Raw genomic sequence first — 288358 nt, 5'->3', positions numbered from 1 at the left:
TGGGGCATAAACAGGAATCTGTTGTATTACTAATAACTCTCCTAAAGGCACATGTACAATATCTACTGGTATATAAAGTGACCTTTTAGGAAAATATCAACTGTTTGAACACTTGTGAAATTAACTTAATTAGACTCAATTCGTTGGTAATCATTCAGCTGTTAATGTTTCAAGAAACCACACATTGTTCTATTGCAGGAAACGGAGACATTGTTAGGAAATATGAGAACTTTTTTATCAACTTTCCCTCCAAAGTACAAGTGACTGTATAATGGATCACAGATTTTTTAGTTACACTGTAAAAAACACACATGAGGAAACTGTAATTTCTAAAAAGTAATTACCTCCCCAGTATGTGAATAAAAGAACATTCAGCATCTAAGCAAGACATTTACTGCCATGCTTTATAATCACATTCAGTACTATATTCATAGTAAAAAAATACTGAAATTGTTTTGGTCCTGTTGTGAAAGATTTCTTGATTTTGACAGTATAAACTGGTTGGTGCCATTTTGGCCTGCTGTCAGCTGTTTGTCATAAAGGACTTCAGGTTCTGATTTGAAGCTTTGAACAAGCACATGGTATTTACATTCAGGTGTGTATTATTACACCTAAACCTTTCGGAATCACCAGAGTAACTGTGAACAGGAATAAATTCATGTTAACACGCTATTTAGAGTGTCCAAGGAATATTATAATGTCTTTGAAAGGCATCACCACTTGTTCACACTAAATGTATCGGCATGTTTATGGACCAAAATCACATTGCTGTCATTAAATACAGTTAGAACATATTTGAATACAATTCGAAAGTTATGGGAACAGTTTTGAAAAGAACCAACACCCAAATAAATAGGATATGCCTCTTTGACATGCGGCATGGGAGCTACACCAGAAAGTAAAGAAAGATAAGTCGGTGTTATCTTTGTGGGAATTTTTTTTAAAATCTGAGTTCTTCTATTTCACAAGTAGAAAAAAAGCAAATCACGGATAGCTCTTTTCTCCAAAGTCAGGTTTCCTTCAGGAGTAAAGTCCCTTTCAAAACGACTCAAACTACTCAAACGGACACACCGTACTTCTACATATCACATTAGTCAAGGTGACACAAAATCCATCACAAAAACAGCAGTTTCTGATTTAACTAAAGAGTATATAAATGTAACCTTATAAATGTGTTTCTAACAAAATTAACAAACAAAACAATACGACAACTGAAGCATAAAACTGAGCTCATCCTGTCATCTTCAGAGACCAGCCCCTTGTTCATGCACACACAGTGAAATGAAACATGACAAGCATGTTTGTTTTTTTAAATAAAGTAAGTAGAGAAGAAATAATATTGTGACATTGTCCCTTAAGAGGAAATATATATCTTAAGGAGACAAATAAAAGTTTACAGTTTTTAAAGTTGCAAGTCAGAAATAAAGAAACTTAAAGCCATAAAACTGGCCTGTCATCAGGAGTAATGCAAAGCGAGATTTGAGTCAAACTTTGGTCCTGAAGCCACTGGCCAACTGCAGACAAATACTTTCGACTTTAATCTAGAAAACGTGTTCAGTTTACATTTGAAGGACATGTAAAAAGAGATCTGTTCCTGCATGTTAATACATTTAAATGGGTGAGATGTAGACAGCAAACTCTTGCCTCTCCTCAACATTCACTAGACCAATCCCATTCATGAAACTAGTATAAAAAAAGGCTTGTTTCGAGCTTGTTTCAGAACACTATTCCAGTTCATGCGTGCCTGACGCAGAATGGTGACATCAAAATGACACCAAAACACACAATTATCTCATCTCTATGACAAAAACAACAATATACTATGTTACATCCTACTCTCTCTACCGTAGATGCATGTACTCTCATAGGGATGATACATTATCACATGACTTGAATGTCTTGATCCACATTTGTCTACGCTGGTTTTCAGGAATAAATAATGTTTTGTGTTTTGGGAAGGAGTAGCTTGCAACACAGCTGACAATGAGATGCACTGTTACACTATATAGAGATATTTTGGAGAAACAACAGACAGAAGTGTCTCTTCTTCACTGAAAACAATGAGGCGGGAGAAACACCACCTCTCGTGGGGCTGTACCCTCAGTGAGTGAAGTGTCCACACAGAACAGCATCATAATGTACTGATGATTTATGTCAAGAAAAGGCTAACCATTGTTAATATATCTACTACAATGCTTTCTTAACAAGTTTCTCTTTGTAATGCACTTAAAGGAGAACATATCCTAAAAAGAAGCAAACTGACACAGTTTGGATAGAATGATTAGACTAAACGTTAGCCTAAACATGTTTGCTAACCTACATCATAAAGTGCTATCTGTACACAGTGGTGGAGATGTGCTGTTATATTGAAAGATATGTTACACAGCAGGAGGCGACCATCTTCACGGCACAGCTGTTGGCTAAACTACAATTATGCTGATTAATTATCACGGGGCTAAACAGGTCTATGGTGAACCTAATTAAGCCTTTTGTAGAGAGAGAAAAAAAGAGCCACATTTCTTAAATTCTGAACCCACTGAGCAGTTTCTGTCTTTGTCATTTAAAAAAAAAAAAAAAATGAAAGCCAGAGTCATTTTGTCGGCTGTTTGTCACATCTAGAGAGTGTTTTTTTGTAATAATATCAGGTGCAAGCTCGCTGCAAAAAAATGAAAATAAATCATAAGCACCTACATTTATGATACACACTTGGTTGTGGCAACATATCAAATAATGTATTTATTCTTGCAATTCTTCTTACTACTTCCCCATGCTTCATTCAACCTCTCTAACCTTCTTCGTTCACTTTCTGCACTGTTGGGTGAGTACCATTCCAAACCTTGTCAACAGTAACCATCTTCAACCAAACATTCCCAGTCATTCCCACTTGTTCCTGCTAAACGTCACACTAAACATTCAAGGCAAGAAAAAAAAATACACTAAAAGTAGTAAAGGGCACACCATTCATGGGCACCACTCAACACTTTGGAGAACACTTTATAAAACACCAAACAATCTGAAAGGTGATGCACATAACATTACTGACAATATATCTACTGTTTTACACAAAACTTCACATATTAGATTGATAAATAAGGCCTTATGTTACTGTTTGTCTCATACAATGCATGTTTCAACAATGGTGAGCCAGTCAGTCATGAAGTCAAAAAGAGAAACTCTCTTTTCTTGGCTGAGCAATCCAAAACCAAATCCCAGGAGTAATCTCTGTCGATTCTGGATTTTCTGCTTGTTAGTCCGATAAAAGCCATAATTTATTTCAGTCTGGAGAATCATCATTGATGGGCTTTTAGGGGAAGAGACCGCCTCCGAAAGGCAAGCGGCTCGTGACAATGTTTAACACTTTTGCTCCTTTTTCTAATTAATTGTGTTTGTATTTTTTTTTGTTCTCATATAAACACATAATGCAGGACAAGTTTTAAATCTTGTACTGCTTGCACTGAACAGACAGTATTTGGACTATTCTGTCTACATTTAACAATGACACCAGAAAGGATTGATAGAGCAATACGAGACATATCTTTGAACCTGCATTAAGGTTAGTATGAGCGCGTTAAGTTGCTGCCGGACTCCTGCAGGCTGACCAGCAGGTCGTCAATCTTCTCCATGTTCTGTGAAGCAGTCATGCTGTTCTGTACAGACCCAGACTGAGACAGGGACTGGCTGAGCAGAGACTGGATGTGAGCTTCACTCTCTCTTTGGTTCTGACCTGACTGGCTGATAGCTATGATCTGATCTGACAGGGTGTTTCCAGGAGTGTTCATCAGCTGGCCGCACTCTGCGAGGAAGGGGGAGAAAAAGACATTCAGAACCTCACATTTACAACAGTGCTATCTTGAATCTGGGTTTATCTTGTGTACATGTGTAAGTCACAAGTCATAGATAGCTAAATGTTCATCTGTAGCTCAGTTTGTAAAAATAGAAGTATATTTACTTCAAGTGCATTGAACACTAAAACGTGGTGAGCTTGATGAAAGTGATAACTAAAACACACTACATGGCTTACGCATGAAAAACAATATTGTAATATGAATTTTATTTCTATTTTGCTGTAACCTATTTTTTTTTATTCTTGATCATCCGTTCTGACAGTGGCTAGTGTATTAAGATGTCCAAAAATGTACAATACTATACCTACTCTTAGTCCATTTACCATACTAAGGCTCTACTGGAAGACAAAAGTCAATAATATTGCAGTGAATTCATGCCCATCTCTATCATGTTGCCAGAGAGGCTTCATAGGTTTTGATAGAGGAAGATAATGAGGAAAATAAACTACTATTTCACAATGATATCCATTTACTTTGGAAACCACTATGCTCAATGTGCTTAGATACACTGGCTATTGAAAACATTTCCTATTTGCAGAGGAAGTTGACAAAGGCTCTCATTGGCTTTCACACAGTTTTTCTTGATCTGTAGTTTATGTAGTCTATATTTGTTGAACTGAATGCTGTCTTAACAGGGTGTCTATGTTATATATCTAGAGGGTGTGTGCCTGTGTTTTCAAGTCCTTACCATTCTGAATCCCATAAAGGAAGAGTCCTGGTTGTGGAGGCTGGCTGGGCTGATTGATGTTTCCGCTGACAGCCGTCTGAAACAGAGTCCCTGGCTGTTGCACAGGGGAGGAGGTTGTTGTCTGGAGGTTTGCCACGCCATTCTGTGAGGCAAACATAGCTGACTGTGCAAGCTCCTGAGCAGCCAGCCCCCCTTGCAGAGAGGCTATGTTTGACTGGGGCATAAAAAGGCCCACTGGCTGCTCCTGCCGGCTATTTGAGCTGCTGCCCAACTGCATCGGCTGCTGCTCCTGAAACATGACTTGCTGTCGAGGATCTGTGGGGTTGCCTAAGGCCATTGGCTCAGAACGATCCTGCTGGTTGACAGTCACCATGCTGGCTTGGGAAAAGAGCAGAGGAGGGTTCTGGGTCTCTTGTGAAACCAGACTGCTGCTGGTCAGTGGTGGCATCTGGCCCTGGCTGCTGAACATGAGGCTGGAAGTCTGATCTGGAGAGGACAGACGGTTGTTGCAGAAGAGTAATCCAGCTTGCTGTTGCTGCTGCTGGCCTGAGCTGAGAGTGTTTGCAGGATGTTGGGAGATGTTCTGAAACAGGGAGGCCTGCTGGGCTGGCTGTGTGTGGGGCTGAGCCTGGGAAGGCTGTTGCTGTTCCATAGGGCCTCTCTGCTGGATGGGGGAGAGCTGAGTCTGAGCCTGATATACTGACTGTGGCTCAGGAGCAGGAGTTTGTAGGGCAGTGAGGAAGGCCAGCTGCTGCTGCTGCTGCTGCTGCTGTTGCTGTTGTTGCTGCTGTTGCTGAGCACTGCTGCTCTGTGTGAGGAAAAGTCCAGGAGTTGAGGGCTGCTGGTCTGGAGACTGCAGGACTGTCATGGTGTTTTGGAAGAGAGTGGCCTGGACTTGCCCCTGGGAGGCTTTTTGAAACAACCCCCCCTGTTGATCTTGTGTTTCAGCCAGTGAAGTGGGATTGTGGAACATGGGTGGTGAAGGGTGTGAGGGCGTCTGCTGAAGGAAGTTGTTCTGAATTGCGAGCAGGTCACTCGCCTGCTGAAAGAGAGCTGCTTGCTGCTGCTGCTGCTGCTGTTGGGCCTGTTGGAAAAGTGTCCCCTGGTTCGGCACCACTACTTGTGATGAGCCCTGCTGCTCTGAGTTCTTGCCTTGAGAAGCATCCTGAAACATGCCACACTGCATCTGAATCTGTGACTGAAACAGCTGCTGCTGTATATTCTCCAAAACCTGCTGCTGTTGCTGTTGCTGTTGCTGTTGGTGCTGCTGATGAAGCTGTTGTTGCTGAATTTGCTGTTTTTGGATCTGTTGTTGGTGCTGGATGTGCTGTTGCTGCTGTTTGGCCAAGGAGTCGTCAGATTGGAGTGGTAAATTGCAGAACCCTTTGGCTTTAAGTTGCCGCACAGCCTCCTCCAGCTGGGCCACTTCATCTGGGGGGAACAGGGGTATCTGCTGCTGCTGCTGCTGCTGCTGAGGGGCTGGTTCACCACACAGCCTCCCCACAACTCCAGAGCCACTGCCAGGCCTCTCCTGCCTGAGGCCCTCTCTCTCTAGGAGGAACTGCTGTGAGCTCTGCTGCAGCAAGGAGTCAGCAGGGACTGAAAAAGAACTGGTTGCTGCAATGTCCTGTTTCTGGATTGTGCTTAAGGGCTCTGTGTTGGTAAAAACAGTAGCCTGGCCTTTTTCAGAGTCACTTGCAGGTTGAGATAGGCTGTTGGAGAATGGTCTGCTTTTATTTAGATGGCCTGCAGTACCGTCGGGGTTCTGCTGGGCTGTACACAAATCTTTAGTCTGCTGATAAACACAAAATGAAAAATAAAAAGATGCTACATATTTTCTTTTTTAAAGGGGCTCTATGTAACTTTCAAAAATACTGTGTTTGTAGTAGGGGTGTGCACATGTACACGTGTACACGTGTAACCGGTTAGTAAATCATAACCATGGCTTTCCACGTCGTTCTTTCGCAGTTTGTAGCGATACCGCATGGCCGTTAGGCGAACTGCACTGGTAACCTGTTGCTCGATCTCCCTCGCATGCTCGTCATACGTGCTCGTACTTACCCAAACGAGCATCATCATCGGCCGCGAAACACTGGATATTTACCGACATAATGTTTACAGAGGAGGTAAGTGGTCATACACATGTGAAAGTCTGTGTGTCTGTATTCATTCTCCATCCTACAAACGACAGTCTCTGCAGGCACTGGCTGAGAGCAGGAGTGTGTGATGAGTTTGTCCGCCTTTGAGAGCTCCTAGAGCAGATAGAAGTGTGTGGAAGGCGGCCTCTGGCTATATCGGGAGTGTGTGATGAGTTTGTTCTGTTGATCTCTCTAAGTGGAGCAGAGTGAGGAGGACGTTGAGAACGTGCATAAAATGTCACTTCCTGGAGCTTTCGCGGAAAATACGACCCGGGGAAACTTTTTATACAGGCAACACAGATAGACAGTGAACATCTACTTTTTCACATCAGTTAACCGTTCGCTTATTAATGGGTGATAAAAAACGATTTATACATGTAAAAAGTTACATATAGCCCCTTTAATGTGTACTAATTTTACTGATCATTCATTTGAAATAACAAACAATTTCAGTTCTTCTTTAAAGTTTCACACAGTTAAGGTAACAAATAAGGTATTTAATCAGGTCAGATCTTTAGATTACCTTAAATACACCTGATGACTGGAGGTTGCTGATCTCCATCGGAGTGACATCCTCCCTCTTCACTAACGGCAACAATGAAGGCATCAAGGCACCATCTAGAACTGTAGGAGCAAAAACCAATGATTCTGTGTTGTTCTTATAGGAATTATTTCCTTCCTTTTTGTTGAGTTATTCATACATGTGGTCATGCAGGCAATACAAACATTGTTGTGTAGAATAACAAAAAGCAAAGAGAAAAAAACCTTTAATTTGTTCATCAAACGGGCAAGTCTTCACAGGGGAGGGAGCCTCTTTCTTCACAGGAATATCATTTTTAGCTGAAAGGAAAACATCAACAGATTTCTATCTCTGATCCCAACAAGCTGGAAATAAATGTAACTATGCACAATCAATCATAATAATAATGTTATAAGGGGAGAGGCTAAATGAGGTGCACAGGACTGTAACATGTATTATGATTTATTTATATTGCTTTAATAATCACATATCTGAAATTATTTTATCACAGGATAGCTATAAAATACCTTGCAACCGAAAAAAGTGCTGAATAAGGAAAACCATGGATTCTGGGTTTTGAATCCATGAAAGAGGTTGTTTACAAATTGTAATACTTGCTTTATATCCACTGAACAGCAGGGGGTGGTGTTATCAGGTTAAGAATTTGATTGGGTTAGCTGGGAAGCCAGCAAGTTAATAAAGAAAACTAAATAATCAACTATCTACAACATTTCTGACAAACTAGTCGTCCTATCAGCTTATGTAAAAAAAAAAAAATAAGACACCTGAAGAGGAATTTTGTGTGATTTAGTAGATTGACTGACATTTGGTGGAACTAACCTGTATCAGGTGTGTAGGTGAAAGGTTGAACATCATGGGATCTCCCAGCATTTGTCACCACATAGATCCCCACACACACTGAGGAGGTGATGGATTGGCTCTGGTAAGGAGGAACCTTCACTATCAAGTGATTCTGGGGAGCAATAATTAAAGAAATGTCAGCAAAAAGGAATGAACGCTAGTGCAGATCTATAACACGTGTCTAATCAAGTCAAATGGTGAGCTGGTTGGAAACAAGTAAATAAATATTCAATACTCTAGTGTACACCGTGGATTCTTTTTGCACAAAAGAGACACTGTAAAGCTATATTTTTATTAGCCAAACATCACCCCATGTTTACATGTAATACACATTTTGTAACTGCAGAGGTTTTAAGTAAAAGGTTTAAAGTAAATAATACAGCAAAAACATGAAGCTAAGTTATTTGAAGAGACATTTCTGGACTATTTTTTTTTTTAGGAAATAATGTGCTTTTTTATTTTCTTTCTAATCTGCAGGGTTTCACAAGATAACTCAGAAGTGTTCCCTTAACAAATGACTTAATGACATCAACAGAATTCAACACAAGCACCTCTTCTATTAGCTGCTGAATCATCAGTTGTTACAGGGACAAAGATTTAACCTGGACTGTTAGGACACAATCAGTGTAGCTCCTGAGTCTGAGTGTAATTAGGTCAGAACAGTGAGACTACTCAAACCTTTGAACCAGCAGCCATTTAACATGATGACATCGAAATCCCCATACAAATCTCAAATGGCAACTTGTATCTACTCAACTCATTAGTAACTGGCACTAATCATTCAGTACAACAACCAAAAAAACATGAGAACAATCACATGTGTACCTGGTGAAAAAGCTCCATGTCAATTTCAGCCTCTGCTTTCCACGAAGTCTCATCTGGAACCGACAGAAGATGAAGCAGGTTGACTTACATAAAACATGCATGAACCTGCATGATATAAAATCAATCGCAATTAAAAGACTTTGTTTTTTTACCTGAAACATTCTCCTGAAATATTACTTTGGTATCTTTCAGAAAGTTTTTGCCAATGATAAAAACCTCCTCTCCACCCCTCACTGAACAACAGTGGAGGGACTTCTTCAGGATTTCTGGCACCCCTGCAGGCTGAGCTGGAAACAGAGCAGAGGGAAACTGTTAGAGTTCATTTCTAATGTTTCTTTGACTTATAAACATCTGGAGAGAGAATTTAAGCAGTTATTAATCCAGACATTATGATACCTGTTGTAATAAGACACTGTTCACCACTATTTACAAGCAACATGGATATATTCACAGATTCAAAATAATACATGCCCAAGGATTAAAAAAGCAACAACAGATGTGTTTATATGACGACATTTATCTTATTATTGTTTTGGGGTGGTCCACCATAGTGTCAACATGACACAATGGCTTTATTGGATGCCATCAGTAATGCTGCAAGGCTTTTTTTTAAGTTCAACAAGTTTCATTGAAGATACATTTTTAAAAGCAAATGATTTAATATTAAATACCATTAATGGAGTACTATATTGCATAACAAGTAACAACTCCGACTGTCATCATGCATTTCATTATTGAAACTATTATCTGTAAAAATGGAAGAAAATAAACAACTGTATTCACCAGTCAAAAAAGTGAATCTTGACATGACACAATGAGCTTAGAAACTGATCAAATTTGAGTCGATGACAGGGCTTGCTACGGGTCTAATGGTGGCACAGAAAGGATAAAACAACCAACTGCAGCCTGCAATCTGATACTATGCATTCTAAAACTAAAATATTTGAGAGTAATGTTTCACTTTTGATGCTTTAAAAACTTTTCAAGAGTTGCAGATTCCCTAAACAGAGATGTGATGTGGTCATCCTACTCAAACACTGGCTGTTTCTCTGGCCCTCACAAAGAACCCTTAACAACCTGAAGCTCAAACCACTCCCCTTTGCCTCTCACACATTTCACAAAGCTTATTCACTAGTCTACACACAAACACACACACACACGCAATGCCACTAGGGATTACGTTTTTTTTGTAGGGAAAATATATTTACTGGATTGCTTGCTGGCTCTGTGTAAACAATAGAAGTTCACACACCTCGATTGTTTTTCCTTTCCTTCTCTCTCTCTAACGTCTCTCTCTCAAAGCATTTCTCCCAAATCTACTTACTCAGAAACTTTCTTAATGCCCTAAGCGTCTTTCCTGTTCATGCAACCAACCACACCCTAATACTGTATGCATTGTTAAATAACACTCGAACCTGAAGGAATATTTACTCATTGTCCCCAAATGCAGACATCAAAAGACAGCAGTGTTTGTACCTCAAGCTATATTAAACTTACAATCAGGACCTCTTGTGTTATAAAGGAGAAAATAGCTTTGTTGATGATGGGAAACTGTTGACTAAGTAGGTTACAGGTCAACTGTCTGTTTTACTTTTACACAAGAGCTTATGCAACATCTTTTTATTTGCAAGTATCTACAATCTAAAACTTCTTCTTTTAGGTTGGACCAAGATACCAACTCATAACATAGTGTTTCCACAGAGACAAACTCCGGGTCATTGACTTACTGCACAGGATTGGAGATGAGGGAGTCTGAAGTGTGAGCACTGAACCATCTGGACGGGGGATGTTGACCCGAAATACCAGCCGAGCGCGTGTGCTCTTCTTCTTTGACCCGGCTACACCGATGCGAGCCTCGACGTCGGCGTTACGTAGCTTCAAGATCCCAACACAGTCCACCCTGCATGGAGAGACGGTGATAGCTTGGAAAACTTGCAGTTTAAACAACAAACTTTACAGTGTTTGCTAAACTAGCAGCTCTACACAACACTAAATACCTCAGTGTCTCATTACCACAACTGAATACCCCAAGGGGATCAATCTACCTTACACCTCGCACGGGTATTCTTTATGCAATCATCTTGTTAACGACTGGTTTGAATGATCTCTTAGCATATTAATGAATGGGAGCCTTTTATGGTCTATATACATGTATAAAAAGATAACTTTTAACAAATTAATTAAATGTGATCACAAGAAAAGAACGTACGCCAGTGTCATCATAGTGCTTGGATCAAGTGACACCTCGATGACAGTTGTGCCATCAATATCCACCTCTTTGCAGGCCGTAGTGTTTCTGCCAGTGACCCTGCAGGCCTGGTAAAATCCATGAGGTTTCACACGGCCAGCATCGTTTCCAACAAACACCTGCAAAACCACCGGCTCATTCACTCCCTCCAGCTGTGTGAGTAAAAACAGGACAAGCAATATATTCATTATCAAAGACATGGTTGATGAAGGCAATGCAACAGTCCCTTTTTGTTCAAGAAAGAAAGAACATTCGGCTCAAGACTTAAGTTCAGACCATGCCAAGAAATCAATGAACTTGTAATTTCTAAGCTTAGATAAATGATGGTGCTTAGATAAATGATGGTGCTTAGATAAATGATGGTGCTTAGATAAATGATGGTGCTGCAATGTCCCATCACGTGCAACCACGAGTATTTCCATACCTATCAAGTAGATTCCCCTCAATATGCTGTTAAAGTGCATTTTGGCAAACTTTCACATTGAACTTAATGTGCCCTGTCTATTTGCAGCGCCTTCCTCAATTTAGTCTAAGCTTGTTTATCAGCACATTTCCATTCCTCCTACTTGTGCAATCTAGAGAATTAGATAATAGAGAGTTAAAGCTTAACTAAGACGCATTTAACTTAAATAAACACATTAATGTGCTAAAGTGGAGAGCTGGAGCCCATCTTGCTCGGACTTGAGCACTGGGGACTGAAGACTGGACTCGGACTACAGGTTTGGTGACTTGATTACAACACTGATTTGTGCTGAGTTCATGTATGGTCTGCAGCAGTAATCGATATATGTTTATGTGTATTGTACGGGGTGGGCGTGGGGCCTTTGAAAACCACAGAAAAAGTTTGGGAACCACTGGTTTAAAGTGTTGAATGTTTCAGAGAGATTGTAGCTGAATTTCAACAACATTTGAAGTGAGGGAAACCTCAGAGAATGAAGAAGTTCTTCAATGCCGATGATGAAGAGGGGCTGCTGACTTAGGTCAAACCTTTTTAAGTCATGAAGACCATCAAATAGAGGAGATGTTAACATATTTAGTGTACAAAGGAAATTGGTGGTCATTACAATTGACTTAATTTGTCACAGTTTTGGACTCTGCATTAAAAACACTTCCTCTTCCTCACACATTAATCTTCACTGTTTCACCTTGAACCCTTCAAAGCCTCTGGCAATAACCTAATCACTGATATAACCTTCAGTAAGAAAACAATGTAGCATAGGTTGTGTCGGGGTGTAAAAGGTACCTTCACGGTTGGGAAGCTCTGCTGTGTGCGGTCCTTCACAGATCCTCGGCTGCCTTCTGTCAGATAGCGGGCTCGGTGTTGAGTCTCAGGCTGGACAAGGATCTTCAGCTCCTTCCCCTCACACTTCTGTGGGTGCTGAATCAAAAGAGTTCCTCCTTTCTGTTTGGTTGTCTGAGGATCATCAGAGCTGCAATGGAGACAACAGCAGATCATTCAAATTTTGACATTTCATCTCAATTTTCATTTTAGTTCATGCAATATAGCGGGCTCTTTCATATATTCAAAATGACCCCGTCCTCATTCATTCAGACCCCACCAAATACCCCATGATGATCTGAGCAATGCAGAGTTAACCAGGCTCTCCATTAACCAGGCACGGTCCATCTGCAGCTCTTAAAGCGCTCCGAGTTGTCTGTTTATTTAATCTGCTCTGCTTATCCTAGGTCTTACTGTATGAGTGACTCTGTGATTCACTGTGGCTGACCATTGTTTGCACTTCAGTATCCTGCCCCTCCCTCCCCTCTGATCTTACCGCTCTTCTTCAGTTAACGTATGGTGGGAAATTTAGAGCCAGAATAGTTTGTTGAAGATTTCCATCTGTTATACAATGTGTCGTTTCCTAAAAACAGCTTTTGTGACATTTAGGTTGAGTGCTGTTTGAGATAAGAGCAGGAGGACCTTTAATACAATGGTAACATAGCCTGCTTGAAAAGTTAACCTTGAACCAACGACAGGAGACATTTTAGAGATAAAATGTAAAAGCTTCAGAGCTATCGACTGCTGAATGTAAATGATTGTATTCAGAAGCTTTGGGTTTACTTTTGCAGACTCCTCTGATCTGATTGTGACTAAACAGAAACCAAAGACTTCTGATCAATGTTCTCACTCCTCCACTGTCAACAAAACACCAAATGAGGGAATATCTTTGGGATGAAACATATCATTATTATGTATTATCACTTTACCTGATGCTTATTTTCTCCATAAACAATTTATTAGAACTCACAGTGATGCTCTTAATTCTATGATAATTATTTTTACAATAAATAAGTCAACAAAGACTCCTCACCTTTGAGGCACTTGAACCATGTATGGCATTTATTTTGAAATAAAGAGTAAAATTACTATTTTTTGAAAATAGTTTTTCCATAAACAAATGGATCTCTAAAGTGTCCACCAGCCTAGGGTGTTGTCTATTGGTACACACTATACGGAGACTGATTATTTTTCTTTGATTATATTTAGGCTAAGATTTTGCATTGCTGGGGACATGGCTGATCTGGAGACACGCGGCCGCGTTGGATCTGTTTGCTAGCAGGCTTAAGCCCCGCCTCAGCTCTACCTCTTTGTCTCTAACTAGGTTGACCAAAATTTAGTTTGTGACAGCATTTCTAATATGGAAACCACCATCGTTTGGCTTCAAAACTCTTCTTCAGAAAGTCTCTGAGACTATGTTCAGATCTTATACAGTCTATGCTCTTCACCAATATGTACAAAACAATGGCCTCATTTGACCACTTTAGGATAAGCAGAGTGGCCTTTTGAATATTACATGTCAATTGTTATGGTATTTTAAATTAACTGAATTTGAGGGTTACACAAACCTTCCTTTTTGTCCAGTCTTGGTGTCAGGTCCCAGCTGTGAGAGGACAAAGTGTGGCGCTTTAGCACTGTCTGCATCAAACATGTCCATGCTGCCTTCCCCTGTAGGCACAGACTTAGGACCAGGCCTCTGGCGAGGTGTACGCTTGCGAGACTTTCGGGGCACCTCTGTATTGTCGTTGTAAGAGACGGTGCTCATGATGCTGAAGTTGGAGAGAGAGTCATCCATCCAGATGCTGTTACTCTGCTCGGAGTCTAAGGACGCTTCACCCTGGCAGGACATCTGGCTGTCATCAAACAGGTCTTGTGGAGGTGGAGAGATGTTCAGTACAGTGCGGCGCTTAGATGGAGTAATCTCGCTGCTTCCCTTGCAGTTACCTCCGCTGCTGCCGTTACCATTCCCACTTTCTGCTCCGACAACCTCCAGCCCAGCTCTGCTACTCCTGATGTCGTCTGGGTCGACATTGCCGCAGTGTGCCAGGTTCTGGTCACTGGCTGATGTACTGGAATGAATGATGGAGCTGGAAGAGGTGGGAAAAGCACTGCGGGGACCCTCCATGGTCATAGAAGAGGACATGGCATCTACAGTGCAAGTAATAAGACAGTGAATAAAGGCATCCCAACCAGTGTTGGCTAGCAGTCCCATTTAAGCAGCAAAATTTGTTGAAGATTTTTTTTTTCTCGTTTTGCTTTTATTATTGTTTTATATTTTATCCATTATTTTGCTTTGTTCATCCAATTAAAATTTCCCCCTTTTATTGGATGTTGGTGTCTCTGGTGAATGATGTTTCTGAGGATTTGTAGATGTACAGTGTGCAAAGAGCAGTATATGTGTCTTTAAATAGGGGCCAAAGAAGCAGTCACCCATCCAAAAAATAAAAAAATTAAATATTTTGTTTAATAAATGAACATGTAAAAATGTTTAGAATTGATCAAGTACTGTGTTTATGTTAACCTGACAAAGTCTTTGAAACTTTGTGAAAATGATGAAACAGGGAGGGAAGTTTAAAACAGTTAAATGCAAAAATGTAATGCATGCCAATTATTGGAGCTTTTAATATTCAATTTCCTTTTTTTTCTTTTTGCTACATAAGTTCATTTGGTTGGGACTGAGCGTAGCCACAGAGACAAAAAAAACAAGCTTCTGACCTATGAAGCAGAGAACTGCAGACCATTTTATATGCAGACACTCCCTGCTTCAGAGGGAACTTCCTGGAATATAAAAATAGACAGCGAATGAGCAATAAGAGCTGAACAGTTAAAAAATGTCAGATTTGAATAATCAATAGGAAAAACACAGGGTATTTTGTTTCTCAGAAAATGTTGCTCCGGCATGCTGACATACGCTGTAACTTCAAAACATTCACATAGTTAAAAGAACTAGATGAAAAGTGGGGAAAAGTCTGGTTAAGCTGCAGATCGTCAAAAGTAGTTAGACTGATGTTGACTTCTGGATCGTTCATTGACTCATTGGTTTGAAAACACACAGTCCAAAAGAAAGAGAGGCACAAAAAAATATGGAGGTAATTCTTTCTTTTTTTATAAACATGAAGAGAAAAAAAAGGGATAAAACCTAAAATCTGTTAACAAATTCTATGTGACCATTAAAAATGTTAAGTGATGGGTGTTTCCCCTCTTTTATTTCATCCCCACAGAAATGTCATCAAAGACTTTAATTCAGTAATATAATTGTTGCTGCAAATAAAACAAAAACAAGTCTGAGGTGGCTCTTTTTCTGCGAAACATTGCATTTAAAAAGGAAGTTATTGTGTCTGTAATAAAGCATCTCCCTGAAACTACAAAGAATTATGAGCCAGGTTACATACTTGGTAGTCTTCATAAAGCTTACAGTTCCATGTAAAGTGTAACATACTTCACCTGTGAGTGGCTGTACTGAAGCATTGTAGTTCAGAGGGAACAAACTTCTGGATTAACTGAAATTCAATTTAAAGCTGTGACACTTAAATAAGGAGCAGAGCAAATCAGCAAGCACAGTCCTAAAGTCAAAGATGCCTCCATTAGTTGCTGTTATATGTATTTTAAAATTGTCTTTCTTTCTTTAGCTTTGAAAACGTGAATGACATCCACTTGACTATCACTGATCTTAACAGTTCATATTTTCTTTTAATTATTTAGGAGATTTTATCTTGGTACCCTTTCCTATAAGAAAAACACATTCACATGTTTTGTAATGTGTTTATAAGACAGGGCAAAGTCACTGCTTATTTCAGTGAAATGTGTAACTATTTTCATATACTGCTGAAAGAGATGATTTCATTAATTGCAGTCAAATAGTGGTACATCTAAATTTTCAAACCAAAATTGAATTTTTCCCATCTGACCATACATCAAGCACAATAATCATGGTTGTATTTATTTCCCCTAAAACAAAAAATCAGAAAGTTGCTGAAGTGTTTATAAGTTAGCAAGCTTATGCAACACTGCTGGAGGTGTAGAGCGGTCAAACAATGAGATTTGAGCCACTCCAAGCCTCCTTACTCTCTTAACAATAATAAAAAAAAAAATCCCTTCTAAAACAGTAAAGGATTTTGTGCTGAGTATGCAACACTGTGACATAATAGGCTTTGTTGGGCACTTTCGCCATTATTGGGTAATCTGAACCCTTAAAACCATAAACCTATTTGATATTCTGTCTGACAAAATTACTTTAGTAAAACACAGAGGACTCTTATATAATCTATTACATAAAACTACATTTACAAACTTTGTTTCTGCAAGAGACAGAAACGTCTCATCAATACTGCCTGTGTTAACAACAACCACTCCCTCGACCACATTTTTCACAGTCCATCAGCAGCTACAGTTAGCAGCCATTTTTTGGTTTACCTAACTCCAATGACATAACTTGCTTGCTATTTTTTTTTATTTGAAGAGATTGATGTAGGAGTCTCACAGAGCTGCAGGCTGCTTATCTGACAGGCTTCCCTGACTAATTTAGTTGTTTGTTTAACCACAGGTACAGATCTGGTACACAGTTTGCTGACTTCGATAAATGATAATGACCTGCTTCTCTCGCCAATACCAAAAAGATAGCCTTACCAAAAAAGTAACATATCTCTACTTTAAAAACAAGGTGATAATCTGCAGTTTATGTATACCAAATGGTAAAACTGTTAAGATGGCACCAACAAAGATGGATGATTTAACACCGTACACCTCTTGAATCTCCTGCAGAATGTGTTGCTAATGCAATCCTGTTATTTTCCTCCAAAGCTGCTTAAAAAAAACGTTTTAAATAGCTCCTTCTGCCTCACATCAGTGTTTAAATTCACTAAAGAATGTGCTCAAACCTCTTCAAAATGTATCTGACATTTCCTATTTTTGCTTACCCAAGCATCTTTTCTGCACTAAGGTGTGAAAGCCCCCCAGAAATGATCGTATAGGTGCATTTTTGACCACAAGGCCTTATGACTTTGGGGAGTGCAGGATTTTTTTTAGAGAAATTTGGAAATTGTAATCATGATAAGACAACGTATCTGATGACAGAATGTGCTTTTATTGTAAATAAGACTTAAAGAAAATTAAATAGGAGAATAGGGAAAAAAAATAGAATTAGGACAAATCAAAACCCTAACTTATAACTGATATAATTAACAGTTACATTAGATAATTTATTGGACCTGACATGCATCCCCAGAGCACTGTTGCTTTTACTGTCAGGGATGGAACATGATCAGTCCTGCTCGCAGAGTAGAAGTAAAGATACTGCATAAGGAGCAGGATCCTACCTGAAGCTACAGCTGCTGAAGGGGGAGGCCCGGCCTCTCCACCACTCTTTTGACTCATGACTTTCAGGCTCTGTCGAGTGGAGGATAACTGTAGCTTTCCAGGAAGAAGATCATAGGCTGATTCTGTTGAGAGAGAAAGGGTGAGCAAGTGAATAGAAGGATTAGGTGGCGAGAGGAACTGAACAGATTTGATTGGTAAAATAAGACTCTTGATTAACATGTCAGCTCACCCACTGATTTGATGTTTTGTGTGATGTGTCCCTTGGAAATACTTTTTCTCTAATGATAAAACTTTCATTTTGTAACAGCAGTGGCACATATCTCAAAGCAGTTCACATCAAAACTCTTACACAATGGTAGGAGCGAATCTTCGTCCTGATTGGCAACGAATCTGATAAACATCAAATAAATAACAACGAAACAGACCGATCCCTTCGTGAACAATGCACAGGGATTCCAGCCTCATTCCAACAGGTGTATCTCTGCCACAGTCTGCTGCTGGCTGCACATACACAAGAATCATGTCACTCTGTGGCCTGCCCTTTCCATGGTGTTGGCAATAATTTAATACATACAAAACATTGTTTGAGAGGTCTCAACCCTAAGAGGAGAAATAAGTACAAGCAGGAATATATTAAGATGATTCTTCTTTTTGATCAGAAGCTTGTGCCTACATTACCCACAATGCAACTCAAAAGTTCAGTTTGGGATCTGTGTGTGTTACATCACTAGTGGTTGATGTTGGCTGCAGCCAGAATAAGATAAGATGAGGGTGACTCAATCACTTGAAGTAATCCATCAGCCTTAACAAAGCTTCTTCAGGACCCCAACCCTTCAAACAAACTCTTAAGTGTAAAGATGGAGGCGTTTCCATGCACTACAACAATAAGTAGATTGTTTTATATCGGATTTAATTTAAATAAAGGTTTTGGACAAGTTCTTTGGACAAAACAAGACATTTGTTGACACATTTAGGTGCTGATTAACCATTTAGCTGAACTTTTGAGGTAAAATCAAAAGACAGCATGCAAACTAAACAACAGATCTCATTACAAACAGGCATCAGACGTTTTCCATCCTCTCTCTGCCTCCCTCATGGCCGACAGGACGTGGTGAAAGTAGAAAGCCTTGGGTCAACAGCATGACACCACTTTAACTAGCAGCCTGATTCATCATCAAAATATTATGGTATGAACTTCGAGCAGCCATTACAGTCGCCTGACTCTCTTCTCTGCCAACTGCCAGCTTTAATTACTTGCAGCTGAGTCCCAGGGTTTGGTGTGTATATCAGATACTTAACCCTCCCATTGTTACCACTCGCTGTGTACAATAGACAAACCTGGGACATACTGAAACCAGCCCATGCCTCTTCATTCCCATAGCCCTCCGGTCTCTTACAGCTCGCTTTAGAAGAGCAGGGAATGCTGGTTCCCAGAAAGGGAGCTTAAATCTGGACTCAGCAAACTCATATAACTCACAATGAACCACACATACACACAGGATTCTAGTGTGGTTTTGCTGCTTATTTGCTGAGTTCTCCAAACAAAATCACAGACACTCATGCGTGCACATGCACACAACGCCCCCCAACCTCCTCCACAAAAACACTTTCTCTGCCCCTGCATTTACACTTTAACTCTACAGTCTACTCGGGGCTCGTTGGCTGACTGCACATGCAGCAACATGTGCTCTTGGTGAGCAACCCTTCCAGTAAACAGATTGCCAACCGCACAGACAGAAAATATGTACTCTTCTCTCAGAGCGGCAGACTCAAAATCACTAGCTGGCCTGTTCAAAGTGTTTCCAGAGTCCACTAGGGCCTTTAAAGAGTGAAAAGAAATATTATATTGCTGCAGATTTGTTTCCTCTTGAGCAGACAGGGAACTGTTCCTTATTTACACAGGACAAAAAAAAACACTGTGTCTTTCACACAGGAGAAAAACATTTAAGAAATAAAAGGATCAGCTTTGTTTTTAGCTGGGAGATAAACTGTACTGAGTTGCCCACCACGTGATGTTTGGATTTGCAGACTGCAGTTGTGTTGTGCAGACCCCCTTAGGAAAATCTTTCATTGTGTGTCTGCTTGTGATCATCCTAATAACAGATTACTGGCAGCCAAAAAATATTCACACTAACAGACAAAGAGCACAAGTCTGATCAGGTCGGCTTAAACTATCAATACTACAAATATTTGCCACCCACTTTCAATGTAAACAGAAGAAAAGATAACACACCACATACACTCAAAGTTATATATCAGAAATCTTCACACAGTTTAATATGCCTGAGCCAAGCGTAACATCTTTCCTTCGTCATACCCTCACCATGCTTTGTGATATGTTTATATGGTAAGAAGTGTATGCTAAAGGTACAAAAAGACAGCACTCACCATGTGAATGGCAGGACTTACACTCTCATTCATTTCCCTCACATTCCTGCTGCTTGCTCTTACTAGCCCTGGCACCTGGGGCGTGGCACTGGTTTTTTTGGCTGAGTGACTGACTTAACTCCCCTTCTGTCCCCCTCCTCCACTCCACCTACCTCTCTGCCTCTCTGTGCCTTGTTTACTGTGCTCCCAGACCCTTTTCTGTACTTCAACTTGCTCAACAGGTTGGTGGTATTGTCATCTGGAATCCTGTCAAGCAGAAATGAAGCAATCCAATAACCTACTGTATGTTGAAACAATTGGAGATACACAATATGCATTTACTGAACCTTGTGGAAGACCTCTGAACAATTAGTGAGTGGGAAGGTGAGAATGAGCTCACCCTGTCAGACCATTTGGAAATGATTCCAAGCAGTGAAGAAAAACAGTAAAGGGGCTGTCACCTGCAGCAAACCATGTACAACAACCCTGAAATGTCTACAGCCAAGCCTACATGAAGGCTGCCGGCGACTCCATAGCAACAAAGATCAGGGGACAAGTCTTCTGTGCGTTTGCGTCTCTCGTGAGAAAAGTCGAAAATAACAGAGCATGACACAAAGGAAGAACTGGTATTGTAAATGCAGGATATTACACAACTAGCATTACAATATTGTGGTAAAAGCTAAATCCACCTGAATACAATATCAAAACGTATTATTGTGTTTGTCACTCTAATAATCCTAACATAAGCATTTTTATATAAAAAAATAAAGTCCAATGCCAGACTCATACAGGACACTCTTTTAACTTGATAAAATAATTTGTGATATCACACGGCTCCAGTTTGATACATAAAAAAAAATCTAGTTCAAAAATTGTAGAATGATAAATGAATTCTACTTAGTACTAATTGTAGCTGTTGTCCTATTTGAATATCAAAGTTATTCATTCACAATGGGTTCATGAACATATTCATGTAGTCAGCAGCACAGAGGTTCAGCTGTTAGTACTTTTGCTGAAAGTAAGCCAAAACGTCTTCAACTTGTATTAGTCGTTGTTTATGTACAATGAACTGTATATGCATTTAGAAGAGTTTATTATTTCACTTTAACATGTTCTGCTCTGGTAACTATGTCTGCATGATCAAATATATGTGCTCCTAATAAAAAGATTTAAAATGTATGTTTAAAAAAAAATATTGGCTGATTTGTCATTATACCTTTTAAGACCATCAGTGTTTCCCCTGCCATTATATTAGGGGGGCGGCCCGTGACACCAAGATTCCTTCAAGTGTTTGTGTTGGCGTGTCCCCCCCCCCCCCCCAACGCTGTAAACCTAGGGGAAACACTGACTATTATAGCATCATGGTATGGTATCTATTGCCAGAGATTTAACTTTGTGTCTGAAATGCTGCGTTAAGTGACTAAACTATTGGAGCTACAGTATTCCAAACATTTACATGACTAATGAAATGTTTTCCAAATGTTCTTCTTTGTACATAAAGTATGTCCAAAAATAATAATCCTGAAAATACGATTCTATTAGTTGATACTGTTGGTTACATTTCAATCAGGGTAGATTTATTATAAGAACTACAAATCACAACAGCATTCAGCTGAAACACAAACCACATCAAAAAGTTGAACAAACACCTTTCTAAAGGTCATGAAAGACGGACTCATTTGATAACTTGTGTGACAATTAAGAGTTCATTTACAAGCTGGTCAAACTTGCAGCACAAGAATGGTGTATTTGGCATGACAGAATATGTACGTGTGAATGGATGGGGAGGCGGTGTGAATGTATGTTTGATGAAGTAGAACATCCAGCAGATGTTACTTTTGAGGTGAGTATCCATTTTTTTAATAACAGGAGAAAAGGAAATACCACAGGCAAGAAAAGCCAAAACTCATAACAACATTTAACTTTTAACAGCAGTGATAAAAAAGGTAACAGACCAACTATTGAACCCAAGTCTCCTTTGATGTCTTTTCTCTTTATAACTATTCATGTTGAGCATGCTGATTCAAGAGGGACCAAGGCAGTGGGTGGTACTATTGGATGCTTCATGCATCATGATGAGTGATACATTAGTGTTGCATTATTAAGATGTATCATACTGTGCTAGCAACGGAAGCATCAGCATCAGAGTCACTAGTTATGAGTCATATTCAAACCAGTTTACCTGAGATAATCATAAAGGGTTTACATTTTTTGACTACAGGTCAATACAGATAATAATGGCTACAGAAAGTGAAATGTTTAATTTTAAACATATCTTCTTAAAGAGCATAATTTACTTAAACAAATATATGACATAATATCAGCGGCATCAGGAATCACTAGTTGCACAGCTTTGTGTTTGACAGCAGAGCCTGTCACTCATAAATCCTGAATGACTACAGACATCACTCATACAAAGGTCCTATACAGACAGAGGTACCTCTTCAGCCTACTGCACTGAGCAGCCATCATAAGAGGACCTGTTAGCATGATTCCATTGATAAATACTTTCCTTAAAAAATGTAAGAGGCAGTTACAGAGGCACATCATAACCACTTTATTTGGGGTTTATTTCTTTTTTCGGGGGAAAAAACGGTCTGAATGTTTTAGTCAGGAACTGAGGATGACAAAAAAATCTAAAATGTATCAAAAAATTCCTTGGTTTTTGGACATGAATGAAGATTTTATGACATCACATTGACCAGGAGCAAAAACATTTACCTTGACTGACTCGTGCTGGTCTTTATGTACAAACAGTAAAGGGGACATTATGATGGCAAGAAACGCTCAATCCACTGGCTAAATTTAACTATGGGGGGGGGGGGTGTATTAATAAAACATGGCTGTTTCAAAATAACAATTTAATTTTACAAAAAACAAAAACATATGAGGAGTTGAAGTCTGGGAGAAACAACAGATATTATACATTGTCTCTAACTTAAATAAGGCCAATCCAAAGAGCCCCCCCCCTCCCCCCCCCCTCCCCCTCCCCTCCCCCCCACAACCACCACCTGAATAAGTAGTGAAAAGGGAAACTTAATTTTTCTCTTTTGAAAGCGTGCATAGATTTTTTATTTTGACTTTTATGGTACTCCCTAAAATCCTTATAATCTTTGAGTTCTGCTTATTCACAAAGTTTAGATTATCAGTCCACTGTCATTTTAGTGAAGGTCAGCCTGGCTTTGGAGCACATGAATCCTTAGTCTTAACACCAGGCTCAGAGGTAGTGGCATGTAGCTCTTTCTTCTTCAGCTAATCCTGAAGTGACCAGGAAAGACCTCCAGGCATCAGTTTACACAACTCGCTTTCAACAAACACCCACCACAATCCTGACTTTACAAAACAGACCACCAAGGCTACTGTGAGGGCCAAACCATCCAGCTTCAAGTCTGAAAAACAAAGGTGGTTCTTAGCAGTGCCGAGGGAGTGAGTGTTGTTGCGTGTTATCCGGGAAGGAATACAAATGTGGAAATGATTGTTACATTCGCAGTGAGATAATGTTAAACCTTCGGCTCTGGATTCAACAGCAGACTCGAAAAGATGAAAAGACACTGAGCTTAACATGAAAGCGTGACTTCGGAAAGAAGGAATTCAAACTATTTACAGAGGACAACACACACACGCAAGCTCACACATGCACACTCACCAAAAAATGCCACGGCATAGATACAGACATGGGAATACACTCACGCATTTCTGTGAATTCGCTCCAAGGCGAGGAGAGCTGTAGTTGGGGGTTACCTTCCCTAATCATTTTTAAGATTCACGTATTCCAGAGAGTTCAGGGGAACCGAGTGACTTGTTTCTGCTGAATCCCCGATTCAGTGGTGTGTCTGACCACAAACACACAACAACATCTTACAGTACAATGAAATTGTTCAACAAAACTTTTGGTGTGTCAACACAGGCATTTCTATCCGGCTCACAGGAAAACCGTGCTGAGGCAACAGGAAAAGCCTTTAGCAACACCACACGCATACACCCATTGAAAGTGTAACATCACCAAGCTGCTATGCCAACATGGGAAAAGAATCATAGCAGGAATGAATTTGAAAGATATTATTGATCTGCAATACGGTAACTAAAGTTCTTATTTCCAATTCATGCTGAGCTCTTCTCTCAATCCATCATAGCATTACAAGACATCAAAATATGCCAAACTTAAAAAATATAAAAAGACATCTATGAGTAACACATAACCAAAACAAAAGCATATAAGACTCTACAAAAACCTAAGATTTATATCTAAATTCAGGAAATGTCTTTTGATGTTAAAATTTCAAAAATAAATCTCAGTGAAAAGTATGTCAACTGCTCCCAAGGTAAAACGACAACAGTGATGTCACAATACTTTTTAAAACGTTGCATCACATTACTTAAAGTGACAACATGTTAGGTGCTGCTGATTTGGTAACTTTTGTCTCTTCTTGCTATTCAAATGAAGCGTGAGGGCAGCTGAACACAGACGTGAGCAGCTGTACACAGGGGTTCACAAGATCACAGGAGAACTACAAGATCACGTGGGAATAAAGAGAAAAAAAACATGCAAACAACATGTTGCTTGTAAATTCAGTACCGATTTTGACGTAGTGTTGATAAAGTGATAGAACATGTGATCGGGAGTCTGTATATTGTGTTTTATTTCTGAAATTGATCGGATTCTCTGCGCGTTTCCTTGTCTGACTTCCTGTCTGAGTTGATCGGTTCTGGTCAGCTTGACAAGGGCTTGCAGTGGCTCCGTCAAAAATAGACTCGGTGTGTATTTGAAACAGAGCAGTGCGGAGTGGCGCTGCTGCGATGCGCACGGACTATGTGGAAATTGGCAGAAAGCGCACACAAGATATGTATGCTAAAAGCCTTTGGGCACTAATAAATAAAAGCAGAAGTATGACCTAACCTTTAGAGCTTATTCTTACAGGGTAGTCACTTTGTTCTAATTTCAGATGTATCATGACATTGTGTCCTTTAAACCAACCTTCCAGGGCAAGACTGAGTTTATGCCTTCTGATTATAAATACTTAAGAAGATTTGGTGTTAGGCCTTGATAAGGATTTGGAATATTTTCTGATTAGTCAGGTGAAACCACTGCAGACTGGAAAAAGGGGTCATTATTCTGCTGACGCCTTAACTACAAAGAATTTTCAGACCTTTGTTTTTACCAAAAATAAAACCAATTTTGGGGTAACTCCTGCTTGAAAGGTTTATTTAAGTTTAAAACCTGCTGCAATATGCATATACTATATATTACATATATATTAGGAGGAGCTAACACATGTCTGCAGTTTTACTTTTTTTTTTCTGCAGCCCCAGAGAACTTATTTAAGACTGTTCACGTTATCCAGGTAAAAATGCTCAAATGATGCTTTAATAACCTCTCTTTGAAGAGCATGTTGAATTGATGTATGCATGTATAAGCTACTGAAAAAATACAGTATAAGCAGAAGAGTTACAAGTTTAAGGTTTGTTCAAGCAGGTTGTGGCTTGCTGAGACAGTGAGAAATGAACATTGTAATTCAGTTGATGACATCTTATTTAACTCATCAAAGAAACTTCCTCTTTGCCAAACTCTGATAGATAAAGGAGTGGCCAGAAGGAGAAACACCATGACAACGCAATCATTACACAATAAAATACCGTTTTTGCTTGTACAATTACTGCTGCAATGGGAATCTGTTTTATAAGCATCATTATTATTCTCTGAAGTAGAATCATGTTGACTTCAAAAGTGGAATGGAATTTAAACATTGACTGCCAAAATGGAAAAAGGGCTCATAGGGAAAAGCAATAATTTACATAAATGTATGCAAAGCTATTACGTTGAGATCCTGTTAACCTTAACTTGTCTGGACTTGTCCTGAGGCAGGGGATTCCTGTGTGCGTCTGCAAAAAGCAAACATGACCTTTGATGTTTATTAAACTATGGAGGACAACTTTGAACAAGGTTCAAGGACTCAGCAGACCTTCAGCAGCTACTGAGACTTTGTAAGGTTTCATGAAAAAACCTGCAGTTTGACCAACTCTCATCTATTCTAAACAGAGTTTGACATAAAACCAGAGCTTGAAACAGGTCAATCACAAAAAGGTTTCAACATCCATAAATGATCTGCTCTACAGTTTGGTTATGCCTCTTGTGCACAGTAATTAATCTACAGGTTAATGGGTGAAACCTTTATATTTTCAACGTCAATGTTTGTCAATGATTTTATTTCCAATGAGCACAAGTGGATTTCTTCAGAGGCATACTAGCGTCAGCTCTAACACATCAAACACAGATTTGATTTCGTCATCTTTTTTTAATTATCTTTTAATGATGAACATTTTTTCAAACAAAATATCCAATCCAAGGTGCTGGCTTGCATCTTTGTTGATCTGATCATAAGAAGGACAGGTTATATGGCAAAAATATTTGAGCAGAGTGTACCTAAAGTTGAAGAACTGTGAAGTATGTAATCGTGTGTTCACCAACAGCGGTGCACTAAACTACCAAACAACAAGAAGTAGCAAAAACAATGGGCAATATAGATTCTTGTGGATGGAGCACACACATTCTGGTTTCCATTTAGGCCAGCTTTTAAAGACAGTCCCCAGTGCTTCCAGTCATTTGTTTTAGGGCCACTTGGGGGCAGGGCATGTCCGTAACAGTGTCTTTTTTAAAACAACCACGTGGGATGCCAAAGTCATACACATTAATATTTTAGGATCAACACAAAAATATAAGAAATACAGTGTTTGTTGATACCTCTTGCTAAGTCAAGTAAATGAATAAATACATAACACATCATTGAGTGCTACAAAGCTTGTCCAAACACTGTTGGGAATGGGTAAATATATATTAAATTATATAGGGCCATTTTAATCATTCAACCTTGCACAGAAAATACAGAAAAGATATAGGTAGCACTCTACTCTTTCGACTGAAATCATTTCTCAAGCACAACCAGACATCTTCCACGGTCTACAAACCTTTCAGCGCCACTTTAATATAGACAGTAAAAGGGATACCAACAATGGCAGGATGCAGGGGAAATCTGCAATTTCATTCCCCCTGCCAGTCTGCCAAGGAAGCAGCAGATGAGTCAGAAAACAGAAATGAATACACAGGATATTAAGATACCACAACCAGAAGACTCTAGTGTGGATTGCTTGAATACTTGTACCAACTTTTCTGAAGGTCATGAAATGCCTCTCTGTACGAGCCTCCATGAAGAGACCTTCTGACCCTCAGGTTGTGTAAGAGGTCAGGAACAAAGACGGTGCCATCCTCTACAAAACCAACAGTGTTTCTAAATTTGGATCAGGTCTTTAATACCATGAAGGAATCGTGGCCATTAAGTGTCTCTAACTATTCCATGGAAAGACAGAAATGGAACAAATGATTCAATGTGAATCATGCACAAAATCCATGATTGAAAAGGAAAGCCATTAAAACAACCAGAAGTCAGATTTTTTTTTATCCAAGATGTCAAACTTTTGAACTTTTCAACTGAGAGAATGTTCTGCTTTTCATTGTTTTCCATTCAAATTGATTTCATATCTCTAGGATTTGAAGAAACAATAGATTGCAGTCTGCCAAATAAAACATAAAAGCATTTGTTAAAATTTGTCCAATTCACTCTTTCAAAATCACTTTTGTGATGCAACACCTCTATTGCCTATTTCTGGTTAGTTTCAGAGGCAAAAGGGATGATGTTTAGAGTTACGATGGCAATTGAGGTCATGGGAACTTCGTCATTATGGTTACGACAATAAACATGTGGTTAAGGTTAGGCAATGATCGGGGTCTTACCAAACCCCAACATCGAGAGTTGGTCAGGAATGGGAAATGAAAGTTGTCAGTCTGATGTTATGTTGACCCATCCATCCTTTCTACAAGTAAAAAGACCAGACAAAATTAGAGCAATGATCTAAAATCTATCTCCTCACTCTCTTCAACCTTCAAAAGCAACCTTCTGCATCATTAGTCCTTATGGCATATTTATGTTCTGCCTACCTGTCCTTTAAACACCTCTTGATGAGTCCAATATAAAAGCATTTGCATGTAACATGTTACTTACAGTTTGTTTATTTTGACACACAGCCCCTGTCTTTAGACCAATAGACTCCTTCCTCTGTAGGAAGTTACAGCAGGGATTACATGCAGACTACAGGATTTTAAAGGTCCCAATAGGACTTTTGAGCCAATTTGTTTTTTTCCTAGCTGGCAAGTATGAGTAATTTCGTCCTCAACAGATAGGGCCAGTTTTTAATGAAAACTAGCTGTGAGTTGAGTAGTCACTTTTTAGAATGTCCAAACAGAATTAATATGTCTTAACTGCTGAGCCTGTTTCCTGTAATGTGTGATGGGAGATTCAGAAAACAGAAGTCAAACATTACCTGGTTTTCATTTGAAGCTTAAAGTTTTTTAATAATCAAACAACAACATTAATCCTTTAAAAAGACCCCAATATGTAACTTTTCAACCTTAAAATATTTGCTTGTAAGTCCGTCTAACAGCGTAATCACTCTGAACAGGGAGAATGTTGTCTCTCCAACGTCCGCACAGCGGCTCGCTGCCTCAATACTCCACTATGTAACTTTCTGACCGCGGCTCGCGCTCATCTCGCGAGAGGTACGTACTGCTTTACGGCACTAGTTTACAAGTCCTCGGAGTTCGCCGAGACTGTAAATATTAGGAGTAAGCCCGTCTCTGTACTGCTTGATGCAGGCTAAGAGGAAAAGCACGTTGACGGATGAAGCTAGGAATAAAATAAAGAATAAAGAGAGAGTGACCGAACAAGAGACTGGACTAGAGTAAATATTGGAGAGGCTTTTACACGTTGGAGAGCGCTTCGGAGAACAGAGGGCTGTAAGTCCCATACTGAGCTGGCACTGCTGCTGTTGAACTGGTGAGTAATGTGCTCGTTATGAACTTTGTCTTATTTCTTTGCATCATAGTTATCAGTTGTTTCAACACAGCCCCATTCAGTCTATGTCATATAACGACCAGAATGTCAGAATAACATTACTGTCCCCTGATGATGAGTTAGCGACGCATGCTAACCTTATGTCAGAGTTATTTGGGCAGACTTCGACTGATGCACGGCGAAAAAAGTTGTCGACACATTAGCGGGTGGTTGAAAGCCAAGTCAGCTCATGTCTGCAGAAGTTTAGCATGATAATACAGACAGCATATTGTCCCGGGTTCAGGTTACGATAGCTCCGGCTGCTAATTATCTGAGCAGCGCGAATGCAAAGTTTCTTGTGTTGAAACTAACGTTACTGTACATACTCTGCACAGTTGTATCAAGCAGCATAATGACTTCGAACTTTATTCCAGCTTTCTAAAAAGGCGATCAGTATCATCTCCAGCAACAAATGCAACCTACCACCCTGCCAGAGTCTTACAGTCAGACCGCGACAGGTATGTTTTAATGGAGTAACGTTATCTAAAAAAATACTGTCATTGAATGGTAAGATGTAATATTCTACTTGTCTTTTGATTCGGGAATGATGTGTTTGCTGTCCAAGATGTTCAGCTACTGAATGAGGAAGAGGAGGAGGCTGATGTCTTGTAATCCAGGTAAATTTGATTTATATCTCAAACACACAAATATATATTTCGCAGATCACCTTCCAGTCATGCAAATGCTTGTATTTGTAATTATTTCCATTCAAACACATTTCCACTTTTTTTCAAATCGACAATGGCTGCATGATTCATCAATGCTATTTAGGACCATTACAAAATGTATTTGAAATGGCACACTGCATTTATATTTTGACTCTTTCTATCTCTCAAGCTGGAGAGAGAACTTACAAAAGCACACCCTTATGTATGCAGAGAAGCAGTTTGGTCACAGCCCACCTGTATACAGAACACTGACTTTGCTTGCAGCTACTGATTATAACCACCAGAACCGCCGACTTCCTGCTTGAAACCGTGATGGACACAAGATGTAAATATTTAGTAGTACAGTTGTCTAACATACAAATGTATTGTTGCTGTTACCTAAACAGTTTTGAAAATATGAAACCACTCTAATACAAAATAATATTATTGTCCAAGGTCCTGAAGTTGTTGCAATAAAAATCAAAGAGCTGGAGTGTGAACGCCTTAAAAGAGACGAGACTACAGCCATTGATGCAAAAGAGAATTTGAAGATGAACGGGCCTTCCTACAAAACAGAGTCTGGTGCTGATGATCAGCAGACACCACCCACAGCTGAACTTTACTCACATTTCACAGGGAGAAGCTGCTCCTAAACTTTCTGCCTGCCTGTATCTACAACTGTGCAGCATCAGAGCTCAGGTCCATCACAACAAAGCTCCAGGATAGTGTAGACCTGATTTGCAAATTGCAGATCATATGCCCAAATAAAGGATTCAACTTCATTTCAATCGCTTTGAGCCATGAACTATCTGGGCAGAGTGTAACACAATTTTGCCTTGTTATGAGCTCCTGACACCTTAACTGCTGCTTCTTATCTGCCAATGGAAAGACGGCTGCTAGCCAAGATTCACCACACTCAATATTTAATGTCTAAGTCCAGAATCATTTATCTCTGGAGAGAAACACAAGGGGTAGATGTGAGATCTCGCATGTTCTTTGTGCTTTTTATAGAGAAGTGTGAGAAGTCATCCCCAAAGTGATTGGATACAAATGTACCAAGTATCGTGACCTTTAAAACCAGGAAGAGGGTTTCAACATTGAGCTCCTCTTCATTGGCTGTTGAAGACAACACCATCTACAAATCACATTAATTATTAGACAAACTGCTGAACTGCATTGGGGAAGTCACATTACTCCAAATGTAGGTTGTCCTTATCAATTTTTTTCTCTTATTTTGCACTTATGGCTATATTCTGAATATGATTAAATTGTGAATTCGATCAGCTCTTTTTATTTAGTTTATTTCGCAGGGTCAGTGCACAAAGTACACTTTATTTTTATTTAACCTTTATTTAACCAGGTAATTAATCCATTGAGGTCAAGATCTCTTTTACAAGGGCAACCTGGCCAAGAGGGCAGCACTTCATAATAAATATAACATGATTAAGAATCAGTTTACAATCAACAAGTTAAGAACAACAATTAAAATGTGCAAATTGGTTGGTAGATAAAGTGCAGAAGTTGTGATCACTGATTACAATTCAAACTTGCCAGCATATGATATGGCAAGCCTGGGGTTACTTTAAGAATGTAGAGCTGCATGTAAAGGGAAATGGATTAAATTTCACCAGTCATGTACGCAGCTTAGTAGAAGAGTTGTCCTTCTCAGGATAAGTACCAAAACTGGAACGTGTTGTGCATTTCACCATTGTCATTATAACCCTACTGACCATCAAGTACCACAGATAAGGTAAACATTGCCTCACAGGTGACTTCAAAAAAGCAAGATGTTCCAGTTCTGTTGAACTTTCTCCAGTTTTTTCCCTCTCATTTTTGTCTGAGAGTGACAACGGTGTCTTAAAGTGTAGCTGCACACTAACGATAAGCTATGTTAACCGTGTAATCTGTGAGGTGTTTGGGTTTTCTTTTGGACAAGCCCAAACAGGCAGAGGGGAGAGAGGAATTTTTATTTGATCAACATTACATAAATAATGTTTTCCTAATATTCTTCACATCATTTTAGAATAGTTTTACAAATGAATGTTTGATATTATTTTGTAAGGATACAAAATTATTGAGCTGAACTTTTGTGTGCATTGGGAAATATTTTTGAAGTGTGAAGATTGTAAAAACATTTAATAGTAGGCTTAGAATGAAATCTAGCGATGACATAAACACACCACTTCTAAAACAGTTGTGAAAAAAGTCATTACATAGACTATTATATTCAGTATTGAACAAGTGTGCCACTCTTTAACAGGTTAAACCACTTATACATTGATTTGCTGCGGCCACAACAAAGTCACAAGAGAGCAGTAAATACCAGAGAGGGTGATATTGTGACCTGAGCCTGATTGGTCTTTTTTAAGTAGGTTTGGTTAGTGTTAATGATTAATTTAAAGAGATTCAGAAGAAGGTATGGCATGGTGACAATGTTTTTTTGACGAGACACACTTGAAGAATAAACAGGTAACGCCAAAACTGAACATACAAAGCACGTATTTAAACTTCTAACAACACCGACTTTACATTTGACTGTTTATTAAGAGAAAACTGAGACGGATTCCTCATTTATTCAATCAGTTCATAAAGGACTCAGGATTCAATATCAAAGTAATGACTTGCACTTCTTTGCTTATTGCTTAAGTCATTTCATCACCATTTAGTTACCGGTAAGTATAAGTCACTGACAATTTACTCATGCATGATTGTGTGATTTTATTGGATGTCAATAGGGGACATGCAGAGAAAAGAGGGAACACCAGATAACCTAAAACTGCTTTATGCTCGTCTGTGAAGTTAAAAGCTATCAACTGAGTGTTTGAGTTATTTTACCATCTGTGCGTTTTTTAGCTTTGTGAAAATGTCATTGTTGTTCAGAGACACTTAAATGTGTATGTGCTATACTGCAAATTCCATCTCTCTACGGCCTTGGCAATGAAAGACAATAAGTCAGGAGCAGGGAGTTAATCCTGTTGGTACAGGAACCAAAACTGGATGTAGGTTCCCCATAGTCAAAGTTCAGCTGAAGCATAGGATACTAAAAGGGTTGATTAAAAGGAAGACTTGCAGCCCTGGGTCAAGACAGTTTAAAACATTACCTAGTACCACCATGAAGGCGATAGAGACAGAGGGTCCTGATTGCTTGGAGACTTCACCAAGTTACACAGTTCAAAGATGGAGCCTGAGTTCAAGAAAGACACAGAATGACCTTCAAGGACTCAACAAGTTAATTACTAATACTTATACAAAGACTCACACTATAAGATCCTCAGACAGATAGTATCAGACCACAGTGACATGATTTTCATTGGGCTCATATTAGTGTCTCATCCTGTTTCAATTGGCTGAGTGAGCTTTTTGTACATTTTGATTCTAGGGGTCTGGAAAAACACATTTCTTCACCGTCTGACTTCAAAAGAAGAAGAAAAACAATTTCAGAAAAACCACAACATCATGACTGAGAATTTAGTAACGTGCTTTGTAGCTGAATCAAACTGACTTTCAGAAGTATAAAGACCAGGTCTTTGTTGTGTGTAAACCCAGTGAAATCACCATAAAGAACGTTATAGATAGTAGCCAGTTACATACCCACCTCATTTTGTTTCAACCTGTGTTTTGAGTCAAGTGGTAGTGTTCATATAAAACAGTAAGAGGAAATATATTGTCCAACTATCTTTGTGTTTATGACAGAAAAGAGAATGACCTAATAAGACAGCCTTGTTACAAACTCTAAACGTACTTTAGCTTATTTTTCAGACGTTTTCCTTCTGCAGTATTCTTTCTTTCATCATCAGATATCAACAAGCTTTTAAGGCAATCAAGTATTTTCTAAGTGCATGCCGCTAAGTTTGCTTAACACAGCAGAGTCAATATTAATAGAGTGCTATTTAAGCCCAGGTTTACACACAGGGCAGCCAGAGGGTTAATGATTGAACAGCCTTTGGTGGGTGTCAATATGAGGGAAAAAAAAGTATTCGAGATCTGTGGTCTTTGTTAACCTGGTTTCATAAAAGTTACGAGAAACCCATAACATTCTTCATTGTGAAACTGATGGGAAGACATTTTATGACGTTCAATAACCCAGAGTCATTTCAAAACCACAACAAGGTAGTACAAGTGCCATTCCTATCCTGAGTGGATCTGTTGTTTTTCCTGGGAATTCCCTGTACAGCCAGCATCATACATGTATTTAGCATTCCAATGTTCCAGAGTAACTAACTAATCCAAAAATAACCATGCAGAAATAATACAATTTGATTGCTTCTCCATTTAAAATCTATAATAGAGGATGATTTCTTCTCAATGATCAGTGTGATAAATCTCTTCAGAGAGAACGATCCCACAGATTACCGGTTGAGAGTTGGCCTGGTCGACAAGATGCCAAACTAGCCTCCTCCATTCACACACAGCCAAGTTAACTATCCTGACAAAAGTAAACGATACAGTGACTAGTAAGTATACAAGGTCGAACAAGTCTCAACATCATTTTTTGTTGAATCAATTCACACTGAATGCATCAAGAAATAAAACATTCAAAACTGTTCTTGAAAAATGAAACCTTTTTGAAATGACTTTCTAAAGAAATTAAGTGATATAACTCCTCAAGTGGATAGTTTCCTTATTGTGTAACGGTGAAATGAAAGGATAACTAAAGTAGTAAAGGATTGGTTCACCAGCTTTTTACAACTGTTTTTAGTGTATAAGACCCACTTAGTCACTTCTTCCTTCTATCAATAATCAGCAGAACATAATAAAACACCTGTTTTATTTCATTATGTCAGTCGAACAGGCGTCACTCTTCAGCAGCCGTGACACACCAAGAACACCAACAAACATTCAAATTAAACTTGTTTAAACTTTGGATTCATGTATTTAAAAAGCTACTTAAGACTCACCTTTTCCAATTGTCTTTTGACCAAATTTAATCTGGTTGTCATTATGTGATATAATTATTTACAAGTACTGTTTTTCTGTGTTCATCTTTTATGATTGTATTCCTGTTATTACTGTTATGGTAATATTTTGTAAAGCACTCTGTGACAACGCTTTGTGAAAGGCTCTATACCAATTTAAAGTATTATTATTATTAAAGGTCACAAGGTCACATAGTATTCAAAATGCACTTTTGCATGGTTTTCTAACACTAAGGTGTGACCCTAGTCTCTTTTAAAAAACCCCAAATTATGAGAAAAGTCTGTCCGCTCCGTCTTTTGCTTGCTCCACTTTTAAGAAAATGTGTGCTAAAACAGGCCGTTTGGAGATTTTCCCTTCATGACGTCAAACAGGGAAATAATACCTCCCCCTGGTGGGTGACACTCCCAAAGCTTGGTGTTTATTCTGACCTCTGTGTCCGACTTCCAGCCGATAACAATTCCCACAGCAGCCATTTCTCTGATGGTATGTCAAGGGTGTAAAGCCCAACTGTTGTTATCGTATTTCTGTGGTTTAAATCATGTCAATGTCTCAAATATGAGCAACTGTCTCCAACATATTTAAAACATATTTAACAAGCAGATCTCTCTTCAAGCTCCACTGTTCTTTTCACATTGACATTAATGTTATGGTCTATTTCATGTACCTATCTATGATGGTAGTCTTCTTATGATACGATGTAAGCTAAGTGGCTAAATGCTAACGTTAGTGGTAGCTCACGGGTTATCAACTATGTTTTTTAACTCATAACACGGCCCATTGTGTCTCCGGATTTTGCGTTTCTATTGTCTGTATGCTTTCACATCAGTCTGGAAGCTTTGAAATGAAAACAGTTGCTCATATTTGTGACGTTAACATGACTTAAAACAGGAGCATAAAAAGTTAGACTCAATAACAATTGGGCTTCCCACACTCCCCCTTACAGAGAGGGGGCAGGTCATACACAGAAACACAGAAACAGCTTGCTGTGAGCAGGGGAGTTTATGGGCATTCTAAAATACAGGATCGGAAAGCGGAATCGGCCCAATTATTCCTATAGGATAATAGGAGTCCATGTAGTATTGTATAGTATTAGAAAAAAGGATTTATGTTGTATAATGTCTCAGTTGCCACTGAGACTGTTATATGAACCACAACTCACAGTGAAATGTGTTATCATGTCCATGATTACAGTGGCACAATAAAGTAGTATACAGTAGTAATCTACCTGAACTGTGCAATTGCACATAATGGGCATGCAAACGTAGTGCTTTGTTGGATAATGCTGAAACCATTAGAGCTCTGCACAAATGTTCTGAAATGGTCCCTTACCTTTGCACTGGAGCTGTTGGATTACAACAGCTAGGTACAATGGTGTTACACACAACACCACAGAGGACCTGACTACATGGTCTGTCACTCTGAGCAATAAACTGGCTGACCGATATTTGCATCCTATTAATGCATTATTTCTCTATCTTAAATACTAAAATGGGCCATAAAACAGCTTTGCACATGGCCAGAGGGCAAAGTTATAAGCTATACACGCTTGTATATAAATAATAAACGTTTTTTCTTAGATACTTTTGTGTTTTCCGGGTATAATATCTCGGGAGAAAACATGATTGATGAAGTCTTACAAATATATTCTTTTACTGTGGAAAAGCATGCTGTAATACTTTTCAGACCTTTCGTTTTTTTTTTCCTGACTCAAACCTGCTGTAATGAATGAAGTTTAGCCATTTAGCCTGCAGGTTCCCTTAAAGTGTTGATAACAATGTTGATGTTTATGATGGACACACTTGCAGCGCTCAGAGGGTACAGTATGTGTGTGGTGCCTCTGTGGAGCAGGGGGGGGGGGGGGAGGAGGAGGAGGGGGGTCTACTACTCAAACAACCCACAGAAAATAGACAGTCCTGTTTTCACCAGGCAGGGGGAAAGTAAAGTAAACTGGTCTGACCGGTGTGCATGCTGCTGCTGAGGGCTTGAGTTTGACACAAAATTCAAATAAGAAGAAAAAAAACCTTAACATTTTCCATGAAACCAAACCAAAAGTAAAAAAACGCTCGAATCTCTAGTCTATTACCAGCAGGCATGTGACAGGAGGGAGTTTATATGCTCGATGAATGACACTGAGAGGGGAGAGGGGGCTGAGCGCTACCACATGAACACAACTTGCTCCAAACACAGGTAGGTTAGGTAGATAAGTCACACAGAAGTTAACGAGAAAGTAGAGACCCCAAACAAGACAACAATATTAAGAGATGTTATTTTTTACCTTTCGAGTAGAAGGCTCTGGGAGGATTCAGGTCGAGGTCCCCGCTGAAAAGGGAGATAAAGTCAGAGGGCATCGCAATCCCTCAAGACTGGGAAACCGGACACCCACTCACACACCTTCACGTAGCGGGACAATAAAAATGTATCTTTCACTGTCAAAAAACTTGTGTTAAGACCACTCTTGTTCCTTCGTTGACCCTGTCCCTAAAGCTGGTAAACTGTCTTCTCGGTGACTTGTCTAGTGACACCCGTCTAGGTCCGTCTACGAGGCATGTTGTCGCCAGCCGACGTGCCTGCCGTGCTACTGCTGCCAACAGCGGGTGACACGCCCACACACATGACGCAATACGTAAACCGTTACGTCGACGATTTTTTTTTTTTTTATGATAATGAGCATTACTAAGTGGTGACTGTGGTGGTGACTGAGCAGCGGTGACTATAGACGTATTTTTTTTTTTTAAACGTATAAGTTTAAAACATGTTAAGAAGAAAAATACCTTAATGAACATATTATTCATACTTTTTTGCATGAAAATCTCTGACTATACCATTTTAAAGTAATGTTTTTCAAGCTTTTAGGGTTTTTTTTCTTTCTTAATTTCTGCCCTAAGTGTCATTGTTCTGACATGACTTCTTATGACTGGCATCAATATATGCAGTTAACATAATTAAGAGTAGCCTATTTCTTTCATAAAAATAACTACACATTTTCACAACTACTATTTTGATGCAAAGCTAGAATTTGCTAAACACTTTTGTGCTCTAGTTTTATGCAATAGATAAACAACACCGAACAAGTTAAGGTCACTTTGAGCTTGTAAGGTTTTCCTTGTTGATCAACAGTAGGCTCTTGACGCCGGACCCAACACCAGTGTATTCCTGAGTCATAGTACCTGTAATTATCATTAACCTTAACAGTTACAGACCTTTAGTTATCAATATATCTTTCTGTTACAGGTCATGCACTTCCATACCAAAATATACAGAAAACACCTTTGCCCTACAAAGTAAATGGGTGAGTTTAGCACTTACGGTAAAACAACAAACAATCAAACAAGTGTAACATAACTATTGGGTTTTAGGTATATGCCACAAAAAATACTTAATGGTATTTTTTCTTATCACAAATGACTTAAAATTATTTGATCGAAATGATATTGCTTTGTGGTAGTAACAACTAACCAAGAAGATTACTTTAATTTCCCATCTTTTGAATTGAACTGAATGTAAAATGAGTCATGTATTTTTCTTTAACTTTGTGCATCATTGAAAAATGTTTAACAGGCATTTTAGGACACCTGGCAATATATATTACACATGCGTATTTATGTTTATGGTTCACAGATCTCCTGTTCTCATTTCATATTCATATTTGCTATCACTATAAACAGATGATATCATGTTGAATGTGATAACACCCAAATGTAGTTGCCTCATATGCCTTAAGAACTGTAGTATCGTTACACAGTAGACTTAAAACGTTCCTTTTTGATCAAGCTTATAGAGGCCAGCTCTTATGCTGCTATAGGCTTAGAGTACCTGAGGAACTGGCATCTTGAGCTCCCATCTCTCCCTCCCTCTCTCTACATTCACATCATATTACTGCATGTCACTATCTGTAAATCTTAGTTAGTAACCACATGTTTTCCTGGGAGCTTGTGAGCTCTCATGTCTTGTGGGTTCCTCAGGATTGTTGGTGGGGACGGCCTGCTGCTATGGAATACTTATTGAACTTTATAAAACACAAATCTTGAACATATGCAAATGAAGTCACAGAAACACATATTTATTTGTTAAATAAAATAAACTGCAGCCAAAAGACTTACAAACAGTAATAACTTTTTACTACAATAGCATTATAATGTACTTAAGTGGTAAAATAAAATTCTAATCATTTATAGATTTGCAAGGGCTTATATTCAGTGTAAAGCAATCACAAAGCAAGCTACGAAAAGCAAGATTTGAAGATTAGTGGAAGAATATTTTCGACCCAATCAATATTTCAAATACTTCCAGAGGAAATTGTTGAGAGTCCATTATTTGACCCCTCAGTTTGGCCTTCATCACCTTGTTTCTTACTTTTTACTCCAAACAAACTGCAGATTTTCATCAGCATCAGGTCCACAATTTCTTCCTCCTCTGATGGCTGCAAGAAACACAAAAACAAAATCTAAATTAAATGGGCTGTTACTGCCATGCTTATCACACTTATCCAGAACTATAAGACATTTAAGACACCACTTGGGTGAGTTACCTTGTGATGTTTCTGCTCTTGACTGAATGCCACCAGAATGACAGAGATGAAGAGATTCAGCACAACAAAGGTCATGAACACAATGCAGGAGCCGATGAGGAAGGCGCCCAGCACTGGATTGTAATTCAGAACCTGATGAAAAGGAGGGAGGTCATACACTGTGAGAAAGAACAGCCATTTTTTTCTGCTGTGGTTTTATTACAGTCTATTACAAACCTCTTCATAGTTAAAGATGCCTAGCTGCAGGCTGACCATGGTCAATCCAGCATCCAGCAGAGTCCGATAGGAGTACAGCTTCCAGCCATACAACAGGTTAGACTGAAATGCATAAGGGTCATCTCTGTGTTATTAACACTCTTTTGAATGGGTTCTATTTGACAAACTGCATCAGGTTGATGTATAATGTGGGAAACTGCTCACAGCGATGGAGTAGGCCAAGAACATAATGGTCATGACCACCAGGAAGCCTGAAATATCAGTCCAGGCTCGCTGCAGCGTGGCCGTGATCATGTGCAGCTTCGGGTTCAGTCTCAGCAGGTGCCACAGTTTGACTGTAGCTAACAAGACCAAGAAGGCAATCAGATACCCCAGCACTGCATCAGCCTTGGCTGTCTCATGGAAACTGGCGTATCTGAAGACAGAGAATTAGAGAACAGAGCCTTGTTGTAATCCATTGAAAGAGGTTTTGATTCAAGTGAGAAGATTATAGTTGTCCTATACACATGCACAAAACCCCAGAACATTTCCCGAACTTTCCCCGACTTTAACCTGACTTTTGCCTGCCAGCCCCCTGGTAAAGAGTCCATGTGAAGTCAGAGGGAGTCGGCCTCCAGAAACCCCCAAACCCATCTAACAGGGAAAACATCTCCATGTGGGAGAAAAAAGTAACTCTGGAGGATTTCAGTGGCAGGCTGTACCGAATTTGTTTATTAAATTTTGTGTTTTACACATTTTCAGCAGTTAGTGTGTGAAAACAGCTCTAGTAAAACTTTCTAATAAAGTCAGTTTAAAGGTCCTGTGAGAAACTTTCAGGTTGTGTCGAATGTGGTGTCCCCTGTGGACAGAGAGGTATGATTGATCTCTTTGCTGAGAGCTACTTACTGATCTTTGTGGTTCTGGTAGTACTCGATGTTCTGCATTCCGAGTACAGTCCTCTTGATGAAGACAGACATCGCGCTCCAGCTGAGAATGATGATCCCCAGCTCGAGCAGGTTCCACTTACTCTTAAAATAAGCCCACCTGTGCTGCTTCATCAGCTTTCCCTGTCAGATGGAGAGTATTTAGTGTGCGATGATCTTGGATGCAACTTCATTCTTATTACCAGTAATTTAAAATGCCATTGAATCATACCTGGACAAACATGTAATACATGACGAAGAGGAAGTAAATGACTTCAGAGGCCATGACAAAGATGTGAAGGCCGCCAGTGGACTGGTAAAGACGCACATTCTGTAGCTCGCTGCGAAACTGGAAAGCTCCTAAGGGAAAGCAAAAGTTAAAGACAGAGTGTGCAGCTCTAAAACAATAGCTGAGCATGAACTACAGACTGTACCTGTAGCTGTGGTCTCCAGCAGCAGGGTGACAATGCAGAAGAGGTTAACATTAGCATTGTACACAGTGAACTCCACAAAGATGGCTTGGGTGTATACGTCAAACCAGGTGTTATCATAAAGGTACTGAAGGGATCTACAAAGAGAAAAAAAACAGAGTGAAAAAAAAAATCGATTAAGAAATGTTTGACCGTAAAACACTTAAGAACATCTGTGTTGAGAGACATGATGACGGCAATGATGTTCAATATATACTGAATGTAGTGGTGTGAAACTGTCATTGCTACACTCTTTGAAACCTGAACGTTAGTCAAAGAGTTATTGTTGGATTTGAACTCTTCATTAAAGACGAATGACCAACCAGAGACTGTAGGAGCTCATGTCCTCCAGCTCCTATAAGTATGGAGAATGACAGTCCTTCTGAGAGTGCTACACAGAGAGGGGCACATTGCAGCAGCCTTTTTGCCCCCTCACTTGTGTTTTAAGGTGAATTTAAGTTTGGCTTTTTCCGTGTGTCTATACTAAGGGTAAAACTAACAGGTATTATAAACATTGAATGATTGATTTGTTTTGATTTCACTTTAAATGTCAGGAAGCGTTCAAGGGTGTTTGTTGTTTTACTTAAATGTTGTCAAAATTGGGTATCAAACACTTCTGTCTAATACAAATTCATAAGTCATAAGTCCATTACCTAAATTGTTGTTGATCATTCTGATTACTTAACTTTGTATCATTCACTTGGGTTTATATTGGTGGGTACTTAATGCATTTCAAGTCCTACCTGCTGGAGTTTTGTAAATCAGGCCCCAAATCCATCACAAACCCTCCTCCTCTGTAGAGCCTCACACTGCCCCAGATGGGTAAGGCCCTCAGTTTGCCCTGAGACTGGTACGTCCATGGGCTCTGAAGGTTCAGAGAAGAGTTATCCTGCACGGCGCTGCTCCAGCCTGGACTGTAGGAGCCCATGTCCTCCAGCTCCCATGAGTATGGAGCGTGGCAGTCCTTATTAGACTGCTGCATAGAGAGGGGCACATTGCAGGAGCCTTTTTGCACCCTCAGCTGGCGGAGGCGAGCGTTCCCAACAAGCTTGGAGTTTCCATCTGTGATGAATCCTACGATAAGACACGGAAGTTGAAAGGAGAGATACTTTAATTGCCATGCAGTTGAAATAAATTGTAGTTTTACAAACAGTGGGTTGTGCTACATTTTTTGTGCCTTTTAAAAATAATAATGACGCAGATGGAATGATGTTTCCTGTGTTTTGAAAAGGCAACAAAGAATTGGACATGTTAAAAGGGGGTTCATGCAAAGCAGTCATGCGCGACATTTAACAACGTCACAACATACCGACCTGGGTACTCGCCAAACAGGCTGCTCAGCAGAGTTGTGTTTGCCCAGTCGAACACATCCTGAATGCTCATGCTGTCTGAGATGCCTTTGCTGAAGCTCTGTCGAACGTGTTGGGTCAGAAAATAGGCGTTTGGGTCCCTCTGCCCGTACGCCACCAAGAGAAGCATCCACATGAAGCCCATGTAGGCTGCATCACAAACAAATATCATGCATCAGCATCTCAAACTGTTACAATACATCCTGTGTCGTTATGTATCAAAGTGATGCTCCTACTTAGAATCTCTTTTATTAGGGCGAAGACTCTCTGCTCTTTTATCATGTTGTTTCTCATCCTCTCGATGTCAGTGGGAGGCGGTGGCTGATAGAAACTGCATGTACTGTCTCTTCTGGCTGCACGGACCATGTCTGGATCATCTGAAGGAGGCATGCAGAACACATGTGTTTTTTCTCTCTATGCAAAAATATACATTAAAAGTTCAAACTGGAAAAAAAAAATACCTGTGTTTCTCAGACTGTCATCTATCTGAGGCTCTCCATACTCCTCCTGATCAACTTTTTTCAGAACAAGAGCGAAGAAAGCAGCAAAACCAAGAACCTAAGAAAGAAGAGTTTCAGACATCAAAACTAATACATTCTAAATGTGTATGGAGGAAAAAGAAAGCATGTTTATGGTGCTGTAAAATAAATTTGTGTTTAACTGAATCAAAATAAAATGATGATTATATATTCATTAATTTGGCCCTCAAAATATATTTTATCAGCCACTTTATTATTCTAGCTTTTTCCATTTTTTATGCATTTCTTGTTCTTTTATTTAAGTCAATGAATCTTATCTTATGAGGTTTATTTTGTTTCATGTTAAGTATCATTATTTTAGAATAAGTTCGGTTTATTGTTGAGAGAGTTTAAATGACTTGTCATTGCACTTAACTCATGGACTGTATGCATCAACTTAATAAAAAAATCCAGTTTCAAGCATGTCAGAGGATTTTTGTCAGTTCTCATAAATACAGTTACACATCATTACACAAAGACAATTCTGGATATTAGTTAGAAAATCATTTGCAGTGCTGCCAATGTTATGTCTGTGCATTCTAACCATGACCCTCACCTTCAGTGGCTGAGTGATGAAGAGGCTCTCAAAGAAGGAGACCAGCATGGAGATTAGCCAGCTTATAGAGCGCTCTTTCCCGTACGTCAGCCCGTACATCATGGTGAAGTATCCCGACACACAGCTGGTTGCAATCACAAGCGTCCAGCCAACAAACACAAACCACCATGGCAGCCCTCCCTGACAGCACTTCTTGCTGGACCCTCCCGCAATGCTCTCTTCTGGACTCGGACTGCGGTCCAGCTGGTCTCCTTCCAGGCTGGATGAGGGGAGGTGGTACTCCAGGAGACCCTTCATTCCCTGGACTTGCTGCATGGCCCGATTGTAGCTGTCTGGATTTGGAAACCGAGACGGTCCCAACAAACCCAGCTCCTTCTCAACATGACGTAGCTGCCTGTACAGGTACCTGGTGTTGGTGCTCTTCTTCTGAGCATCATCTGAGGTCTTCTCTGGGCTGCTGCATCCTCGGGTTTCTGTGCACAAAAATCTGCATCAGTCACATAGGATTCCACCTCACAATGCTGACATTATAACAAAGAAACAACTGCTAAAATGTAACCTCCTAATTCAGGAATTCAGTTTTACTATAGAATCATTTACTGTTCTCTAAGCTGGATTTCTCATTGAGGTTGATGTATTTTTATTTTGTCTTTCAGGAAACATTCGTACTTTGTATGAGAAACAGGGAATTACCATCCTATAACGAAAGATTTTTTTCAAATAATGAAGGATAAATGAATTGATTATTTTTATATCTGTGAACCAAAAATAAATTGAATCAAGTCAGACACATGGCAAAAAAAAATATGCTAAGGAAAACTGACAGTATATATAAAATAATTATTAATAGGTGTGTTACAACATTTCTATAGACTTTATTTCTACAATATCTGATCCACTTATTCTATTAGTCCTCTAAAAAGGATAGGCCAAGAAAAATCTGAAACACAAGATATTAGGAGCGTTGTAAAGGTTTACTTGCTTTTTACCTTGCAGATTAACGGCACCTAAACTGAGGATCATGGAGCGATCGCTTTTGGAGGCGTCAGTGTAAAAGTCTCCGGCCGCCCGGTTCTGCTGTCTGATAATGTTCTCCACCAAAGACAGCAGAGTGTTGATGTCCACCTGCTGACCGGGCCGGAGCTGCAGGTCAGGCAGCGGACTCTTCATGGCCTTTGAGAGAGACTGAGCAATCCTCTTTATGTCCTAATGCAGAAACCGCATCAAGCACGTCAGTCAGAATGCAGAAGCGAAGCGTTGTCTTCATTTTCCACGTCATTGATCTGGATATTTGTTTCCTCACCTTGATGACAGTGTCCGGTGTGATGTCCTTCGGCTCTTTCTGAGGAGAATAGGTCTGTGACGGAGAGACACGACCAGTCTTGGCCTGTTTGGATGCGTCTGTTTTGGCGGGTGTCTTCTCTCGGGGACGAGTGTTTCTGAAGATGCTCACAATAAGGAGATTGATGGGAAACATGATGATCGAACTTTGAATTCCAATCATAACTTGTTGCCACGTGAACTCGATGTGACCTACAAAATAAGTTGAAAGAAATTCAAATACAAGAGTACACATAAAACGATAAACAACCAACCATAAAATCCTAAGTACGTTTACCTCTGTCATACATTTTCTGCCTCAGGTCATCGCCATGAGATTAAGTATAAACCAAATCGAAATTCTTGTTAGCGGTTGAGGTTTCAAAAAGCAGGTTGGTGCTGAGAATCTGGAATAATCAAATCTTTTCTGTCATAGCTCTTTTGAGGTTTTAAAAAAGTATTCCATTGAAAAGATTTTACATTTTAATGATGTTGACTCTGAAGACATTTGAAAACTCTTTATTTCCTACCAAGGTCCATTGTCTGCTCAGAGGGGTCAGTGGGGATACCCCAAAACATGATGCTGGTCAGCATGGTGCACAGCAGCAGGGAAAAGCAGCAAGAGACTCGCTGCACACGAGTGAAAGTGCTGCAGGGGGGCCGACTGATCACAGAGAACCAAATGTGGCCGTCACGGAAATCCTTTGCGGTCTTCATAAAGAACAGGTTACTAGAAGTATCGAGAAAAACGAAACCAGAAATTCAAGAAGAATAAACATATAATTAACATAATACATAAGTATGTCAAATCCCTTGGTAACGTGTTGTAACCTGTTTAATTGCTGCTCTTACCTAAACCTCTTCAAATCCATCTCTGTTGCTACTGGGAAGACTTTGTCAAGAGTGCACTCTCCAACGTCTATAGCCAGCCAGGAGTTACACAGGAAGTGCCATTTCTGACCGCTCTCCAGATCCTGCACCATGACTTTGTTGACATACCTGCTCATAAATAAGACAATTATCTTCTGTACTTAAAGCATCACAACAATCTGGTGGTTTCATCCCGTCTTGACTTTTAACGCCATACCACGCAGGATGTGCTCCCGAGTTGTCGTGCCACATTCTGATGCTCTGCAGATCCCCGAGGGAGAAGTGAGTGGTCATCAGAAACATGTCCACCCCGCACCTCTCAAACACGGGCTTCTCAGGGTCTGTCAGGTGGTGGGGCTCACTCTCTCCCTCCGTGCCCTGCAGAGTTATCGTCACCTACAACAAAAAAAGGTACATCAAGATTTAAAGAGTGAGTCAGAACCATAAATGTAATTTTTGGACTTTCTAGCAGGAATCACTAACCTGAGAGGAGGTGGATGCACCATGACGATGCCCTGTGCTCAAATTCAGCAAATAACGGTACTCAGCCAAGGGGTCATTATCTTCAAGCACTGTTATCTTCACCTGCAAGTGATAATAAAGAAACTGTTTCCAAGATTTCTTTTTTGATCTGGTAAATGAATGGCCTGAAGTAAATGTTACATAACTAAGTGTCAAATGTAAAAAAAAAATAAAACAATGAAAAGCATTTAATCACAGACCATGCATGTTGTAATATTTACACTAAATGATCTCTCTCACACTTAACAAAAAAGTGAAAAAAAATACCGGTTGTTTAAAGTTCTGGAGTTTAAATGTCACGTTTTGTTCTCGAAGGAAATTCATACAAATACTGATACTGTACGTATTTTTTTTGTCAGTAATAAAAGAGAAATGATTGAACTTCCTTAAATATTGTACTACTAATAAAACATATAATCTGAAAATTAAAATGGTTCCATTGTCAGGGCAAACATAACATTACTTCTAATATGAAATAGTAGGTCTTAAATGCAGATTTCTTAAATGTTAAATTCTGCTGATACTAAATAGATTTTAAATGACATGTGAGTAGCAAAGTCTGAATGACACATCATAAAGGGTCTTGCGTTTCTAATCCACATTATTGTTTGGCAAATAAATACGTCAGTGATAATGACCTTGGCTGAGTCCTGAATGTCTTTCCTGCGTGCCCACACAACCACCAGAAGATAAGCAGCAAAGATGGCGCCCACGAAACAAACCACCACAGGATTGTTAGTGAATGTTGCGAAAAGTTCTGCAGTGCGTGACACGTCCACCAAGTTGGGCATGACAAAGAAAGAGCTGCCAAAGAAAGTTAAGTGGTTACAGAGGCACTGAGTCACCAGTGGGCTTGTGAGCGGTCCGACCTGTACAAAAGAAAAAGATAAGAAAAGTAGCCCAGTCAGACTTCTTTTTTTTTTTTTTTAAAGAAGTATTGATGCAACCGCTCTGGATGATTTTGTTTAACTTACCCTGCAACCATCTTCACTCCAAGTGGATCCAGTTTCATTCCAGTATTTACACTGGGCAGCAATGGAAACCACACTGACTGTAGCATTGAGGGATTTGACCCCTGGCTCCACAATGGGCTTCATGACGAGGTAGTGCACTCCAACATCTGCTGTTCTGTCTTTGGGACTCAGCACCCAGGTATATTTCTCCTCTGAGGTAAAATCAGACAAACATTAATATGCAGGCTTACATGTGTGTAACTAGCCACCCTTATCATTTTGATAAAAATGGTTATGTTGTTCCAGCGTCTTCTTGACACTGTCACACATTCACATAGCAGTTTTATAGCCAGACTCTTGAAGAACCAGGGATGTGATCCACACAACATTATGAGCTAATTGTTCCTGTGAGACAATTTTTCCTTTTTTATGACAAGCACACAGACTGTGACACGAAAACCTTTAACCCAAAAAAAGAGTTAAAATTCAAAAGGAAACTACACTAACAATGGATATATATGCAGAGATTTCTGCATGTGATCATCATGCAGTTTCTGCAGTATGACAATCCTAGAGGTAATGAAAAAGATACTTGAAGTGATACATATTTATCAATCCTGGAGAACTAATGTAAAACAGTCTATTTCCCCTCCCCTGAGTGTAGTTTAAATGTCACGTTTTGTTCTCGAAGGAAATTCATACAAATACTGATACTGTACGTATTTTTTTTGTCAGTAATAAAAGAGAAATGATTGAACTTCCTTAAATATTGTACTACTAATAAAACATATAATCTGAAAATTAAAATGGTTCCATTGTCAGGGCAAACATAACATTACTTCTAACATGAAATAGTAGGTCTTAAATGCAGATTTCTTAAATGTTAAATTCTGCTGATACTAAATAGATTTTAAATGACATGTGAGTAGCAAAGTCTGAATGACACATCATAAAGGGTCTTGCGTTTCTAATCCACATTATTGTTTGGCAAATAAATACTTCAGTGATAATGACCTTGGCTATAATGACCCTCAGCTTTCAGCCATTATATAAATGCAACATCCAGTTAATCTGGTAGTTATGCTGTGATAGGCTCAGACTGCACACTGAGCTCCTATCTCTCCCTGTCACTCCCTTTCTCTCTATCTGTATGTATCCATATTATATTACTGCATGTCTTTAACTTTAAATCCTCGTGTATGATTGAAGTTACAAACCTTAAATCTTCCTGAGAGTTCCTGAGTTCTCTTGTCTTGTAGGTTATGTTGGACAGTTGTTGTGGACAGCCTGCTGCTTTAAGCATGCCTGACTCAAACTGCTACAACTATTAATATCACTCTCACATATACAATCCTTATTATACATGTTAAGTGTGAATATGAGAGCTTCTTGACTCCAAATCTTATAAGCTATAACTAAAATAATTAGTACTATTGTCATTATATATATATATATATTTTTTTACATTTATTTTTGGGCTTTTCGTGCCTTTAATGGAGAGATAGGACAGTGGATAGAGATGGAAATCAGGGAGAGAGAGAGAGTGGGGAATGACATGCGGGAAAGGAACCACAGGTCGAATTCAAAGCTGGGCCACCTGCTTGGAGGACCAAAGCTTCATATTGACTGATCAGGGGATGGACATACTTTGCTATTCCTGCTAATACCAATCATACTGTTACCATGACTACTCAATGTGCAGCCATAATTCTGTTTTTATTTGTTGTTGTTGTTTCTCTGTTTGTTCATCTTTTTCCATGTCTCTTCCTGCCATCCCCCAAAAATGTCAGCAGATGACTGTACAACGTGTGTCTGGTTCTGCTCAAAGTTTCTACCTGTTAAAAGGCTGCTTATTGTTGTCACTGTTACTTGCTAAATGTTGCAAAGTGCTTTGCTCATTATGGTGGACTTATGATGGGTCTCTGTAAATAATATGACGAGGCCTGTGATAACATGTTATGTGTGCAGAACAACTAAAGACCGATTGATTTAAACTTACCTTCTTTGGAATTCTCAAGAGGCATACGAGTCTTGGCAACATAATTCTCATCATTTGGATAATCTTTGTACCCCAGGAATAGCAGGAAGGAAATGTCTTCAGACGGCTCCATTTTCAGCACCAGTGTTACATCCGGCGATGGGACGTCAATTATTAATGTGCTGAAATTGGCAAGGTCTAGGACTGTGCTGTTCTCCTGCCCGACATCAAGCCTCGGCAAGAGAATCTGACAGGGTAGAGCAGATGTTGTTGAGAACAGCCTGCAATCTTCATCAAAAAGTGGCTCGACATTTTTATGAAGCAAATATTACCTCAATCTCTTCAGGTAAGTTCTTTACAGGAATGACAGAGCCGTTCAATCTGGTCAGAGAGACCGATCCTACAGTCCCTGTGATGTTTTCCTCCTTCCAGGAATATGGATTTGTCTCAAAACTCATCATCTAGGCAGAAGTACATTTCATAACTGTACATATTATGCCAAAGTTTCTTATTCAATCATTCTCTCCTCTGTAGTCTACTGATGATTCTAAAAATAACATTTCACATAGAACCACACCATCATGCAGGATGCAATTGACAATAATGTATGAATTATATTGGAATGAAGAGTATGAATCAGGTGATGTTGAATGTTTTGCTGTCGTCGGTTTGGGGAAACATAATGGAGAGGGTTAGGTTTGAATTTATGGGAACTCCGGAAGAGGTGTGGTCCTATTACTGATATATAACATAATTGATGACCAGAGATAGTGCAGGCTGATAAGTGACAGATCATCAAAAGAGCAAATTGTATCAACAAGTTTGCTATTGTTTTTATTGACATTTCATGGTTGTTACACAATAAGTAACATTTTACATAATGCTTGCTAAATCTGAGTTTGTAAAGTAGAACACACTAATAGGGACACTATAATGTTAAGCATCATGCAGCTAAGCATTTATTTCCTCCGATGCTGTACAGACTTACCCTGACATCCACTGGCTCATCTGGAGAGACAATATGAGCAGGCAGCGTTGGGAAAGAAAATCTGGAGGAGCTGTTTTTCTGGACATTAATATCCTGCATTTGCATCTTTCCTGGAGACACTCTACAGGAAGCAGAATAAGAAAATGATCTTAACAGCAAACCCTGATTAATCCCATGTAAAGGTTCCAGCATCAGACGTCTCTTACCTGTTGACATACACACTGATGTGTCCAGTATCAATGATGGCAGGTTCTCCATTCAGCTTCCTATTATTCAGCATAGCACTCTGAACGTTGTTTATCCCAGTAAGAAGAAAATCTGAGACTTTTTTCTGGGGGAAAACACAATTTATGTTGTTGGGTATAGACAACAGTGAACTGAGGGAAAACACATTTATCAACATTAGTGATGGTTTTGTACTCACATTTGATGAAACATTCAAAATATTACTGGCTGCTTCAACTATGGGTGTAGCTGCTTGCAAAACCTCTCCATCATCATCATCCTCATCACTGATGTCCTGATTAACACTGATCATGTTGAGGGAGGAGCTGAGGTCAACTAGCAATGACCCTGCTTCTTCCTAGAGATGGAGGGAGGAAATCAAAAAAGTGGTGTTTGTACAACTTTCAAAAGAGCTGATGAACATAAAAAAAAATTGCCCTATGGGGACAAATAATGTTGAAGTTGAATATGCACAAAACTAACAACAACACATTGGGAGTTACTTTTAAATGGCCTGTTGTTCGTGTCGCTGCCTTTTTCAAAAGCTTTTCATGTTGTTGTTGTTCTTACATGTCGTTAAAAGCTCTTTTGCACTCTCTGTTTTTTCCATTAACATAAAATGTTATACACCTCTTCATAAACCAAAGATATCATGAGTCTAACACTGTTATTTATTGACATTTACATTTTGTGTATATTTGTCAGTATTGCTCTTGTCTATTTATAAACTCTCTGCACTACATGTTCATGCATTATTCCATAAAAAAGGTTCATTTTTGTATTTTCTTTTAAATGTGCAACTCTTTGATTTATTAATATTGCTATATTGATATTCTGTACTGTACTTGAGCATTAACACTGAGCTCGTCTGGGCGCTGGGTGAGACCAGCCACAGCTCTGGCCGTCACTTGCACGCCCTGAGTCGTGTTGCTGGGTGAGTCCAGCAGAACTGTGGTCATTTTGGTCAACATTTTCTCTCTGAGCTGAAAGAGAAGGAAGCGCTGATTAACAACACGTTTCTCTCCAATCATCCACAACACAAGTTGTAACAGTCATACTGTTACCTTCCTCCTCGCATCCTTCTGCTCTTGGATGGGCTCTGTATTCAGCATGTCAGATACTGAGGTAAACATTTGTCCCAGTGCCTCACCAGAGAGCAGACCCTGCTGCTCCAACTGACTCACAGAGTCCTCCACTGCAGATGTGAGAGCCTCCACAGAGGAGCTGGATCTGCTCGTCAGTACCTACATGTATAGGATCAATAACAGTCACTCTGAATCATACTATTTCCTTGTCATTGACAGGTTCTTCTTAATTTCTCTCAACCTCTTTATTTCTCCTATAGAGGCCTGATTACAAGAATCAACTGAATGTTTGTCAGTACTTTGAGTCCAAGACAAATTTCCCCAAGTGGACAGTAAAGTGCATCATATCATATCAAGATGACAAACCTGAGTGGAGATGGTTGTTGTGGCTTTCTCGTTTTCATTTTGCATGGTCACAACAACAGACAAACTGTAATTGTTGTTTTTGTCCCCGAGAGGCAGGAAAACAGATTTCACCTCGTTTGTATTACTGCAGCGCAGAGGTTCGCCTTTAAGACAAGAGAGACAATTATTTATCTGTGAACAGGTATAATAAAAATCTAATCACTGAAATTATTCTTAAGCACAATTTATTTTAGCACAAGACAATATTCAAAGGTTACACTGTCTTCCTTATGATAATGAATGTTAAAATAGACTCCAAGTGAACCTAAGAATGTATTTATTTGTAAGAGTGAAGGTCAAACGTTGTTTTTTTAAATGGGATTCTCCAGAAGAATGAAATCGCCTATTAACACCATTTATGTGCAATAAGTCTATATTAGATGTTAAATACACGTCTGTATTTCAACTGTAACGACTTGATCTGTCTATTTTTAGTGAGTCGAACTGATTCATCATCATCCAGCTCCCTTTGTTACTTTCTTTCTCCTGTTTATCTACGTTTCTAAAAGGTATTATTATTAAAGTCTCACCTGTGTCTGTTTTGAAGCAATAGAAACACCCCTTAGAGCAGAAAGTGTTTGTTTTACAGCTTATGTCAAAAGCATCCAGCACTGTTCCTGAAGGTGGAGAGATGCTACAAGAGAGGGTGGTGGGGTCTGCAGGTGCATCACTTGTTGCTGGTTCAGTTGGATCAGGACCTGGAATTGGTAGAGTGAACTTGACAAAGCCTGGATCCTTCTTGCCTGTGAAATAAACAAATACAATGTTTTGTGATTTGTTTTGTCTTCTTCTTAAACAGTAAGAGGTCAAACTGTATTCATCTTAGAAAAAAAAGAAAAGCACCATTTTAAAAAATACTAAACTACATTAAGACTTTGTGATGAAAACCCACCATAAGCAATCACACTGATGTTCTGCACAGCGTCCCTTGAAATCTTCAGATATTTGCTGTGTACAACATATTCAGTATTGCCATCCTGCTTCTCTACAGGAGGCTTTGTTCCTGCTTCAGAGTAGCATTTTTTGAGGACACCCTTGGAATAATAAGTCATCAGTTAATAACTGTTTCAGAAATTGACTGTTAAAGTTAAAGTGCTGTTCCAGACTCACACGCAAAGGTTCAGGGTCCTCAATATACCAAGCTACGTCTGGGCAAGTTGCTGTGCAGCTCAGTCTAAGCCTTATGTGGTCCTTTGTGTTAATTGAAGCACAATTATCACAACTGCAAGAAAAAAAAGGAAATATATACCTATGACCTATGTGATATTATTAAATCTTTATTGCAGTTTCTTTACCAGTATGTGGGCCAAATCCAACATGTTTAGAGTTAGCATGGTTACCTTTTCTTTTAAGAAGCATGTGAAACTTTGAAGAACATCCCCCTCCCCCCCTTTCTGTCGCTTTTACCTGATGGTTACATCTGTGAATTTCTTTGGAGTGACTGTTACACAAGCTGAAGTTGAAGCAAGGTCAACCCACTCCCTGAACCAGGCTGGTCTCTTCACAGTTGAAACATATTTAAAAACATCAAAGGGATCTGGAAGGCAATCTTTTTGGATGATGTGAGTTTCTTCTTTAGTTTTGTTTCTGCATTTGCAATTTCCTTCTGCATAAAAAAAAAACATAGACATCTTAGAATTAGCAATTCAACAATAAAAAGATTACACACAGACATTACACAAAGACTAATATCATGAAACACTTCATTTTATGCCATCCATCCATCCATTTTCTTCCGCTTATCCGAGGTCGGGTCGCGGTGGTAGCAGACACAGTAAGTCAACCCAGACTTCCCTCTCCCCAGCAACGTTTTTCAGCTCCTCCTGGGGGATTCCGAGGTGTTCCCAGGCTAGACAGGATATATAATCCCTCCAGTGCATTGTGGGTCTGCCCCGGGGTCTCCTCCCAGTTGGTCATGCCTGTAAAACCAGGTGTCCAGGAGGCATCCTTAACAGATGCCCAAACCACCTCAACTGGCTCCTTTCGATGCGGAGGAGCAGCGGCTCTACTCCGAGCTCCCCCCGGATGTCCGAGCTCCTCATCCTATCTCTAAGGCTGAGCCCAGCCACCCTCCGGAGGAAGCTCATTTCGGCCGCTTGTATCCGCGATCTCATTCTTTCGGTCGCTACCCATAGCTCATGACCATAGGTGAGGGTTGGAACGTAGATTGACCGGTAAATGGAGAGCTTTGCCTTCTGGCTCAGCTCCCTCTTCGCCACAACGGTCCGGCACAACGCCTGCATTACTGCTGACGCCGAGCCAATCCGTCTGTCAATCTCACGCTCCATCCCCATCCTCGGACTTGGAGGTGCTGACCCTCATCCCAGCCGCTTCGCACTCGGCTGCAAACCGCCCCAATGCCTGCTGGAGATCCCAGCTTGAGGAAGCCAACAAAACCACGTCATCTGCAAAAAGCAGAGACAAGATTTTGAGGTCCCCAAACTGGAAACCCTCCTCCCCCCAGCTGCTCCTTCAGATCCTGTCCATGAAGATCACAAACAGGACCGGTGACAAGGGGCAACCCTGGCGGAGGCCGACACGCACTGGGAACGTGTCTGACTTTGTGCCGAGGATGCGGACACAGCACCCACTTTGGTCATACAGGGACCGGATGGCTCGTACCAATGGGCCCGGGGCCCCATATTCCCGCAGTACCCCCCACATGATCCCCCGAGGGACACGGTCAAAAGCCTTCTCCAAATCCACAAAACACATTTAGACTGGATGAGCAAATTCCCATGCTCCCCAAAGAAGCCCTGCGAGGGTAAAGCTGGTCCACTGTCCCACGGCCGGGACGGAATCCACATCCACAGGTAGACAATCGGCCGGAGCCTCCTTTCCAGCACCCTAGAGTAAGCTTTCCCCGGAAGGCTGAGAAGTGTGATACCCCGATAATTGGAGCACACCCTCCGGTCCCCCTTTTTAAAAATGGGAACCACCACACCGGACTGCCACTCCACAGGCACTGTCCCAGATTTCCACGCGACATTGAAAAGGCGTGTCAGCCAAGACAGCCCAACAATGTCCAGAGCCTTTAGCATCTCAGGGTGAATCTCATCCACTCCTCTTCAGAGGACTTGTTGTCTGGGTTCAGGAGTTCCTCAAAGTATTTCTTCCACCGCCCAACAATGTCCCCAGTTCGGGTTAGCAGTTCTCCACCCCTGCTGATAACAGCCTGGGGCAAGCCGTGCTTTCCCTTCCTGAGCCGTCGGACGGTTTGCCAGAACCTCCTTGAGGCCAACCGAAAGTCCTTCTCCAAAGCCTCCCCGAACTCCTCCCACACCCGGGTTTTTGTGGTGCCCCGGTTTCCCTCTTCCGGGCGAGGTGGCTTGCTTCAATGTATGCCGCTTCATAGGAGTATTTGTTGGACCGCTCTTAGTCTGGCCCCTCCCCTGGGACCACTTTGCCTTTGGGAGACCCTACCAGGGGCTAGTGCCCCCGACAACACAGCTCCCGGGTTCACTGGGACACTCAAACTCCTCCACCACGTTAAGGTGGCGATTCTTGGAGGAAACTTCATGTGATATTTATATATATATGCAAGGCATGGAGAGAATAGTAAGAACTCAAAGCAGCCAGAAACACACTTCCGTTCCAAAATTAGACAAGAAAACAATTGAATCAACATCTGTTTGACACTGTAAGTTCAGCTCAAGTTGTTTTTGACCTGTAAACATCAAATCCAGCTTAAACAAATCTAGAGAAGCCACTATCCTAGTTTTTGTTGGTCAAAAACTAAGGCTGATAATGTTTTTTAATTAAAAACTGATTATGCTAGGATAACTGAAAGGCTGACACCAGTTCTGCTGTACTGAAAGTAAAAGTTGGACATTGCTATGGATAAATTGACATGCTCATCTTTCATAAACTGTGATCAGATGAGGAAACTATATCCAGCTGTGTGAAAAAGATATAAGCATCCATTCAGCCTGAGACATTACAGAGAGATGTAATTTGTGTGGTAATTCAGTCGGTACAGACATAGACATATGGCTGGAAAGACACACTTTATATCAAAGGATCCAAAACCTGGATACTGCTGAAAATTTGTTTAGAAGCAGCTAAAAAAATCATGTTTGCCATGGCGAATGCACTATTTTTATCCTGAGCATGATTCCAATCAGTATAAGTTAAAACAGGGCACCAAGTGTACATAAAAGGCCCTCAGAGTCACAATAGTGATAGTGTTTAACTGTGTTCACTGACCATAATAACCTGAATAACTAAATTCTAACTAAATCTCATTTCAATTCTCAGTGGTCCATTAATTGCTGTACTTACTACATTTCCATTCAAATGTGAGTCCTTTTCTTGGTAATGATTCAGTTCCAGTTACGCTCAGTGTGACACTCTGAGTGTAGTCAACCACAGAGTCTGGAGTCACAATCACTTTCAATTCATTAGATTCCTCGACACTTTGATTCTGTAGGTGAAAACATAGTCATTGTGCTGGAAAAGACACAGACAGCTACTGTATACATGTTTGAAGCTAATCTGCTACGTACGCTGTCTTCATGCTCATCTGATGAAAAGTCAGACCAATTCTGGCAAGCCTGAAGTATGTTCTCCAAGTCCACGTCCACATCAAAGGTGGAAAGAGCATTCATGGCTTTTACATTTACCTTCAACAATCCTTTGAAACAAAACCATTTTGTGTTTAGGAGTATTAAGCATATGTATTACACTCTGACTGTCTTTATTCTATATACAGTACAGCTTCAACTTCAAGTACCTTCAAGTGTGCTAGAGAATGTGAAAGATTGTAAGCTAGCATTTAGCATATCCCTGGTCTCGGAGATGTTGTCCTTAGCTCCAGTCAGAGTGAAGAGCAGTTCTGCAGGAGCTCCTCGCTCCAATGAAACACCCACAATGAGATCAGTAGAGTCAGGACACTTATCTTCCTCTGATATCACCGAGGCCTTCAGGCCTTCAACAGGCTCCAGCAGACACAGCTCCAGATGGGAGGACACAGTGTGGGCTGTGACATTGTTTGAGGCAGTCAGAGTCAGGTTGTGGCAGCCATGTCCGAGCCTCGTAACCACATTTTGGCTCAGGGTAATGTTGTGTGGTATGATCCCTCTGTCCACAGATAAGTTTGCAACCACGTGGTCTTTATGTTGAATTTTGTAAGAAACATTAGTACCTATTTACACAAAAAAATAAAGTTATAGTTATTTAGTTATATATTTTTATTTATTTATTCTTTTTATCCCCTGCAGTGTGAAAACTCACTCACCAGCCTCTACAACAACCTGGATCTGAACAGGTCGACCATGCAGCACATTGCATTTAGAGCCATCTGTTGACATATTCCTGCTATTGCACTTTATGACACCAAAATCTCCAATGCGCTCCTGAATGGTGATGGCTTTCTGAGCTGTAACGTGCCAGTCACTGGTGTTGCACTCCACACCGACCATGAAAACACCTGGCTGACTGTATTTGTGCATAACATTGCTCTCCATCCTGCGAGAAATTAAATTAAAAGGTTTATGAGTCTTAAATAAGAAAATCAATCAATCAATCAATCAATCTGTCTGTCTGTCTGTCTGCCTGTCTGTCTGTCTTATTAAACACAAGGTCATCATTCTCACTGCTCTGGGCTGTATGGATCGATTATATGGCCGTCTCCAGCGTTCACTGTGCATGTGAGGTTTCCCTGATAAGGTTGAAGGAGCCACTTCACAGTGAAGGTGACATCATCAAAGACGGCCGCTAGCTTGCTCATCGACAGGTGGATTCCTGAGAGGGAAATGAACATTAGTTTGAAACTTTGCTTCAGTATTGTTAAACACTTAAATAATGCATCCTTCTCTTATAATGAAGTTGATATCATTTCACTCAGTACAGTACAGTAGTGAGGCAAACATTTGACTAACAACTTTGTTTTGGAAACAAGACACAGACTACAATGTACCTATATGCATACAACTAAAGTTATATTGATTTGTACATGTAATAATAATGATATATAGTCATTTGTCAGTGAGAAAACATCTGTGGATGTTTAGAATGGAAGTAAAGGACAAAATGTGCATCTAACCATCTTTGCAGTTGTACTCCACAGAGAGGTAACTCCTCAGCATAGGACATGGTTCACCAAAAGCGCTCAGATCAACTGGAGCCTGGCAAGCCTGCAGTCCATGGCAATGAGCTGGATTTGAAGGACAAAAACATAAAATACAAATTTGCAGATTATATGGATTAATTAGGAGGCTGAAAAAATATTGTTAAAGTGCGTTTAAAATGGATGGAACTGTTTAGATATCATTCTATTGGGCTTAACTATTCTTCCTGATGGTTCAATATCTCTATAATGAGGCTTTATCTTTCAACTATTTGATTTATTATGATAAACTAAGGAGAAACATTTCCTTAGTTATTTCACGATCCAGCATAATTCAAGACTTCATCTATGTGAGTATAGATTTCAACCACAGCCCATCTACAGTATACAGCCTCTAGCAGGGGATTTCTCAGTCTTTTCAGAAAATGTACTCCTTAAAAAGGGCAACGTTTCTTTTATTATTTCAAACATTTATTTAACAAAAGCATCATTTGTGGTCATTTTAGTATTTTTCTTTCTGTCCATGAAAGCAGCTCTAATAAAGTCAGTTGTTAAAACAAAATGTCCATCATTCTTACCAGAGAACCAGGGGGCAGGTTAAGTCAATAATATTTTCAAGTAAATAAAGACTAAACAGACCTGTTAAACATCCTTTTTGTTTAAACATACAACCGGCTTGTTGTAGAATAGTTGATACCTGAAACAGAATCTGTCACATCGATCCAGCTGCACTCCTCCTGGGATGATGTGGGTGTGCCCGTGAGTTTGGAACGACAGTAATGGATGGTTTTTCGACCGTAGAAGCTGTCAACTATCTCTATAACCTGACCAGAACCACACTGCAGTGTTGCATTTTGGCCATCACACGCAATTGATTTCCCAGATTCTGGAGGGGAAAAAAACATCAATCATAGAAGGGGATCAAGCACAACATAGGTTCATTGTAATTATTTTATTTATTGAGGGAACAGAGTGCATACCAAACTGGCAAATGAAGTTAAGTTCCTGACTACAGTTCCCCGCTGCTTCCCATTGGAAGCTTGAGTGTTTCAGGATGTGTCCGCAGGCTGCCTGAGCATTTGGCATGTTCACCCAGTTACTGTAGCTGACATCTGAGCCATCAAGCCATGCAAGGGAACCTGGGGGAGAGCAGTAGAATTAGAAATGTCTCGTCTGAATCATTTTATACAAGCAAAGATGTAAGAACAACAACTGTTACATAAAACACTGTCATTCTCTATGAGGATGAACTCCAGGATGTAATTCACAAATCATAAACAACAAAACAATAGATTTAGCTGGTGAAAAGGTGAAAGAACAATAAAGACGCATTCCCTATCAAGGGAATAACACACATTTGTAAATCAGGCTACTTGACAGCTGGGCTATTGAAGTACAAATGAATGACGGATATCTCCCACCAGCACCTGCTGCTGGAGGGAGATATCCAGTTGTGCCAGTTCTTAGTAAACAAACATTTTACACGTCTATACAATGGACATCCAAGCCGCCTACTAAGATAGCAGCTGAGGGGATTATCTTTATTTCTGACCTACTTCACTCTAATATTCATTTAGTTAAATAGTTTTATTGTTAACAGATAAATCAAAGTCATTGTTCATATATGTGCAGCAGAGTACTTAAAATATTTGTTGCTAATATGAAAGGTTAAAGTGACATTTACAGTCTACTCTGAATGACTTTTAACACCTTTTGCACACTTTTATTACATCTGGCACTAATTACATCTGGCACTTAGCACGTAATAAATGAAAACTATTAGCGGCCATGCAGTGTCCTATCTGGTTACCCTGTCCCTGTGCCTCTCACCCTCAGTGGCGGCAGTGTCCAGGGTGAGGTTTGGAGCTGCAGGGGCCAGCCCGAGCCACCAGTCCTTCTCCTGCTCCAGGTGCTTCTGAAGGAACTGCTGGATTTCATCATTCAGAATGAAGGCTAGGTGTCCTCCGCCTCGCTCACACCATCCCTGGGCACTGAGGAAGGATCGCTGCAGACCCACAAACTCGTAGCACGAGCCGTCGAAACCTTCCTGGTTTTCTGGGCAGGAGAGGCCCTTTGCTTCCTCATCAGCATAACAAGTCCAGCTGAGGAAGAGAACCATCAGAGTCAGTGTGAGGTACGAGGTGCTTTCCATCTCTACAACTGTTCAGACGCTCTGCTAACCTGCTGTCTTAAAGGGTAGTGATGTCAGCAACCATGACACCAGTCAGCTCTACGGGTTCAATTCTGACATTAGGGTGGCCTCCTCGCTGGCTGTGTGGCTTTGTGTTGGGGCCATAATTTTTGTGCACAAACAAAGCTCAGGCCTGGTGTGAAAGGCAATAAAGCCCACTGTCAACAGCCACTAATTGCTTCTCTGCCTCCATTTATGCAGGGGTCCAAAAGCTGCAGAGTGAGATAAGCCTTTTAATTCATACCGTCCTTCCATGGAAATGTCAATCTGTACTTTAAAAAAGAGGCTTTGACTGTCCTGTTGTTCTGTTATTGGACAGACTTTTATAGAAGATTAAACTGTTAAACAAATATCAAGTTTAAAAAAAGGTAACCTTTAATTACACGAGAATTACGCCCCTTACTTGACACAATAAAAAAAAAATCTTCACATTTTATTACAATGAGGAATTCTGCTGTTTTACAGGATTGAAAGACTTCAAACCTTGGCAGACATTTTTACTTGTGATAGTTGTCCGAAGTTGCAAATATCATAATAATGATTGCATGTCATCAATGCCAACTCAATGGTGGCCTTACTGGTACATTGAAATAATAAAACAATAACACAGTACAGTACATGAACAGAGAGATTAAACATCTCTCTCTTTAATATCCCTATGTATAGTCTGTGTAGTCAGAGTCCAATACTGTATATCATTTATATTAAATATGTTTTCCTTAATGTTTTGTATTGGTGTACACATAGACTGTAAATGAGACAGTTTTACCAGAATGTCCACAGCCTACACGACGCTGTGTTTGGGTCAAATCATATTAAACATGAAAAAATTAATCGAATTTGAATACCATTCCAATACTAATTACACATTTCTGTGTAAATCAGGTTTGTTGTATTAAGTCATTATAACTATTTTTTGTTGCTAACTTTTTATCTTGTGCCAGGAGCATATTGTGAAAATAATATTAATATTTACAGCAGGGGTGGGCAACTGGCGGCCCGGGGGCCACATGCGGACCCCATCAACCCTCAATGTGGCCCTCAGGTCAATTTTGACATATCAATTAATTGGGAACATGAAGAAAACATGACAAAATCGGCCATGAAATCATGAAAACCAGAAATATGTCCATAATAATATTTGATCACTGGTATATGTTGAGTTAAATTTGAGACATAATTGATTTCAATCGTTTTAAATGAATGAGAGTTAAATGAATGTGGCCCTTGCTGTTGCCCATCCCTGATTTACAGTCTTTTGGCCAGGAGTCGAGCAGCACCCGGATGTGTGACGTCATATATGTGCGACGGAGCTGTTTGAGGACATGACTTGTTATTAAACGACCGGTGTGGATTTTGTATTTTCAGTGTGTTTCCACAATGTTCGCTTTCAGACGGAGCTTGACCAGCGCTGTCATCTCTGCTCTTCGGGTTTCCCGCACCGATCAAGTAAATACACGTGTTTTGTTTAGGGTCAATCTTTCACAGCTGTTAGACTTCATGTAACAACAACAACGACAACACACTCGTTTCTGTGTCCTCAGGCTGCTGTGTCCGGCAGTGTGCAGAGATGTCTGTCCACACAAACGGACGGAGAGGTCCGCATCGCGACGATACTGAAGGAGAAGTTTCCGTCAGCCTCTTCGCTGAAAGTTGTGGATATCTCAGGTAAAATCAAGTCAGTAACCAGCTTCATGGAGTTTAAAGATCACCTTTAATGATCCCCTGATGTTGACTTACTGGACTGGACTCTCTCTTTTTTTTTTATTACTTGTGTGTTTGTGGCTGTTCCAGTCCAGTCCAGTGGTTGTATTCCAGATGTTCAGTGCTTCTGATACAGCCATCATAGTAATAATTAAACCAGATGATGACATGCTCCTGAAAATGACATCGGGTCTATGCTGTGTTCAGGTGGTTGTGGGGCCATGTATGAGATCCACATCGAGTCCAGTGAGTTCAAAGGAAAAAGGACTATTCAGCAGCACCAGTTAGTAAATCAGGTAAATTTAAAATACATCGTGTGCTCAGTACCTCGTCTTGCTTGTGATAGTTTTCAGATAATCCCCTCAAATATTGTGTAATACTTAAGAAGCAATTGTGGGTGTTTATACTGCGTGTGTTGTTTTTAAGAAATATTCTCACCAGCTGTTGTGTTTTTCCTCCACAGGCACTCAAGGAAGAGATTCAAGGAATGCATGGACTACGAATATTTACTGATGTTCCAAAATAATTGAGGGTCATTTGACTGTTTTCCAAAAACCTTTTTCCTGTGTTCACCCTATGAATGTAAACTTTTAAAGAGGATATTGTGTAGTTCATGTTTTCTATTATAATTGTGTCAGTGGTAAAAGACATAAGGGCTTTGACTCTGCCAGTTACCATTAACAGTGTGAAATGTGTAAGAAGTGTATTTTTTCAACTAGCGAGATATATGCTCCTCTTGAGATAATATATTAAATGAAGGCTAAAGTACGCACAAAATGACTTGTTAGAAAGACCATTTCTTCACAGGGTTTATAATGATGCTGGGGAAGTTGTAAGCAGTCGTGGATGTAATAAAGACAACCATCACATATCAAGAACAAATGCTACAGACTCTAGTTATAAATTGTAAAAGAAATCTTAACGCAGGACATTAAAATGTTTTATCACAATATATGTGTTAATGTCCCATATAACTTTACTGATTTTAAATTGATTACTAGCCATTGGATAGAACATGGACCTTGAAATCATGCTATCCTATGCCTTTAAAATGCAAATAGCAATAGAAGCACCGGCTTTCTCCCACACACTTTTGTGAATAAGAAAAAAAAAAAGTAAAGGGCTCATCTCTAGATTTTTCAGATTGCGAAAACAAAGCTCCACTGTCATAACATCTTTCTGCTAATACCTAACAGTGTATACTGTATCAGTGTTCCAGTGTGTGATTTCACACTGCTTTATGTGTGTAGCAGAAGCATGTCGTGTAACAAACAACAGGGGTACTATTTACACACACACACACTCAGGCATGCACACATACACAAAGCTGTTCTTCCCTGCCTGGCTCTGCTACCCTGTATGAAGTATAACTTCACTGTAAAAAAAATCACAAAGCAGAAAATCATATTTTACAAACTGAAATCAGCAAATGTTATATCTTTATAATAATAATAATAATACATTGGTTTTATATAGTGCTTTTCTGAAAACTCAAAGACACTTTGACAAAAACATAAAACAATAAAACAAAACAAAAAGCGACGAGGACAGTACAATGAAGGAGTAATGGAGGGGGGGGGGGGATTTAATTATATGCTTGATTAATGACTGGAATAATATTAAGATTTTCAAAAATGTTTTGGAATACAATAAATGTTACATTTTCTTTTAAACTGTAAAAACCAAACCAATTAACTGTTTTACATTAAGAAATTAGATTGCTTTGTAATGTTGAAGGATTTGCTTGTGGTAATGAATCAGATCAACCAGTTAGAGTCTACCTAACCCTTTTTCAGTTCCTTGTTTTGGTTTGACGTTTTCGGGGGATCTTACTACTCTCTGCCTTATTCTCTTCGTCTCTAAAATAATCATCTGAACCCTCTTTTTCTCAGGACTTGGTGCACTGCGGTCAAACAGTTAAGCGAAGAATAGTCATTTTATGGACTTACCTTCATGAGGTGGGCCGACTTTGATAGGACAACTTGCATAAACCTATGGGCTGAACAGAAACCGGGAGGTAAAGTTAAATTCCGAGCGCACCCGAAGGCATCACACTTGTTGAATGGTTTTAGGTTTTAGCAGCACCATGGTGTATCCAATAGTGCTAAACTGTTGCATTCCTAGACATCGATATTTAAAAAGTTTTGAACACATTTCACCAGCAGGTGGCGCCCTTCATAGCCAGACACAGGCGAAAGCTCTGCAAAGAAAGTGTTATTCATTACAGATTTTTTTGAAATGACCAACTCGTGTTGAATTATCAGCATCTCTGTGACTTTATTTTGGAAAACTGAGATATCTGACCGAAGTTCCGCATTATTATAAAATTGTAGACAGAACGGTGAAATTTCAGGCCCCTGCGTGGATAACCACCCATCCATGCAGTGCCTGTCTATGCACACCACATCACTTTGAGCCCCGAGGAAGAGCGGAAAAGCAGAGCCGGTGCGGCGCTTGTCTCCGAAATGGCGAAAGAAGGAGCACACATGACAGAGGAAACCGAGTTCATGATAAATAAAAATGTGTGCAAAGAGAACGTGGAATCGTCCGGCGATGCCAAAGAAATGCGAGCGGTGGTATTGTCAGGTTTTGGAGGTCTGAACAAACTCCGTGTGACCAAGAAGGCAATGCCCGAGCTGCAGAAGGGAGAAGTAAAGATCCGCGTCAAAGCATGGTAAAAATGAAATTATCTGTTTCTTTCATATGTGCTTATGGCTTGTGTTCTGCTGTGGCCTCCTTATTACATGCACATTACAGTATTTTCTAATAAATATGTAGCCTAAACAAACCATTTTATTAGAAAATTTCGCAGTGTTGAAGCCACAGGTCTTTACCAGAACAGGAGGTTGACTGGCAGGCTGGAGCTTATTTAAACCAAGCGAAAATGAAGAACTAACTATTACCAGATAGCCATCATTATTAGATTGTATTATTCAAAATCAAATTATACGTATAACGTGATTTTACATGCCATGTAGGCTATAAAATCCTTGATGCATTAGTATACAGATGAGCCAATGATTATCTCAGTTAGGAAAATATTTTTGAATTGAATATGCCTGTTGAATGTGGTTCTGTATTCACAGGGGAGTAACTAGTGACTCACTGCTGATAATGATGAAATAAATAGTCAAACCTCTAAACAGCACATACTAAATCTCTATTGATTAGCTGCCAGTGGTTAGAAACAGTCTGATACATGGTTTCTAATATTGATTTCCTGTCAAAATACTGCACGGTTTATGTTTTCTCTGTCACAGTGGCTTGAATTTTCTGGATCTGATGGTACGTCAGGGGACGATTGATAATCCTCCAAAACCCCCTCTTGTCCCGGGGTTTGAATGTTGTGGAATAGTGGAATCAGTGGCTGAAAACACAACAGGATTTGAGGTGAGATGAGTCACGACTTCTAACTCTATACTGATGTGAAAAAGAATAAATATTGTTTGTTTCAAGGCAACCAAATGTGCACCAACTAACCTGGAGGTATGGACTGTGAACCTAGTAATAAGATATTCATTGCAATTAATCAAGGACTACTCATGGCTCTTTCCTCTCTGTTTGTTATCCAGCTTTTTGTTATCCGTGTTTCTTTCAGATAGGCGACAGAGTTATGGCTTTTGTGAATTACAATGCCTGGGCAGAGGTTGTTTGCACACCAGTGGATTTTGTCTACAAGATGCCAGATGAGATGAGTTTTGCAGAAGCTGCTGCTTTCTCCCTGAACTTTGTGACTGCCTACATGATGCTCTTTGAGGTCGCCAATCTGAGAGAGGGGATGTCTGTGTTGGTTCATTCGGCAGGAGGTGCTGTAGTAAGTCTATTTTTTACATGACCTTTGCACACCCATAGAAAACTTCCACCTTAAAAAAAAAAACATTAACAACAACTCTCATTGTAACTGTTTTTTTCCTCTTATGGATTGATATTGATCATTGTCTAAAAATGGAAATATAAACCAGACTAAATGGCTGAAATAATCTATTATTACTTTAAAAATTGTTGCTATAAGAAGTTTAACAATTAAGCAAAATGATTTCTGCCTGATGGTATGTTGTCTCTTTAAAAAATCCAAATGAGAAGCAGCTCAGTGCAGAGGTGTGCACTGATTTCTGGGTGTGCATAAAAGTACCCCAAAACTTGAGCAATATGGTGTGACTATGGAAATGTCTGATCAATATGCCAGGTTAGCTAAACTAATCTTCTATTGGGATTTGCAAATAATTATAATCAGGCTAGGGAGGTTGCAAAAATATTTAATAAGGCAGGTCCTCAATATGTAGAGATAAATAAATGAAGGTGTGGTGTCAGTCAAATCTAAACATTACTACCAATATTTGAAAGTAACACAAGACAAATGGTCAGAAGACGTTTAATGTAAATCAAATTTGAGAACATATAATGTGATCATCAAAAAGGTTTGCAGTCTGGAGCACTATGTCACCCTTAACCTAACCAGAGCACAGAGGTCTGTGGATGCACAGCTGAGATGTTGTGTCCTTCCTCTGCCGTTGGAAACAAGTCACTTCCACTCAAGAGAAGGATCCAAAGTGTGATCTGGTAGAAGTGGAAAATGAAATGCACATTTTTGTTCTATTGTACTTTGTATCTCACTCTAAGAAGTCAGCTTTTCTCCAAGATGTCTGAAAATTGTCCAGATTTGTTTTCTTTGTCTGCTGAAGATAGACTTCAGTACCTGTTTACATAAAGGGTTTCCCATTGTTCAATTTGTGTTAAATGCCTTCAAACAGGAGGCCTGATGATGCGCTATGTTTGATTTATGAAAATAATTGCAGTTATGTAGTTCTAATGAGTAACATTATGTTAACTTTTGGTTTGTCATTGTTTGACATGTATTGTGATGAATTGGTTCTTTTTCTCTCTTTATGTTACTGCTCTTGTCTGTTATGTTTTTGAGTGTCTTGTAAGTCTGTGTTGGCTCAGTGCATGATAACTTGAAATAACTACTACTACTACTGCTACTACACATAATAAATGCAATGTAGATATTCTACTCTTCTATGGTTTCATGGTATTTTATGTGCTCTTGGTCTATTTAGAGTAAAGCCCTGTGTTCTCATGCACTGATAAATTGTTGCAACTGTTTGTTATTTTCAGGGACAAGCTGTGGCTCAGCTGTGCTCCACCGTACCTCATGTCACTGTGTTTGGGATCGCATCAACTTCCAAACATGCAGCCATCAAAGACTCGATGACCCACCTCTTTGACAAAAACGTGGATTATACGCAAGAAATCAAAAAGTAAGCACAGACAGTTCTGCCATGAAGTTGTTATTGGTTTTTCATGGTATGTATTTCCACAATATATTCAAAGGTATTTGAGGGTGATTACGTGGACCTCACTGTCCTTGGAGGGTTGCGGGAGGATGCAGATGTTACTGGTTGCCTTATTTGGTCTTGTGTGGCCATGGTTCCTATGGCAACACAAAGCTCATCTGATAGAGCAGCAACAGCAGTAACACTGTGTGTGCTGGGCGGAGGTCTGCACTGGCATTGTGGAACAACTGAGCCAATTAGTGCTGAGCATTGATACGCCACACATTCCATTCACTGCACAGAAACACAGCCCGTACGTACTGCAGAGGAAACACCTTGTAGCCTACTTTATGAGACAGGTTCACTAAATCTATGCTGTGATGATTGAATCTCTTAATTAAAGATTCAGAGAGAGCTTTGAGAATCATTTATTGTAATGAATTGCTGTACTGTTGATAAGGACAAATACGCCAAACACACAACACAAGACTTTATTATTCAAAACTAAATACATAAGGTTTCAATATTTTTCCTGAGTGCTGATCACTTCATGGTTTCTGCCTACATATCTAGTTGTAGTGGATTAATATGCCTTTCATCTCTCTGGCCCACACATTCTTCTAAGGATCAAGAGCAAAGTACTCTTAAATTAGTCTTTTTACAAAAGGCAAAAACCATGGGAATCACAAGACCACCAAGCAGTTTAACCAGGCTGGTGTCCAGGGCCACAAGGCAGAAAGTAAGGACTTATGGCTGCCTTATTCATGACATGCCTTTCATTCTTTCATATCCACGGGCAGACTGTTATGTCTAGCTGAGTCTGTGTTCAATAAGAACATTTTTGTGACATGACATTAAGGATATTACAGATTCTGAGCAATGTTGGCTTTGCGGAAGATAAAAAAACTGAACTGTAGGCAAAGTCATAAAAAAACCTAGGGGTTGTGAGTTGTAGTTTTTTTGTGTGCAGAGTAAGACTCAGAGAATAAATGATCAAATATTTTGAATTCCTAACAGATGAGCTTTATTAGATATGAGCAAGCTGCTGATCCCCCCCCCCCCGTTGAGAATCTTGATGTCTTTTTCCAGAAACATGTGTTGTCAAAAAAACGTGTAATGAGTAAATCCACTCAGATTGTCTGGTTGTAAGAGTTCAAAAAACTATTTGAATCATAAATGATTGGAGTCACTGTGAAAAATAAGTAAAATATTTTCTTGGACATCTGACAAATTAAACGATTGATTGAAAGGACTACAGATTAAATGATACTCGCTGCTATGATGTCTCAACTTTATTCTTGCATCTGTTTTGAATCCTTCTTTAAAATTTTGATCTACCATTTTTTTCTTTCCCTTTGGTGTTTCAGAATATCTCCTGAGGGAGTGGACATCGTGTTAGACAGCCTGTGTGGGGAAAACACTGGGAAAGGCCTGAGTTTGCTGAGGCCTTTGGGAACTTACATCCTGTATGGTATGAACAATACTTAAACTTAATTAACCTAATTCTACCATGCCTGTCTGTTATGTACTTTCACATTTTTAATTATTACATTTGAAGTATTTTAGTCAGACTTTCAATGATATGTCTCAGGCTGAGTTAATTTTACCGGCAAGGAAAAGGTTTGGCATTTCGGGAATATTTAGGCTTTTATGCTAAGGGGTTTGAAAGAGTAGATCAATACCACCCTTAGATCTGTCAATAAAAGGCAAAGCTTGCATGACGCTACTGATAAAGAATTACTGGTAAAAGGGAGAAACAGCTTTGTTTTTGAAATAGACCCTTTTTATAAAAAGGCAAGTTTATGTTGTTCTGCAGAAAAAAACAAACAAGACAATTGGTGATTTGTGCGATTTAGAGATGCTTCAATTAAGATTTTGTTACTCTTGGACATTCAGTAGCTAGCATAGCTGTTCCTTGTGTTTATGCTAAGCTACATTAAGCCTAGCTTTTGTATCATTTTGGAAAGACATGACTTGTATCTGTTTTCTCTTCTTATTCTCCACAAAAAAGGGTTCACATTTATTTCCAAAAATGACAATAATGAGGATCTTTTTAATAAAGCATTGACTTCATAGCCTGCAAATTTAATATATTGTCCCTCACAGCTATACTGTTTTTACCTGATCTCTGTTAATTACTGTCGAGCCTCATGAATCAAGTAGCTACATTAGAGGGAGAATGCTTAATTAGATTGAGTTGTATTGAATATGTGCGTAAGCATGCTTGCACAGATCTGAGGGTCAAAAGGTGCAGACTCCTTCTACCCCCACCTCACCTCTCATGCTTGCCGTGTCTGCCTGTTAATGGCCAATCACTTCTGTCCAGCCCTTTGCACAGCATACAGCAATGCTTTTATTTTTGTCTTTTCAGGCGCGTCAAACATGGTAACTGGGGAAACAAAGAGTTTCTTCAGCTTTGCAAAATCCGTGAGTCAGAGATGCAGTCTGTTATCAACATTTGTAGAAAACAGCAACCTGTTACTACCCATTAAACATTTTGTGGCGAATGAAGCTCACACACACATACACAAATGAATGAGTCACCTAATATGGACATGTCTTTTTTTTTCTCCAGTGGTGGCAGGTGGAGAAGGTGAACCCTATTAAACTGTACGAGGAGAACAAAGTTATGGCAGGGTTTTCGCTCCTCAACCTGCTCTTCAAGAATGGAAAATGTAGTCTCGTGAAATCGGTGATGGACAAGCTCTTATGTCTCTATAACCAAAAGAAGATAAGGCCTGTAGTGGACTCCCTGTGGGCGCTGGAGGAGGTAAGAGCCTCGGGTGTGTGGATGATGCATGCCAATAATGAGGCTAATGATGATCAAATTAAAAATGATCTAATCACAGTTGTAACATGAAAGTAAATTCAATTGAAGATTTAGAGGATTCATGCAAACATCTCGGACAGCATATAAGCTGTTGTTTGTCACTGCTGCTTTCTACGGGACATTTTCAGCTGTTCTTGGAGAATCTTACACAGATGGCGGGTAGGTTGCATCTTTCTGTTGCATGATGATGTCCCGCCCCCACACAAAGCCCAACCATATGGCTAAACGTCAATCACTTTAAAAAAATCTTAAACTGTTCCTTTATGGGATCCATATACTGAAAAGCTTTGTAAAGTTTATGCAGATAAAACATAATCACACTATTAATATTAGATATGGATTAGACCACTGTGAACATTGTCTTTCTGCACCAGTTGGTTTTTCATGTATGAAATCTTGAATACCTCTCTGCGATTTATTTATGATATTGTATCGCCACAATCAAATATAAAAGACATCTTTCGTTATATTGACTCCTTGCCAGAGATAGGCCCCTTTGACATGGACATTGACAGTAAGTAGAGCAATGTGCTCTTTCTTATAGCATAAGTCTGGCAATAACACAACTGGTGTTCATGATATGTTGCATTATAATACAATACAATACAATACAATAAGATGGATACGGAACGTTACATTACAATATGATGGACACCTGCGATACATATATCAATATCATATGATGATGATATGATCATATGATAAACTACAATATGTTATGTTATGCTACAATATATTACGATACAATATGCTACAATATGTTGTGATACAATATGTTACAATACACGACAATATGGTACGTTACAATACGTTACAATATGTTATAATACAATACGTTACAATACAATACGTTACAATATGTTACGATACAATACGTTACGATACAATTTGTTACAATACGCTACAATATGTTATGCTACAATATGTTACAATATGTTACAATACGCTACAATATGTTGTGATACAATATGTTACAATATGTTACAATACGCTACAATATGTTGTGATACAATATGTTACGCTACAATATGTTACGCTACAATATGTTACGCTACAATATGTTACAATACGCTACAATATGTTGTGATACAATATGTTACAATACACGACAATATGTTACGATAGGATATGTTACAATTAGCTACAATATGTTATGATATGTTAAAATACGCTACTTGTACCAGTTTGATACAATACAATATGTTACAATAAGATACAATATTTTACAATTAGCTACAATTTGTTACTATACGATATTTTATGTTATGATACGATATGTTGCAATATGCTACCATATGTTAAAGGGGCTATATGTAACTTTTTATATAGGATGGAGAATGAATACAGACACACAGACTTCTTCACAGACTTTCACATGTGTATGACCACTTACCTCCTCTGTAAACATTATGTCGCTAAATATCCAGTGTTTCGCGGCCGATGATGATGCTCGTTTGTGTACGTACAAGCACGTATGACGAGCACGCGAGGGAGAGCGAGCAACAGGTTACTGGTGCAGTTCGCCTAACGGCCATGCGGTGTCATTACAGACACAGTATTTTTGAAAGTTACATATAGCTCCTTTAAGATAGGATACAATATTTTACAATTAGCTACAATTTCTTACTATATGATATGTTACATTACGATACAATATGTTACAATAGGATACGATATTTTACAATTAGCTACAATTTGTTACTATACAATATGTTACGTTACGATACGATATTTTGCAATACGCTACCATATGTTAAGATAGTATACGATATTTTACAGTACAATGCAATGTGATGCGATATGATACAATCATAGGGGCATCCAGGAGGAGTCCTATGCTGCAATATTTAGGACAGAAGTTTCAGCCATCAGCACAAAGTTTAAACTGTGTTAGAGTTAATCTGAAACATGCTCTGACTGAACAGGTCATACGTTTCATTTAATTCACACCCTAAAACCAGAATTAAGGTAAAAGTGAGCCTGTGCAGGTAATAAATACATCACAAGAAGCTGATTAAAAGTCATTCTTATCTTTCTTTTATCTGCAGTTAGTGAGAGATTTTCATTTCTCATGGGAAACTCCCCCTGGTGTCATTACTCCTTGGCAGATTGTTCAGGCCTTTCACTGGAATCATTGCCCATGAACAATCTGGTTAGAGGGGGAGGATGGCGTGGGATGAAGTGCCAGGGGCACAGCCGGCCTCATTTGTTTATATGCCTGGAAGTAGAATTCAGAGGGCGTTAGTTGATGTGTTGACCAAGGAAACCTTTTTTTCTGGAATGAAAAGTTGTGAATCTTCCTGTCTAAAACAAATTAGTACAGTAGGAGCAGTCTGACCAACAGAAGATGTATGTGTCTGTCTCCCTCACCTGAAAGTTACACTTTGAATGCAGTTTAGGAAACTAAGAAATAAAAGTGAGCCTATTTAATAAGTTTCAAAGTACACGTAAAGTCTCATTACACTTAAAATACAAGTGGATCTTGTATCATCTTCTACAAACTTCCTACCAAGCAGCAAAGTACTGGAAAATGTTTCTGACCTAATTTTGCTCGTGGCATGTTTTCCTCTATGTTTTTTTTCAACAAATGCCTGTGACACAATGGCTTACAGACAAAGAGGCACATTCACTTGGGTCATTGTTTCGACTGTAATGTTGTTGGGGTTGTATCAAGTCAACTTTGGTTATATTCTTTAATAATTATATTTAATTATTAATAATATAAATAACAATGTCATTAAACTGTGTTTAATCTCGTTTGGGGCACCACCCTGTAATCAGGGAAATATAACCAAAATATCACTCAAATCAGTCTCAAATTAGTTAATTAATTACTAATATTATTAATAATTAATAACTATATTTAATAAATTGAAGGTGAAATCCGTACACAAAGCCTTCACACCCAGCTTATATCACAATGCAAATACACCAGTAATCACAAACAACTGCTCTCTTAAATTATAACAGAATTTATTTAAACAAAGCAACATCAATCCAAAATCAATGAACTTAATCAAACAAATAACTATCATAAACTAATCTAAGCAACAAACATTATCAAGCAAGGCTTGTGGAAGAGGTGTAAAAGTGTAGTTGTGTGTGTGTGTGTGTGTGTGTGTGTGTGTGTGTGTGTGTGTGTGTGTGTGTGTGTGTGTGTGTGGATGAAAGAGAGTGGATGTGAGAGAGAGGAGGGGAAGAGAGGGGGGAGATGGCTTCGTACCCACATGGTCGCTTACGATGGCGCACACCTAACAAAGACCTGGGTGCGTGCGTGCGTGTGTGTGTGTGTCTGTGGATGAAAGAGAGATAGAGAAGGGGAAGAGGGGGGAGACTGCTTCGTCCCACGTGGTCGCCCTTCCGAAGGCGCACACCTAACAAAGACCTAACGTGGCCTTAATGTCTAAAAGAGACTGAGTTCGGCCCTACACGATCTGTGTCTCTGAGGCGTCTGGATGGCCGCAAGTGTATAGATCTCTGTGTGTGTGTGTAGCCTATGTGTGTAATGGCGCGGTGGTGGAGTTAGTCTTAGGAATATGTGTGTGTGTGTGTGTTAGTAAGAGGAGGAGAAAAGAGAGAGAGAAATACGTGCCTGAAGAGGCCGGATCACAGTCTGAATCCCGCGCCACAACTCGGAGTAATTCCCTTCATTCACAGAAACAAACCAATGGCCGAATTCAAGTTAATACGGCTTACACTGGCCTTTCTGATCAGAAGAGTAATACCCGGTTATAACGCTGTTACGCTAAACACATATAGGACGCAGCGGTCCGAAACGGGAACAACAAGAGTTTTAAACAGGTAAAACTCAGGACGCGGCGGTCCAACAAAGAGAAAAATTACAGTTTCTGCATCAATCAAACAACTGTAAAAAACACTCTCTAAAGCTAATTCTGCCCAGACCTAATTAAGCCTCACTTGTGAATTGCTTTGCCCGCAATTGGTGAAGGAAAAAGGAGTCCGGCGATAAAACAGATCTTCTGTCCATCCAGGTGTAGAGGCGTTTGATGGCGGCGAGGGTCCCTTACGGCAAAAGCGCAGAATGGGATTGCGGGTCGCAGCCTTTAGGGCAAATAGGGCCAACAGTCCATGTGTTAGGAGACAAATGTTCAAATAGTTAGTGAGCAAAAAGTCCATACATTTTGAGAGGCATTCGGTCTGGGCAGACACTGAGGCAAAGTCTGGGCAGACTGTCTAACTATGTCTATAGCTATGCATAAAACATAACCAGGCATTAGCAAAGCTTTGCTACTCAAGGTGCATTCTTTAACAAAACAAATGAAACAAACAGACAAGAGGAGGAGAGAAAGAGAAGAGTATCAGGTGTAGATTTGTGGGCTAACTCCTAGCCTGGGCAGGAGTAAGCCTGTGGGAAGGTGTTTGTGGCATGTAGGTGTGTAAATGTACATGTACATTATGTGTCTCCCTACCAATGTCAAAACACAAAACAGGGACTAGGAAACATTCATGTCGGTAGAGTGACATTGTTGTGTTTCCGGAATGGAGGCTACATCCCCACTCCTATGTGGAGTCAGAATCGGGTTCTCTGTAAGCGAGGGAGACCCACTGACCACCTCTTTCATGCGCTCCAACTCCCTGGCAGAACTTTCAGAACTTGCTTCCTTTGGGAGCTTGTTGGAACTCTGGTTATACCTACCCTTCTGTCTCAGGCTACGGCCATCCCGAGAGTTCCGTTCGGATCTGGTAGTTCTCAGTTCTCCAGGCTGGAACCTACTCTGTGGTTGAGTCCCACCTTCACCCCCCTGGCTCTGTTCTCTATTCTGCCAGTGATGTGGTCTCTTATGCTTATTCCTAGCACGAGGCAACTTGTTGCCCTCACGTGTCACGTGACGCAAGTGTCTGCCAAACCGCCTGTGCGAATTTCTTGATCTTTTTCATACTAAGCTGATGTGTACGACTATGCATGGTGACATCTGACCGCACGCAGCCATGCAGATTGTGCATGAAGATGGACTTGAAAGTTTGGTTCTCTTCCAAACCTGGAGCCTCACGTCCCTGGAAATATGCAGATCTTAGGCGCCAGTAATAATCTTTGGGGGCCTCATGCTTCTGGTGCAAGACACAGAAAGCACTAAGAAGGGCAGATGCAGGTTCAATGTAGGCGGAGTATTCCTGGTGCAAAGCATTGCAGAGCGCAGAGTACTGGTATCTGATCTCAGGCTGAAGGGTAGTTGTGAAGTTATGGACACTCTTGGAAGTTGTCTTCCAGATCAGCCTGAGTTTTTCTCTTGTGGATGCATCAGGTACATCACTGAGACACAGGTTAATCGCTCCGAGGTAATCATCGATGCAGTGGTCTGAGTTATCTGGATCAAACCGCTCTACATCCTTTGCCATAGATTCAATGAGCCTTATGCGCATTCTTTGATCGCTGGGTAAAAGGGAGCCATCCGAGTCATCTGAAGTTTGGATATTCCTCAGCTACAGGTAGCAGGAGGGGGCCTGGTGTTATCTCTGCCTCTGGGGGCTGAGAAGTCACCCCCCTATGTGGTGATTTAAACCTGTGAAGGTGTGAAAGGGTGTCACAGCTGTCAGGGAACTGGGGCGTTTCTCCAAGGAGCGGGGCTCCACAGTCAAAATCAGGGAAAACTAGACTTATTTCCTCAGTCCTTGGGTTATCCTGGCTGCTCGGTTCTTTACTGAGATTTTTCAGCAGGGTTGTTTGATCTCTTAAGGGGCTTGGTCCAGGATCAGAGTCATATCCTGACGATGTGTCTTGCTCCATGCTTACCTGTGCTCCCTGAATTAGTTCAAACATGTCCAACACTTTCTGCTTGGCAGTTTGTAAGTGCTGACTAACAGATTTGTTTCCTTTCTGCAAGGATCGGACCTTTGGTGGGAGTGTCCCCATGAAAGCACGGACACTCCTAGCTGTAATCTTCCAGATCCGTTTCAGTTTTTCATGTGAGGACGCATGAGGCAGGTCAAGGAGACAATGGTCGACTTCTCTAAGGTAGTCGTTAATACTTGAATCTGGGCTATCTGGGTCAAAGCGCTTCAGATCTTTGGCCTGAGGTTCTGTCTGCCTGGTTCGCAGACCCTGACCCGAAGGCTGGCGGAGGTCGTCCGAGTCGTCTGACGAATCGTAAGCCCTGTGGTTGTCACGGTAGTACGGTTGCAGCCGTGGCGGGGTTTGTGTTCGGCTCAGACGTGGCCGTCTATCGTGGGACAGGTAACGTTCGGCTCCCGAATGGGCCCGTGTCTCCTCCCTGTCTCTAGGGGGCGTTAAGTCCCTCCTCCTGCGGGGTGAGAGTTGTCTTGGCTCAAAGCGTATTGCAGAACGCGGGGGCCTTTCCACGTGACGGTGCTTCATGGTCTGGGGAGGCGTGGCGAAATTCATCATTACCCACCCGGCTCTTTACTGGGTAGTTAGAGGACATGTGCGCTTTTGCGCCTGGGTCGACCCGGCGGCGCCTTCCCCTCTCCTCCAGATCCTGCAACATGTCTGTCTCCTTCCTCCAGGGACTTAGTTCAGTCTCCCATCCTTCGTCTGAGGCTTCCTCAGCTGACATGGGGGCTGCAGTACATACCTGCCCATCCTGAATTCCGGGTACCGTGACACTTTGTTTCTTCTGTTCGGCCAAACTGCTGCTTCTATGCAGTGTTTCCTTCTCCTCCTGCAGGTCCTTGCATTTGTCCTGCAAGGTCTTAAGTTGATCCTGCATTCTTTTGAAGTCGTCCCGCAGGATCTGTTTTTCTTCTCGTACCTGGGCTAGCTGTGCCCGGTGTTTCTTATTCTGCAAACATGATTTGCGCTGATGAAGGAGGAGAAGTTGGCCTTGAACATCTGAAATTGTGCGCGGTGGTTTCCCAGTTGGATTAGTTATATGCTCAAATAACTCCTTTATTTTTTCTTCGCATGTGCTGAGGGTGTAGGAGTTCAGACTGTTGATCTCTAAAGGGAGGTGGATCAGACCAGCAACTCCATCATGAAGGGGTGGATCGTCTGATCCACAGCGAGCCTTGGCCCATGGTTGATGTCTTCTGCATACATTCTGTCTTTCTTGGCTCGGTGGTTGACAAGATCAACCTCTAACTTCTTAACACTAATGCTAATTGAATAGCTATATAGGTTGGAACTCTCCTCTGAGGAGAGGTTCGTCAGACCGGCAACAGTTTCTTGCAGTGCTGCGTCATCTGACCCAAAAGGAGTCTCAGCTCCCAGCTCACCTAGGGTCTTGTTACACATTTTTCGTGATAAAATGGAACCCCAGTGGATTATTCTACAATTCTACAATTCACTTAGCAGACGCTTTTATCCAAAGCGACGTACATCAGAGAGTAAGTACAACACAAGCAAGGATCTAGAAAAAAGGGAACAATGTCAGTAAGAGCTAACGATCAGCTTTGAGTCCGATTGGACACACAGGTGCTGACAGGCATTGCACAGAGGCAAAGCACAACATTGACGGCAGTTCTTGAGAGCTCTTATCAGTATAGAAACCATCTTATAAGTCATCGTTATCAAACAAAAACAATCGCCACAACCATCATCATCATCACTAATATCGAGACCATCATCATTAAGTTATTAGGTATTCATGAAAGAGCTGGGTCTTTAGCTTTTTCTTAAAGGTGCAGAGGGACTCTGCAGATCGAATGGAGTTTGGAAGTTCGTTCCACCACCGGGGGGGCAACAGAGGAGAAGAGTCTAGTCAGAGACTTAGGACCCTGTTGTGAAGGTTGGATCAGACGCCTTTCATTGGCAGAGCGTAGTGGGCGGGAGGGAGTGTAGACCTGGATGAGAGAGTTAAAGTAAGGTGGAGCCGTTTTAGTCGCTGTTTTGTAAGCGAGCAGGAGAGTTTTAAATTTGATGCGAGCAGTAACTGGGAGCCAGTGTAAGGAGATGAACAGCGGAGTGACATGTGCTCTTTTAGGAAGGTTGAAGACCAGTCGTGCTGCTGCATTTTGTATCATTTGCAGAGGTTTGATAGTGCATGTAGGAAGACCTGCCAGTAGAGAGTTGCAATAGTCGATGCGTGATATCACAAGAGCCTGTACCAGGAGCTGTGTAGCATGTTCTGACAGGTAAAGTCTGATCTTCCTGATGTTGTACAGGGCAATCGAGGCTACTTGAACCTTAAAAGTTAGCTGGTCATCAATCATGACACCCAGGTTCCGGGCAGACTTTGTGGGCATGAGTTTGGTTGTTCCAAGCTGGATATTGATCTGTGGTTGCATAGAGGGACTGGCTGGGATGACAAGGAGCTCAGTCATTGAAAGGTTGAGTTGAAGGTGCCGTTCATTCATCCATTTAGAGATATCAGCAAGGCATGATGAGATTCTTGCAGAGACTGTAACATCGTCTGGTGGGAATGACAGGAAGAGCTGGGTATCGTCAGCATAGCAGTGGTATGAGAAGCCATGAGAGCGGATTATTGAACCAAGTGAGTTTGTGTATATGGAGAAGAGAAGGGGACCAAGCACTGACCCTTGAGGTACCCCTGTGGATAAGTTGTGTGCTTTGGACACTTCTCCCTTCCACGACACTCTAAAGGATCACCCAGAGAGGTAGGACATGAACCAGCTGAGGGCAGATCCTGAGATGCCAAGTTCAGAGAGCGTGGATAGGAGGATTTAATGGTTGACTGTGTCAAAGGCAGCAGACAGGTCTAGCAGTAATAGAACTGAGGACTGACCTGCCAGCTCTGGCAGCTCGTAGCGATTCTGTTACTGACAGTAGTGCAGTTTCAGTAGAGTGGCCCCGCTTAAAGCCTGATTGATTTGGGTCAAACAGATCATTTCTGGACAGGAACTCAGAGACTTGCTTAAAGACTGTGCGCTCAAGTATTTTTGACAGAAAGGGCAGAAGAGAAACCGGTCTGTAGTTTTCAACCTGGGCTGGGTTTATTGTGGGTTTTTTGAGCAGAGGGGTGACCCGAGCTTGCTTGAATGCGGTGGGGAACACACCCGTTGACAGAAAAGATAATTTTCTTCAGAAGGATCCCTTTTAGGATTTAAGTTTGGATTACTATGCATTAACAGTGCAACAAAGCTGGTTTACTGAAGACCTCACATGGGCTGCACCATTTGTTGGGGTTGTATCAAGTCAACTTTGGTTATATTCTTTAATAATTATATTTAATTATTAATAATATAAATAACAATATCATTAAACTGTGTTTAATCTCGTTTGGGGCACCACCCTGTAATCAGGGAAATATAACCAAAATATCACTCAAATCAGTCTCAAATTAGTTAATTAATTACTAATATTATTAATAATTAATAACTATATTTAATAAATTGAAGGCGTGAAATCCGTACACAACCCCTCGCACCCAGCTTATATCACAATGCAAATACACCAGTAATCACAAACAACTGCTCTCTTAAATTATAACAGAATTTATTTAAACAAAGCAACACCAATAAAAATCAATGAACTTAATCAAACAAATAACTATCATAAACTAATCTAAGCAACAAACATTATCAAGCAAGGCTTGTGGAAGAGGTGTAAAAGTGTGTGTGTGTGTGTGTGTGTGTGTGTGTGTGTGTGTGTGTGTGTGTGTGTGTGTGTGAGAGAGAGGGAGAGGAGGGGAAGAGAGGGGGGAGATGTCTATGATCTATGTCTATGTCTATCTGCTATTAGGACCCCCTTGAAAATGAGATGATACATCTCAAAGGGCTATCCTACTAAACACATACTAAGAAGACCTTTACTCAGTTATGTTCACCTGCCAGCAGAACTGAATTAGGCATGTTTATTCGGCACTCAAAATGAAGTTTAGTTTCTTCACTGTATTTTTTCCTCGGAGCGAGAACCTTATTCAATCCGACGGAGTTATTATTTTCCTTCGTCACAATGAATCGCTTATTTGGGGGCTTTAATGTGCACAAAAACTCACCAAACTTCACCCAAAATTCAGCCTGACGTGGAATGTACGTACAAAAAGGTGGTTGTAATGCAAAAAAGCAGGAAGCGGAGGAGCCTGTGTGCAGTCCTTAGTTTGGAAAGGTCTGACGAAAATGTGCCACTCACATGGCCTATGTGCAGCGGCATATGCCACTCATATCGGCATAGTCAACTCGTGCCGCGGCATATGCATATTTACTACATACAGTACCCAGGCCCTAAGAAATATAGTGAAGAAACTAAACTTCATTTTGAGTGCGGAATGATTAAAAACCTTCCTGCAGATCTTTGCTGTTCTTTCTCTTTCTACAGTGTGTTTATTAATAATGTCCACCTTCTTGGACAGTGGAAGTCTTACTGCCTAAATCTTTTTTACTTGTAATTAGGAGGTTGACGTTACGACGAAGTGGGTATAGGAGCCTGACACTTTGTCAGAACATGTGTCTTGGGTGCCATATAGCCTAGTAGTAATATTGTGCACAAATGTACAGAGGCTATAGTCCTCGAGGCAGAGATCCTGGGTTTGACATCAATCATCGTTACTTTACCACATTTAATTCCCCTCTCTCTCATCTGTCCTCTATGACAAAAGTATAAAACTACCTGAAAAATCTATGAACAAAAAAACATGTCTAATTTACAGAGGTTTGTGTCTGTTTTTTGGCTACCTTTTGAGTTTCACTCTGAAAAAAATAAAGAATGATTCATATCAATTCATGTGACTCACTCTAAAATATTATGAAAATGTCCTGTAGAAAGATGCAGAAACATTTATTATTCGTAGCATTTTTGTTATTAGAGCTATCACTTCCCTGCCAGTGAAGGACAATCAAATCACTGTTTAGTACAGCCGACATTCTGACTACTCCCAGGTCAGATACAGTGTTTTTAAGTTTTTCTCTCCTTTTAAATGTAAGTGATCACACTTGACAAAGGTCCAGAGGGACCTAAACGTTGTGATTATTCTATTAAACTGGTGATGCTGAGCAAGAGCAGTGTGCGGGATTATTCTTTTCAAATGTAAGTGATCAAAAGCATTAGTCAGTAGGAATCACCTTTAAAAGCAATTCTCTGTCCCAAAGATGTACAACTTTTACAAAGACTCACAATTCATGTGACTCACTCTAAAATATTATGAAAATGTCCTGTAGAAAGATGCAGAAACATTTATTATTCATAGCATTTTTTGTTATTAGAGCTATCACTTCCCTGCCAGTGAAGGACAATCAAATCACTGTTTAGTACAGCCGACATTCTGACTACTCCCATCTCAGATACAGCAGTGTACTTGTGTTCTATAATGTAAACCTTCTTGAATCATAACTGCAGGCAGTTCAGTGTTCAGTGTGATGTCAAACGTAGCCCAGCAGGGTGAGTCAGCACCATTTATTAAAATCAAGGCTATCAGCTTTTCTAGTAGGGTCAGTTTCGATTCTCAGCTCTGAGAAAGTGGTTCTTTGTCTTTTATCACCAGGAAATATCTGCAAAGGGTTTTTGTGATAATTTTTTATTTATTTCAGGCACGCCTCTGAAAGTCTTTTCGTTTGTTGTAAATGGTTTTGAAAGAGAGATTTTACTTTTTGAAGTCATTCATAAATTTAAAAGCAGAAGTGAAACGTTTCACATTGTTCTAATTTTTGATGCTTTTATTTTTCTTCATGAACAATCTGAATACAAGTTTAGATATAATACCGGCCTTACTAACATTTGGTTTTTATAACCAACACTTTAGGAATTCCCCTGGGTTTTGATTGATATAAATTGAAGCCTGAAGCATATTCATTATATACTAAGCTATGTGTAACTCAACCAAACCTATCTATTTTGGCAACCCCCACAATGACGTGGGTTCTGCTATTGTTTTAATCACTTAATTTTAATTTTTTATTTTTAGTTAATTGGTGTATTTTATTTGCAGGTGAAAGAGGCCATGCAGCGAATCCACGATAGGGTCAATATAGGAAAACTCATTCTGGATGTTGAGAAGACTCCCACCCCTCTGGTAACAATGTTTTTAAGTTTTTCTCTCCTTTTAAATGTAAGTGATCACACTTGACAAAGGTCCAGAGGGACCTAAACGTTGTGATTATTCTATTAAACTGGTGATGCTGAGCAAGAGTAGTGTGCGGGATTATTCTTTTCAAATGTAAGTGATCAAAAGCATTAGTCAGTAGGAATCACCTTTAAAAGCAATTCTCTGTCCCAAAGATGTACAACTTTTACAAAGACTCACAGCACTTCACAGCCTTAAAGTATTTAACGTAATTATACTATGTATTTTAATGAATTTGTGCCATCTTACATTGTAAGCAACAGAAAGACAAAGACAGGGTGAATATTGTAAGATGAAAAAGGATGCTCAACAACAGAACCACTTGAGGATCATTTTTAAAAGCTACTGAACATGAAATATAATATCTTACCTTGTTGTTTTCCTGCACTCTTTAAGCACACAGCGATTTTTTGATAACTCACTGGGTGGTATTTGATTGTGATAAATAGATGTTTTCAGGCACAGTCAGGATAATTTTGAGGCAGTAAGTAAGACTCCCTTCTGTTTTACAACTACTAGATGTGCAGATGTACTTATAATGAAAAATATAGACCCTCTATATAGCTGTATAAATTATCTGAAAGCTGAAGAATATTTTTCCATTAGATGGCCAACGACAGCACAGAGACCAGTGAAGCAGGAGAGGAAGAAGAGGAGCCCGAAGGAGACAATGACAGCAAGGAACGAATGCCTTTCATTCACTAAACCCGACCCTGCAACACACAGATAGACTTGAGTGATTCACCACAGGGGAACACAGCCACACAAGTGTATATGTGTGTGTGTATGTGTATGAAAGCAGGTATGCATGTGTGTACAGAATATGTCTGTGCCTCTTGTCAGTGTTTGTTGTCAGTTAATGATGCAAGATTTCCAAGTGCCACTCCAAAACTAGTAGAATTGTAACATTCTTTACACATGAAGGTATGTTATGCTAGCTATTGACAACAATACATTTTTCTCCATATTACTGTTGATGTTCTGCCAACTAAGATTGAATTAGCATTTAAAGCTGTCGATCTGCTCTTAACAGATCTCGGATGAACAGATTTAGTCAAACATATCACATCTTTCTTCAATAATTGATTCACAAAGTGATCCAATTGTTTGTAGTGCTCCTGAACAATGGAGTGAATCACTTTGTCTTGTTACAGTAGTTATGCAACAGCCTGCAGAGAAAAAAAAAAAGACAAAATTAATCTTAGTGTAGTTATTTGCATGGTATTTCATCTTGAGGTTCTTATCGTATATTCATATGGGATCCCCAGTGCCTTTGAGCTGACAACATGTGTTTGATACTTGAACTGCTTTCCTTGTCTGAAGTTTGCGTTGAACAAACCAACAAAAACTGTATTTTGAACTGGAGTCTGATGAAAACTGTTTAAGCTACTTTCTTGCCTGTTTACAGAGTTTGTACTTCGGTGAATTCAAAGTGCCGCCAGAGCTCTCTTTATGAATACTGAAGACCTGTTTCCCCTCTTTGTACTCTGAACTTTAACTTAAATACAATATATACCAGAGAAGCATTTATCTTCAGGCCAACAAAATCTCAGTTTTGTAAATGGTGGGATAAACAGAGTTGTATTAGGTCAAATGTATACCTCTCAAAATCCTGCTTAATGCATGTAAATATAAGAGAACATCGGTTACATCAGTAGACTGCTGATATTTTTAGAAAATTAAATGGTCAGTCAGATGCAGTCGGAGGTTTGAGGACTCTGCAATGCTTGTCTGATAAAAAATTGTTTACTTGCTGGTGCCTCACAGCAGAAGTGCCAAAACGCTCCACTATAAAACAATTCTTGATAAGCTGGAGTATGAAGGCAGGGTGATTTAGATCTGTGTGTTACTGTGAGTATTATTCTCTGCTTTATAACATCTGCAAGTTGTTCATGAAGTGCACACTGCATCACCTTCTACAGATGACTCACCTGTTCTTATTCTGTCATTCATCAAATTGAGAAAGAACAGCTTGTGTTTGCTTCCAGTAGTCCTGAAGTTGTGCTCATTCAGTTTGTTTTGTCCCGGATATTCATTTGAATTATTTATAACTTGATGTTCTAAAAATAAAAACAGACCATAAATCAAAAAGTATTCTCTCCAATTTGAAACAGCAGCACGGGTTAGTTTTCCAAGCATGCCATAATTAGAAAGTAGATCATGTACTAACTTAAGAGTCAAACTAACAGTATTTTGCACAGCAGGCTTTGAAGCTGATTGAAACACAGTGGAGACAGTGTTAATGCTTGTATTAGATTCAATCGATTTAGGAAGTGATTTCTTGACTCCAAATAGGGGGAATGATGCGTAGACACTTTGAAAATGACATGTCAATTTCGATGCCTTTAATGTCAAGTATGTTGTTTGTATACGTTTGTGTGTTTGTGTGTGTGTAGGTTTATGTGTGTAAGAGAGAGGGTGCAAGTTTTTGCTTGAATTATGATTGGCTTAAAAAACAAAACAGAAATGTCTAGTATTGTATAGTGTGTTCACAATCTTCCATATAAACTATGGTTTACCAGTGGTCGTATATTTTTGTCACTTCTTTGTTGTGTACTTTCTTTGAGTACAGCTCTGTTTACTTGAATAAATGTATCTGCAAGGTACTCACTTCATTGTTTGACTGTTATTCCTAATCATTTCAAAAAGTTGTCTCAACATTGTTTTACAATTTTTTTTACACGTTTACTTTTACATATACAAATATATTTAAATATGTTTTTTTGTTTACTTCATGAAGAGTTTCTATTGTAAAAGATGTTTTCAGGTGTATTGTGAGTGCCAACATTTAAAAAACACTTCACATATGCTGCGCGTCCTGCATGATCCCTCCTTTTAGCACTAGATGGCAACAGAGTGAGGGATTTTCAAAAATTCACTGTGGGCAGAACCTATTCATGTAATCATTGGCCGAGCTGCTGCAAACTGTTTTTATTTTAAAAATCCATGCATGCAGTGTAATTTTAAGTAATTGTCAATTAAGCCATGAGAATTGAGTCAGTATACTTCTGAGCTCATGGTTTAATGTTAGTTTAGGGTGTCCTCAAATCAGGGAGACGTGAGAGATCACATTAAAACAGCGGTCTGTACAAGATTGTGCTGATACCGCTTTTTTTGCATTCTAACTAAACAGAAATTAGAAACCTTGTAGTGCAACGTGTATAAATAAGTAATCACAAATGCCTTGTCCTTTAATTTCAAGATGCAGTTTCTTTAAGGTTGTATTTAATGCTACAGAGAATGATGTAACCAAGTTTTGTCAGTTTTTGGTCTTCAATTTTGATTGGAATAAATCATCCAGGGAATTTTTCAAGTGCTTAGTACAGTTTTAAGTTAAAGATAACACGTACAAATACTATTTCCCCTATGTGAAATGAGGGGCCATGCTTAATTGTTGGTTTTGTGGGTCACATTTCTATACTGAGCCTATATGCCCAAGAGATTTTCTTATTTAGCATCCCCCTCCCATCTATATACAACATCCCACTCTAAAAATAACTTGGCATGCACCGTAGCAGAGAGCTGGACTTCCTCAGGTCTAGTAGAAGCTTTATTTTCTAAAGATTATATAACTAGAAGTCTGTATGATTAAAACATTGAAGAGAGTGTAAGTAAGAGCAAATAGTGTAAGTATGAACAACATTTCCTCAGTTCATAGTGCCCATCCAGTTAAATTTGTAAATTAAAGGTTTGTGAGTGTAGAACCACTTTATGTTAGCAAAGTATATTCCGTACAAGCAAACTTTTTCCTTGAGATGTATCAACATTTTCACTAGTTAAGAAGTGACTCAACATGTTAAAAAATTGGACAGGGCGAAGAACACTCTGTAACAGTGCAGCAGTCAATGGATTTGTTTGTGAAATGAAAGGGAATGCTGCTTAGTTCACCTTGTCCCAAGTAAATATTTATGAAAAGCCAGACACAAGGAGGTTATTATTTCCCCCTCTACCCTTATACCTCTTTCACCTCCTCCTGAAGTTTGGATAAATACAAACAGAGCTGGAGCCAATGCAGGGAGAGGAACCCACAGAGGCATACAGAGGGGCCAGTATATATTGAGCTGCCTGCAGTGATTTTTGGTTCCGTTCACAGCAGTACAAGGTGTGTCACTGTGTCCGGCCTGTTAGGATCCACTGGTCTCAGACATGGCTCGTCTGGTCCTGCATGTCTTCATCGTTCTCTGCTTCTCCATGCTCCACCTCAGCTCCAGCCGTCCGTCCCGCACCAGGAAGGCTGTTTCACCCCGAGGTAACTATTTCACACACATATCATAAATGAAGTATAGGCTATACTGATGTTTCATCCAACCTCTTCTTGTGTCCTCTTTATTGGCATGTGGCTGCAGAGGAAGATGATGTGAAGTCCCAGCTTGAGAAGTTGTGGCAGGAGGTGAACTCATTGAAAGAGATGCAGGCATTACAGACAGGTACTACCCTCACTAAATAAATGATAGGAGATGATGGATTAGATTTATTAACATTGCTATCATCATTTGGTATTTCTTTTCTTAAGACAAGTAAATGAGAGAAAACATGGGGCAATGGCAGCTTTACATTGTTGATATGACTAGTTGGCATTATCAATATGTAATGATGCTTTCTCTTTATAAGCTGTCAGAAAATTGGCAACTTCAGAACACAACTTTTAACTTGCTACTATGCGGTGTCTCCAGCAGAGGGCAGCAGCACTCTTATCAGAATTTAAAATATAAAGTTAGAGGATGAATTGCAGACTGGGAAGACTGATAGTATCGAAATTAACTGAGAATACAAAATAAAAGCTACATCATAACTCCCCCTCTCTTGTTTTAATAACCCAGTAGATCACTTTGAAATACAATGAATTCATTCATCTGTTTTTGTTGTTTAGTTGTTTTTGTATGCTCCCTTTTTTCCTTTAGAAGTTGATAACCTATACTCTGCTGATGGTAAACTCTTCAGTCTTCATTATTTATCTTCATGATTGTAGACAAAAAATATTTTTGTTGAAAAAGGGGGATTAAAAAAATAAAGTAAAAAATATGAGTATTTTGTTAGAATGCCAATTATGGTTATTATTCTGTTTTTAAACAGTAAATTCAGACATTACAATTCAGTTTACTCATGAAGTAGGTCCATTGTGTTTTCAGTCTGTCTCCGTGGAATCAAAGCACACAGAAAGTGTTATCTGACAATCGAGGAGCCCAGACATTACCATGAAGCAAATGAAGACTGCATTGCACAAGGAGGAACTCTTGCAACACCTCGGGACATGATGGAAAACAATGACCTGAGGGACTATGCAAAGAGGAGTGCTCCTGGATCCAAGGACTTCTGGATTGGTGTGGCTGACATAGTGAAAGAGGGCCAGTATGTTGATGTCAACAGCTTGCCAGTCAGCTACTTCAACTGGGACCGCTCCAAGAAGCAGCCCACAGGAACCAAGAGGGAGAGCTGTGTGGCTCTGTCAGTGGCTGCACATGGAAAGTGGTATGATGAGGTGTGTCGCAGCCTCAAAAATTACATCTGTGAATATGTCATTCCCTAAAGCAGACAGCGGATAATTTATGAGAGTCATGGATTAAAACAGTTTAAAAAGTGTTGGCTGATCTGAGTTAAATCACAATGGAAGCATGATTTATTATTGGCTATATATTGTTAAATTTACTAAAATGTGTCCCTGTTGTATTTAATTTGGGTTTCAATTGATTGGAATGCAAATTAGTAACTGTAATCATTAAGAAGATGACGATGCATTGAAAAAATACTACATTTAATATATGTTTGGTAAATACACTTCAGCTGTTAAGGTTTGTGAATAACACTGTTCACTAATGGACCTCGGTTACTTAACCCAGTACACAATCATCTAATAATTTAAGCAAATATATGTTCATTCAACCTTTATTAAAAATCTTGTAAAATCACTGAGGGCGTGCTGTCATTTTCCATGATGCTGAGTTTACAGCAAAACAGAATAAATGCTCACAAACAAAGTAAATACAAAAATAATGGTAACAACAAAAATAAAATCAGTTAAATGCAAAGGCAGAGAAGTTTGTAATCATAGTTTTAAATTGACCCACAGGCAGAAGTTTGTTGCAAAAGTGTTTAATCTGAATGCAGCAGAGAAGCTATGAGCAGTTTTTTTTTCCAAATGAAGTGTTTGCCTGTGAGACTTCAAGCAACAGCCAATTACTGAAACTTGTTGAGAAGTGATTTTAGAAACCTGTCTTATAAGGAAGTAATATATAGTGGCATTTTGCATATTAAGGCTTTATGAATAAATAAAAACCTATGCTTGTTACGTCTCACTGTTAGATTTTTGTTAATAGTTTTCAGTAGCCTCTGTATGAAACTAAACTACAAAGCCCACAGAAAAAGTTTATAATTTAATTTGGATAGAGATAGATAGTGTCTGTAAGGGGCACAGGTTGTAGTTTTATATCTACTGTTTATTAAATCCAGCATAGACAGCAAACATTGGACTTGAACCTGACTTTTTATTCTGTCTACCCTTTTTTTTCATACTTGTTACAAGGTGAATATGTTTACAGCATGAGTGTGGTGACTGGTATTCATATAGAAAATCTTCTCTGAGGAACATTTTTTTACTGAAGAAATTACATGATATTGTGTTTTTCCCATTTAATCAATGAAGACTATCGCCTTTCACTTTTTAGCACACAGTGAATCTCTATCCCTTAAATGTCCAATACAGCACAGTGAGTAGTTTGGCCTAAAAAGGAATGTATCACACATGTTTCCTTGTAAAACAGGGACACAAATGCATAGCAAAAGCAATAACTTGTGCAGGAAATTTACTTTACGTGATGCCCACTTTTTGGTGACAATAGCTAACACATAACAGTAGCCTATGTCCATATCTCTGTCCCTGTGAACCATAGACTGTAAATATATCCCTTTATACGGGCTATGCTGTGAACCAGCTGCAGATCATACACTCAAACTGTGTGTAGGAGCTGCAGTTGGTTCACAGGGAGTTTGAACACAATTTTGGGCTCTTTATTAACTCTCTTCATCACATCTTTAAAAAATCTTAGGAATCAAGTCGAAAACTGTTCAATTGAAATCATCTCCATGCTGACACGGATATGACCATCGTCAATGTCTCACATAAACTAATTAAGATAAGAGATAAGATATGTTTATTGTCACTGTACAAGTACAACGAAATATTGTTGGAGCAAGCCTGTAGACGCCTAATATCAGAAATATACAAATATACAAATACTAAAACCAAATATTCAAATAAGAAATAAAAAATAAAAATTGTAAAATTATTATTAGTTATTATAAATTATTCATGGTCACGTGACGTTTTTGCTTGTTTTTGCCATCACTGTCCTTTTAAAAAAAACGTAGCCACGCACTGACGTCATCCTGTCCGTACAACATCACGCACGCTTGTCTGGATGGAATATGACGCCAAAGCTGCCTGAGAGGTGAAGTCTCGCGAAGTGAAACACCGGCCATCTTTCTCCATTTAAAGCTGAAACAACCGAGAGTGTCGCGTCCACTTTTTTGATAAGCCTACAAAGTTTTAATTTTGTTATCCAAGCGTCCGGAACTTCCAACAAACAGGACACACGCCATGTTTGCGTTAAACGCGGCGAAGTTGTGTCGCTGACATCCCTCTTCCCGTAAAGACGCTTAAAACTGTCGCACAAATGGAAATGGTGCCGAGCGAGGAGAACCAGTTCGTCCCCAAAGAGGTGAGGCTGTCATCAATCTATCGCACACATTCAACCCTCTGGGCTTGCAGACCAACATAATCAATAATAAAGACACAAGTTGTGCACCACTTTGTGAGTTTCCGATCCTGATGTATCGTTTAAGAAGCTAACTCTGAAGTGCTAAACATGACGGCCTATCACGACACGGCTAACTAATGATATAACGTGAGCTAGCAGCATGTAGCGGCTAGCTGAACTGCGTGTCACACTAAGTCGATTTATGTCGGAAACTTGCTCCTAGTGTAATTATCAATATGGAATCAAAGCTTTCCAAAGAGGGTTTCTCGTTATCAAACAGTCCCGAGGGTTTTGTTTCACCTGTTTGACCTGTTTTAGTTAGTTATCTGACTCTACAGATGTAATAATGTTGTAGGATCAGATGGCTAATGTGCTTAGCATTGTAAGTCAGCTTATAAAGGAATCAGCTGATGTTTTTTTTTATAACTTGCTTAATGCCAGTAGCGCCACATCAGTCAGAGTGGTATTTCACGGTCACATCTGTAAGTTTAATGACAATGCGTGACGCTGCTGTGTCTCCTGGTCGTGTTTGCAGATTGTTTTGAACTTCTCTTGTAAACGTGAGCTGACGCTAATGAACCTGAACACCTGAACCGTGCAGGTGTTTTTAAATCCTTTTTGTTATTCAACTGTCTGTGATCATGTACCGTCTTGTTTGTCTCGGGTTGAGCTATAGGCTACGTTTCCAGTCATCTAAAATGTCTATTAAGTTGTCATGTTATCCCAATTTTTTTGACATCATATAAGCTCCAGTGTCTGTCAATGCCAATTTGGTCACCAGCTGATTTCTCAGGCATGCTGTCTTTATTAATGGGGTAGCTATAAGTTATGTTTTATTGGGGGTTTATAGCCCTGTGGTTACATTGACGTCAGCTGCCGTCACACACTAAGCATAGGACGTAAGACGCGTAATGTGGATATGTTGATACACCTCTGCACCATCATTTAATCGAAATATTTCCTTTCGAGTAATGTGACCTTTATCTACACACATTATGAATTGATGACTGAGCCTTTATTTTATGAGGAATTTGACTTGTGGTGAGGAAATAGGTCCTGCTGACTATTTGCATACACAGCATGTCATACTCATGGTAGATAAATGTATTGGTCATGATGAAACACAACAGCTAGAAGAATACCACATCCAGTGTTTTAGTTCTGTGTCCTGCTGTCCTGGAATTAATGGTTTCACATTTTGACTGATGTTTAGGAGCTTAACTGAAGGCAGGGTAATGTATTTAAGATGATTATGGTGATGAAATTGGATGGTATTGGTAATGCTGATATGATGTTCTGGGATACTAGAGTTTCTTGGACGTCTTCTAATGAAACATTTGTTAGGTAAATATCGGTGACATGACCACCCTCACACACAGAACCACATTTAAAACCAGTGCCTACTCAATGGCTGTTTATTTGAGATGATTATCCTGTGTAGATCCGTGGTAACAACAACTTATCTAAATGCCACCATACTTTAGGGCTGGTCGGTTATGTGAAAAATCAAAATCACGATTGTTTTGATTGACATTGAGACCATGTCTATTATTTAACAAGATGACTCATCATTGATTTTACAACATCTCCATCACGTGCATTCGTTAAACATAAAAAACTCGTAGCACTTTAAGATTTTGAACACTTTGAAAAATAAGCAATTAATGAAAATAAGATATTTAAAAATAATACATACATAAAAAATAAAATAACTATTTATATGATTAAGTGGTAATGTATTTTTGTGGCCAAAATATAACAACGAACACTTTGAAATGTTTAATACACATGACTCAAAACTATGAACAAAATGAGTGCAACACAGCATGCAGCACAATAACGGTTTAATCTTGTGTTTCTTGTTCACATGATCATGGGAGAACAAAACGGTAATTGAAACTGAAACACGATTAATTGTCCAGTCCTACCATATTGTATGTGCAAAACTTTTTTAGTAATTTATTTGTCATTTATATAAATGTTAGTATATGTTAGTGCTAACTACTGGTTTTAAGATGGGTTTTGTTCCCATCACTTGAGTTTCTTGCAGCTCTTTTCAAATGCTTTGTTTTTTGCTGAAAAGCCTCTTTACCTTTTTGAATCAGGTCTTTGTTCCACTTGCTTAATTTTTGACTTTTCTTTTTTTTTTTTAAGCTATCTCTCATGTGGAAACTATAATTGTCCTCCTTCAGCTGTACTTAAAACATCTGAGGTATTCCCAACTATTGCACTTGCACTGTCAGACTGCCAATATTTCTGGATATTCTCAGCAATTTGAGGAAGCTTATTTATTTTATTGAGCCAATTTTAAAAAAGCACCTAAGATATCTAGCTGTACATGTTTCTTCTAGTGACAATCACTTACTCATTGTCATCCACTCATCTGTCTTTTGAGCTGCTCTAAAGTAGTATCCCTATAAAGTTACCTGCCACTGGTTGCAACTTGTCAGAAATTCATTTTAGATGTAGTAAAGTCTGACAAAATGTATAGTACATGGTCTTTGGATCAGGTTATCTTCTGTTTTTGATTTCATTACCACATCTCTATTCTGTCATGTTGTCTGTGTGTGCTTGTTAGACATTTCATCTTATTGATAGGTGTTCATTGATGGACACTGACATTTAACAAAACAAGTGTCTGATATTATATTTGTGGCAAAAGGAATCATTTAAAGCTATATAGAAACACCACCTGTTCTTGAACTACCTGTGTTAATGTCAACACCTCTACGGTAAAAATAACCTTTAATCTCATAATACACTTGTGTGTTGTCAGCTGCAGCTTCTATAAAGGACCCGTCAGTCACATTTTGTGGGGGTCAGAAACCTCACAGTGGTTCCAAAAACAGGAATAACTTGTATATATATCTTACTGCAGTTATCTGCCAGCTGAACCGTGTTGGTAGATGTAGACTTAACTATATATTGCCTTTAGGTAGTTTTCTTATGGTTATTACACAGGCATGTTTTACCATTTATTTGAGTTGTTGTGTTTGTTTAAAGCTGGTCTTACCCTTAACCATCTCTGTATATTATTAGGGAGTCTTTTGGAGTTGCAGACAGAGTATTTTTGATGAGATGAAGAAGATTACTCAGGTAGCTATGCCTGGTGTGTTGTGTGGGAGCTCTCGTGTGAATGCATGCTGTTAAACAGATGCATGAAGAAGCACCTTGTTGCTGCTGTTACTGCACATGAAGTCAGGCCAACTTAAGGGACATCAGGTGCAATGAAATACTGATCCCCTTTATGACAGATCAGAAACTGTATCAGAAGTTGAATATTAACTGGAATATAAACAAACACAGTGAAATACCAGAACCTTGTACCAAGGAGGTATATATTTTCATTATCCAGGTTTGTATGAAAAATAATCAAACTTTTCAAATGCATCACAGTTTTATACGATTGTATGTTCATTTTACATTTTCATATAAATATTATTAGTTCCCAAATTAAGTGGCTGATAGTGTTCAATACTTTCAGACAGTTTATGAAACCCATGGTACTATGTAACCAGCTGCTCCATTTTTTTTCTTCAAATTTCTCAATATGGGTACCATAGAATATTGGAGTTGTGTATTTGCCTCTAGCCTACCATTTACTCAGTGGTTCATGCTGTATTTAAGTCATTTAAACAGCAAACAATTTGTAAGTAAAACAATACATGAGGCTAAGGAAGAAACCTTGCCATAATGGTTGCATGCTTTGTTAATAAGCACTTGCTGTGCCTTGAAATTCCTGCTTGTCTAAGAAACTATTTACACCACTAGTTACAGTAAAATAGAGCTTTTAACTGAATCTCATTTCATCTAGCTTTATTACATTTTTAACCTCCTGTGTTTCCTCACGTAGAATAAATGATAGCATTTCCTCAGTACCTGTTCTTATCTAGTTATTTTTACCTTAGTTTTTGGATTGTGGGATGGGGTAGGGGGAGTGAGTCATGTTGTTGCTGTTTGATTAAATGTTGATGTAAAGCACTTTGGGATACATTTGCTGTATGAAAAGTGCTATACAAATAAAGTTTGATTGATGAAAATGGGTTAGGGTTAATGAAGCATTTTGTTCAATCAGAAATGCTTTGAATAAAAAATTTAACTTAATTTAGCTAATGTGAACAAAAATTCCCCTCCAATTTCAATAGTTCCTTATTTAAGCTCTGACACATTTCAGTCCATACCAAAAGCAAATTACAGTTTAATATCCAAGTGTGTCTTAATCAGCAATGTAACTGAACTTGTAACACTTAGTTCATATAATTAACCGCACTAAGGCATGTCATATGATGCTTTTTGTCTTGTGTTTGTCTGATATTGACAGTTGTTGCACAACACTTTGATTTTCACCAGCTCATGGTTTTCATTAAAAACAAGTCCGGTAAATACAGCTAGCTCATTATGCTAATAGCTTTCCCTTTTTTCAATTTGCAGATTCAAAATGCGGCAGAGGAGCCCCGAATGCTGTGTATAATTCAGGACATCACCAGTGCAAAGACAGTAAACGAGAGGCTCACCCTCAACCTGCCTGCCTCCACCAAGCTCTCCAAACTCTATGAAGATGTTGCCAAGAAAGCGGGATATGTGAATGGCACCTTTGAACTTGCCTGGGGGAATACACAAGACATGGTGAGATAATTCATTCATTGGCACAGTCACCTTTGTTTTTGCCAACACAAACCTACATGACTCTCTGCACATCAGGGTTTTCACATGATTTAAGAGCTTCGTTTATTAGCTTCAGTGTGTTGAAAATGTCAAGTTTTCTATCAGTAGGATCCTTTATCCTCAAACTTGACTTAAGTGTTGAAATAAAAAGATGGTTGACTTAACCCAACTCGTCAAAGAGAGCTCCATATTTGAAATGCAAGCTCAGATAGTCTGAGTTTGTGTAGGATCACAAATATTTAGGGATCAGCGATTGTTATAGTTGTTGTATTAAGATTAGATTGAATGACTGTGCAATGTGAAAGGGGTTTCTGGTTGTAAAGACGTACACCTCAGCTCTAGCGATTTGGGGATTTTAAGCTGATTGTCGTGGTTTTGCATTCTGCTCTAAAGCTTACTCCCAGCATTAACAGGCTTCTGTTATTGGTGCAAAGAGTGTAAAAACTCTGAACCGAAATCAGGATTTTCTGTCAAAGAATGAACACTTTCAAAAATGCATAAAAGGAATTTCTCTCCTTCCTGGTTCCTGACAGCTCTGTCAGCCAAGAGTCATTCACGAGGGACTGCAGTAGGAGAGTTTGTACCAACATCTTGCTCAAAACTAGTAGACTTTGCTGCATTCAGCACTGCAGGAGAGATCATTGATGACAAGAAAGGGAGCCCTAAACCTGTGTACTTCACCTAACCAACACAATATGTAGAGACTTGCTGCTAAACTAACCTGTGGACACTTAGCAACCACAAAGCAAGATCTTGACCCCTACAGAAGAAAAGAAGATGTACGAGTTCCTTGTGTTTAACTGTAGAAGGTAAACACGTGAATGCTGTGTCAATATCCGAACCCATCGGCAGTCGTTTTGATGATGTAGCCCTTAGGAGAAACCGACAGTTCTTCAAGGCTTCTGCTTTCACCAGCAGTTATTCAGATGAGCTTTAAAGACTTTCAGAGTCAAGACTTCATTTTGAGTGAACTGGTCATTGTTTACAGCATGACTGGCCACTTGAGGTACAAGAATTGAGATATGGACACTTCAGGAACTTGGTTGTTTTCTGATTGATTACTATTAATAGAGATGGTGTTGCGTTCTACCTCTTTAGCACTTCACACAGTGTTTAACTGCATACATTACAGCCAATGTACGCTGATATGAAAGACACATTTGGAGTAGATGTCTCGAATATGTCACAGCAGTTGTGCACAGATTGTGAGGGCAGAACAACTCTGAAAGCAAGTGGAGAGAAACACCAAAATAGTCAACAAAAAGTTAATAGAAACCCAGAAGTACGAGTGCAATTGGTTATCAGTATGTACAGTTGTTGTTTGGCTTGTTTCCGAAGACCACGTCTTGAATAGCAGCATTTTATGTCCTTGTCGATAGCCAAGCAAGACACAAAAATCATCCGACATATCTCATTCTTCAATAACCTGGACATGACTACACAGTACAATGTTTTCTGAGTCCAGAGATTCATATGGCTTGAGTTTTTTCTGTAATCTAATGTAGATGCTGGGTTTCTCCACAAGGTTAACAAAGATGTCTGGTGTTCAACACCAGCAACACAGCTGCCCCTAATTGACCCAAAATTAACTTGTACAGCGTTAAGTGAATGTTTTCAGTGTTGTAAAGTTCAAGCGGAGTATTTCAGGAGAAAAAGTTCCCAGCCTCTGTTTAAAGATGTGGGTCACTTAACTTCTGAGTAATTGTTAGGACACGGAAGCTACAGCTTTATGATGTATAAAGAGCGTTTTAAGTGTATCATAACCTCAGTTAGTCATTAGTGTTGAAGGAGTGTTTAAAAGTCAGACTGAGCCGGCAGTGTTCTCTGCCAAAGGGAAACAAAGAATGAAGACAAGATGTTGATAAGGTGTTCTCATATTTTGCCCAAAGGACTATATAATCGTTGCTTCCTTAATTTGCTCATTCAGGGTAGACTACAAGTTTGTTCTGTGTCTGTCAATGTTTGTGTACATACTACTCCCTTTTCTTAAATGAGCACAGGCTAATCCTGCTGCTGACCCAGGCCAAAGCCCAGGTGCTGTGTCCGTTGTTATCTCACTGAGTAGGTCAGTGGATTAAGCTACTGTATGTTTCCACTGCAGCACTTTGCCTGTCTATCCTCAGCCCGCCGTGGAGAAAGAAAGACAGAAAGTCTTATTTTCCCATGTTGGCTTTAAATTACTTTGCTGTTATATGTCAGTACGGATAATTTGCTGGAAATGACTTCTGTGGGAATCTTAAGTCTTCTTGTGAGTTTGTCTCTTTTGTAGGCTGCAGAAAGCAACTTCTGTTCAGTGTTTTGTAACTGCTCTTTTTTTTTTTTTTCCGCCCCAAGGATTGTTGTTTTCATGCGTCTGTTCATGTGATTTTTTTTCTTCTACTTTGTCCTCCCCCTCAAGGCACCACTGGACCACAGTGGTGAGATGTCTCTCTCGGATTCTGCATTCGAGCCTGGTGGTAAAAGGAATTTCCTCCAGCTAACTGACAAAGATGGAGAGCAGCCACAGATTGCCTCGGTAAGTGATGTAAACAAAATCATAAAATCTTAAACTGCATCAGAGTTCAGCTCATGTTACTTCATTGAGACTGAATTTGGTTTATGGATCTAAAGGCATTATGTAATCTTGTACTTTACCAGGCGCAGGATGAGTCTGCGACAGCAGACAGCAGTGGACTGGATGACAGTTCCCAGGAGCGGTTTATAGGGCCTTTACCAAGAGACAGTAGCACAGCAGGCTGCAGTGGTGACTACAGCAGTCCTGCTTACTCCTACTCGTCCATCCTCAACAAATCTGAGACAGGTAAAGTTCTGTGTGCTGTTGAACATATAACACAACTTTTTTTTACAAACCTCTTACCTCTTGTGTCTTTCCCCCACTGTAGGTTATGTGGGCTTGGTCAACCAAGCTATGACCTGCTATTTGAACAGTCTGCTACAAACCCTCTACATGACCCCGGAGTTCAGAAATGCACTCTACAAGTAAGGAGACATGCAAGTAAAAGTCTTGGTGAAGTTTTACTCTTTAAGAGTTAAAATGTCAAAAATATTTCATCATTTTCTTGTCAAACTTCAGCTGGGCGTTTGAGGAGTCTGAGGAGGATCCCGTCAACAGTATCCCATACCAGCTGCAAAGGCTGTTTGTTCTCCTGCAGACCAGTAAGAAACGGGCGATTGAGACCACTGATGTGACACGTAGTTTTGGCTGGGACAGCAGTGAGGGTAAGCTTTTGTACTCCCCTGTGACAAGACTCTCATGGCTTTTCTGCATATTCGCAAAAAGACAAACTTTTTGCCTCAGTATTTGAACACTCGCTTAAACTTCTTGTGCTTGTGTTTTTAGCTTGGCAGCAGCATGACGTTCAGGAGCTGTGCAGAGTCATGTTTGATGCCCTGGAGCAGAAGTGGAAGCAGACAGAGCAGGTAGGAGTTTATTTTAGTCTTCAGTATCTGTCTAATAGATCCATTATTGGATATTAACAAAAGGCCTTGTGTATGATAGTGCAAAGGGCTAGTGAGTCCCAGAGTTAGCTGTTTCTTTTCTCAGGAGTGAGTTCTTCACCTCAAGCACTTAATCCAGTGTGAATGTGTACAGCCATGTGGTCTGTTCACATGGGCATCTGGGTAGCACACAATAAATGCATGTGATTTAGCCCCATTTAGAAATAAGGTCTGACTGTAATGTGTTTGTTTTAAGTCTGCCATATTGAGGTTGGCAGTGAAATTAGAAATTAAAAATAAGGAGATCTATGGGATAAATATATCCCACTTCTGTCCAGTTCAAGCTCCAGTTACTTAGAGCTGTGATGACAACATACATCTGCTTTCACAGTCTAACACACTACATGGGGAGATCGCCTTAAAAGGAGAGGTGGATTTTTTTTAAATTTTGTATGAGCTATATGTCACAGTCCTAAGTCTAAAATCTTTAGAGCATGTAGATGATGGTTAGCATGACCCCAATCTGTTTTATATATCTGGAGGGCCGAAGAAAAATTTCAACCTCTGGTGGACAAAAAACATTTATTCTATTCTATTTAAAGTAGTCAACCAGAGATCCAGCACAGAAGGAAAGCACAATGATTCTCATCCACTTAAATGCAACCTAAAGAAACAATTATTAGTGTGAGTGTAAATTATTTTGAGAATGTTTTCACCCCTTTACCTCGCTGTCAGAATGCCCTTTCCTTCTGCATATATTTTTTGTTAAATCTACTCGCATGAGGTGAAGTTTCAGACTACTATCATTAAAGAACGTCAAACAAACAAGGCAATTTTCTAAATGAAAAATACTTAATGTCACAAGCTTTAAAAGCCTACATGTGCCAAAGACTACACTATTTACAGGTGTTCACACAGAATTAAATGACACATTTATGCCTACTTTAATAACAGCAGGCAGAATGACATTTGTTAAACAAACTGCATTGTTACAAGTGAAACATTTGAAAGGCCTGACTGCCATGCCCTCACATCTTCAGGCCGACCTGATCAACCAGCTGTACCAGGGGAAGCTGAAGGATTATGTCCGTTGTCTGGAGTGTGGTTATGAGAGCTGGAGGATTGATACCTACTTGGACATCCCTCTTGTGATCAGACCCTTCGGAGCCAGTCAGGCCTACGGCAGTGTGGTTTGTTTCTCTATGCTTTTCCTTTAAACACTTAACACTTATTTTGGTCTCAAGACTACATCATGGTTATCTTGAATTTAATGCTTGCTGCTCATTTTAATCAGTCAGTGATACTTCAGGTTTTTTTTTTAATCATGAAAATTTTGTGTTCTGCTACAGGAAGAGGCTTTGCAAGCATTTATCCAACCAGAAACTTTGGACGGGCCCAACCAGTACTTCTGTGAACGATGCAAAAAGAAATGCGATGCACGAAAGGTGAGCACACTGAAAACATGACATGTACAATGAAGTGTCCCACTATAAGCCCGTCTGAGTCTTCGATCAATACTTTTCTTCCCAGGGTTTGAGATTTCTGCACTTTCCCTACCTGCTGACACTCCAGCTGAAGCGCTTTGACTTTGATTACACCACTATGCACCGCATCAAGCTGAATGACCGCATGACTTTCCCAGAAGAGCTGGACATGAGTCCATTCATCGATGTGGAAGATGAGGTGAGAGAAGATATGGCAGCATCTTATAGTGCTTTTTAATTGTTATCAATAAGAGGAAGCTCTTACAGGCTGCGTAAAGTTCTTGTTTTTGAATACTATGTGGTCAATTTGTACCCCTTTCATTTGTTTTGTAATGCTCACCTTCCTAGAAGTCACCTCAAACAGAGAGCAGCACTGACAGTGGAGCAGAGAATGAAGGCAGTTGCCACAGTGACCAGATGAGCAACGATTTCTCCACAGATGATTGTGTGGACGAGGGCATCTGTTTGGACAGCACCGGCAGCACAGAGAGGGTGCTGAAGCCAAAGGTGATCATTTCAGCTCCCAAACTTTGTTTAAATGTTTGATTGTTGCTCCCCTGCATGGTTTGATAACTATGTGAATGAGTGCATATGCCCTGGGATATTTTGATTAGATTCCTTAAATATGAGATATCTGCTACTAATAGTCTATTTGCTAGTTATATTACAAAAAAGTTCATTAAATATGAGTCTTATAAATTTAAATGTAGCATGTAACCTTCTCAATTCGGCACCATAAGCCTTTGATCCAAACATGTTTTTCTGCGCTTGTGGTCTAGACTAATAGTCAAAGTCTTTGGCAGAGTAACCACACAGCTGTATCAAAAGGCAGCCAAGTTTTATTTTGGCCTATTATCAAGTTACCCACCAAATGAATGTTAATTAGTAACAGCTGATATCACATGTTGCCAGAATAGCTTTTCATTTTTACCATCGTGAGCGTCGGCCTACACTGGTTGTAAATGAGAATCTCAGTTCTAATGTTGATGTGGAAGGGGAGTTCACTGGGAATGTTGTTACAGACTGAGCAGAAAAGTGATGCCTTTACTTCCCTCTACTTGTTACTTGGGATGTCCTTTTGTCATTCATAATGTGAGCTGAACTTTCCAGATGATAACCCAACCAACACTGTGTGGGTCATGGTTGTTCTGATACAGAAGTGGACAAAATCTCAATATTATTTTGGATGTTACTCTCACTCTTCAAATATAGGATCTTTAAGCTTATATTTTTATCAATCGCAAATGAGGTGTCATTAAATAAACCTCCATGTTGTCAGAATAAACATGAAATATCATCATGATAGAGATTTATCTTTGCTTTTATTTTAACAGAACAATTTGTTTCCCTTCTATTTTCAGAGTTTGCCGACCTTTGAACTGTTCTCTGTCATGGTCCATTCTGGGAGTGCTGCGGGTGGCCACTACTACGCCTGCATCAAGTCTTTCAGTGACGGCCAGTGGTACAGTTTCAACGATCAGCATGTTAGCAAGGTCAGCATCAGGCCTTGAGACACCTCTTGTCATCCTACAATATGTAAATGTTAGACTGTATCAGTACCACTCTTCATCTAACAAACATATCTGCATCATTTTAACACTATGCCTAACATCAACATTGTTGTTTCATTATCAGTATATATATATATCCATGCATTTCTTTTGGACAGATCACCCATGATGATATCAGGAAGACATATGGGGGATCCTCAGGGAGCAGAGGCTATTACTCCAGTGCATTTGCAAGGTCAGTGCTGTGTCTCATCTGTTTCCTAAGTGGAATGAAATGTATTCTTTTAGTACATTGGTTTAGGGAAGACTGCAATCATCAAGTTTATTTATATGGCACTTACCTTGTTGCTGCTTCACACAAGACATCAAAAGCATCATGACAAATCGAAAAAATGCATTAATAAAGGATGTTTGAAAATTCATAACAAAACATGTTTTCCCTCCCAACAGCTCTACAAATGCATACATGCTGATTTATAGATTGAAAGATCCCTCAAGGAATACAAGTAAGAAATCATTGCACTTTAATGTCAATTATAGTGATCTTTTTCCAAACCTTCATACTGTATGAGCCAAAAGCTTGAGCTCTTGTTTCCCAAACCATAGCACTCCTCTGGCGTATCAGGGTTGTTGACATGTTTATATAAATTAAGTACATTCATTATCGTGTCTATCAGTTGGGTAGCTGTCAGTAAGCATTTTATAGAATCAGTATGGAGTACTTTGACTGTCTTGTCCGCAGAGTATTTGGCTGTGGACGACTTCCCCGAGCACATAAAGAGTTTGGTTCAGAAGGAGAAAGAGTCTGAAGAGCAGGAAAAGCGTCAGAGGGAGATCGAGCGCAACACTTGCAAGGTAAATCAGCTGAAGGTGTGATTGTTGTGTTCCTGAAATAGGATCAGTTGATGCATTTCATCTTTTGTTGTTTTTATTTCTATTTATAATTTTCTTTTGATCTTCAGATTAAGCTGTTCTGCATGCATCCTGTGAAGATGATGATGGAGAGCAAGCTGGAGGTACACAAGGACAAAACTCTCAAAGAAGCAACAGAGATGGCCTACAAGGTTTGTTAACTGTTTGTCTCTTCCTTTTGATTTATTATCGAAGCAGCTAGCCTACCATAGCGACATGTGGCAGACTTTAGATTCTTGAATGCTGGAGGGTCTTAACCGCATGTCACTTGAGACCACCAATGTATCTTTATCAAGACAGAATTTGTGTTTACTCCTCGTTTGTTTGTTGTGCATCTTAGCTGATGGACCTGGAGGGAGTGGTCTCTCTGGACTGCTGCCGCTTGGTAAAGTACGACGAGTTCCACGAGTACCTGGAGCGCTCCTACGAAGGCGAAGAAGACACACCAATGGGCCTGCTGCTGGGAGGGGTCAAGTCGTCTTATATGTTTGACTTGCTGCTTGAGACCCGCAGACCAGAACAAGTGTTCAAGCCTTACAAACCAGGAGGTCAGTGACCTGCTGCCATGTAGACTACTGAATCAACTGTACACATATAATGATGCAGTGCAGAGTACAATGCAAAATCCCATCACATCTTTATGCCTGTGCGTGTGTTTCTGACTTTATTTTATTTTTTCCCCTCAGAGGTGATGGTGAAGGTTCATGTTGTTGATCTGACGACTGAGAGCATCGCTTCTCCGATCAGTGTTCGGGCGTACTTGAACCAGACCATCACTGAATTCAAACAGCTTATTGCACAGGTTTCTTAAATTTCTCTTCTCAGTTATTTCACTTTATCTTCATTTGTTTTCCTGACTATTTATATATTTTAGCATCAACTCAGAAAATTGTGTTAAACATTTTTGTGCTTTACCAGTGAGACTGTGCACAAAGTTCATTTTTTTCAATGTGTGTAAATGTGTTTGATTTTAGGCTACAGGGCTTTCTGCAGAGACCATGCGCGTGGTCCTGGAGCGCTGCTATAATGACCTTCGACCCCTATGTGTTCCAAACAAGACACTGAAAGCTGAGGGGTTCTTCAGGAGTAACAAAGTACTAACGTTTTCTTTTATTCCTGACTTTTTTTGCTTCAAGTGTTTAATTTGTGTTGTTCAAGTCAGAAAATCTCAACTGTAAAGTATGAATTTAACCGGTGTTGTGATTTATCAGGTCTTTGTGGAAAGCTCTGAGTCGCCAGATCATCAGGTTGCTTTCACTGACTCACTCTTGTGGAAACTTTTGGATCGTCACGGTAACACGATAAGACTCTTGGTTTTACTGCCTGAGCAGTCTCCTGGTACTATGGCCAACAGAACTCCTTGCCAAAAAGTAGGCGTTGACTCCGAGGAGCCCTTTGAGGGGTCAAAAGGCAACAGGAAGTCAGTGGAGGCTATCCTGGAGGAGAGCACGGAGAAGTTAAAGAATCTGTCTCTGCAGCAGCAGCAGCAGCAGGGCTCCAGCACTAGTGACAGCCAGAAAAGCTCTGACGCCAGTGACTTTGAACATATTGAGTCCCCGACACAGGAGGCTGACTCAAACTCTTCACTCTGTGTGGCTGCAGACAACAGAGAGTTAGAGAACCGGATCAAGGCTGTGGCAGGGGGCAGCAGCGGTGGCTCCTCCGACCCTGAAAATCAATTTGCATGTGAGGAGCGCTCGGATTCTGAGGTGAACAATGACCGCAGCACCAGCTCAGTAGACAGCGACATCCTGAGCTCCAGCCACAGTAGCGACACTCTTTGTAATGCAGACAGCGGGCCCATTCAGCTAGCCAACGGGTTGGACTCTCACAGCATCACTAGTAGCCGACGCTCAAAAGCCCATGAGGGCAAAAAAGAGACCTGGGACACTGCTGAGGAAGACTCAGGGACAGACAGCGAGTATGACGACAATGGGAAGAGCAAGGCAGAGGCTCAGTACCTCTACTTCAGGGCAGAGCCTTGTTCTCAGGATGACTCCTCTACGGATACACAAAAAAGTATGAAAAAAGTTGTATTCATGACACTGTGATTATCCTTAAGTAAGAAAAGTAGTTCACATTTCATTGAGACCTGTGCAGGTGAATGAATAACATATTCATTGTGTGTTTGATTGTTGTTTTTTGGTTTCTGCTTCAGGTTTAGTGCTTCACGTGGACAAGAGAATAACATTGGCAGCATTTAAACAGAACCTGGAGCCCTATGTGGGAGTCGCCTCCACCCAGTTCAAGGTGTTTCGGGTGTACGCCAACAACCAGGAGTTTGAGAGTGTACGATTAAACGAAACCCTCTCATCGTTCTCTGATGACAACAAGGTCAGGATCAATTCTACCGATGATTTTACATTTAGTTTCTGTTACAATGATCCAACGCTTGTGAATGATTCTTATCTGAGACCTTGTATTTCTTTCCATAGATAACCATTCGACTAGGCAGAGCACTGAAAAAGGGTGAATACAGAGTAAAAGTCTATCAACTTTTAGTGAATGAAGTAGAGGTAAGAGCTAAAGTACTTTTCAGTTATGAGGCTCAGAATATTTCAACTGACTGTGTAATCAGACGAATTGATCATTTATCCATTTCCCTCTTCCTCAGCCCTGCAAGTTCCTTGTGGACACGGTGTTTGCCAAGGGAATGACAGTGAGGCAGTCTAAAGAGGAGCTGCTCCCTCAGTTAAAAGAGCACTGTAAGCTCGACCTCAGCATTGACAGGTATGACTTTCTTTCTTGTAACTTTTGCAAAGAGAACATTTGTAAGTGTAGGTGTTCACCTTAGTGTGTGTGTGTGTGTGTGTGTGTGTTCAGGGTTCGTCTCAGGAAAAAGACATGGAAGAACCCAGGCACAGTGTTTCTGGACTATCATGTCTATGAAGAAGACATCAGCATCTCTTCGAACTGGGAGGTTTTCTTGGAAGTTCTTAATGGTAACACTCTTCATATGATTTCTGACACATTTTAGAATAGTTGTGAGCTGTTTTCACATACAGTATGCACTCATTAAAATTCCTAGAGGATTTCAGGTGGACTGCCCTTGCATTCCTCCTGAGTGGGCTGTTCACACATTTTCCTCACAGGGGGAGACTGTCCCTGGCTGAGATTTTTTGCCTTTATATTAATGCTACCTGTAATCAAACACAATCAAGATATTAACAAAAAACTGGAGAAGAGCATACTCTCAAACAGAAAACATAATGAAGCAGATACGTTATGTGCACAGAGATCACACTGGGCGTGTGCATACAGTCTGTGGACTTGGATTGGTCGCAGGATTTAAGCATCACTACCCCTCTTCTCGAGGAATTTTCCTGAATATTGTCTGCTGCCTTCTCACATTGCCTCACTCCAACTTCATGCAGTATGTTTTTTTTACTAGGTGGTTGGAAAAGTGCTGTGAAAAATGTGTCTGTTTGCATTCATATATGCAGCTCACCCCAAAAACTTTTTTTAGGAGTTTTGTTAAGTGTATGTCTTTGAATTCTTAGTTGAAGATGTATCCCTTTCTATGCCTCTCTCCTGCTGACAGCAGTGACCAATTGTGTTGTAAACTCAAATAGGCCTATTATTCCATTGTTTTGTTTTCTAGGTAATTCATTCTTTTCAGTGTTTTTTCAAAATATAGTCGTCTTGTTTCAAGGGACATGTCTATTTTTCCAGGTGAAATATTTTAGATGTGATTTTTAAAAAAAAAAACAGTCAGAACTTGAATTATTGTCTGCCATGATGAATTTTTTTAGAACCAGAGAAGATGAAGTCCATGTCACAGCTGGCTGTTCTGACTCGGAGATGGAGCCCGTCTACAATGAAGCTGGGACCCTTCCAGGAAGTCATTCTGGAGAGCAGCAGTGTAGAAGAACTCAAGGACAAGGTATGTCTGTAACCCAATTTATTCAGCCATTGAAAACATAGAAACAGACACAAATCTGATCATCTACATTCAGGAAATATAAACCTCAAAGTAATATCAATACATAATGAACAGAACTATATCAAGTTATGTTAATACAATTGTGTAAGTAAAAATTACTTCTAATAAAAATAAAATGATTGGCTTTATTTGTGGAATAATGGTCTTAATACTGTTCACTTTGCCGAAAAAGGCCTTTTGTGACTTATTTTCTTCATTCTGTTCACAGCTTAGTGAAATCAGCAATATTCCTCTCGAACAGCTGGAGTTTGCAAAGGTATGTGAGAAGCAGCACCTCACACAGATTAGCTTGTTCATCCCTTATGTCTCCCATTGTTCAAGTGGTCTGTCTTTGAGTGTGAATCAGGTGTTCCTGCTCTTGTTTGTCTGATGCCAATCACATCCCTGTTGTGCAATCCATCTGCTCTGCTCTGAACAGGGTAGAGGAACATTTCCTTGTGATATTTCTGTGCTGGAGATCCATCAAGATTTGGACTGGAACCCTAAGGTGTCCACTCTTAACGTGTGGCCTCTGTACATCTGTGACGATGGAGCTGTGGTCTTCTACAGGTACGTTTAAACTATTACAGTCCAGTGGCATGACAGATGGACTGGACTTTGGTCCAAACATGTTGGTTAGAATCGGTTATAATAGGTTTAGGAAACATTTTTTGGGATTATGAGAATTCATTAGTAAAGTTATTTTTCTTTAAATAATCTCCATTAACATGATTTCTATGAAAGTTTGTGAAACTGTTGTTGCATGTCTGAGTTACAAACTCAGTTCATCCAAAACATGACATGTCATTTTTAAACATGTAAAGATGAAAGTGTTAAAGCAAGTTAAAAAGGAAAATAAAGTAGAAAAAGTCAAGTCTCAAATTACAGTTACATAAGCAGCTTCAGTCATTTTTGGTGTGTCATAGAAATGCACTAACAATTTTGAAATTTAAGATTTACTTTTATTGATCCCCGCAAGGGGACATTTCAGTTTTTACACTCTGTAAGTCATGAACACACACATGCAGAAACAGGATCCTATGGACATGCACTAATGGAGAGAAGCCAGAGTAACGGAGCGGCCCACAGCGGGCGCTCCTGAGCTGATGGTGGGGAGGGGGTTCGGTGCCTTGCTCAAGGGCTCCTCGGCAGTGCTCAGGAGGTGATCTGGCACCTCTCCAGCTACCAGACCAACTTCCATATTTGGTCCGCACCTTGATCCAGCGACCCTCCGGTTCCCAACCCAAGTCCCTACAGACTGAGCTACTGCTCATGTGAGCTACTGATAATGTGTTTTGAAACTGCGACTGTCTCTGTGCTGGGACAGATTATGAGACACCTATGCAGTACATGTAGCATTGGCCATTAATTTTTAACCTATTTTTTGATATCCTTAATGGTGGTATGCTTAATAGTATTAACAATATTAATTATTATCGATGTATTTTTGAAAATGATAGAAAGCGATGTTACCTCATGAACTGCATCACAACCTCTTAGGGGATTCCATTTGAATTATTTGTGACTTGAGATGAACACTGCTGTTGTTTGTCTGTGCAGGGACAGCACAGAGGAGCCTATGGAGCTCTCAGATGACGAGCGTAATGAGCTGATGAAGAAGGAGAGCAGCCGTCTGCTCAAAACTGGACACCGTGTCAGCTACTCGCCCCGCAAGGAGAAGGCACTTAAGATCTACCTGGACGGAGGCCCTGCCAAGGACTCGGGGCAGGACTGAGGCACTAAGCCCTGGCCCCGGTCTTTGGGAATGGTGGCTACTGCAGCAAAGCAAAATAGGCTTATATGACTCAGTCGGAGTATCAGGCCTGATAGATACTTGAACATCAAGCAGCGCTGTGAGGCTAACAGGCTCTCACCCTCCACTCAGAGCCACAGGAAGGGCTCAGAAATCCTATTGTGCACTATAGTGTATTGTACTGTAAAGTTTAAAGGGAAGTACGAAAGCTATCCAATACAGAAAGAGAATCAAATACTGTACAGACTAATCAATTGAACGTAAAAGCTCCAGAGATGGATGCAGAGATGCAAGGACTGTGAACTGGACTGGAAGGCGTCCATCCTGGCTATTTAAGTTTCCTGTCTCCTTTTCCATCTGTGTATTTCACTTTGTCCCGTCACTTTGTGTTTCTCCTCCTGTTTCAGAAATACTGTCGATTCTGATTCATCCCTAACCATCTTATCTTTGGTGCTCAAACCTTTCTGAGCATAGAGTTAATAGTAAAAAAAAAAGTCTTCTGACGTTCGTTCACCTTCCTTTTAAATATTTGAAAACCAACAGCATATACAACTGAAAAACGACTCATCCAGCCTCTTTTCAGTCTCGCCTCTTCTCTTGGGGCCAAACCTCACTCTCTCACTGACTTCGACAAGTCGAGATATGAATTACTCTCTCAAGATTTCTCGAATCAAGAAAAGCAACAATAAATGTGTTAATTTGACATGGCTAATGCTCCTTTAATGCTGGAGATGTGTTGTTCTTTTTTCCCCTCAATGCTTTGTGCTTTTTAGGAGCTTTACCTCGGTTACATCCCTTCCACTAAATAAGGTGAGACATAGACACTTGGTCCTTTAACACCAAGTACAATAAAACAAAACCAAGTAGACTGTGTTACAGATCACCATGTTTTGTTTTTTTGTAAATCATTTTTTCCAGACTTAAGCATTCAGTTAGGTCTCATAAACACCCGTTGTCTGTGTTAACCTTAAATTTAGAAAGTGGATTTCTTTTCTTCTTTCACCATGTGACCTGGTTTGTGTATCTCTACTGTCACCCATGTATTGTGTGTGGTGGTGTACTGATGGGAGGGATCTCTCTGAGTTTTGGAGAGAGTGCGAGGTTTGTTTTTGGCGCTTCTACCTGCTGCTGCTCTATAGACTGGCTCCAGAGGGCGGGGGGGGGGAGTCTACTCGACTTCCTCAGTGTGCCCGTGCTGCTGGTCTGAGGAGGACTGACGCTCAGCATCCCCGCCCTCACTGGGCTCCTGATGCTGCCACCAACTGTAGAAATGCCAATATCTGGAGAAAATCTTTTTTTTTTTTTTTTTTTCCGTCGTCGATGTCTATTTCTTTGAGATTTAAATCCTGTGTGAAAATAGTTTAAAATGATTTTAGAAATTAATTAAAATGCTTTTTTTTCATAACTGCAGTTTTTTTTTCATTGTAAAATGAAATGGCTTAATTCAACCCACAAGACATAATCACTTTTCAGAGGCTTGGTGTTTGAACACAACTTTAATTTTCTAAAAGCTAGAAATGTCCGAGCTGACAAAGTTCTGCAGAACAGTGCTGTAGTTATGTTATTTAACATCCAACTAAAGTACACTGCTATGATCACAAACACACCAGGGGTTTCATGTGTTAGCTTTGCACTGCAACTGATTGCTGTACATAGAAAACCCAAAGCACTTACTGTGCAGCACAAGCAACGTGATGTGTTGGGGGAGAAATGGCATGCTTTAAAAGTTGATGACCACATAGTGTGCAACATGAGTTGGAGATCTGGGTGTTGACAACAGAACCATTGATATCTGAAAACATTTCACCATAATGGCTTCAAGCTTGTGGATGGAGCTGGTTAGTTATGAAAAAAAGATTCAATCTGTTTGATTTTACAAGAACTATTAGTGTTATGTGATAATATAATATTTTTAGAATGAGTGACAGGATTGGTTCAGTTGTCAATCAGAATCTTCTTGGCCGTGCTTCATCCACACAGCTGATCATCACTCATGTAGCCTGATCAGACCTCTTCTACCTTATTCATTACATGGCTGTGATTAGCATTAGATAAGGGTTAAAGTAGCAATATACTGTAAAATACAGAAACAGGCATTTCATATTTATTTCCAATACAGTATATCCTGTTTTTTTTAACTTTTATATTTACATGTTGAGAATACAGAAGCATTAAGTAGACATGCATCCATGTATCTTATTCACTCCGTTTTCCCATTGTTATGAGTCATTTCCAATTGTTTTCTCGAGATCTTGACTTATTTACCTCGTATCCCTAGAGTTGCAAAAAGCACAAAACAAGCACAGATATAGGCTTAACTTACCTCATTACTGTGGATGGATGCATGTCTGTTTAGGGCTTCCATAACAGAGACCTTTTAGTTTGGTAAATCTTAGGTCTCAATTAAAGCATATCAAATAAATATATTTGCATCCTTTATCATGCTGTATATGTTCTCCAATTTGGATTAGGCTAGCAAACACAAAGTGCTGAAGTCTTTGCAACAAAGCTCTGGAGTAAGAGAATACTCAGGTCTATTTGTAAACAAAGTCATTTTTAGAGAATTTAAGCTGTGTCAGATGATGTAGTCTATCTCTGAATACAGCGTGTCAGTCAGGTCCTCTTCACTCGAGTCCTCTCCTTTAAGGCACATGGACCCTCGCCTGTATAAAAAAAAAAGCTTGAATATCATTTGTTGAAATGGAATTATTCACTTGTCAAGTTTTGGATTTAAAATATACTTTGATATATTAAAGTAAACATACCCTAGGTGCTGGCAGTGAAGCTCTCCTGCACAGGGGCAGTGTTTCCTGGGCCCTTCATCTGGGACATCCCAGGACAACAGCGCCATCAGGTGGTTGGAGGCACCGAAGCAGCGCTCGCGCTCAATGGGTTTTGCAGAGCAGATGGGGAAGAGTAAGGCTGAAATCCCAATGAAAACACATTTTTCTTTGAGGAAGTGTAGAAAAACAGAGCAGTGTATACTGTGCTGTGAGCAGTGCTGTACCTTTGTGAAAAGCACAGCAGAGGTCTGGGTTGCAGTCAGCCTGGTGATGACAGGTGCTGCCAGCCTCTCCCTTTGTTGCATTTTGACTGCACTGACCCCACAGACACAGCTGCTCGCCGCAGCACTCTTGATCCTTAGTACAGGGCTTAAAGAAGAACAGGGGGGTGGGTGAATGAGATCAGTGGTTCAACTCTCCCTGATTGTAGTGACACACGTTCCTATTTCTATCCATCCGTTAATTAAGTGGCACTGCCGTATGGCAAAAAGTTTTCTGGTTATTTCCACCAAAATGTTTCAGTAATGCACATCAGAAAATACACAGATTATTATCCTTTTAGCTTTGCGTTGTTTTTTACTCTCACACACCAACACCCAGTGAGTCTGAAATATAACCAAAGAGTCTCACCAGAGAAACTCTTTATATCAATATTATTTTTGTTGCAGCCGTCCTTTGTAGAGGAAAGAAGAAGAGCTCGACTTTGACATGTGCTGACCTTTTACGTGAAGCTCAACACACTCCAGTTACACTTGTGGACACACTGCAATGCAGTCAAAATGAAACCCCAGCTGCCTGTGAGTGAGTGAGTGTGTGCGTGTGTATGTGTTGTGTTTTGAAAGCAACAGAAGGGTCATTTACCACATCAATTGCTTTGCAAAGCAGACACTTGGAGTTCTTTATGTCAGAAGGGCAATACCTTCCCTTCCCACAGTCCTCATCAACGATGCATCCCTAAAGAAAAGAGAGAAGAAGAATGACATCCAGGCGTCAGGAACAAGAATGAGCTCCATAGAGAATGCGTTCTGTACTGTAGAGAGGATAGAGTAAGAAAGTGCCGCCAAGGTCAAAACTCAAAACAGAGCCGCCTGCTTGGGAGTACTTTGGCCTCCATGTTTGAGGCACTATATAAACACAGCTACCTGGCGCCTCATGGTAGGTTATATTAGTGTAAATATTTTACTGCTGTATACTTGAAATTTAACCCTGTAAGCCAAATAAAATAGTTCAAATCAATAAGTTGCTCAATGAATTCAGATTTGATACAACTTTCTTGTGAATAATTATAAATCTGTGTCGTGCTTCTATCGAAAGATTTAATCCTAGAAGTCCCTTACAAGCAGCAAAAGCATAAAGCATACATCATTACTTATTTATCACAGATTTCTTTACAGTCATCATTTTGATTAAAAAATGTTTTAAGCTGACAACTCAACTAAATTGTGCTTAAATTGTACACACAGCAATTTGCAAGTAATAAATGTGAATATAGTTATTAATGCTCCCTGAAAAATCCTACAGCAACTGTTCATTCATCTGCAGACATTATGCCAAGTCAGCAGCTGTGATGCTGCTGCCAGACATTGTGCAATCGTGAAAATGTTGTGTTATGAAAAGGTCATAAAATATACAAGAGTTCAATTTGCATGTTTTTTTTTTTTTTTGTGGAAGACTTTACATAATTAAAGGTAAACAGATCAAACTTACATCATCAATATTGTTTCCCAGGTTTCTGGACTGCTCCGATGTCGTAATGTTGTTTGTCTCCTCCTGTGTAAAGGTGGGACATGTTCAAAGTTTCTGATCAAAGTTGGAAACAAACACTGTTTTGTTTACGAGGTCTATTTATAAGCATACCTGGTTTACTGAGGTGTCGACAGATTCACTGTAAGTAACTTTATCAGAAGCAGTTTCATTGTGATGACTTGATGGAAGGTCATTGGGATGAGGGCTAACACTCTCGTTCTTCTGGAAAGATAATCACAGATACATTTCAGGTAAAAGCAGGCAGTAAATATCACTCACTACATTCTAGCTCCTATCACAGACTCATCATCTTTCTAACCTTATAGCCTACATCTGTCCAGAGATGGACGTGTTTTTCAAAGATTCTCATAATACCAGCAAAAAAAAAAAAAACATAATCCAAAGGCAGCGAGTTTCAGCATGAGCAGTGAAATACTGCTATGTCATATGAAGCTAGATGCTGACTGAGAGGTGCAACTGGCTGCCTACTTGGTGAAACGCATCCTCAGGCTTTAGCTGCGGATCCCCTGGAAGCTGCTCCACTTCCACAAACATACGGTCCAGCTCATTTTGTCCCAGGGCGGAATTATCCGCCAAGATGTGACTGATCCCCGAGTTCACTATCTCAGGGAGGATGCCACTGCAGACTGATGCATGAGCCAAAACTAGCAGGGCGACCCGCATCATCATCATCATCATGCTGCTGCTGCTCCTGCTGCTGCTGCTGCTGCTGCTGCACACTGAGAGTGAGGGTGTGGCTGTGATGCTTCAAACATCGTCACCACCACAGCTGATACTTCTCCGTCACTGCGGGGGTCATCACCTCCTCTGTAGGAGGTAAACCTAAACTTAAAGTCGTCACTGCTGGCTTCACATTAACTAACTTCAGTAATAAATGCATCAAGGCACTCGTTTATGGCTTACAGGCTTGGTGCTTCATAAACTTTATCAGGAAGCCTCAATGATAACTCCGGCCCAGTAAAAGCCCCGTTCAATCCTTCGCAAGGTAAACGGTAAAGTCGAGAGGTAAAGAAGTAAAACAAGACCTCACCTTTTTTTTTTTTTTTTTTTTAGTTTAAAGATTAGTATTTTAGTGAAAAAGTCTTAAAAACGAATTCCGCGTGCGTGTAGTTTCACGGTCTGACCACAAGATGGCGACGTGCTGCATAGAGAGACCACAGTTTCTGCTGACACTTTGGAAAATGTTTAATGTGTTGACTTCCTAAATGCATGGCGCCAGGCCAGGGATTCGGATGTGAATGGGTCGAATTAAACCATAAATAGGCTCCATCTGCTTGTAATTGTTAGATTTCAATATCTGTCTGGCCATAGCTATAAATTCCATTCAATGCTCATGCAGCATTTTTTTTTTTTGTGTTCAATGTTTATAGCCTACCTACTATGTTTGCAGCTACCCAAGCTGTCAAATGTTCTGTGTAGTAGCCTAATTTCTGTCTTTACGGTGAACTCACATTAGAAAATCGTGGGTGGTCGTTTAAAAGTAGCGAAAACCCCCGTTGACATGAAAGAGTCTGAGGTCGTTTGGCTTAACCAGCAGCCACTGCTCAGGGATGTGTCCGAGTTCAGAGCACCGCCCTCAAACACTGGACTCAGCAGCTGTACAGAGACACACTTCTGCCTGGCTGTCAGACCTAACTCAGGACCGACGAACTTCAGGACCTCGTTTGACCGACGACATCGAAAGAAAGCATTTGAGTTTGGATTTGGTTGAGCGATATGAGGTGAGCTTTATATTTCCCACCCGTTCACACCTCAAAGTTGAATTTGTCTCTCCTAACCATGTGGCTGTGCGTGAGGCTGAGACACCTGACAGACAAGCTTTTCCTTATTTCACAGGTAACATGTAGGTTAGGCTATGTCAGCGGTAAGTTTAACAAGGACTCTAGTATGAGAACCAGGGTCATTGTAAAATGTATAAATGGATGAGAAATTGTCTTTATGGACTTTTTAAACTGTGTTTTTTAACCTATAAAACAACACTGTCCTTTACGACACTATCAGGTAGCCTAGTTGGTAGTCAGAGCTTCTGTTTTGCTGCTTCGACCTTCAGTAGAATATGGCTTTGTCTGGTGAGTTTGGAGTTTAGTGAACACGTGCTAAATGTGTTTTAATTGTTAACGCGAGGATTAAAGGCTTTCTGAGAGGAGTCAGTCTCTGCTCCTTCATAACAGATCTCTGATCTCTTGAAAAGTGATTTCTGCTGTGGTTAATATGCAGCTGCTGGTATTGATCAAATACACAGCTGAACCTTTGATAAGTACTGGGATTCCTGATTTACCAGGATAGAAAATGGTCAGACAAATAGTTGTACATAAAGGAAAATACAAAAAAAAAAAAAAAAAATCAAATGATTTGTGAGGCTTTATTAACTCCTCACTATAGGAACCATCATGCGTCTCTGTGTGCTACATTTCGACACAGTGCTTAAGCGTTCTGTCTGGCGTGATTCACACATCTTGCAAGATGATGCATGATGTGTTCAGCAACATTTTTAAGCGGGTCACTGGAGTCAGAAAAACAGCGGTGGCTCTCCTTCCTACCACTGTATGAGCAATCGTTTCCTGTGTACTTAACATCTGTTGGATATCAAACTGTAAAGCCCAGATTTAATCTCAGCAGGATTCTGCCAGTATAAATGCTAACACCTAAAGACTTTGGCCCAGACGCTGATGGCCCCTGTGATTTACACTCCTGGAGATTAACATCTCTATGTATAAACATTTAGCAGCAATCCTCTCACACTGGAGTTTCCCTCTTCCAGTCATTTTCTTTTTAATCATTCATGTCCCGTGATTTAAAATACATGGTGGAAAGATTTACTCAGCAGTGTGTTGCTCAGTAAGATATGTGTTTATTTTTTAAACATTTTCTTTTATTGCCAAATATAGCTTTAAGACTCGTGTCTGAACATGCTGACATGCTGAACATGGTTACGGGCTATAACTCTCCTTTCAACAATTCCAGCTATTCTACGGCTGAAAAGTCATTGAAACATCACAAGATCACGCCCTGGGTGAGAAACCCAGTGTACCAAACTGAGTGAGGCAGAGTAATGAAGCTGAACTTCCATATTTTCCAACTGTCCTCTGACATTTGTGAAAATAAAGAAAGCATGATTGACTTCAACTCTGCTTTGGTCACACACAACTGGCAGTTCTTCTTACCTTACAATTAGGAGCTTAACAGAATATTCATTTAACAATGGAACCAGCTTTACAGAAAGCTGCAGCTTCCTCCACTGCAGACAAATGAAAGGCCTACGTTTAGATTATGCTTACCAAAAACCAAACACGTTTGATACTACTGTGTCTTGAACGTATCTTGGCTGTAGATGACACGGATGACAATTCAAAAGCATTTCAGCCTGCTGTCGACAGACACTGTTACAAAAGCCCATGATAGCTTGGATTGACAAACAAATGAGTGTTAGGAAATGAAGTCAACTTTGGTCACCTGTTAGATCCCAGTGCTCTAATGACTTCCTCAATCTCATGCTGCTTTTACTGTCACGTTATTTGTCCACTGTTTTAGTTTTCAGATATAAATGTGTACCGAGTGACACAGTAGTTTATGCATCTGAGTAATTAAGATATGTGAGGATGTCATGCTGGGGATGAAAAACAATGTTAATGTGTCTCATGCAGCGCTGGAAGTTTGGGAGGCGGTGTAAACTTTCTCCTTCCTCTCTCTGCCATATGTTTCCTTCCTTGTTCCACAGGATTAAAACCGGACACTCGTGTCCAAATGTCAGCCTCACACATGAGATTTGATCACTCACAAATAGATGGGGCATGAAGTAGTAGTTTGTAATCACACAAAATGTTTACTGCTATATCAAAAACAGGGGAACATTTCGGCTATGTTTAGCTGAATAAAGATATGTATGGACGTGTCACATCCAGACCGATCACACTCTTAAAGATGGAGCCAGTGAAGGAGGCACAAGGAGACTTTGCTGTGGCGAAGTCCCATGCAGGATATCATTAACACTTTCCATCTGGCAGGGACGGACAGAGCACACCGAAAGACACGTTTTAAACACATCTTAGTCATGCTTTCAAATGACAGAGGTGGAATTTTACAGTGGGCATCTCTCCTCTGAGCTTTGATCAGGACAGGAAACCAGACTCACAACACAGGAAGAGTTTGGATGGGAGGCGGCTGAGGGAGCTCGCACACACTGCTTTAGCACTGAGAACTAAAATGTTCATTTAAGGTGTCTCTTTCTCAGTGAATCATCATGATTCAGTTTCTCTATACCAAAGACTCTCATGCTGTTAGTTTAAACAGGAGACTCCAGATCACTTGATTTGTATTGAGTTGCACTTTGGACATGTGTTTATTTCACACAGTCTTGTTTACAGGCTCTTATTTACAGGTTCTAGCTGTGTTGATATCTCCTCAGGTCATGTGTTGTTTGCTCCTGTAGCATTACACATGTCTAAATTGAGCCTGGCTTTACTGATTGTTGGCTCACACAATCTGCTATTTCTCCCGGGCGGTAATACTACCATCTAAACCTTCACTGAGAGACTCCCACTGGTCTTTGACCCTCACTGCCACTAACACTAATGCTTGTCTTTGCCTTTTGGTTCATACTAGGCTTTGTACCCATTTCTGATGTTCTGAGGGTTTTATGATTTTCTTTTTCGTTTCTGTAGTTGAACTAGAAGATGTGACATATGTACTGTTATATTAGTTATTCAGTAGACTAAGTTCTTGTATTCTTTTAGATTGGTGGTCAGAGTCAGAATAAGTGTTGAAGAAAGTTGTTTGTGTCAGTAGCTGGCTAGACAAACCTCTGTGCTCACATTGTCCGGATAAATCATTCTCTAAAGGAGCCATGTGGTGAGCACACCTCGTGGGCCAGACTGGCCTGTGGACATGAGCCCCGAAGCTTCATGAGCCTGCTCCTGTTTGTGTAAATGAACATTTTGTCTCCTCTGAAGCTGACTGACATTAACTGCTTCCTGACAGAATCTTTACCTTGCTTACGTCAGATTTTTTTTAAAAATTTGGGCACGGCTGCCTCACGCTCAGCCAGATTTCAGAGAGCTGAGATAATACTGTGGATCTCTGGGGCCGGGCAAAGGGCAGAGCCGGCAGGCTGAAGTCCACATGAGAGCACTGTTTTCCAGGGCATGCTGCCTGCTTATCAGGACTGCAGAGGGTTCCTTCCTGGTTTTCTTCAGTCAAGTCTGTAATTACTGTCGCTTGCTGGCTATGCTACAGTATGTGCGTTTCCCAGCATTCCCAATGTTTTCCTTGTGTTGTCAGCTCCCTATTGTACTTTGATAGCCTGAAGCTATGTGCTCTGCAGAAACAAATGACGCCATTGCATCACTGGTTTGACGCTGGTTTGGTGTTTTTACAGTTTTTCACTCTGAGTTGTTCTTTGTTTCTTAAAAGCAAACTTATGGTCACTTTCACCAACTGCACATTTAAAAGTATTACATGACTTATTTTGTGATCAGTGGATATACTTTTGTTATTTAAATCAAGGAGTTTGTTTGAAATGCCAAAAGCAACAATAGGTCAATCCCACCTGTGCAGCCAAAACCTGATCCAGATTTTCATGCCACGGCCTTCTTTTGAGATAAATAACATTTAAAAAAAAACATACATAACACATACAGTTGTATTAAGGGACCTGCTTCTTCGTAAAGATTAACACGGACAACTCAGTTGGGAAACAAATGGCTGTTATCTTTTTGAAAAAAATGTTACCCAAGAAATGTAGAATTTACTTTGGCTTAACAATAAGAAGAAAAAAAAAAAGAAACTTGTCCATTTTTACTGCTGAAACCTTTTGATAGATTCAAGTTTACAGTAAGGACGATGTTTCTCAGGGCTGAGTGTCACCACCAGGGTTGGGCAGTTGTAAAGTATCAACTTGCTGGTTTTGTTATTTCATGGTATTAGTTGAAAATATGAGAAATGGAGCATAAAGCCAGCTTTGTCCTTGGAGACTTTAATTTGACTATGTAGTTATCTATCTGTCCATGTTGTGGCCTTTTATCGGGTGCATTATTCTATAAATGGACTTGAGCTTGTATAGCGCTTTTCTAGTCTTCTGCATTTATGTTTACCGCAGGTCAAATCCAAATGTGAAAATAAAAAAACACAAGAAAATGTCGGTCTATGGTTTAAGGGAAGGCAGGTGTATAAAGGTGTGTTCAGGTACATATTTTGATCCCCCTTCTTTTTTCCTTTTCACCACCCAGGTGTGACAGGTACATTTTTCACATTTTTCACATTCCCCCTCTATCTTATAGATACCAATAGCTTGCCAAGTATTTTCCCCACACAGCAGTGCTGTATTTTATTATGTGCTGTTTAAAGGTATTATTTGTCTTTGGGGAATGTAGAAGGGGTTCTATGAACTTAAATAAGGTAAATAGATAAATCAAGTATCAGGAGAAAGAAGAGGTTGAATTGATAGCACAGCTCAAGTTTCATTCTATTATTCTACACACTGTTTATGTAGAAAGTAAACCGTCCTTCACAAAGACTGCTGTCTGTTTCACTCAATCCGATTATTTTCTAAACTGACTAAACCTGCAAACTGTCAATCTCTCCCTCTAGCACTATATGGTTTGGTTGTGATGTACGATGTGGGTGCGTTCGTTTGTATTCTTTCCGCTATGTCTGTCATTAGTCGTATTTTTACAGCCTTTCTGTGGGTTTGCTCTGTCAGCCCACGAGTGTCTTTCCATTCTGTCAGACAGAGATGGTGAAGTCATTGGACTCTTGTCTGAGACAATGCAGTTTGAGTGTGGAGCGCTGACTTTGCTGTGAAGACAGTGCGTGGTCCCTTTTCATTAGTCCTCTCAGACTCCTGCAACAGATGGTTCCAATAATTGTGCCTCTTTTACCACGTTACTTGGACTGTGAAATGTGAAAGCATTAGTGCAGTCAACATGTCTTTATTTCAACTTTCCACCAAAGCATGAACGATTATTTAACAGTGGCCAAAGTCTTAACTAAAATTATACCAACATACAATTTGCTGCTCTTAATGAATGTCAGACACAACTGCAGTTTGATTTTGTACAATAATTAGGCTTTTCTTTTCTTTTACATCCCCCTGCCTCAAACTAATTCATTTCAACTCCACAGTCAATAAACACTCCACAGAGGTTCTATGGAAGATATCATTTAGGTCCCAAACTCTCCACATACCCCATGGTAGAATACACAGCAATTTTCCCATCACCATCTGCTGCCATGCACGAGAGATTAAAGCACCTGCATCGTATATCATGCCTGTCTCAGTCATCGCTCGTCACTCTTAACAATCAGAGAGTAAATTCATGCAAAAAAAACCACAGTTGTGGTCCCGTGACTGCCTGACTGGTGGAGCTGGTGAGAGGGCTAGCTGGGTGTTGGGCTCATGCTGATGGAGCGCTTCAAAGCTCCTCTATCCACGTGGCAAAGGAATGTCAGCTCCCTGTGTTTGAGGCTGGTTGTCTGCTTTGAAAGGCCTCAGGGGTCCAAAGTATTTACCAACAGGACAGGGGCTTTTATGTGTAGAGAGCACACTGACAATGTTCTGCATTTTTAGTTTTCTTTCCCAGCTGAATCTTCCTCTGAAATGTAAAAAAAAAAATCAGCAGCAACATGAAAACAGGATGCAAACAAGCATCCAAACAGGATCTTGTGCAAATGAACATGCTAATTTTAGCCAAAGGACAAATGCTGGCATCAACATACAAAGTCTCACCATATTCAAATCCCACTCAGAGCTGTTGTGGCCCATGTTGTGACTGATCTTTGCGTGCATTGGTGCATCCTCCCTGGCTAAAGATCTCTGTGAGTTTGTCAGTTTTATGGCTCGGCCATGTTGCAACCTGAGGCCCTGTGGAGGGGTGTGACAGTAACACAGGCTTACTGTGGGGGTCTGTATCAGTGCTACCCAGCCTGACCTCGCCTGTAACCCTGCCCATCCCGCTCAATGGGACATTAAAATATCAAAAGCAGACTTCTCCCAAAACTCACAGAAGCTGTGGTCTCCACCCTACTGAGCACTCACATGCTTAATGTAGAAAATTTTCACATTTCCCCTTTGATGTGGAGTTCTGCTGCAGATTTTCTGGCTTGATTTCCAACATACTTGATTGTTGATTAAAGGAAAGGGGAAAGTTTGTTTTTAATTCAGTCATTTCAGCTCTATTCTGTTTTAGTAGCAGTGTCTTTCACACGAAGGCCCATATGTAAGCATACTGAATACACAAACCTCAGTAGAGAAGGTGGATTATTCAGCATGCATACCCCAATCAAAAGTCAATCCATCTCTGTAAGTGTAGGCTTGCATTTCAATACCCTTGTTTCAAAGGCCCCCTTTTGACTGCTGAAAACATTGTCTGGTTTTGAGCTGGAATGTAAAATACCACAAGACAAATACTTTTCTGCTCTACTCATCCATGGTTAGTGCTGCACGCTAGGAATGAAAGGTGCTTAACAGAAACAAACAGTGTGGTTCTTTCAATTTCAATACTAGAAAATCCTCTTTTTACCCACACTGAAGACAGAAACAAAGTTATTTTATAGAAAGTTGTCTGCTGGGAAATTTAGCTGTTAGTTAAAAACATGTTCTGTATGCATGTGTATCATGTGGCATGTTTGTGTTGATTCCTTGCAGCCTTCACATTAGTCTCCCTTTCCGTTTTAAAGGTTTTAAATTACCTTCCGAATGCCAGAAAAAATGTTTTGCCACAAAACTATAACTGAAGATATCTTTTAGAAATTCCGAGAGATTTCGATGATTCGTCCTTGTGGATATACCATGTTCCAAAAGTTCTGATCCGTGTTAAACTTTTAAATGAACCTTGAAATATTTGTGTTCAGAGAGAATAATCTCAAACCACAAACAGTGGTTATACCTCTCTAAAGCTTGAGTAGGAAATAGACTCATTTGACTTTTTCTCTTTATTCTGGTATTTTCTATGAATGTGGGTGTAAGCTGTTTCAAAATGCATGTTGACTTTACGTAGAGTCTTAATAAGGAACGTAAGAGAGCGCAATAATCATAATTCAGTAATGTTTGCTGGAGTCATAGAGCAGATCTAATACAGCTGTTTTTTAAAGTTTATGAAAATCAAAACAACAACCTATACTTAAAATATGTGTTTCTTTAAACTATTTGAATGAATAGAACACTTAAAAACACATAGGACTATATTCATAGAGTTAGTGTCCTAGAGCCATCTGTGAGAGACATTTAGCTATAAGATGACATCACTCTTATGTGTCTTGCCTCTGCAGACCGGGCATGACGGTGCGGGCCGAGCTGAGGGTGTAGCCACATCTGGCGCAGACTGCTGAAGTAAGCAGGAGCCCCTCAGATCACCAAACCATCGACTGCAGCAAGGAAGATGGGTGAGACAGAGGAGGAGAGGGATAGTGTGGGGAAGCTGTTTGAGAACTTCATCCAGGCCTCGACCTGTAAGGGGGCCCTACAGGCCTTCAATGTCCTCTGCAGACTAGTCGACCTGGACCCTGCAGACAACAGCACCTTCTACAGCAGCCTGAAGGCCAATGTCAACACCTGGAAGGCCAACGCTCTGTGGAGTAAGCTGGACAAGAGGATGTCACATAAAGAATACAAGAAAGGCCAAACCTGTGCTGGCACAAAGGTAAGTCTTACATACGTCTTTTACAGCTGCACTCGTCATGAAAGAGCATCAGACAACTAGGTAAAGGGGGGACTATTTTGAACTTGACTTCATACTTAACAATTGCCCCTTTTAGTTTATCATAACACAGCGTCATTTTCAGCATAAGTAAGAAGTTGAAATGCACATTTTATCACACTTGTGCTGTGATATCGTACTCGTTTTAGACTGTCTACTTTTTATTGTGTTTTTCCGGATACACCACCATGGTAGTAAACTGCCCAGTCTTAGTCAGCAGTGAACACACAATGATTTCAAACAGACCTTGTTTTCCTTATTTATTACTTGTGACTAGGATTATAAAAATTGTTAACGCAATGCGTTACAGCTGCAAACATTCCAGCTACAGTACCAACTATTGTAGTTTTGTTTTATAAATATATATTGTATATAAATTCAACATGACCATTGGATACTTAAAACAGAAAGAAGACAAATATTCCCTTGGATTGTTTTAGTCTATACTATTGTGTGATAAAATGTAAAAATATAAGAACCAAGCTTATATCAATTCTTAATATAAGGGAATTAAGAATATGAAACAGTTGTATGAATGTGTCTAAAAATATCATGAGACGGTTTTCATACAAAGCTAACGTTGATATTTTATGATTTAGGAACTATATTTGTGACTTTAACACACGTGGTTCCTGTTTTTTAGGAACAAACTGCACATTGTTCCTCCTCAGAGCTGTTAAAGTACATTGACTAGCGCCCCCATCTGCGGCATTGTCATGCACATCCCTTTCACTTCTCTCTGCCAGGACACAACACATCCACAAAATTACCGCTCACTCTTTAATCGTTGGAGCTCCCAATGTGCAGCACAGGAAATGAAAGGGATATACATTGCTTTGCACTAATTCTCTTCTTCCAACTCTTTGATGCATCCATGGCATTGCAATTGTTTAACCCAAAGGAGGGTTTTTAAATAAACGTAACATGGAACAGAAAAACCACAAACACACTTACCACTTAATCTATTCCTGAGAACAATTCACATGAGAGCTATTGAAGAGATTTCCTGAGATGACCAGCGTAAAGATAGCTGCAATGGGGACAAAATAATGATGTCAAGGTGTGTTTTGATGGGGGAGGGCTTGGCTGTATAGGTGATGAGGGAAATCAGGAAAACCTGGAGGAGTGTGATTACCTTTCAAGCATCAGCTGCCGGCAGCTTGAAAGGGTGTTTTTATTGCACACAGAAACAGGCAGCATCACTCAACAACTATGATTATTTGGCCCCAGTTATACTGAGGGTGTGCTTTGCTCTTTATAGGCTCTTCCTCAAAGGTTGGAACCAGGCCCAGATTGTTATTAAAATGTGTTTCAATTCCGTCAGCGTGCGCTCAGTTTTACTGGTTCTATCTGATCGAAGCCGAAACCAAAATAGGTAAAAAAAGAAGAAGAAGGTTAACACTGATGTAAGTGTGACTCAGTGAAGTCAAAAGTTATGGCTCTGAGTTTGATAGTGAGGTAATCTACAGGGATGTATTGTCTGTGTGCACACATGGAGTAACCAGATGTACCAGTGGCTTTTGTGTTTTATTGAAACACTTATGTCTTTCTTTTACAAGTCTTAGATTTTCAGAGTTTCTTGTATCAACACATTAAAGTGCAGCACGAGGTCTGTTTCAATCCCTCATAGTACAGACAATCTGCTTTTACTTGATAACTAATTACTCCTCTCCCCGGGAGAATCACAAGGTGTCGGTGACAACTCGCTTTTTATTGCAACTCAGCTATTTAACAGTGACGCATGTGAAATCACTCAGCACCCCTTCTTCATATTCCCGCTGTAGCAGTAACCTTTTAAAGGATGTGATGTCATTCACGTTTTATGGCCTGATACAGATGGCTACAGTGACACTGACAACAGTGCCTTTGTTCCACACAGCACAAGTTTCTCTTTTTTAAGAATCCATGATGATTACTCTCATCAAACTTCATCTGAGCTCTGTTACAAATCTTTATTCAACAGAAGTTTATTGAAGAGATAGCCCCGATCAACATTACACTTAATTTCAATGGAAAACAACTTCATCCCCATTTGTATTAATAAGAAACCCCAAATGAAGTATGTTGAACACTCGTGAAAATGTGCTCTACTTTGGTTAGACAACTAGTTAGTTATGATCAATTAAGGTCTGATATGAATGCCTCAATTTTTCTTAATCCCATTAATCACATGCTATTTTGTCCTTGTAGACGCACCGTAGATAAGCTTCTCAATATCAAGTCACAGTCAATGGAAAAGAACGACACCTCTGCGCCCTTGAATATCTCATCATAAAAGCCTTACAGTTTTTATTTTAAAATGATACATAATGGAATTTTGAACATGCAATTAAAAATGTGATTAATCAAGGTTAACTATGGAAATTCAGTGATTAATCGTTTGACAGCCCTAATTTCAGGTTTAGGATGATTGTTTTTGTGCCCTCAGCTGAAAGGATTAGTTAACTAGTTCATTGACATACAATATATATCCAACAATTTAACTAATTGAGTAATAGTTTGAATGATGTCAAAATGCTGTCATGTAAATTGTGACCAGCTTATTCTGAGACAATCCACAAAATATTTTCTTAGCTTTCACAAGGAGATCTCTACTCTCACAGAATCCCATAAACCTGCAACTACCTATCCACTTGAGGTGAAACATGCTCTGAAGGACAGATAGGGTTTTGTTGATGAGGCAGGGAACCACTGTGATCAGAGCAAGGTGTAGCAGAGATGAGAACGAGGTCATAGGTGGCAAGCTGAAAGGAAGTGTGTGTGTCCTGACTCAGCAGATGTGGAGCAATCTGTCAGGAAAAAGCCTCCTATCTGGAATAATACATTAGCGAGTGGAAACAGGCTAAAACAAATAGCACGTTGCTGCTGGCGTCTGACAGTCAAATGAAAATAGGTTATTTGAGTGTATATAACAAATATGCACATTGTGAAAGAACATCTCGATAGTATATCTTTAACATCCTGCCCTCTTTGTCTGCTGCTGTGTAAATTCTTTCCCTTACTTGCCTTTTGTTGAGAGACAAAATACACAGCTGCCAGACAGGCTTGTCCAGGCAGCTTTTCTACCACCTGTGTTGTCTTCGCAACTGAGAATACGTCATCCTGATCACCTCAGGCAACACACGATGACACATTGTGCTCCTCATCACTCATACCCCCGATGAAAGCACCCTGCATTTCAACCACACATCCAGAGAGGGGAAACAGGGAATGGCTCAAGCCATATAGGGGATGTTCTTAGATATAGCACCCAGTCTGAATAACTTTCAGAACAAATACGTAGGGGTAGCATCTATTGCGGCTCTCCTGACTTTGGGTTAACGTTTTGAGGACAAGCAGGGTGGCAGTAATTCCTCCTGTTTAAACTTGTTTGAAAGCACACTGTCTGCATACTGGTGATATTTAGTTGCCAGGCATTGACCTAGCTCTTTGTGCTACTGATAATTGGAAAACAAATTAAATTCTTTCCCTGGATGGTGACGAAAATCTTTTTTCAGACGAGACATGAGACTGTCCACCTTGTTGAGCACAGCAGGAACAACCTTGAGAAGTGTTCTGGTTCTGGGTTAAAAGTCACAAGAATAATGGCCCGCACATTTCCTCTTTATACAACTCTCTCTGCAGTGCCTCTTTACATGTTTAGACGAAAAGAGGAGTCAGTTTGCCAGCCTTGGTTCTTTCATCTATAATCAAGAAGATGATGTCATTTTAGAGCTGCACATTCTCAGACGGATGCTGTAACCTCAACTCACTGACTTCATGCATTTTTGGGAGGAGGCAGATGCATGAATACCACCTTGAGATATGTTAACGTTGTAATATTGGTTTGGATGGCTGGCAGAAGTTTGAAAAACTTTCTCATATGTCATTTCTGGTACATGAAGGCTCTTAATATGCTTTCAAAAACAATCCTTCTACACATAAAGAAGACAGGAATAATCCTCAGATCCCGTGTCTATCCTCCTCACATGTCCTTGAGTGAGACACTTCAGTCCTAAATACTCTAAAGGTGCAGTAGAGTTCTGATATGTAGATGTTGTAATGAACCTCTGTGTGTTAATAATTCATTTTTGTCTTGGCATCTTCTGCTGGAAAAGTCTCAGCCTTGTGTTATATTATAAAGCTGTCAGCATGATGTAGCTCACTTCTCTGTGAAAGGCAATGAGTTCGTTTGTCATTGTCTTCCGTCAAGTGTCTCATCATCGGCGGAGGCCCCTGTGGTCTGCGGACGGCCATCGAGCTGGCTCTGATGGGTGCCAGAGTGGTGGTGATAGAGAAGAGAGACTCTTTCTCGCGGAACAACGTGCTGCACCTTTGGCCCTACACCATTCACGACCTGCGAGGCCTCGGGGCCAAAAAGTTTTACGGCAAATTCTGCGCAGGGGCCATTGACCACATCAGTGAGTATCTGACTTTAACTGAGCTTTTGATCACATATTACTTGCCTTTGTGCACACTGTAGAGTATTTAATAAGACACAAAGGATATTCTGCACTCTATTTTTAAAGAATTCATCAGCGCTAAATAGTAAAAGAACATTTCTCAGCATTTATCTTGTGTTTCAATTTTATTGCTGCTGTCGATTTTAGGATAAAAAAAAACACATCTGTATGCAGATACTGATGTTTCTATGTGTCTTAAAGGTATCCAGCAGCTGCAGCTGATCTTACTGAAGGTGGCCCTGATCGTTGCAGTGGAGTTTCACATCAATGTGGAGTTTGACAAGCTGTTGGAACCTCCAGAGGATCAGGAAAATGAAGGTGTCAAAACATACATGTTTTCTGATATTCAAAGGGTTAGGGTTAGATAGATAAAGACATCAGCCTGCTTCTGTCAGTTTTTTTTTTTTTTTAAATGCAGATACCGTGCAGCTTTCCAGGGGAACTCTGCTCTGTTACTCTTTAGTTTGGCACTCTTCTTGAAGGCTGGTGACACAGCAAGGCACTTCTCATCCTGCTGTATTAAATATCCTTGACAGCTACAAATAAACAAGAGACAAATATTGGCAGTGATCTACTGGATCATCTTATTTGTTGCATGACGTCCGTGTCAGTGCAAAATTTATGCTCCACATTAACAGCCCCTACTTATTATGTTAATGCCAGCTACTCAAAACTCTTTCCTTTGTTTCTATCAGTCAAAGACATCATGATATTTTTACAACATTCAGCATTTTAATTCACTTAGATGACACGTCAAGCTGCATTTCCCTGACTGTTTGATAATCAAATTCCATTAAGTGTTAAGAAGTCAGCACAATATGCTTAACATTGATGTTTGTAGCACGGCACCGACTCTACATGACTACATGACCCTCTCCTCCCATGTTGGACTGTACACTCGCATAAAGAAAGTAATTTGGCACGTGTTTGTCGGGTGTTGTTTCCTCAGCTGGAATATCAAAACACACTGATAACAAAACGAGAGCCTCGTCTAAATTTAGACACAGACTGGTCCCTCCTGCTCTGCTGTGACAGTCTTAGCTGTGCCCTTGACATCATGGAAAGCATTTTACAAATGGTGATATTACACAACAAACAGCCAAGCTCTTCCTGTGCTGGTGGCACAAGGGCCAAATCATGAAACTTTTTTTTTTATTGGTCAAGTTTGCATGCAGTACAGCAACTTTTTTTTTTTAAGCTAACTTTACAGCACAAACACAGTGTGCACGTATGCATGTTATTTTGTATTCTCTATATTGGTACATTCTCTGCATTGACATGTGTTCATAGCAGGTGGTAAAGAGGTCCAGGAAGGATAGATGTTTCCACTGAAACCCTTGAAATGTCCTTGAGCAGAAATACCAATCTTTATCAGTTGACATTTTTTTCACATGCTGTGCTTTCACAATGTGCAGCATACTGCCCCCAAAATGAATATTCCTGGGATTTATATAACGTTTTTTTCTTTCAATGCGCTCTCACTCTAAAATTGTCTTTGTTTCCATCTGTCAGGGATTGGGTGGAGAGCTGCAATCCGACCTGCTGATCACCCTGTGGCTAACTTTGAGTTTGACGTGGTGGTGGGGGCCGACGGACGCAGGAATACTTTGGAAGGTGAGAAGACTGATTAACAGTATACATGCCTGAAGGATGTACTTGACCTCGCTCACAAAGCACAATATGAAGTTACTTGTGTCGGATCAGGGAAGGAACAATCCTTAACTCAAATGGAAACTTTCCCACCACCAACATTTTAAGCACAGACTTAGAGCCTATTGTCCTTCAAGTAATGACTCATTTTATCGAAACACAGTTTATTTTATTTTACTCTGTTTAGGTTTTACTGCAGTGATGTTTAGGAACATAGGCCTGTATTTTAAAGTTGATATGTTTTGTTTTATTGCGGCAATCTGTGAAGCATCATGCAGAACATAAAGTCTTTCTTACTTTTGATTAAAGTCGGATAAAAACCAGCACACCCTCTGTTTACAGAATAGTGAAACATGTCCCACAGGACTTCTTCTGGACAACCCGTGCTGTGTTATTTCTGTTGTGCAGCTACAAATAAAGCTCACCTTTTGTAAACTCAGATGTGTCTGAAGCCATTGATCTCTCCCAGTGGGAGAGGTTATTTTTGCAACATCGCTCAGAAATAGAGCAGAGCTGCGGCTCAGCGCAGCAGATGATGCATGCACTCTGGACTCTCCATCTGTTTTTTTTTCTTGCTGTTTCAGTCTCTCCTTAAAAATGCTGTCATCTAACAACCAATTCTCATCACATGTTTATTCCTAAAAAGGACATATTTAGTCAGAACAAGACGGTTAGCTCATTCTTCAATAATGAAGAGAGCTGGGGGAATTGATTTCCCCTTTGCAGTCAGCCTGCTTTTAACAGAGCGTTAAATGCAATCAGACCTGTAGAGGGGGAAAAAGTATGTCATGTTTTTTTAACAGTTACGGTGTGTTCGAGTTGTGACACAAGTTTAGCCACTTAACTCCTGACCGAAGAAAATAATGTCACAGGCTCATAAGTCACTTTGACACAAGCAGACAATCCACTTTCATTCCTTTCACACTTAAAGGGTCAGGTATGTTTACATTTTTAGTGCCTTTTTGAGGATTAGTTCAGGTTGTTTCATGTGAACCAGCAACATGTTGAACCTTGAGTTTACTCTTTTAAGATGTGGGCTTGGAGTTTATGATTTTTGATTGGACCATGGAGAGTTTCCTAGGTCCCTGTCTCCTGGTTCAAAACATACAGTGTTAAAAGAACTACTCTTTGGATGTAGTATTGCATATTGAAGACATGAATAAAAGTATTAATCCTCTATATGTCCTTATATATTGAAGTACATATTTCATCACTTACAAGACTGCAAGGCAGTAAAATGATCATAGCCTTTAATGCTTCACTTGTATTTCTTTAGATTAACTATGTATGTAGCCTCTTTCATTCATTTAAGGCTCTGCCATGTAAGATGCCTCTTCTCTGAAAGTAGTTGCCTTATAATAATCATGTGGCTTTATGAGGTTAGATCATCTTTGGTTTTGTCAGACATGCCTGATAACAATGTTTTGAAAATAGACATCCTGTATGTTTCTCTGCTTCATTTTTTATCTTTCCGTCTTTTTCTCTCTCAGGTTTCAAAAGGAAGGAGTTCAGGGGGAAGCTGGCGATCGCCATCACAGCCAACTTCATCAACAGGAACACCACGGCAGAGGCCAAAGTAGAAGAGATCAGCGGCGTGGCTTTCATCTTCAACCAGAAGTTCTTTCTGGACCTCAAAGAGGAGACAGGTGGGAGAGCAGCACAGTTAACCTGCTTCACTGTGGTGTTAGCTGCTATACTGTACAGATGAGATGGTGGCACAGCGGTGTCAGAGCAGAATTTGACATTTATGGGTTAAAGTTAGACAATCCTTGTGTCAACATTCAAGAATTTGTTCTGGTGGTGGTTTCTTTTTCTTAATAGCCTTTCTCAAATCACATCATGCGTTACAGGTATTGATCTGGAGAACATTGTGTACTACAGGGACAACACTCATTACTTTGTCATGACTGCAAAGAAGCAGAGTCTGCTCGACAAGGGAGTTGTCATTAATGTAAGTAGAATGCATTCAGGGCAGTTGTCCAAGGATCCATTGTGGCCCTATGCATTTTTATCATTTCTTATCTTATTATTTCTTATTTCTTATTTTCCTACGTTTTTTTTCTTCCTATTTCTCTTCGAACAGGATTACATCGACACCCAGATGCTGCTGTGCAGTGAAAATGTCAACCAGGAAGCTCTTCTGTGCTATGCCCGAGAGGCTGCTGACTTTGGCACCAACTACCAACTTCCAACCCTGGATTTTGCCATAAACCACTGTGGGCAGCCAGATGTGGCGATGTTTGACTTCACCAGCATGCACGCCTCTGAGAATGCTGCTCTTGTCAGGGAGAGGTTTGGACACCAGCTGCTGGTAACGCTGGTTGGTGACAGCCTGCTGGAGGTAAGGAACGGCGAGGAGGGGAAGTTTAGGAATTTAGTTGGGTATTTAGAATCCTGACTGCCTGTGAAAAAGATATGGCAGTCATGGCTGAGATTCTCAGATTGTTCTGCTTGAACTGGCGCTGTAAGATGACGATTGGAGACGTGGTTCCTTTGCAATTCTGGTATGTTATGTTGATGTTCTTGTTCCAGTAAGCTGTTAGCTCCCCTTCCATGTCCCTGTGTACAAAGTCATACTTTATGATCATGTCAGTGAAAGTAGCTAAAAGTATGTTTACTTCAGAGAGGATTGCTGTTATGACATGTGCAAGCTGATGATTACAGTTAAACAGATAGTATATAACTTAAAAGGTTTTATTCAAAGTTCCTTTTTTTGAACTTTAAATTGATCTTTTGTCTGTTTGTCTGTAGTTGATCACCTTAATGTTTGATTTACCCAACGTGTTATGTTTGACACACTTTATTAGTGTTATGCCTGCACATGAGCCACTCATATGCCGCTGCATATGCCAGTCAGATTGGCAAACAGTCCAGTGGCACATACTGGTAAGACTAGCATACGGGGCCGGCCCAGTAAAAGCTATAAAAGCCTGCCCCCATCCTGTCTGACAGGAGTAGTCTCCGTGCAATGCATGTGTGAACAGCCAGGTCAGGAGAACATCCGGAGCACTCCTCCTGAAATGATCTACATATTTTCAGGAGTGCTTATGTGAAAACGCCTAAAGACGCCACTGCAGCAGCACACTTTGTAGCTGTGCATCATGACAGTGTTGGCCTGAACTGCTCTGCATTTAAATATTCTGTGATCCTCATAGCGTTGCCTGTTTTAACTTGCCAGCACTACAACTTTCTATACTGATTAGAGCTCTCTAGAACTGCCGTCAATGTTGTGCTTTGCCTCTGTGCAATGCCTGTCAGCACCTGTGTTTCCAATCGGACTCAAAGCTGATCATTTGCTCTTACTGATATTGTTCCCTTTTTTCTAGATCCTTGCTTGTGTTGTTCTTACTCTCTGATGTACGTCGCTTTGGATAAAAGCGTCTTCTAAGTGAATTGTAGAACTTTTACTCAAATCGATCTGCACAGCCCACTGCTTAGCCGCATCCCTCTGCTGCTGCACTCCCCGACATGCACAGGGGTGCGAGGGCCCTTCATCACCGCTTGCCGTTTTAATTATACTTGTCTTTGTCATTTCAGCAAATCAAATCAGATCAAATGTTTTTGTTATGTGTTCATGTGCAGCCCTTCTGGCCCATGGGGACGGGTTGTGCCAGAGGCTTTCTGGCTGCCTATGACACCGCCTGGATGGTAAAGAGTTGGGCTCATGGACGGACCGTTCTGGAAGTGCTTGCAGAGAGGTTTGCACACACACACACACACACACACACACACACACACACACACACACACACACACACACTATTCGCAAAGTATTGAATTTCATTCAGTACCACCCACATGTGTGATCTATGTGTGTTCAGACACTTGTTTTCTGAATAAGCACTTCTTTGTTAAAGTGATGTTGAGTGAATAAATTGAATTGAAATAAATTGGTGAACTGTTTTTGTAAACGCTGCTGTATAGGATTGCTGCTAACGAAGTTTTGTTGTGTCCTTGTATACAAAGATAATAAAGATTCTATCTATCTATCTATCAATAACACCATGCTTTTTGCACTGTTATTTTTGTGTTTTTATAGGGAGAGTATTTACAGGCTGCTTCCACAGACAACACCTGAAAACATTGCCAAAAACTTTGAACAGTACACCATAGACCCTGGGACTCGATACCCCAACCTAAACTCCTCTTGTGTCAGGCCCCACCAGGTGAGAGGGAGAACAAAATAACACAATATCAGTTTTTTAACATTAGTCATTAAGCCATGTTCTTAATGAATACCCACTCCTTTTTGAGCTGTGTGAGATTTTAAACATCTTTCCTCCCTTCTCGTTTCAGGTGCGTCACTTGTACATCAGTGGAGAGCTGAATTCCTGTTCTTTGGAGCGAGCTGCTTCTATACGTCGGCCTGTCAATCTGAGAAGACACGGTAAATTCAACAGGAGCCGACAGAATCCTGTGTGTCGTTTTGATGAGTGTGTCACCATACAGTGAAGAAGATTTTGAGAACAAAGTTTGCTTGCTACTGTCTCTAATTCAGTATTTATGATAGATATCTGACTTTGTTACTTTGAAAGAAGCATCAGTTAAACCACACTTTGGTCCGTAGCTTTCCTTTCTTCTTCTGACTAATAAAAGCAGTAAAGAAGAGGAAACCTTTTTATTTCGGGAATACAACACAACTCAGAGTTTGTTTTTACATGTCAGTGCACTAAAAGGAGATGGGTGCTTTAACAGAAAATCTGCTAGGTTCATCAAACGAATAGTCAAACACACATATCTCTTTCTACAAATTCAGCTTTTCTTGATATTCTTGTATAATAGAAACCTGTATTATACTCTGCACTGAAATCATTCTCAAAGGCAGACCTGTGTATCCTGATAAATGTATGTGAGGCTAAAGTACTTCTCCTTTTTATAATTATCTAATCATAGTGCTGCAGAGTTGAGAATATGATTATATACTGTACGTCCTCTGAACTGACAGTAAGGACAGAAGTTCTATATACTAAACTGAGCTGTATGTGTGAGTAACTTGAGTCATTTACCTAAGGCATGGAGGAAGTACATGTCCAGACAAAGACAAAGTTGTGTACATACCTCAGCTCCCAGTATATCTGTCTTAGCTGTATTTACTGACACGTCATGTGTTGATCCTTGCTTCTTATTACATCATATTGTCTCCAGCATAACCTTCCTGGGGGTCTGAGTGGAGGATATTTATTGCTTTGAAAAGTTATGTGAGGAATGATTGCATTGTTTTATTAAAAAATACCTTTCCTCGTTTCTTGTGTAGAGTCTGAAATCAGACCAGCTAGGCTTCTCACCTGGTGCCAGAAACAGACCGACGGCTACAAGAATGTGAAGATCACAGACTTGACATCTTCCTGGAAAAGCGGCATCGCTCTCTGTGCCTTGATTCACCGGTTCAAACCCCAGCTGATGTACGTAACACATGTCTGATAATATCAGTACTAACATTTACCTTATCATATGACTTTACTGAACTTAATGCATATGACATAAGCATGGAACAAACCTGTTTTTTTTTAGCTCTGCGCCCCCTCTGTAACAACTAGTTGTGAGGGAATGCTTTTCTTATGGATGTGTTAAAAATACTTGGCATGTGAGTCTTTAATCTCCTCCTCACAACCTGTAGAACACTTGACCTTTTACGACTGATGATAGATGTGATGAAGGCTTCATACACAGAAGTCATTTATGTAAAGCTGGTTTGTAGTTTCTGCTTCAGACAGAGGAGTTTAGAGTGTAGATGTGTACATTTACACGTTTTTTCCAATGCATTTTTGTCACTTTATAAAAGGAATGGTTGTTCCACTACCCTTTTTTAATGTGAATCATCCAAAACATTTAAGTTCAAAATAATGGCCCTTTCTTTGCTGTTGATCTGGAGTGGTGCAACATTTTTTTTATTTTGCGGTACTCAGTTTGTGCTTGTGTTACCCACTAACAGGGCAAAATCTTAAAAACAGAAGCTGTGCCTTTTTTTTTTTTACACTTTTAAGGATTGGACTGCCTTACACTGCAGTCAGTGCGACTGTAGATTAGAACATTTACAAATCTAATTATATCCTCTCTGTAATTGTTGCCTTCATCCCCCTCCACATGCCACTATAATTTTGTGTGCTCCTGTAAGTTTCCAGGAACCACTGGCATTTTTCCCCTTCCCTCCTACATATGCATGCCTGTCAGCAGAGCAGACTGCAGAGAGGGGAGCAGGTTCACAGAAAAGAAACCTAAAAAAAAAGGAAGAAAGAGTGGGCCTCTGTACTTCCAGAATAACACCAACGTTTGTATGTGTGGCTGCTAGGTTACTGCTCTGATCATTTCTGATGGTGTCTGCACACTGTCACTTTAGGTAGACACATCAGAGCTGTTTCTTTCCTTCTTTAATATGAGTTAAACACAAGATACTTGTACTCTAATGAAAGGTCAAGCGCTCAGTGAAGAGACCCCTCATCTTAAATTATGACCCTATGCCCAATTGATAAGTTGCATAACCTACCACATGACCCTTAGTTGCCACCTCAACCAAAACATCATAACCACCTTCATCAGACCCCAGGCTCTGTTTATGCAAGCTAGTGACAAAGCCAATACTACACTACCTTACCACATAGCCCCTATCAACCCACCCAACCTAACTATTGGACAGGGCAGCAAGAGCCAGGACATGACTGTGGTTGTTGAGCGGGAATAAAAAAATAATTAGCTGCCATTTGCTACTGTGATATGGAAAAAAAAAACATTTTTCCACAGGTTTGATCATGGATTAATATCCAGTGTGAAGACATTCCATGTATGTAATGTTAACTGTTTTCAAAGATGTTTTCATACCAGTGTGGTTGAAGTCACCTGTCAGTCACCTGACGCCTCCATGTACACACATGAAAGTCTCTGAAATAATCCTTTGAAGAATTCCAGTTCAAACTCACTTTGCCTTCCTGTCTTGTTATTCAGAGCATCTCAAGTAGATATGACACTAAAATGTTCAGAAGTTAAAGCATTTCAAAGAATATGCAATTGAAAAAAATATCCATACCTTTGCATTTCATAGTTATGAAAGGCATTGTATCCTAGCAACAGATAGAGGTCAGTGGTTAGGGTGAATCACAGTGAAATTAAAGCTCGCTACAATCTGACAGAACAACTGTATATTTTTTTCCATCTGCCACACCATGACATACTGTATGTAGTGTGAATATTAATTTTTTTACTACCTTCCTCTTATTCAAGTCCCCCATTATGACTTTTTTCCATCAGAGATTTTGACTCATTAAATGAAGAAGACCATGCTGCAAACCTCCAGCTGGCCTTTGACGTTGGTGAGCGGGAATTTGGCATCAAATCGCTTACAGCTGGGAAGGAGGTGGGTGCCGATCAGGAGCTGGATAAGACCAGGATGATCATCTACCTGTCCAAGTACTACGAGCTGTTCCGTGGCACACCTTTACCTGCCTCAGGTACTCCACTTATGTGTTATTTCTAATGTTAGGGGTCTTTAGTAATGGCCGTGCACCATGGAAATAATGAAATGTTAAATTCAGCCATGTGTCACAATGCAGGTTCCAGAGGAGTGGATGAAAACAAAGAAGATTATCCATCAAGGGACGTCCGAAGTAATAATAATGTTCTCAATCATGCACTGCCCAGGAAACGGGTACCAAAGGTAACTGTAGACTAAAATATTTAATCTTATGCCCTTAATATCCAAATGAGTTGTTTCTAACATCCATTTTCTGTATGATTCCACTTCATGTGTTTTTTTTTTAATTGTTTATTCTGTCATACTCATTCTCAAATTATTCTAAAGAGCTATATATTAAATAAGCACAAGATTTCCCAGCAGTTATTGGCTTGAAATGCTTCACTGTTCAATGTTTATTTATTTGACTTTTCAGGATGAAAAGAAGTCAGATGGCACAGATCCCATTTACAAAAGGAGGCGGAAATTTAGCAGTTATTTGGAGGAGGTGTGTAACTATTTGTAATGTAAATCTCAACAACTTTAAGAAAGCCTGGTGATGGTAGGATCATCTGTTCTCTTTCTCTAATCAGGCCACCAATCTGTCTAGTAACGGGTCCCCAGTGCGAGAGAGCCGCGAGCCTAAGGAGAACAAAGTACGCTCAATGGCTTCTCAGTTGCTGGCAAAGTTTGAAGGCTCGCCCACAACGGTTCGGAAAACACAGGTAAAAAAAGACAACACACTCAGTACAGACCCACAGATTTTAATACAATATAAATATCCCTTCTTGTAGTAAGACTTTGGTTTTCAGTGTATTTCTAACCACAAATAATTGAGTCTACATGCATTACTGTATTGTTTGAAATGAATCCATTTATGTCTTTCTCTGTGGACTTTGTTAAACTGATTATATTGTTAAAGCCATAAAGAGCTGTTTCCCTTTTTATCATAAGTCTTAAGTATCTCTTAAGTTTCCCTTGTTGTGAGCTGGAGCCTTTGCTGGTTTAACCTTAAAACTTTCCTGTTGCTAATGCTACAAAGTCTTCTTTGCCTGTTAATCTGTCATTTCATTTTTCCGCCTTTTCTTTCTTCTTTTTAACGTTTTTTTCAAACCTTTCTGCAAAATCTCAGTCGGACTGCGAGAGGTCCTCGACACTGCAAACGCTTGACCTGACTGGGAGTCGGCACAATAAAATCAGGCCCCCGGTCCCACCTAAACCTCCTCCTGAGATGCAGGTAGTCTGGAGCAGCCAGACAGCAGTTTAGATACAGACTGTACAAACAGTAACCAAAGGCTAGTGCAAATCTGTACAGCTTAACATATGTAGGTAGGCTCATTTTTTCTTACTGTCCTACAACACATAATTGAAACACTCACACAGAAGCAAACATATACTATATTACACCCTCTACTGTAGTGTTAAGCTCAAGTGATGTTAATTACCCCCAGAAAAGGAGTTATTAGTCCTTTTTGAGATAAGTAAATGATCATACTGATTGTTTCACAGTCACAGGCTGGGAGAGTCACTTGACCAGTTTTAGTGTTTTCCCATGTTTTTGTAAAGAGTGAACTAGGTTGAGACAAAAACCAGACAAAATACATTTGCAGTTGCTGAAATCAGACCATTGTATTCATGCGTTAATCCTTTGAAACATCGAACCCTAAAGGCAAAAAAGCAAATGCAAGTGCCAAGAAAAGGATCATGTGAATTGTAAATGTAGCTGTTGGCTGATGATTCTTGTATCTCAGGTGTCAGACCCTTCAGTTCTTCACTGCCCTGAGAAGAATGTTTTAAAATCAGTTCTCTGGTCATAAATACAAACCCTGCCATGAATGGTGGTGTACGTAACTTTGGCAAAACATTGAGGCCAAGTACGTAATGTAATGGATTACTCAACCAAGACTATTTTCATACAGTTCCGGCATGACTTAACACCTCAGAAACGATGCTTTGAAACAGCAGCAGCATTGTGAAAATATGTGTGTAAAGAGCAGAAAAAACAAAACAAAACACCTGTGTAGTTATTTTAAAATATCTACTACCTGCAATATAATGACAAACTGCAGTTTCACTGTCTGATTCCTTAATGAGCAGTCATACAGCAGCTCACTTCTGTATATTATCCCTTACAGTTTGAAGTCAGTATCAGAAAAGCAGCACAACACTTAGTCCACCTGCCTCCAAAGACCCTGCCCAAACCCCAGCTCCAGCTCCAGTCCCAGCATCAATTTTCTGTAGTGAAGCTCAGACATGTTGATCAAACACACGCTGAGACGAAGCCCCCGCCTGAGCCTGAGTGTGCAGACCCCCCTGCGTCTCGTTCCTCCTGCCAGTCAGCCATCAATTTCATGTCAAGAGTCTTGCAGCGACTCAGGGAGGTGGATGAGCACATCTCTGAGGTGATCTCTATCTCCAGCTTCAAGTCTTGAACTTCTGATGTCTTCCCTGTCTACTGTCTTTCAAACCCTGTCTTTTTGTTTGCATGCTCTGATCCCCAAAAAGAACACAGAGTAAATGTTGATGATGTGTTATGCCTTGATTATACATTTAGGCTTGAGTAATGTGTAGTCAGGTGAAGAAGTCAGCCCCTAAATTATCCAGCCTGACAAAAATGGCAAAAGCAGCTCTGCAGACCTGGCACTGAATGAGACACAGGAGATCATTTGCCAGTCTGAGACTGAGTCTGAGTCTTGTGGAGCAGGTACACCTCTTCTGATTTCAGACCTGTCAACAACCTGCATGCATTGGCTTAACGAGTGAAGAAGAGGGAAACTGAGCGTTTATAGTTGAGACAGATAATGTGGTCGAGATAATAAACTTTTAAATACATAATCAAGTATTTTCCATTATTCTGAAATACAGGGGATAGACGATGCAAACTCTCACACTGTTGAAAACATTGCCATGATGCCCGTACATCTAATAACTATTATCAGGGTCTTACAATCATTCTCTGTGTTGGCATCATCATAATCCGTGCAACATTTTCCCCTCAAAATTTAACCCCCCTTTTATATTACGCACCTGCATTTTAAAGACAGAGATATTGGCTGTCTTGGAGCTCAGTTAAATGTTTTATGTTGCTTTCAGTGCTCTCCAAGCGTTGACTGCCAGACTTTGTTTGTGCCTTTTATTAAATGATGATTACTGGCACCATTTGATGATGAAGGCTAACAGTGTTTGTAGTTATTATAAAAGTATCATCAGAGCATTTTGACAAAACACCTGTTGCACCATCTGCCACATTTGTTTAATCCATATGCCTACATGCTGAAGCTGGTGTTTGTTAAATTGAGTGCAGTATTGTTCGTTTACTCTAGAATAGCAGAGTCAATTACTTACAGTGGCTTTCTTCATTATTACTCTGTCCTCCCCTGTATTTGATTTGATTTTTAAACTCATCTAAATGTAATATAATTATCCTTCTCATTGACATACTTTAAAAAATATTTTGACTCACTCTCGAGTTTAAATGACCGGATACAAACTTTGATTTATGTAGAGCTGACTGACTTCTCTGCCAGGTCTGGATGGCTGCCTCACTTTTTCTGTTCCACTGCTGTATGAGTAACCACATCAAGTGGGGTGTGAAATTATTGTAACAAAGAAACCTTTACTCCACACAGAGATGTAATTGTTCTCCTGCAGACAATTACACTGAGCTGTCAAGTCCTTCTTATTAGCTGTGTGGAACAGAAAGGTCTTTCATCTTAAAAGTCTATACCACTGATAAAATGGCTATTAGTCTACCCAGTCCTGTTGTTGAGGGGAGAATGTGTGTCTTTGTCCTGAGGCGGTGGGCTGATTGCTTGTCTGGTGTTCCTGTGCTCTGTGTCATCCTGCAGAAAAAAGCTCAGACACAACAATCTAGAGAGTTTCAAAGAAAGAGTGTAAAGGAGAAAGCTGTTCACCTTAGTGAGATGTTCACAACAGACAGCCCAGCTGGACTCAAGGTGACTTTCTCCAGCTTGACCTGTGTGACTTGTGTTTTGCACCACCTGACCCTCACAGTGTGTTTATTGGCAGTTTGGATTTCCTTTTGAAGCATGCAAGTTATAGTTGCATTACCACCACAGTCATTTACTCACCATGCACCACAATTGCTGTATAGTACAAAGGGGACCAAGAAATCAAACGCAGTCTCCTGATTACATTCTGGATGATGACATGCCTTTTTTCTCTTTCATGTAGAAATTGGGAACCTTTCTCATTATGTCATCTACACATTTGCATTTGTTTCTTCTTAAATTTGCACACATTCGCTCTTTGTGAGGACAAAAGTTTTGTTTCATGTAATATTCATTATTCCAATTTAAACAGCGTCACAAACTATAACCTTTAAAATGACTATATTGATGAAAGTGGATCTGTCGAAAATGCTTCTACAAAAACTGGAAACTACAAAGTTAATCAAGATACTGTTGTATAACTAAGACTGTCTTAGTTTTTTGTGTACTGGAAAAAACTGCAAAATACTTTTTATGTACGATTTTTTTTTTTTGTCAGTGAAGGCTCAACATATCTTTTGTTTACCACAATCAGCACACAGAAACCACCCAGCTAGAAACTAGAACTGTTCTTTATAAAGCTGTCATCTTAGCTGTAGCCTCACAGTGTCGTCATGTATCTACTTAATCATTATAGACAGATTTATGCAAAAGGCTGCTTCTGCTTCGCATGGGCGCTGCTTTGAACTGCTGTTTCTGCCCCTTGTGCTTTTAATCACCAGCAGTCGTCACAGAACAGAAGGGTGTGCTTTTGCGGTGGAACTCTGTGGGTTTCTCTGCTCCACCCATCCTAAACAGCTCAGACTCCACAGCCAGATGTTACAGCAAAACACTCACACTAGTTTTGCACAAAGAAACAGCTCCTGTTACACAATAAAACCATATCCATCTTTTTTTTCCGTACCAATGAATTACCGTACATTTGATTCCCCAAGAGCAATCAGAAAACTATTCAAACACGATCAGCTGCCTCAATGAACCATGTGTGTTTATATATAACCATGTCATTATCCAATCTCCATAATTATCTTACCCACTCTCCTTAACTTTGTTTTTTCTCTCAATTGAATGTTGGTGAGCAGTGGCTGAGGATTCTGAGGCTGGATAGACTTTAAAGAAGAGAGCCTGGTCACCCTCTCTGAAAGCAATCAAAGACACAGAACCTTGAATAGAAATGAAAACTGAACATTGAGACATCCAGGAAGTGACATTGAAAACAAAATATGTGGACATTGATACCTTGCTGGAAAAAGTTCATTAACACATCGGTTTGCTCCTCATCTTCTCACATGGTCGCTCTCACTGCATGTGATATCCACCACTCTGTGTACTGGGCATGAGAAACCTCCAAAAGTGATATTAGTGAATATCCTGAAAGGTTTCTAGTAAAGCGATTTAAACTTTACTCTGTGTCATCAGACCTCTGAAGTATTTAACATCCTAAGTTTAAGTGGTTTGAGAAAATCATTGAATTGAAACTCTGACGTAAAAGTTTCAGCTTCAGCAATCAAGTTGTGTGGCCCTTTTTAATCCCTCTTCCTGAACTCTGTTTTCGCAGGGCGGCTCAGTGCGAAGGGCGTTCCCCCCGTCAGGTGACAGGTGTCACTCATGCGAGAGGAGGGTTTATATGGTGGAGAAGGTCTGTGCAGAGGGGCTCTACTTCCACAGGGAGTGTTTTCGCTGTTCTACCTGCAGCTCTGCACTGAGACAGGGAGCACATGCCTTCGACTCTGAGCAGGGTTTGTATAATTTATTGCTGTTATTGCAGGAGGGTGTCAGTGTTTACGGTGTCCTGACATTTGATTAAATCTTTCAGGGAAGTTGTACTGCCAACTTCACTTTGATCAACGCAACAACGGGACAAAGCTGCGAAGGAATTTATCGCAACGCTCTGTAAGAACTTTACATTTCTAACCATACCTTTCCTTTTGCTTATCTACAGTCAAATATCTAACATGTGTTTTCATCCTTAGATCCGTTATGAAGCTGGAGTTCCGGAGCAGTCTGATGCTGACAGACAGAGCACAGAATCCAGCAGCACACCAGACCTGCAGAGTGAATCCTCAGCAGGTACTTTCAGCTCGTTCATTAGGAAGCGTCTGAGCTGGCCCCTGAGTGTGACACGCACGGTGTGTGACGCCCCCTGGTATCTGTCCCGACGTGTGCGTAGTACAGCACAGGCCCTCACCACCCACCTGAGGGACAATGCCCAGGACTACACTTTCCTCTATGAGCTACTGAGCATGAGTTTGCCCCTGCTGCTTGTCTTACAGGAAGTACTGCTGCAGATGTACACAGAGGCTGTGCCCGATGGGCCAAGCTCTCTGCAGCCGGTACTGCTGTGGCTGCAGGAGCAGATAGGACACAGGCTTATCTAGACACTCTGCAGACCCCAGCTGTTAATATCTGACCCTGAACAAGACTCCAAATGCCTTTTAAGTCAGTGGCCAAGGTGCACATCAGCAGGAATGTTCTTGCCTTATTATAATTTGTAGCTGTGCACATGCACCTTGTTACGTTTACCTGCATTTCCTGATGCAACTGTAGACAGATTTGCTTTAAGACACTGTACTACAGAGGGTTGGGAACATTTTAGAGAGAACGAAAGCTGCACCAAATAGTTTTGTAGTGGGTTTGATGTGGGTTAAAATAACTTAAAAGCTTTAACAAGTTAAAATGAAAAAAAAAAAAAAAAAAAAAAAAAAAACAGGCCAAAGTCAGTGCATTAAAGGACTTGAGACTGCTGAAACGTCAAATCATCATTGCTGTAAATCTCAACCTTCGAAGTGTCCTGCTAAACAAATCCTGCAGTTACTTTAGTTTAACTCAGGCTATGACTGACTGACTTAATGCACTTTATTCTTTGAAAGATGCCGGGTCATTGGGGCAGAAAGCTATCCCATGTTTTCTTTGTTAAAGCTGACCACCAGGCAGGTTTATGTTTGACTGCATATGTGCTTCTGCCATATGTTTTTATTTTATGGATGCTTGTTTGTGTGTTTTACACAAAAGTTAGCTTATTCGCTTTATTAACTCTGACCTCTCGGTTTACTTTCATTATCAGTTTTTATTGTTTTTTTTTTTTTGACAGATAATACCAAAGAATCTGAGTTTTTAATGCTGTGTTCTGCAGTTTCCTTTTTAGTGTTTAGTTTGACTTTGCTGCCATCTACTGTTGACTCAGAATAACCATGAAGGCAACACGAGATATCCTAAACCTCCCCCTGTGTAACTCTACAGGAAGCGTATATGTTTGAATCGATTGAATGTTAAAATCAGATGAGCTGTAGACGACGGGAGCTGGTGAGCATGTGATGTGTTTGAATGTGCTGACTGCTCTTGCCTTCATTTAAAGCATGTTGTTTAAAGATCAACTGCAAACCTCTTTACTGAAGCCTCACAGTTTCTTCTCTATCAGACACACTATCTAATGATGCTTCAGAGGCACTCTAGAGTATTTCTAAATCTAATATTTGAAAGTTGTATTTGTTAACCTAATTCAGGCATTATTTTAAGTGTTTTACGGCATGAAATGCTGGATGTGCAACATGTTTGTCTTTTGTTATCGTGTGGCTAATATCTGATGTTGAATTACTGAATCTGCGTGTCTGGTTTACAGTGCACAAAAGGGTCGGAGCTTCAGTGTTTTTACTATACCAAAGAGCTGTTTTCTTACACACTGACTGGACTTGTGTAACGTTTATTTTTCCATGTCTGTATAACAAGGTGACAGACTGTAACTCGGTGCCAACACAAATGTTGTCTTTATAATGAATGTCAGTATTTGTTTTGTTTCCATAAACAATTTTCTACCTTCGCTGTGCTTTCATCTCTTGTTGAAGTCTGCCTCTACCTCTCTTCCAGCTGAAGCCTTTTACGAGGTGTGTGAGCCAGGAGAAATGACGTTTTGAAGGTATGACCTGCATGGTCATGTGCTGTTTGGAGTTAGATCAGTCTCAATATTCACAAATTCACACAGAAGGATTCACAAATGTATTTCAATGCACACACAAATATCTTTCATTCTATATAAATGTAAAACAAAGCCACAAATAAAAAAATAAACAAATATATAATATACATTTATATTTAAAAAACACATTTGTTTCTTGTTACATTTATATACAAACTTTTCAGTCTGCATTTACAAACTGTTTGACATTTGTGAACCTCACTGCATTTGTGTGTGGGATTTTTGAGACTCCCCTGCCGTGGTTAGATTCACAAATGCATTTTTTTCAGCAGGGAAATGTCTGTAGCCAATCAGATGTCTCCTTCCTATTCAGCCAATCACAGTAGCGTAGATTCAAGGGTATGATTTAATGTGATCACTTTAGCGTTGCATCTGCGCATACAGCGATTAGCCTAGCTTTCAGACAATGTGATTAAGTCATCTTTAGTCTGACCAGCACAAATAGTCTCTATGATTGTCGTACTATATATGGAAAGTTTATCGTGGTGGCTATGACTGCGTGTCGTTGGTTTAACTGGTGTTGAATAAACTGGTGATATTCCGGATTCCAGAATATACGGATTTCTATTACATATATACAAAACTATAAATATTTGTGTGAATCCGAAATACATTTGTGAATCTTATTTTTTTATTTGTGGATTTGTTTTACATTTATATAGAATGAAATATATTTGTGTGTGCATTGAAATACATTTGTGAATCCTTCTGTGTGCATTTGTGAATATTGAGACTGATCTAACTCCATAGTGCTGTGATACTGATAATAAATAATGGACACAGAGCGTCTCACATGGCTGAACAACAGTGCTGAAGAGATGTTCCTTTGAAGTGAGAATTAACTCGACTCATTACTAATTAACAGCTTCAGTGTTTGTCACTGATCCTTGAACTGTTTTTGGAATGAACAAGTACCAACTAAACCTACTTCAAAATCAATAACTGACAACTTACATTTCCTCATTTATTTTATATTTATCAAGTTTGAATAATAAAGTGGAATGAAAGAAGAATTCAGTCTTATTATCAGGTTTTTACAAATTAGTATAAACAGGAGACCAAGGTCTGACAAGGTCTTAATCCATTTTGTTTTTTAATTAAAACATTTCTTTGTAAGCAAAGACTTTTTTTAAATCATTATCAGCAAAACTATCACTGCTGACAAACTCATCTGTCATCGTATTAGTAAACGTTTGTGGGCTCAGGTTTGTATCATAAAACATTCCTCAGCAGATGGAGATGGATCTACGACCTTGATAGAGACTCAATTATATATTATAAAATGAGCTGACCAACTCTGCAGAAGAAGATTCAATTGTAAGATTCAACACATCGACTTTTTCCAAGGTCAGCTGTCGGTCAATGTTCAAATCACCTATGTTTACTTAGATCATGCATTCCTGAGAGCTGAAATCAGTGAAGTATTCAGATCTTAGCGATTACTTATTGAAAAGGGTAAAGAACATATTTTCAATGGTGATGAAGGCCTAACGCCAAAATGTGTCCATTGCTGTTGTTGTTGCTGCCTTACCCGGATTAAAGAAACCAAAAGGTAATTTTTGCGTGCTGACTTTTTGTCTCTTTCTAGTCTGGTTGCTGTCATGCACCTTGCAACCTGTGTTTAACTGTCGAGAGTGCTCCTCATTTGTTGTTTTTAAAGAATATATTTTAAAAATCCTTCTGGCTTGTGTGGCTTCAGAGGAGTCTGATAAAACACCTTGGGTGATGTTTCTTAAATCAGTGAAAATGTGCAGTTCCTGTAGGAGCCAAGTTGCATTCATACAAGTTAAATTAAATAAATAAGCAGGGTAATTTTGGGTTGAAAGTTAATCTTTTATTTTAGGTTTTAGGTTTATTTTAAATTCTATAAGTTAAGTTATAAAATGTGTTAAAAGTCAGCTAAAAGTAATTTGATTTAATACATTTTCTGTAAAGTTAAAAGCAGTATGGTATACAAATTAAGTATTGCAGTGAGGTAGGTTTCTGTCACTTTAAGAGAGAGCGAGCTCTGTAGTGCTGTGGGAGGGTTCGACTGGTTTCCGGCAGTTGAGGATCGCTTGGTTACATTGTAACCTTGGTTCTCTGTCATCGTATTAGTAATATGTTTGGTGAGGTTGTCCCTTCACCAAACATACTGTATTTCCAATATGGGAATTGATTCCATTCAGGACATCTGAAGTGAACAAAATCTTTTAAGACACACCACTCCCGTGGCTGCATGCAAGAGTATAAAAGGCCCATGTACGCATGCTCCGGTGATTTACATTGATTGACACCGTATCTGAACGGCGTCTTTGTGAAGGGACAACCTCTTCACTCAGAGAACCAAGGTTACAATGTAACCAAGTGTTCTCTATCGTATCAAGGTTGTCCCTTCACCAAACATATTTCCAATATTGGACTCTTTAAGACACCCCATGAGGAGACCGATGAGTAGACAAGAGCAGAACTGCCCTCAAGACACCCACTGGTCCCCAGCTCTGATATGTGAATGAGACGTCACCGCCATCAGAGTGCTTCCACTCATAAGTGAAAGAATAAAAACCCTTCGTGTAAACTATATACCCATTGCCTATGGGCAGGCCGCCTGACCAGGGTACAAGCCATCCGAAGTGATAATGTCATTATGATATAGCTGTGCTCAGCACTTGTTCCCCAAAGGAAGTGCCAGAGGCCACATCGAAGCTATAGAACCTGGCGAACAGAGTTAGGCGTGACCACGGTGCCGATGCAAAGACCGCAGTGAGAGTAGCGCCCCGCCAGAAGGCCCAAGAGGTTTCTAATGGCCTGTGTGGAGTGCGCTCTTACTCTCCCCAGTGCCTCAGCACCCTCGATCGCCTGCTGTATCGTTTCCACAATCCAGGGGGCCAGTCGTGACTTGGACACCGGCTCGCCCAGGCACTGGGGTTTAAAACGGAGAAACAGCTGATCTGGTTTCCTATGCGCCACTGTTCGCTGCAGGTAAAAACTAAGGGCTCTGACTAGGCACAGCCCAAGACATCTCTACCCTCCCTCCCCGTCATCCTGACGGAAAGGTCTGAGCTCCACTGCCTGGCTTTCTTAAGGAAATTACATGGCAAACATCACCGAAACATGGTTGTTTACAGTGAAATGCCACACTGCACTGTACCTTATCACTAGGTCCCAACAGGACTTGAACTCAGAGAATCAAAGTCCAGAGTGCTAACCACTTCACCATGGAACCAGTCTCTTATTTTCCAGGTGAAGTCTGATATAGAAAGTCTTTGGCAGAAAGGCATGAAACAACAGTAGCTTGAATGTGTGGACAGAGCCTGAAGCTTACCCACTCTCCTGGCTGATGTTATCGCTATGAGGAATGCAACCCAGAGAGATAGCCACCTGAGACTCACTGACTCTAGGGGCTCAAATGTCTCTTTTTGCAATGCAACCAGCACACAACAGGCCCAACTAATCCGAGCCCCACAGAATGGAAGAGAATCCTGCTTGTCTGGGCAGACGGACTCCTCAAAGCCAGAGTTCCCATGGCAATCCGTTCATCAGAGGGGATTGCTGAGAACCAAGGGATGGGGAACTAATTTCCCCATTCTTTGGGAGGGGCCTCCAAAATCGGAGAAGCTGCTGACCATGGCAGACTCTCTGGACGAGATCAGATCAGATGTCCCCCCCTGCCCAAGGTACACCAGTGACCTTCAGCCTTCTAAGGGTGAAGTTTCCAGCCCTCAGGGAAAGGGCTCCCTGGCGACCTGATGACCACTGCTGAGTGTAGAAGGCCCAGTGCATGTACTGTACGTCTCAGCTGATATAAGCAGACAACTGTACTGGCAGTCCTGACATAGTGACCATTGAAACATTTGCGGAGCTGTCTGCGGACAGTGAGAAAAGGCCCCTGCCACAAGCCTCTTATGTGCCAAATCAGGCCGACAAGGTCCCATTGATCCAATAGCCGATCAATAGCCCTTGTGGATAGCGACCCAGCCCTTTTAGTTATGGGTCCGTGAACACCTGCTGGTGATAGACTACTAGTCACTACTTCCAAGAGCATGCCCCACTTGGATGTTGGCTGCGTCTCTCCCCCATCAAAGGGCTTTGTGCAGCACCTCAGAACCAGCACCGTGGTCTTGGGGGGTGCTTTGGGAAGAAAATTAATATTCTGGTCATATGTACAGGAGATGTGATACCTGCTCATGGTGGCCACCAGCCCATGAGGCGGAGCAATACCGGCAGTCAGCCCTGGATTGCAGCTGGAAGCGACCTCCTTGTCCTTGTCTGCCCAGAACCCCTGGAATGCCCCACCAGGCCCCCACAAGCCTCTTGGGTGCAGAGGGGACTGATGCGTCCCCTCTGCACCCAAAAAGCTGTATGGTGCCCAAACATAGCCGAGGGATCCCTCTGACACCTTAAGCAAGCGACCCGAACACTTCCCTCAAGCTGGGATTGACACAACCAAAGGTGGCGTCGTACAACCCAGGAGGTTAAAGTGCAGCCTGATGCTTCTGTCCTTGCACAGACAGAGAGGCACAGACAAGATGATTGGAACGGTTCAACAACGCTGGGGTCCCCCCTCTGTACCTTCCCGTATCTGACAGGCCATCTGATGCAGTATAGAGTTCCCTAAGGACCCTGTGTTGGTCAGACAGGCCAGCAAACCCATAGCTCTGTGCAGCCTAGCTAGCAAGCAATCCTTAACCCTGCAATGCCCACTAGGGTAGGTAGCTGTGCCAGGAATTAATCTGGAGGGGGAATTCATTGGAGAGAGAGCCTGATCCACCGAGGGAAGGGTCCCACAAGCGACCTGCTCTCTATGAAAACATGTTAGAAAACTTCTGCATGTTGAAGACCACTCATGCTTTGCTCTAGGCGAGTGAAATTGCCGGCAAACCAGCTCAGTAAAGCAGACAGGAGGAACACCAGCGCCGAAGTCGGGCCTGCCACCACCTCTGCCTTGGACCTAGAGGAGGAGGCAACATGGTCCTGGGTGAGGGCAATGTCCAGCACGCTGCGTGCCCTGCCACCATTTCAAAACAGCAGGCTAGCTCCTCCCCTGGGGTGCCAGCCAGCATGCCCACAGGACAAGTTATCACCCTCAGAGGAAAAGACAGTTTCTCCCTAAACGCCATCCTCTGCCTCTTCATCCCCTACTCCCTTTCTTTAGCACAGAGAGAGGGAAAGCTGCCTGGTTAGCTGCAATAGCGCAAAAACGGGCTCCTCTTCTACGTGCAGGCATTGAGAAAATCTACGCACAGCTGAGGGCCCTTCAGGATATTAAAAATAGTGCATGCTGATGCTCCAAACACAGCACGCATTGCACCCAATCTCCATATGTAAACTCCAGCTACACAAATTGCCACTTTGGCTTGCCATACATATCTGTGGGAGCAACTAGTGTATAGCTTGTGTCTATGTCAATGGAGTTTGCAATCTGCGTCCATCTTCTGCACGTATTGAACACTTATGTTGTTGGTGATTTCAATTGGAGAGAGATGCCTTTTAGCTACCCACCACTACTTATTCCCTCGTTTCCCCTGAGGTTAAATGGCGAAATATTTATTTAGGTGTAAGGCACCCCACTTTCTTTTTTCTCGTTTCTTTCTGTCTTGAGCGATGAGAGGCACCCGTCATGCCCGTCGACTCTTTTCGAGCCGGCTTCAGCAACAGGTTACATACACCTCGGCTCTAGCAGATACCGGGAGACGGAGAAAGCTTCCACCAACTTGGTCGGTTTCCACAAACTCCTGTGCCCAACTGCGTTAGCGGAGCGGATCACGCAATACAGTTCTAAGGCACCCCATGCCGGTTTACTGCAGCAAAGAGAGGAAAACAACCCCAGCTAAGATGCTGAGGTCTTCCACTCCTTACCCAGAGAAGACAAGAAAAACAGCTATCCTGAGAGGGGCATGTACGCCAGCTCTCCTTCCTACCCAAGGTAAGCGGATACTATCTGCTGTATCTTTCTGTAACGTTGTCCTCTACGATTCTGCTCTCACGTCGCACGTTTCCTAAGTGGAAATCAATGAATCACCGGAGCATGTGTACATGGGCCTTTTATACTCTCGCATGCAGCCACGGGAGTGGTGTGTCTTAAAGATTTTGTTCACGTCAGATGTCCTGAATGGAATCAATTCCCATAATGGAATATGTTTGGTGAAGGGACAACCTCGATACGATAGAGAACAATTAAGGACCGAGCCACATGGTTTTTTTTACCGTAGTATAGTTAATTGATTAGGAGAACTTGACATTGAATCATCCAGTATGATTGTTTAACAAAACTGTGGATTAAAGAAATTGTTATTTACTTCGGAGTCCTGTGGAAGTTTTTTCCTCTTCAAGTGAACATACACAAGTAAATCCAAGGCCATATTGATCTGCAACCCACCACAGTTACAAAGAATATACCTCATGAATCATCTGTAGCCTGCTCCTCATCGCAACTACCAAACTCTTCCACCTGTCCCTTTCTAACTTTAATTTCATAAACATATTCGTACATCTCTTGTAATAAAACCTGGTATGAGACTATACTATATTGTTTATCAACCTTTTAATGCTTGGGTTTTGAGTGTGTGTGTTGTTTTTACAACGGTGGCTCCCCTTTCCTTAAGGTATATTTAATTGTGCATATCAGCCAATCCCTGACAGTCGTCCTTGTTATTGTAGGAAAATACTGTGGCTGACACATCATCAGGGTCCTATACATTATAACAGAACTGATACACAAAAATCGACTTTATTTATATTCACCAATTTTAAAGTCATGCTACATCCAACATATCATAAACACCGTAAAATAAAAGCTAAACAGTTTCAATCATGTCATCAGTCTCTTTTTTTCTAATGTTTTAATGATTTTTTTTTATCTAGCTTCTTAGATGAACCAACACAGAGATACACAACACTTTTATAAAGAAGCTCTTTCTTTAAAATCTGTCTTTAGGTCAAATCATGTCTGCTGCAGTATTTAGAGTGAGCAGTGAAGAGTAGATTTCTTTATCTTTTGATTATTTGTTGCCTTTTCTATTCTATTCAGACGCTGCCACACACGAGGTCTTACTTCACTCTGAAGACTGAGATTTAAAAAATGATTCTTCAAGTCATCTTTGTATATAATTGTTTTTGATTCATGCCACTTGGGAGTGTGTTAAGTTGGGATTTTTTTGTGTGCTTTTGTATTGCTTTTTGATCACAAACTGTATATTTCTCATCTCTGATGTTTTAAATAGTAATATTTAAGCTTGATGTAATAGGTAAGTAATAGATCAAAACAACAATTTTTGAATAGCAACGTACAACCTAATTCTGCATGACACTAACTTCTGGCTGAAACCACATATTCAATACAGTTTGTATGAAATGTTTCAAAAGGACAAAAATCTCTCAGAAAAAAATCAATCAGAAAAGGCATTTGCTTCTGAGTTTGACCTGCACAACTCTTCTTCTCAACTAAACTGAAAAGAACAAACAAACAACTTAATCAAACCTTTTAGGCAATGTATCTGCGTTCAGATGTTTTAAGACCCAGATGGTGTCTCCTTAGAAATGTTCCTGGTGCTAAGGTCAACTAATATGGTTAGGCCGCTTTACAGTATTAATGTCCATACAATGTTGTAGTCAGAGTGGATGAAGGAAAATATGTGTGCTTTCTGTGCTGCACAAGGTTCCTGTCTGATGAAGGCAATGTTTAGGTGTACAGACTACAGACTACAGGATATTATAACACTGAGAACCAGTTTAAAGGTCTGAGATATTGGTGATTAGCTGATACATATTCTCAGATCGTTATCAGATAGTTAAGATAGTGACCTTGTTGACTCCAAAAAATCCATTATATTAAAGTGTTTATCTCCTGGTTCTGTTAATTAAAGTCTCAAGTGGAGCGTCGATGACCTGGCGGTTATGTCGCGCACCCCATTTACAGAGGCTTTAGTCCTCGTTGCAGCAACTGTGGGTTCAAATCCAACCTCGGCCCTTTGATGCCATCCCCTACTCTCTCCTGCCAACATTCATCCAACATCTGTCCTATCCAATAAAGGCAAAAAATCCCACAAAAATAACTTAAAAATAAAAATGCTCTCAATATCTAAAATATCAAAAAGACTCAGAATCAGATGGTAGCTGCAGCTTTTATGGCAGAGAAGAACTGCAAAATATCTCTATTTTAGGAATACAACTATTTGAGAGGTGGTTTCAGAAAACATTACATCATTTGACCTCTGTGAGACTGTCTTTAACATTTAAACTCATATTAACGTGAAGTTTTAAGTCTTATTTCTTTTCGTGCGTAGGAGAATAAGAGCCTTGCTGAGGTAGATCAGCAGTGTTTTTAGTGTTTCTCCTTTTGTATTTAAGTTCTCTTCCAACGTGTCATGTCTTGTTTTACTTATTTGTGTTTGTGTCCCGCCCTTATTGTTCTCACCTGTGTTTCGTTACTCTCACCTGTGTCTGATTACCTCATGTGTCTTTAGGCTGTGTTTACACTGCAGGTCTTTAGGATTTTTCTGCTCAGATCTGTTTTTTTTTTGTTTGGTTGTTCACATTGCTTTTTATGTATGGTCTGGGTCAGACTCCTTTGGGAATTCACATAATAAGGTGACCCTAATCTAATCTGAAGAGATCAGATTCCATGTGACTTGTGCTGTTCATACTGTCATAAAAAAAAATCTGATCTGAGTCACAGGAGCAAAAAAAAAAATCAGAACCGGGTCATTATTGGCTGTATTGTGAACGCAGCCTTAGCGTTCCTTTCCTTGTGACATTTTGTTTCGTCAAACACTTGGAAAAGCTTTCTTGCCATAGCTCCCCCATTGATCTTCCCGTGTTTGAACTCTTTTTTTAAATTTTACATTTAAATTTCCCTGAAATTGTAAAGTAGGCCTTTGTTTTTGTTTATTTTTGTTTAAATAAATCTTTCTTGCACACTGCACCTGGATTCTCTTCCTTTGTAACAAAATGATCAATTCATGTTGGAAATGAATGTCTTCTTCCTTACTCTCTTCCTTACATCATTTATTGTCAAGTTTTTTGCAATATCGAATTTAGGTAAATTAATCAATAATAAAAAAAGTCCCCTGGTGTCACTAATGAATGGTCTAACTTGATCATCACAATATCACAGGTGACTCTACACACTGTAAGTTTTTCCATGAGCAGCAATATGATAACATGCCAATGTTCTGAGAGAGAAATTTAAAGGTGCTCACTTACAGTACTTAATGTTATCAATCTTTCTGTGGATATTATTGTCACCATAACAAACTGCTCTGTCGATACAAAGTGAATCCATGACAAGATGGGAAGATATTTGTTAGTATTTCAAATATGAGTCATGAAGACAATAACGGTAATCAAGTGTTTCTCTCCAGACTTGTGGTGCAGCAACGTGAGGTACACCAGGCAGAATGGACTGCCACCTGTTTACTAACCTAACTTTAATTTTCTTTTTTAACAAATGACCTTTTCTGAAGCTCAAAAATAGAAAACAAGCTATTTTAGTTCAAGGATGAGCTTTAAAGCAACAGAGCAATCAGAGCCTGAAATTGCATTGAAATTACAGAAGCTGTGAAAATTGATGGGCAACAAAACAAAAAAAAGCAGAGACAAGATTAATCTAAAATATTATGTCATTATTTTAACACTTTGACGCAAATCATCATGTGCTTTAGCCCACAACAAATCTCAGAATGACAGGTCCAATCCGGCTGGCTGCTTTACATTTCCTCTGAGGAAATTAACCTCTTCACACCAAGAAGTACAAAAATCTGCTGTTTGACTCCATGTGTTGTTGCTCCTACAATATTTAGCTGTTTTTCTGTTCTGAAAGCATTGGAAAGAAAGAAATAATCAGTGAATTGACCACATGCATATCTCTGCTGATATGAAACAAAAGCAACAATTTTAAAGAAACTGGCCCGCACATTAAAGATCACCTCAAAGGAACTGATGCTCTGATGAACGATCTCCCGGCTTCATAATGCAAAATATAAGAAAAAGAGAATTAGCACAAAAAGAGAACAAATCCTTCAGAGTGTATCTAACTGACACAAAAATAACAGAACACAGAGAAATAGATGTGAAGGCCAAATAAGTGAAAATGCGCCAAACATGAAGTTAACTTTAGTGTCATGATGCTGCCCATCAGTGAGGCTCATCTCTGTTTGACAGCAACAACATAATGTGTATTTTATATGTAATTAAAGCTACTGAGGACTTTTTACCTGGTTTCGAAACAGACTGAAATTAGTGCTGACACCTCTCTGTCCCCTACAAAAGCAAACATGACAGTCAGCCACAAAATGTAACAGCTCAATAAAGTTTATTGTGAATTTCTATAAACCCTGCAAAGGTTGTCAGACAAGGCTTTAGTCAAAACAGCCTTCTGGTACATTAATCACAGCAACCATTCAAAGTGAGTCATATGTTGAACTATCAAAAGATATTAGGATGAGCTCTATCGTCCCGAATTGCAACTCCAGCATGCACAAAGTAAAATCAGCAATTTTGTTGCAAGGGGGCGCCATTCAGAAAGTTAATCACAGTAGCTTCATGAGCTAAAAAGTATTATCAGAAAATGTTTTTGTTTTTCAGAGAGGAAAACACAAACGCTTCTCCTCATCATGAGACTGTAAATAAAAAGATGACACAATCCTTTTTAAAGGACAATAATGAATATTCAAATGAGGTCGTTTTCCACTTCATGATGATTTAGTTTTTGATTTTCTACTTTTTACTCCATTTCACAAACATTTAGTTACTTTTGCAGATATTGATTTTAAAGCCACCGCATGATATATCATTATTATTTATGATACTCTAACTCGTATTTTCTTTGTTAAAAACACTTGTTATACTCTAATTTTGCTAGGAAAATTTCTCTAAAGCAGTTTTTTTTAAGAAGCAGAATGATAACTTAAATATCAGAATATGTTTCAAGGGGCGCTGATGGCGCAGTGGTTAGAGTGCACAGCCCATGGAGGCTGTGGTCCTCCACGCGGGCGGCCCAGGCTCGAATCCGACCTGTGGCTCCTTTCCCGCAAGTCATTCCTTACTCTCCTTCTGATTTCTGACTCACTCCACTGTCCTGTCTCTCTAATGGAGGCACAAAATGCCCAAAAACAAGAATATGGTTCAACGAGAAATAGGCAATTTAAATAAATACAAAGGTGTATGTTGATAACATAAAGGCCTTCTATAGAAATAACATAAGCTTTATGAAATTAGAAAATGATTTAATGAAACATGAAAAAGACACATTAACAGAAAATGAATAGAAAGAAAACTAGATTATAACCTAAGTCTACATTCTGGAGTTAGATGTTAACCTGACTGATAATGCTGTGCAGCCTTTTGTGGGTTTTATTGCTCTATAGCTGCACACTGTATTCACATTCTTTCCTTTTCAGCTGCTATTCAGACTCCTCTCTTAATTTGAAGAAACGCGACACAACTTCGTCCTCCTTTCTTAAAACAGCAATGTACGTTTTTATGAATTGAAAGAATGTTGTGGAAGATCCTTGAACAAGTCGTATGCTGCCTTTCTCCATTTAACTGGTGCTCTGACTGAGCATAATACAAACACTTGTAATAGAATTTTTACATTTTAAGCCAAACAAGAACACTTTCTAGACAAACAAAATCCTTCAGATTTTTGCTTTTATCTGAAACTCAAAATTCCATCAGCCTGCCTAATCGAGTCCTTGCAGCCTGTTAATGTTAGAGGTTTTAATTTTTTTCAGAATATTCTTTTATGGATCAGGTATTTAATAGTATTGATTATTTATTCTTTTAATGTTTTATTAACATTTCTGCATGAAGATCTTCAAACTTTGGAAAGAGAAACATAAACTTTCCCTGTAACCGCTTGGTTGAGTATGAAATAAAAAATGTGTGTTTTGGTTATTTTGATGCATATGACCTTTAATGGGACAACAAAGCATGCCATGCTCATTGGTTTAATTCGTACAGATAATTTCATTCAGATAGCTCACAATGACAGTGAGACGGGACAGACCTCTCTCAGATATTATTAAGAAATACAGTTTGAATGTCTGGCAGTGTTTGGCTTTTCTTGAAATATCTGGAAACCGAAGGAGCAAGTGAATGAAAGAGAACGCCAGGAAAGAAAAAAGGTCCAACGAACAAAATGTCAAACAGTAAAAACCTGTGACACAGAAAGCATGAAAACAGTGTTCTTGTTTCATGCATTACATTTTATTTTTTTTTATTGCCAGCTAAACTCATCTATTCTGAGGATTTCTTCCTGGAATCGGCTCCCTTTGTGTAGAGCAGCTGTATAACAATCACATGTGAAAGCTCTGATGAAATGGGTAAAGCTTAAATCACTGTTCTGGTAAATCAAGCGGAAATAAACAAACAGAAATCAATCAAAAAAAATGCCAAAGACTATCACTTTAATAGCATTCCAAATACAATTTAGGCAAAAAAAAAATAGAACAAGACAAAATAGTTATTTACACATTAAACTGCTCCATGCTTTTCTGAAATGAATAAAAAATCCTTCAAATATTATTCTGAAGATACCTTAAGCAGCATCGTCTAATCTACCGTCACTTTTATTACTTTTTATTTTATTTTAGGGGCCGTTATGATGATATATGTATGGAACTAAGAATTTAAATAAATACAATATTTTTGTGTGTGTTTATGGTTTTACTCAGAAGAATAAAACAATTGAGGTCCACCACTGCTAAAAGTAGGCTTTTACTTTATTGCGAGCTAACTGATTTAAAAAAAATGAGTTATGGCAAACGTAGCGACTCTGTGTTTAATTAGAACAACACAGAAAAGCTAATCAGCTGAGCAGATAAGAGCCTGGGGAGGTTTGAGTTTGGGGACTGCAGCTGCACAAGCGTCTCTCTCCCTCTGCTGGGGAACATTTGAGTGAAAGGACGAGGCAGCGAGAGCGAGCTGCTGTGGATCCACTTCACCAAACTTCTGTGTTTGTGTCTGGCTGCTCAGGACATGAACTAGGCCACCATTGTCTACGGAACTAGAAAACCACAACAACAAGATGGTTTTCCAAGGATACATGCAGCAGCAGTCGGCAAAACATTGTAAATTAAAAAAAGGTTTGGAGTGTAGTAGAGAGAAGTGCATCTTTACTTGACAATATTTTAATACAAACTGTGACTTCAAGTGGACAAGCGTTTAAGAAGGACATTCATTTGATAACATACATTTTAATAATAGTTTTATTTGTAGAGCACTTTACCAGCTAGGAGCAATTTGTGGATTCTGTACAGCATTTAAAATAGACCAATGATCATTATAAATTAAAAAACAAAATAAGTAGAATACAAATCAACTGTTTATGCTCATATGACAGTTATAAATGATTTGTCCAAACTTGAAATCAATTGCACACTTACAAACACCTTGATTGTCCTAATATATGCTTAGATAACTCATTCAAATTACAGCATTCAAAACATCTTTGTTATTTAATGTTCCGTTATCGCTGCAAACCTTCTTTCTTTTCCTTTTTTTTGTCCTCATCCACCACAACAGGATTCATGAAATCACAACATTATTTGGGAATTTTACTGCCAAGGAGCCACCAAAGCTCTTACCTGTTAGTCTCAATGAGGTCTATGAACAGCATTCAAATCCATTTGACAACAACTTTTACTGTCTTCACATAACACGTCTAAGATTTCTGTATCATCATTCGTCACAACATGCTTTACAAAAAGGACAAAAACAAAAACAGTATACACAACAGATTAAGCAAAAGCAAGTCTAAACAAACAGGTCTTAAGGTGCTTTTGAAAAGAGTCAACAGTGCCCACAAATCTTCAACCCAAAGGCAGAGTGTTCCAAAGCGTTGGAGCTATGACTTTAAAATCCTTAAGTCTGGAGTGTGGAACTACCAATAAACCTTGATCAGAGGCTCTTAGAGATCTGCTGAGTGTACGGCCGTAGAAGTTCAGTGAGGTAGTGCTGGTGCTTGACCAATCCTGACCATGTTTTTATTCCCTTCCAAAACCAATGCCCACGCTCAATCCAGATCAAGATCTACAGAAAGTAATTCCTCTCTTTTAAAAAGAGGCATTAACCTGTTCTGACTTCTCCTATTTATTGATTTCACATTTCTCTGTAGCTCATTGAAGGAAGTATGGTCTTTAACTGACCATGCAATGTTTATTTGTCTCGTACCTTTAGCCCTCCTCAGCATTCAAACAGCACCTATACTTCTCCAGTCTGACCTTCTTTATCTTCTGATTACCTCCATGTTTAATTTACTTTAAATTATCTTCTGATATGAAGTGTTTTCTGACTAACACTCAGGTTTTGTTACAGTTTTGATGCAGTGTAAGCTTTTCCTTCCTAAAGTATGCCCTTTTTTGGACTCAATAGTCCCAGAGGGAGTTTTTTGAGTTTTTTGCAAATTGTGAATGGTGCACACTTCGGACAGTCTCTCCTCAAAGATATCAACAGCATTCCACAAAGAGAGACATTTACTGTGGTATTAGGTCAGCTGATTTAGAATTTCTCTGTTAACATTGTCAAACTTGACATATTTTGTGGTTTAAAGCTGTAACAACAAGCTGTACACTTCCTGCCTACTTTTAAATTACATGCAGACTAGCTACTGGAGCATAGCAGCTAGAAATAACAACAACTGTTTTATAAGTGTAGGTAAAAGGTAGCAGACATACAGCTCTTCAGGGAGAAATTAAAAATCTGTGCAATGTTACAAAGGTGTTATTTAGGAAGTGGAAGAGACCAATAACTTAGCTCAGAGAGAGAGTAAGTATTGGCCAAAACATGGCTCACAATGAATTATTATGTTCCTCCATAATTGGTGGATGAGTAAATAGCATTATTTTTTTTAGTAAACCTAATATAAGGGTGATGCTGTGTTAAAAACTCAACAAAAATAAATAAAATAAATGTAAAATGGATGTTAAATTTAAATCTAAATTCTTCTTCCAGCACTGCTATCAGTCATGCTATCTAATGCAGAAATTCTAAATGATATGGTAGTTTATGTCTTCATGAAAGGTTTCAACAAATCTTACCATTATGTTTTTGCAGATATCAGTCTGCTCGCATGTGAAATGTATGATTGTTCTAATAGTGAGTCTATATTTCATGTTGGAGTTGATGGTAGAATCCGCTCTTTGGGCCATTCCAGGTCACTGCATCACACCAGCTGCTCTTAGTTTTGGCTGAGGATGCTTTTATAAATTGAGCCCTGGATTTCTTGCCAGCTTTATCCCCTGACATTTAAGCTGGGATAGTGACAATGCATTTCAATAGCCCATTGTTCTGAACCACTATCATCACTGAAGCACAGCACCGCAGAGCCTTCTGCTTTTTCACCAAAAAGCAGAAAATGATCGCCCATAATCAGACAGCATTCGGCAAGATGTCTTCAACAGGAGCATTTCCAGCCATTAGGTGTAATTACACTGCTCTATCTGCCTTTATATACCTCTGTATTCATATCAAATAAGCCTCACTGCACATGCTAAGACATTAGCCCTGTCTGTCCTTTATGCAGGACAACAGCAGTTCGGGCAGCAGTTAAGAAAAACACCCAGATAAAGGTGAGCCTGGCAGAACCGACACTAAGGATGAGTAGTTTATGACTATTAGATGTTCAAGAACTTGTATGTGTTTGTCATTGATTTGTGCTTCAGTGCAAGGCCTAAGTAAAGGAGAATCTATCTAATATTTCCACAATGCTCTTTACTATAATCCCTGCTCCTTCTGTATTTTAAAATGCACGTCTGTGTCTCCTTATTTGATCCTTTTCTTAGATATTTCCTCCTCTTTGCTGTTAAAATTGATTAACATCTTACAATCTTCAAAAGCCATATCCTTCTTTATAAACATAATGCATTTAGTTCTGCAAGAATCATTCCTTCCGACATGTTTTGTATGATACAGTAAGTCCACCTATTTTTTGCCAGATGGCAGATATTTGGTGGTTTACTGATTCTTTTTGATGGCAGGACATAAAACTCAGTTCTAAAAGCATGCATCTGTGTGATATCACAAAATCCTCTGCCTCAGATACAATCTGCGTGCACATCTGGTTTATAATCACATTTTAAACATTGGTTATGCAATAATCTGTCTTTAATGTCTGTGCCCTGCTGGCAGAGCCTTCTATTGAATAGACACTGAGCTGACGCAGAGATAAAGAGATTAGTAGGCAACTAGCAGGTATGCAAACTGTCATCAAATACAAACACATGGCTGCAGCAGCTTAGTGAAACACTGAAAATACATTTGTGACAACTTTGTTGGAACTTTATTCCATCAATGACTATTTTTTGCATTTAGTCCTTTAAAAAAGAGACGTGCAGGATGTGACTATGTGATCAATCAATGTCTTGTCATGAACAACTGCATAATGTCTTGTGAGGTATGTATATGCAGTCTGAGGATAATGTATGTTTATCTTCTTTAAAATAAATATGTATTAATTCCTTTGGGGTCTTAGTAGCCCCTGTACATGGGGTGCCTGCTCTACCAACTGAGCCGAAGCAGCAACCTGTTTGGCTTCTTTTAAAGAGTATATGATCAGTGAGTGTAACAGCAAATGGGGTTTTCGCTGGTATCACAAACTCACTTTCCGACCTTACTCTTTTTTCGTTCAGTGTACAGTGGCTACAATTTCACATTACATATTTTAAATATTCATTTAATTGTATGCTTGACATTGTCCTTCCATGGATACATGCAAACTCCCATACTGAAAAAGCATTTCAATTATTCATTGCTCTCAGAAAGTAAAGAAAAAAAAAATATTTACCTATCCTTTAAGCTTTTTGTGGCTATCCAGCTCTGAAGCAGGTTACTTTGAGAGGCTCAGAAACAACTGTGTAAAAAGCGAGCCTTATGACCAATCAGGAAAGATGACTTTGATTTCAGTACGATCATGCTGTGTACTGATTTGCCAAATTAATATCAAATATCCCAATTGGAAAATGTGGTCACATATTCTGCTTTTGAATAACTTATGTTTTAAATTAATGTTTGTACATAATTCTCACTAATATGTCACAGATTGAAATTGCAAAACAAAATTAGATGCAAGAAATCATAAAACTAAGAGAAAAAAAAGAAAAAAAAGCTTACTGCAATTATTGGTGACATATGGGGGTAGAAATTAATCATTTCTAAGATGCATCACGCAAAGGACGTGGATGATGCATCGATGGAACAGAACATAATTGATGTTGTTGTTGACTAATTTCTTTTCTTGGTTTACAATGTAGACATTCATGTTGACATTTATTTCCAAAGCACCTTCAAAATCAAAATAGGGAGTTCATATTTATCCCATTGCTTGTCTTCATTAATGAAAATATTATGTGCAGGCGTATAGAAAATTGAGCATGTGTTGTGATATCGAATCAGTGACAGAATAATCAAATCAAATCAAACTGTGAGACCAGTGAAGATGCACAGCCCTGCTGACAAAAAATAAAATAATATCAATGAGGATTTGACATACTAACCATAGTCAGCTTAGGCCAAAGTAGTACTTACAGTATAAATAAGATATTGTTCCTATAACCTCTGCTTCTTTAGGAGAAACAGGGCAGTTCATTGTTCATCAACTATCCTCTTCTACAGGCTTTTTATTTTAACGGTACAGGTGAAATTAAAGTCTTACAGTCTGCTGCTTTTACATCTTAGAAGATGTGTTATGCATGCAGGTTTGTGTAGAATACACAGAAAATAATCTGCTCACTAAGGTAGTGAGGGTAATAGAGCAGGACCACTGACATGACAAAGATAGAGATAAGATATTGGATGTTGTGTCCCATGTGGACCTGTTTGGAAGCCCTTAATCGACTCTAATCCAGCCTGAGGAGCACAGATGATTATTTCTGTGTATCAAACAGGTTATATGTATTTCGTCTTTTTTTCTATCTTTTGTCAATAATTCATTTTTAACTATACTTTTGGGATTTACAGAAATGCATACAAATTGAGCTTTAAGGTAAGTGTGTAAGTAGCCACAAGGGGGCGTTTTGAGTTTGGAGATTTTCATCTGTGAGCCTTGAAAGCAGCGTTTATTTGAATTATGCCAATTGGTACATTGTATTCATAAACAGGAAACTCTGAATACTACTGTAACATTTATTTCTTCTTCTAAATATTTTCCATGATCATCCAGCACATGAAAATGAATTCTTTAAGCAATTATAAATCTTACAGTATGAAAGTATAGATTTTGTTTTTTTTATATTTATTATACCCAAAGTGCATGTTTTTTTTGTGACATATATATAATGAATGTATTTGCAGACAAACAAAGACATGCAGTGAAACACTAATCCAGTGTATAAAATAATCAGTAGCTCTGCTGACTGGGATGTGGGCTCCCCCTTTCCTTTTCATTTAAGCAGTAAGTGGCCCTCACTAGTCCTGCTCTTATCTCTGAATAAAGCGAATCAGTGTGGCTGGCTGAGCAGTCAGAGCACAGAGCCAGGAGAGCACCTGGCCTTACACGGCTATCTGATTAGAGGAGGTTACAGGCCAGGCTGGCCAGACCAGGCCAGGCAGAGGCTGCAGACCTGCAGTAAAAAAAAATGAACTAAAGCAGGCTAATTCTATTGCACTATGAACTCCCTTAGAGGCTTAAAGCAGAAGGTTCAAATCAAAGCAATGTGAGAGCACACACCGACCTTATCAACCCAAGAGTGAGGAATGATGTATGCAAAGGAGAACTGGAGCGTCACTGGTCCATAACAGCTGATTGGTGCTCCCCGAATAATTATTTTATGATTAAACTGTTATTATCTACGACGCCCCAAAGCTTCCAAATTGGCTTATGAAACAGAGTAGTCCTCTGACATATTTTATCTCAGCTGAAGTTAGAATGAAGAGGGACAGAGAGTGAATGCATTAGTATAGGAAAACTGGAAAAACACACTAACATTAAGATAACAAATGGGTTTTGGATATGTCCTGCTTTTTTCCATTTTCAGTTTTTATGAAAAATAACCAAAATAATCAAAATAAAGCATATAAGACCATATGCATGCAGAGTAAAAGGATGCAGCTTAACATTGCATTTAACTAAATTGAAACATGTTTGAAGGAAAGAGGCTTTATTGTTAAGATGTATTGAATAAACAAAAATTGAAATTGAAATCATTGCAGCTAATAGTTTTAATAACTTTACAGCCTATACGATGTATTGGGCATTGCATGAGATATTTATATTCTAGTTTCATTCACAGGTAGTCTTTGTGAAGATGGATTTCGTTGGATAGTGACATGCTTTGAAGCTGCAGCCTGTTGAAGTATAAAAAACCTGTTATGGAATGTAACCAAATGTACATGTTTGACAAACACATGAAAATAAAAATCAGATTACGCTACTCCTTTAAAATGTATTGTATGATATCAGATATCAGGAGCAGCAGCTTGTTGTGTAGACAGAATGTGTTTTTTATTACAGTGTTGCTCCTGGATGTCCGTGAGGCTGTTCCAGGTCTGGGTCACTTCCATTAGCTTGTTTTTGTTCGGTTTGGGGAGAAATGTGACCATTTGAGGGCAAAGACAACACACAGTGAAGTGTAAGTGCAGTACAGAAGAGTGTATCCAGGTAATGCAGGAGTAGTTGCATGTCCAGGTTTCACTTTTTGCATTGGTGTAAGATAAGTAACACCATGTTTGCAACCACATTATTATTGTGCTTTTAGCAACACAAGTACCACAGAATAATTAAGACTTTTTTTTCATTGCTTCACTCTTTATTTATAAAATGCTAAGCCCTACTGATTTTTTTCTGAAAAACTTGATGAGGAAGAACGTTTAGTTGATGTTGAATGATCAATCCCTCCAAGGTTGAATGACCCGCTGGCCAAAGTGAATAAAACCTTCTTAAAAGCCCTGAATGCTCAATGTTTACTGTGTTTCATCTTCATTCTTAAACATTAAATCTGTCTCTAAAGAGTGTGCACTTGTGCGCTTTCAAATAGAGTCAACTGAAATGATTTAGGACTTGAAGTGGGTCATGCTGAGGTCTGTCACAAAAGAGATGTGATAAATCCTGGTTTTAAGATCAACTTGATCTCAATTTGTAGTTATTTCAAATACTCATAAAAAAAACAATTACAACCAGATTTTTACATAAAACACACAAAGTTGAAAGAATAAAGCATAACTGGACAATAGATCCCTTAATGTGACCCCCTGGTCTGGGACATTAATGTTAACTAATGATATAGTGTGCTCAATGATAGAGAAAAGGGACAAAGTGAATCACCTGACGGAGGGAAATGCTAATGTCGTTAGATGTTTAACAAAACAACTAAACTTGCCTGCTTCTTCTGCTCAGCACTTTACATCTTTGGATTATACAACAATTATTGTCTTGAAGTCATCAAATAAATAATGCAGAAGAAGACAGGAGTGACTCAGGATCTGCTTTGTGTTGAAGAGGTGTGTGAACAAGCAGATGTGTGGATCTCACCTGCCTCTTATAAGTGAAACATTTGAACATCCGACTCTCCCACTCCCTCTGACACGTTTGTCTGTCTTGTGTCATTTTCCACCTGTGCAGCTTATACCCCTGCACAGCTCTCGTGGCCACACCCTGTCACACAACAGCTGAGTGGCTGTGCGTGGACGTCCTTGTTGTTAGGTGGGCTCAGTGGGCGAGCTTTGGGTTCTGGTGAAAAGTAATTTCTTCTTCACCACAGTCAGGAATCAAGAAAAAAAAACAATAAGTGCACAGTGAACACAGAAAAAAAGAAAAAAAGAATGACAGGAAATCATATATCAATATTTTAAGTGTAATCATGTGGCTCAGTAACCTACAAAATCAGTCTCCTCTGCTGGATGCGCTGGCACTGAGACTTCTCATATGAGAGCCTTTTCTGACACACGTGACAAGATTATTTTTAACATGTCGCTTTCGAATTCTGTCAGCTGATGAATTACCACAGTTATATCTGAGCTCCTGGAGTTACAAACTGCTGCTGCATTCATCTTTGGAAAAAAGAAAAATCAGGCAGGGGTTTCTCATTTAAGATGTCCTAGATACAGCTGCCTCTTGAAGATTAATAATTTGTTATTGAGGGAACAGACAAGCCCCAAGACAACAGGGACAATGATATGCAGCTGCTTTTAAATGGCCACTTCTGTTATAAGGAGCATTTCCAACAGATTATGGAATACAAATAATGAAAAATGCACAGGCAGTCAGTCCTGTATGAAGATAATTTAAATCACACACCCTCCTGTGTTTCTCTCTCAGCTGAACATGCACAGACAGGTGTTAAAATGTGTTGATGGATGTCCTCAGAGGGGCAGTCGTTTGTCTTTATGGATCCTTTTCTTTTGAGGGATTGGTGTCAAAACACTGGCTTCTAATAGATGACTAGTTCAGACAAGACCTCAGTTGTTTCTTTGACTAGGTTTTGTGTCTGTAACCGTTCGAACTTGCACTTGTAAATGTGGCTGACAAAGCATTTTTAAATAGAAGAGGTATGTAGACATATTGTTTAAAATATCTCTATTTTCAAACTGTTGCCCGGCAGCAAACATTTTGTTTCCATCGGTTTTAAGATTTTAAATTGAATGGATTTTAGGATGCCACATTAACAAGTATGATGCCATCAATCAAAAAGCTGTTTACCCTTCAGAGTTTTTCCACACCCTATCCGCATGACTGCCTGCTTCAATAATCTGTCCTCTGTCCTGTTTGAATTTGGTCAGTCTCATGAAGTCATGCCACTGTCTGTAAGTCCTGTATGAACTATGGAAGCCCCCACAAAAACTGAACTCAGTTTAGGGCGTCCATAGCATAAAGAATGTATCCATTAAAAAAGAATGCATTTGGAAACAGTGGTTTCTTGAGGAGAACGCTGAAACAATTCTCTATAGGAAGTTAGACACTGACCTCACACCTTGTAAACACAATCTAGCTATGCTGTGTTCATGATCAGTTTTTGTCTCAAATATTTTCTTTCCAACACAATGGTGATTACTGCACAAAAAGCCCAAAAATAAATCTTTAAAAAAAACAAAACAAAGGGGATATGGCTGGGGATCAAGTCATCTCTCTTCACTAAAGGTCAACTTATGTCTTAAATAAAGGCCTTTGTAGTAGGCTGTATATTATTATCTGGTACCCTTAAAAATATTTTAATTGGCTTTATTTTATACAAAGATAGACTGGGAAGTTGATTAAACCCTGAGGAAAATTGGTTACGATTCTTGAGAAAAAATTTTGTAGGCTAAAGAAAAATACATTTAGTGGAGTATCGTCGAAGTAGGCTATTGAATTATTGCATCTTTAGAAACATAGCCTACTGTAGCCTAATATTAAAGATGTAGGCTACAGTAAAACACCTGTATTCCAAATCTCACTTCAGTTAAAGTAGGCTACAACATGACATTATTAACATTAAGACATTCGGCATATTGCAAATGTAATTAAATGCTGTAGGCCTATGTAAAACTATTTTGAGACTAATGTCAAAAACTCGTCAGCCTAGTGGAGTAGAAATAGGAAACCTAAAGCCAGTAAAAAATGAAAAAAGTCTAAAAAATAAAGGTATACGTACCTTAGAATTGTACATTAAAATGTACTTTTCATAACCGGTAACTGGGCTTTGTATGCTTGTGTTTATCCGAGAGGGACTTACCTGTCAATATAACGGTAACGACGGTGATTCCAGTACGAGTTGCCTTCACGGCCGAGAAGCTGTAATCTCTGAGTTCTGCGGTGTCCTTAAAGGCGTCGTCGGTCCTCGGGATGTTTTGTACCCTCCCTACCCCTGCTGCCTGCTGCCCAGGCTGCCTGCTCGGGGCTCGGGATGACGCCACCTCTCGCTCCGCCCCGGCGCAAACTCGCTCTTTGCGTTCATTTCATTCCTCTTCTCATTCCGAGCATTCTTCGCATCTCTGTCAGTGCGCGAAGCGATTCACCTACACCTTTCCTGGCTGGCCCAGAAACACCAGAATAACTTGACATAGTATTAAAAAATACCCTGTAACATCCCATTACCAAAAGAAAGGGACATTTTTATATGAGATATCAATAACGAGGTAAGTTTCAATGGTAGTTGCAGGTATCCAAACTGGTTGTAGACTTCTGTTCACTGGTTTAGTTTACAAATATTGGACAATTTATAAAAAAAATGTTGGTTTATTTAGGTGTTTTACTCTTTATCCCATGGCGGGAAGTAGCGTTAGGTCGTCTGTTTCCATCGCAGAGATAGATGGCCGATTCTGATCGCTGTTGCAACAGGGTGCTCACTTTGAACACTCACGGTTGTAGCCTATGGCTCTGACATAGCAGCGAAAATCTTTGACATTTTTCACATTTTTTGAAAAGAAGCCCGATCCTACGCCCCTATGAAAAGCCTCAGATGCCGTGTTGCCCCGTGTTAGATCCGCAGAAACTCCAAGAAGGATTCAGGAGGAACTAACAACATTACTGCACGAATATCAGTTTTTTGACAAGATGACGGTTCTAAGCGTTGCTGTTTTGCTCTCCGTAGTTGGCTCAGCCGGGACTTGTTGGACCATTTTCGGACCACCTCGAAGGGAACACCGTGGAGAGACTTGTTGCTTCAACACGTTTTGACGGTGCCTTTTTTTTGACAACGCCATCGAAGTTAAGAGTAAGTAAAGGTTTTTTTTTTTGTTGTTGCTGCTGCACGTTTCTCTCAGCAGTTCGTGTTGTGTTCTCCATGTTGTTACTGTAACTATCGACTGAACCGGAGGGAAAGGTTAGCCCCAAACTCCTGCTCCTCCTCAGTGTTCCTTCCAAATTAAAGTCCAAAATAATGCACTTATCATCGTTTTTAACCTACGTTTTTCTTTTAAATGGATACTAAAAGATTCTAGCGTCATCCTGTTGAAACCTAAGTCATTTTAAAATAAAGTAAAATGCATATTTGATGTTTATGTTTTGGGGTGTAGGCTACTTCATTGTTTTCCTTTACCTTACTCTACTTTGGGAAATGCATGGTCAGCTAAAACTAAACTCCCCCCCCCCCCCCAACTGTCTGTCCAGCTGTGTGTGTGGGTTTGTGTGTGTGTGTGTGTGTGTGTGTGTGTGTGTGTGTGTGTGTGTGTGTGTGCGCGTGTGTAGCAAAGTTTCTACTCCTTACAATGGATTCAGTCACATAACTTTTTTTTAGTGAGAAAAACATAGCAACAGTTAGCAATAGTAAAGTGTGGATGTGTGGATGCACACCCTGTTGCACCAAAAACTTCAACATCTGCTCTCTGTGGCAGTGTTTTGTTGCTCCACTGAATATTTACCTCTGTAGTTGTCAGATTTGGTTTGCTCTGAACAAATAGCCCAGCCAGGTCATCAGGCCACAGTTTACAGATCAGATATGCTGCTGTGATTCAATCAAGGTGTCCTTATACTTCACTAATTAAGCAAGGAATTACAAAATAAGTCTTGATTCAACCACATTCATACTCCTGTGAGCTCTCCAGTCAGCTGTAGTCTCACACTGATCCTGGCATGGCATGCTATCAATTGTTTTTCATATTCAGTTTAAGGAAAATAAGTATTCACCGCTCTCTGAAAATGAATTTGGTGAAAGTTGCTGTATTGTAATCAGCTTAGTAGAGGCTCGACATGACTGAGTGACTCATAGACCTGAACTTGCTTCAGAAGGAGGATCTTGAACAAAAATCTATTTTCCGTCCATAATACTTCAACAATTTTTTTTTTTGGACTGCAGCTTTTTGATTTTTTAATGTAAAAGGCACCTGTTTCTGGATACTTCACAAATGTATCTTACAGTCAAGTGCTGTTTAACATTTGATGTAATTCCCAAGAAAGAATAGACAAAAAAGACATATGAGACACAACATCTTTGATTCAATTAACATGAAAAGGGATGTTATCATTCCCAGGAAACCGTTTGAATGCAGTCACGCGTAACTCCAGACAAGTCCCGGTGTAAATCAGCTTGCTGGGAATAAATAACACTTCATAAAAGAATATTGAGCCATTATGTTTTCCAGGTTATGGACCTGTTGGAGGGAAGCCTGCATAACATTTCTGCAAGGATTATGTTGTGTTTGTTAAACTGAATGAGACTTCACCTCTTAAACTAGGAGTTCCCAAACTCCCATGGGCTATGATGCAGCACATTTAGCATGTAGTTTATTAAGAAGACTTCAGCATTGACATGTTTGCAGCTATGATGATACTGAGCATTTGTCTGTCTGTTTAATGATTATTCTTTATACTTCAGTTGAAGTTAATCGTGAGCAAAAGAGAGGGATTGAAATGAAAGCAGAAGCAGTTGAGTATGAGAAAGTGTAGTGCTGGGGTGGATATATTTAATCACAGTCGAAACTTAACATTAACTAAAACATTGTTCCTTCAGGTTAAGGTCAGAGGGCAGCACTACAGAGAGTGAAGTCTATCTGTGGTGAAGTGTGGAAAGAACACTGTGCTTTTGTGAAGCACAGAGTGGACCGTGTTACTTCTTGGAGCGAAGTGAGGCTGCTCTTTTCTCCGGTTGTCCACACTAGACGTTGTTCAAGGGGTTGTCAACTCTCAGCAGACCAGGTGATTTTGAAGATACATTTATTGGACATCTTTGCGCGTTATTCTGCGCAACGAAACACGACAAAAATATTGATTCATTTTGTGTTTGCAAATTCCCCTGTAGCTACAGAGTGTATTGAGCTTGGTATAGGAAAGGACAGCACATACAACAACACCTTTCAGCACCAAGGCAACACAAGTTCAAAGACATGACAAAGAGAGAAAGAAACATGAAGAAAGTCACATCACATAATTTCACATCACTTTTTTTTAACTAAAGTTATTCATACTGCCCACTGGCTATTTTTGCAGTCACCAATAGCTTAAATGTAAGAATAACGTCAAATAGCAATCATTAATAGGACAGTGAGATTGCACTCTTTGTTTGGTGTGAGGTACCTGTGTAGTCTGTGTGCGTGTGCAACAGGTGCCATAGAGCAGTGGTGTATTTATTTTCCCTTTAGAAGAAGCTTGTTCACAAAAACAGAATTTTAATTTACACTTGCATTAATACTATAGTAGTTCATATTAGAGTCCTATCATACGTCTGAAACCGATCCAGTCATGCATTTAAATGTAGTTTAAACTGTTACTAAGGTCATCTGAGATAATAGTTCTCAGGTTTACTGACGACTGACTTATTTAGACTCACTGGGAGTTTAGAGAAGGCCTTCTTTATAATATAATCTCTTTTTTGATCACTAAATGGACAAGACATTCACTTCATAGGGAAAACAGATCTTTAGAATCCTCTGTCTTGAGTTTTGTGTGTGTAAATTTTACCTTTGTTAACTCTTTCGATTAGTTTCTAGATCTTTAATAAGAAGTGTTTTCATTGCTGGATTACATTTTTTTTATTTTGAGGTAAAAGCTGTGGTATCTTTTAGAAAAATTGCTGTATGCGTGTAATCCATTATGCATGGATTACCAGAAAATTGATGTTAAAAATAAAAGCTTTATTTGCCTGAAATAAAGCAAATGTACCGCACGCATATTGCAAAGAATGTTTTCTATTTGTAGTACGGGCCCGTGACATTCCTCTTGGGAATGCGAACACATTATGTCCCGTATATAATTGAAATGGTAATTCCCAATAATATTTTTTTGTTATGAAAATCCTGGGCTAGAAAAAGATCTGTGATCTGTAATTGAATCTGGCCGCAGAGTCATTAATCGTGTAACTAGATGTGATGTGTGGCAGAGGGAGAATCACATCAAAACATCAGTGTTCTCCTCGGTCAAAGCCTGCTTTAAAAAGAGGACACTCCTGCAGGCTTCCAGACTGTGTGTGCCCTGAGGTAAACCCTGGTGTAGAAAGGGAATTTTAGAGTATGCGCTGCTGCTCAGCAGTTTGAGCAGGGCCCACTGAGGCCAGCCGAGAGTGCCACCAAAAAGGAAAAGCTGGCACAAAGCCACTGACGTCATCTAAGTAAATCTGCTTCAGTGCTGCAGCCATAAAATGACTGCCAGCTACCAAATGCACTTTGGCCCTGTCAACCACCTTAGTCAGAGCAACACATTTCTTTTTTCCCCTCCTTGTGCATATTTTTGGAAGACAGGCTGAGTTCAAGTCCCATTTTGCCTGAGAGCGGTAGTAGACTTTGTGGTTCAAAAGAAACAAGTCATGTTTGATCCTCTATACTTTTATTTAAAGCACCATTGATTGAACTTCTCCAATCCCTTGAAGTCATACCACTGTATTATTACAGCCTTATAATTTTTACCATATGGCAGTCATGTGGGCTGGGAAAAAAAAAGCATTTAGACAGCATAATGCCTTAACCACTCATTATTGACATAAACTGCTTCAGAAGTTATTTTGACACTCGGATGTGCACTTCTTCTTCCTACTCTTATTTGAATAAAAAGACAAATGAATAAACTGTTTGTGATCACACAGATGAAATGCAACATATACACCATGAATCATTTGATGAGTCAGTTTCTGAAACCACGATAAACAATTTGAGTTCTAAACCACAATGAAAGCAGGAAATCTCAGCTTCAACAACTTCCCCTCTCAGTGCTGCCCGGGCCATAGTAGTCGTAGTGATGTTCAGCTTCCCACTAGTGAAAGGAAACCCATGGAACAAAAGGCACACAGTCACTTCATTTACTGAAACTGTGTATAATTTGTGGCTTGTATTCAAATACGGGTTATTCAGTCTGTTTGGCACCGTGTTCCCCAGTCGTTGCTTGTAATAAATTCCCACAAGACCTTTCATCAATGGTCGCTGTATTGTTATCATGGGCGACACAGATCAGGCAGGCTCTCTCTGCCCTGAAGGTGCCCTGGATTCAGTGGAGGCACAGATAAACTGGAGGGTGAGCTCCCAACATTAATATGCAGGCTGTTCCTGCTAAATTAGTTTGGAATCTGAGCCCAGGACACAGCAATGGAGCATTGTCCAGACTGTTTTTGTCTCTGTTTAGTCTGTTTAATGGACCCAAATAGTACACATCTTCAACAAGGAGTCTTGTTGGTTTATAATTAAATCATTGGCATGGATTAGCTGTGCTGCTAACCAACAATACATCTTTTATCTTTCCAGTTTTCAGAGTGTCTATTTTTTTTGTTTGTTAAAAAAAAAGTGTAAGATGTGTTCAATTTGTATTTCTTTAATGTCTCTCAGGGAACTTTAGCTACATACATTTCGGTTACTAAAGTTACGGTGGCAGACCTCTGATTCAAGGCAGTTCTATGCAAACAGAAAAAATGTCTTAATTAATTTAAGCACCATTGAATATATACTCTTTGTTACAAGTTAAACTATGTAGCAGAGCTGTGAATGTACATTTCAGATTGTAAGATTTCAGATTCAGTGTAATGCAGCACACTTGTACCTCAGAATAAATTATTCTTTGACAGTAGTTTGCCAGATCAACCATCCATATTACTGATTTGTTGGCGGGGTTGTCCAAAAATGAGGATTGTCTCGGACAAATCAGCATGCAGTGTTTTACCTCCAACTTTGAAGTACTGGCTTAGCTCGCTTGGAACCTTGTCCGAGGAGATAAAAAAAGTACCACAAAAAAGGCACCCGATACTGTTAAAACTGTTTCCAATGGGAAACCAGAAATGTAGTAGAAAATTTCCATTTTGACTTATTTATTGAATTTATTGGATTACTGAAGTCCACATATATCAACATGTCAGAAATGCGCATCTATGTAAATATGCTGGAATTAGCATCAAAAACGGCATCCATCTTCCTAAGGCAGGTGCTAACAGAAAAAACATCAAACAAATCTACAATATATATATATTTTTTAAATGTACAGTCTACAGGACAGCACACAAAAGAATGCAGCGAGTTTCACATCCAAAATGAACACATTTGTAACACAAGTAATAACAGAAATAACAGGCAGAAACCTCGAGCTAAACCAGACTCGTGTTGAACTGCCGTCTGACGAAACTTATTGAGGTTGAAAGGCGAGAGAGAGGGAGAGGCAGAAAGAGAGAGACGGAACATACATGAGTAAAATAGATTTATTACTACGATGCCAGTAATACTGGTTCAAGTATGTGTCGTATTAGCAGTAACAGCTAAGTAAGGCTGTGGCTCAGTTGGTAGAGTCGTCTCGATCCCCAGCTCCTTAGACAACATGACCGATGTGTCCTTGGACGAGACACTTAACCCCCGAATTGCTCCCGCTGCTTCGTCATCGGCGTATGAATGGGATGAGTAACTTCTGATGGACTCAGTACATAGAAACCTCTGCCATCAGTGTGTGAATGTGTGTGAATGGGTAGGTGTGACATGCGGTGTAAAAGCACTTTGAGTAGTCAGAAGACTAGAAAAGGTCAAGTGAGTTACCATTTATTATAATAAACGGATCAGTCTAACATAAGTATTCATCTATAATGTTAATGAAATGGGGAGGACTGATTATGTTAATTATAGAAGTAAAAGTCAAGCAGTTCTAAGATTCACTTAACCATTTTAATAAAAGTAATAGAAGTAGGGCTGATATTAATAGTTGAAGCTGTTAGATTCACTTAAGCATATAATAATGATGATAGACGTCAGACTAGCAGTTGTAGTCGAGGGGAGTGGGGGGGGTGGTGGTGTGGACAGAAGCAGGCTGTCCACACCAATGATCCAGAGGCACTTACGAGAGAGAGAGAGAGAGAGAGAGAGAGAGAGGAGCTCAATGTGCCTGGTCACCCAGCAGTCTGAGTCAATAGCAGCACACACTTAAACATTTCTTTAAATGGTGTCTAGCGAACACAAAGCAGAACATTTGTTGGGTACTATTTTCAGCTTCAGTTGAATACACATTTGCTGCCCTTGTGGGTCTTAAAGGTCCCATATTATGCTTTTTCTGGTTTTATATGCTCTTTAGTGTGTTTTCCAAGTGTCCTGTGCATGTTTAGGCACATCTATTTGCAAAAATTCAAAGTCCGCGGAAACGCAGCTTCTCCTACGTCCTCCTGTTAGCTGTAGCATTAGCTGCATGTAACGCTCGGTTCTAGCCCCCCTCGAAATTGTTTTGTCAGTGTGACGTCTTGTCAGTGTGAGATCACTGATCTAAGCCCATTGTCTCGTTGTGGCAAGCCCAGCAGCTCATGTTGTACGCCCGTTAACTTGCATGCCCACGATATGCCGTAGCCTGCGGTAGCACAGTAGTGCTAAGGTGCTAATGTTTTTGCTCTCCGGCCCTCGGAGCCAGAGTGGCTGAGCGACTGACCAATTACGGCAGAGCCGACAGGCCGACCAATCAGATCAGACTTGGCACACGTGGGGACTCTGAAAGTGGGCACTTCAGAGCCTTAGAGAGAGAGTCAGAAGCGAGCCGGTGCATGGAGCAGCAGTTCATGAAAACAGACACTTTTTAGAACTTTAGCTATTGTGAATACTTTAGTAGGTACATAGATTAAATATATGAACCCCAAAAAGGGCATAATATGGGCTCTTTAAACCTCAGTACTGTGCGTGTGTACGACTTAAAATGAAAGTGCCCATGTTCATCATACAGAAGGAGCATGTCCAGTCCAACTGAGAGGCTCTCACCTATGTCTTAAAGGTGTGTCTTTTACAGTGGAACTCTATGTGACAGAGATTTCCAACTCTGTCCACTGTCCTGTCTCTGCAATAATGGCATAAAAAAAAAGCCCAAAAATAAATCTTCAAAAATAAAATAAATTGTTAATGTATTACAATTGTGTAATCTTTGTATTCTCTCATCTGTGTTTACTGCTTTCATATGGAGAGACTGTGTCCTAAATTCACCTCCTTCACTTTCTTCTCTTTGCTTCGTCTTTAAATGTAAAAGTTTTTTGTTAGGAAGCTTCCACCAAGAACAACTTAATGTCTATAAAAGTAAAACATATTTCCATTCTTGTCTTAATTGCCTAAAAGGAGCAAATTAACAGAAACACTAGACAAGAAGTGGACTTAGGTTCAATTGAAAAATCAATATATTTACCTGTATGGAATCAAAATTATGTTACCAATAATATTATCTGAAAATCATTTGTAAAAATATTTTGTTAATGCAGCCAAATTCCTCCTAAAAGTCAACTCACATTATACAGAAATGGTAAGTACTAACAAAAAGACACTATTCATTTTGTCAGTTTCACCAGCTGCTCAGTACGTCTTTTAGAGGCAGTTTTATTTATATTAGTGGAGTTCGGTGTGAAATGCAGCGGTTTCTAAGAGAAAAAGAAAAGCAGAGGCAAAAAAAAAAAAAGTACATAAGGGGATAAGATATGGCTGGTGAGGAAGAAGAAAAGAGATGAGCGTCAGTGTGAATTGGCAGAGCTAAATGCAAATGGTGGCCTTCATGCTCATCACTGTGATTTGTTTTTTCATGCCCATCCGCACGCGTCCTGAATGAGCCAGCGGCCAACCCTCGGCCTGCGCTGCTCTCATAACTGTCAGGAGATCCTTTATCTGACGGACCTTTATTTACAGCTTTAATTTCCTGAGCTTTATGTGTTCCGCTCACACTCCACACCACTGTGACACTGGCACACGCTGTCTGGAATGCACTGCACATTTTTGATAGGCAAATGTCTCCTGAGCTTTCATTACATTTCATGTTTGAATGGTACACTGTTTTATTTATATTTTTGTATTACCTACAGGATACGGGCACATTTTTTGTCGCTTAGATACACAGTTAATCTTCCTCTGTTGTTCGGAGTGAAATACCTTTTTAGACATGCATCTTTCTGACCTGCCCACATATCTGACGCTGTCCAGGTCATGTTGTTGCTACCTGTTTCTCAGTCTGCGGCAGGTGGAGAGGGCTGCTTTGACAGAACCTGTAAATCAATCCCATTCTCTGGTAAACAAAGATTGATCCCACAGTGGTCTGATGGTTACAGGGCACTGGGATCCAGGCCTCACGTTTGAGTGGGATGATATCAGACAGATTCATGGCACCTAAGCCTGTCGGTTCAAAGAGGCATGAAATAAACACCGGGCCATTGCCAATAACAGAGACAGCATAAGTGAGATTTCTAGCCTCTGCAGTGGACCTTCGGAAATTGGTATTGAAAACCTTGTTTATTCATTCGTCTGTACTCCGTATTATTCATGAAACCTAAAGGAAAATTCAATACACAATCAATAGTTTTGTCCTGACATTCTGGCCAAGTTTAATTGTGACTTACTGTGTGAAGTCTGGTTGAAAGTGACTGTGGTAATTAAAAATGTTCCTATTACGCTCTTTTATTTTTAAAATGAAATTGCAGTATTCTTTAATAAACTCTGGGCCTCATATTCACTGCTGCACCTGTTTAGTTGTTTTTGATTTATTCTAAACACTGGGTGCATGCATCAACTTTACCTTGAGTGTTAATTTCTTCTGAACAAATTAATTTCAAATAGTTTTTCTATTCCAGATTTTTTCGTTCAATTATATTTTGCACGCTCCCAGCAACCGCCTCTCAAGGCCCTCAAAGACCTGCTGTCAAACACTTCATTCCATAAACATGCTCTTCCAAGGTGATTAATTTGTTTGTGACAGAAACTAAATGGAATTTCAGCAATGTCTGTCATTTTGAATGACCTTAGTTACGTGTTGCTCAAAATGGAATACTTCTGACATTGCTGTTGTAATTATGCAAAGGCCAGAATATGTCTTTACAACATGTGAATGTTGAGTTTTGAAATCACATGGTAATTATAGTTTTACACACTGTGGCCTTAACTACTGTGGGCCATTATGGGGTGCACAAAAGTCATTCACAGAATCATTATTGCACCCTCTGAGATAACGGCACAAAAGAACTCCACATGGAAAATTACATTTGAGACCTCTCATCTGCTATTTCATTACCTTGCTCTGTCTGATGGGTGAAATGGGTTCTCTTAATTTAAGGAGCTGGATTCCAGCTTGGTGAGTGGTTTATGTAATCTCACGGTAAGAGTGATTTCCTATAATGCCATGTAACAGCTACTCTGCTTAGCTACCATATTCACTAATTGCATTGCAGGCCATCTTCACCCTGCATCTCACAAATAAGACCATTTCTATGGTGCAAACCTGCAAAGACAGAAGTATGCACTTATCTTTGAGTCACAAGTGTTTCTACGGGTTACGTTCATACCTTCTTTTGACAGACATAATTAGTCCGTACATTCTACAGTGCTAAGAGACCGTCTTCATTGAAAACGCTGCCAGGCCGTCCACATGTTGCACGAGGCAGAAATATCCAAGAGATGTCACAGGCTGCAAAAAAAATCTACTGAGGAAGGGGATGAATTCAACCTTGTGTTATTTACGGAGTCGGAAAATTACAATAGACATATATTCATATTTCAATAATTGAGTAGTTTTTTTTGTCTACCTGTACTTTTTAAGGAGTTTTTAAAATAAGTAATTTTACTTTACTTATGTATATTAAGGGGGAAGTATTGTACTTCGATACATTTTAAATAGCATCCCTTACTGAGTAAAAAAGTCAAATGTAAAAAGGCAATAAAGGAAATCCAAGCATTGCGTCAATTACATACTGTATGAGCCTTCCCACACACAAGGACAATACCAGTATAATCTTTCTTTTTAAACACTGGAATCAAAGCGAGAGTAGTGATGCCACATAACGTTCAAAATATATGTATTGTTGCATTACACTTTTTATAAATGGGTTCCTTTAATTAAACAACCTTTTGGAGAGTCATATTGTCTTTTCATATGTGCACTACATCCCCTCAGGTATAAAACTCAGTACTTTAAGTCAAATAAAAAAATTATTATTTTTGACTTTGACTTCTTTAGATTTGTAGACCAGTCATTTTACGTCTACTTAAATCATGCTTAATTCGGGTAACTGTACTTTAACTTAAATATAATCGTCTTATATTCTATCTATCCCCTGGTTATTCCAGTGTTTAATTGAGGACAAGTCAACAAGTCCCATCTTCTGAGAAAATAGGTTAAAGATATCCATTCAAAGACCATTATTGTGGATGATATTCTGTTTAGTAATTTGGGTATGTAAGAGTCAAAGATTAGCAGTCACTGTTTACTGTGCACACATGAGTAACCCAACCCCTCACCCTTTTCCTCCGTCTGTCCCAACACTCATTTCCTCTTACATTATTCCATCCCATCCCACATCATGGTGGTAATAATTGGACATGTCATAAACCTTATGGTAGTTTTTTATAGTGCAGCATTTAGGAACACGGATTGGAGGAATGAAAATCAGGGGAATAATAATCGCACCTACTGTATATTCCAAACAATAAAAGATTTGGACCATTACTGGTACAATATAAATTCTGACATACAATATGTAGCAGGTCAATTCATGACGCACAAGAACTAAAAGTATTTGGACGTCATCAATCAGAACACTGATACATATAATCTATTAAAGAGACAAAGTTAACAATGTATGGTTATTGTATTTGTATTGTTATAACAAAGAAATGTATAAATCTCTCAATAGATTATTTATGAATGCTGGATTGATGCTAGTCTGCAGCCATGATTTATTCACGTTCATATGACCGATTCGTCTGCACATTCTCCACACATCTGTTCTTTGCATCATTTTATTTCTGCACACTGCATCTCAATTTGTTGAAAGCTTATCACAAAGTATCCAGTAAAGGTCAAGGATGAAAGCACAGTAAAAAATATTCTTATTTATTTTGTTGTTCTTGACTTTACATTTTTTCAACTACTTCTTGAGTATTTCACTAATTTTTCCTGTGTTTTTCAAACAAGCCTCAAAAAGTTTTACAAGTGATTTAAGAAATCCATAGGTACGAATATGAAGACTGTAAGTAAAAAAAAAAAAAAAAACATAGCGGTTTGAGAAATTTCCAGGAGTTTTGTGCAAGTGTAAAAGCTCCAAAATTATCAATCAATTAATCAATCAGTCTTTATTTGTATAGCGCCAATTCATAAAAAATGTTATCTAAAGACGCTTTGCAAAAAGCAGGTAGAAGACCTTATGCATTGCTTTATTACAAAGTCCAAACATTAATCCATCATGAGCACTAAGACACATTTAGCAAAATTAAAGTGGCAGGGAAACCCTTCCTTTAAGAAGCAGAAATCTTGAGCAAAACCAAGACTTTTCTATTTCATGAAAGAAAAGCCCCAGGAGAAACATTGATTATAGTTTAATTTTTGTATAGTTTATCTCTACCGGAAAATGTGGGACAAAAAGCTTGTGCTTTTAAAAGTCTTCTTGAGTAGATTATATTTTTAAAGCTTTATTGAATCATACTTTCCCCAACGCTGTTAGAGAAAATAAATTGATAGTTTTTAAGCTTTTAAAAATAGAACTTAAACTCAGCATTTGACTTGAAAAGAATGGAAACAAATAACTTCTTCATCCTCCATCTTGGTATGAAAATGAAAGCTGGAAGTGATCCCAGTTCAGAACAGTTCATCATTTGGTTGGGATGAGAGGAGCACATCTAGAAAGAGTCCCGAGTTGAAATGGAAATTCCCTCCCCTCCCTCATCAGTTTGTGTGTTCATTCTGCAGTGTCAGCAGTCAGCACACAAAAACGGGATTCAGTAAAAGCTCTCTCTGCTCTCTGGGAGTTTTTTCCCCCCCCACCAACAGCTTGCTCCCATCCCCCCTTCCCCCCTCACAAACTGACATGCAGGAAGAAACATATGCTGCTATTCCCACTTCCTGACAGCCTGTGCTGCTTGAATGGGATCTTGCTCATGGAGGAAGCAGTTGTCTGGAAAGAGTGCAGAGCTTCAGAAAAAAAAAAAAAAAACTCACTGAATTTGAGTTACAAGTTTATGGTTACAAGCGGAAGACAGAAACTTCTCAATCTGTTAAACATACACAGCAGGCATTTTAATAAATGCTGGAGCTACTTAGATATATGTAAGCAAAACATCGTCCTTTGTCATTATGTTAACAGGACACGTGCAGACAGAGTATACAGTAGCCATGTACTCAGATATATTTGACAGAGATTACAGAAAGTTACATGTCATGTATCGCAAAATACCATGACAACTAACACTTTGGGTCGCATGGTACAAGTTACTCAGGAGCAGTTCTAATTTCTTGTAGATGTGTGAAACAATATAAAATGCATCTTAAATAATCTAGTATAGATCCACTTGTTGCTTTGTCTCTTCTCAATGAACTGCTTGGAGAACTGGCCTTCAGAAGATGTTCCTTTGCTGTATTCTTCTTTGTTGTTTTGCCTTAGAGCAGGCTTTTTAAAACATCCACTCCCCTGCATTTTTTTTTTTACCCATAATTAAGACTTTTTTGTCTTACATGCTTTGATGTATCTGTTGTGTCCATTTCCCATGAATGGTAGAAATCAAAACATTAAAGGAGTAATATGTAACTCTGACCCGTAGCATTTAAACTTGGTACTGTAGTCCAAATTCAAACAACATTGGAAAGAGCTGTCTCCCCCCCATATGCTGTCATGATGTGACAGTTCAGGCTGACTTGTTACCTCAGCTGCACGGATAGAGCCTTAATATTTTCTTCCCTACATTCATTCCTATAGTATACTCTTGCTGAACCTCAATGAGCCTGTGATTGGTTTTTGGAGACAAGTCTTGCTTGCTGAGTTACACCAGTAACACCTGGAAGCTGCCCACTTAAACCATAATCTGACCTATTGGTCATTAAAGACTTAAGGATCAAAATCTTTTGTGCAAGGGCACCTTAGTAGCGGTGTTAGTAGAACACACGTCTCACGGTTGTTTAAATAGCTGTTAAAATAAAGCTTAAAGCAACATTACAGGTGATGAGCAATGGTACTGTAGAATACCAGCTTCAAAATGTCAGAGGAGGCTTCAAACCAATATAACCTGAACGTCCACCATGGGTTTGCTTCGTAACTTTTTAAACCTGTACAGTGTTTTGTGGACTCACCTCATTTTTCAGGCATGGACTTCATACCCCATCTGAGTCCAAAATACTCAGCTTTTCTCAAACAAGTCAAAAATGAAACCATTTATCCGGTGTTCTGTCATTTAATAAGAAGCAAGTGCTACAAGTCCATGAGAGAAACTGTGCAATTGTTAAACCCCATAACATCCACTGTAAATCAAGTCAACAACATTCTTGGCAATGTCCAAGCTTGTTTGGCGGCTTCTACTCCATATTGTGCTCTCAACTAACCATGTGTACTGTGTTGTTTTGGAAGCAGATGTCCACTGTTCTGCTGTGTAGAGTAACTGTTTGGTTGTGTTTGTTTATTTGGGAATTCCAGGTCTCTCCCTAGTCTGCTCCAGGCTTCAGCTTGGAGAGCCCAACCGCCACGATTGATCCCAGCAGCTGGAGCGGCAGCGAGAGCCCTGCCGAGGACATGGAGAGGATGAGCGACTCGGCAGACAAGCCTGTAGACAATGATGCAGAAGGGGTGTGGAGTCCTGATATTGAGCAGAGCTTCCAGGAGGCCTTGGCCATCTATCCTCCTTGTGGACGCAGAAAGATCATCCTGTCTGATGAGGGAAAGATGTATGGTGAGTGTAGTGTGTGTGTGTGTCTGTCTAAGCAATATCTGTCTTTCATTAAATAGGAAGCTTCAGCCAGGAAGCTGGGTAGCATAGCTTAGCAAAAAACAATCATAAGAGAAGGAAACGGCTAGCCTGGCTCTGTCCTAATGGTACAAAGTCGGCCTACCAGCAGTTCCAAAGCTTATGAATGAACATTTTTAATCAACGCTGTTTAATAAGCCGGTTGTGTGACTTATTTTTTGCCACTAAAAGTAGCTCTACCTCGCCAAGAAATAAACTGAACGTAACTCTACCTGTTATTTTTTTTAATTAGAAGTTTATACAGTGTGTAGTCACTGCTGGCTGGACTATGGATCAGTCATTAAAAACAGTGAATACACATAAAAATAAAAATAAACTACCAGAACATGGCTCTGCCGGGTAATACAATATTAAATGAAGTGCTCTCTGAGTCTAACTGTACAGCGTCTACTCTGGTTCAAAGTAGTGCAAGTTTGTAAGTAAAGCAGCATGAAGTATAAGTCAGTAGCAGATGGTACTGCGGCTTCCACCAGCTGTGCCCCCTCTCCTCCCTCCATTTCCCCCCAGTTCCTGGCTGGATGATATCATGGAAAGAGGGACATTTTTTTCTCTCTGTGGTGTTGGACTGTCTCACAGCCTGTCAGTGTCAAGTGAAAGCAGAAAGCCCCTCAGAGCATTCGCCTGCAGCTGTCATGTGACCCCGCCGGCCAAACGAAATGTAAATTCTAGGAGTTGCAGTGAATCCCCTCAGCTGCCACTACAAAGATGTGGGCTCAGACAACAGGACCCTCCCCACTGTCTCTCCCTCCAACTCCCCCCACCTCCAAATACAGAGTGAGGCTGCCAGAGGCTGTCCCTCTACTGTGGACTAAAGCATGACAATTCAGTTTTACTAGAGTTATAAATGGGCAGAGCTAAGTGCAGGCTGCAATGTTACAGACATTAGTAATATGATGCAAATGCTCAGCTTACTGGTTCACTATTGCATTAAAAAATGAAAAATATTCTTTTGAATTTAGTCTTTTTGACAAATTCCAGAGCAAGCAGGAATTCAGTGAGACTTAATCAATTTGATTTATAGCATCAAAAATCACAATGCCAAAAACTCTCTAAATATAGGTTGTAGGTGCTTCTCTGAAAATCTTTGACTCAAACAAGATGGCTACATATATTGATTAACATGTTTAGCATTAATAGAGGGAAGAAAACCAAACGACATCTACCGCATTGCTGGAAGAAATAGGATTTAATACTCAAGTCTGTCAAGACTTGAGTATTAATCAAATTGAGTGTCACTGAATTCCTGCTTGCTCTTTTCCTGAACTCTAAAATATAAAAACCGAAAAATAAAGCAGAGAGAATGGTTTACTTTTTTTGGTCTTGTATAAACCTAAAATATCTGCTGAAGAGACAAATGTGGTGTTGAATAAGACTTCATCCTGCCAGATGTGCTCTGTATCTTGTTACATATTGTCTCAATAGCAGACAAATCGCTCTTTTTTTTAACATATCAGAGTAAGATAGGTCTGTTTAGCAGAAGACATGATTGTTTTATCATGACAGGACACTTCGTTCATCCTTGCAACCTCACAGTAAATGGATGCTATGGCTTATTACAATGTTTTATGTAAACTCTTGTGTATATGGCACTCAGTTTGGTACTTAATGTATGCATAGGAACCAGGACAATCTAGAAGTACAGTGTAGATGTAATAACCCATGCTTTGTTTGAACGTCTGAGTGTTATCAATGGACTCTGTGGTGTGAATATTTTGAAGTATGCTTTGAATGGAGAAATTGGGGATTGAGTGTGTTGCCTGAGGATACTGTGGCATGTGACTGACCTTCTGACTAACCCGACTCTACTCCTGAGCCCCAGCCACAACAATGCAATATATTTAGGTTTCTTACTTGTTTCAGCCAGTCCGATGAAACGATAATGATAATTATTGTGATCTAACTAATCATTGTGATAGAATTTTTCTCAACATAACAAATGTTTGATAGATTTAAACCTTTAGTTACACCAGAAGACATGAGGCTAAAACGGGCAACACCACAAAACCTTTTTCCACCATTTGAAACAATATCGATGTTAGAACACACTAAAGGGAAAAAATGACCAAACGCTACAAGAGAGTGTTAGTGGACCCTCAGCCTCAGAATCATTATCGATGTTGACTGATATGACATTTTCTATCGTCATAACATTTTTTTGTCATATCTCCCAGCCCTACTAATATTTTTTCATGTTATTATTATTTTGTTTGCACTTTAATGCTCATACCTGTAGATTGAAGTATTTTGCCTCATCTGAGCCACCATGTCCAAAAGGTGGAAAAATACAAATCACATCTTGTACAGTTGTGTGCATAACTGTTAAATATATTATTTTACATGAGTTATATTTCTAATAGGTAGCTAGGAGAATGACATGATGAATGCCATCAGAAATGATCATTAAAAAAATAAAGTGGTCCTCAATGCTGCTACAAGAGATTTATTTGTCCGGGGGGAAAAAAACAGGGATTTTTCTTTTAGGGGGGGAAGGGTTCATTTTAGCATGCGGAAGCTGATACTGCACTGTAATCCAGGTTCCATAGGGTTTATAACATGCAGATGCACACACACACAAACACCACACAAAACCTCCTGTGGCATCTGAGATGAAAGTTGGCTACAAGGAGGACAGGTATTTTGTAGTTGAGAGACCCTGGGGATGGCATAGTGTTCCATCCACAGAGCTCAACACAAGAGGAGCCGCCCTGAGTGCCCTTAAGCCCTTTGTTATCCTGGGGTAGAGTGCAGTTAATTAGCAACAGTCTCTATAGCAACTGTGCTGCAGCACAAAACAATTTCTAATTTCTGCTTCTTAGCTTATTGTGGTGTTTACCTGAAGTGTTTCGGATGTGCTGAAACCAGCGTTGGCTGGCATTGTGCCCCTCCTCTCAGGCGAAGGAAGACACCACATCTGCATAGGCTGCATCACTGGCCACTTTCCATGGCCCCGGAGTTTACTTCGGAGAATATTTTAAAAACTAAAGTGAGATGGAGGCCACCGGCCCCCAACTAAAGGCCTAAGCCTCTGGACTTGCATAATTCACCTGCTGTGCAAGGCTGCATTCATTTAACCCAGAAATAGAGTTGATAAATGAAACAACACGCTTCACCCAAATTGTATGTTTATTCATTGAGTTATGTATTTGCAGTTGCCCTGCAAGCTAAGTGACTTGGGTGAATTTTTCTCAGTTGCTGCTGAAAAAAGAGAAAATTTAAAATTTATTACATTTACTCACAAATAAATATGTAAATACATGCTTTACTTGTAGGCTATACCACAACCATGATATTGTCTTGTTACTGTGGCAGAAAGGGCAAGGCGCCCAGTGTGTAATTTAACATTTTCTTTCAATATATTTTGTGGTAACACAGTCACCTTTCAAGATAATTCTACAGTACTTTTTCTGCCTTTGTTAGTGTGTATATTTTATATTTGGTTACTCCAAACAGTATTAACTAAAATAAGCTTTAATTGCTGGCTTTTATCCCAAAAGCAAGTGTGACTTAACTGCCATCATAAACAGGTGAAATATCCCCATATGTTGTGAAATTCACCTTGCTGGTAAAACCATACCTCTGTCTACATTTGTCTTTTGATATAAAGCTTTTCCTATTACCACACTGCTGTTTGCTCTGCCACCTCGTCAGTGATCTAGCTCAGACCCCTCCTGCGGGAACTAAGTGGCACTTGGTTTGCAGAGATGCCAAGGATGAGTTAGATATAATGAGCAGACCTGGCTTGCCCCCAATGGCCCAGCGCTGTGCTCCTCTGGGGCTCGTCTCACCGGGCCGAGCATGCTCCGAGACAGAGCGAGCGGACCTGATCCTCCCTGCTGGGTGGATAATGAGGAATTCTGGGATCAGCTCAGGCTCCCTGAGTCACCTACATTCACTCAGAATGGAGTGTGAGGAACTTCAATGCAGGAGAGGCATCACACACCTCCAGAATAATCCCTCATTTGTTCCCCTGCCATTGTCAGTGTAAGACTACCGTGTTTTCACACACATGGTAGTGAAAAAAGTCCAATTATTTTATGTCTTCTTCAAAAGGAATAAGTGTCGAGGGTGTAAATTGTATTGATGCAGGTATGATGAGGGAAAGAGGAAGTCATTTTGAATTAAGAGTGAAGAGTTTAGGGTTGTGACAAACTGGTTATATAGTCATTGTAGGTCGCTATGGAGATATCCCGCAATTTATCCAGAGCCAGGAGTCAAACATGAGAACGGATCAACGAGTGCAAATTAGGGCCAGACCGATACGGGATGTTTGGGCCGATACCTTTATTGATATTGAAGAAAAAAATATTGGCACATATCTGCGATAAGATTGGCTGAGACTAATAGCCACTGGATAAGCTAATATCAGCTGATATAATCGGCTGGCCGATTAATCGGTCAGGCTGTTGTGCAAATTGTTCTGTCCTTTTATGAAGTATCATTTTGTTTAGTTTTAATCTGTGTTGGTAGTGAGCTATGTGACCTGATCACAGTAAAAAATGTTTTGCTTATTGGGACAACACCATTATATCGCGTGATTACAGTATCATAAGTGATTGCGAATATGAACGCATTAACCCCTATGACCCCCTTCTCCCCCTCAAAGAAGCCTGCAATGTGATACTCACTCATTTCTTTGGTAAGTAGGTGTGTGTGGCAGCTGTTGGCGTGGGCTCAATCTGAGCCGTCGTCTGTAACAAATAGCTATTTAACACTACATTTATTTACCTGCCACTGTGGCTAGGAGGCTAAACAATTGGTGTTGCCTCATGTGTCCACTTGAGCCAAATGCCATCTGATGAAGACATTATTGCAATTATAAGAGATGGGTATGGAGTAGCCTCGCATTAATGGTGTATCAGTTTATAAACCATCCCTGCCTTAAATTTAGTTTCTTCAGCTGATGACCCATGTGTGTGTTTCTGTGGCTCTGAATTTGAAATGAATGAGACTCAGCCCCAAAATGGATTCACATTTTTACTCTGTTGCTGAGCAGCAGAATTGATTTCGAAGTGCATATTATTTCATGACACTCTGTTCAGGGGGCAAATTTCAGCTCTGACTTTTTCCCATGTTGTGGTAAACAAGGATGGCATATTGTGTTGTGACTCGTGCTTGTGATATTCCTGTCTCCTGCCCACTGCCTCATGTTTTTGGGGGGTTTACATTGACAGGGCTTCTTACAAGAAAAACAGTAGGGATGGGGCTCAAAACCCGGTTCTGCATTTTTTTAGAACCTGAAAATCAATAACGTTTTCAGCTTATTGATACTGCTATTGAGTCTTGTGGGTCCTGTAATAACCTTAATGTAACATAATCCTAGGTAAAGTCACGTCATTTAAATCAAAGGAAGAAGAGAAATGCAATTTCTGTTTCAAAATAATATCTTGTAAGGGGGGGGGGTTACACAACCTCCACGGCCGAGTACACCAAATTCAGGTTGAAGCGAGAAACTTGAATAAATATTGTTTTTTGGAGGAAATGTGTTTTTTCCCCCTCCATCCTCAATAACCAGTGGTCATAGATGTGTTAGCAGTAGTGATACCAACTGTACTGTGATGGGATGTTAAAGTGAAAGGATCAAAAGAGTATCTGTATTTAGTTTATGTATTGGATATCAATTAAAGACCAGTAGCGGAAATTACTTTTTCAATTAAACAGTTTACTCTAACACACTAAAAATGTTACTGAGTGTAAATCTGAATTCTAAATTATAATTCATGCTTTAGAAATGTTTTTGCAGCTTGTTTTTCCAGCAGCTAGAGAAAATGCTCAGTGTGATTTCCTGTCTGTCAGTTTGGAAGTGTTTGCACTGCCTTGTTGGAAAGCAGGCTGTGGCTCTCTGCCTGCCTGAATCAGGAGCACATGGGGTGTGTCCCTGCTCTGAGGTCTGTGTGAGGCCCTCTGAGGCGGGCCTTTGGTTTCAGGTTGCATGTTCCCAATTGGCTGCTTTTGTTTGACTAAAACACAGCGGTGACACTCTGTGCTTCTTAAAGATGCAGTGTCACTTTCACGCTCTCGTCAAGAAATCATCAGTTTGATGCTGATTACATCATACTCTATTGATGAAACACTTTTATTCTGATGAGATCATCTCACACTGATGGGACCATTTTGTGTAATCAACATGAATGGAATCTGAATGCCAGTGTTATTCTCCCACTGCACTCCACTGCAAGTAGAGACGCTCATCTGTTCCTCTGCTGTTTGTGAAATACGGAAAGGTCTCTCAACACTGAACAGCTACCCTGGAAACAAAGGGGCACTGTTTCCACAGCCACACAATTATTACTCAATGCTGTGTTATGGTCTGACCCCGATATCATATGTGACCAATCCTATATCTCTATAACTATTTTTGTTTTGTTTTCCCCCTACAAATACCTTAAAGCTCCCGTGAGGAAGCTTTAAGTCCTGATGAAAATCTAAGCCTGCTTTCTCTTAAAGGTCAAACTAACGCTTGTAAAATAGCATGTACCTTTTTATTATGTCTGGACTATCAGGGGTAATTACATGAATTTTGAATCCTTCTGGACCTTACCTCTTTCCTAACTTGGATTAATTTACAACTTTGTGTCGAGCCTCCCAAAGCTTATCAATTGAAAATAATGTGAGACAGAAGAGCAACTCATGACACAAAAGTTGACTTTTTATTTATTCATATTTGTCATAGCCAGCATGTCTTTCTTTGTACTCACATGCTGAATTGATCCAGAGAGATTGAAAATATTGATTTGACTCAGTGTCTTACTTTGTTGTTGAAATGGGTGGGGGTGGGGCACCTGCCTGACTGTTAGCGCCATGTTCACACATTGGACTTGCCACACAGTCGGTTCCTCGGGAGACTCATAATTACAGCTGTCCTTTCAGATTAGTCCAGAAGCCTGTCCAACTGTGGCTTCCCTCCCTGGTCATTTATTTCATCCCTTTCTCTCTCCTGAGAGGCACACCTCAGCACAATGACCAGGCCAGCCTCTACAATAATGTATGTGATGATAAACACAGTGGCTCCTAATTGATAGAATGATTCAGACAAGGGCTGCCTGTGCAAATTGGTCCCCTGTGAGTTCCATGCACAGAGTTGGGACTCGCAGGTTTCAGTTCGAGCGGAGAGAGAGAGGAAATAGAAAAGGCTGGACCTGCTGAGTGATAAAGAGGCTGTCTTTGCCTCCTCAGCCCCTGTCTGAATACAGGCACAGTTCAACAGAGGTTGGCTGCTGTAATCCTCTCAGTGTCTCCAGGAAGGCTCAGGTTAGTGACCTGCTGCTTTGTGATGTCTTGTAAGATTTTCAGAGAACACCTCACCTTTAATCCCCCACTGTTCAACTAACACATTAGCTCAACCGCTCCTGACCCAGCCCCTGCAATAAAGCCTTTTATCCAGCTCAATAAGGTCATTTCAAGTTAAGTATTGATTTCCTTGGTGTCCAGAGAAAAAATGGATTTTTAAAGAGCTGTTAATTACAGCTGCACACTGCATTATATAGAGAACTAAATTTCTGATTTGGCTGGATGTTTAAACCTGGGCTCGTGGTCACAGGTAGGGTTTACATCTACCTGTTTTCATGCACATTTTCAGTTGTGCATAAAAACATACAGAGTTGAAACAACACTTAAGAGAAGTTTTAAAATTGCTTTAAGTTTTACAATTTGCAAAGATGGAATTGTTATCAGCAAGGAAAGTATGAGAAAAAAACACAAGTCATTTAGTACAAAGAGAATGTGATGCAAGATGTCCACAGACATTTCTCTGCCCTGAAATCAAAAAAGATTTGGGTGAACTATAAAGACACTTTAAACTTCTTGCAAAATCAGGCCGCCTGTGGCGTGGTGGTTGGTGCGGACGCCATTTGTACGGAGGTTATAGTGCTCCAGGCGGACGCCCCGGTTCGAGTACGACCTGTGGCTCCTTTCCTGCGGAACGTTCCCCGCTCTCTCTCTCTGCCTGGTTTCTGACTCTGTCCACTGTCCTGTCTGTACAATTGGGGCACAAAAAAGCAAAATAATAATAATTTGTAGTTTCTTTTGATATTTCTGTAATATCTTACTAATTTTGATACATATATTTATACTTCAAGATGGATGTTTCAAAATTAGAGAAAGCTCTTTCTCCACTTGAAGATGCACTTCTGCTGCCTTGTCACTTCTGCTGCCTTCACAAGATTGTCATGTTTGACCAAAAACCATTGCCCTCTTAAATTAAAGGACACATGATAAAGAAGAAATACTAAGCAGCAGTGTCATTGTCCTAATTTCAAGACAGGTTTTAAGATCACAGTGTGTGGCAAATGTTTTGAGTCACACCAAGTACTTAAGTACTTATAAACTGACTGAGAGCCTCGTTAACAAAAAACAGTTTCTGTTTGGGTGCAGATATTAATGTGCAACTAGCCTTCACTAAAGTAGCCTAAATCTGCCAATTGGGCCTTTTTCAATATTTGTTCAAGACAGCACTTGGTCATTCTGTAACAAATGACTACAGGTTGCCACTCCTGACTGTAAAATATTTGCTATCTAAAGTATCAGGAGTAACTTCCTTTTTGTTTTTGTTCTGTTGGTTTGTTTCTTTTTTGGAGGTGTGTTTTAGTTTGTTTTGACTTTGCGAGATATGCCTGTAGACCATTATTTCAAGTATTTAAATATTGATTCTATACCAACATACATTACAGGCCCGGATAGGAGATGCCTAATGTTGTTGAGTTCTTATGTTGCAACAATTACTGTGGTTGCTATAAAGTATTATACTTATAAAAATGAAGCTCCTCTTTCTATTATTAGGAATAAAAACTCAGTTCCCTGACAGCAAACTACTATATATAGAGGGGGTCCAACGGGAGTCTTTGGTGTTGTGTGTCTAATGCCATCACCAAATTACTTAGGGTATTGCTCCCAAAGCATGGGGTTGAGATGCAGGGGTGGGGGGGAGGGAGCATGTTCATGTGTATGTAAATATTTTATGTTTTTTTTTTTTTTGCGTGTATCTTTTCTGTTAAGGGGTGGTCAAAAGTTGATAAATACAATGCCACATCCAGTAATGAGTAGAGATAGTACAATACATCTCATGACTTGGAAAGTCAGAGGGATAAAGCAGCCTATTAAAAGAAAATTTTGCTAAAAGTACAAATTGTCAAATATTATTTCTGCAGGAAACTCATTCTCTAACAAGAAGCTATGAAACTGAGAAGGGAATGGGTTGGCCAAGTTTCATCCAGCACGTATAATACTAAAAGTAGAGGGTCGGTAACTCTTTTTCACAACAAACTGAACTTTATCATCACACAAAATATAAGTGATGCTTATGGGAGGTATGTCATTACTGTTGGTTCCCTTAAGGCACCCGTTGAAACATGAATCTGTATTGACATTGGGTCATATATGTAGTAGAAATGTGAAATAAATTTTGAAGTTGGTGCCTTCTTGGCCGAGAAAAGGCAGAAAGTTTATTTTTGGCTCATGTGGATGGAAGACACCAAATCCCAGAATGCACAGCACCGCAGGCCACTCCCACTAAGGTCCTCACTTTCAGAATCAGAATCAGAAATACTTTATGTCTTCCCCCTTCCCCCTCTCCGATCCGGCATTTTTGCCTGACTTGAGTGCATTTAACATTTCCGTTCCTCAACATGGCATTACATATCTAGGCATTACATTTCCACATGATATAAAGAACATAACAAAATTAAACTTTGGACACACACTTGAGGAAATTAAAAAAGCAACTCGGGAGGTGGAAGGGACTGAACATTTTGCTTTGGGGTAAAATATCCTCCCTAAAAATGATGGTCTTCCCCAAACTATTTTATTTACTAAACATGCTGCCAATCCAAATACCTGATACAAACAAGTTAATAAACACATACATAATTTTTTATGGAGTGGACGCAAGGCACGATTTAGCCTAACAACTTTACAAACACCCAAAGAAAAGGGAGGGTTTAATCTGCCTCATCTCCAACTATATCATTGGGCTTTCACACTTAATAAGTTTATAATGACAGTTAGATCTCCCTTACCCGAGACATCCTGGGCTAATATCGAGCAGCACTTCATCCTAGCCACTCAGTTGAAAGATGCTATACATATTAAACAGCAAGGTGTAGTAGAACAACACCCTTTAAGTATATGTATGCATGTGTGTGTGAGTGTGGGTATATTTATGTGAGAAAGTACATGTATGTGTATATGTATGTATTTAGAGACATATATAAACAATTTATAAAATACTGTATTCTCTAACTAAAAATGTATACAGGTAAAACAATCGCTCTTTAAAATGTGGAACATTGACAACATATCATGTCACAAGGAGGCAGGCAGGCTTGGGAACATATAGCTTCTGAATAATTTTACGGTTAGAGTTGTTCCTTGTATTTTTTTCCCCATCGTTTCTGTTTAAAATTAAAAAACCCTTCAATAAAAAAAAAAAAAATGTTTTGGTCAAAGTGATTAAAGAGTCACACCAAACATAAATCCCAGCTGATTGTCTTGTCCTTTGTCCATCTTCAGTTCGGAAATCCTCAGGCTCTTGAATACATGAACAGCTTTTAATTGTAGGCCTGGTTGTTTTATGTCCCTGCTTTTCTTGTCTGAATGAGGCCTACATAAAGTTGTTTCCTGTGGATGGGCGGAACTCCATTGTATACACGTGAGGCTAGAACTATAGTGCCTGTGGGAATTTAACAAGAGATTAAAAAGACTGCGTAGAGTAAGTTAGGAAATAACCATAATAATACCCTGCCACTAAATCAGAGAAAATTGTAGCTGCTCTACCAAGTTAGAGGCCAAATACATAAACACAATACACACCACATGTGCTACAACAATGAAGTTCTGTATTTGTATATAAAATATACTTCTGTTATTTTTAGGGAATAGTACAACAACTACATGTTACATAAATACAGAGCAAGTTTAAATAGAATATACCATACATGGTTTTGAACTTGCATAACTTACAGTCAGTGGGATGGTTTATTTGTGTGTGTGTGTGTGTGTGTGTGTGTGTGTGTGTGTGTGTGTGTGTGTGTGTGTGTGTGTGTGTGTGTGTGTGTGTGTGTGTGTGTGTGTGTGTGTGTGTGTGTGTGTGTGTGTGTGTGTGTGTGTGTGTGTGTGTGTGTGTGTGTGTGTGTGTGTGTGTGTGTAGGAGGAAGGCACTTCCATTGTGTCTCAGAGAATACCTTTGGTGTGTGTGTTCACCGTTGCGTCATGCATGCAATGCCTGACCTTGAAGTCTTTTTTATGTACTTACAGAAGCGCCAAAGTTAAGATCAGCAGACATTATCCTCTGACTTCCATTGGTCATTTCTCTGCTTAAGAGGTCTGAGCACTCAGTAACTGAGCATAGAGACCAACCTTCCACACAGACATATGAGTGCCTCACCACGGGGAAACACCTGCAGGGTCTGGCCAGCTAAAAAACACTAGAAAAATACGAGCCCTTTTAAAGTGGTAATTGTTTATGCTTACATAACTGGCATTGTGTTGCAATTTGTTCCTATTTGGCGACTGAGGTTACTACCAATCAGGTAACTAGTTCTCAGCTAGAGCTTACACAATGCTAAACTGAAAGCATGGAGTTTTCCCTCCAAACGGGGCACTGTCAATTTCCTCCAAGACACAAGTCACAGGTTCTCCTCCGATTGGCAGGCAGAGGCCTCCCATTGATATAACAGGTATAAAGGCTTCCTGCCCCTGCCTGCTATTCCCAAAACCTGGGACTAATGCCTTCATATTGTTGGTCTATCCTATTGTGATGCTAATGTCTGCTTGAGACCCTTAAGTCATCTATCACGGATGACAGGAAAGCTGGGGCCATTGTGTTGGCTAACTACACACTATACACATGTGCACACAGGCACTGACACAAACATACTGGGCTGCTGTCCACATGACTTTCAAAGGGAAGACACAAAGAAGACACGCTTCAGACAATATTTATAAAGCTAGGGAAATGTCCTGTCGTGAAGTTTTTTGGGGTTATTGTGAACGGTGATTCAGTAATGGCTGCCTTGAACTATCAGTTTATTTGTTGACCATTCTTTTTTTGAAGGAATGGAAAGTCGAAGTCTAAGGGCACATTTTACGAGCTGGATCTAGGTCTGCCCGACATGAGAAAAATGTGCACCAACATTGATCAATAATTTGATAACGATGTGAACATAATAAAGAATACATATTAGTCATTACTCATAGTTTCTAAGTTAGTATGGTTTTTTTCATGCTTTACACAACACATGTGTTTTCCCCAAATCCAAAAAGCATCTTTTTTTAAACACATGACTAGCACCAATTAGTTTGAGGGTAGCAGACAGCTAGCTCAGGCTTCATGTGACTGCATTAAAAGGATGTGAAAGAATGGTCATTATACCGAGGCATGGAGGAGGTAAAAATGGATGCAGCTGAGTGAGAAGGCATTGGCTCATTTTGCGTTAAAACTGTGAATGCTCATGTTTTGGTAACGATACAATTGTGATTACGTAGCCCTGACCTGAACCAGATATTTAGTATCTCTGCTTAATAACAAAATATAAGATTAACCATTGTCAAAATGGTATTTGTTAATTTTATCTCAGTCAACTTATTGTTACAACTAGTGTTAAGTATCACAATACTTCAATTGATGATATGATTCAAATCATGCTTTCCAAAATAGCTTGAAAGCATCTGGAATGTTAGAGGAAAAAAAGGATTTGAATACTAAGATATCCAGAAGTTAAAGCAAAGAGGCGGCCACATTATGTTTCAATAAAAAAAAACTGCATTGAATGAAGGGTTAATGATAGATGTGTCCTGACAGTCCGGGCTGCACCACATGTGTACTCTCTGTTCTGTGAGGCTGCCTTCTCAGCGCTTGCACAGACACACAGCTACACACATGCAGGCAATCTGCCGACTGATTCTTGGCCAGGCCCAGCGCCGTCTCATGGCAGAGTGCTGGGCCAGATGTGACTGTGGTTGTGCCTACATTAGAAAAAGTGCTGTTACAGGAAATGGACGCTTTTAAAAAGAGGAAAAACAGCTAGATCAGAGCAGTATTGTTCTTGATACTCTGAGGACCCAGTAAGGCTAGTTAAATTGTTATTTTTTTGCCATTACTTGAATTATAGTGGTGAAAAGATAAACCAATCTAAATCAGTGACTGATCTTAATGTTAAAGATCCTATAGTAAATTGATCCACGGTGGTCTGGATCGGTAAAAAATATGAACAAGTTCACTGAGGCTATGCTTCCTATTCTACATACTTTGTTTAGCATCTTTAATCTAGCGAGCATTTCAATTTGACCTTGCCTTACCTGGCTTGTCAGTTAGCGAAAGTTTGTTCACAGCAAGAAAAAACGGCAAGATTTGAAGTTGCTTCACATAATAATGAGACAATGTTTGTTTGTTTGGTAGGGCTATTCTCTTGTCTCTTGGAAAAGTGATAAGCACAAGGACATGTTGTTTTGAAATGAGTCAAAAATTGCTTTGGATTCAATCGTCAATCGAATCAATTGTTCCGAATCAAATTGCATTGAATAGTTCTGTAGAGGATCCGATCAAAACAGATCCAATCCTATTGTAATGGGGAGATTCACACCGCTATAGAATTACAACATTGTATTAGTTTTGCAGGTTCATAAAGGATGCTAGTTATTAAGATAACATGCCATTGTGTTTGAATGAAGTGTGCTTTACTTTGGATTACCACTGTTCAATTATCACGTCAGGTAAGAAATAAAAAGGTCAAGATGTTGAGATGAATAAGTGGCATTGATTTGTCTAGTTATAATATTTGCTACATGTTGACCATAATTGAGGTATTTTTTTAAATAGGATTAATACTGGATTTGATTTTGTGTACATACTCTACAGAAGCTCGTTTTTATTTTAGCATATTCATCATGATACATCTCTTCTGAAGTCCTTGTTATGGTTGTAGAGTTTTTCATAAAAAGTCGATTTTGACACTGAATGATTTGTGGGAGGGAAGCTATGGGAAGGTTCTGGGTGTGGTATCTGTGAGGTTGGTCCACACTGCACTGTGACAATACTCTTCATTGTTATTCACACAGAGGCCGCCAGTCCCAGGTTCCTCAGAAAGGCTGCTGTGGGCCAAATTGGATTTCTGGCTGAATGAGGAGTTTTCTTGGGGATGGTCTAGAGAAAGTTGAGCCACCATGTCTTTGTGCGGCTGCTGCTGGAGTGCCATTCATGTGTCCCAGATCCTCCAGAGTCATTGAGATTCTGAGGAGAATTCACTGTGGCCAGGTGGAGAACTCCTCCAGCTGCTTAACAGCACAGATCTACTCAGGGGTCACACTATAAATATTTAATCCTCTTCCCACTGCTTTGAGTGACAGGAACACCACATAAAGAGTTAATTTCCTCAGCCTTCTCCCGGCCTGGCTACATCTCAAAGCTTCAGCATTCAGAGTTGGGACTCAGTTGATGCTGTGTAGTTTAACAAGAAAACTAAAACAACACACCAGTTTTGTTGAAAACTCTGTCAAGGCAAACGTTGAAGTGACCACTATAATACCGAATTTAGGATTTGTCATTTCGGCTGTTTGTCATGTGCTTATAGATAGATAGATAGATAGATAGATAGATAAGCCCTTTTATATGTTCTTTCCAAGCTCCAGTGTTGAAAAATAACCCAATGTGGAAATGCAAAAACCTGCAGTTCCTCTAGTGTCCACTTGAGGCTGGCTGTAGAAGCCCTGGAAGTTACATGCACACAGTTTTTACAGCATAAATAAACATGTTTACAGCCTTTTTAAATAACTTGTCTGTTTTGATTGTATGAAGATTAAGAGTTATTCATAATACCATGTAAGGCTGACCTGACGGTGCGGTGTTGTTGTTCAGGAGGCTAAAGACCTGCCTCAGCTCCAGCTATCTGCCAGTTGTTAGCTATCGACAAGCTTCAAAATTTCCCTTCAGTAACTAACTGAGACTGTGTCCATGTTTATATACGGTCTATTGGTATTTCAGACATTTTAAGTGACAAATTATGATTTAATATTTCTGTTGAGGCTTTTTTAATGAAAGTACTGATAATGTACTATAGCTTTTGTTAATGAAAATATTATATTAATTATATATTATGTATATATATATATATATATTAATAATTATATTGTTTTTCTCATTTTTTAAATGTTAATTGTTGTATTTTTAAGTTTGATCATTTACTTTAATCATTTAAGTCGATAACTGTCCATGTCTCTAACTGTAAAAATACAAATCGGATAGTTTACACAGAGAGTCACTAAATGTCAAGCTGATCTTAACTTCCTGTGTCTTTTCTGCAGGTAGACCATACCTGCAGGTAGAGTGTATAGATTTTACAACTATAGATCACACGCAATCTCCAAGTCACATAATCTTAACTTAATGTTTTTTTAGAGACAGAAAGAAAGTGATGCACTTTTGCCGTTTTGGTAAAAAATGTCAAGGCTTTTATTTGTGCTCATCATAACCAAAGACTTTTCTCCAGAGCTCAGTATTTATGTATGATGTTTGGAGCTTTACCTCAGTGCAGAAAATAGACTTGTTTTCTTTGTTCAGTTTATTAAATAGCAAACAGCCTTCAAACAAACAACAAACAAACATACAGTAAGAACTTATCAGTTTCAAATGTCAGCAGTGTGGCTCACACTGAAGTGTCACTTCACAGGAAGTCTCTGCTCCATATAATTCTTAGTAAAATGCTTCAACTTATACATTTCATAGGGGTTTTGTTAACAGTTGTTGTTTAGCAGGGAAACCACAGGGGAAAAAAGCATTCAGGCTATCCCGGACCCACAGAGCTTTTTCTTACAGCCTGGTGTAAAGAATGAATTATTCAACAGTAAGCAAGCTTTCAGCTGGCTGTTGTGTGCTTTGATCTGGGAATCAGGAGTTTGCATGAATGCCTGTATTGTCATGTTATGTTTCCACAGTGAGTGAATAATTGAAAATGATGCAGGTCCACGCTTCATGCAGTAAAGTTCACACTGCAGGTGCAGTGTTTAGGTAGACTGCAGTTGTAAATCTCCAGATATTGTTTATTTGTCCTGCAGGGTCATGTGACTGAGTTCACTGAGGCCGGCCTCTCCCACGTGTTCAGTGTGAAAAGAGTTTCGGGGTCAACCTTTGACAAACTACAGCTCAACAACAGAGCCCAGCCCCCATTCTTTTTAGAGGCACAACAAAGAGTGTAGGTGTGGCACAAAGCCAGGTGCTGCAGGTATCGAAGATTGTCTGTGTTTGTTTTCACTTTCAGAACTTTGATAAAGGCTAGGATCTAATTCTATTAGACTTATAAATACTTAACTAAACTTTGACTTTGAGTGCTGACTGGCTTGTGCAAAATGACTGGTTAATGCATTTCATTTAATTCTACTGTTGTATAAAATGATAGGGTTAGATTATGTTTTTTTATTTTTACAATTAATAAAATGTTTAATAGATATTTTTATGATCATACAGTTCCCAGTAGTCTTAAAATCAATAAAATTCAAATGACACTTCAATTCCTGTAGGCATACATTAATAATGTTCATTGCATCACATGCCTCTTTTTTGTGTGTTCCTGCGTAACCATTACTCACACTAAATAAAACTGCCTGTTTGCTGCTGACGTCCTGCAGTAGTACCTCCACTTCAGAGCTGCTAAAGTTTCTTCATTGTAAGGAGTCCGGTTCTCCACCGGTGCAATCTTCGGCGCTCCGGTATGCATCTCCATAACCTTATTATTTGCTACCAGCGTGTGTCTCTGTGTCTGCAGGGCCCTGCACTCATGCCCTTTTATGGGCATTTACCTATGCTAATTGGGGACAATATGCACATGCTTTCAGCTTAACAAACACAAGGAGATAAGAACACAGCTGTCAATATTTTTGTTATTTAAGTACCCCCCCATTACACATATAGAGCAATTTATTACGTAACAGTCACAGGGAGGCAGAAGTGCGGAAAGCCAACTTTGGTAATCTAACAACATTAAGCACAGGTATGGAGTGTTTGGAAATTGAGGTCGTGGTGTTGTGGGTTAGAGCATGCGCCCAATGTATTGGGTTCAAATCCGACCTCTGCACTTTGCTGCGTTTTATCCCCCACTCTCCTCCCAACATTTCATGTCTCTCTTCTGCTGTCCTATCGTATAAAGGCAAGAGTAAACTGAGGTGGTGGGCGCTAAACAAGCTGTGAGTGGACACGGATCCTAATTTCACAACTTAATTACACATAACTTAACTTTATTAAAGCAGCCTCAGGTTTTTTCTTTTCTCAAGCCAGTTTAGATCATTTCCTTTTTATAATACATTATTATTAAAACAGCAGTTTTTATATGGAAACACAAAAACAAGAAATTGGAGAGATTCCGTAATCTGAGAGGTTAATATTTTCAATATTTGCAATTTTTTATTGCCCCAACAAGTGAACAGTGATTAATTGTTATTATTTTTGTTTCTGTATGGAGAGAATTCATGTTGTTGATAGTGATTTTATTTGCTATACTCTGACCAACACGTTCTTTAATTAATCACAGTTGAGCAGCACACACGAGCCGTGAGTAGATGATTCTTTGCACCATCTATCCTGTACATTTTCAAATACAAGCAACATCAGATAACCAAACCACTATCAGCGTTCTCTGGTAGTCTCTCGATTTATTCAACACGTCTCTTATATCCTCTGCTTTCATGCTTCTGAGATGTACTCTTGTTTTAGGTCCCATTCATAGAAAATGCATTTTCTTCTGATCACCTACGATACGGCTTATTAGCACACGTGCGGTACGCTGCAGTCCTATTGTGTCATTACAAAAGTGAGGCCCTTAATTGATAATGATGTGAATGTAGAAAAATGTGTCATGGTGATGAAGGTTTGGTGCATTTCATAGAGGAGTTGAGCAGATCCATGGCATTGGTCGGCGACAGCTGGACACATAATTAGAGTGCCTCCTTACCTATAATTTGTGTAATAGTTTTGGTTGGCGGCATGTTATTACCATATGAAAGGGCTAAGCAGGGGTCATGTGCATTGCTACAGCAAATAGAGCAGAGCCGAGGGCAGAAGAATGTTTGGAGCCGTTGTTAATTGGAAATCTGTATAAAGCCATGCTTTAATTATAATTTAGTCAGAGCTGCACTGTTTTAAGCCCAATATATTCAGTTGCCATTATCTTCTGTAATAGTATGAACAGCTAGGTCTGTTTCCTTTCAAAGCGTTGTGCTTTGAAGAGAATGAGATTGAATTAGATTAATTTGAAAGCCTGTGCTGCTGTGAGGTTGTTTTTTTTTTCATGCTAATGTGACATGGTGTTTTCACAGGCAGACTGGATCTGGTTTGTTTAAGAGATATACACATAACTTCTGATTTGCATGCACTTGAAATATGATTATAGAGCTTATAATTTAGAGCTTTCTGTGTTATTCTATGACTACTTCCTGGAAAGCTTTTTGAACAAATACATCATGACTACTTGGAAAAGTGCAAAAACAACCGTTGTTTACTGAAAATATTCGGTGTCACTGTTATATTGTCTGATATTTGTGGTCTGAAATAAATCAACATCAAATTCACTTCATATTTTTTTTAACAAATACTGTTCATTTACCTTTCCGGGGAATTAACAGCAGTTGTTAACTATTAATTAATGTATTCTTTTTGCACTCATTCATGCTTTAGAGAAAGACTGAACTGCATATATACGTTCTATAAAATGTTAGATACAGTGACAGAAGGGTTCAAAACAGTTTGTGACGGGTTACGCTTTGTTGATTGATTCATTAGTAGAACATTTTGGTCCAATTAGAACATTGGACCAAAATGTTCTAATTTGAGCACGCAATACAGCCACTAACAACCGTAGTGAACAGAATAAGCCATGACTAGAAGAAACAACAAGACACTTTTTTTACATTCAGCTACAAACCTCAAGTCATGATTTAGTTCTTCAACTGACAATATTTCTTGCAAAATTTCCACTCCTCCTTATTCTGAATTCATCTCTTAATGTTTTTTGTTGTTGACATTTTTCACTGATTTCTCCTTTTCCTGTTTTTCGGCAGGTCGAAATGAGCTGATAGCCAGATACATCAAACTGCGGACTGGGAAGACGAGGACTCGTAAGCAGGTAAGACCAGAGACAGTGTTGTAGTCAAGTCACCAAACCTCGAGTCCAAGTTGAGTCTCGAGTCCCCAGTGCTCAAGTCCATGTTCAGTCGGAGTCAACAAAGAAAACTCTGGGTCGAGTCCGAGTTGAGTCACCATTAACCGAGTCTGAGTCCAAGACCTCAAGGTTGAGTATGAGACAAGTTCCAAGATGGACTCCAGTGTTTCACTTAATCACATGAACGTGTTAATTTGATGATATTTAATGCTCCTATTCCGAGCTTTAACTCTCAATTATCTTTGAGTCTGTCCGTAATCCGTACTTCAGTATTAGAGGAAGTGACATTACTAAAACGCAGAGCCAAATTATAATTTTATTATTGTAAAGTATGTTGAGCGGTTCAAGCTTTTAGGGGATTGATTTATTGTGTTGTACTTATTTGTATGAATGTCTCCTTCAGCTATTTACTTTAAAAGATGAAAGAAGCTGTTTACAGCAGCTGTAAACAAGACGGCAAGTGAAGTATGTGCAGGTGAACACACGTGTCAGCCTTTCTTGAAACTGAATAAATACATGGGGCCTTAAAAAAACATAAACACAGTTAGACAGCAGATAAATCGGAGTCCTCCTCTCCTTCTTCTGAATACAGGTGCAGTAAATGCTCGAATTCGAGTTGTAGTGCGCAAGTCACACATCCTGAAAAATGAGGGCTCAAGTTGCATCAAGTCTGAGTCCTGGACTCGAGTACTACAGCACTGACGAGATGTCTCAGCTGCATGGGTGTTCAATGGCATTCAGATGTGTATGTGTGCAGATTGTTGCATTTGTTTGTGCAAGAGATAAAGAAAGCTATACAGAAAAACACAATGCTTATCTTTGATGTGTCTTCTGTCGTCCTTGGAACATATAGTCAGTACAATGAGGGAGCTATTTACAGTAACTATAAAAGCATTTTTTGCCACTTAAATTGAATGGTGCCAGTATTCTCCCCTCACATGTACTTAGCCTGAGTAAAAGGTAAAGGCCTCTTTAGATAGCTATCTTCTCTGATCTGAAAAGAGAACATCTGCTGTAGTCAGTGTTGAAGACTGCATCCTGTTTTCTACAGAACATAACTCTCACCACAGAGCTGGGATCAGATTTCAGAATCAAACTGTAATGTACTATTATAAAACGGCCCCTTTTTAAAACAACAAATACCTTCAATTCATTTGTAGTTACATTTCTTTTGCCCCCGGTTACAGCTGCAACCTTCTCTGCGTCACGGTCTAAGTGAGTGATACGCCACCTGCACACGAGTGGGAGTGGATGGAGACGACAGGAGGAGAGGCACCTGCAAAAACTCAAATCTTAGCAAGCCTATTCACCTCATCTTGAGTCAAAAATATCTCTTTACCCTTGTTATAATCCACTTTCACCTGACAAAACCAGATAAACATCAAGATATAAAAAGCGTTTGAATGTGGCTTTTAGAAAGTGAAATGACATCTTTGATGAGAAGTTAGATGAACCAACTTGTTCAGATTTTAGATTTCTTTTGCTTTGTGGTGCTTTGAAAACTTATGAGTGTCACATTTATTTAAGAGCAAACTTAAAGCAAAAAAAGAGAGCTCTTTTAATTTGTTCAATCTTGTGATGATTTTTCATTGAACATTATGGTCTTGGTCTTGTCTCGGTCTCGCCCTGCCTTGGTCTTGGTCTTTACTCTGTCTCGACCCCTAAATGGTCTAGGAGCACTCTGGTCTCGGGCATGTCTTGGTCTCGGTTAGTGTCTTGACTACAACACTAGTCTGTGCTGTAATAAGTCATTTAAATGTAATAAATAAAACATATTTAGATCTTTCTGTTGTGTTCCTCTCGTAGGATTTATAGTACTTAGATGAATGAAAGGATACTGGTTATTAAATTAATAACTCTGATGGTACTTCAGTTATCCACTGGCTGATGCTCCTCCTCATCATGACTTGAATGACCGTGGTTTAACAAGCCAGTGTCTACACAGAAACAGTCGATCTCTGTGTGTGAATTGATCAGTCTGGACCAGAGAGGCTGTGTGGTTTCTCTCTCTCTCTCTCTTCCCCTCAAAATACAGAATCAGAATGAAAGCTTTGTTACACCGGGCAACATGTGCTTATTCCTCAGGATGCTTTTAAATCTGCCTGTCTGCCCATTTATATGAGCATTTCTCTTTTTTGACATGTTTAAAGATTATTATTTTTTTCTTTTACAAATGTACATTTTTTCCTGCAGAGGAAGCCCTACATCTCTCTCATACATGACCGTTTTTTTTTTTGGTTTTTTTTACAAACCCATAGCCCCTAAGCCTGCCATCAACAGCCATTACTTCTGTTTAAATCTGCTGCATGTTTCATGTGAGAATTGTTGAACCCTTTCAAACAGTTTGAACGTCAGGTGTAAACTTGGCCGGTGAAATGCCTCGCCTTGCTCCCTGAAGATCACTAGACCAGTCGATTGTCATTCAGCACACAGCGGATCACATCTGGGTTCTCTTAATGGGAGCTAAAGGGGCCTGCATCCTCCTTAATCAGTTCACTTAAGTGACGACAACACACAACATAACGCATTATTGGCTGTTAATCTGATGTGTGGTTTGGAGATGCTTTTGCTGTGCTCCTTATCACATTCAAGTGGGGTTTTTTTGTAAACAAAGAAATGTATTAATTTGTGCATTTTTTGCTTGTACTTGTTTTTTTATTTTCCATTTTCTCTTTTTTTTTTTTAATCGAGGTGTCTAGTCACATACAGGTCTTAGCAAGAAAGAAAGTTCGAGAAATCCAAGCTGCCATTAAGGTACGTCTGGCTTTGCCCAGTTGCAGGGGGCTTTTCATTGCCATGGTTACAGGCTCTTCCTTTGTTTTCCTCCCCTCCCCTCCCCCGCAGGTGTCTAGTCACATACAGGTTCTTGCCAGAAGGAAATCTCGTGAGTTTCATTCCAAGCTAAAGGTATGCGCTTTTCTGCTTTTGGGCTTGTTGGTTGCTGTGTGTCCTAACTGACTGTTTCCCGGGGTAACAGAGCGAATGCCTGTTGCTCCGATTCACCCTAACCCAAAACATTCCTCTGTTGACTGTAGTCTACTCTGTACAGTCCCCCAATCTTCTCAGACCTTCTCTCACCTATCCTCTGACGTGTTGTCACTGTCCTGTCTACTTGGTTTCATTTCCTTTTGTTTACTTTTTCATTCCCGGCAAATTCACCACTTAGTATAAATAAAGTCAAAACATTTTCTTAATTTCCATTAAAAATTTGATTCTTATTAAACATACAGCAGATTTTATGTAAGTTCATGTTTGTTTGCTATTTTAACAACATACTGACAAATACCAAGAACTTAGATTAAATCTAAGAACCATACTGTATATTGGCTAATAACACATAACGGACAGAAAAATGAAAAAGCATCTTTTAAATGACTTTTTATTAGTTGTGTTTTTTGTGTGTGTATTTTCTCATGGCCAAGATAGAAAATACATCATACAGAATCTCTAGTCGTGTTAGCAGTGCTCTGAAGCAGTTGCACAGTAGTGCATTAAGTTATGTGCTAGCATCAGCATGCTAACATAAGATGTTAAGCAGATTTTAAATAATGAACATATTTAATTATTAAGTTATCCAAAGAGTACAGATGTGAGGAAGCATGTTGGCATTGGCTGTTGGTGTGATTGGCTGAGAGCAGAAGGTTCAAGGATGTCGGTGGGAAGGCGGCTGGCTGTCCTCTGAAATGCCCTCTTTGCTTTCCTTCAATCCGTTGATAACTCCAGACTCTCACCAAGTCGGAACTCTCAGTCGCTTTTCTTCCTCCCAGTTCAGATGTCGTCATTTCAGAGTATTCTTGCCATTTATTTCAGCAATAAGGAAATGTTCAAATCACAGTAGAAACCTTTTCAGATTTGCAGATTGAAATGAAAGATTGTGAAAGGAGTAATCCTGAATAATAACTGACCTGTTAGTTAAGGTATTTTATGATGTAAGCTTTCTCTACCAAGTAAAGGATTCTCCATCCCTGTGATATTTTCCTCTGGGGAGTCGACTATACATTTTGACTTTCACACTTTGCCCCACTCCCAGAATTCAACACAAATGAATGACCCCCTCATTAATCTGTGTGACAGAGTTTGTGTTTGTGAGAAACTGAAAGAGTCAAACAGGCAGACACATAAATGTGGGTTGTTGTTTTTTTTTAAGGGGAAAAGGCAGCTGTCTGAAGAAAAACAGACAGAATCCCTGTCTTTTGTCATTTAAAGCAAATGAGAGTTTATTGGCAAAGAGAAGCAGGAGTGTGCCATTCATTGAAAGGGGTATCAATGAAAACCTGCTGTTCCTGGTCTTGTCTGTGGCATTTCAGTGAAATAACAGTCATTATGTTTCTATTCTGTAGTAATGACTTTTGATCAGAGTGTATCAAATTATAGAGAGCAAGACATCCTCAGGGACCAAAGATCATTTGAAAGAAAAAAACATTCATAGTCCTTTTTTTATTTTTTTTCCGTGACACATCTGTGTTGTACTTTGTATGGAATAGAAAATGTTTTATTGACTCCGAGTTTAACAGTTAAACTATATATGTTGAATGAGTCAAAATAAATGAAATAAACATTTACAATAAAACCATGTTTGTTTGCATTTAGGTCACAAGTATGGTAAGTATTTTTCTTCTGTTTCTGCTATCATTCTTGGTTGCCTCGTTATTCAGCTTCTAGTTTTCCTATGTGCTCCTACCTTAGTGACGCATGAGCTGCTGTCCCATCTTTTCCAGTTTAATGGCGTCTCTTTATGCCATTACACTGTTTATGTATGTATATTGTAGCTTTGACTCTGCTCCACCAACATCAGCATGCTTACATTTAACGTCTGCCACCAGTCAGTGTGCATGGGACTGCTAGTGTGCACTCTGCCGCAGTACTTACAGAGAAAGAATGCATAGTAACAGTTCTGTCCACATCAGCATGCATTTTGCTACGCTTTTCTGATACAATAATTAACATCTCTTTTTTGCCAAATAATTGCACAAACATTAAAAGAAAGGATCCTAAACTGAAAACACTCAGCCAAGTGGGATTAGTGTCCTTCATATTTTCTGGAGAAATTCTCTGTGTAGATATGTTTTGACATGCAGGCAAGTGCAGCCTTGGTAAAAGTGCTGCTGAATTAGTTTTTGCTAAGTGCATACCTCTGCAAAGCATTGTGTGTTGGAATTCAGTTGTAATTGTTTGGTACATTCCTTTAAAAAGAAGCCTACACTTAAATAGCAAAGTAGAAATGCATCTTCTTTTAACCTGCTTTCTGTTTACTGTTGTGTGAGAGGTCAGTGGTGCTTTCAACGTGTTGTTTGGAGTGTGCTTGTTGCTACATCTGCAACATAGCCCCCCTCCCCTCTCCCCCATTCTGTGTGAGTGCTAAGCCTTTTGTGACTGCTGTTAAAGGACCAGGCAGTGAAGGACAAAGCCCTCCAGAGCATGGCCTCCATGTCCTCGGCTCAGATTGTCTCTGCCACGGCTATTCACAACAAGCTGGGACTGCCAGGCATCCCGCGCCCAGCCTTCCCTGGAGCAGGGGTAAGATCCTCGTCGGCACCCTGCTATTGATCCCTCCTGTCCAGCTTCACCCAGGGCAGCCATGGGGCCAAACACCCCGGCACCCGGGCCAAATCACATTACACACCACAGCTTCGCGCAAATGCCACCATCAGATAAGCACATGATCAAAAGGAGTGGTAGTCAAGATAACTATGTGCATGGATCATGGAGCTAGGAGACAGTTTGATCTTGTTGCCAACAGCTGCTCACAATTGGATGCATTTGTTGTTTGTTCTTTGTTGTTTATTTAAACATCTAATTCTCCAGTTATGGCAGGGTATGTTATCAGCCGGTCAGCCTGGATCCTCACAAGAGTAAGTACAATACTTTAGGTGCTGGAAAAACATCATTGGAAGTCTTTTGAAGCAGTGAGCTCATAATAATGTTTGTGCTAACACTTTGTAATTCTCTGTTCCAGTATTAAGCCTTTCACCCAGCAAGCCTACCCAATCCAGCCAGCAGTCACAACAGCCATTTCAAGTGAGTGTTTATCTTATTCAGTGGGAATAAGCAGATTGGTTTATTCTGAAACAAAAGTGTTTATAGAGATGGAAATGTGCCTGGAGTTAGTGCAATAACATTAAAATAGGTTTTAATACTTTGTACCCACTTATATTTCCTTCAGAGATCCTTATTTGCAGAGTAGATCCAAGAGAGGGGAGTAGTGTTCATGTTGGAATCTGAAGATCAGTTTTACCCAAATGAACCTAGTTAAAAGCACAGTATCCAGATGTTAAAATTCATGCTGTAGTGTAGTGTAAAAGATAGGATGGATCTTTGATTATGTGCTGTCACTGCAGGTTACGAGCCCACAGCAGCTCCCACGGCACCGGCATGGCAGGGACGCTCCATCGGTACATCGAAACTCCGGCTCGTTGAGTTTTCCGCTTTCCTAGAGCAGCAGAGAGACCCCGACTCAGTGAGTAAAGATTTATACAATAGCATGAAAAATCATTATCTCATTTGTTCATTCCTACATCTTATCTGTCCCTTTCCTGTGTGAATACACTAGGACATTTTCCCAGGCACAGAGTCAGTTGAGAGGAGGCCAAAACAAGCAGAGAGGAAGAGGCCTGGCCTGTAGGGACACAAAGCATGAAAACCTGCAGGAATAATGGAGTGTTTATTAATCGCTTTCTTAAAATGCAAGCCAAAGGAGATTTTTGCAGTTAAGACAGACTCACTGAATGTGAGTTAAAAAATAATCAAATCCCAAATATCTTGTTTGCTCTAGCTTTTTAGAAATGTTTGTCCACATTTCCTTTTGGTAAAAATACTTTGTGACAACAGCCATTAGTCTTACATTCAGCCTAATGGTTAAAATTGTTGCATTTGCCCTAAAGGCTATGTGCTTGAGAGGCTGCTCTGTGAGCTTTTAAACTCACAGTGTGCAGCACCACAAGACAGTTTCAAACAGCACGACTAGGAGACCAAACCTCTGAAAATCAAATGTTCTCTGATATTCCTGCTCTCCTCTTTGCTTTCTGCTATGCAGCATGGATTTGAGTTTTTAAAAAACGAACCTTCTCAGTTAAAAAAATTAAGAATTACAGCGTACCTCTGTCTTTTTTTTCTAATAGTACAGCAATAATCTTTTATTACATTTTGGAGGTCCAGGCAGATGGTTTCGTTTTGAAGCAGCAGTAGTTATTTTATGTTAGGAAATACAGAATAATGCTCAGCTGCTATTAAAAACTACAAATTGTGTTAACCAAGCGTTTTGCAAAAATGAATACTTGAAATATATATATTTTCAAAAGTATTAATAGTTGTAAAGCATTCTGGCTATAAAATTAAATAAGTAAAGCAGCAATCAACAGGCCCTTGCACCTTTTCTGCATGTTGGGGTTTGTCACAGCCACAGGGTGTGCTGCAGCTGTGACTGTGTGTACCAGTGGGTGGTGCCATGGCCATGACCCAAATTAGATCCATTCAGACTGAGACTGTCTGCATCTGTGAAAGTTTGAGCTGATTGAACATGAAATGCAGGACTGGCTTTTAAGAGTGGGGGGCTTAGACTATGATCACATTTTAACCACAGACATGTTCACATCAGTATATTTATCAAAAATGCTAAATTTTGAGTTAATGGAAACTATAGATGATAAGTAATTATACAGCTAATTTCCAATTGGAATGGGCTATGACTTAGAGCAAAAATGTAAATGAAGCTTTGTTCAGGATGGGACGACCATCAAACTTCTTTCCATTAGGAGCAGATGGAACTTTCTAGGAATATTTTTATTAGAAATTTTGGGGATGCAAACATTTCCGCTGGATATTTTCTGAGACTTTCTGGACATTAAGTATTTTCCTTTTGAAATTGTCAGAAATATTTGATAAAAACTTTGGAAAGTTATATGAGAACTTTAATGAATGTTTAAAAGAATATTGAAGAAAATTGTTTTTCAAGAAATGTCACCTCTTGACAATTTCATCTGAATTATACATTTTCCATTGAGAATTCCCAAAAGTTTGAGATGTAAATTCCCGAAAGTTCCAAAAAATATAATTGATTATCATTGTAATTATCATTAGAATTAAGTATAAGTTTATGACATTTTTCACTTTAAATATTCCCAAAAGATTTCAAATATTTGCATTGATATTTTTAAAGTTAACATCATTTTCAATTAAAATAAAATCCCCTTGAATTTGAAAATGTTGTCAAAATGTCCATTGAAAATTTCTGAAAACTCCTGAAATTGTGAACATCAAACTTTGATACCTAGCCATGGCCATGTTCTTTGGGGCGGCTCAATCTTTTAATAACATTCAAAGTGTTGACAACAACCTGACCATATTTTGAGAGGATCTGTTGAAGTCACTTGGAGGAGTTAGTTCAAATATGAACACTGTAAATTGCTAAAAAAAAAATGAATTATTCTGAAATGAATCAATCTTGTTTTGGGTAGTGTGATACATGAAGATTTTTTAGGTTTTGACATCCTTAAAATGGAAATCAAATGTAATTCCTTTTGGTGGAAGTAACCTCTATGGAGACCTCTTTTTGGAAAATTCTGGGGGTTTAATCCAAATCAGGACAAAATTGTTTTTGGCTTTAGTGAAGCAGAATGATGTCATCTAATTTGTCCGTCATAAAATAAAATCAATTACCTACAAACATGCAGACAGCCTAATAAAAAGCAGCGTTGCATGGGGCTATTTCTCATCATCAGAGTGTAATGTGACCAGTATAATTTCAGCCTCCACATGCTATTGTAGTGGGTTTTTTTTCTTTTCAGAATTGGCTTATTTTGTCTCAGTGAACCTCTCTTTCAAGATAATGATATTCAATGCTGCTTTGAATCATTTCTACATTGTTATTGGTGAGGTTATTATATTTTCAGACAGGATGGAGTTTTATTTTATTTGAATATCAAAGGTAAAACATGAAATGCATCACTGTATTTTGAAATGTGCTTCTCTTTCTGTTTATTTCCTCTTACAGTACAACAAGCACCTCTTTGTACACATCGGACAGACAAATCATTCCTACAGTGACGCCCTGCTGGAGTCGGTGGACATTCGTCAGATTTATGACAAATTCCCAGAAAAGAAAGGAGGACTGAAGGAGCTGTATGGAAAAGGTCCCCAGAACTCCTTTTTCCTCATAAAATTCTGGGTGAGTGAACTTTTTTAGTTGCATCGGTAAGAACTGAAGTGTGATATAAAATGGTAAGGAAGTGACAGCTTGATGATGTGTAACACATCCGTCTTAATATCATTGTAGCCCTGTGCACATAGATGCAGACTCCTGTCTGTTCAGGTTGCTCTTTAATGATTGGCTGTAATTATTCCACACAGAGAAGATTGCTCTCTTAATGTTTGCAGAATGCACTCGGCTGTATTTGGACTTGCATAGCAGGAGAGCTTTTGATCAAAGCACTCACTAATTCAATGTAATATCTCCAAACAATGGAGTGACCTGGTTGCACTCCTAATGGCTGTTTAAACATTGCATGTATTTCATCCCTGATGCAAAATGCTAACTAGCGGCAGGCAACAAAGTAGGTCCGTATGCACTTGGACCAAGTCCCCTCAAATTCCTTTTGAAGTGACCGGCCAATCTAAATTTCAAATGAAAGGCAAAATCTGCACAATAATGAAAGTATAACTGCTTTGCTTAATGAAGGAGGGGAATGCTGTAGGAGGATGTCTCCTCTTTTTAGAACCATAATGAACAGGATGTTTGGGGCATAGAAAGGCTGCCCTCCAGGAGCAGACCCCGCTCAACCTTGTAAATCAGTCTTTTGACGCAACTTCATTTAATCCTCTTTAGAATCTCGTTTCCATTATGGACACATTAACATGCTTATTCGGATGTGGCCAAGATTTTCAAATTTTGTATGCAACGAATATGCTCCGTCCAGACATCTCTCAGACAGTTACAAAGATATTATTAATGCTGAGTTCAATTTAACATTTCAGACTTTGTAATCAAATTCTGATTTCCTACAGCAAACAAGTTGTTTTCTGTGTTTGCTTATGTGTAACTTTTCAGAATGTGTTCAGTTTTTACTTATGTCTTCTGAATGTTTCAAGGTGCCATTTGTCCTGAAAATAATCAAGGAATCAGTAAACTCCTCATCGCTATTTTATACCAACCAAGAAGATACATCACAATATTGTTTTTTTTAAATAATCTGTGTTCTAAATATCATCTTTATTAAATAAGATTATCTCAAAGGTATCACATATCTAATTCTAATGTGAAATTGTGGGAGTTGACTACACTGGATTCTACTGCTGTCTTCAGCTTGACATGTTCTGGATAATATTTCACCTGTTGGGGAAGACTCGATGTTACAGTTTCAAATAGGAAGCATTAAGCGACTAAAGAGCCTGTTATTATTCTCATGTGTTCATCAAAAACAGAGCTGTAAGAGAGTGAATATCAGTGTTCCATTAATGTCAAATACAAAACCAGGTTCTCGTTTAAACTGCTCCCCTGGAACCACTGGACGTTAAAATGAGCAACTATGTGTTATAAACATTGTCCTATCAACTCACTGGAACTGGTGATGACATATTCGTGCTTAAGTCATTTTACTGCCCCCAAGTGTCCCAAAACGTGGAATCAGTTATTGCAGGGTCTTTTCTTTTCTTTTTGTCCTTGTTTAAGGATTTGTTTCACAACCATTCACTGTTAGCTTCACCTTTCAGCTGGGAGCTGCTGCAGGAATGTCTTAAAGCACTGCACTGTTGTATCATATTATCTCATTTATCTAAACTCCCATAGAACATCTGGGGTTGGAAATGCCGACACTCAAATGATACAATAGGATCATGATACTGTTCAAAAAGTCATTTTGAAATGACACAATATGAAATTCTGACTCCTTAAATAGTTGAACCCAAAATCTGTGAAACCCATTTGGATTATTTTATTCCAGCAAACCGAGCATTCAAGTCAAATATTACTTGCCTGTAAATTTTCCCTTTTTTCTCTCAGGCTGACTTGAACTGCAACGTTCAAGATGATTCTGGATCTTTCTATGGAGTCACCAGTCAGTACGAGAGCTCGGAGAACATGACTATCACGTGTTCAACAAAGGTCTGCTCCTTCGGCAAGCAGGTGGTGGAGAAAGTTGAGGTATGAACCTGATCTCTCTTTTCCTGTGAAATGAAAGAATGTCTAAAAAAGTGACAATAACTATATGTGAGTGTTTTTTCAACTTCCTGTTTTTTTTTTTTTTTTATCCCTCCTTTTTTCCTCAGACTGAATATGCACGCTTTGAGAACGGGCGCTTTGTCTACCGGATAAGCCGGTCTCCCATGTGTGAATACATGATCAACTTCATCCATAAGCTAAAACATCTGCCAGAGAAATACATGATGAACAGTGTGCTGGAGAACTTCACTATCTTATTGGTAATCACCTCTGTGACCTGAGTGGGCAACCTCCCTCTTCAGGACTCTCATTCTACTTCTTCTTCTTCTTCTTCTACTCCTTCTTCTCTTTGACGTCAGGCTGTGTCGGTGGCTTTTATAAAAACAGGATTTGGGAGGTGGACTAAACGTTCAGATGAGCTCCTCTTGCTGTTGCTACATTGCTGTCATTCCACAGGGGATGAAAGTCAGTGTGAGAAGCCTCATTATCTGCAGGGGGAAAGGGAGGATAAGAGGGGGCAGGGACCGCTGTTATTAGCATCACATGGGGTCTTAAAGTATTATTCAGCACCACTTAGGACGTAAAAAGGCATGTTAAGACTTACTTGTTATAGAAACAATTTTCTATACTTTTTACGCTGATGTTTCGTTTCACAGAAGCATTGTGATTAAAGATGAAGAAAATATTGTAGGAGAGTCTGAAGAAGCTCTGAGATCTGCAGGAGGAGACAGTTTAAGTGAAGTTCTGTTTAAGGTTATGTAACAGATCATGATGATTACAGCACTTGTTTGTCAGTTTGTAAGTAAAGGATGTTCACCTGCTGCCTAATAATATATTCATTTGTGAGTGAAATGCCACTTTTCTTAATTTTCTGTGTCACCTCTTTGTTTTTCTTGGTGTGTGGGCTGTGTGCTCTGAGAGCTCTAATACAGAAATATAATAGGCCATCCTTTTATCACTGCTTCACTGTAATGTGTAATGAAGAGTGGATGTCCTTAGCAGCAGCTACATAAGTGTACGTTTTAAACTTCAGCTATATCATGTGTTCAAAGAATTCAATGATATCCTTTACCACTAATGTGTTTTTTTATGGATAGCATGGCCTTGTAATGTTAAACAAGCCAAGTTACTTTGAAGTTTATTCAACGTTTTCTTCAGTAGAAAACAGTGCATCAACTCAATGTAACATCCTTCTTAGGGGAAAATGAGGTCACATTTAGAGCACTGAAAAAACACTTAAAAAACACCGCTCAGTTTTCTAGATTATAAAAAATCAACTTCTAGTAATCCTTAGGTTCTATTTGATGTTTCTAAAACCCGGGGACTCTTCATTTTTACTGAAAGTATTCTTCTGCTGGAGAGTGACCGTGTGTTCTCTTGCAGGTGGTGACAAACAGGGACACACAGGAGACGCTGCTATGTATGGCGTGTGTTTTTGAGGTTTCAAACAGCGAGCACGGCGCCCAACATCATATCTACAGACTGGTAAAGGAATGAGACCCCGACCCAAGCCTTCAACCTCCCCTCTTTTTAATAGACTGATCAACCTCAAAAAAAAAAAAAAAAAGTGGCAGTGCCTCTACCTGAAAGTCACACCCACAATGCTTTTTGGTCATGATATTGGGTGACGTCAGTTGTTTCAAATATTGTTTTAATATAAAGTGTTTGTTATATGACTGCAGCTGTGAGTTGCGGTACAGATGTTTTTATGTTTAAATATGGGAATTCTTGTTTGAGTTGGTCTCTGTTTGGTATAAATGTGGCTGTGCTTAAAGAATTGACTAGACTCATTTGGTAAATGGTGATGTGTCTGTTGTCTCCTTCTGCTTCTTTATGTAGAGTAAGAAAAAAGCGGATGCTGGCCTTTTTCTATCAGCAGCCTGGTGTGGTGTGTGTAATATGTTTGAGTGTGTTTCTTATGCCTGTACTTCATCATTTTGTGAGCATACACACTGTGGATACACAGACGTGTAACCACAGCCAAGAGATTTTCCAAAGAAACAAAGCGAACACATCACTACATAAGCAGTAGTAGGTGCAAGCAAGGTCATGAGTATTGATAAATAAGCTTTTCTTAAAAAAACAAAAAAACAAACCTCTAGCTTTCATTGGTATATTTATTCCTGTTAAAGCACTCCAGGTCTTAGACATCAATCAAATGAATGCACTGTGAAACAATCATTGAGTCTGCTTCTGCTCCATTATGTAGAAAGTCTTAGCATTTCTTTGCTGCAAACATCTCTGTGAAACTAATAGATAAGTTAAAGTACAGCTTGAAATCATTGGAACCAGACTTGTCCAGGAGCAGGTTGTCCCCCTTCCTGCTCTGAGTTTGTTCGTCCTGTTAGATCCGGGGTTTTGGTCAACAGTATGAATAAACATAACTCCATAAATCTCTTGTAGAAAAGCAGGCCTTGTTCAGTTTGCTGCAGCTTTCCCCCCTTTAAAGAGAATACTGCCCCCCTCTGGAATTGCTGTGTAACAACTCCAAACCAGAGTGTTGCTGCCTTCATGTTCACACTATTCACAGGTTTCTGTGGCCTATACACTGATCCCCAGCCTTACTACACGTTAAAGCTGTGTGAACTCCAAAAGATGCCACCAAAACTGTGATCTCTACACGGGAAAGACTATATGTTGTGTAAGAAATTCACAATACTATCTGCCAAAGTGTAGATGTACAGTGCCTTAAAATATAAGAGAACATGATCTCTTTTTTATTTTAAACAAGTGTTGTGGATAAAAACAGGTAACAAATTATTAAACAACTAACTACAGGTATGGTACATCCTTCATTTTGGGAGATCTCGTTTCTTATCATTGGTACACTCCTAGAAAAATATGTTTTTTGTTTCTGCTCAGAGGCAGTGCACTTTGTTCAATTGAGTTTGCAAATGTTAACAGTTTTTTGTTTTTTTCTTAAACATGAGTCTTTAAAAGTGTATCACAAACATAGACTGACTGCCTTTCCTGTCAAATACCAAAAATACAGAGATAGAGTCACTCTTTTTTCAAGTCCTGCTTGGTAGCAAGGAAGTGCCTTCGGTTACAAATTTCAAGCTTAAAACAAATAAAATCAATTAAAAATCAAATGTTGTTAGACCAAAAAATAGACAAATAAAACCGATCACCACATTGCCTTTTTAAAGGATTGTAATAACAGATAGCTGTTTAATGGTCAAATTAAAAATAATATATTCATTTACATTTTATTGTGAAATTAGTTCACAAAAGACATATTTGAGGAATTTCTTGGCTTGAGGTAAAAGAGTGAAAGACCTGCTGATAAAGTACAGCCACTGACTGCATGCAGTGTGTCAACATATTTAAAAAAAACAAAAAAAAACACTGCAGCTTATGCTTTGTGCACACTTGCAGGTTCAAGTGTCTGATTTGATTTATGGAATATGATGGTTTCTCTGTCCCACAAACCACACAATGTAAAAGTTCACCTGAACATCACTATGATACTTTTGATGATGCAGAAGCAGCAGTGATGTTGACTTGAGAGAGAATGGCAAAAGTTGTTTTTATAATTTCTCTTTCAAAAGAAAATTAAGAGAACAAAATTCTGAGAACTGAATTATCTTAAAAGTTTTAATGCGGTTCGACCTGAAATTCTTGGTATTTGATCGTGTGGACGAGGCCATCGAGGTTAATATTTTTACTGCAAAGACCGTAACTACTCAAACCCTTACAGTTGTTTTCAAAAGTGTATAATCATGTCAAGTATTTTAATGGAAGAAGCTCTGAGTAATTGCAGACAACGTCTCTGGTTTGATCATTCAGTATTCTGCCACAATCCTGTGGATACTGTGGAGTTTGAATAGGCTTCTACTTATGTTTACCCTGTGTATCTGTTCACATTTATTGATCACTTAGTCCAATATTCCTGTTTTCTTATTGTACTTGTATACAGTTGTACTTGGTTTTGTGATGACATTGTATGTTAAAAGCCCACTGAGATGGAAAAGATGTTGCTGCTGCACTGCTGGTACATTTGGACACATGGTTTTAATAACACTAAGACAGCAGGACTGATGCGTCCAACGGCATGACTGTGGTGAACTGTTTGAAGAGAAGATGGACATGTTAAAAAAATACAAATAAAAACAGCCACGTTGAGGAATCATGCTACAAACATATCAGCAGTTTAGCTCTTTGTTATTTGTAATTCTGCTGCAGAGTATAGGTACTGGTACCTTTTATGTTTTTTGACCATTTTTCAGACTGCAGCTTGAGAGTGATTTTTCACAGAGCTCACATATAGTCATCAAACACACATTTAGGTTTTGTGTGCACACTCGTTTTTTGTAAAAAGGTGCTTTGTATAAAACGATATCCTAGCTTTTCTTGGTACAGATGTGTGATATCTTTCCGTATCCATGACAAAGTAAAATGTTGGAGAAAAAGGTGAGAAAAGAAGCTCTGCGATGTTTCTGTGTTCTGCTTATGGTCTTGTCTTTGCTCCGTAACATTATGATGCCTTCTTGATAATAGTAGATATTTTGTAGCTTTCTAGACACTTTGTATGTATGCAATATTGAAGTTGAATAAATCTTAAAATATTGCCTCTTTTTGTTATTGCTTCAATTAAACATTTCAGAAAATATTGTGTTAACGCAATCAGGACAGTGTGTTTTCACTCAGAAAGTGTGTGTGGGTGCGCGTGCGTGTGCGGACCTCTGGAGAAAACATCCATTTAACCATTTATCTGTAAAAAAGAAACTGAGATCAACACTAGATGGAGCCAATCCCCATTTTAGGTTTAACTGTCCTGATCTATGGTCCTGATCATAGACTGTAAATATTACGTCCTGATACACATGCAAGAGGACATATTTTATACATGACTGCAGTAACAGAATATACCACCAGAGGGAGACATTGTAAATTTAGACGCAAAAACTTGAGTTGAACCAACAGGTACCAGCAAAATAATACAAGTTATGTAATGAAAGTGCAGACAGGTACAACTTTGTCAAATAAAAACATTTTACTGAGAGCAGAAAAAAGGCTACTACTGAAAGACCCGAGGTTTCAGTAATCTTTGACAGTCAGTAAAAGCTCTTTCTTAAATTTAGTTCACAAAGGGAACTGTTGGGCAGAGGATTGTGATTGTCAGAGTAGTTCTCTTACAAAACTGCTGCTAAAAATAAGGTATGTGAGAGGATTTAAGTCTGCACGTCTTTCTGCAGGATATCTGAATATGTCCATTCACTTAAACAATGTTTTTATTTTTTTTGCATAGCCCCACCATGTGGCCATTTAAAAAGCACCTTAAACAGAAGCTCGTGAAGGGGTTCAAGAAGTTCAATCTGGAGTGTGTAGGTCAGCTAGTGGCGTGACATAAGACAGAGTTAACTCTGTGCCGGAGAGTGGAGAGAACAGTTTGAGAAAGGCCAGTCGTTTTTAAGCCAAATGATGGCTCAACTCTCAACCTATAGCAGCTACAACGTGCCTACTTGCAGTCACGTCAATCAAGCATACGTATATGCACATACCACCAGGCTGGAAACCTGTTTATTTCTGTTGTAACAATGGGCATTTCAACATGGCTGTGTATGTGACTTCTGGGGCTTTTGCAGCCAGCCTCAAGTGGACACTGGAGGAACTGCAGTTTTTAGCACTGGCTCTACGGGCTTCCTATTTTACACACTCAAATGACTGCGTGATTAACATCTTTATTTCGATCATGTTTAAAAAGGAACAGTTGGAAAAAAAAGTAATAAATGATAATGAGGTGAACCTAAACAACAATTTCAGCGAGCATATTCAACACAAAGCAAACGATACATGTTATAAAAGGAGTAGGATGAAGTTTACACTTATTTTATTCTACCTCTAAAGTTTCAAGAACTGTATAATTTTGAATTTGAGAGTTGTAATATATTTTATGTTCATGTCATCTTCATTATTTAAAGACATTTTTGCCCTACTGTGTTTGTGTTCATTATTACAGCATGCTACAAATAAAAAAGCCAAAGACAAACAGTCATAGTGTTTTTATACTTAAGAGTATTTCATTAGAAAATAGAAGTTAAAGGTCCTATATGTTACTTTTTGTGTATAAATGTATATATCATGTATAAATTGTTTTTTTATTGCCCATTAATAAGCGAACGGTTAACTGATTTGATGTTCACTGTCTATCTTGCCTTTATAAACTTTTTACTCAGGTTGAATTTTCAGCCAAAACTCCAGGTGTTATATGTGCGTTCTCGACGTCCTCCTCACTCCACTCCGCTTACAGAGATCAACAGTAGCGCCTGCCGAGACTGTCGTTTGTAGGATGGAGAATGAATTTGATATGGAATCTGGAAGTACAAATAAACGACCGGCCTCAAGCACAACTCAGACTCCTTCACAGACTTTCACATGTGTATGACCTCTTACCTCCTCTGTAAACATTATGCTGGTAAATATCCAGTGTTTCGCGGCCGATGATGAACGAGCACGCCAGTGAGAGCTAGCAACAGGTCACTGGTGCAGTTTGCCTAACGGCCTGCGGTGTCACTACAAACGCAGTATTTTTGAAAGTTACATATAGCTCCTTTAAGTGTTGTAAATTTAACAACGCCGTGTCCAGTTTGCTGTGGAAAGATGCATTCATTAGGTGTTTGCGTGCAAGTTTTTAAGCTTAATTTTGCTAGAAGAGTTTACTTTTTGAAAGTAGTGCATGATTTGGAAGATTTGTGTATGTGGACAAAAAAAGTCCTAGTTTCAGTAACTTTTTTTTTAGTGAAAAACTGCAATGCATACAGAGGTTGGTGTTTGGGAAAGAAGAGTGATGAAGAAAATGTATTAAACAAGAATGACACACATACTGAGGACCTGAAGATCCAGATAAGAAAAAAAAAAACAAGAAAAAAAAACTGTCAACTAAGGGCAGTTTCTTAAACTGTGCAAATCTGTGCGCACAGTTTGCACATCCATGGAGATGGATTATAAATCGTGCTCATGGATTTGTAAACTGGGAATGGATTTACAAATGCCCTTTTAAGGTTTTTCTTACCTAACCTTGCGGGGCACCATAGACGTCTGAAGTCTTTGGTGCCCTTTATTATTTTAAACTGGTGAGTGATGTCATTGAGTGTAAAAATGATTTGTGTCTTGACACTTTTAGAGGTGGTGTTAAAGAAGAAGAGTAATGTTAAACATCTGGATGGATGATGTGGGGCAGGACCTCTGATGAGTATCAGTGTGATTCTGAATGGTGGTAAACCTTGTGGAAGAGGATTGGAGGGATTTTGGTTGAATGACAATGGCAGCAGCAGAGAGGAAGATCTTCTAACAGCAATGAGATGTTGACACAAAAAAGAAGAGTTAAACACCCACAGTCAGACTGTAAATACTGAAGGAGCATAACGATGGTCAGTTGTCTTGATTGAACTTCCACTAAGCTTTATTTTAATCAGGACAGACTTAAGCTTAAAGAGTCCATCCATTCATTTTCTTTAGTTTATCCAGGGCCTGCAAGCGTCTGGTCAGTGGGTCAGGACCCACGGCTCACTGGGTCCATCCTAAAAGAATCACATGTGGGCAGGCAGATGAGAGACCTGGACCTCTTGACCTCAGGTTTTGCAGAGTGTAGACTTAAAGTGTGATGAAGCTAATGTTTGAAATGCAACCGTTTGATGAACCAGTAAACATGCTGATTATACATTATAATAAACACTACCACTGATATTTCATGGTTTAATTGGCTTAATTAGGTCAGCCATTGTTTATTTTTTTATTTGTAATTATGTTTTAAGCACTCAGGTTAATTTCAGTAAATGTATAAAATGTATTTTGATTACAATATATTCAAACACTGAAGTTTTGACAGTTTGGCAGTGAAAAGACATAACTCTTTCTAAATGAATAACAACTATCACAACTTAAAAAAACAAAACAACATGCCTCGGGAAACAACAGCTTAGTACTGAATCCATCATCTCAACTCAAAATCACTTCTCACTTAAAGTCTTCATAATGATGCATGCCAGTGCTTGTCACATGAGGGCGCAGCATCAACACACCAGAAGAGTTTCCTGGATTTGGCTTCATAAAAGTGCACAGAGGGACACATGGACCGCCAAAGCCCCCCTAACTTCTCACATTGGTCTCCGGCGCAGAAGAAGACTTGAGTTATGACATAACCGCGCCTTTCGTCAGACAAGCAGATTTAACGACTTTTTCTAATGTTGAAGTGAAGTCGAGCAGACATTCACGATGGAGTCGGAGGAGAGTAAGATTTCAGTGTGGGTTTGCCGGGAGGAAAAGCTCGTCTTTGGACTGTCGAAGCGCACAACCTGCGCGGATGTTGTCAAAGTGCTTCTGGAGGACCAGGACTCTCGGCGTGGCCTCTCCACATCGCTCCCCGGCTGCTCAGGTCCTTACTGCATCGTGGAGAAGTGGAGAGGCTTTGAGAGGATTTTGCCAAATAAAACCAAGATCTATCGGCTCTGGGTCGCGTGGGGTGAGGAGCAGAGGAACGTGAAGTTTGTGTTGGTGAAAAGCGAAGTGTCTCTGGCAAACCACGGAGCCCGGAGCGCGGAGGCGCGCGTGGTGCCCAGCAAACACGGTCCCTGTGTTACAAAGGGGACCACTCGTTCTCCCATGGGTGGCATTTCACCCGAGAAACAGCGTCGGATTGTGAGGAAAGCTTTCAGAAAGTTGGAAAAGATCAATAAAAAAAGGGCAAGGGCGGCGCACAAGGATGTGTCCTCCGCTGAACAGATGGAAACTTTGGTTCATCTGGTGATTTCTCAGGATCATACAATTCGCCAGCAGATTCAGAGAATTACAGAGCTGGATTCAGAGATCGAGAGGCGCGAGGCAAAAGTGCATTTTGACAGAATGAAGAGACATGGGGTCAATTATGTGCAGGACACCTATTTGGAGGATGCTGCCTCTTGTGAGCGGGAGGGAGACAAACTGTGCTCAGCTGAGACTCTTGTGAAGTTCGAGGAGTATGTCCGGCAGTGTGAGGAGGTGGTCAGGCTGCAAGAGGAGCTGTGGGAGCAGGAGGCTCTTATAGACATAATCACACAGAATATGCAGGAGGAGCTGAATCAGCGTTGGATGCAGCGGAGGACGGAGGAGATGCTGAGCGGAGACGCAGAGGTCGGAGGTGACACAGCGTCCCTCTACTGCACAGAGGCGGACACAGGAAACGAGCTGCTCCTGAGAGGAGAAAACGCAGAAAACGAGCTGCTATTGAGAGGAGAGAGGATCAGGACGCAGCTAGACGTAAGTTTATACATCGGCCTGCGCCTCAACACGGATTTGGAAGCTATTTGGAGCAATTTAGAGCTGACCGATGAGATTTGCGCGGCGAGGGAGGAGGAAATGAGGGATTTGCTGGATAAAGTGAACACTTTGGACACAGAGGAGGGAACAGACAGAGAGGAGAGATGTCAGCACGGGGCGGATGAGACGGAGATGATGAGCACTTTGGAGAGGAAGAGTGAGTGGGTGGAGCAGGCCAGGGGTTTGTCAAAAGCTCACAGTGTGAACGATGACGACTCAGACACTGGCTTAAGTTCTCTGCACAGTCAGGACTCTGACAGCCAGCCTGTGTGGGAGTCTCTGGTTTAGAGTTTTACATCCATTTCATTATTTTCTTACTGGTTTATTAACTTCAGTCTCGGGGATCACGATGCTCTGAAATACATGGCATTCACTCTTATATTAAGAGTAATAGTGAATTTAAACGGATCCTTTCTCAATGATAATCCCCACATGGAACTTTTTACATCGTTCTTAATCTGGGTTAAGAGCTCTTTTTTTGTGGGGATAAAGTATTAATCTCTTCAAGAAAGTTGCTATTTTGACATCAAACTGGTTCTGAATATTGAGTTCATTTGTTTCCTCTTCACTCTTTACAATGACCCACAAACTGTAAATTGTTGCTGTTTGACTCTTAACAAGTTTGTGGTTTGTGGCTGATCTTCTCTACAACTCCTGCTACACTTACACACACCTCAGCAACAGCAGCCAAAACATAGAGGTGTAAAATGTGAGGGATTATTCTGTAGATTATGAACAACACCATCCAGAGTGACCCAGACACTGAGTGATTAAGAAAACATCTATAGACATAATAATGTGGGGAGTCAAAACAGAGACACAGAGTGAGGCTCTGCTATCTTAGACAGAAACAACCTCTAGATGATCGCCACGGTTATCAGACTGTCTGATAGAGCGACAGACACTGAGTTCTTTATTTCCTATATGATTGAGTCTTAATGCAGAATGATCTTTGATAAACATTGTCAACTGAAAAACATCCAAGATCTGAACCTGGTCAGGATATTTAACATTAAGCACCAAGCTTCATCAGCCAGCTGCTTAAAATGGAAATAAAGTCCCATTAAAGCAAAAGTGTAGGGAATAACACTTGTAAAGACAATTCTCATGTCAGGTTATCGTTTATGTCAGGTCAGGAAGAAAAAGTTCTCCTATGTGTTCTTTATCTTCTTAATGAAGTCCACCTTAATTGCAATAAACTCTGTTTTCCAAAGTGTGTGTAGTGTGTTTGAATTATTGTTGATCTAAGTTGAGCAAATCTTGAAGGAAACATTTTCTCTTTGCTACTCCTTTGCAAGGAATTATTGATTGATTGGTGGTTCCCTGCTGTGCAGTAAAGTTTTCTAAAGTCCTTTTTAAAATATTCAAATAAAATCTTTAGCACATTTTCAAAGTTTAAACAATGACACACAAAGCTGTGAACAAACATTTGAGCTTCCACCCTGATTCCTTGTTGCTGAACAGAATCAAATTATCAAGAAAGTCAACTGGCAACTGGACTAGGTTGAAGATCTAAAAGACGTTTCACTTCTACTCTGAAAGTCATCTTCACTTCTAAACTAACTGGTTGAAGTAACAAGATAATAAGCATGTTTCCATCAACTAGTTTGAGTCAATACACAAGGCTAGTTACAAATAAAAATTATTCAATAAATCATGGTGCTCTGAACGTCTTCCGGTTGAAAAAACAGCTGATATGCCAAAAGACTAAAATGCTCACTACTTAGATACTTTTTCACACAGGATTTTTTTTTCTTTCAAAAGAAAAAAAACGAGTAAACTTGAAACCTTTCTCAGTTATATTTAATACATGTAATCACATTTCAAAACAGCTTTTTTGATGCAATACTGCAAATGCACATACAATACATTTATTGAAATATGACCAACGTCAAGCTTGGAATTTTAACTGGTCCTCCCGATAATAGGAATACGCACACACCTAGAGGCCTCCTTAAGTTTCCTTGTTCTTTGAATCTATCAAACAAGGGGAAGTACTGCATTACATGCCCTGTGAACGACAGCCTTCCTGCCCTCGAACACCCTCTCTCATATGTCTCTTTTCATGTGCCACTTTGTTCCATGGAGGAACATAAATTAGCCTGACCTGATAGATAGATCCTTTATCTCACATTCAACAAGTGCAAATGTAAAACCACGAACATTATTCTCAGAGGAAAACATAAGCACATTCCTTGTCTTTTGTTTCAGAGGTGGAGTCTCAGTCTTTGTGGAGTGTTTCCCACAACGCTGAATGGGAGTTGCATTAATGTCAAGTTTGGATTATTTGGAGAGTCCCCAGAAGTCTTGAGCCTCTTGAGAGGAAATGCAGGAATTTGAAGAGTCCTTCTTGACAGCTGTTTGCTAAGGTGGTTTTATTAGAGAGACAAAGGGTTTTGAGGAATGTCAGTCATAGTTAAAGCATATTTCACTCTGGTATGCAGTCACAGTTTCCTGTAGCCAGTCTGATAGCTTCTGTGTCTCATTACAACTTTGTTGTGCTACTGAAATATGCACAACTCAATTCCCTGTGCATGCAAAAAAAGAAACCTGCCAGAACACGACAAAGAATATGTCACAGTCTTTGTTCTAGGGTCACGGCAGGGTTCACAGGTCATGTTTTCGGAGGTTAAAGTTTCTGAAGCATCGCTGCCATCTGACTCACTCTGCCGGGGGTCATGAAGGTGATCAGTAGGGGAGCACGACCTGATAAAGGTAGCACGCTTTAAGCAGCAGGACTCCCAAACTCTGGCTCTTCGTTGACAAAGTTTATTATGTTGTGCATGAGCACTGGGGGATCAGAGGTCTCTGCACTGCCACTTAATCATCATGCCGCTTCAATTAACTTCATAAAGAGCTGTGAGACTATTTCCATGCATCAACTCTTTCTGAATGAGGAAATGACTCTCTCCAGACGAGGCTCTCACATGTCAGCAGGTGGTGTGTTTACTTAAATTGTGATAATTCAACCCGATATTGGCAATGATCAAATTGGTTATTCCTCTGCAAACAAGAGACCAAGAGCAGGTAAGAGGACAAAAATGATTTTTTACCATTGGCTGGTGAGTGCTAATAGATAAACAAAGGCTGATGTTTCTATAAAACTAAATTGATAAAAATGACTAATGCATGCAAATATAGGCTTGGTTTGTGTCTTTGAGACTTATAACTGGTAACAAATACATTATCTAAAATGACAGTTACTTTTAAAACAATGCTCTTGTTATTGCCATGCTAATTCAAAATCGACTTATGTTCGAGACACAAATCATTGATAAGGGTTGTTGTTACAAAATCATTCTTTAGAGGTATTCACTCAAGTCTTTTAGAGTGTTACCTTAAGATTGTACCAAACAAAACTTTATCAGTTTGGCCAAAACTATAAAGGGAAAACTTGAGCTTTCTTGGTAGTCCTATGGATAGATTTTGCCTAAGGGCCACTAATTCTTTCCCCTTTTTTCATATTTATAATTATTAGATTTTGGGTATTGGCAGAGTGTAAAAGGCTAAATCATGTTCAGCACTTTGGAAAAGAGCCTTAGACTTCATTCTCAGTAACATGGACAGGTTAGTGTAAAAGGAAGTATGCCAGTGATTAGGGGTGGCTGGTAAACCATTATCAATACGACAGGCTGAGAGGTGGAGCTGAGGCGGGTTCTAAGCCTCTTGACCCTCAGATACACTGCTCCCGGTCAGGTCAGCCCTGCGTCTAACTATTCATAACTCGTATTGTTCATAAAATGAAAACGGATGCGTTATAAAATAAATATCACTACAGTGTGTGCCCATAAGGACAACAACTAATCAGACCAATACTGTTTTCTGTACCAGGCTGTAAACATGTTATTTTCTGCTGTAAAAACTGGTATTGTTGAATGTTGAGTGTGTGTGTGACTTCTGGGGCTCTTGGAGTCAGCTTCTAGCGGACACCCAAAGAACTGCAGTTTTTTGCACTTTCCACTTCCGCAAATCCCCTGGTCACTTTAAGCTCTGTCACACTCAGAGCCAGGCAGCAGTCTCACGCGCACACTGACCAGAAGCCTCCTCCTCCTCCTCCTCAAATCAGAGTGGGTTTTAAGTGAAAGTGAATTGTGGTGCAGCAATCAGGTAAATTTGTATTGTCCCCTCTCCAAGCTCTAAAAATTAATAGCAAATTTCAGTGGATTTGCTCCCTTGCAGCACGTGTCTTTCTGTCTGTCTGGGGCTTTGACAAAGGCGATGTGCTGGAACGACATGACTATAGCAACTGATGACTTGCTTGTCTCAAGGTCAAAATGATTGAAAGGAGCAGGCTGTGACTAGTGCCCAAAGGAGCATTTGTCATCACTGTAATTCATGACAGTGTTATTGGAAAAAAACACTAATTGTAGTCAGCTAAATTGATGTTAAACACATTTTATTTCAGACAAATCGATCACAACAAGACCCCTGATATTAGGGCCAATAAGCCCATACCTAGTGCCTCTCCCTATACGTGGTGCATTCAATGACCGTGTTTGGATGACTCACTGTCAGGTAACATTACCACAACCAGCTCGCTCAGAGGAACAGGATAACACTCCTCGGAAAGAAACGCTAGTTGCGACCAGCTCGCAGTCATTAGATGTTCTGATCAATATCAAGCAATATAAACTAAACGTGTGATGTGGAGGTGTGTCACAAACCATAAAGTTAATTCAATCTCTCATTCGTCTCCAGTGTCCTGCCACTTTGTCTGCTTTCTAATTGCATTACATAGTACAAGACAATGTTTATATTGAGCATGTAAATGCTAGTCCCTGCACAGATTGTTTTGATATCTTGAGAAGGGAGTGATAACTTTCAACTTAAAAATCAGTATACCATCAACTACACCAATACTTTGATAACTCATACACCAAGATGATGAAGACAAGTGTGAGTGTAAATGTGTCAATGTATTTAGAAAAGTTACATTCCAGATAAAGACAAGGGGGAACAAATCCCATAACTGTTAATAAATCAATGTGTTCCGAAGAAAACTCAACAGTTCTTGCGAGCAAGCAAACAAACAAGGCATTTCTCTTCATCAATTTTTCACGTGAACTGTCAGTCTTTGGATTGCCAAAAATGTTGTATGCACACAAAACGAGTCAGATATTGTGAAATATGTCAACCCTACTTCAAGCTAAATCAAACTATTGAGTGGAAGGAAAATCACCACGTCAAATTAATTAGACTGCCTACATTATTTCCTGTTGTCAAAGCAAATTCCTTTCAAGAATAAAACTGAACCTCTCTTAATGGCACAACCTGCCAGAGTTTGCTAATCCCTGGAATGTGTCACTTTGTGTTTCTGGGAGCCTTTTGTTCGGCCTCAGAGAGTGATCGGCCATGAAGTCACTAATGAAGGTATTGACTCGAGAGCCAGGACTTCAATACTGACGCTGAGGTGTGAGCCGCTCAGAAAGCACTTGGCCTGCTGCTAACAGACTGGGGCGGCCAGTGTGTGCTCATTAGAACTCATTGTGCTGGTGGCAGGTGTGTTAATCCTGTAAGGCCGGGTGCTGACCCTGGGACCTCGCCTGTGGGATACTGTACAACTTCTCTCTGAGCATTTCAAGGCCTGTCACCTCATGTAGGAGCTGACATAGCCCAGATCTGTCACCAGAAAGCTCTTTACTCTCTAATAACCTTATTTTACGGGAGATAAATCACAACCAGTGGAGTGACAGAGAGTGAAGGACAGGCTAATGCTACCCTATGATAACCACACTTCATAAAAGTACATCATATGTGGTGAAATGGATACTTAACAGTCTGAATAAATAATTATAAGTATAATAATATCACAGACAAAATATGCTCTATAAGTGGCTTCATTTCAAGGAGTCAGATGAGAGAGACACCAGGTTACAAATCTAACATGTGAGGAGTGTCTGGAATCACTGCCTCATTGACAAATACACTTTTTGATATATTACAGGAATCACTGAACAGTTTGATCAAAAGTGGGCTGTTAACAGACATCATTTGCATCAACACTGCCAGAATAAGTGTCATTCAACTGCAAATGTTAGTATACAGTAGTGCAATGGAACTTCCTTAAGGTCCCAATACTACAGTTTAAGAGCAACAGGAAATTTGGGTAAAAAGACTGGGGGATGACGTGCACCCAACAAGCGCCATGATCAGGAGTCAACTAGAACAACGAGGCAATAATGATAGAGGGTATGTAGATGGGATGCCTGCTCCAACTGAGTTAAATCAGCATCCAAGACAGAGTCATTTTTTATTTTTTCTAAAATGTAGTCACTTCAACCTTTTGCTGTCTGGTTGATATTCGGTGTGCTGCAGAAGCTCTCGTTATTCTGTCTCAGAGTTAAACTCTTTATAGTTGGCTCATTGTTTCTGGCCTGGCATGTCTTGGTGGATCTGTCCTAAGCTTTTTTTTTTCATAAAGTGTTTCACGCCGTGTTAAGGATGAGACACTTCATCACATCGTACAATTTTTTGACAGCTTCAGGTAAAGTCTAGCTGAAGGTGCCGCGCCTATTTGTAAAGAAAAGAGAGCGGTATAAAGTTTAATACAGCTCAGTGTGTTGGCTCAGTTATCTCCCTAAACAACGCTCAGACGAGCTCTTACCGTTCAGAATGGAGGATTTCATGGGTGTGCTGGGTGTATCAGTTACAGAAAACTCATGAAGACGTCTGGGTGTTTCTAAAATTCACTGAATGATCTTCCTTGATGAACGGATTCGGCTTAAGGCAACAATCACAAGATCTTTTTTTTTCCATAACAATTGCTGTAAACCCTCCCACACCCCTCTTTATCACTTTACTGGAGAGTTTGGCTTCTTGTACAAAGGAGATAGATTGTGTTGCAGTATTTACGTGGGTCACGCCATTCCTCCTTTCATAACATAAACACTATGTACAGTGGGGACTGGTATACAGTCAACACAGCAAACACATAGGCTCTCTCATTATTCTTCCACATGTTCCATATTCAGGGTTTTCAAGCATTACACCAGGAGCAGCTGTTAATGTTATATTTAATCTGAGGTGCATTACAATCATTATTTGTGCATGATCTATAGAGCTATAAACCAGCCCTTTGTTTTGTCTGTATCCTATACCCTTGTCCTTATGGGTAGTTGTTTATAAAGCTGGACTATATTATGTACTCCCTTTATAGTTCTTTCCTGATAGTTTAGTTTTTGATGGAAAAATTATTTCCACTTATATTAAAGAGATTTAATGAACTGAACTGACTAACGAACTCACTCAAAAGCAACTATCCCTCTTATAATGTCACATTATTTACCTTGGTTAGGTACAGTAGCGTCCCATGTACAGAGGCAAAGCCCTCCATGCGGGCGGCCGGGGTTCAAGTCCAACCTGCGGCTCCTTTCCCGCATGTCATTCCCCACTCTCTTGCACCGATTTCCTCTCAACTGTCCTATACAAATAAAGGCTATAAAACCAAAATACATTTTATTTATTTAAAGATTATTTTTGGGGCTTTTTGTGTCTTTAATTGAGAGATAGGACAGTGGATAGAGTCAGAAATCAGAGAGAGAGAGAGAGAGAGAGAGAGTGGGGAATGACATGCGGGAAGGGAGCCACAGGCTGGATTCGAACCCAGGCCGCCCGCTTGGAAGACTCAGACATGCACTAACCACTGCGCCACCAGCACCCCCCAAAATACATTTTAATTAAAAAAAATCCAGGTCCATGTTAAAGTTAAAACATGAGATGAATCATCCTGAAGATGTAAAAACTAAAGCTTAAACAATAGTGTGACTACATTTCATTTACAGAATGAAAGCCCTGATGAGAGGCTAAAAGGTCCCACATTGATGGTGGAAAAAGGGTAATTATGCCTCTGTCTTGCATGCTAATTAACTTAATCGTTCAGCTTATTTTAATTCCTTTTTTTTGCTCACTGCCTCAGCAAAGATGTACAACATTATTACGCTCCAAGCTGTGGTACTCCACGGATGGACTTGGCTTGCTTGAAAAGCTAGAAACTCGTACCCTATAGCCCTTGTCACACATGAACTCCTGACATTTTCAAGATTATTTCAGGATCTTCAGGCCCTTACATTTTCCTGTTCCTCACTCTGTGTCGGATGAGCTCTCACAACTCAAAATACTCTTTTTGGTTTTGGTGAAGGAGGGGCTGATAGTATGTGTAGTAAGAGGGGTAAAGAGTCCCTTTTCCACATTATGTGGTGACTGTCTCCGAGTTTATATCACCAAAACATGTTCAAGGATGTTTCCTTAAGACAAACAAAAGTGCAAAACTCTACAATAGCAAGCGAGGTGAACAGTTGAGAGTATGAAACAAAACTCTGCTCAAGGCAAACATTATCTCCATGCCTACTCGCTCACAATACATTTTTCCAACTATTACCGGCTGTGTTCACATATTGGCTATAGGGATTAGCCGTACACTGTTTTCAATATCGACACTTGTGTCACGTTTTGCCTCAACATGGATTTTTTAATACTGTCCTAACAGGGATGAACACACGTTTGGTCTTAGTGCACTCACAAAGGAGATCGTTAACACCAATGAGTGAAATTAGCTCCCTCCAAAATAAGGGTGTTTCTGTGCAGTTGTGACGGTTTGGGTCAGTGCCTCTTGGCCTCGTGCCTGAGGTTTCCATAATGCTCGTCGTTTATTATAAACTACACATCAACCTTACAAAGCCTGGTTGTACGGCTACTACTTTATCATATATGAGCAAAATAGTATCCACATGAACCCTCACGTCAATGCTGAGGCAAAAGGAAAACAGGTGCTCAGTAACAGGCATCTATGGTAGAAGCGCTGCTCAAACTAACTTCAAGGATAAAAACAAGGCGCCATCTAGTGACGTCGTTCAAAGTCAAAGTCAAAGTCAACTTTATTGTCAATTTCAAAATATGCCAGACATACAGTGGAATTGAAATTGCGTTTGTCTCCGACCCGCGGTGCAATACAACCTATAGTAACTAAGCAACACAGTATGTCTTAAAGCGACATTCCACAAATTCAGCTGAGTGTAAGGTGGGATTGCTCAGCCTAACCATCCATGATAGTGAGTAAATAAAGTAAGAAGTAGCGGAAAAGAGTGATTTTTGACTTCCATGTAATCTTCCATGTATTCCACTCTGAGATTTAGGGACAGGCAGCCCTGTACACTCACTAACCAAAGGGGCACTGCCTCCTGCTCAGGTCAAAGTGGGTGTCAATGTGTTTAATGTAAGTGAATTGTGGGACAGCATCAGGTAAACCTGTGGTCTTGGCTTTAAATTGATGTGCTGGATTGGCTTGACTCGGTGTGACTTGAGCCCAGTGCATCAGGGATTTACATCACCATAACAACAGGTCTACCTCCTCGAAGGTGTGTTTGATGATCCACTCTTCTTTAGTCCAAGATGATTAAGAGATGGGGGCTGGAGTTGGAGCTGCGACTTCTGTTCAAGGAGAACACTGCAGTGCTGTGGAACAAAATCTGCTAAAAAAGTGTGGCTCTGCCTACTCACCCCAACTTGAGACTGACAATTTACAAGAAGGTTGTCTGGAGTAAGCAGATTCAGCCGTTTTCAAACACACATACAACCCAACCAAAAACAGTTCATGGAATCTTCAGAAGCATGTGCATTTCTGAAAGGGGCTGAAGTGTCAGTGGTCTTTATTAGCCTGTCAAAGTCTTTCACAGCAAATTTCAAGTCCATTCAGAATTGGAAGAAGATGGAGTCTTGCTGTGGATAAAACTTCAAAGTGCAATTTTCTTTGAAACCACTTTCCTATTAGGTACAATTCCAATGATAGAGAATGAAACCCGGCCAACAAAAATGACCATACTCTCTCTTGAACTCTCTCTCTCTCTCACACAGCTATATACACCAGTTTGGCTATGGCTCTAAGGTCACTCAGCGAATAACTGCAGCTATTACGCTGATCAAAGAGACATCATCAAAGATCTGGTGTCCAGACTCTAGTGTAAGGACTCTACTGGTTCTCTGGGGAGGACCTGCGAGAGCCGTAAACACAGAGCCCTATTGTTTGTTTGAAAATGGAAAGTACAACATATCCACATCCTTAGAGGGTAACTGTCAGAAAAAGAGACTCGTAATACAATGCAGACAAGGCTTAATCTAAGATTGTTGCTCAAAGGACAACATCTGAAGAAATGCTCGAAGACTGCTTCTTTTTTCGATCACTGAATCACTGATCATTGTTTAGAAAAATTCAAGAACACTAAATAGTGAAAGAAAAACACCAAGTCAGTTAAATACAGGGATATCAATTAGTCCATTTAGGAAGCACAAGTGATTGTGAATTAAGTTCACATGCTTTGATGCAAATTCAAGCGGAAACAGATGCAAAGGTGAGGCAAAAGCAAGACATCCCCTCTTCTTGATTTTATGCTTATACAGGATGAGTTGAAAAGGAGTGTTGTCAAGGAAACCAGCCATCTGGACATCTATGGGAATCCACTAAACTAGACCAGGAAGAGAAACTTAATTAAGAGAAATATTTAATGAATTGAGCCTAAGTATTTTCTTTCAAAATGTTTCATTTTCAGTGACTGGCGTTTATGTCCTCTATTGTAAGTGTACCATAACATTAGAATTGGGTCCAGCTGTTAGAAAGCAAGAATAACCAATTTTTTTACTTAACAACCTGTTAAGTAGTGATTCTACCTTTGCATGCTATTGATGATGATGATGATGATGATGATGATGATGATGATTAATTTATTTTCGTGTCGTGCACACAAAGTGCCCAACCCTCATGGGCTTATAAGACACCAAAGAATTCAGTTGCAGTGGTTCACATTTACAAATCATAACATTACAAAGTTGCCTATTTGAACACAATCAGATATTTCCACTAAACAGAGGCTTTCTAATAATCATCTTCATTAAAAGTAGAGACTGAATATGTGTTTAAAGTGATTTTATTTAGATATAGCATACCTGACAGGTGGCTAGTGGCAGCTTTTCTGTCCGGCTGTTCAAACATCTGCTGAGTAAAAAGTAATGAAGCTTTGAACACATCAGAATTTCAGTATTTTTTAGATTATATTTTGATCCATAATAGCTCAAAAAGCTTTAGCAGTATGAATGCATTAAATGAATCCAGTTACATTTTTAAATGAATGAGGGAGAGGAATACTTACTACCAATTTAGCTCTGAGGAACAAACGTTTAGTCATTATATTGAGTTTTGATTATTTTTGATCAGATAAACCATGTGATTCAGTCTCTTTATTCAACAGCAAACGTGTTTCAACTGAGTGAAAACACAACACTGAAATACAATAACAGAGTTTAGTCATCATCAGATACCGCATGGCAAAAATCCCCAAAGAAACCCAAACATTGCAAGAAACCTTTTGGTTTTTGCCTTTTTGCCGAGTGAATCACTCCTAAAACATATAATGGAGTTTATGATAACAATGAATCAGCTTTTTAGGCTAGACTGAGAGTTAACACCAGAGGAATGCTTGAGATAAGCATAATCGGATGTTTAGATTTACCTTTCAAACAAACCAAAGACAAACTGAAGGTAATACTGAAATCCAAATAGCAGAAGAATCATGGTGGGCTGCTCTTTTATATTTTGTTGCTTAGTGTATGAACACATTGACATTTTTAGTTTAACATACTATCAAGAGAAGAAATAATTATCCTTTGTGTGAGACAAGGGGAAAATGATCAGATACAAATAATGCACAAAATGCAGACAATTCTGTTTCAAACTCTAACATTATAATCACATTTTCACGATTATATTACCAGTAGCACTTTCAGTCTCAGATTACGTTTGTCTCACTTAGACATTTGACCTTTTGTGTTGTTTCCTTATCTCTGGTTTCACATTGAGCTGCTTTGTTTTTAGTTTATTCTTTTCTTATACAAATGGCTTCTGTTGCGGTGGTTGCAATGGGTTGACGGGGAAGCTGAATATATTTAACAAAAGCTTATTTTGTCACTAGAGCCCTGGTTTTGACCTTAGGATACGCAAGATAAAACACAATCAGAAAGAGCTCATGCAGGGTAATGATGCTTCTCCATTCAGAAAATATGATATCTATAAATAAAACGTCACAGAAAACTGCATAGCAAGAGTGGCAAGTATTCTTACTTGTCCTCATGTAAAACTGTGAGATCATTTTTCATTATGAGAAATACTAAAAATACCAACATGTTTGATGATTTCATTTAATTTCAGAGAAGACATTTATTCTGGGATCTAAAAAATGCTGCACCAACACATGCTGGGTGTTATCGATTTGATTTTACCCGTGTCAATAAGTGGAACACTGACACCTTTTCCTACAAAGAGAGCAGCTGGTTGGATCAGGTTGGAATTAAATTAGGTGTAATGTTGCATGTTAACGTCTCTCTGCCTGAGTTTAAATTAGATGAGGGGACCCTGCAGTCTGTCTGTACCCAGCTGTCAAACGAGGAGCGAAAACTACCAAGAAGTCAAAAGAAATACGCTCTCAACTCACTATCATAGTCCAAATATCCTTATAACTTATGTTCTCACCGATCATTTTCTATTTGATCTGTGCTGACAATCTTATTATAGTCCATAAAAGCTCCCTGTATGTGTGTTTGTAATGTGTGTGTTTGAAGTACATATTCCTGCACACTTGCTTGCCACTCCCATGTCACTGGATGCCAAAAATGAACTATGGCATAGACTTAAAGATGTTAGACTGGATAACATCAGCAATAACAACACAGGACGAGTTTGATGCAGCTGACAGATATTCCTTTCCAGTCCTTTCATAATGGTCACCATGTTAACTTGATAGATTTGTTGACATGCAGGTTAAAAAGACATGATTATATCTTCTTCAGGGCCTCTTTTGTCGGTTTTGCTCAAGTCTATAAACAGCCAAAAACCTGTATGGGGCTAAGCCTTGAAAAGTTACCTTAGAACTTGATAGATGCCAGAACAGATGGTCCCTCGTGCACAATGAAATTGCTTAAATGAATCATTATATGACACCCAACATCCCTTTGTAATTTCTTGCTGTGAGGTCACCCTTAAGTTGTTCTGCTGTCATTAAAAATGAATTAAGTATTGATTGAAAGAAGTAAGAATTTGAGACCCATTTTAGACCTGCTAAGAGTATACAATATGCTCCTTAGGCGATTGTTCATCTGTTTGCTGCACTCTGCTGCCACCATGTGGTGAAAAGAAGTAATTAATGATGTGACATATAATGTCACAAGACAACAATATGTGATCTACAATAACTACAACACTTTTGTATTATTAACTTCATGTCAAACAATAAAAGGATGCTGTACATTTGTCTACATTTTCTTACTTTTTCTCCAGACAACAACAAGACCACCAATTACTTCTATCACACAGACTACCACTACAAGCCATTATAATAATAATCACAAAGCTATTAACATTTTTAGTAGCCCCACGGTGGACAGTTAAACTGCAGCATGGTTTTTCTAAAAGTGGGACTGTTTTATTGGAACATTATTACATTTTATTTCAAAGGCCATTTATGAAGCAATTCCCTGGACTCAAACAAAGTAGAATGGTGGAGCAGACTCACTTATGAGCAATCTTTTTTTTCTTCACACCCTTACGGTGGGAGAATGGGGTGTAGTAGCTTCTGGATTTACACATTTTTGATACATGGGTCAATTTTATTTGGTACACTCTCATCACTTTCATAGGGATGTTTTAGGATAGTCCTTAGGACTGAAACGTATTTCCTTGCCACTGTTACTTTGCTAAATGATGCAAAGTGCTGTGCTCATGCTTGATTAATGTTGGGTCTTTGTAGATAATATCACAAAGAATAAAGTCTAAACCTGCTCTTTTGTAAAGTCTTGAGACAACAGTTGTTATGAATTGTGCTTTAAATCAAAATCTCAACATGTGTCTTTTACAGCCTTCAGCTATGGTCAAGAGTTTTTTTTTTACTGTACTGATTTGACTTGACTCTTTTTTTACTGTTTTTGTGTTTGTTTTCAAGGGTCTGAAAGTTGAGACAGATATCAATCCTAGTCGTTTAGGATGTGAGATGCTCATTTTCCTGCAGGGTGCAGCGCAACAAAACATGGAGGATGAAAATTCTTCCTCTAGTTCCTTGTTAAAAAATAAAAAGGTAGCATACCTTACTCCTTGCCCAGTGTCTGGTGGCTGTTGGTTGATTGCATCCCACACAGTTTCTACACTTTCGTTGAGTCCAGTCAGGGTCAAGCCTGTGAATTAAGTTTCATTACATAGGATGACAGGAAGTTTGTCTTTATACTGTAGAATATTTTAGTAGAACGGTGTCATGTAGGCGTATTTACCTCAAGAGCTGCTGGGACCTTCAGTTTACAGAGTACTCTGATGAGGATGAAACTGATCTCAAGCAAGGCTTTCATTTTACAGAAGGGAGAAAATGACACCCGATCAACTGTCAATGCACACATCTGCAGTATCAATAAAGTAGTACAATCCATGGTAGCTTTGGTGATTACTTTGGCTTGTGTATGTTAGTGTGATCTGCTCAGCCAGTTTCTGTGACAGTAGTGTTGTGGTTCATTGTACCCTTGGACAGTTAGCTTTCCTTGTCCCCTTTGTGCTGCCTGCTGTAAGTGCTTCAGAGGAGAGAGACGATCAATACAAACTGCTACAAGTTAAAAATCAAAGATAGCTCAATCGTTACACGAGAAGCCGCTAGTTCAGTTTTATGAACACTTGTACAAAAGAGGTGGAGGACATTATCTCCACCTAAGCCGTAGTTACAAAGGTATATCATTTTGTAACCTATTATCATAATGTTTCATCCCATTGTACAGTATTTTTCCATAATGAGGTTAAACTAAATCCTGACTAGAACTAGACTTTAAATGAAGATAAAGAATATGTGGTATTAACAGAGGTCTTTGAAATGTTTAAGATTTGTCAGACAAGATCAGACAACATTTGAATGAAAATCATGTGGTCTCTTAAAGTCCAATTACTTGTAATGTAGAGTCACATAGTACATTTACTGTAAGTAGCTATCTGTAGAGTTCAACTCAGGATTAAAGGCTACAAGGACATAATGAATTACACATTTGTGAACAAAAAGAGCATAACAAAAACTCATAGCAACTCTGATACATGAGAATTTAACTGTGGTAGCCTTACTATCATGGGAATAGCATGGTTTGTTTACCAGACTTTGGTGCCAGAAATAATCTTTTTATGCTCGGTGCCTGCAGGTACATGGTGGAAGGAATGCTTCATTAAAGTGTAATTCAATTCAATCCAAATGCTCTTTTTAGGCTGCTCCTAAAATCTGAAATCTAAATATAGGTGGGAAAAAGTAAACCAGCAGGGTATATAGAACATAACTCAAGAGCTTTTCTAGTTAACCTACCTCACTTTAGTATCAGGTCTGACAAGTTCGACTTTTCCTGTAAAACTTTGGTTGTACTTCATGTTACTTTAGAGATTAATAGGCAAGTCAGAGTAATCATAGAAATCATGAAATAATACATTTTGGTCAGTCTTTTCTGCACTCTCAGAAGTTTCTTTGCATAATGGTCAATTAAGGATCGGAAGTAGAAAATTATGTTGATGTCTTTATTTCATGATTTTAACTTTTATTTTTAAACAACAATTTCAAGCTTTGCAAAATAAGATTCAGATCACAACAGCCTGTGCTCTGCTTAATATCACGGCTGTGGGAGGAGCATAACGTCACATTTCAGATCCAGCCAATGAATACATAGCCAATTACAAGATTCAAAGACATCTGAGGAGCTCAACTGGAGATCATGACACTAAGTGATGATAGCAGATTTTCTCCATCATCAGAAAGTTATCTCCTAATAAGTCTCGTATTCTTCCCCCCTTTAGTAGTTAGGCCACCGAAGAGAATCGAAATCAAACTTATCTTCGAAATAAAAACTGTGAGAAAACAGTGACACCACAAAAGTGCTCCGCCAAACCTGTCAAATTAAGGTACAATAACATTGTAAATAATAATGTTAATAAGTGTTTTACTAATTTCCCCCCCCCCAAACAGAAAAATAAATTCCTTTGGTCAAGTAAAAAACAAAATGAAAGTAACAGTGAACTTTTTCTTTAACCAGTCCTTCATGTCCTTCATCATTCTTTCTCCACAGTCACCCAGGTTCTTGAGGCTCTAAGGCTGCAAAGGAGGTGTCAAGGCAATATGGTTATGGTGCCCCTGGCGCTCCATGCTGCAGCATGCTGGGAGGAGGACTAGAGGAGGAGGAGAGGGGCAGAGGCATTGAAAGAGGACCTTCATGTCCTCACACAGCAGGTGAAGGTGCATCAGGGTCAGGCTCATTGCTGTAGTTGTTGCTGTAGTGATTCCCACTGGGGGGGTGATTAGGGAGGATGTCAAGTTCATCCACCTGGGGGCCAGGGTGCATCACCACCAGCTGGTCCTGGGGAATATCTGCTGCTGCTGCAGCCAGGTTTGTGATGGACTTGGACTTCACGCACTGGAAGTCCACGTGGCGGCTTTTACCCTCTTCCTTCTCCCAGGACATGCGGATAAAGGGCCTCTGGACGTAGTTGTAAATGACCTCTGGGCGACCTCCAGGTCTTTTTTTGACCTTTTCCTTATATGTTGGGTAGCCTGCAAAGGAGTGTGAAATAATAAGCTCTGCAAACTGAGTCAGCAAACTAATCAGTGAATTATCTTTATACATAACATCACATTTTTCCTGTTGTCCCTGTTAACAGCACTAACTTCAGGGATTTAGATGAGGGTTGGTACCAACAGTTTTACATCGGGCCTGAGGAGTAAATGACCGTTTTTTTCATGCACATGAATGCACAAGTTGAATGATACTTTTCTCATGAATGCCTTGCAGCCCAAATGTTTTCTACATTACATGTAATAATCTGTTCATTCACTATGCACAACTATTTAGGAAACCATTGGCCAAATGTCTGTGTCTGAATAGACAATTTCCTGACAAGGGACATAACTCTTAATTACTAAAGAGATCAACTTACCTTCAATGCCAAGCCTTATTTTCTTCAATCCCCTCTCCTTTAAGACTGATTTAGCGACATCTCGGTTCTCAATGTACTTGAAAAATCTGTACAATTTTGTGCTGTAGATGACTGCAAAGAGAAAGGTAAAAACATTTCTTAATTAAATGTATTTCTTTTTGTTGTCCCTGGGACATGTGCAAATGTATTCTGTTTGAGTGTACTTACTCTGTGAATACTCTTCTCCCATTTGTGGAGGATATTCTTCATCCCAGTCAACCACATCATCATCAGTAAGAACAACAATATGACATTCCCTCTCGCCGCTCTGGGCACTGGCAACCATTAAAGGCAGAACCATTTCCTCCAGGTAGAACTCAAACTGTCGTCGAGCTCCGTCATTGGACAGCTCGTGCATCAGGGCACCTGATCACAGAGAGATAGGAGTTTATCAATGAATCAATTCACAATGGCTCTCAGAACTATTCATGGAGAGGCCATAATGAAATAATTACAAACATTTCTACCTACAATAGTAAAGAAATGTCATTATGCTGTTATAGTGCTCTCTGTTGCTCTAGATGTTTTTGTGTTTTGAGGTACAACAGTAGTATATGAAAGTAAAAAGGCAGCTGCTGCTTAATGTAGAAGAGAAACAGCTTCAGCGTTCAGAGGAGATACTCACTAAGGTCTCTGCACTTAATGGTGCTGTAGTCAAAGGAGATGCATAGATAGTCACATGCCTCCCGCAACTCAGGGATGGAGATCCCATCAGGACAGCGGATTATCCCAGATTTGTAGTAATCCTTTCAATTAGAGGGAAGCGATATAAAACATGGTTTTAATACAGTAACTCATATATAAAATATTTACAAGTCAATGAAATGGATTGGAATAATAAGCTTTGATTAAGATTGTTTTCCCTTAATGGTTGTTAAAAAGGGAAGTGGGATAATGAATCAAGGTCATTCCAAATGTTTAAGTAATTGGCTGTAATAGCATTTTTATTTTATCATCTACTATCATCGATATAAAAACAGAAAAAGTAAGAGGGAGACTGACCAGGATTGCACGGAAAACTGTTGAACTAATGCCCTCAGCCACCTCGTACTCCCCCTTCTCGTTGGGCCGTGTGAAATTATGTTCCCTTCCAGATCCAAACATTCTGAAATAAAGAAGCTTAGGTTGAGCTTTGGAAATCCAAAATTTCAAGAGCACTTCTGTATCAATGTAAATATGCTTAACTTAAACTACTATGATACTTTTCAATCTTTGAGGCTAAAATGTAAGAACAAAGTAACAACGTTGTTGAAAGTATACTGTACCTGCCCAACATTGTGTTAGGTTGTGCAGTGAAGATTGAAGGATCTACTACAAAGCGTGTGTTGTCAACAATCAGAGTAACTCTTTCTGAGGTCCTTAGGTTTCGGTTTCCAACAGTGGCACCTGCTCCTACATCCTTCGGATTCTCATAGACGAAAACCAATTCTCCAACTGCCAAACTCTTGAAGGTACCTTCAGTACTGGACAGGCTGCTGTTGCGACTGCTCACCACCCCACTGCTGCTCGAGCCACTGGGGGAGACTCTTTGAGGTCGTGGACTACTGGGCCTCGATGATGGTCCCCCATCTCGTTCCCGCTCTAAACACAAGACAAGCAGCACGTCAAACACAACGAAAAGGGCATGTGTCTTATACGTAGAATCCAAACTTCAAGCTGTCTTTTTGACAAACAGGTGGATAAGAATTGACTTTATCCTCTCACACAACAAAAACAACGAAGACATAAACCATGCCTTAGTGAAAAGTTGATAGATGCAGTCAGCTGTTTTTCTGCAGTAGCTGCCAAGATCAGATGACCTCTAACACAACTTCCATACACAGTTAAATTCTGGAATATAAATCGCACCATATATAAGACTACTTTTGGATGTCTCCCAGAGAGAATTTAAAGGTTTAATCTGTCTTCCTGTGTGATGGTATATATTGCGTTCAGCACAGTCCACAACATGCAGTTTCTGTGCAGCTGTGTAGTTAATTAGCGCCACCTATTTCCACCATGTGAAGTTTGTACTCCTCCTAGCTGTGTGTAGAAAATAGGCCTACAGTGTATTTTAACGTCTACCATAATGGTGGTACTTTGAGAGCCATATATTTTCGGAGGTGGTACACAGTCTAAAAAGTTTGAGAACCACTGTTGTATTTAATTGATGGATCTTTCAATCAAACGAGCGATCCACAAGCTTAATTCGCTGAACAATATTACACAGTTTTCTTTAAAACCATAATTATGACCTAATAAGGGAGAAATGATGTTTAAAAGTGGCGCTGCCAGCCTGGTCTGCTATGCTATGCTATATATACCAGCACAGATTTCAATAATCAATGACTGGGGGCACGCCAGGTCGCTTGCAATATGTGATGCTGTGACATAAGAAGCAATCAACTTTTTAGATTAAAAAAATCTTAAAAGTGCATCTTATACAGCAGTTTTGACGATAAGCCTTCTATTATTTCCATGCACTCACCACTGTTGTGTTGGCGGGTTGGTGAGGTGACGTTGCGAATGCAGGGGGTGAGCTGGCCCTCTCTCTCATGCGAGGAGTCCCTGGAGCGATCGCTTGAGCGGCGGCGGTCACGTGAGCGGTCAGAGCCTCCACTGGCACCATGCAGGCTCATCTTCCTCTCTTCAGCCTCCACTCGAGATGCTCGGGCCTGACTGCTGCTTTTCAAAACAAAGGCATACTTAAAATTCCTCCCCCTTTCTCAAGTCCACAGGATTTTTATATTTTCTCATGGTTTTAAGGTTATAGTATCAAACACATTAGTCCAACAATTCCTGTTGGATAAACTTGAGTTGAATTACAGTTGTTGGGCAAACTATTAATAACTCATTTGTTACTTCTCAGAAAAGGTGTAACATTATTATTTATAGAAATACAGTTAATTTATCCAACAACTGTAAACATTAGGCCTTATGAACTATCTTGAAACCAGACCATCTACATTCTCCAAGTGTGTTATGAAAGGATGACACACACACCTAGAATGCAGCCAAGTCTTGCTGCCGTCACCTTTGATATCTAATCCGACACACACAAAAAACACAAGTCAGAGATGCCTGAGCTTAGATGCAGTTCTACTGTGGTATAATCAAACCATCACAGCCCTGTTAATAGAAGCAGGGTCAAGGTCAAGCAGGGTAGTGAACTAAGGCACTCCTTATCTAATTTTTTTTTTTGGAAAGTATGCCTTTTGCAATGTAGATCTTGAATCAAGTCACTGTAAATATTGAGGTTATAGCAGTCAGCAATACTGATCAAAACTTCTAGCGTGCATGTGTTAACATGGGAGCTTGGTGTTCATATCATAGATCAAATGACCAAATCTGAAGCATTTTTGCCCAATGCAGGTGAAGAATAACTGCATTGGATATGCATAAAATTAAAAAAATGAAATATTTGATATTACTATAAAAAGCAACTGTTGATCTCTCTGTAATAATTTACATTTGACATAATTCAACAAAGGATAAAATAAGGCAAACATTAGTCAACATTTGAAATACATACACTCATGATTTTATTAACTGTCAAACTCTGATGGTGAACTTCAGGAAAGGACAGTAGCAGCTAAAGTATCACCTTATGAAATAAAGTATGCATGTAAACCTTACATATGAATGTCTTGACACATTGTGTATGTGTGTGGACTGATACAGCGTTGAGGTAAACTTCGTGTCATGTAATCTTTCCCATTAAAGTTACAAATGTGTAACTAATAATAGTGCCTAATTGCTGCCCTTCTAACAGTGAGTGACACTACATTGCTGAGAGGAACTTTCTCTGAGAGGTCTGACAGATTGTCAGCTGGCTCACCTCAAATGTTTGCAGAGTTTGCGAGGTCGGCTTGTTGCGTTTCGATCCCAGTTTTCGGAGTCACTGGAGTTACTGTCATATGACTGCAGACGATCTGCCATCACCCGAACAGGGGGGAGTCCAGTCTGGATCTTTCACCCTTCATAATCTGACTAATGGCGAAATCAACAAGTCAGTTCTTTACCCTGACCGGGCCTCTAACAAACCAAACACCAGCCGCTGCGCGACGCTGACTTCAAGTTTGCATTGATCACATTTAATAAAACTAAAACGCGGTTGTTCTTAACACTTACTGGTTTAATGAGCAGAACATACGTAAAAGAGAATATTGTCATCGTTGTTGCTACACTGAGTCAGCATGACATATGTCTAGCTCGTCTGCTGTTTTAGCCCCGCTAGCTAGTTTACATTAGCTGAAATCGCTAACGAAGACCCAAGACTGTAACCCTAATATTCTGTGATAGCTGTGTTGCTGGTAAATTTGTACTTGGAATTAGAACAAATAGGCGGTCATAATCTAGATAGATATAGCAATATATCAACAATAGCTACCCAATTGGAAACGTTTTCCGCTGTAGTGTAATCCCAATCGCTCACCAGCTAACCAGCCATCTCCTTTCAAAACACTTTCCGAGCTGACGTTGTACGTGACGACCGTTAATGGTTGACGTGATGACGTAGTTACGCAGCTAGAAATGACAGCTGTTGCTCAAACGTATCACGATCATAGATTTTAAATATTACACAATTTAATTTTTTGTCCCTCTGTCGATATCTTTCCTAACTGGAACATCCGGTTTTACTGGTTCATTAAAAGGGATAAAAAGCTAATCATGGTAAGGTCTCGCGATATAATTCGTGGTGTTATTTGCCTTTCCCTACTCTTTAGTTCCACTGACTTTTTTAATGAAAGTAAACACGAAGAGATAGAAGATACAGCAGATTCGGGGGCTAAAAGACTTATGAGTAGAATAATTCATAGAAATCGAGGTTTAGTGATAATTTTCATATATTCAAAAATTAATCCATGCTTTAAACAGATTGAGTGTCAAAGTTCTAATTAGCCTAATATATATTTTTTTTAGTTAAAAGAGTTTTTTTTTCTGTTTTAATACGTAAATATAACATTAAGATACAATTCTATATTAAAATTACATCCACAAGGTTTCTCTTTTCTTTTGCTGTTCTTTAAATTTGAAAAAGTAGTATTCTAAATGACCCATTATAATGCTTATGAAATAGCTAGTATTAGGCCTATTTCATCTTCTGAAAATCTTTGTGCAGGAAAACAAACCTAAATAGATGTAGAATTATTTCAAGTGGGCATAATAATGTTAAGTCCACTAATAAAACTTTTAAACCCTTTTTGTGGTCAGTCTTGAGCTGTTTTGAGTTCAGATCAGAGAGTATGCCATCAGCACATAGATAAGATCATTTTAAAGACAATTTAAATCAGGTTTGTATATAATTGTTTTATAAAAATGGGCATCATTTTGTTCCATTTAAGAGCAAAATAACAATTTGCATGAACCATCCTTTGACTAAGTATAAGCTAATGAAATTGTACCTTTCGTAACCAAGTTACAGTAGGCCTACATTTAACTGCACTGTGTGGTCTTTAAAAGTCATGCTGCAGGAGTTTTTTGCAAGTCAAGCTGACAAGAAGGAATTAAATAAGCTGCCTATTGGTGTTTGAGAGTTTGTTTGAGAGTCATAGGAGAAAGCTTAACCTGAGTTCAAATTATTACTTTGCAATGCAAATGCAAGAAATAAATAATGTAATGTAATAATGTAATAAGAACCAACCAGAACTGCCAGCGTCAACAAGCATGAGATACATTTTTGTAGGTTCCAGCTCATAAAGGGACACAACAGAGGTTTATTTGAAAGAGTTTTATAGAATGATAAGGAGCAGAAAGTTGATCATGCTTAAAAAAACAGGAATATAAAAATAATACAAATAGTAATTTCTGCTCCTATCAGTATTTCTATAAAAGGTACTATGCAAGTGAAACAGTACTTAAAGTACATAAGACTAGCCACTTGGTCCTTCTTTGTTCATGAAAATAAACTGTAAACAAAATAGAATAGTGAAAAGTAAATAGTGAATTTTGACACCTTTATGATATATTTTAAATCTACTCTCCTTCCATAAAATGACCCACTAAAATGACTTTAATACCTGTTATCTTGTTGCTAGATGTTTCAAAGGTAAGTAAACAAATTAAAACAATGAAAGCTTCTTATAATACTTAACTTATTAGAAACAAAAGAAAAGAAATACATAGATAGATAAATTAAAAAATACAACAAACATTAAAAACAATTACAGGTAGAAAAGCAATTTCTTTCTTGCAAAATAAAGGAAAGCAAATTAGTTGTAATAAACCTTTTTCAGATATTTCATCCAGGAACATCACTTGGGCAAAATATTTTTTATATTTCCTGATTGTCCTTGTTGTGGTTTAACGCTGGCAACTATGATGTCCTTTAACTTTTCCTGAAGCCAGTCCTGTCTGTCCCCCACTTGTTTGTGTTCCCGGACGTTGTGCATGAGCTGAACTTCGCTGATGGTTCTCTTTCTGTAGAATTATAAAATATGACTTCAATCAATAATTAAACATGTGTTATGGTAATTTATTATGAATTATTTATTTTTGCTCCAAACATGACTTTTCAAATATGACAAAAATAATAACAGATTTACCTGATGGGTTTAGCTTCTGTGTATAAACTGGCGAAGAAAAGTAAGACAATCAAAACCAACGTTTCCACTTGCCTTAGTGAGGACATGTTGAGTAACTGAAACAAATTGTAAAAAGTGTGAACTTTCATTCCCATCGTAATATTATCCAATAATTTAAAAATATATATTTCCAATAGTACAATGATTTATTTCAAAATTTGACCCACTCTCATGCCTTTCTTACCATGTTTTTTCAAGTCCCTAATCCAAGAAAAGGTATGGCAGATTTTGTTCAGTATCGGCTAGGAAGACAAACTTGTTGATCAGTCTTTGGTGTGAGGACGGTTCTCTCCTTTATATACGACGTAGCCCTCCCCTGGTCATCAATGAGCCATTTTCACTGTTGATGCTGATGTCACTTTTCCAATGCATCGATGGGCCCAGGCATCTGCATGACACCACCTCCTGCTAACTCTACTTTCAACACCTCTGCAGCGCGCCCCGCTCGTCAAACTGTTTGTGAACTTTTCACACTTTGTGCTGAATAATAAGACTTTTGTCAGGATGCATATGTGCATCTTATGTGAAATAAATGGACACAATTAGACATGTCTCATGCAGATGGACTGCAGTGAAAACATATACTCTCTGAAAAGGCAATGACTGTCAAGTTTTATTTATTACCAATGCAATTTATTTTATGGTTCACCTCATGCAAGAATCTAAAGGTCATGAAGAGGTGCAACTTGGCCAGCCTGAAGGGGATAAAGCAAAGAGAGCCGTCCAGAGCAGACCGATACTCATTCTCAAGCAGAAAGGACCTCAGACAGATAGCCATTGAGAGCAGGATGATCATATTGTCAGGAGACTGCACCTGCTCTGTGTCTATGCTCTTGTCATGGAGAGTTTCTCTACACTTTAAACAAATGATCTGTCAGTGTCCAAATCCCACAGCGGAGCCTGTCAGTGACTACATCTTGCATCAGCTGGGGAGATGTCAGAGGCCTCTGGTCGTAACTGAATATAGAGAAGAACTGATAGTTCACTTTTAAATTAAAAACACTCACTTTTTTATACAATAAGGCTATATTTGAAACTATATATTTTTTATGTTCTAATACAAAACAACTGTATGATGCACACCTGTGTTTGAACTTCAAGTATGAGCGGCCTTATCTGTAGTTTCAAGCATAATATCAGTAAGAATGTTTTTTCTACAACACATCAACAAATAATTGGAGAAAAAAGTGCTTTGAGTACCACACATAACTTTTAAAACATGTAACACTGCTGTTGGTTGATGAATGGGTTGTATATAACCTTGTCAGGGTGTCACAAGGTGCATTAGGTAACCCCGAGAGACATTTTCTAAATGTGGCAGAGGCACGGCTATGCTGTGACTGAAGGAATAGGTGCCACAGAAGGACCTATATCTTACTGTCATTAAGGTTCCCTGCACAATATGCTTACTGTTTAAAGTGTTCTTTTACATTTTTGCACTTCTAAAGTTGTATTAAATATTTTTTTTGGTAGGAGGGCTTTGATTCTATATTACAATGAATCTTTAATTTAAAAATGTATCAGTCCCCAATTTTTCACCTATTTGTCACATTTCTTATTTTGATTGGTTTCATGCAGAGCCAGAAGTTGTATCATATAGCCTTAATTCATTAAAGGTTTAAAAGTAAATGATATCATCTCCTGAGAAATACTCATGTGATCTTCCACAGAAATCCATATAAGGGTCTAAGGTTGTTGTAAAAGACATGTACACCTGACTCAGGAGGGTCCTCCTCTAGGAAAAAAAAAAGCAGAGTACATGTAGGGCTTTTTAACCGATGCTGACCTGCGTCTTTATCATCTCCATCCATCATGCATGTAAACAGCACTCAGCACCACCTGTGCTTTCAACTAGGCTAGATGTTTGGTACATGTGTAGTGTACTCAACAGAGTCGTTCTCATTACTTCATGTGTTCACAATGCGAGCCATCTCAGCTATGGTATGTTGCTGGTGTGCAGTAGAGCTTGACAGGGATTGATGGGAAGAATTGCATGCAAATCATTAAGTAAGGTCATCCCCGTGTCACAAAGAAAGTAATGCACGTAAAAATGACTCATCCCTTTGAACTATATAGTGTGTATAAAAAGTGTTTGGGCTGTAAATAGGCTGCCTAGGGACATATTAGGGTCTTGAAATTTCAGACAGTTGGATTCACCATACCTCCTTTTTTTTAGAGTTTTGTCCTGCTTACTTTGCAGTGTCCAAAGAATTCAAAAAGCTCCAGCAACACTTGTAGTATGAAGATCAACTTTATTAACCACATTACACCAATACTTTGCAGTGTCTAGTTTAAATTAATAGTGATAAGAAAACATTTCATATTCAGTTGAATACCCATTTATTAAAATAGTGAGATGTTTATTTCTGAGCGTGTATAGTAATTTCTATATCCAGCAAGCAGCAGATTCATTTATCTTGCTTTATATCGTGTGTTTAAACACTAGTACACCAGGACTATGCTTTCCCAGAAATCTAAAAATGGAGTTACTTTTTTCATAAAATGAGGTCACCTCACTCGAAGATATCGTGTAACGAGACAGGATATATTTAGACTGTCGACATCATCCCTCCTTTGCCCTGAGAAACCAAACAAACACATAGAGCACATATCTAAATCATGCTGTTAGAAAAACAATTTATTGCTTATGAAGGAGGAAGAATCCAGAGCAGCAATAAATCATTCAGAAGTTTTCACATCCAAGTCTTCTTGGAGCGACTCAACACTTTGTTTGCCAAACCAAATGTTTTTTATTCCTCCATGAAATAGGTCTGCAGGGATGTGCCAGTCCGGTCGGTGTCATTGTATCTGTATGCCCAGACTCACATCAATCCATCACATCACTTATTGCAGTGTCTATCTGACTACCCGGCACAGGTGTTGGTGTCAAGTTTATAATGTGTATCTGTTTACTGTTGCACTGTGAGCATTGAGTCCACAAAATACAAAGAAAAAGGCCACTAAGACAGGGCTGATTTGTCAATAAAAACAATAAAAAACATTATTAACATTATAATTCACTACATTTACTCTATAGAGACATCTTGATGTCAAGAATTAGTTATTAATTCATACTAGTGTCAGAGTTACTCAATTTAACGCTCCTTTTATCAAGGTCAAGGATGGTGTATTACCTCAAGTGATGTCACTTGAGACAGCCAAAGCACATTTTGATTGAGTTATATTTTGGGTAATATAGTTGCCATGTTCTTACAAGTACAAATAATAAATGGAATAATAAAAATGACATCTCAGGTCCAGCTGCAACATTTGATCCAGTTTTATGAAGGACCATCCTGAGTGTAATGTTGTAGGAAGTCAATGTTACATTAGTGGAATATTACTCTAAATAGCTTTGATGTTGGTAAAAAATACATAGTAATTTTACACTGCCATTGTCATAATTCAGGAAATAAATATAGTTGGCAGAAGTTAGGCAATCTGTGAAGAGTACGGAAACCAAAGCATTCATGTTGAAAAGATATTGACGCAAAGGTAAATATGTATCAGAGAAAGAGCAGCTTTCAGAGGGAGTTTCTGCTTGGTACAAAGATTTGTAACAGTGTTTGAGATGTGACACCATTATCAGTCTTTGACATTTTGTTGTGTTTTTTTATGCTTTTTCCTTCTGAGATGTGCTGAATTGTCTTTAATACCACAAGTCTACATAATAATTTAACATTTCATCCACAAGAGGTCCCTGTGATCCAACACTTAAGCAAAGCAGTCCAGTTGTTCTTTAACTTCTTTGTTGTAAAGACTTCTGGGATTGATAAGTCTGGAACAAAACTTTATACTCTGCACTTTGACAGGTGATTAAAAAGAGATGAAGCGATCCAGAGCTGTATGAAAACACAGTAAGGGATGATACAATAATAAAAGCAGAAGGCTCTATAGTCTGACAGTGCAATTTCAATAAAAGCAGGGGCAGAAACTGAGAATGACAGTCCAGACATAGACATTAAGATCCTTGGGCACGCCAGATAAAAAGATGATTATACTGCATGCCCAATGTACAGAGGCTGTGGTCCTCGAGGCAGGCAGCCCAGGTTATACTACAACCTTCGGCACTTTGCTGCATGTCATTCTCCACTCTCTCATCCCAGTTTCTGACTCCATCCACTGTCCTCTCCTTTTACAATAAAGGAAGAAACCCCACACAAAAAATTATTGAGAAAAAAGAAAATAAATTAAGATCATGGCCTGTGAGAACCCTGTCATCCACGGCCACCTTTCACACAGTCAAGGGTAATTTAATCTATCCATGCTCTGAAAATTAATCATTAAGTAATGGCATCTATGGAATTTTTTGCTGGTTTGTAAGAAATATATGAAATAAAAAGAAAACAATGAGTTCATCTTAAATTATTTTAGTTTAGCATGCCTTCATTTTGATTGTTTCATTACTGTTATTCCAAATCTTTGTAAGTGCTATATATGACTTGCACAAATACATTAGGAGCAGTTGTGTCTTTTTTAATTCAGTTGAACTTTTAAATAAGACAGCATGCTTTTGAAAAACTCGCAACCCAATCAAAATAATTTTGTCTTACTTAAGGACACAAAGACAGTCAAGGCAATTTACTTTGAGTTAGAAATTCCTGAAGAAAATATATAAAGAATTCAATGCTGTGGAAAATTAGAAGACGTGAAAAAGATTTTTTTTTAAAAGAAATTCAAGAAAGTTTTCTGAGACATTTTGTGCATGTCAAATTAAAGCTGCTTCTTCATGTTTACTTTGAACTCCTGAACAGTTAGCAGAGCTGTACCAGACACTCTGAGAGATCTGGCAGCAGATCATGCATATAGCCTGGTCTTTACAAATCAAACGTAACGGTAATTTAAAATACCTCTCAGCCGGGCTTTTAATATTAAGACTTGTTGCAATACGGACTTCACAGGCAGCGCTCTGAGAGAACTGTGAAGATAAAGTTACTTAAGTTTGTCAACTGACGTTAAATGTATGTGCAAGTCTTTTCAATTCTTGCTGAGATCATAGTTTATTTATACTTTTGAATGGATTTCTTCAGTTCTCAAAGTATTTATTCTGTTTGATCCTTTTTTGCACATAAAGTAATGATTTGTTGAACATAATTAATAGGCGCTTTTTGATGCATGTTCAACTGGTGATATAGGCAGATAAATATGTATTGTCTTGTAGACAAAATAAGATATTTTGATGTTTTTCACAAGATGAACTCCAGGGATTATGTGATGTTAAAAGGACGAGGTCCAAGGATAGAGCCTTATGCCTCCCACAGACAGCTATTTTTGCAATCTTATAAATGTATTGCAAGTCACACTGTGAGACACGGATCTCATAACGACGACATGCAATCAACCTGATCGCGCTGAGGTTGCCATCAAAACAAAAGACAAAACAAAAAGCCAACAAAAAGCAAGCTCTTGCTGATAGTGATGATCATGTGCATCCAAAAAAAGAAAAAAATTAGAGGTAAAAAAAAAAAAAGAGGGCATGGTGGTGGCAACACTTGGGATGCCAGTGTTGCAAAGAGAACTTTAGATAAATTACTTTATCTTTAGCATATGCTTTGGACAGCTCTGGCGCCTGTGTCGTGGAGCAGATTAGAGCATCATTTCATGTTGAATTTCTATTGGTTAGTAGTTGGCGTAGATCGCATTCACAGGTTACCTTTGGTTGCAAAACCGTGTGTTCGTTCATCTTTGATCCTCTCTCACAGTGTGACGTAAGACCACAGTTTTGGAGCCATTGCCACGATTGATCATCTTGTGTCTGGGAGAGCCTAAAATGGTACACTCTGTACTGGCCGTAGGGAGCGCCACCTGTCAATTTGAGGTAACTATTGTTATACAAAATAGAGACACACGATAAATACAGACCCACCCGACGCAAAAACGTCACATGGATCTTATAATTCCAAGATTGAAGCTTTTAAAGTTTAAAAGCTTCAGTCTTGGAATTAGTTTAATATTTTTAAACTATTCACGAAGACATTTGATATTAGATTGAAATTGCTAAAACATGGATTGTCTAGATTCCTGTTTTTGGAAGTGACTTATTGATGTAGTTTTCAGGGCCCATGATGTATTTTTGCAGACAATTTGATGAGATGCAGTTAAAAACATTTCTGAGACAGCCTGTTCATAGAGAGCAGGACTCGGATTCTAAATGTTACACAAAGTCCTCTAAATGTTCTATTGCTGTGCAATGCTAAATTATACACCTAATATTACAGCACTGATGACTGATCCACAATTCATAATATCAAAGAATAAGGTGAATTCATTGCACAACTCATGGGATTAAAGATCAAGAGCTACTGATACGTTTGTCAGCCTGCACTTACTCATGCATTATAATTACTTCTTACAATGATGTCAGGGATTCACCAGCCCAGGGACTTAGGATGGAAATGAGCTCAAAGCTGAATCTGGCACAAACCCTGATTCAGATATATTTAATAAAACTAGACATTCTCTCTTTATAGGTCGCAGTGCAGCCAGAGTTCAGACTTCTGCAACCTGTGTTCACTTTTTCAGACAGACTCTCTTATTCATTTTTTAACATTGGGCATATCTTCATTGTGGGTTTTTTTCCCACCAGAGACTACCTTGACGTAAGAAGAAACATAACGTCAGTAATATATTAGAATTTTAAACTTAAACTTTCTCCAAGATCATTGATTGAGATCCATGCCAGCTGCTTCCACGCCTGTGGTTTTTACATTTTTTCTGATTAAATGTAGATGACAGATATACAGATGGAGAAAAAGTAGGAAGGATCAAAAGACCAACACTAACATTTTTCTCTTACAATAAATCAGACACTGGCTGCAAGTATCAAGGGATTATTGCACAATGGCAAATAGGACAAAGTACATTTAGAGTTTGAACATTGTGATGAAGAATATATGCACTTCAAATCTAAGGCTTTACATTTGCTCTAAAGAATCAGCATTAAGTAGGGGTGGAAATCGGTAATTCATGATACAATCCAATATGTGGCTAATGATGACGTTGATATCATGACACAGCAATTCTGCAATCATTTATATATTGGAAGACACTTATTTAATCAAACATCATGATATTTGATTAATTAAGGAATAAAATGCATCTAAAAAGTGAAGATCTACTGCAATTTGGTGCCAGTTTCACCTCTGATCATGCCTCACCTTTCAACTTCTTTTCTCTGATGTCCAATATTATTCTGCTGTCACTGTTATCTTCTCCTTTTCTCCTGCTGTCAGTTTCTTCTTCTGCCGATTGACTTCTGTTCAGTTTACCCTCATTCATGTCATGTGTCACAGTGTGGAGTCATGAAGTAGTGAGTGAGTTGAACTGCCCGCGAAATCTGTTAAGAGTGTCATCATTTTATTTAATTAAAACACGGTTAAATTGCACCAGTAATTTTGATGATTGTCACACAAATCAGGAGGACAATATATTTCTGTGACGGAGCGGCTCCGTCACTGACTGCAGTCAGCACACACACCAACACACACGCTGACACATGCTGACACACACACATCTGCCAAACTTTTCCCTCTGCCAGTGCGCCTATAATCATTCAGTAAATCACACCATCATCCTCCTTTCCCTCTCAGTTTCATAGCGCGATTAAGGGTGCACACTTGAAAGCTCTATTTTTGGTATCACACATATATATATATATACAGATTCAGAGTGGTATTACCGTTGGTGCGTTGCATATGCGCTCCGCGGTGTCCTGTTTGTTCCAAACAGAGGCGGCCCATTTCCGCATACTAAATAGGTGGATGGGGCGCGCATGGGTGATCACATGATTGATTGATTAATTAAATGTTTGTTTTGAAAGTATCGCCACCGATACAGTACAGTGGTGGTACTAAAATATGGATGAGAATGGGTAATTTAGGGGTGAGTAAACCATGTTAATTTAACAGAGTGCTCATTCATGAAATAATGTGTTTCTTTAAAATGTTAGGCAATTTATAACGCCCAGTGGGAGGGGCTTCTTGTGTTTAAAAGAGAGCTGCTTGCTGCTTTCAAGCAGTCTAGGATGGTTACAGCGAAGGTAACATGTTACAGCAGAGAGTTTATTTTTTGAAGTACAGTTTGTTTGCTGAGTTATGTGGATTATGTTTTTGGACGACTTTTGTTTTGTAAATAGTTTAAATAGTCTAAACACAATATTTTCCTGTTTTTGCATTTTTTGCATTTTTTGTAAATATCGATCACTGCACTTTGGGAGGCCGGCAAAAATAAAAACACTTCACTTACAGTCTGCGACTACGCCTGTTTTTAAGTTTTTGGGTGGATTGAAAGAGGACCCCGTCACAATTTCCATATCAAGATTTTCTTCCATCCCTAGTAAAACTGCCAGATTAATCTGTCTCTTAATAAATAACTTGTAAAAGCCAAACTAAGCTACCGACAGTGTTGTTTTTAAAAAATAAAATAAACTATAAACAGTTGCCTTGTGGTGGCATCTGATATAGGGCCAGGAGGACAGGATAAACGACAGGTTCAGTTGTGTGACTCATGTAGGTTACACAGCAGCATAGTCAAGACATTAAACAGAAAGTAGAAAACTTGACAGTATTACTGTGGCATCCATTTTTAGATCAAGTGATAAGACACCTCCTGCTGGGCCTCTCCAGCAGATCTACATACATGAAAAGTTAGCACTCAGGTCCCATGTGGATTGTTATGAGAGATGCTTTAAAGGTTTCAGAATACATTTAATTAACATTAGAGTAATTTTATTTAGTTTAATGAAAGGATGAGTGATGTCTTCAAACCACAGTGTATTTAACTAAATCTGTCAAATTGTTTGTTGTATAATATGCAGTCTTGTATTGCTGGTTCCAGTGTGTGTCTGTGTTTTGCTGCTCACATTTTGCTGCTCACATTTTTCTTCATATTTGTTTCGTATTTTCTTCTTTATGGTACCTTGTATTATTCAGCTGCTGCTTCTCTGAATTCCCAAGTGATGCTGAACACTGTGGCGTGCTTTGTTATACATTCAGACACACTGGAATTCATTTGCTGGAAAGAAAGGCGTTAAGGATTATTTTCATGCCTTAGGAACAAACTTTTTTATTAGATAAATATGAGAAAAGACAACAGAAATATGAAAATAGTAGCACTTTGTTTGCCTCCAAAAACAGAGTTGGTTTGAATAAAAAGAAGGCCTTCAAGGGAGAAGTTTGTGGGAACCAGCTGACAACCACTACGTTCATCCTACACTTCCAAGCTTTCAGGAGAATGAAGGGAAACTTGCAAGCTACAAGAAAGGTCCTCTCCAGAGCCAGTGTTTGGTTTGTTCTTTCTGGGCTTCTGTAGAAACATAGCAGAGCATCGTGGCAGTCTTTGGAAAAGACACGCTTCATCCGTACAAATGAGAAACTCATTCTGAGGTAGCAAAAACACCATTCTTATTTTCAGGTGATTCGACTCTATGAAAAACCATGCCTGTGAATACTCTATTCTTTTTCTGCCAGTTTCCCCCTACTAGTCCTTTAAGGATAACACTGAAGTACTCTGTCATTTCAACAGGACTTTGAAAACATGCAGAATAAACAAAAACTTTTTCCTGTAGGAATAGGAATGCAGTTTATCTTATTGAATCACTTAGTCTGGAATCATATTAAATTATCTTTATGGATGTTATATATAATTAACTTCATTCATAAATGACACTTAACCCGACTGTTATAAACGTTGTGCTATTTCATACAGCAAGTAGTTGAGTCTTGATGTAGATAATAATTTCACTCAGCTCAAAGTTGCTCTGACAGCTGCCATTTTCCAGACAGGCTCCTCATATTTGTGTTTGGATGTGTGCCACCTAACTGCTGCCCACAATTATAATGTAGACTGACACAAACTGAGCCACAACAGTGCGAGCAAAAAAAACAGATTTTTTTATTTTTCTATTTATTGCACAAAAAAAAAAACATAAACATAATAGATCAATGGAAAAACAGACAGTACATAATGATTAGTTAATTAACAAACTATACATTTTGAAAGAAATGTGCTGGAGGAGCCAAATAAACCCAGAGGGGCTTTTTGAGTGGCCCTCCTAAAGAGAAACATGTAACACAGAGACAGACTATTAATGTAGTCCAAGCAAAAACAATAAAGCTAACAAGAACACATACTCAATAAGGTGTAAAACAAAACAAAACAAGAAAGAGACAAATTAAAGAAGAGGGGGAAAAGGAAAATAAGCTCTTATGGCAGAGAAAGATTATGATGGCACATTGGTTAATTGGCCAAGCAGGAAGTAAATGGTTTGTTTTTTAAATAAGTTGAGGCTGGTGCTGTTTCTAATATGATTGGGTAAATTGTTCCAACAATGATCTGATCTGAATCTGATAGAGAATTGAGAAAATTATGTCCTGAAAAATGCAGAATGAAGTAAGCTGGCTGACCTTGTGTTGTAATGATGGATTTGAGAATTGAATTGAAATATATCTTGAAAACAGATGGGGAGTAAGTTGTTGACTGATTGGAAAACAAAAGTACATAGCTGAAACTGGTTTAGGTGGAAGATGGGGATAATTCGTAGGGACTGGAACAAAGGAGTAGAGCTGCTAAATCTGTTGGAGAAAGTGCTCATTGTGATGAACTGTTTTTGCAGAGAAAAAATGCAGTTGAGGTTGCTTTTAAAGGTGCGAGCCCAAACAATGTTAGCAACAGTATGAGATGTATGGATAGATCATAGTGTAATATAAATTAAGAAGGATTTTTCTTGATAACAGATGCATTATTCTTCTGATGACTCCAATATTTTTTGCCATTTTGCCTGAGATAAGTGTTATATGATTTTTCCAGGTGAGATTTTCATCTATGAGAATCCCAAAAAATTTAGTAACGGTTACCCTCTCTAAGATATTATTGGCAATATATACATTGGGAAAAGTAAATTTGGTCTGTAGGTTTCTGGGTATAAATAACATGTATGAGCTTTTTTTTGTATTGAGTGATAATTTGTTTGCCTTAAACCAGGTGTCAACTTTACTTAATTCACTGTTCATTTCTGACACCAATCTTTGCCCATCACTACCAGATAGAAAAATATTGGAATCATCAGCAAACAAGATGAAAAATGCTTTCTTTGAGATCAAATACAAATCATTAATTTAAATAAGAAAGAGTAAAGGACCAAGGATCGACCCTTGTGGCACCCCACAAGAAATTAAACTGTAATCAGATTAAATATTATTCCAGGTTACAAATTGCTTTCTTACTGACAAGTAACTTTTGAACCATAACAGATTTATATCACTTAAACCATAATGAGAAAGTTTCTGCATTAGAATATCATGGTTGACTTATCAAATGCTTTTGATAAGTCAATGAACACACCAAGAGTGATTTCCTTATTTTCAAGACTCAAGAGATTTAGTAATGTTGTCAAAGAGTTGGGTCAGGGCCATCAAAGTTGAATGCTTTTCTCTGAATCCATACTGATGTGTATAAAGAATATTATTGTCATTAAAATATTTAAACAAGTGGATGTAGACTAGTTTTTCCAGAACTTTAGAAAAGGACGGAAGGATAGATATCGGTCTGTAATTGGAAAATAGGGATGGATCATCTGCTTTGAAGAGGGGAATGACTTTAGCCCATTTTAATTGATCGGGAAATACACCAATTTCAAGAGAAAGATTAAAAATATGAAGGATTGGTTTGGTTATGTATGGAATGCATTTTTTAAAGATTGAAGATTTCAGCTCATCATGACCTGGAGCAGTTGATTTGAGTTTGTTAACGACATCCACAAGCTCAGACTCAGTGATGGGAGATAATACAAAGGAAGAGGAGGGTCTCTTAATACCAGAGATATATAATGAAATCTGTGACATTTTGTCTGCAAGCGAAGGACCAATATTCACAAAAAAATTATTAAATTAATTGGCTATTTCAAAAGAATCAGTAATAATTTTGTCATCTCCTTTGAATTCACTTTGAAAATTAGCGTTGACAGTATTTTTATTAATAATTTCATTAATGATCTTCCATGTAGTTTTCATATCTTTCTGATAATCACAAAATTTATTTTCGTAGAACTTACGTTTAGATGAACGCAGTAAGTGATTCAATTTATTTCTGTATGTTTTGTAGCGTTTTAAAAACAGGGGTGAGGGATTAGTAAGGTAGTCCGAATACAGTATATTCTTCTTGGCAATAGAACGCTGTTTGTTAACCAGGTTTTGCTTGGGTTGGTGGACTTTTTTCATCTTTGAAATGGAAAAGTCTCATCAAAGATCTTAAAAAATATAGCATGGAAGATGTTATACCCAAGTTGAGTGTCATGTTCATCTTCAACCACAGACCAACTGACTGCAGACAGTCTGTCAATTAATTTATCAATATTTCTGTTACTAAAACTTCTGAGAACCAACTCATTAACAAGAGTCCCTTTGGCAATTGAGGGTTCAACATAACATACAGGAAGATGGCCAGATAAGTCACAGCAAAAAATTTGATTTAGCTCACTTACTTACTTCCCTCCTAAGGTTTGTGAAATGCGGGATAAAGATCTCACTCATAGGTCTGCTGGAGACTCTCTACTGTATGTGAAGCAGTCAGCAGGCTACAGATTGAGTCAAAGATCAACGATGGTGAGCTGATCACCAAAGACATGTCATAAATGTATGGAAATGTGCTGCACAATCATAAGCACTCTCCAAATGATGTCATAATGTCCTTCAGGTTGAAGAATCACCAATAATCTTCACTCCCCTATCTTTATGGGCTATTGCATTGATTAACTTATGAACTAACAACATTACCTGGACACTTTTATTCGTTGGAAACAAGATGCGAACACAATGCTCACCAATCATCAGTTATTGAGTGAATGTTAGCTCTATATGCACTGTCCTTTTACCTTCGTATTCAGTGTGTACAAACTCTTGAAGGGCCGCTAAATGCTCTGCTTTGTGGACTAGAAAGTCAATACTGTATGTCTGTTTTCTGTTTTGTGCTGCCCAGTGAGTACCAGCGAGTTCTTTTTTTGGGGGGTTTTGAATTAAAAACAGCTACTTTACATCACTTACTCATAAGGGTAAACCAAGACACTGAAGAGCAGGCCAAACAACAAAATAATGCCCTGAACCTTGTCAAAGTTATCAAGGTGACTGTATTAAACACAAGGTTAAGGACTGTGATCATGGTTAAAGAAAAACAATATTGACATTTTGGTTTATAAAATGGGAAGAAACACAGCTTAACCTCATCACTCTGCAGAACCACGACCTCTTCTTTATTGAAAATAAACAAATGTATTTACAGAGAATCTACTGAAATGCTTCACAGCTTGCTTAAGCAGCAATTTAGCTCGGCTTAGATTCTCAAAACAGGGTTAAACAATAAGGTAGCTAAATGAGCCACGTTATGAAATACAAAGAACATGTACAGTAAAAACACCATACCATGACTGTTATTGACTTACAGTAGACTTTATTGTCCCCAAGGGGGGATTTTACCTCACAGCATTGTACACAACAACAATCACATAAACACATAGTCCCACACAGCAAAAAAAGGAAAACTGACAGTTGACATTTCACAGTGCACAAAAGAAAAACACACGGGTGGTTCATCCTGCTGTTAAGAGCAGTTCTTGCTGCAGGGATCAGGCTTTTCCCAAAACGAGCCTTCCTGCACCTCTGTATCTTCTCCCAAAGGACAAAAGAAGGTGCTGATTTAGTGGGTGTGTGGTGTCCTGTTCTATTGTGGTTGCAATTCATGTAATGGCCTTTATTCAATGCTGTAAGGTTGGTTGTCGGGAGACAAATTATTTTGGCTGCAGAGTTGGTAATGCGTGTTAATTAATTATTGGATCATTTGTGCACTCTGCACAGGTAACTTTAGCAAGTTGACTTATTGAGCAGCTTTCATATTAATACCTCTAGACTTAATGTGTTTCCTTGGTCTAATTGTACAACACACAAAAACAACAACTAAAGCGTTGGATTTGTTTAAAATAAAACCCTCACGTCCGTTATTTCTGGTGTTCTGCGACATATATATTGATTTAGTCTCAAATATATTTACAAAGATTGGCACATGGTCCAAAAATTCATTGAAGTTACTGTAGCATGTCTGTAATTATTTGTGCCCAGTGTGTTTAGTGTTAGAAAACAATTTAGAGAGTGATTGATTTTCTATCCTCTCATGCTCTGTAACATTTCCCAATCTTCTATAAAACCATGATTACAATCTTGAAGTCTCATGGACACCAAAATAAAAACTGAGTCCTAAAACCCCTTCTTTGTCTGTAAATCAGCAGCTGGCACAGTGCCTGTATTCAGGTATAAAAGCAGATAATTCATTTAATATCTGCTATGTGAACGTGTTTTATTTTAAGCACCTCTGTTTTGGAATGTTATGTTGGCTCTACTCCCTGTTTACTTTACTAAACTGAACAAAACTGAGAGCACAGGAAGCAGCGTTTTATTCATCATTTGAAGCCTTGAGCTTTGGATCATTTGAACATTAATGAATTTGAAAGTGCACACTTTTGATACTCTCAGTGCGTTTACAGCTTTAATAAACAAACCTACTCACTTCTTCAAATGGCTTGTGGGACATGCCTGACTTATATTTATTTGTAATTTCTCCAAAAGCAACTTTTGTGTGCAAAAAAGTCCTGACACATTCGTTTTCATTTGGTAATCAAACTTGTTTGTGGGCAATAAATATTTATTGCAGAAAAAGGTTGCTTTAATAATAAGATGTGCAGACCAGTCAAAAACATGTTGGACCCAGGGTGTCTTTGGGGACTTTCTGTTGCTACTGTGAGAGGAAACTATCAGGCTGTGAATACTAAAAAGGAACAATCACAACGTAGGGAGAGAAAGAAGAAAGAGAAGATTCATCTGCATATTTATGTTTGGAGTTTGAAATCAACTCTATTTTAGATTTGTATATTTTTGTATTTCTTTCTACAGAATCTGCAACTGTTGTGTCCTAATGTCCAAACGTATTATTTTCTCAAAAGTTAAAATGGAAGTCTCTCACTTTTTGCTGTTACTTTACTCTGCTATCTTCTAATAAGAAATAATGAAAGTGTAGTCAGCATCAGCGTCTTTATTTCAGTTTCTTCAGCACACTGCCCCTTATGCAGACACTGGAAGGATTAATTTAGTTAAACACACCACAACTTAACAATGGCCGAATAACACATTAAGAGTTAGACAAAAGTTTGGCAGATACTCACATCAGGTGCAACAGGATGACACGTATTGAAAGTAGCTCAAAATATCATCCCAGAAATTCCTATTATGACTTCATAATTAAAAGTCTATAAGCGTCAGCGCCTACAGAAGCTCAATTTTATTCAAATATCCTCCTCAGCAATCTGGCTGAAACGACTAATATACCATTTACTGTATGCTGGGGCCTTAAGCTGCTTTTCATACCATTCAAACAATTACCACACAAGGTTTAGTGAGAATGCACAGTAATGAGAAACATCACACAAGCTTTCTAGTTGTGATTCTAAGCTGGAAATACAGAAGATGTTTTGACAGTTAGGCTACTTAATCTTCACCTGATGAAAAGAACACGTATGACATTAAGTACAAATCGGAGGCCTTTTTTTGTTCCCTATACACAATTTAAAAAAAATCAATGTAATGTATTATTCATATAACGTACAGTGTACAGTCAATGTAGTGAAATCCCTCAAAACCATCATCATACATACATACAAAAAATAGGCTAAACAAAAGACACCATAAGAATAAAGGAAAACAAATAAAAACATTGTAAATATATATCAGAGTCACTCTGACAGTGTTACTGTTCATTAGTCTTTTTGTCTGGGCATAAAGACTGATGTTAAGGCTATGGTTTGTTATTCTGATGCTTTGTGAATGTTTCCTTAAAGGGGCTATATGTAACGTTTTACATAAATTGTTTTTTATCGCCCATTAAAGGGATCACATTATGCTTTTTCTGGGTTTATATGCTATTTAATGTGTTTTCCAAGTGTCCTGTGCATGTTTAGGCACTTCTATTTGCAAAAATTCACAACCACAACATGTAAGTACGCTTCATTTATTGTCTTTTTTATTTGTTTGAAAACAACTTTTTAGCTGCTACGAATATATTAGTTCTGTGAAGGCTGTCTGTAGCTGAACTGTAAGCCTCGGCTAACATGCTAAGTAATGCTATTTTTTCTAAATTGGAGCAGTACTAAACTATTCATCAACTTTCACCTAAAGCGGTAACAGGTATAGCATTGTTAACCACCCTCAGACGTAAGTAGTGTTTTAGGGTTCCAGATCAGCTTTTTACAGACTCGGATCATTATTGGACTCTGCAAACGGCTGACATTGTTGTGGTTAGCCTCTCTCTACTCTGCTGTGTCTCCACTGCTGCATAAAACGGTTTTGTTACTTTGCATTTGTTTATTAGTGTGAGAAGCTTGAACGGTGCTAAAGTTCGGGTTTATGACCGTGGTTCGAGACGGTCTAATGAATGTAAAATCTGCTTTGTTACAGCCTCCAGGAAGTGACATTTTATGCACGTTGTCAACGTCCTCCTCACTCCGCTCCGCTTACAGAGATCAACAGAACAAACTCATCACACACTCCTGCTCTCAGCCAGTGCCTGCAGAGACTGTCGTTTGTAGGATGGAAAATGAATACAGACACACAGACTTCTTCACAGACTTTCACATGTGTATGACCACTAACCTCCTCTGTAAATATTATGCCGGTAAATATCCAGTGTTTCGCGGCCGATGATGATGCTCGTTTGTGTACATACAAGCATGCGAGGGAGAGCGAGCAACAGGTTACTGGTGCAGTTTGCCTAACGGCCATGTGGTATCGCTACAAATGCAGTATTTTTTAAAGTTATGTATAGCCCCTTTAAAGAAGGTGAGAAAACATACTGTGTGCTGGATGGGTATCCTATATGACAGGTAATGCCTTCCTCTTGCAGCGGGTGGTGTAAATGTCCTTTACCTGTAGCAGTGGTGATCCAATGCTTTAGCAAATGAAGAAACAGAGCTGTTGTGAAGCATTTCAAGAAAAGACACCACTTCAAGTTTTCAGAAGTGATATTGCCAACCCTCCTTACCCTGAGGGTTAGCAATATCATATAACAGTTATTGAAAAGAGAAGCATATTGGATAAATGCGCTCAACTCCTTTGAGCCATGAGGCAATAAACTTAAGTCCATTTTTGTTCCCATTGTGTGTTATTGTATGTGTGTGTGTGTATGTCTTACCTTATATGTTTTAAGTATGAGTGACTCCATATGTTGATGAAACCCCTTTCTCCCTCACACAATCTTCTTCAAATATAAAGATAATAAATTATAAATATATTTTTCTCTAACTTTTTCAATTCTTTCATATGATTGGTAGTCATTTCTTATTTAAGTGTCTGTATCCTGGTCTGATGTACTCATTCTGTGAAGAACTGGTGAGAGACAGATTTTTTTGCTGCTTTTTTATTTGCCATGTGTGTCTACTCTCAATGTTTCTTGTGAATTCCTTTAAATAGCATTTTAACTGTCTTGTTGTTGATAGGTGAGATAGAAACAATCTTGCCTTGCCTAATGATCCTTCATTAAAATGTGTGATTCAGTGGATCTCACCACTCAACACCTCTCTCATATCTAAAAATAAAAGCATTCTTCCTGTAACCCTTCATAAACAGTTTGTCAAAGTTACACTTACTTTGTAAAGTCAAACTGTTCCACAGGGTATAAATAGAAGACTAAATAGCCTGCAAAGCATGAAACACAAGGCAATTAAAGCAGGAGTCAAGCAATTAATTGCAGTATGAATAAAAATGTAAGACTACAAAGGGAAAGAGAAATTTAGGATCAAGGAAAGAAGATTGAGCACACAGTGCTCTGAAAAATGGTCAAAATAAAACAGGACAGAGTACAACTCTAAAAGTAAAATGCAGCCAGAGAGGAGAGGCAACAATTCTTGTCTCATTTATTTTGGAGTTATCTCAGAGCTCTGCAGAGGCAGCTTTAGCCAAGCAGAGGGAGCGAGGATTGCAGACAAGATGAGATGCATGGATGGATAACCTTCTCAAGGTCTTTGTAGGATAAACATGAGCCTATTTTAGAGCTGCTCAGGCTAACCGAGGCTCTTTGTGCAGCAGGCCATTCTCCTGATGTGGTCTCTGATAATGATCTATGAAGACACGATGAGGTTTCACTTTAACGAAAACAACATCTAAATTATTCTTGAAGCTATACGCTGTGAGATGCATTTAGTTCACGTCTTGTTTTCCTTCTGGAAACATCTTGTTTCATCCCTGTTTAATTATTAACTCAAACAGAAAAGCACAGCTCACACGCTTGAGTTTGAAAAACCAATTTGTTACGATGACTGCTGAGCTCACCCAGTCTGACCGCTAAACTGCAACACTGTACAAAACAGGAAGAGGAAAATAAAATGGCATCAGGCTAGTATGCTAATTTATGAAATGCATATGCTGGTTCAGAGTCTCATAATACTTCTCAAAACTGTGTGTGGTAAAAAAAAGTAGGCCCCTATATGTCTTGCATTTGAATTTGAAATGATTGTGATGGGTTGTTGTATATGATGAAATATGAGCCAAAACCATGACATTATAAGGTCCGTCTGTGCTGAATACTCACTTCAAAAGACATTTCCCAATTGTGCTTTGCAACCTGGTATTTAATTTTGTAAAAAGTCAGAAATGATCTGAATTTCCTATTCCAATTGTGACGTTATTGCATCAAAACATTTATCCATTTATGCTGGAAAGAACTGCTTGCCTGGGTATAGTAACTAACATTAGACACATTTATGTGCAAGAATACAAGATATCAATCACAATTACTTGTTTCAATTTCTATGAGTGACTGGAAAAAGGTTTATAAAACTAACAACACCATTTTCTTTGAGGATTTCTAGATATAAAAACAGTAGTGCACACTTATTTTGTTCTGTCTATGTTGATTTATTTGCGTAACTCTGACAATAATATGTCTGATTATTTTCAAATGCCCTTACCATTGTCCAAAACTATGTTTTTAGTATAGTTTTGTGTTGTCAAGTACCACTAAAGGACCATTTTTCTGTATTGGAGGGAAAGTGGGCAGCTTATCAAGCACTCACTGGACCTCTGACAGTGCTGGTCAGTGCAGCTGCAGGGGTTTATGATTTGCTCTTTTTTTTTTTTATAGGTGAAGCTAAAATGAAGAGTAATAGCAGGTTATTAGTGGTTTATGTCTGAGAGCCTTGCAAAAAAAAAAATAAGCTGGCAGTACTATAACAAGTACTGATTCCCAACCTGCCGACTGGCTCAGGTGACAGAGATGAGGGCTGAGGCTGAGAGAAATTGCAGAGCTGTCAACTAGAATAAAGCGCAGAGCTTACCAGCAAACTGTCCCCAGCAGTCAGAGCACAGACGCTGCTCTGACGACTTACATCACTTTGGATGAAAATATGAAAAGTCTCTGCTGCAGTCCTCCAGAGATAATGCCACTCTGCCTGATGCAAAAAATATTTTGAAGTAAGATGTGTCAGAGTTTGTTTTTACCTGACAGAAAATTGCATGGTTTCCAATACTTTAAATATTAGTTCAATACTGAATAAATTATTAATCCCAACAGTCAAGATGTTGAAAGATATTTTTTTTTTCTTAGTGTAACAAATTGAACAGCCACTACAGAAAATAAATTATAGCCTCCCACCTGGAAATGACAAATAACAGCCTGCTGTAACGTTTGAACTTTCCCACATTTTGTTAGACTATAAATACAAATTGTCTGTATGGAATTATTTGGGTGGATTATGGTCTGAACAAAGCATTAGAGGGGTAAATAATGGTCAGAGGATTACACACAGAGAGAACATAATAGAGCTTCACCAAGAAGAATCACAGTCTAGTCTTTGTTATCTCTTTCCACCAATCAGAGCATTTTACTGCATATGGGGCATATTGGAAAACAACGTGGCCTCCATAAGGATCTTTACTTTTGTCTCAAATGCCATGCACTTACAATTTTCATGTAAGGGACTGAGTGTGAAACATAAATTCAAGATTCAGATGATTTTAAACAGCATACGTAGGCCTGCATTCAACAGAAGAGGTAGAACTACAGTCGTTTACAGTAGGGCATTTTACAAGAGGATATCTCCTGTATTTCTGTTTTCCTGTAGAGTATTGTATGTTGAGGAGATGGTCCACTGATCGATCGCTGACAGCTTCACTCTCTCAGGCGGATAATAATAAAAAAGAAACCAGATGTCATGAATTTCTTTTCAGCAGGTTTAGCTGACTTATTGCTTTGAAGAGAATGTACTGGACATGAGGTCCCAGTGACCCTGACTTGTGTATTGGAATCAATTCATCACGGATGTCTGGAGGATGTTTGTGTCAAATTTGTGACAAATTCTTCCCTACAGGCCTTTTATGAGCTACCATATGAGGGATGGTATATGTAAAATATGGCACATCTTGAAGTTGAAATGCAAATTTGTGTCAAATATAAGAAATGCCTTCAACGTGTCTCTGAAAAATCAACACAGCAAAACATAAAACTGTAAAACATTGCAGATGTTTTCAGTGCAGGAACATAACATGTTTGTATATATAATAAATAAAATATAAGAGTTTGGATGCTTCTGTGTATTTTGGCTTGATGCTGTATGGAGCTAAGGTGCATTTTCACCCCCATATAAAACAAGTTAAACATGTCCTAGATATGTATAAGCCAAAAGTTTTAACATGCATCCATGCAAAATGTAAATGTTTAAATTACAATAGGTCAAGAAAAAGACAGCAAGGCTGACCATACAATGTGATCAGGTTACATATGAGGGGAAAAGTCCACCTGATTTGACTACCAAGCAACATTTGCCTGAACATAGAAGCTTTCAGATTCTACTGCTGGGCTGGTGAGCATCATAATCCCACTAGCTCCGGTTTTGCACCTGCTGCTGTATAAATCCAGCAGAGTGGAGAAAGAAGATCCTTCAGTCTCTCAGCTGAGTGCACCACTCTCTGTGCAACTCCGAGCAGTTCTCAGACCAGTTGCTTTCTAAAGCATCAGAGTGGAAAGTGTTTAAGACTCCCCAGAGAGCTGTCTGAGGTGATTAAACCATTACCTGGCTTTTCTCAACACGATGCGTGTGTGTGTGTGTGTGTGTGTGTGTGTGTGTGTGTGTGTGTGTGTGTGTGTGTGTGTGTGTGTGTGTGTGTGTCTCCAAAGTAAGTTCCTTGCCTTTTGCACAAGTTCACCGTCAGATGTGATACTTACTCTGCTACCTCTGTAACTCTACAACCATTTCCATGTGTATTTATTCTGTTAGAGGATTGCAGCACTGCACTATGGCTTATCGCTGCATAATAAGAGTTAAAGTTAGTAGTGAATAATTATTTAAATCAACATAATACCATAGCAATTGGAGACATGTGGGGTCATGTCTCTCAGAAAATAGAAAATGTATTCTGGTCATACAATTGTTCTATCACCAAGACCTGTTACCATAAATACTCCATAACCTGTCATTCACTTAGCTCTCACAGGATTAGATACATCAAATACACATGGCTTGAACCAACACGTTATCAGCTGAGACCCTCTATTTTGTCACAGCCTATGCTTTGAAAACCACACACTAGGACTATAAAATAAATTCCTATATGCGTGTCTTTACAGGTTTTTAATCTTTAAAGAGTGTAAGTGAATAATTTTCTGTGGAGGGAGCCCTGGCTTTTGAGATTAGGCTTCCTACAGCTCCAAAAGAATATTAAATTTGAGACACTTGCATGCACCAAGTGACTGCAGCCTCCACCCCACACGGATACACACATACACACGCACGCACGCACACACACACACACACACACACACACACACATTGCTATCAGTGAACACCTTTCTTCTCACAGGTATCTGAGCTTAGGCCTCAACTTTCCTCAGGGTCTGAAGCCAACAAAGACAGGATTTAAAGTTTTGTTCAAAGGTGATGTGTGCTGAAGAAAATGAAAAACAAGAGCTATACAAAGTCCTCATCGCACTGTTTCCCAGAGAAGAGTATTGCTGTTGAGGTAAAAAAGAGAAGAAAAAAAAGAGGGATTTTCTAAGTGAGAACATGAAGACAAACCTATAACCAGATACAGTATGTTCATGTCATGATACTAACTTATAATTTAGTTCTTTATCCTGTAATTATGTGAAGTGTTTTATCTTTTAACAAGGAACGTGAAGAAAATGGATAAACAACCTGATGGTGTTCTCCTTCATGCTTCTTTGAACACATTTTGGAAAAGCAGCTTGTATTTGATTACTTCTCATAATGTTCTTACAGTTTGTAAATCCAGCCCTTCAAGAAATACAGTCCATCGATTTAGCACAAATCTAGAGGAGATTACTGGAGGACTGGTTGGATGAATTGCTGGGATGTTTGGAATTTTGGTTGTACGACTGCACACACTTGCACAGTGAGAGCACAGCCACGACGCTTCTTTTCTGATGTGCCTGCCCAAACTGGCAGACAGCATCTAAAAGCACGATGGCAAAAGGAATGGAAAATGGACTTGAGCTTGTATAGCGCTTTCTAGTCTTCTAACTACTCGAAGCGCTTTTACACCGCCATTCACACACTGATGGCATTGGTTGCTTCAGTGTGTAGTGAGACCATCAGAACCATCAGAAGTAACTAATCCCATTCATACGCATTCATACGCCGCCAACGAAGCAGCGGGAGCAATTTGGGATTAACCCAGAACTTCCACCAGATACGTGTGCATTGCGTGTCCGCCTCGGTTCGCTACGGCTCCGTGCACCCTTGTCCGCCAAGACCAATAGGCAGCGTTCTCCATGCGAAGCACAGCCGGACAGCTGGAGTGTCAAGACAAAGGAATTACCGCGGTATTTTACAGATTAATTGCGACAGCGCAGGATAATACGGCGTGTGTGGTATAAACCGTATAAAACCATTTAAAACACATAAACAAACAAACATACAGTCATTGTTCTGAACCGTCAAAACTGAGTGTTTAACTCTGAAAATAAACAGGAATGTTTTAATGTTGTTTCGGTGTCTGACTTCCTGTCCCGCTTGTTGTTTTCTGTGGTAAATTGATGAGCCTTGCTCCAGCATTTGGCAGAAATAGAAGTTTTGCGTATCTGCTACAGAGGGCTCCGGACTGCCGGAGCTGAGACGGAGCTGAGACGCAGCGGAAGCACACACATTTAATAAATTGAAAACCTATCAGCTCCTTTGCTGTAACAGACCGAACACGCATCTGGTTGTAAGTGTCTTGCCAAAGGAGACGTCGGACATGTTTCTGTGGAAACTGGGGATTGAACCCTCGACCTTCAGGTTGAGAGATGTTGACTCTATCAACGGAGCCACAACCGCCTTTATGGTAAGTGTGCATCCCCCTGCCTATCATGAAAGATCTGAACAAGAGAAACATAGGCAGGAAATAGATGCAGACCTGCATACATAATGGAAGTCCACAACTGCTCAAGACCAACTAATGTTACAATGACACGAAACATTACGGTCTTAATTCCCAAAATGGACAGTGCTTACAGTTAGTTAATTAGTTTCACATTAGTTTATGCATATTAGTGTTCATGAAAAACAACACAATTCATATTCAAACCATAGCTCAACAAACTGGGAATAACTTATTATGTATTCCATGCTGGGAATCTCTGACACTCCTCTCACTGATCTTTGTCTCTCTTGATGAAAATCATTATTTCTACCTCATAAAAGAAAAATTATGCAGAGCAACGACAGGTATTGATCTGTCATACTAAAGAACCTAAAGGTGTATTAGAGCATAGCAATTAATAACACTGACTTTAGTGTCCATCATAATGGTTGTTTGACTTTGACTCCTGCATATAATTTCTGCTAAAAAGCGACACATAAAGCATCCCAAGTGTGCAAATGAAAAGATGGATTTATTTTTCACTGAAGTATGAAGAGATGAAGCCTTCAGAAAAACTAATGAGAAACCTATAGCCAAGATATTTCAGACACTGTGCACAACAAGGCACAATAAAACCAATGAGACAAATAGAAAAACAAACCTTTATTATCAATACCTTCAATAGCAAAGTTGTCATATATGACTGTGTGTACTCAATGTGTCAAATGGTTGCCGTTTGCTGCTCGTCTCCTACTCCTCAGCAGTAGAAAGATCAGGGCTTGTTACTCAATAGTGGACAGATACAACCATACTGTGTATCCAAAAGTATCTATTTTCCTAACAAGTGTTTGGTCACCCAGCAATGTGCGCTGTTGCTTTTTGCTCATGTGCACTCCCCTTCTTCTCTGCGCCCTTTACTCTGCGGTGAGCACACCACTTCCTATCTGAAAAGCCCTTCACACACACTTAGAATCAGGTATGCTCCTATTCATGGATTGCTCTTCCCATGTGCTGTGTGTAGCTGCTGCTTAGATGTACTGATGGAGAGCAATAATGTAAACACTTGGATCATTCAATAGAGCATCATAGCTCTGGGTTGCCTTTTTGATGATGCTGTCAGAGCTCTTGGTTAATGTAATAAAATGAAATTGACCTTGTTTTTTCTCTATAGCATGCATAGATATACTCTGTAAATCACGTTGCCTGTGTTCTCTTTGGAGAAAAACAGAACCCAAAAGGGGGAAATTTTAAGTTTATATTTTTGCATTAATTAGGCAGTTAGACATTTGTTTACATAGATGATGAATGAACAAGTAAACAAACATCCATCGGCGAAAACAGCTCAGCTAGTATATCCGTTTCTTAGGATGAAGAGCTAATTAGCCACTTTTGTCGCTTCTATCCAGTGCAATGCTGACGTGGTTTTAACTCTTCAGTACTTATCTCTCTGTGATATGTACGTGATACAGAGTTAGTATGTTCCCTGGGGTCTTACACTGGCACTATGGAGCCGTAAATCAACAACAGACAGATCCCTCCAGATAGCTGAGAGGAAAGAGCATTTTGGATGTTTTATATTTAGGTTAATTCTTCTTTTGATAAAATATATTATTATTTATTTAAGTTGGACTAAACTCCACAGGTCTACCTTTTGTTCCATTTGCCCCCTGGTGTGAAAAGATAATGGTGCTATCTAAGTAAAGTATAATGTATAACAATGACCACTTATTTAGCTACTTTCAACATATCACAGCTAGAATAATAACCCTTGTGTTGTCAACTTGGATCTCGGGCTGTTCTGTGTGAAAAACACAGCTGCAGGCAGAAACACACACACATGAAACATGCATCCTTCATCTTTTTGCTTTGGAGAAGACAAGTGAGGTCAAAACTGGGGGTCTCACAGGTTGCCATGTGTACACAGGCCTTCTGCTCTGGCTGAAAAAAGTGTGTTTGAATCAAAAGGACTCTTTGGAGCTGTAGGTCCAGCTGCACGGAAAGATGATTTCTCTCCAAAGAAAAAAATTGCTGGGTGTTTGTATCATCTGTATTTAGTCAAACGTCACACTATGGTTCAGTAATCAACTAGTTGTTTGAGATGACTTCATGATTATCTGCTGCTGTGACTGCCTTTACAGAGTTTGAGTACAGAGTTCAGACACAATGACAAACAGGACAATAATGACGAGTGATGAAAATATGTCACATTCAAGATAACCCATTATGTCCAAAAAAATGATTTGACAACAACAGCTGCATGGAGGTTTATCATTAGAATTGCATTTATGTCCCTTTATTCTTAAGCACTAACACAGCCCAAACCAGCTTCTTATAATGATTATAAACATACAGGATCATGTCTGATCACCAGGCTCCCCCCCCCCCCCCCCCAAAGTTTCAGCAATTTAAATCATTTCTTACTTTCTGAGATTTTGTTCCATTGTCATCTTGTGTCATGTCTCGTTAAAGAAACTCCTCTCGCTGTTAAAGAAATAATAAGAAGTGGGATTGTAAGCTTTTGGAAAAGCTCATTAGTGGACTTTGAGTTCAGATTACTTTGTCAAAACAGAACATTTGTTTTTTAAGACATTATACCAAACATTACTGGTCAGGGTTATCATTCAGAAGGCTCTGGGGGAAAGTTATTTCCTTCCCCATTCTTTAAACACTATAGCAGCATTAAACCTAACATGCATATCAATAATAAAAACCACAGTGGAGCTAACAGTGTTCTCTCTAAAACCTTGGAGCACCCTTCAAGGATTTAGCATTGTATCTGCAGCAAATACTAAATCACTCTTATTTTCATTCTAATAGAAACTGTTCACAATCCTCAATTTACCTTTGGAACTTTGGCAAGAAAAGTAACAAAAGGTTTCTATTTTTGAAAGAAAAGATGACATGCAACACAAATCCAAGGCCTCCAATGTGTCAAAACAATTTATTTCAAGAAGCTCATGGTCCTTTATATTTCTCAGTTACAGTTTTCTTATCCACAAATGAGAAAATATAAGGGAGGGTTTGAAACTTATATTTTGTTAAATGTGAATGTTAAATGAAATTCATTGGGTTCAAATTCATACGGTTAAAAGTACTGACGGAGGCTCTGAGCATCATGATCATGATAAACCAGAGTGCACGCTTGCTGAGTTTCAGTCCCTCGTGTTGAATAATGTGCCTCGCAATGTGGATGATAAAACAAAGATGCAATAGAGATTATGAAAAACTGGGTCGAACACAGAAATCTGATGGTAAGCATAATCCCAGAAGAACAGTGTAATTGTGCTGTGTGGAAGAAAGCAGAGATTTCACACAGATAAGCGATGCCTCAGGGTCGAGCTGCTACCTGCAAACAAGTTGTTCTCACTGGGGGATGGACACGACAGAATATATTTGAGCCAAACAATCCAGATAAATGAGAGAGGGGCTTCAGACAGTGGTTGATGTTCTTATTTACGGGAGGTAAAGCCCAGGGGAACTCACCACAAACACCATCAGAGCAGAGCAGCAGAAGAGTAATTAGAGCTAACCCTGAGAGCATTTCCATTGATTGGAATTATTCAAGGGTGTCACTGTAGTCAGAGGTCAGAGAGAGGGTGAAAAAGAGACAATTAAAGATATAAAAAGAAAAAGGTCAAGGAATGTTTTTTTTATAAGTTAAATTAACACAGTATTCAAAGACACTTACACAAAACTTTAAGTTACTTTCAAGTGAGATTTCTCTAATTTTACTCAAGTATGGTTTTCAAGTATTTTTTCAAACACATTATGTGCTTTATCTCTTATGTTGCAAATAAAATTATGGATCAATAAGCGCAGAAAAAAAGACATTCGACAATCCAATGAAAATAGGCAAATTCTGTAAATGTAAATCCTTAGTAGGGAACATACCTTGTTGAGACAACAGAACATATTTTTTTCAGTTTAGAAAGGATGTTGGTTCTCCCTCAGTTGTACTCTTGCGACGACACTCCGCCACTATGCCCCTAGAAACAGTAGCCATGAGTCAGCGGGCACACTCTCTTCCCCCACATGGTGGCAGGGCTTAGTGTTAGAGAGGAAGGGGTTCAAGTAAAAATAAAAACAAAAACATGTATAAAACATGCCCAATTTATGGGCTGCATCCTTAGGAGGGCACCTCTGAAGGCTGCTTACTCCACAGTGGTGCTTCGAAGGCTCAACCAACAAAGGATCCATCTGGTGCTTCTTTTATTCCAGGCTATGAGGGGCCGACACTGATATAACATCAATTGGCATTGTTAAAACAAATTAAGTTGTGCTTTTAATTATGCACTTGGTGCTTCTGCTATGGCAGTGTGTTGTTTTCATTTGCACTGAAAACAAATCAAAGTCTATCTCTGTTAGATTAACACAAGTACATCAGTAAAAACACAGGTCATGAAGAAAAACTGTAAACAACAACATCCGGCTTACCCTCAACCTCAATCTTAGTGTCATGTTTTATGCTCAGCTTTATGATGAGTAATTTCTTTATTGAACGTAACTGGAGGCAGAAAAGTAGCCTACCACAAACCTCAAGGTGCTAAGCCACAACTAGGCTTCTGTGTAAATTCCAACGGATTCAAACACCAATAATTCTAAATAACTTGTGTGTGCCCTGTGAAGCTTTAAATGGCCTCATTGCTCATTCTTAATCCCAGGCAAGACCTTCCTCTCTTACATCACATCGACAGTATAAAACCTAATCAGAGACCGTCATTTATCCTGCTGAAGGAAGGTGACGGCCTTAACTGGACCGAAAGTGCTGTGTGTGCAGGTACAACACCCCCATATATAATGCCTATCAAACTGCTCATTAATATTGTGAATCTATTTCCAGTTTTTCCTTACAGGGTTCCCTGTTAATGAGCACAGTAGAGCATCACATATTTTGGAAATGGTGGCTCACGGAAATAAACCACACTCAAATTTAAAGGTTGGACCTCTCATGCCTGGTTATAAAAACAACTATTTTTACATTCAATGGAATGAAAGACGATGGACAAGACTCACACAAGGCAACAAATGGCAAAGTGACTAAGTTTAATGCCTGGCACAAGGTTGGGTCACAAAAATCAGATCAAGTCAATTACAATCCAAAGGGGGGTACAGATTCTGAAAACAGAACATGTTTAATACACAAACACGGTGATTGAAGGAACACACAAGAAACTGGCAACAAGATGTAAGACATACAGGGTATATATATATATATATATATATATATATATATATATATATATATATGAACAACCAGGGGGAAATACACAGGTAAGGCTGCTGTGACGCAATCGGTCTTATAATGCACCCTGCAAAGGATTCAGTCCCTGAATTCGGAAACAGCTAGAGACACAAGTTTCACTGAGACAAATACATGACTTAAGTTAGCTTGACGAGGTGTGTAACAGATGATATGATGAATATCCATATTTGACAATGGTGTAGCTCATACTTTTATGTAATATTGTTTTTTAGTTATATACTTTTAATATACTTTTATTTTTGTTTTTATGTATAATTCACCAGCATGCATCCAGCATTTACTGGTGCGACATCAATGACATCAATATCAGCAGCCAGAGTAGTGTTTGAAATGTTAATATTGTGTCGACGAGTGCACTACACAGTATAGTCCACTATGTAGGGAGTAGGGAGTAGTGAATGAGTTTGTGATTTCAGACACAACCAGAGACCAAATACACATGCTGTAATCAGACACAGGTGAAACGGGATACGGGTGAAACAATAAGGGTGGAGCACACATTCACAATGGAGGGAAAACAAATAAAGGTTGCAAGTAAATCAAGACATGACACACAAGGGGAAAGAACTCAGGAGTGCAACACATTTACCTGTTCATTTGGCTTAATCTGGAGGTTAGACTGCCATTCTGCTACATCAGGGCCCTTTCTCTTGGTCCAAAACTTACAAAATTCCCTGATGAAGGGATCTGCTTCCTGCAATACATGTAGGTTTATGAGATGGAGGCCTGAGTAGCCTGGGTTACCTGGTTAGCTGTAATAGCCTGCTCTGACACGCCAACGCCAGAGACTCCACAATCTGATGCATCTGAACCGGCTGGATTTTGTCCTGATAGGGTGTCTGCATTCTGGTTATTTAACATGCATTTCTGACCAAGCCAGTAGTCTCTGACATTTTCAGTCATGGCCCATTTGAGGGCCAAAAACTCCAGCTTCATAGAGCTACAATTGTTCATGTTTCGCTCTGTGGGTTTGAGGCCAAGACTAGCATGAGCTTTCAGTCTGACTTTACTGCTTTGACCTGGGTGCCTATAGCCTCCCAACTAAGTGGCTCAGCAGCTGAAAGAAAACACAAAAATAATTAAAACCAAACAAAATAAACACAAGCAAACCCCAGTTGGTTTGAGGGCAAAATAACTCAACTTAACCAACTATTAACACCAAATCAAAGGGGATTATGAAATGGGTACAACGAAAGGCAAAGAGCAAAAAAGTTGAAGCATTCAACCTAAAATTAAAACTTTAATAAAATGAATCAATACTGCAACTTATACTGCTAAAAATCGAGCCACCCTACTCACCACCATGAGGGTTTCATAAAGGGTAGCTCGAGTGCGAGGAATCATGGCCAACAATGAGATCAGAGATACAACCAAATAAGATGCTTAATAAACACTTAAACAAGCAAGTTACAAGTCAAATTGAGGTTGTATACCAGCAGCAACACCAAACACGACTGCAACATGCCAGGCAGTAGTAAGAGGCCTACAAAAGGCCTCCAGGTGCCTTAAATAAGCTTGTCTGTTTCCATTGATTTTGACGATCCATGTGGACAAAGCAGTATCTCTTGTGATGTGTCTTTTCCGACACATTTTTAAGTTTTGCTTTCTGATAATAAATCTCAGTATTACTACAGTTAAATGTAACACAGCTAAGAATCTGTGCTGTTGAAATATTAAGGAAAGGCTGTAACTAACTTTGTCTGACACCTTACCGGCGGCAGGTTACAATCATTAAAAAGGACTTTAAAGAAATGATCGATCTAATCACTGATGGGGTTGTTTACTTTTGTAGGTCATATTGAGTCTTCAATATTAAATTCAGTCAGTTCATTACTAGCTGAAAACTCCTCAAGCTTAATTGGGACCTTGTGGTTTGTAACGATTATAGTAAAGAGCAATCATGGCTAGTGAACTTTTTTTTTTGAGTCATCACTTTTCAGTTAACAAATCCACAGAAAAGTGTGTCAAATTTAAACAATCACACACACATAACCATTACACTGTCATTTTTTTCTTAAAATATGTGGTTTGAAACAGTTACAAAATAATAAGCAAGGTAGCCCCAACAGTTTTTAAACTCTGACCCTGATTGTTAAAAGCCAAGTGGTTAAGAAGCTACATCTTTACCAACGTGGTGAAGGTGACACTTTTAGCCACATTAGGTGTCCACTGCCTCACTAAATCAGTGCAATGCTGCAAATAACTTCAAGAAAGGAAAGACAAACAGAACACACACTTCTACACTAAGCAGATCCAACATGGTCAAAGAAACTTAATGTAAGCAACACACTGACAGCACACAGGCATTGAGTGTAATGATACAGTCATAAACTGGCTTCCCAACAGTCAGAGGTTGTATTGATGCTCTGTGTGTGTCAGGGATAAGGTTGGTTATATGACAGGGAAAATAGATTGCCTTAGAGTTTGGGGTTTTGAAGATTTTTCAGTTAGCTGGAGGAAGTTGGCTCCAGATTTATGGAGCTTGGCAAGAAAATGCTCAGTGCCTCCTTATTTTTCTTCTTGATTTCTTGAGACAGCAAGAAAAATGAGATCCCCTCTGGACATGAGGGGAAGGAGAGGTCAGATAAATAGGCTGGTGAGCACTTGCAATGATTTACACATTACTGAGGCTCTTTAAAGGGAAATCTAACTTGATTTTGAAGTAAAGGTGCCCGCTGCACGAACAAATAATACTTTCTGCACCTTATAAAGTGACTGTAGTAAAACATTATTCACAGATATATAAAGATATATTCACAGAAAGGATTAAACCCTACCTCACAGGTGACTGAGATGTGGGGATGGGAGGAGTGCAAGAAGCGTTAACTACAATAAAAGTACTTGTGTACTCAGAGTAAATGCAAATGCCCATCAATCAGAGGCTCCTCTGGCCAGCACAAAATAACTTTACCAGACCTGCTTGGTTCTTCGATCAGCAGCATGGCTGACACATGTCCTCTGGTTCCTACGATAGTTAGGCCAACACATCCTTGTTCTTTGTCTCCAGTCGGTGACCGGAGGACACTTTTTCTGGCTTCCAGTCTGCAGTTCAACCAACACATGATACAGCACCTCATACAGTGTTCAAGCTGAAACACTGCCCGAGGCAGCCTGAATCTATCCCCACTGAGACCTTGCCTAACCCCCTGTCAGCTGTCCCTGCCAACACACATCCTTGAATGCCACTGGCTCTCTCTCCCAATTCACATGCAGGCCTCAGTCACTGGCAGGGCAGAACTGTTGCAATGTCCTTTTCCTGCAGATGTCAAGAATTTCCTGAGCTGCTAGATTCCCAATCCTGAGCAGTTCTTGCTCAGTCCTTCTCTACTCCTCCATCCTCTACTCTGGCTTGACCTATGGCCAACTCCCCAGTTGCCACTTCAGCCACCAGTCTGCAGTCTGCACAGCCAGCTCCCCAGACCTCCAGAGCTAGCTCCTTCCAATCAGCCATAGAATTTCTTCTCTTCCTCACATTGTCTTTAGGTCATCTTCCAAAGGGTTCTTGCACTACCTCTGCCCTGCAAGAATGCCATCTGCCTGCTCTGCCCTGTACAGCTTCAGGGGATTTGCCTGAGGTTCCTGGCTCCATTCCCAAGGTCCCTTGTTGTTCCAAATCCACTCTGACTTTTCTAGATACTACTAAGCTCATCTTTACAGCATTTTTCTAATAATTTCTATCTTCTGAGCTTCCAACCATATACCTACCACTCAGGGGTAGCGCAATTATCCAATATTACACTGCTAAGCAACACAGTGGTTGTTTGTATTTCATCTAGAGAGTGGTACATCTTTCAGTGATGTTGTTGCTGTTCTTACATGTACAGTATGTTCTCTAGCAACAAAGGATATTACATCGTTCTTACTGCTGTCCCAGCATGAATACATATGTAAACACATACAAAACACAAAGTACAAGGCACAAAAGCCCACAAAATGGAGAATTTTGTAAGAGAAAAGGTTAAATAAAAGGTTTATGAGGATATATATATTCATGAGACTTTTGTTATTTAGCTGTTACATTTGCAACTCGGAGAGTATACATACAGTACAGGAGTTATGTAATTCCAAAGAACAAATATAGTTACTGGTTTCTAGTTTTCTATATATTCATTTGGTTAAAGGCTTATAAAAATACAGAATGTCACACAAACAATACTGATGTAATGACTCTGGTGAACCTGCCTGAAAACAGATGCAGTATGATTTGCAACTGTGTGGCTCTGGGTTATTAAACTGCAATGTGTCATCTATTTAATATAGCCATTGGACCCCTTTCGTGTACAACAACATCAGGATTTAATGAAATAAGCAAAAAGCCTCTGAGAAATGAAAACCACTATGCAGACATTGACAACAATATTACATGTCAAAGATTTGACACAAAATAATATAACGAGGATCTTTTTAAAAAAACAACAACAACATGGTTATTACCTTTAAAACACAGTGCAGCATATCAAATGATACATCCCTCAAGCAAAAGACTGCAGAACCTTTTCAAATGTTTGATTGGAAACCCCAATTGTTCTCAATGGGAGATCAAAATAAATCAAAGGGAGTCAGAAAATGCATAATACAAGAAGCTGCAAAATAGAAACCTGCAGAAAATATGAGTTTTTGATGAGATGAATTCATGTGTTTTACTGTATGCAGTCCAGTGGATCCAGGCAGCAAAGTATTATGGATACGAAAAACGAGAGGATCTACTGCTAGATGGATTCAATAAACGCTTTTCTGTCTTGCACAGGAGTAGAAGAGAGGCAAAAAGAGGCAATTGCTATAACAGCTCAGTATAATTGTTCTGAATGATACACATCTGCTTCATAGAGGTGAACAGATAAACATTACGGACCATCTCAAGAAAAAAGAACAAAGTCAGGCTATTTCTGTGATAGTAGCCTTCTAAAATGTGTTAAGCAGGCAGTTAAAGTGGGACACATGGGAGAGACGTGGATCAGAAACACGGCGATGTCTGCAAAGAAGAACAAATAATGATCATAATGAATAAATATGAGCAACACCAGCAAAAGTGTAAAAGCGGCTTCTGCCAAGCTCAAAAACAGATAGCTGGAGGAAAACTGCATGTGTAAGTAAATAGGCGTATCACTGCCAGGTCATTACAGCACTGTGGGGATTTTTTATTAATACAGTCTGATGTCTTCTCACTGGGGCGGTGGCAAGATTTTCACAAAGCTTTGCTTTGCTCTGTGTCCCCGAAGGCTGCATTGATGTGAAGATGAGCTCATTCAGTTACTCTCTAGAATCAGATGAAGAAATTCAGCAGTCTAAATATGCAAAAAGTGCATTTGTACTCCTCCTTTGTACTTTGAAAAAGCATTTATGTCTGTGCCAAAGAGATCTCAAGTTCCTTCATTCAGACTCCAGTGATACTGAGGCGCATTTCTCCCGAAGTTCATGGCCGTGAGCAGGTTAGCTTAGCTTCAAACTGAGTTGTTGTCGTGAGAGAGAAAAGCCTAGGCTAAGCCCAACTTTAGTTTTCCCACTAATCCTGCTTCATGAGAAAAAAAACTAAATCTTAATGTCACATCTTATCCCAGAAGTTTCCACCCACCAAAAATGTATTTTCTTCTGAGCTTCTTCATGTAGCTACTCCAGTGCAAAGTTGACGTGATTAGGAATAAAAAGCTCTCTCATCTTTCATAGCCCTTACTTACACTCATATGTGCTCTCTGTAAATGTTTACAAACCGTGGGTGCAAATTAAAATTTAACAGCTTGTGGTTTATGTACATAAATAAGCCCAATGTGATGCCTGTGGAATGATTTAAATAGATGGGAAGTCTTTCAACAGGATACACCAAAGCAATGAATAAACATTCATCACAGTTACATTTAATCGCAAGACCAGAAATGGTACAACGTGATACATTTTTTCGGAAATGTATTTACTATTTCACAGTCCAAAGTCATCAGACAATGATACCTTTGTGCTAAAGAAAAAAAACATTATTTTAAATCCTTTTGCATTTTCCTTCCACTCCAAGTCATACAAAACTTAAGAATTTAAGTCCAAGCTGTTGTGTGTTTGCTTCATCAATAGCTCCTCCTGTGACAGGGGCTCCACCTCTACAGTCATCACAATAAACAATGGAGCAGAGATACAAGTTGAAATATCCCACTGACCTCCAGCTCAACTTCTTTAGCACACAAAGGTGTCTCTGTGTCTTTATCATTTCACACAGACCCATACTCTGTCCTCATTAACATTCCAGAATGCCCGAGACACGTGAGATACATCTGCTCTGCTCTAATCTCACCCAGTTCAGGTGTAGAAACATGATGCAGATCAGATAAGCCTTGTGGGGGGTATCACATGTGCTCTTATCTGACACAGGTGGGCCATTCAAAGTACAGGTAACTACCAAGGAATGAATTGGAGTGAAATGGTACTGCAACTTGATTGATAGATTTGGTACGTATCCACATAGTTGTGTGCTGTTTCTAGTGTGAGTGACCAAACATTTCTCATATTCACAAACCAAACTTTGACACTGACAGTAACATGATTTTTTTAGACCCAAAGGATCACTAGTAACGCACAGTTTAAGAGCCTGTAAGAGGGACGTGGGCTATTCATGTATACAATTTTTGCATTGCAGTGAAAGAGCGCAGACTGACAAAAAAAAACACTCTATAAAGTTAATTTAATTCAAGAATAAAACTTCAAAGCTAGATGATGTTTTTCCCTTCATGTCTCGGGCTATACTGAGGGGATTTGTTGCTCTTTATTCAAGTTGTGCATCTGTGAAGGCTTGTGCTAAAAAGTCCTTCTGCTCTTTCTTCTCCCTGAGCCTGGGATGAAATGGAACAGGACCTGCTGTCTTAAGTTGGCCCCTTTTAAGGCACTTTGGCTCCTCGCCGACATGCAGTGCTGACCTGGAAATGAAAAGCATAAAGTGAGGGCTCTGGAGAGATGACAGAGCTGTGTCCCCGTCCTTCTGACAGAGCTGATCTCTCATGCTGCTTTGCTTCTCCTTAGCTGTCAATCTGCTCTCCCTCAGACCCATAACTGGCTGTTCTTGTCTTCTTCTAATTATGTCTCTTAAGCTTAAATTTGTCATAACATATTGGTGCATGGCGTCGTGGCGGTTATGAGCACGGACAGCTCTCGACTGCACTGACAGCTCGCTGCTCTCCAAGCTTATGCCTCAGATTGCCTGCAGTGAAATTGAAGATTTTTTCTCTTGATCCATGTCCATATTTCAGCAGCATATTTAGCAGTGAAAGAGGACAGAATAGTAAGGCCTCCTCCTACATAATCCTGAGGTGTCACAGCAGCCCATTTTAGGTGTCTTGTCTTGAACAGTATGGCTGCACTTCTTGCATGGAGGAAGCAGTTTCTTCTAGGACACTTTCACGCTAGCAGGAGCTTAATAACAAATTAAGCTGGGAAGGAAATGGGCATCATTAGCATGCAGAGGATGAAGCTCGCAATAACCTACTTATTATTTAAAGGTAAGTAAATACATAGATATTTTGGCAGATCATTTGAGAGCCATATGGAAACTTCAGCAGCGTGGCTAATTTCTGCAGCTCATAAGCCCTTCAATTAATGCTAATACGGAAACTGCTTCTCTCAACCTGCCATAAATTACAAACTGAAAGTAAACTAATTAATTGGGGCAGACAGATCCTGTCTCTCTGAATTGACATTACATCGCACAGATTGCATGCAGATTACTGAGCATCTACCAGATAATGACTTGCTGAAATATCAGAGACAAGCTCTCCGAAAAACAAACAGAGGTTTCTAAAGTATTTATTTTTCTAGAGTTTAAAGATATTTTTTGTTAAATGGGGGGGGGGGGGGGGGGGTCATTTCTGAAGGGCTGTTTGGAAACGGTTGGCATATTGTACATTCTGACTCTGCCAAACTTTTAGTCAACTGGCAAAGAGTTGGAGCTGAGGCGGGCCCTAACACTGTATCCTAACAGCACGCGAGCGTCATATGTGGCGTCGTGCTGTCCACACTAAATCCGTTAAATATTGAATTCTCTGCTCTGCAAATGTCAGTATCCCCCCTTGCCAAGAGAATACCATCCAGTGCTTTTGTACTGAAGGTGGACAAACGGATGTGTGGTGTTTTGTGTTAACGAGCAGCTGACTCAACTATCAACACAGAGGCTCGTCGATAAACGGCTCGCGGTGAGCTGAAAAAAAGCGTATTTTCCGTTGTTGACAAAAATCAGAGCTAAACATTTTGGCCACTCTCATATCTCATAGTATTGGCTATCTTTTTTCCGTCAGAGGATTTCGGGGGATATTGGAGTCTTTTAGGAATCATGAAGTTTTGTATGTTGTCTTTTTTAAATAATAAAAAAAACGTATGCACAGTTTGCACACATACTTCATGACATCCCTGGATAAGTAAGTGCCCCAGGTTCGCCACATCTAGAAAATAATATATCTAAACAACCCCCTGTTGGACAGTCAAGGTAAAAAATAAGACTTGGTAAGAGTTTAAGAAAACCAATGTTCGGCTTTAGTTAGTTCTTGTTAACAACATTTTTAACACATAAGTTAACACAATGGTGTTGAGCCTGTGAACCACTGAAGAAACCCTGTGCATTGGTAGTATTCTGAGAAGTTCTAATGGGCTTGTGGCAGTTTAAAAAAAGAAAAGAAAAACAATGCTGACCCTCAGTTGGAAAGAGGGGAAAAAAACGAGGATGAAGGGAAACGCTTTGTAGTCCAATCAAGACACCCCAACATGCGCGCAGCTTTTGTGTCACCTGACTCCTTTCTTCGCTGCCTTCATAATAACTGGGATGCTCCAAGGCTTTGACATTGGATTTCAAAGCTATACAACTCAAAAGCAGAATTGCGCCACTGGAGTTGTGTAAATATATTCCTCCTATGTCTCCGTCAAACACCATTTTTCTTTACAGTTCAAAGAAATAAGTATTAAAAGTCAGGTTTTTGAACTCCTCCTCCAGGGTTTTAGGCATGTCCATGGCTGATAAATTAATAAAAAGAGCCTGAACATGATAAGTTGCTACATCAGCAGGTGGACACGGTGTTTACTGTGCCAGTCATGAAGTCTCTCAGTATTCAACTTCTGACTGAACGTCTGATAAAACTGTTTGGTTTTTGATTGCTTGTTTCATTGTCCTGATTATAAACAATCTTTCACCATGTAGCTGTGTCATTCTTGAGCTGATAAGGCAGTTTCAGTGCCTGATTGTCTAGACTGTGATGGTGTTTTCTTCCCTCTTACTTACTCCCACAATGCAAATAACCACAAGCACACACACAACGCTCTAAATTCCAGAGGGATAAGCAGTGTTTTTTTCTGTTAGTCCTAATGAGCATTAAGTGTCTGTAGGTTCTGCTTTTGGCACAGATTGAACATGAACATGATGAAGAAAAAGACAATTGTTCCTTCTAGTCCTTATTGTAGGCAAAGCAAAACAAACTACAATCACATTTCAGGCTCCACTGGCTCTGTTTTTATACCATTCAATGTGCTCTGTAGTGCATGAATGTCATGTGATGAGAATTACGTGCCTTCACACTAACATTTTTTCAGTTGCCCTTGAGGAATGCCGTACATAATAGAGATATTAGTTTTTGTTTTTTAGATGTTGTCATAAACCTAAAAGGATTTTGACCAAGTGATACAGATACTGACAACTACTGGATATCTCTCAAGATCTCTGGTTACACCATGGTTCAAAAACTGTCATTAACTTTGCTGACCCTTGACCTTTTACAAAGAATAGAATAGTTTCACACTTTCTTAAACTACTGGCTGAACTAACATTGAAATTCTTAGGGCCGTTCATGACTTCTTGACCTCTCGAATTACCACTGACAACTAGTGCTGTCAGGCTAAATTGTTCACAGGCTCTCAAAATCCATGCAAAAAAAAAAAACAAATACAATATCATGACCTTTTTTTGACACTTCATTGTTTAGTTTCCTCTGGCATCATTTTCAGGTCACAGAAAAACATTTGTTGAAACTTGGAGGTCTCAGTGGGAATGAAACCATTTGATTCCTGTGAAGCAGCTTCCCCTGCAGCTTTACCCTGAGAGCATCATCTACATTTATAGCTGCACAGGGTTATAACAATAAATGATACGGGTTTTGGCATTGTAGGAAATTAATCTGTCCTGTTTTTTTAATTCGAACGACTTTAACGTCAAAGTTTATATCCAAAAATATAACAAATACATTGTGTTGGTGTACTCATTTATTAAACCTGTATATGCAATATCCTACTGTGGCACTGTTTTGTCTTTGTATTTTTCCAACAAAAGAAATGAAGCATACAAAAGCTGTTTAAGATTTCAAGACATGAATCTTAAAAAAAAGTGTGCAAGTGAATACCAGGTCAGCTTTACAAATCCACCTGTCACTCGTGCTTCGTAATGTCTATCAAACCTGTGTATGTTTTGGTACAGTTTAATATCTCTGTCTGTATTCCAGCCTTGTTCATTCTCACAAAGTAATCACATATCTTGAGCAAAATTCAAAAAGTCTCTGCTGTGACTTTATCATGCTTCTGTTCCTCATTGATATTAACTTTTCTCACCAGCCACATTGGCTATGGTTTTCTAGAGTTACAAGCCACACAGGATTTTCATTAGCCACAAGTTTGTTTTTGGAAAATAACATTTGATATGATTAAAGTTGACAATGGCATGCTAAAATTTACTTAAACTAGATTTACAACCCTCTTAAATGTAAATGACCACTGTACACACTCAAATCCTGACCTGACTTCCACTTTTCTTTGAACAGTCTTTTCTTTTGTCTCCTCTTCATTTTTAATTTGATCATTAGGTTTTCTCTTGTGTGATGTCTGCTCTCTGGGATTTGTCACACCTTTTTTGTGCCGCCACATAGCTAAGAAGAAAAAAAGTTCAAAATATCACTCCGGGTCCCAGATGGTCCCGGATGGCATGTACTTAAAATTATGGAATTAATAAATGACATGGCTAGGAAGATTATAGTTGGTACAGTATTTACAACACAAAGACAAAGCAAGTCAAGTCTGACATTTTGATAAATGTCTCATTTGAAATGAGAAATTAACTGACAGCAATGGATAAGAAATGGACTTTGTTTGCAGCAATAAATGTGAAAAAGTTCTAATATAGAACGGGCACAAATTTGGCACGTCTAGGATGAGAAGAAACACAGGCCCCGTTCTCCCTAACCAAAGTAAGCTCTCCTTCAAAAAGCTCCTCTTCCTGCACATATTTAACAACACACTACAAAGAAACATGTCACACTTTGCTGTAGAGACACTCGCTGAGAGGGTTCAGATATTCTTCCTATTTGTCAATAATACAACATATGTTTGAATACAGAGTGTCTATCAGCTATGCTACAGCCAAAGTATGTGATGATTTGTAAAAAGCTGAGGGCCTGATTCACAGAAGGATTGCACGGCTTTTGCGCCTGCTAAACCAGCGTAATTGAATCAAAAAGTCTGATTCACAAAACACACAAAAGGGTTTATTGCACCCCTTCCAGTGCACAGCGAGGTTGAACCATTATGCAGTCATTTGGGGGGAAAACTGCCCACATTATATGCAAATCATTGCAAAAAACAACTAATTGAAAAACAATGGGGCTTACAGCCATACACAGTGAAAACATTACCGTCTGCAGCTGGTGGTGACTGCGCCGCAGTATTTATAAGAGATGTCACATGCAAACTTTCCAGTGATCAGAAAACAAATTACTACTCTACATGACTTCAAAATAAATTGTCTGCACATAAATATTAATTTACTCTTATTGAAACACCCAGAGGTCAAATCATTCCAGGGCTGTCAACGGCTTGACACTTCTACACATGTGTGAAGACGGTCTGGAGCTGTTACTCATGATGAGAGAGTTGTTTTTTCTTTAAGTTGTCCATTCAGGAAGGAAGCATTGTCTCAATGCATAAAAGTCTGTGTGGTGATAAACCGTGAACACGTTCATATTATTCCTTTAACTAAATGCAGTGTTTGTTATTCTGAAGGTTTAATGCAACTTTTCAGAATTTGTGCAGGTGCTGGCAGGTTTGGACACACATGCTGCAGGTGTGGGTGGAACACTGCGGGAGTGGATGGGCCTGGGAGCGGGATGAAGTAAACAGTCCCGCACAGTGTTCTATAGACTTATTGAGAAATATTTATGAAATTCAATCCTGTCAAAGTGGCTAGTTGGAGTGACTGTGTTACACCCCACCGCTGAAATCCACCCGCATATGCTGGGTTGGCGGGTGTTAATGTCAAGCCGTGCTTCTGTTACAGTCCCAACACCGGGAAAGACTGCTGAGCATTGAGCAGGTGTGGGATCAAAGTCAGTATGATCCACTTGCAGGTTTTGATAAAAACAGCTCAGTGTCACCCAAAAAAGAGTCAAAGGAGGTGACTCCCAGGAGTGTGTACTGAACTATCCATCCGGATATCTTTCTCTACTGCAGGTTGCTCGGCTCAGACCAAGAAGTAAACACCAACTTCTCTTCTCTTCCTGCATGATGAACACAGTGGGTCAGAAAAGGTGGAATTGGTTTGAGTGTGCCGTTGGCTTTACAGAGAAAATTCAACACTTTCCTAAACTTATCACAAGTAAGGTGTGAGCCAGAATAAAACTTATTTTTGTTTTCCTACCAACTCAGGCGGTTCACATATTGTTATGAATGATATTAATTTTTTCACAGCCTCCAGAACTTTTTTGGCTGGGTCACCCAAAAACAAAACAGTATTAGCCACTAAAATGCCCCATAAACAAAGGGAAGCTGCAGAATGATTCTCTACTTTTAAACTACAAGCAGCCATCTATTGTTGATTGAACAGGACAAACCTTATGTCTCAATTAATGGGTTGCATCCTGAGGGTGCAGTTCCAGACTGATTATGTTACAATGGTTCGTCAAAGTCCGTCCCATTTCGAAAGACTACTTCAAATGTAGCTGACAAATGCGTCTCTCAGCCAAAGAACGATCCGTCCAGTGCATCCTTGGTGGCCCAACATTTAGTTGGGAGACTCTCAATGCGCTGAGTGAAACACTTTTGAATTAATTGACTTCAAATCAATCAATTAGCTATCAATACTAATGTAAAAAAACAAAAAGGCCTTGAAACTTTAAACTATTGTAACCAAGCTTTCTGGGTTCGTCGGACCTGATACACTTAATAAGAAAACAATAAACGGCACATAGGCGGGGAGCTTCTTGATCCACGGCTTCCACTTTATTACGCACACACACCTGTGTACCGCGAACAGGATAACAACAACAACAACAACTGCTTTACGGCAGCTACGGTAACTCTCTAGGGACACCTCACTCTAAAAGTGAATGAGATATACTGTACATATAACAAACACAGCAATCTGTGACACTATCTTTATCGTTAAGCAATGTTAATCCATCTAAGACACACCTGTGCCCCATTGGTGGCTTGCTGCGGTGTACGTCTGCTTCATTGAAGCTTTGTGTGGCATTCTCCATTTCTTTCCACTTTTCTTTTCTTTTCTTTATGGTGCAGTTATTGAGGTTCCTATGTGACAGGGGCGTTGTTAGAAATGTATTAGTAAAGGCAGGGAAAGCTGGGGATGCAAATGGAGAATCCACTGTTAACCAGTCCATTACATTAAAGTGTGGCCAGATTGGACCACGTAAGCTACGTAGGCTGGGTCCTTCAAATGAAGCTACCCTCCAGGTATCAGTAAAAGTGAGCCTTAAGGAACTTGGAATGTTTGTCCAACATTTTATATGCTGCAGCTGTGGAGCAGAAAGTGTGTTGCCCAATCATTAAAGATTTGCTGTTTGATCCCTGGCTTTCCAGTCTGTGAACTGGCCAAGATACTGAGCCCAACATGGTGAATAAGTTAGTTAATGAATGAGAATATGAACTTAGATTTTAAAAGCCATTTAGTGTTAGGCACTAGAGGTGGTTAAAGACTGGAAAGGTACTACATAAGTGCAAAACATTTAATCAATTATTGTTGAAATCTTACATGACAGTTGAACATTTTAATCACCTAAACTGCTACCTGATGAGTGAGTGGATCATGAACGTCAGCACGATTCTGTTTTGGGGGAAAAGATCATGTATCAAGCTGGACCAAAGTGATGAACAGGCAGACTGATATTTCCAGAGCCAGAGCAGCTGTAATGTCTCAAAAAGATATTAATTAGTGCAGCTTTGAAGATTAAATTAGCAACTTGTGCACGATGTCAACTCTTACTAATTGAAATAAAACATTTTTTAAACATAACTTAACTTAACTTAACTTATTTGAATATCTGCAAATTTAAAAGTAAATGCAATATTAACATTCAAAATAATAATCAAAAGCAAAGATTAAAAGGAAACACAAACACAGTTTTTAAACCATAAGAATGCACAGAAAAACAATATACATAACAGTTTTAACTTCAATTTGCCTGTAATGCATACAGATTGGTTTTTAGTGCATCACTTAAACCTTTCTGAAGTCCCACATTAAAGTCAAATGGGTTTTTCCAGATGACTGCAAATCCTGCCAATTTATCCACTATTTCTCACCCAGCCATTTGTTTCCCCAAATTAATTATCTTTATTGAGGTAAACTGCCTAGCCTCACACTCTGTGTGGTGCCTGCCAGGGATCCCTGGGTGAATGGGAAATGGTTTGGAAGGGGAAAAAGCTGGCAGATAAAAACTGAACAATGGAATCCCAGAATGCAATTAAGCAAAAGAATTAGAAGTCTCTGCAATGAAAAAGAAATGTCCTGCCTCAGTACTTCCTCTCGTTCAAGCAGGGAAGAAGAACTTTGGTGTTGTGATAAGGTAAAGCCTTTCATTCCTCTGTGCTGGAAGCTCTCGCTGTCCAAAAAATGAGCAGAATTTCATCCTTCATTTTCATGCTGGAGTTGTAAGTCATTGTGCAGGGTTTTAAAAACAGCTTCTCCACTCAGTGCTACTGTGTTTTCCTCTCATGACAGCAACAATCTGTGCACAAATGGATTTCACAAGATGTTCCACATGATCAAATACTCATCCTTGTGTTTTTTCGTTTTTGCTTTTCCACTCAATTTGCTTATGTTGTGTCTCCACCTCCATCTACAAATACTCGATTTGATGCAAGGCAACCAATTTAAGTTTCAGTCTTGCATGTTAATTGAACCGTTCCTGGAATATGAAATCCTGGTGGAATAAGCAATCACCAGATTAAGACATGAAATAGTTGCCATATTGCGATGTGGTTAATTAGTGAGGCTCTTAAGAATTGATGTTGCATTGAAACGTTTCTTAATTATAAACACAAAGCCCAGTACATTAAAGACACAGTATTATCAGCAGCCTGTCAGTGATGTGGATGATGATGAATTCACTTTTTATTATAACTACCCAAAGAAAATGGAAGTTATCACAGATGAATTTTGTATGTTGAACAAAAAAGATATTTACATTATCTGAGATGCTAAAAGAGTAATGGCCATGACCCACACCCTGATATAATTGGAGAAAGTCAAGACCAAATGTTCCAAAACAAAAAACAACGTTACTTTGTTGAATCCCATCATCCATGCTCTACATCCTCACCACTACATCTTTGAAACTCCTTGTTTTTGGAATAACCAAGCATCTACTACATATACACCTACTGTAGTGTACCTAAGATTCTGAATCTGCACTGCAGACAAAAAGAAAAAGAGGATGGTATTATACCTCGAGTAATATCCTTGCACATTCCTATTTGTTACAAAATTCTCCTTTTGATATTTAAAACTGGGCAGTCTCACATTACAGAACTTGTCACCTCTGGAAATACAGCATGGCCTCTTAATGATCTGAAAACTTTTCAGAAAAAGGTCCTTCTCTGTAGCTGCTCCACGACTCAGGAATATTTTACTTCAGAATATAAGAACAGCTGAGTCTCTCTTCTTTAAAATATGTCTTAAGACTTTAACTCCCTTGCCTCCCCCTGTGATGACTGAATATCTGCACAGATGTCTTTGTATGTGTTTGTGTGTGTGTGTGTGTGTGTGTGTTTGCATCCTTATACCTAGCTATACATGTATTTATGTACTTGTATTGTTTTGTATGATTGTTTTATATCCTCTCACCTATGTGGCTGTAAAGCACTTTGGCTCTTGTTTGTTTTCTCTACAAATCAAAGTGACCATGACTAAATTTCACTCTCAATCAAATTCATATTAGGCTGAGATGGATGGATGTATTGACACTTGAAGCTGTGCCTTTGAGACTCACTGTTGTTTAAATGTTACTGTATCTTTGATGCAGCATAGTGAAACAACTGGATTAGTTTGTGTTATGTTTACACCAGCAAATGGATTATTTTGTTAGCTGACTAATTCAGTAGCGCTCAAAACTGATGTAACTGTTAAT

At 39.4% G+C, this 288358-nt stretch overlaps 11 protein-coding genes and 1 long non-coding RNA gene across 33 annotated transcripts in view; 7 read left to right on the top strand and 5 right to left on the bottom strand.

The window, feature by feature from the left end:
* nfat5b (nuclear factor of activated T cells 5b) overlaps nt 1–37157 on the bottom strand; it is a 38039-nt gene extending 882 nt beyond the window's left edge. Inside the window, exons 1-15 of one of the 5 annotated variants that reach the window (XM_061038259.1) lie at nt 36869–37157; nt 20261–20354; nt 17720–17842; nt 15120–15182; nt 13973–14552; nt 12369–12555; nt 11087–11277; nt 10605–10777; nt 9030–9164; nt 8878–8930; nt 8032–8164; nt 7437–7511; nt 7195–7295; nt 4534–6328; nt 1–3793 (exon numbers count right to left, since the gene is read on the bottom strand). The exon at nt 1–3793 is cut by the window's left edge and continues 882 nt beyond it. In XM_061038259.1, coding sequence (XP_060894242.1) covers nt 3555–3793; nt 4534–6328; nt 7195–7295; nt 7437–7511; nt 8032–8164; nt 8878–8930; nt 9030–9164; nt 10605–10777; nt 11087–11277; nt 12369–12555; nt 13973–14547 — 3657 coding nt within the window. In that variant the 5' untranslated portion in view covers nt 14548–14552; nt 15120–15182; nt 17720–17842; nt 20261–20354; nt 36869–37157 and the 3' untranslated portion in view covers nt 1–3554. Of the gene's footprint in view, nt 3794–4533; nt 6329–7194; nt 7296–7436; nt 7512–8031; nt 8165–8877; nt 8931–9029; nt 9165–10604; nt 10778–11086; nt 11278–12368; nt 12556–13972; nt 14553–15119; nt 17843–20260; nt 20355–36868 lie in introns of all 5 variants that reach the window. The other 4 variants (XM_061038250.1, XM_061038233.1, XM_061038242.1 and 1 more) reach the window with 4 other exon arrangements.
* A 1697-nt stretch (nt 37158–38854) lies between these two features.
* Nucleotides 38855–59697, bottom strand: LOC132974283 (polycystin-1-like protein 2). Its single transcript, XM_061038221.1, is given in 40 exon segments — nt 38855–39013; nt 39122–39253; nt 39338–39439; nt 39542–39752; nt 40223–40383; nt 40472–40599; nt 40674–40807; nt 41453–41783; nt 42023–42208; nt 42295–42435; nt 42520–42616; nt 43133–43605; nt 44122–44338; nt 44436–44665; nt 44983–45182; nt 45305–45451; nt 45540–45718; nt 45806–45907; nt 46483–47009; nt 48797–49022; nt 49108–49236; nt 49764–49884; nt 49970–50094; nt 50188–50346; nt 50834–50971; nt 51053–51232; nt 51440–51582; nt 52009–52221; nt 52371–52512; nt 52589–52700; nt 52886–53084; nt 55760–55901; nt 55984–56111; nt 56211–56621; nt 56715–56944; nt 57073–57220; nt 57522–57632; nt 58243–58431; nt 58526–58684; nt 59376–59697. Coding segments are annotated over 40 exon segments (7569 nt in total). The 3' UTR covers nt 38855–38869.
* Nucleotides 59698–61027: 1330 nt separating this feature from the next.
* Nucleotides 61028–62217, top strand: bola3 (bolA family member 3). The gene is made up of 4 exons (XM_061038206.1): nt 61028–61185; nt 61281–61404; nt 61648–61736; nt 61904–62217. The coding sequence occupies exons 1-4, from the start codon at nt 61117–61119 to the stop codon at nt 61964–61966; spliced, it is 345 nt and encodes a 114-aa protein (XP_060894189.1). The 5' UTR covers nt 61028–61116; the 3' UTR covers nt 61967–62217.
* A 1407-nt stretch (nt 62218–63624) lies between these two features.
* vat1l (vesicle amine transport 1-like) lies at nt 63625–83504 on the top strand. The gene is made up of 9 exons (XM_061038181.1): nt 63625–64114; nt 64701–64830; nt 65039–65254; nt 66559–66701; nt 68084–68187; nt 69088–69143; nt 69292–69486; nt 81345–81428; nt 82086–83504. The coding sequence occupies exons 1-9, from the start codon at nt 63906–63908 to the stop codon at nt 82182–82184; spliced, it is 1236 nt and encodes a 411-aa protein (XP_060894164.1). The 5' UTR covers nt 63625–63905; the 3' UTR covers nt 82185–83504.
* Nucleotides 83505–85572: 2068 nt separating this feature from the next.
* On the top strand, nt 85573–87385 carry clec3a (C-type lectin domain family 3, member A). Its single transcript, XM_061038146.1, has 3 exons — nt 85573–85728; nt 85826–85906; nt 86609–87385. Exons 1-3 carry the CDS (start codon nt 85626–85628, stop codon nt 87004–87006), a joined length of 582 nt encoding a protein of 193 aa, XP_060894129.1. The 5' UTR covers nt 85573–85625; the 3' UTR covers nt 87007–87385.
* Nucleotides 87386–89020: 1635 nt separating this feature from the next.
* On the top strand, nt 89021–107621 carry usp47 (ubiquitin specific peptidase 47). 2 transcript variants are annotated; one of them, XM_061038158.1, is made up of 29 exons: nt 89021–89194; nt 92273–92329; nt 93665–93859; nt 96297–96413; nt 96536–96698; nt 96781–96877; nt 96972–97117; nt 97239–97318; nt 98377–98526; nt 98686–98781; nt 98867–99019; nt 99169–99327; nt 100182–100313; nt 100490–100566; nt 100782–100837; nt 101074–101186; nt 101294–101395; nt 101584–101791; nt 101930–102045; nt 102218–102337; nt 102455–103262; nt 103402–103577; nt 103679–103759; nt 103858–103973; nt 104067–104185; nt 104996–105126; nt 105395–105442; nt 105605–105735; nt 106726–107621. In XM_061038158.1, exons 1-29 carry the CDS (start codon nt 89150–89152, stop codon nt 106898–106900), a joined length of 4167 nt encoding a protein of 1388 aa, XP_060894141.1. In that variant the 5' UTR covers nt 89021–89149; the 3' UTR covers nt 106901–107621. The 2 variants fall into 2 exon arrangements, with proteins under 2 accessions (XP_060894141.1, XP_060894149.1); XM_061038166.1 differs by lacking the exon at nt 92273–92329.
* A 1097-nt stretch (nt 107622–108718) lies between these two features.
* Nucleotides 108719–112200, bottom strand: dkk3a (dickkopf WNT signaling pathway inhibitor 3a). Its single transcript, XM_061038194.1, has 7 exons — nt 111937–112200; nt 111559–111669; nt 111409–111471; nt 110563–110655; nt 109926–110070; nt 109684–109840; nt 108719–109581 (listed from the first exon to the last, which is right to left on the bottom strand). The coding sequence occupies exons 1-7, from the start codon at nt 112144–112146 to the stop codon at nt 109494–109496; spliced, it is 867 nt and encodes a 288-aa protein (XP_060894177.1). The 5' UTR covers nt 112147–112200; the 3' UTR covers nt 108719–109493.
* An 8511-nt stretch (nt 112201–120711) lies between these two features.
* Nucleotides 120712–150702, top strand: mical2a (microtubule associated monooxygenase, calponin and LIM domain containing 2a). Of its 5 annotated transcripts, XM_061038117.1 has the most exons (23): nt 120712–121103; nt 125353–125560; nt 125804–125920; nt 127115–127216; nt 128743–128898; nt 129103–129203; nt 129336–129593; nt 130835–130950; nt 131292–131418; nt 131549–131639; nt 132507–132654; nt 134495–134694; nt 134797–134900; nt 135133–135204; nt 135290–135421; nt 135829–135933; nt 136832–137098; nt 138545–138652; nt 140265–140445; nt 140523–140599; nt 140680–140776; nt 142571–142619; nt 149689–150702. In XM_061038117.1, the coding sequence occupies exons 1-22, from the start codon at nt 120843–120845 to the stop codon at nt 142615–142617; spliced, it is 3075 nt and encodes a 1024-aa protein (XP_060894100.1). In that variant the 5' UTR covers nt 120712–120842; the 3' UTR covers nt 142618–142619; nt 149689–150702. The 5 variants fall into 5 exon arrangements, with proteins under 5 accessions (XP_060894100.1, XP_060894084.1, XP_060894092.1 ...); XM_061038101.1 differs by lacking the exons at nt 142571–142619; nt 149689–150702 and having other exon boundaries at nt 140680–142522; XM_061038109.1 differs by lacking the exons at nt 138545–138652; nt 142571–142619; nt 149689–150702 and having other exon boundaries at nt 140680–142522.
* A 14818-nt stretch (nt 150703–165520) lies between these two features.
* On the top strand, nt 165521–215047 carry tead1b (TEA domain family member 1b). 8 transcript variants are annotated; one of them, XM_061038016.1, is made up of 15 exons: nt 165523–165704; nt 166160–166282; nt 179861–180113; nt 199224–199288; nt 202016–202078; nt 202169–202231; nt 203915–203926; nt 204710–204841; nt 205130–205176; nt 205281–205342; nt 205663–205781; nt 208314–208487; nt 210318–210458; nt 210584–210736; nt 211860–215047. In XM_061038016.1, the coding sequence occupies exons 3-15, from the start codon at nt 179957–179959 to the stop codon at nt 211971–211973; spliced, it is 1302 nt and encodes a 433-aa protein (XP_060893999.1). In that variant the 5' UTR covers nt 165523–165704; nt 166160–166282; nt 179861–179956; the 3' UTR covers nt 211974–215047. The 8 variants fall into 8 exon arrangements, with proteins under 8 accessions (XP_060893982.1, XP_060893990.1, XP_060893999.1 ...); XM_061037999.1 differs by having other exon boundaries at nt 165521–165704; nt 202016–202231; XM_061038025.1 differs by lacking the exon at nt 203915–203926.
* Nucleotides 215048–218467: 3420 nt separating this feature from the next.
* On the top strand, nt 218468–220980 carry rassf10b (Ras association domain family member 10b). The gene has a single exon (XM_061037962.1). The coding sequence runs from the start codon at nt 218694–218696 to the stop codon at nt 220059–220061; it is 1368 nt and encodes a 455-aa protein (XP_060893945.1). The 5' UTR covers nt 218468–218693; the 3' UTR covers nt 220062–220980.
* A 14344-nt stretch (nt 220981–235324) lies between these two features.
* btbd10b (BTB (POZ) domain containing 10b) lies at nt 235325–241264 on the bottom strand. 6 transcript variants are annotated; one of them, XM_061037906.1, is made up of 9 exons: nt 241157–241263; nt 240605–240756; nt 239255–239451; nt 238053–238368; nt 237790–237892; nt 237413–237533; nt 236956–237153; nt 236749–236859; nt 235325–236365 (listed from the first exon to the last, which is right to left on the bottom strand). In XM_061037906.1, the coding sequence occupies exons 2-9, from the start codon at nt 240703–240705 to the stop codon at nt 236034–236036; spliced, it is 1479 nt and encodes a 492-aa protein (XP_060893889.1). In that variant the 5' UTR covers nt 240706–240756; nt 241157–241263; the 3' UTR covers nt 235325–236033. The 6 variants fall into 6 exon arrangements, with proteins under 6 accessions (XP_060893889.1, XP_060893898.1, XP_060893933.1 ...); XM_061037915.1 differs by having other exon boundaries at nt 239255–239448; XM_061037950.1 differs by lacking the exon at nt 240605–240756 and adding an exon at nt 239770–239809 and having other exon boundaries at nt 239255–239448; nt 241157–241209.
* A 1784-nt stretch (nt 241265–243048) lies between these two features.
* LOC132980255 (uncharacterized) lies at nt 243049–243634 on the bottom strand. The gene is made up of 3 exons (XR_009674150.1): nt 243535–243634; nt 243312–243406; nt 243049–243186 (listed from the first exon to the last, which is right to left on the bottom strand). It is a non-coding gene; the product is annotated as an uncharacterized LOC132980255 (long non-coding RNA).
* Nucleotides 243635–288358: the final 44724 nt, after the last annotated feature.

The sequence above is a fragment of the Labrus mixtus genome, chromosome 1, assembly GCF_963584025.1.
Source record: "Labrus mixtus chromosome 1, fLabMix1.1, whole genome shotgun sequence".
NCBI classification, from domain to species: domain Eukaryota; kingdom Metazoa; phylum Chordata; class Actinopteri; order Labriformes; family Labridae; genus Labrus; species Labrus mixtus.
This window is presented reverse-complemented; position numbering and strand designations above follow the sequence as displayed.

What these genes read in the sequence shown, in the direction of transcription:
- rassf10b (XM_061037962.1), top strand. Translation starts at nt 218,694, where the DNA reads ATGGAGTCGGAGGAGAGTAAGATTTCAGTGTGGGTTTGCCGGGAGGAA.
- usp47 (XM_061038158.1), top strand. Translation starts at nt 89,150, where the DNA reads ATGGAAATGGTGCCGAGCGAGGAGAACCAGTTCGTCCCCAAAGAG. An exon ending in TCGAGCGCAACACTTGCAAG is followed by an intron (nt 101,187 to 101,293) that starts GTAAATCAGCTG and finishes TTTGATCTTCAG; the next exon opens with ATTAAGCTGTTCTGCATGCA. An exon ending in CTCTACGGATACACAAAAAA is followed by an intron (nt 103,263 to 103,401) that starts GTATGAAAAAAG and finishes TTTCTGCTTCAG; the next exon opens with GTTTAGTGCTTCACGTGGAC.
- tead1b (XM_061037999.1), top strand. Translation starts at nt 179,957, where the DNA reads ATGGAGAGGATGAGCGACTCGGCAGACAAGCCTGTAGACAATGATGCA. An exon ending in AGACGAGGACTCGTAAGCAG is followed by an intron (nt 199,289 to 202,015) that starts GTAAGACCAGAG and finishes TTTTTAATCGAG; the next exon opens with GTGTCTAGTCACATACAGGT. An exon ending in AGAACTTCACTATCTTATTG is followed by an intron (nt 210,737 to 211,859) that starts GTAATCACCTCT and finishes GTTCTCTTGCAG; the next exon opens with GTGGTGACAAACAGGGACAC.
- btbd10b (XM_061037906.1), bottom strand. Translation starts at nt 240,705, where the DNA reads ATGGCAGATCGTCTGCAGTCATATGACAGTAACTCCAGTGACTCCGAA. An exon ending in CCTAACACAATGTTGGGCAG is followed by an intron (nt 237,893 to 238,052) that starts GTACAGTATACT and finishes TCTTTATTTCAG; the next exon opens with AATGTTTGGATCTGGAAGGG. An exon ending in AATAAGGCTTGGCATTGAAG is followed by an intron (nt 236,366 to 236,748) that starts GTAAGTTGATCT and finishes ACTCCTTTGCAG; the next exon opens with GCTACCCAACATATAAGGAA.
- clec3a (XM_061038146.1), top strand. Translation starts at nt 85,626, where the DNA reads ATGGCTCGTCTGGTCCTGCATGTCTTCATCGTTCTCTGCTTCTCCATG. An exon ending in GAAGGCTGTTTCACCCCGAG is followed by an intron (nt 85,729 to 85,825) that starts GTAACTATTTCA and finishes ATGTGGCTGCAG; the next exon opens with AGGAAGATGATGTGAAGTCC. An exon ending in GATGCAGGCATTACAGACAG is followed by an intron (nt 85,907 to 86,608) that starts GTACTACCCTCA and finishes TTGTGTTTTCAG; the next exon opens with TCTGTCTCCGTGGAATCAAA.
- dkk3a (XM_061038194.1), bottom strand. Translation starts at nt 112,146, where the DNA reads ATGATGATGATGATGATGCGGGTCGCCCTGCTAGTTTTGGCTCATGCA. An exon ending in CTGAGGATGCGTTTCACCAA is followed by an intron (nt 111,670 to 111,936) that starts GTAGGCAGCCAG and finishes TTATCTTTCCAG; the next exon opens with AAGAACGAGAGTGTTAGCCC. An exon ending in TCGACACCTCAGTAAACCAG is followed by an intron (nt 111,472 to 111,558) that starts GTATGCTTATAA and finishes ACCTTTACACAG; the next exon opens with GAGGAGACAAACAACATTAC.
- vat1l (XM_061038181.1), top strand. Translation starts at nt 63,906, where the DNA reads ATGGCGAAAGAAGGAGCACACATGACAGAGGAAACCGAGTTCATGATA. An exon ending in GGGAACTTACATCCTGTATG is followed by an intron (nt 68,188 to 69,087) that starts GTATGAACAATA and finishes TTGTCTTTTCAG; the next exon opens with GCGCGTCAAACATGGTAACT. An exon ending in AGAAGACTCCCACCCCTCTG is followed by an intron (nt 81,429 to 82,085) that starts GTAACAATGTTT and finishes TTTTTCCATTAG; the next exon opens with ATGGCCAACGACAGCACAGA.
- bola3 (XM_061038206.1), top strand. Translation starts at nt 61,117, where the DNA reads ATGTTCGCTTTCAGACGGAGCTTGACCAGCGCTGTCATCTCTGCTCTT. An exon ending in GGGTTTCCCGCACCGATCAA is followed by an intron (nt 61,186 to 61,280) that starts GTAAATACACGT and finishes CTGTGTCCTCAG; the next exon opens with GCTGCTGTGTCCGGCAGTGT. An exon ending in GAAAGTTGTGGATATCTCAG is followed by an intron (nt 61,405 to 61,647) that starts GTAAAATCAAGT and finishes TGCTGTGTTCAG; the next exon opens with GTGGTTGTGGGGCCATGTAT.
- mical2a (XM_061038101.1), top strand. Translation starts at nt 120,843, where the DNA reads ATGGGTGAGACAGAGGAGGAGAGGGATAGTGTGGGGAAGCTGTTTGAG. An exon ending in TGTCAATCTGAGAAGACACG is followed by an intron (nt 131,640 to 132,506) that starts GTAAATTCAACA and finishes TTTCTTGTGTAG; the next exon opens with AGTCTGAAATCAGACCAGCT. An exon ending in TGCCTTCGACTCTGAGCAGG is followed by an intron (nt 140,446 to 140,522) that starts GTTTGTATAATT and finishes TAAATCTTTCAG; the next exon opens with GGAAGTTGTACTGCCAACTT.